Genomic DNA, 288,358 nt, shown 5'->3' with positions numbered 1-288,358 from the left:
CTAGTGTGTTTGATAGGATTAGGGATTGCGGTCAGCAGAGTTCCCACGTCTCAGAGCTCGTCCTATGTTAGTAACTATCAGGTCACTTTGTGTGCTCTTAAACCACTAGGTCCATTGTGGTTCTTAATCACCTGTTCATAACATAACACACAATGAAAATAGTATGCAATGCCACAGCACATGGAGGCATATAATGAACCAAAAAAATCCCCTTAGACGCTGTGAGCCCTTCTGATCAATGAATACTTCTGATCAGAAAACAGCGATACACAAAAAGCCTGGGCAAAATCACTGATGTAAATGTAGTAAATTAATACATAACCGGCAACAAAGTAAACTCAAGTACAATGGGATAGACCCCTTGGCATATATGGTAACCGTACGTATGTGATGAGCCGGAGTTCAGGCGCCAGCCAGATGCGGAGCTAAGCGTGGCGCTGTGAGGTAGAATGTCCGGCGTCAGGTATAAGGATGCGGTGGAAGGTCTGCAAATCCCGGAATGATACCACACAAGGGCGCTGCAGGGAGGCTGCGTAGAGCCAGGGAAAGCCCCGGCCGGTGGCGTCCCTGGATACGAGCACGAGGGAAGATGGCCGACAGGGAACTGAGCGTGTGACTTCACAGCTTGAGAACTACGGAGCGGCACTTGGGACAAGGTAGTAACCAACGCGTTTCAAAGTAACAGCGTCCTTCTCCAGGGTCCAACGCGTTTCAAAGGAACAGCGTCCTTCTTCGTCAGACGAACTGAACTCCGGCTCATCACATAGCCACATCTTACGGCACATTTACAGCTCCCCCATGTGAAATACAGGGGTTACAGGGACGGTTACCATATATGCCAAGGGGTCTATCCCATTGTACTTGAGTTTACTTTGTTGCTGGTTATGTATTAATTTACTACATTTACATCAGTGATTTTGCCCAGGCTTTTTGTGTATCGCTGTTTTCTGATCAGAAGGATTCATTGATCAGAAGGGCTCACAGCGTCTAAGGGGATTTTTTTTGGTTCATTATATGCCTCCATGTGCTGTGGCATTGCATACTAATTTCATTGTGTGTTATTTCTAGTGCACTCCCTTATGCGCGGTCTCTACCTTATTTTCTTATTAATGTGATTGACCTTTTTCACTACCTCAGTAAAAGAGACTTGAGTTCACTCTTAAAGGGAATGTTTGCTAGATGCACTTTGACAGAGTATAGTAAAGAGTTAATATGGTTAATGTAGTAATGAAAGCTGAAGAAGAATAAAGTAACCCGCGGGGGTTGGATGAAAACTTTACATTTGAATAAAGATAGAACGTTTGCCTTTGCACTTAACAGATAGTATACCCGTGAGGGTTGTGGTATTTCATAGTTAGTTCAAAGTTATATTGTTTTCTTAATGGTTCCGTATTGTCTAAAAGTGAATTCACAATGTATGTTTTGTTATGCAACGTTCAAGAGTCCTCACCTCCCATAAAGGGAAGCATCAGTTATATTAATTTGTTTCATTGCATTTCAAAAATTTGGATGTCTTTTGCTAACCTGTAACAGTTGTTTTCTTTTCTCAGTCCGGAAGTACTGGATTTAATGGGAAGGGGGGGGGGAGTGCGGCGCCCCAGGGTCCTGGTCGTCGCAGTGGTAATGCTTTCCTCTTGGGGAGAGTGATGCTACGTTTGGAGGCAAAGAAGGATAACTGCATCCAGGTATCACAAACATGCAAACACATTTCACACTCCAGGCCACCAGGGGGAGCTTCTGCTCCTATTTATTAGGTCACTCGCCACATAGGTAAAACTGGTTGCCTGTAGGGAAAGTTAGTTAGTTGCTGGCTGAGCTCAGCTCAGTGAGTTGGTCCCTGATAGGGGTGGGATCCTGTCAGTGAGCGAAGGAGAAAGGACACGAAGCTGTGCATGCCCTCAGAGCTACAGTTCCTAGGAAGAGACATCGAAGGCAGAACTGTATTGCAGCGAGCGTGAAGGAAGTCATAGCAAAGGAGAGGATAGCAGAAGGGCACAGCCCTACACAGGCTGCCTCCTTCAGAGGCGCAGAAGCCCGGTAGCCAGAACACCGAGGGAGTAAGGACTTTTATGCTTTGCTCCAGAGACCGGCAGGACAGCTAATTGCAAGTTACCTGTCCGCCCTACACCCAATAGGCACGGTGGCACCCCTTAGAGGCTGGGGCATGCTAGAGTCTCTATAAACCGCCTCAAGCCACCAGACATACGGGTTTGTCCTATCCTATATGGGGGACAGAGAGAAAGACATTACATCTGTGAGGACCTTATGTGAAGCCTTAGGCAATAAGGAACTACAACACTGCAGCGCAAGGGAAGGCTACTGATTTCCACCTGGACAAGTAGACTCTGGACTTGACTCCAAACCAGCCGGACTCTGCCTGCCCTGTGATCTGATGCCCTGGACTGTGGATGTTGAAGTCTTCAGTAAAGGTAAAGAGACTGCAACCTTGTGTTCTCGTTCTTCTCTGCGCCTCTCACCATTCACCATCTATGCACTGGGAAGCCCTAGTGACATACTTCACCTGTGGGAAGGTATACCATCTAGCTGCCATATCATCACCCCAGCAGACCCCTTAAAGCAGCGTCGTTCTCCCTGACCGAATACCACAGGTGGCGTCACGAACATAAACTTTATCCCTTTAAACACCTTTCCCTTTTACACGGAAGTCCCAGGGCTGCGGATCGGGTCAGCCACCGTGACATCCCCCTGTGAACCGCAGGACCCAGTACCGAGTGCCCTTGGGGGGCGATCCATGAACATGCTCCTATATTTTGCACACAAATCAACCTACACTCCAGTTCATTTTTTCAGTTGTATAATTGCTGGAAATGGAGCTGATAGGACTGAAACCTTACTCCACCGCAGCCAGGGGGCATCACAGCAAGCAGAACGCAGGAGATGGAGCATGAGACAGACACACCGAAGGTTCAAACCAGGGATAGAACAACAGAGATGTTGCAGAGTGCGTCTTCTTGCAGTCACCGCTGTACTTAGGAGAGCTTCAATCAGCAAGATATCTTGAGTAAACAGTATTTACTTCATACTGGATAAACATGAGATACAATTCAGTGTCACACAGTCCGTGCACTGAAGACAACACATTCATGAAGAAAAGCAAAACCGAAAGTAAGAAAAGACAACAAACCACTGAGAGCTTCCCTCCCCACATTACAGCAAGTATATAACTTTACACACTATCGCCATCTACTGTCTGGTTAGTATAAAGTCGTCCTTTCACTTATAATAAGTCCCAATCTGTTGCATATGCCAACACCCTTTCTCAACAGTAAGGACTTATTCAATCAAACCCAACTTTTTTATTAGTCTCTGATGTTTATCAGCATTCAGCGCCTTCGTGAAAATGTCTGCTGTCATTTCTTCAGTAGGACAGTACTCTAACTTCAAGACTCCTTGTTCCTGATGATCTCTCAAGAAATGATATTTCACATCAATATGTTTGGTTCTTGGATTGACTCTTTCCATCTGAGCAAGAACAAGACATCCTTGATTGTCCTCTTTTAGTTTTGTTGGTGCCAACTGTGGTTGTCCTAATTCTGTCAACAATTGTCTTAACCACAGTACTTCTTGACTCGCATGTGCTGCGGCAACATATTCTGCTTCTGTTGAAGATAGTGTCACAATTGACTGTTTCTTACTTGTCCAACTTATTGGTCCACCTGAGAGGAAAAAATATGTCCACTGGTAGATCTTCTGTCAGTTGGATCTCCAGCCCAATCTGCATCAACATATCCTGTTAAAATGCAATCATCGCTTGTGGGTAATTTCAGCTTAACATTGCTAGTTCCTTTCAAATAACGCATTACTCTCTTCACGGCATTCCAATCAGCTTTATTTGGTTTTGATACCTTTCTACTCAGGATTCCTACTGCTGCTGCGATGTCTGGTCTTGTAACGGTCGCTAGATACAGTAGTTTTCCTATTGCTGTTCTGTATTCTTCATTATTTGGTAGCATATTTTGTTCACTGTTCATCTCTTTGAGATAATTAGTTTCCATTGGAGACTTTACTGTTTTTGCATCTTTTAACCCCTTAGCGACCGCCGATACGCCTTTTAACGGCGGCCGCTAAGGGTACTTAAACCACAGCGCCGTTAATTAACGGCGCTGTGGAAAAAGTCCATAGCGCCCCCCAGAGGCCGATTTTCTCCGGGGTCTCGGCTGCCGAGGGTAGCCGAGACCCCAGAGAACATGATTCGGGGGGTTTTTAACCCACCCCGCATTTGCGATCGCCGGTAATTAACCGTTTACCGGCGATCGCAAAAAAAAAAAAGCGATCTCTTTATAATTTCTCTGTCCTCCGATGTGATCGCACATCGGAGGACAGAGAAAAGGGGTCCCAGGTGGCCCCCCAATACTCACCTAGCTCCCCCGATGCTCCTCGTGTCTCCCGGTGGGCGCCGCCATCTTCAAAATGGCGGGCGCATGCGCAGTGCGCCCGCCGGCCGGCACCGGGAGAATCTTTGGGGTCTCGGCTGCCGGGGGTAGCCGAGACCCCAAAGAGCACGATCGGGGTCGGTATTACCGACCCCTGTTTTGCGATCGCCGGTAATTAACTGTTTACCGGCGACCGCAAAAAAAAAAAAAAAAAAGTAAAGTGTAATTCTCTGTCCTCTGATGTGATCGCACATCAGAGGACAGAGAAATAGGGGGATTCGGGGACCCTAGCATACTCACCTAGGTCCCTGGATCCTCTTGCTGCTCCTCCTGGCGGCCGGCAGCAGAACATGGCGGACGCATGCCCAGTGCGCCCGCCATCTGTCTCCATCTGCCGGCCGGCAGGAGAACAGCAGTTGGGGCTAAAATTAGGGTTAGGGGTAGGGTTAGGGTTAGGGGTAGGGGTAGGGTTAGGGGTAGGGCTAGGGTTAGGGCTAGGGTTGGGGCTAAATTTAGGGTTAGGGTTGGGGCTAAACTTAGGGTTAGGCTTCTTTCACACTTACGTCGGTACGGGGACGTCGCAATGCGTCGGCCCGACATACCGACGCACGTTGTGAAAATTGTGCACAACGTGGGCAGCAGCTGTAGTTTTTCAACGCATCCGCTGCCAAATCTATGTCCTGGGGAGGAGGGGGCGGAGTTACGGCCACGCATGCGCGGTCAGAAATGGCGGATGCGACGTACAAAAAAAGTTTCATTGAACGTTTTTTTGTGCCGACGCTCCGCCAAAACACAACTGATCCAGTGCACGACGGACGCGACGTGTGGCCATCCGTCACGATCCGTCGGCAATACAAGTCTATGGGCAAAAAACGCATCCTGCGGGCACATTTGCAGGATCCGTTTCTTGTCCAAAACGACGGATTGCGACGGAATGCCAAACGACGCAAGTGTGAAAGTAGCCTTAGGGTTAGGGTTGGGGCTAAAGTTAGGGCTAGGGTTGGGGCTAAAGTTAGGGTTAGAGCTGGGATTAGGGTTAGGGTTTGGATTAGGGTTGGTATTAGGGTTAGGGTTGGCATTAGGGTTACGCTTGGGATTAGGGTTAGGTTTGGGATTAGGGTTAAGGTTAGGGTTGTGATTAGGGGTGTATTGGGATTAGGGTTAGGTTTGAGGTTAGGGTTGAGATTAGGATTAGGGGTGTGTTGGATTTAGGGTTTTGATTAGGGTTATGGTTAGGGTTGACATTAGGGTTGTTTTGGGGTAAGGGTTGTGATTATGGTTAGGGTTAGTGATTAGGATTATGGATGAGGTTGGGATTAGGGTTAGGGGTGTGTTGGGGTTAGGGTTGGAGCTAGATTTGGGGGGTTTCCACTGTTTAGGTACATCAGGGGGTCTCCAAACACGACAGCCAATTTTGCGCTCAAAAAGTCAAATGGTGCTCCCTCCCTTCTGAGCTCTGCCATGCGCCCAAACAGTGGGTTACCCCCACATATGGGGCATCAGCGTACTCGGGATAAATTGGACAACAACTTCTGGGGTCCAATTTCTCTTGTTACCCTTGTGAAAATAAAAACTTGGGGGCTACAAAATCTTTTTTGTGAAAAAAAAAATATTTTTTATTTTCACGACTCTGCATTCTAAACTTCTGTGAAGCACTTGGGCATTCAAAGTTCTCACCACACATCTAGATAAGTTCCTTGGGGGGGTCTAGTTTCCAAAATGGGGTCACTTGTGGGGGGTTACTACAGTTTAGGTACATCAGGGGCTCTGCAATCGCAACATAATGCCCACAGACCATTCTATCAAAGTCTGCATTCCAAAACGGCGCTCCTTCCCTTCCGAGCTCTGCCGTGTGCCCAAACAGTGGTTTACCCCCACATATGGCGCATCAGCGTACTCGGGATAAATTGGACAACAACTATTGCAGTCCAATTTCTCCTGTTACCCTTGTGAAAATAAAAACTTGGGGGCTACAATATCTTTTTTGTGGAAAAAAAAATATTTTTTATTTTCACGACTCTGCATTCTAAACTTCTGTGAAGCACTTGGGCATTCAAAGTTCTCACCACACATCTAGATAAGTTCCTTGGGGGGTCTAGTTTCCAAAATGGGGTCACTTGTGGAGGGTTTCTACTGGTTAGGTACATCAGGGGCTCTGCAAACGCAACATAATACCCGCAGACCATTCTATCAAAGTCTGCATTCCAAAACGGCGCTCCTTCCTTCCGAGCTCTGCCGTGCGCCCAAACAGTGGTTTACCCCCACATATGGGGTACCAGCATACTCAGGACAAATTGGACAACAACTTTTGGGGTCCAATTTCTCTTGTTACCCTTGTGAAAATAAAAATTTGGTGGCTAAAAAATCTTTTTTGTGGAAAAAAAAAATATTTTTTATTTTCACGGCTCTGCATTATAAACTTCTGTGAAGCACTTGGGCATTCAAGGTTCTCACCACACATCTAGATAAGTTCCATGGGGGGTCTAGTTTCCAAAATGGGGTCACTTGTGGGGGATTTCTACTGTTTAGGCACATCAGGGGCTCTCCAAACGCGACATGGCGTCCGATCTCAATTCCAGCCAATTCTACATTGAAAAAGTAAAACGGCACTCCTTCTCTTCCAAGCTCTGCGGTGCGCCCAAACAGTGGTTTACCCCCACATATTGGGTATCGACGTACTCAGGAGAACTTGCACAACAACGTTAGTGGTCTAATTTCTCCTGTTACCCTTGTGACAATAAAAATTTGTGGGCAAAAAGATCATTTTTGTAGAAAAAATGCAATTTTTTTTTTCACGGCTCTACGTTATAAACTTCTGTGAAGCACATGGGGGTTCAAAGTGCTCGCCACACATCTAGATAAGTTCCTTAAGGGGTCTAGTTTCCAAAATGGTGTCACTTGTGGGGGGTTTCCACTGTTTAGGCACATCAGGGGCTCTCCAAACGCGACATGGCGTCCAATCCCAATTCCAGCCAATTCTACATTGAAAAAGTAAAACGGCACTCCTTCTCTTCCAAGCTCTGCGGTGCGCCCAAACAGTGGTTTACCCCCACATATTGGGTATCGACGTACTCAGGAGAAATCGTACAACAACTTTTGTGGTCTAATTTCTCCTGTTACCCTTGTGAAAATAAGAATTTGTGGGCGAAAAGATCATTTTTGTGTAAACAAAAGCGATTTTTTATTTTCACGGCTCTACGTTATAAACTTCTGTGAAGCACTTGGGGGTTCAAAGTGCTCACCACACATCTAGATAAGTTCCTTAAGGGGTCTAGTTTCCAAAATGGTGTCACTTGTGGGGAGTTTCCACTGTTTAGGTACATCAGGGGCTCTCTAAATGTGACATGGCGTCCGATCTCAATTCCAGCCAATTCTGCATTGAAAAAGTCAAACGGCGTTCCTTCACTTCTAAGTTCTGCGGTGCGCCCTAACAGTGGTTTACCCCCACATATGGGGTATTGGTGTATTCAGGAGAAATTGCATAACAAAATTTATGGTTACATTTCTGTTTTTACACTTGTGAAAATAAAAAAAATGGTTCTGAATTAAGAGGTTTGCAAAAAAAAGTTAAATGTTCATTTTTTCCTTCCACATTGTTTCAGTTCCTGTGAAGCACGTAAAGGGTAAATAAACTTCTTGAATGTGGTTTTGAGAACCTTGAGGGGTGTAGTTTTTAGAATGGTGTCACACTTCATTATTTTCTATCATATATACCCCTCAAAATGACTTCAAATGTGATGTGGTCCCTAAAAAAAAATGGTGTTGTAAAAATGAGAAATTGCTGGTCAACTTTTAACCCTTATAACTCCCTAACAAAAAAAAATTTTGTTTCCAAAATTGTGCTGATGTAAAGTAGACATGTGGGAAATGTTATTTATTAACTATTTTTCATGACATATCTCTCTGATTTAAGGGCATAAAAATACAAAGTTTGAAAATTGCAAAATTTTAAAAATTTTCGCCATATTTCCGTTTTTTTCATAAATAATCGCAAGTAATATCGAAGAAATGTTACCACTAACATGAAGTACAATATGTCACGAAAAAACAATCTCAGAATCAGCGGGATCCGTTGAAGCGTTCCAGAGTTATAACCTCATAAAGTGACAGTGGTCAGAATTGCAAAAATTGGCCTGGTCATTAAGTACCAAATTGGCTCTGTCACTAAGGGGTTAATCCAAATTTTTCTGTTATGTCTTGAATCATGTGATTTTGATTCAGTAGGAAACTTCCATCTTCTCTTTCTACTTGTATTCCTAGATATTGTTTTACATTTCCCAAGTCTTTGATTTCGAAATGTTGCTTCAGGATTTTTAGAATGTTTTCGTTATCCCTTTCTTGTTCAAAACAAATCAAAATGTCGTCTACATATATGAGTATGTAAATCCATCTATTAATCAGCCTTTTTGTATATAAGCATGGATCAGCTTTGCTTCTTTGAAATTTTTCATTTGTAAGTACTTCCGTGATTTTGTCATTCCACGCTTTAGCTGCTTGCTTTAAACCATATATGCTTTTCTGTAGTTTACAAACTTTGTTTGGATTTCTTTCATCTTTGAATCCTGGAGGTTGTTCCATATAAATGTCTTCTGTTAAATCTCCATTCAGAAAAGCTGTCTTTACATCCAGATGTCTCAGTTGCATCTATTTCATTGCTGCAACTGTAAGTAAAGTTCTTATTGTAGTGTGTTTGACAACTGGAGCAAATGTTTCATCATAGTCTTCTTCCACAGGCAGTTTAGATATTTCTTCCCAAGAAGTAGGCTCATAGATTTTTCTTGTGCTTGTCTTGTATGAGAGACGTTTTGGTGGTTTTCCTTTGTTCTCTCTCATTGAACGTCTTGGTTCTGTGTCTGTTTGTAGTTGTGATTCTTCACTTTCAGTATTTTGTTCTTCATTAATTTCTACTTCTTTCTCATCAGATATTTCTTCAGTTGTGTCATTATTGGTTTTCTCATTTTTTGTTTCAACTGAAATCATAATGTCTTCATTCAAATCTTCAATGAATATCACACTGTTACTCACCGTAACTCTGTCTGTTTTGGGATCTAGGATTCTGTCTCCTTTGCAATTTTCACTATATCCAACAAATATTCCTTCCATGGATCTGTTTTGAAGTTTGGAACGTTTTTCTGTTGGAATGAATATGAAAACTTTACATCCAAAAACTTTTAAATGATTGACACTTGGTTTCATACCTTGCCACAGTTCATATGGAGTTTTCGGCAGTTTTCTGCAAAAAAGTCTGTTCTGTAGATAAGTAGCTGTCATTGCTGCCTCACCCCAATATTTCTATGGTAGTTTGGAATCCGTCAGCATACATCTTATCATCTCTGTTAGAGTTCTGTTTTTCCTTTCTGCTACTCCATTTTGTTCAGGTGTGTATGGAACAGTTTTCTGGTGTTCTATCCCATTTTGTCTTAAGTAGTCTTCTATTCTGTGACCTGTAAATTCACCTCCATTATCACTTCTGATGACAATTGGCTTCCTTTGAAATTTGTTACTTGATCTTGTTACATAGTCTACAAGTTTATCAAAAACTTCACTTTTGTTTTTAATTAAGTATGTGACTGTGTATCTTGAGTAATCGTCTATAAAAGTCAACATGAATCTATTGCCTCCTGATGTAGTCACTTTCATGGGTCCACATACGTCAGTATGCACCAAATCAAGTGGTCTTTCGCTTTTCATCTCACTTTCTTTTGGAATAGATATCCTTGTGGCTTTGGATTTTATACAACAATCACATCTTATGGTAATTGAGCAATCTGATATCTTTAAATCTTTTGTCAATTCTTTTCTCTGTAGTTCCCTTATACTGTCAGGGTGTCTATGTCCTAGACGTCTATGCCACATGTGAATACAGTTTTTGTGATCATGTGTACATACCTTCATCTGTTCCTTTTGGTGTGTCAAAATGATATAATTGTTCATCTGCCTTGACTTTGGTTATCACCTTGTTTCCTGCAATAATTGCACACTCATTGTCTTTGAATTTCACTGTAAGTCCTTTTGCTGTTAAACGTTTCACAGATAATAATCCGCCTTCCAATTTTGGAACATACAACACATCTTGTACAAGTATCTTTGAATCTTGTCCGAACTTGTTTGAACAATTTAGCATACCTTGTCCGATACCTTCTGCGGTTATTTTGCTTCCATCTGCGAGATAAATGGCTTCTTTCTTATCTAAATCAAGATCAGTAAAGAAATTCTTGTCACTTGTCATATGACTCGTTGCTCCTGAATCAATAAACCAACCAAGTGATGATTTCTTGTCTGTTACTTTAAATGTGCCATTCCAATTATTCTCACATGAATCGGAAATTGTGTTTTTTACTTTCTCTGTATGCCTTTTATGTTGTAATTTTTGTTGTTCTGCTTTCCATATGGTACAGTCTTTCTTTAAATGACCTTTTTTCTTACATCTGAAGCATTCTCTTGTCTCTTTATTATAGGGTTTTTTTTAATTCTGTAGCTTTAAGAGCGTTTTCACTGTCCTTTTCACTAGAAGAATCATTTCTTTGTTCTTTTCTTCTCTGATATTCATCTATTAGTCTTGTTTTCACAAAATCTAATGTAATGTCAGTTTCTGGTCTCGTCTCAAGGGCATTTATCAAGGCTGTATACGAATCTGGTAAACTGCACAACAATATAGCTGCTACATGACTTTCTTTAACATCTTCACCAATAGATCTTAGCTGTGATATCACTTCCATCATTGAGAATATGTGCTTCTGCATATCGTCATTTGCACTCAATCTCATACTGTACAGCTTTCTTAATAAAAATAACGTGATTCAAGCTAGGTCTTTCATACAGTTTTCTTAATGCTTCCCACATTCCCTTAGCTGTTTCTTCATTTCTTATATGTATTAATTGAGCATCATCCACTAATAAGCTAATGGTGGCTCTCGCTTGTATATCCTTCTTATCCCATGTCTGATTATCTTGATCTGGTCTTGCTGTAACAATTACTTCCCATAGATCATCCTTAGATAACAACATCTCTACTTTGAATTTCCATAACTGATAATTTTCACTATTCAGTTTAGCTACTGTAAATTTCAGTTCTGTGTTACTCATCATCTTTATATAGTCTTACTTGTTTAGAGAGTTGTACTGAAGATATTCTCCTGTATGTCCTGTGAATTCTCTGCAATTATATCCAGCTCCTGGGATGCTGAATTCCTCTGTCACTCTGTATCTGGATTTAGTTCCTTCTGTTTACAGAGCTTATCTGTGTGCTCCGTTATCTGGGGTTATAAACCAGGATCCTGCGGCCTGGGCTTGTAGTGCAGACCTGTAGTGTCTGGGGTGCCTGGGTTGCCTGGAGTTATCTGGGGTGCCTGGGTTGCCTGGAGTGTCTGGGGTTATCTGGGATGTCTGGGGTTATCTGGGGTGCCTGGGCCCATAACCTGTTGCAGAGTGCGTCTTCTTGCAGTCACCGCTGTACTTAGGAGAGCTTCAATCAGCAAGATATCTTGAGTAAACAGTATTTACTTCATACTGGGTAAACATGAGATACAATTCAGTGTCACACAGTCCGTGCACTGAAGACAACACATTCATGAAGAAAAGCAAAACTGAAAGTAAGAAAAGACAACAAACCACTGAGAGCTTCCCTCCCCACATTACAGCAAGTATATTACTTTACACACTATCGCCATCTGCTGTCTGGTTAGTATAAAGTCCTCCTTTCACTTATAATAAGTCCCAATCTGTTGCATATGCCAACAAGAGATACATCCTGTATTATACCCCAAAGCTGCACTCACTATTCTGCTGGTGCAGTCACTGTGTACATACATTACATTACTGATCCTGAGTTACATCCTGTATTATACCCCAAAGCTGCACTCACTATTCTGCTGGTGCAGTCCCTGTGTACATACATTACATTACTGATCCTGAGTTACATCCTGTATTATACTCCAGAGCTGCACTCACTATTCTGCTGGTGCAGTCACTGTGTACATACATTACATTACTGATCCTGAGTTACCTCCTGTACTATACCTCAGAGCAGCACTCACTATTCTGCTGGTGCAGTCACTGTGTTCATGCATTATATTACTCATCCTGAGTTATCTCCTGTATTATACTCCAGAGCTGCACTCTCTATTCTGCTGGTGCAGTCACTGTGTACATACATACATTACTGATCCTGAGTTACATCCTGTATTATACTCCAGAGCTGCACTCACTATTCTGCTGGTGGAGTCACTGTGTACATACATTACATTACTGATCCTGAGTTACATCCTGTATTATACTCCAGAGCTGCAGTCACTATTCTGTTGGTGCAGTCACTGTGTACATACATTACATTACTGATCTTGAGTTACATCCTGTATTATACCCCAGAGCTGCACTCACTATTCTGCTGGTGCAGTCACTGTGTACATACATTACATTACTGATCCTGAGTTATCTCCTGTATTATACTCCAGAGCTGCACTCACTATTCTGCTGGTGCAGTCACTGTGTACATACATTACATTACTGATCCTGAGTTACCTCCTGTATTATACTCCAGAGCTGCGCTCACTATTCTGCTGGTGCAGTCACTGTGTACATACATTACATTACTGATCCTGAGTTACATCCTGTATTATACTCCAGAGCTGCACTCACTATTCTGCTGGTGCAGTCACTGTGTACATACATTACATTACTGATCCTGAGTTACCTCCTGTATTATACTCCAGAGCTGCGCTCATGTAGCCTCAGCGTTCTTTCTATGTGATCGGTGCTTTACATTCTTACACCATGTTGTTGTACCCTTGGAGCTGTCAGGGTTGTGGCAGATTTGCAGGTTTCTTTCAATGACAGCCAGCTGCCCTGTGCCACTTACGGTTCGGTAAGACGGTAATTACATTAACCCCTTAATCCCATATGATGTCCTGTCGAGGTGGGGTGGGCCTTAATTCCCACCGACGGGATAGTACGTCATAGCGATCGGCCGCGCTCACAAGGGGAGCCAGGAGCGGTCACGGACCGCCCCCGGCACATTAACCCCCGGCACACCGCGATCAAACATGATCGCGGTGTGCCGGCAGTATAGGGAAGCATCGCGCAGGGAGGGGGCTCCCTGCGTGCTTCCCTGAGACCCCCGGAGCAACGCGATGTGATCGCGCTGCTCCGAGTGTCTCTTACCTCCTATCTCTGCAGGCATCCAAAATGGCCGCGGGGCTGCATCCGGGTCCTGCAGGGACTACTTCCGGGTCCAGTGCAGGCGCTGGTAAGCCTGCAGCACTCTAAGTCAGATCGCTGATCTGACAGAGTGCTGTGCAAACTGTCAGATCAGCGATCTGTGATGTCCCCCCCGAGACAAAGTTAAAAAGTAAAAAAAAAAAAAAAATTCCTAAATAAAGAAAAACATATATTATTCCCATACATTTCTTTATCTAAATAAAAAAAAAAAAAAACAATAAAAGTACACATATTTAGTATCGCCGCGTCCGTAACGACCCATCCTATAAAACTGACCCACTAGTTAACACCTTCAGTGAACACCGTAAGAAAAAAAAAACGAGCCAAAAAACAACGCTTTATTATCATACCGCCGAACAAAAAGTGGAATAACACGCGATCAAAATGACGGATATAAATAACCATGGCACCGCTGAAAACGTCATCTTGTCCTGCAAAAAAAGAGCCGCCATACAGCATCATAAGCAAAAAAATAAAAAAGTTATAGTCCTCAGAATAAAGTGATGCCAAAATAATTATTTTTTCTATAAAGTAGCTTTTATCGTATAAAAGCGCCAAAACATAAAAAAAATATAAATGAGGTGTCGCTGTAATCGTACTGACCCGAAGAATAAAACTGCTTTATCAATTTTACCAAACGTGGAAATAAACGCCCCCCAAAAGAAATTCATAAATAGCGGTTTTTGGTCATTCTGCTTCACAAAAATCGGAATAAAAAGCGATCAAAAACTGTCACGTGTCCGAAAATGTTACCAATAAAAACGTCAAGTCGTCCCGCAAAAAACAAGACCTGACATGACTCTGTGGACCAAAATATGGAAAAATTATAGGTCTCAAAATGTGGAGACGCAAAAACCTTTTTGCTATAAAAAGCGTCTTTTAGTGTGTGACAGCTGCCAATCATAAAAATCCGATATAAAAAATGCTATAAAAGTAAATGAAACCCCCCTTCATCACCCCCTTAGTTAGGGAAAAATAATAAAATTAAAAAAACTGTATTTATTTCTATTTTCCCGTTAGGGTTAGGGTTAGGGCTAGGGTTAGGGTTGAGGCTAGGGTTGGAGCTAAATTCAGGGTTAGGGCTGGGGCTAAAGTTAGGGTTAGGGTTGGGGCTAAAGTTAGGGTTAGGGTTGGGGCTAAAGTTAGGGTTAGGGTTGGGGCTAAAGTTAGGGTTGGAGCTAAAGTTAGGGTTGGAGCTAAAGTTAGGGTTAGGGTTTGGATTACATTTACGGTTGGGATTAGGGTTGGGATTAGAGTTAGGGGTGTGTCAGGGTTAGGGGTGTGGTTAGGGTTACCATTGGGATTAGGGTTAGGGGTATGTTTGGATTAGGGTTTCAGTTATAATTGAGGAGTTTCCACCGTTTAGGCACATCAGGGGCTCTCCAAACGTGACATGGCGTCCGATCTCAATTCCAGCCAATTCTGCGTTGAAAAAGTAAAACAGTGCTCCTTCCCTTCCGAGCTCTCCCGTGCGCCCAAACAGTGGTTTACCCCAACATATGGGGTATCAGCGTACTGGGGACAAATTGGACAACAACTTTTGGGGTCCAATTTATCCTGTTACCCTTGTTAAAATACAAAACTGGGGGCTAAAAAATCATTTTTGTGAAAAAAAAGAGCTTTTATTTTCAAGGCTCTGCGTTATAAACTGCAGTGAAACACTTGGGGGTTCAAAGTTCTCACAACACATCTAGATAAGTTCCTTAAAGGGTCTACTTTCCAAAATGGTGTCACTTGTGGGGGGGTTTAATGTTTAGGCACATCAGGGGCTCTGCAAATGTGACATGGTGTCCCATCTCAATTCCAGTCAATTTTGCATTGAAAAGTCAAACGGCGCTCCTTCCCTTCCGAGCTCTGCCATGCGCCCAAACAGTGGTTTACCCCCACATATGGGGTATCAGCGTACTCAGGACAAATTGCACAACAACTTTTGCGGTCGATTTTCTTCTCTTACCCTTGGGAAAATAAAAAATTGGTGGCGAAAAGATAATTTTTGTGAAAAAATATGATTTTTTATTTTTACGGCTCTGCCTTATAAACTTCTGTGAATACTTTTGGGGTCCGTTTTCTCCTGTTACCCTTGGTAAAATAAAACAAATTGGAGCTGAAATAAATTTTGTGTGTAAAAAAGTTAAATGTTCATTTTTATTTAAACATTCCAAAAATTCCTGTGAAGCACCAGAAGGGTTAATAAACTTCTTGAATGTGGTTTCGAGCACCTTGAGGGGTGCAGTTTTTAGAATGGTGTCACACTTGGTTATTTTCTATCACATAGACCCCTCAACATGACTTCAAATGAGATGTGGTCCCTAAAAAAAAAATGGTGTTGTAAAAATGAGAAATTGCTGGTCAACTTTTAACCCTTATAACTCCCTAACAAAAAAAAATTTTTGTTCCAAAATTGTGCTGATGTAAAGTAGACATGTGGGAAATGTTATTTATTAAGTATTTTGTGTGACATGTCTCTCTGATTTAAGGGCATAAAAATTCAAAGTTGGAAAATTGCCAAATTTCCATTTTTTTCACAAATAAACGCAAGTTATATCGAATAAATTTTACCACTATCATGAAGTACAATATGTCACGAGAAAACAATGTCAGAATCGCCAAGATCCGTTGAGGCGTTCCAGAGTTATAACCTCATAAAGGGACAGTGGTCAGAATTGTAAAAATTGGCCTGGTCATTAACGTGCAAACCACCCTCGGGGCTTAAGGGGTTAATACAAAGATACCATTTAAGATTTACAAGGATATTGTGTTGTAGGGAAATCAATAATTTAATAAATGTGATCATTTCCTCGGTTTTCATAATCTCTGCTTGTTGTCATTCAATGAGAAGTTCTGATATAATGAAAATTAAGATGTAGCCAATAATTCCCTGATCTGTGATACTGTACTGCCCTCTAATGGACAAGGAGGGTAAATTCTTATTCTACAAATTATCAGCAGAAAAAAAACATAAATGCCTTCACCTGTCTCACTGCTGCTGCTCCTCTGATTGTCTCTTTTTCTCCTTTCAATTATGTTTTGTCTTTTATCTTCCTCCCAGCTGGGTCTTCTGTTTTTTCCCCACGTCATAGAGCTGATCGTAGGACTGGTACAGGGCAGACCGAGGAGGGCTGTGTATAGAATATTCTCTTAAACCTTTTCCTATCCCTCTTCCCAGATCTATCTAGAGACCGATGGGCACGAGTGTAAGGCGGCCAGGGTGGTAGTCGTGGCAATGGGCTGTACTGTTCCCACACCCTGGCGCCCCACAGATTAAATCCAATGTCCCTTCCGCTGTACGTGCAGCATGTGCAGCAGTACACTCACGTTTACTGTCTGAGTCCCCTCGGCTTCTGTCACTCCGGCTCCGCGTTCCTGAGCTTCCTAACATTCACTCGTCCGGTTTCAGTAGGAAAAGGTGCCAGGTTTGCCATCTCAGCTTCAGCTGCCCCGGTTGTAGACCTCAGATCCCTCTTGGAATGGTCCTGTCTAAGCTGATGGCCGACTGCACGTCTCTCAGCCTGGGGGCCCTTCCTGCCATAGAAGCTTTATCCCCATGGCTGGCAGACTGTCTCTCTCACTGCTGCTTCTTACTCCATGCCCTGGGCAAGGCTGCCCGGGCTCTGCTGCCTAACCAAAAAGTCTCTACCTTATATTCTATTACTCTGCACTACTCTAACTCCTCCCCCTGGAAATCCCCTATGCTGCCTGTACCTAAACTAACACTCCTATTCTCTGTCTCTAATATGCCCCCTCTATTCTAACCCTAACCCTATACACAACACATAGTACATGTGCATTACAGTGCATAACACACATCAATTACATTCACATTAACGAACATTAGGAAACCGCACACAATTAGTAGACCAAAGAGGGGGGAAGCATAAGAGGGTCGCCGTCACGTCCCTACACAAGTGCAAACTTTGGACCTGGGCCCTCCCCGGATGTTGGCCAGACGTATGTGCCCTTGTAGTGTTCTAAATCCTATAAGGACATACAAGTTTCACCTTCCCCCCCTTTATGTAGTGATGTCCCCAATCCTATGCACATCCTGGTATAAATGTTCCCCATCCTCAGCACATCCTGGTATATATGTCCCCCATCCTCAGCACATCCTGGTATATATGTCTCCCATCCTGTGCACATCCTGGTATAACTGTCTTCCATCCTCAGCACATCCTGGTATATATGTCCCCCATCCTCAGCACATCCTGGTATATATGTCTCCCATCCTGTGCACATCCTAGTATATATGTCTCCCATCCTGTGCACATCCTGGTATATATGTCTCCCATCCTGTGCACTTCTTGGTATATATGTCCTCCATCCTGTGCACATCCTGGTATATATGTCCTCCATCCTGTGCACATCCTGGTATATATGTCTCCCATCCTGTGCACATCCTGGTATATATGTTCCCCATCCTCAGCACATCCTGGTATATATGTTTCCCATCCTGTGCACATCCTGGTATATATGTCCTCCATCATGGTGTATATGTTCCTCATCTTGGGCCCATACTGGCATATATGTATATGTTCTCTCCATCCTGGTTTATATGTTCCCCATCCTTGTATTTATGACTCCCATCCTGGTATATATGTGCCCCTACTGGCATATATGCTTCCCATCCTGGTAGATATGTCGTATATCTTTGGTCTCATCCTGATATATATGCACTTCATACTGGGCATCATACTGGTATATATATACAGTATATACTGTGTATGTATATACATATATATATATATATATATTAGATGGTGGCCCGATTCTAACGCATCGGGTATTCTAGAATATGCATGTCCACGTAGTATATTGCCCAGTCATGTAGTATATTGCCCAGCCACGTAGTATATTGCCCAGTCACGTAGTATATTGCCCAGCCACGTAGTATATTGCCCAGTCACGTAGTATATTGCCCAGCCACGTAGTATATTGCCCAGCCACGTAGTATATTGCCCAGCCACGTAGTATATTGCCCAGCCACGTAGTATATTGCCCAGTCATGTAGTATATTGCCCAGCCAAGTAGTATATTGCCCAGCCAAGTAGTATACAGCACAGAGGCACGTAGTATATTGTACAGCGACGTAGTATATTGCCCAGTCACATAGTATATTGCACAGCCTTGTAGTATACAGCACAGAGCCACGTAGGATATTGCCCAGTGACGTACTATATTACTGAGCCAAAATAAAAAATAAACATACTCACCTAACGATCCGAGGGCCCCTTGTAGTGGAACATACTCACCATTCTGGTTGCTGCTCTTCAGCGTCCCGTCTCTCCGCTTCCTGGGATCCAACGGCGCTGTGCAGATGGGCGCGCGGCTGCCGCCATCTTGCGTTCCCAGGATGCTTTGCGAAATTACCCATATGACTTAGCGGTCTCGCGAGACCGCTAGGTCTTATGGGTAATTTCGCAAAGCATCGCTGGGAAAGGAAGATGGCGGCAGGCGCGAGCGGCTCAGCGGACAACAGAGGGTGAGTATAGCAGGTTTTTTGTTTTTGTATTATTTTTAACATTACTTTCTTTTACTATTGATGCCGCATAGGCAGCATCAATAGTAAAAGGTTGGGGACACACAGGGTTAATAGCGGCGGTAAAGGAATGCGTTACCGCCGGCATTACCCTGTGTTAGCGGTGACCGGAGGGGAGTATGGAGCGGGCGCCGGGGACACTGACTGCGGGGAGTAAGCAGCGGAGCGCTGGGGACACTGATTGTGGGGAGCGGAGCGCCGGGGACACTGACTGCGGGGAGCGGAGCGCCGGGGACACTGACTGCGGGGAGCGGAGCGCCGGGGACACTGACTGCGGGGAGTAAGCAGCGGAGCGCCGGGGACACTGACTGCGGGGAGTAAGCAGCGGAGCGCTGGGGACACTGGCTGTGGGGAGCGGAGCACTGGGGACACTGACTGCGGGGAGCGGAGCGCCGGGGACACTGACTGCGGGGAGCAGAGCGCCGGGGACACTGACTGCGGGGAGCGGAGCGCCGGGGACACTGACTGCGGGAAGCGGAGCACCCGGGACACTGAATGCGGGGAGTAAGCAGCGGAGCGTCGGGGACACTGACTGCGGGGAGCGGAGCGCTGGGGACACTGACTGCGGGGAGCGGAGCGCTGGGGACACTGACTGCGGGGAGCGGAGCGCCGGGGACACTAACTGCGGGGAGCGGAGCGCCGGGGACACTGCGGGGAGCGGAGCGCCGGGGACACTGACTGCGGGGAGCGGAGCGCTGGAGACACTGACTGCGGGGAGCGGAGCGCTGGGGACACTGACTGCGGGGAGCGGAGCGCCGGGGACACTGACTGCGGGGAGTAAGCAGCGGAGCGCTGGGGACACTGGCTGTGGGGAGCGGAGCACTGGGGACACTGACTGCGGGGAGCGGAGCGCCGGGGACACTGACTGCGGGGAGCAGAGCGCCGGGGACACTGACTGCGGGGAGCGGAGCGCCGGGGACACTGACTGCGGGAAGCGGAGCACCCGGGACACTGAATGCGGGGAGTAAGCAGCGGAGCGTCGGGGACACTGACTGCGGGGAGCGGAGCGCTGGGGACACTGACTGCGGGGAGCGGAGCGCTGGGGACACTGACTGCGGGGAGCGGAGCGCCGGGGACACTAACTGCGGGGAGCGGAGCGCCGGGGACACTGCGGGGAGCGGAGCGCCGGGGACACTGACTGCGGGGAGCGGAGCGCTGGAGACACTGACTGCGGGGAGCGGGGCGCTGGGGACACTGACTGCGGGGAGCGGAGCGCCGGGGACACTGACTGCGGGGAGCGGAGCGCCGGGGACACTGACTGCGGGGAGCGGAGCGCCGGGGACACTGACTGCGGGGAGTAAGCAGCGGAGCGCCGGGGACACTGACTGCGGGGAGTAAGCAGCGGAGCGCTGGGGACACTGGCTGTGGGGAGCGGAGCACTGGGGACACTGACTGCGGGGAGCGGAGCGCCGCGGACACTGACTGCGGGGAGCAGAGCGCCGGGGACACTGACTGCGGGGAGCGGAGCGCCGGGGACACTGACTGCGGGAAGCGGAGCACCCGGGACACTGAATGCGGGGAGTAAGCAGCGGAGCGTCGGGGACACTGACTGCGGGGAGCGGAGCGCTGGGGACACTGACTGCGGGGAGCGGAGCGCTGGGGACACTGACTGCGGGGAGCGGGCGCCGGGGACACTAACTGCGGGGAGTAAGCAGCGGAGCGCCGGGGACACTGACTGCGGGGAGCGGAGCGCCGGGGACACTGACTGCGGGGAGCGGAGTGCCGGGGACACTGACTGCGGGGAGCTGAGCGCCGGGGACACTGACTACAGGGAGCGGAGCGCCGGGGACACTGACTACGGGGAGTAAGGAGCGGCCATTTTCTTCCGGACTGTGCCCGTCGCTGATTGGTCGTGGCTGTTTTGCGGCGACCAATCAGCGACTTGGATTTCCATGATAGACTGAGGCCACGACCAATGAATATCCGTGACAGAAGGGCAGACAGACAGACATAAGTGACCCTTAGACAATTATGTATATAGATCCCCCATCCTTGTATATATGTCCCTTATCCTGGGCCCCATACTGATATACAGCTCTGGCAAAAACTAAGATACCACTGCAAAATGTTCAGTTTGTCTGATTTTTCTCTTTATAGGTAGATTTTTTAGTAAAATGTAAATTGTTCTTTTATTCTATAAACTACTGACAACATGTCTCCGAAGTTCCAAGCAATACATTTTGTATTTATTTTCTGAAAATGAGAACTGGTCAAAATAACAAAAAAATGCATTGCTTGCAGACCTCAAATAATGCAAAGAAAACAAGTTCATAATCATTGAGAAACAAAAATACTAATGTTTTACCTCAGGAAGAGTTCAGAAATCAAGATTTTGTGGAATAACCATGATTTTTAATCCCAGCTTTCCTGCGTCTTGGCATGCTTTCCTCCAGTCTGTCACACTGTTCCTGGCACAGTTCTTCTTTGGTCACAGAAGGTGCAAAAAGTGTCAGAGAACCTCCAAAAGCAGATGAGTGGAAGCATGTGACCAAAAGAAGCAAGAAGACCATGGAGAAATCACCAACCACACAACTGAAGAACCGATATCAAATCTTTGTAGAGGATGAAGATGGCACACCTAAGAATGAAGCAATACCAGCAAGCAAAAAAGAAAAGGGCACACAGCAACAAGTGACAGCAAAAAGTACAGCCAAGAAGCAACGAAGAGTGGTGGTGGTGGGAGACTCACTACTGAGAGGCACAGAAGCAGCCATCTGCAGACCGGACATAACTGCAAGAGAAGTATGCTGCCTTCCAGGTGCGATGATCAAGGATGTGACCGATAGGATACCAAAGCTCTTCAGCTCCAAGGACGTCCACCCATTTCTTCTGATACATGTTGGCACCAATGACACGGCAAGGAAGGACCTACCGACAATCTGCAAGGACTTTGAAGAGTTGGGGAAGAAAGTAAAGGAACTGGATGCACAGGTAGTTTTTTCTTCTATCCTTCCAGTAGACGGGCATGGCACCAGGAGATGGAACAGGATCCTTGATGCAAACAACTGGCTAAGACGATGGTGCAGACAACAAGGATTTGGATTCCTGGACCACGGTGTGAATTACTGGTATGATGGACTCCTCGCCAGAGACGGACTACACCTCAACAAACCTGGGAAACACACATTCGCCAGAAGACTCGCTACACTCATCAGGAGGGCGTTAAACTAGAAGAAGAGGGGACGGGAAGAAAAACATTAGACTCGAACAAAGACGACCCAGGAAAACATACTCAGAAGGGAGGTAAGAACATTTCTAAAACAATTCACAGTGAGGAGATTGGAACAAAACAAAATCCTCTAAACTGCATGCTCGCAAACGCCAGAAGCCTGACAAACAAGATGGAAGAACTAGAAGCAGAAATATCTACAGGTAACTTTGACATAGTGGGAATAACCGAGACATGGTTAGATGAAAGCTATGACTGGGCAGTTAACTTACAGGGTTACAGTCTGTTTAGAAAGGATCGTAAAAATCGGAGAGGAGGAGGGTTTGTCTCTATGTAAAGTCTTGTCTAAAGTCCACTTTAAGGGAGGATATTAGCGAAGGGAATGAGGATGTCGAGTCCATATGGGTTGAAATTCATGGAGGGAAAAATGGTAACAAAATTCTCATTGGGGTCTGTTACAAACCCCCAAATATAACAGAAAGCATGGAAAGTCTACTTCTAAAGCAGATAGATGAAGCTGCAACCCATAATGAGGTCCTGGTTATGGGGGACTTTAACTACCCGGATATTAACTGGGAAACAGAAACCTGTGAAACCCATAAAGGCAACAGGTTTCTGCTAATAACCAAGAAAAATTATCTTTCACAATTGGTGCAGAATCCAACCAGAGGAGCAGCACTTTTAGACCTAATACTATCTAATAGACCTGACAGAATAACAAATCTGCAGGTGGTTGGGCATTTAGGAAATAGCGACCACAATATTGTGCAGTTTCACCTGTCTTTCACTAGGGGGACTTGTCAGGGAGTCACAAAAACATTGAACTTTAGGAAGGCAAAGTTTGAACAGCTTAGAGATGCCCTTAATCTGGTAGACTGGGACAATATCCTCAGAAATGAGAATACAGATAATAAATGGGAAATGTTTAAGAACATCCTAAATAGGCAGTGTAAGCGGTTTATACCTTGTGGGAATAAAAGGACTAGAAATAGGAAAAACCCAATGTGGCTAAACAAAGAAGTAAGACAGGCAATTAACAGTAAAAAGAAAGCATTTGCACTACTAAAGCAGGATGGCACCATTGAAGCTCTAAAAAACTATAGGGAGAAAAATACTTTATCTAAAAAACTAATTAAAGCTGCCAAAAAGGAAACAGAGAAGCACATTGCTAAGGAGAGTAAAACTAATCCCAAACTGTTCTTCAACTATATCAATAGTAAAAGAATAAAAACTGAAAATGTAGGCCCCTTAAAAAATAGTGAGGAAAGAATGGTTGTAGATGACGAGGAAAAAGCTAACATATTAAACACCTTCTTCTCCACGGTATTCACGGTGGAAAATGAAATGCTAGGTGAAATCCCAAGAAACAATGAAAACCCTATATTAAGAGTCACCAATCTAACCCAAGAAGAGGTGCGAAACCGGCTAAATAAGATTAAAATAGATAAATCTCCGGGTCCGGATGGCATACACCCACGAGTACTAAGAGAACTAAGTAATGTAATAGATAAACCATTATTTCTTATTTTTAGGGACTCTATAGAGACAGGGTCTGTTCCGCAGGACTGGCGCATAGCAAATGTGGTGCCAATATTCAAAAAGGGCTCTAAAAGTGAACCTGGAAATTATAGGCCAGTAAGTCTAACCTCTATTGTTGGTAAAATATTTGAAGGGTTTCTGAGGGATGTTATTCTGGATTATCTCAATGAGAATAACTGTTTAACTCCATATCAGCATGGGTTTATGAGAAATCGCTCCTGTCAAACCAATCTAATCAGTTTTTATGAAGAGGTAAGCTATAGGCTGGACCACGGTGAGTCATTGGACGTGGTATATCTCGATTTTTCCAAAGCGTTTGATACCGTGCCGCACAAGAGGTTGGTACACAAAATGAGAATGCTTGGTCTGGGGGAAAATGTGTGTAAATGGGTTAGTAACTGGCTTAGTGATAGAAAGCAGAGGGTGGTTATAAATGGTATAGTCTCTAACTGGGTCGCTGTGACCAGTGGGGTACCGCAGGGGTCAGTATTGGGACCTGTTCTCTTCAACATATTCATTAATGATCTGGTAGAAGGTTTACACAGTAAAATATCGATATTTGCAGATGATACAAAACTATGTAAAGCAGTTAATACAAGAGAAGATAGTATTCTGCTACAGATGGATCTGGATAAGTTGGAAACTTGGGCTGAAAGGTGGCAGATGAGGTTTAACAATGATAAATGTAAGGTTATACACATGGGAAGAGGGAATCAATATCACCATTACACACTGAACGGGAAACCACTGGGTAAATCTGACAGGGAGAAGGACTTGGGGATCCTAGTTAATGATAAACTTACCTGGAGCAGCCAGTGCCAGGCAGCAGCTGCCAAGGCAAACAGGATTATGGGGTGCATTAAAAGAGGTCTGGATACACATGATGAGAGCATTATACTGCCTCTGTACAAATCCCTAGTTAGACCGCACATGGAGTACTGTGTCCAGTTTTGGGCACCGGTGCTCAGGAAGGATATAATGGAACTAGAGAGAGTACAAAGGAGGGCAACAAAATTAATAAAGGGGATGGGAGAACTACAATACCCAGATAGATTAGCGAAATTAGGATTATTTAGTCTAGAAAAAAGACGACTGAGGGGCGATCTAATAACCATGTATAAGTATATAAGGGGACAATACAAATATCTCGCTGAGGATCTGTTTATACCAAGGAAGGTGACGGGCACAAGGGGGCATTCTTTGCGTCTGGAGGAGAGAAGGTTTTTCCACCAACATAGAAGAGGATTCTTTACTGTTAGGGCAGTGAGAATCTGGAATTGCTTGCCTGAGGAGGTGGTGATGGCGAACTCAGTCGAGGGGTTCAAGAGAGGCCTGGATGTCTTCCTGGAGCAGAACAATATTGTATCATACAATTATTAGGTTCTGTAGAAGGACGTAGATCTGGGTATTTATTATGATGGAATATAGGCTGAACTGGATGGACAAATGTCTTTTTTCGGCCTTACTACTAACTATGTTACTATGTTTGATGGCTTGTGACTATCCATCAACCTCTTGATAACATTCCAGAGGTTTTCAATGGGGTTCAGGTCTGGAGATTGGGCGGCCATGACAGGGATTTGATGTGGTGGTCCTTCATCCACACCTTGATTGACCTAGCCGTGTGGCATGGCGCATTGTCCTGCCGGAAAAAAACCAGTCCTCAGAGTTGGGGAACATTGCCTGAGCAGAAAGAATCAACTGTTTTTCCAGGATAACCTTGTAGGCGGCTTGATTCATACGTCCTTCACAAAGATTAACCTGCCCAATTCCAGCCTTGCTGAAGCATCACCAGATCATCACCGATCCTCCACCAAATTTCACAGTGGGTGCAAGACACTGCGGCTTGTACGCCTCTCCAGGTCTCCGTCTAACCATTATACGACCAGGTGTTGGGCAAAGCTGAAAATTAGACTCATTAGATAAGATTACCTTACTCCAGTCCCCTATGGTCCAATCCTAATGATCTTTGGCAATCTTCAGCCTGGCTCTCCTTTGCTTCTCATTGATGAAAGGCTTTTTTCTAGCTTTACATGACTTGAGTCCTGCCTCTAGGAGCCTGTTACGAACTGTTCTTGCCGTGTACTTCACCCCAGCTGCCATTTGCCATTCCTTTTGTAGGTCACTTAATGTCATCCTGCGGTTGCTGAGTGACATTCGAATAAGATGACGGTCATCCCGGTCAGTGAAGAGTTGTTTTCGCCCTCTGCCGGTCTGTAGCTTTGTTGTCCCCAATGTCTGCTGCCTGACCTTGTTGTAATGAACTGCTGTCTTAGAAATTTTAAGGATGGAGGCAACATGACGCTCACTGTGTCCCTCTGCTAGTAAAGCCAGAATTGAGCCCTTCTTTTCCTTACTCAAGACTTTTCTTTTCATCTCCTTTGGAATGGTTAAACGTTATTTTTTCATTCCTATTACTTTTGGGATATTACTAGCACTTGTTTTGCCATCCAGCTTGTCCTATTGCCAGAGGATCGTGAACACCACAGCAGGGTTTTTTATACTTTCCTTCTTTAACCCCTTTACCCCCAAGGGTGGTTTGCACATTAATGACCGGGCCAATTTTTACAATTCTGACCACTGTCCCTTTATGAGGTTATAACTCCGAAACGCTTCAACGGATCCTGGTGATTCTGACATTGTTTTCTCGTGACATATTGTACTTCATGATAGTGGTAAAATTTCTTTGATAGTACCTGCGTTTATTTGTGAAAAAAACGGAAATTTGGCGAAAATTTTGAAAATTTCGCAATTTTCAAACTTTGAATTTTTATGCAATTAAATCACAGAGATATGTCACACAAAATACTTAATAAGTAACATTTCCCACATGTCTCCTTTACATCAGCATAATTTTGGAACCAATTTTTTTTTTTGTTAGGGAGTTATAAGGGTTAAAAGTTGACCAGCAATTTCTCATTTTTACAACACCATTTTTTTTTAGGGACCACGTCTCATTTGAAGTCATTTTGAGGGGTCTATATGATAGAAAATGCCCAAGTGTGACACCATTCTAAAAACTGCACCCCTCAAGGTGCTCAAAACCACATTCAAGAAGTTTATTAACCCTTCAGGTGTTTAATAGGAATTTTTGGAATGTTTAAATAAAAATGAACATTTAACTTTTTTACACAAAAAATTTACTTCAGCTCCAATTTGTTTTATTTTACCAAGGGTAACAGGAGAAATTGGACCCAAAAAGTTGTTGTCTAATTTGTCCTGAGTACGCTGATACCCCATATGTGGCAGTAAACCACTGTTTGGGCGCATGGGAGAGCTCGGAAGGGAAGGAGCGCTATTTGACTTTTCAATGCAAAATTGACAGGAATTGAGATGGGACGCCATGTTGCGTTTGGAGAGCCACTGATGTGCCTAAACATTGAAACCCCCCACAAGTGACACCATTTTGGAAAGTAGACCCCCTAAGGAACTTATCTAGAGGTGTGGTGAGCACTTTGACCCACCAAGTGCTTCACAGAAGTTTATAATGCAGAACCGTAAAAATAAAAAATCATATTTTTTCACAAAAATAATATTTTTGCCCCCAATTTTTTGTTTTTCCAAGGGTAAGAGAAGAAATTGGACCTCAAAAGTTGTTGTCCAATTTGTCCCGAGTACGCTGATACCCCATATGTGGCAGTAAACCACTGTTTGGGCGCATGGGAGAGCTCGGAAGGGAAGGAGCGCCGTTTGACTTTTCAATGCAAAATTGACAGGAATTGAGATGGGACGCCATGTTGCGTTTGGAGAGCCACTGATGTGCCTAAACATTGAAACCCCCCACAAGTGACACCATTTTGGAAAGTAGACCCCCTAAGGAACTTATCTGGATGTGTGGTGAGCACTTTGACCCACCAAGGGCTTCACAGAAGTTTATAATGCAGAGCCATAAAAATAAAACAAAATTTTTTTCCCACAAAAATTATTTTTTAGCCCCCAGTTTTGTATTTTCCCTAGGGTAACAGGAGAAATTGGACCCCAAAAGTTGTTGTCCAATTTGTCCTGAGTACGCTGATACCCCATATGTGGGGGGGAACCACCGTTTGGGCGCATGGGAGGGTTCGGAAGGGAAGGAGCGCCATTTGGAATGCAGACTTAGATGGAATGGTCTGCAGGCGTCACATTGCGTTTGCAGAGCCCCTAATGTACCTAAACAGTAGAAACCCCCCACAAGTGACACCATTTTGGAAAGTAGACCCCCTAAGGAACTCATCTTGATGTGTTGTGAGAGCTTTGAACCCCCAAGTATTTCACTACAGTTTATAACGCAGAGCCATGCAAATAAAAAATATTTTTTTTTCCACAAAAATTATATTTTAGCCCCCAGTTTTGTATTTTTCCAAGGTTAGCAGGAGAAATTGGACCCTAAATGTTGTTGTCCAATTTGTCCTGAGTACGCTGATACCCGATATGTGGGGGGGAACCACCGTTTGGGCGCATGGGAGGGCTCGGAAGGGAAGGAGCATCATTTGGAATGCAGACTTAGATGGATTGGTCTGCAGGCGTCACATTGCGTTTGCAGAGCCCCTAATGTACCTAAACAGTAGAAACCCCCCACAAGTGACCCCATATTGGAAACTAGACCCCTCAATGAACTTATCTAGATGTGTTGTGAGAACTTTGAACCCCCAAGTGTTTCACTACAGTTTATAACGCAGAGCCGTGAAAATAAAAAATCTTTTTGTTTTCCCACAAAAATTATTTTTTAGCCCCCAGTTTTGTATTTTCCCAAGGGTAACAGGAGAAATTGGTCCACAAAAGTTGTTGTCCAATTTGTCCTGAGTACGCTGATACCCCATATGTTGGGGTAAACCCCTGTTTGGGCACACAGGAGAGCTCGGAAGGGAAGGAGCACTGTTTTACTTTTTCAACGCAGAATTGGCTGGAATTGAGATCGGACGCCATGTCGTGTTTGGAGAGCCCCTGATGTGCCGAAACAGTGGAAACCCCCCAATTATAACTGAAACCCTAATCTAAACACACCCCTAACCCTAATTCCAACGGTAACCCTAACCACACTTCTAACCCTGACACACCACTAACCCTAATCCCAACCCTATTCCCAACTGTAAATGTAATCTAAACCCTAACCCTAACTTTAGCCCCAACCCTAACTGTAGCCCCAACCCTAACCCTAACCCTAGCCCTAGCCCTAACCCTAGCCCTAACCCTAACCCTAACCCTAGCCCTAACCCTAGCCCTAACCCTAGCCCTAGCCCTAACCCTAGCCCTAACCCTAGCCCTAACCCTAGCCCTAGCCCTAACCCTAGCCCTAACCCTAGCCCTAACCCTAGCCCTAACCCTAGCCCTAACCCTAACCCTAATCCTAGCCCTAACCCTAGCCCTAATGGGAAAATGGAAATAAATACATTTTTTTTTATTTTTCCCTAACTAAGGGGGTGATGAAGGGGGGTTTGATTTACTTTTATAGCGGGTTTTTTAGCGGATTTTTATGATTGGCAGCCGTCACACACTGAAAGACCCTTTTTATTGCAAAAAATATTTTTTGCAATACCACATTTTGAGAGCTATAATTTTTCCATATTTTGGTCCACAGAGTCATGTGAGGTCTTGTTTTTTGCGGGACGAGTTGACGTTTTTATTGAAAACATTTTTGGGCACGTGACATTTTTTTATCGCTTTTTATTCCGATTTTTGTGAGGAAGAATGACCAAAAGCCAGCTATTCATGAATTTCTATTGGGGGAGGCGTTTATACCGTTCCGCGTTTGGTAAAATTGATAAATCAGTTTTATTCTTCGGGTCAGTACGATTACAGCGATACCTCATTTATATCATTTTTTTATGGTTTGGTGCTTTTATACGATAAAAACTATTTTACAGAAAAAATAATTATTTTTGCATCGCTTTATTCTCAGGACTATAACTTTTTTATTTTTTTGCTGATGATGCTGTATGGCGGCTCTTTTTTTGCGGGACAATATGACGCTTTCAGCGGTACCATGGTTATTTATATCTGTCCTTTTAATCGCGTGCTATTCCACTTTTTGTTCGGCGGTATGATAATAAAGCGTTGTTTTTTGCCTCGTTTTTTTTTTTTTTTCTTACGGTGTTTACTGAAGGGGTTAACTAGTGGGACAGTTTTATAGGTCGGGTCGTTACGGACGCGGCGATACTAAATATGTGTACTTTTATTGTTTTGTTTTTTTTATTTAGATGAAGAAATGTATTTATGGGAATAATATTTTTTTTTTTTTCATTATTTTGGAATATTTTTTTTTATTTTTTTTACACATTTGGAAATTTTTTTTTTTACTTTTTTACTTTGTCCCAGGGGGGGACATCACAGATCAGTGATCTGACAGTTTGCACAGCACTCTGTCAGATCACTGATCTGATAGGAGTGCAGGCTGCTTCACAGTGCCTGCTCTGAGCAGGCTTCTGTGAAGACACCTCCCTCCCTGCAGGACCCGGATCCGCGGCCATCTTGGATCCGGGGCTCGAGCAGGGAGGGAGGTGAGGAGACCCTCGCAGCAACGCGATCACATCGCGTTGCTGCGGGGGGCTCAGGGAAGCCCGCAGGGAGCCCCCTCCCTGCGCGGTGCTTCCCTGCACCGCCGGCACATCGCGATCATCTTTGATCGCGGTGTGCCAGGGGTTAATGTGCCGGGGGCGGTCCGTGACCGCTCCTGGCACATAGTGCCGGATGTCAGCTGCGATAAGCAGCTGACACCCGGCCGCGATCGGCGGCGCTCCCCCCGTGAGCGCTGCCGATCGCTATGACGTACTATCCCGTCCAGGGTCAGATAAGCCCAGGGCACCTCGACGGGATAGTACGTCTAAGGTCACAGAGGGGTTAAACAAGATTTGGTTCAGGTGATCATCTAATCAGAAGCTCATTAAGTAGAATGAGGTGAACTCTGGTTGGAATTCAACTGACACTGGAATTGAATGGTAGAGAGAAAGAGAGAGAGAGACCAGAATGGAAACTGCTACTGCATTGACATGCTGCGGAAAATACACCGCTGCACAATTTTCCGCAGCATGTGCACAGCGTTTTTGCATTTCCCATTCATTAACATTGTGTGCACTCTGTACTGCGGATTTGAGGCAATTCCGCACGTCCCAAAACGCTGCAGAAACGCATCAAAATCCGCAAAATGGGCACATACTCTGAAAAAAAAATTCTGAATTGGTGATTATCGTTCATTCTGCCTCCCCAAAATCAGAATAGAAAGCGATTAAAAAAAGTCAGGTGCCCGAAAATGGTACCAATAAAAACGTCAACTCGTCCCCCAAAAAAGAAGACCTCACATGACTCTGTGGGCCAAAATATGAAAAAAATATATCTCTAAAAATAAAGCAATGCAAAAAACTGTTTTGCAATAAAAAGCGGCTTTTGGTGTCTTACAGCAGCCAAACATAAAAAGCCGCTTTAAATCTGGTATCACAGTAATCGCACCGACCCAAAGAATAAAGTTATCTAATCACCTATATGGCAAGGAACGACGTGAAAAATAAATAAAACCAATTCTTCATATGCTTTTGTCCTTTTCCTTCTGCTTCCCAAAGATTGCAGTAAGGCTCGGCGCACATTTATCCTGCACTCTGCACTGTGCGCTTACACTGGGGTTGCCATGTAATTCTCTGAAATAAGTGACGGAACATGAGGCGGAAGATTCGCTATAATGCAGCAGATGGAGGCACTGTGGATGCCACAAGACCTGTGATCTGGCAGGGTCCGTCTTTTTGGGATTGTATAAAAGTGCCGTCGGCCACAGTTTTAAGCACTTCTGAAAAGGATACCGCTGAACAGAGGCCAGATGGAGTCCAGAGTAACTCTGCTGCCTCATTATAGTGAATGGATGCCTCGAGGGATTAATCCGAATCACGTCACTCAGAGATTTAGATGGAAATTGCAAAGTAAGTGCTCAGCGTAGAGCACAGGATAAATGTGATCCCAAACATTATGTAAAATGCTCCCAATAAAAGCTTCCACTCAATCCACAAAAAAAAGCAAGTACCCACTCAGATCTGTTAACGGAAATATAGAGGCTTTCACGTTACTGGTAGCACAAAGGCTCTGGAAAAGCGAAATGGCTCCTTGCCCCCCAAAAGAAGTTCAGCAAATTCTCCGCTCCCAAATCCAAATGCCCTTCTAAGCCCCACTGTGCCTAAACCACATTTAGCGCCCACATGTTTGGTATTTCTGTAGCGATGAAATTCCACCTAATTTACAGGTGTGTATCTCCAGAAGAGTGAGTTTGGCATAATGTACTGGTCACTATAAGGTACTGGTCACTACAACGTCGTAGGCACTACAATGGATGGGCACTACAATTCCCTGCTGCTTATTTCTAGAAAACACCCATGGAGTCAAAATTGTCCCTAGACCTGTGGATAAATTCTGAGGGTTAAATTTTCCAAAATGGGGTCAATTGAGGGAGGAAGGGGGATTCTGCTCTTGTATCACTTAGGGGCTCTGTATATGGAGTCTACAGACTATTCTAGAAAAATCTGCGCTGCAGGAGACAAATAGCGCTTCGTCCTTCCCGAGTCTCACCGTATGACTAAGCAGTAGTACTGTACAGCCACATATGGGGTATTGCCACGGTCAGAAGAAATTGTGGGACAAATTTTGGTGACATTTTTACCCATTTCTCGGTGTTAAAATGTAAAATCTGGGGCTAAAACAAAATTTTTGTGCCAAAAATGTTATTTTTTCTTCACTGCACAATGGTATAAACTTCCGTGACAAACCTATAATGTCAATATGATCACTGCACCCTTAGATTTTGTGGTCTATTTTCTCCTGTTACCTTTTTGAAAAGGAAAAATGTGGGGTTAAAGCAACATTTTAGAGGGAAAAGAATAGATTTTTTATTTTTATGGCTCAATGTTATAAAAATCTGTGACGCACCTGTGGGTTCAAGTGTAAAAGGAAGAACCAGTATGGAGGCACCTTTCTCACGCTGACTAGGGAACTGCCGGGGGCTGTAACCCGAGTTGCAGGGGGAAGACTTTCCAGGATGAACCCTTGCATGTGACTGTAGTAGGTGGGGCTGAGATAAATAGAGCTGCGCGTGGGAAAGGAGACAGTGCCTGGGCGGGAGAGCTAAGCGGTGAGTCAGGTGCTGTGTCCACTGACAGGGCAGAGCGATCCATTTGTGCAGACCTACTTGACAGTATCCGTGCATGCAGGTCCACCGCCACTGGTGGACATCTAACTGGCAATCCTCCGCCATCCTCCAAGCCTGGAGGCGACTCAGACTTGACCCCGGAGACTGCATCAGGTGTGCGACATCGTGAGAGACAGGTGTCTAGGCCAGTGCTTTGTTACCCAGGATTAGTGTACACCGCGAAGCGGAGTCTTGCTCCCGCGGTTTCATACGTTCGACTCAGTACCGTGCCAAAGACACATGGGCACGGGAAAGTTGCTCTCTCCTCAACGATTACGTTGAGACACCACGCGCTGCTGTTGTCGGGGCCACCGTTGGATCCCCATTCATCACAGACTTCATCGAGACATCAAGTGCCGCTGCTGTTGGTGCCACCGTTGGAACCCTGAGACGCTGCTCACAAGAAGGCTACAGTCTGATAAGTTTCACCTTTCTGATTACTGAACTATCGTTGGTCCCTGTCCTAACCTGCCACACTCCCAGTTCTGTCCTATTCCCCATCACTACCCTACACTCTATCACTCCCTGCGTGGAGTGTGTGTATTGTTAAATAAAATTGTTAATGCTTGATCTGCCTCCTGTCCGTGACGACATCCCGCATTCCTGCTCACCACATCTCTTGATAAATTCCTTGAGGGGTGCACTATCGAAAATGGGGTCAATTGTGTGGGGTTTACACTGTTAAGGCACATCAGGGGCTTTTCAAACGCGACACGGTATCAGCTATCTTTTCCAGACAATTTTGCGGCCCAAATGTCAAATGATGCTACTTCCATTCAGAGCCCTGCCATGCGCCCAAACCGTAGTTTTCCACCATATATGGGGTATCGGTGTACTCAGGAGATATTGCACACTGATCAGGCTATCAAGGAAGCCAGGGGATCACACTGATCAGGCCATCTAGGAAGCCTGGGGATCACACTGATCAGGACATCCAGAAGACCTGGGTATCACACTGATGGGGCTATCCAGGAAGCCAGGGGATCACACAGATAGGGCCATCCAAGTGGCAATGGGATCATACAGATCAGGTCATCCAGGAGGCAAGTAGCCCAGAATGTCAGATAATCTAGGAGGCCTGGGAAACACAATGATCACAGCTGATAATGTCTGCTTTGTTAAGGAATTCTAACTGGAAGTCCAAATTGTCGAACCCAAGAGGATACCTAATCTGATAAGAGCCAAGGACTTGTTGGAGCCTATTCGAAGGCTTCCTGTCAATACTGTACAACTATATGCACTAACGTGTCTTCTAGTAGGTTGATCACTGGGAACACAGACTTGTAATGGTTATGGATTCAGAGGGGACTGCTCAAGTCATTCATAAATGTCTGCAACCTGTACAAAAGCTGGTAATGACCAAGGTGCCCATATGTGGCATGTCTTCTGGGATTACATCTTTGTACAAGGCCTGTTGGATGTCCCATAACTCTTCAACTTCTATACTTAGGAGCAGTCTATCCTACCACTCGGTGCTTTATGGACTATTTCCTGGGAATTACACTGATCAGGCCATCCAAGACACCTGGGGATCACAGTGATTAGACCATCCAGGAGGTCTTGGGATCACACTAATTGGACCATCCAAGAGGCCTGAAGATCAAACTAATTGGACCATACAGGAGGCCTGGGGATCTGTTGTGAATTCTGTTGTCGGGCTCCCTCCTGTGGTCATGAATGGTACTTCGGCTGGTTCTGTCCATGGACTTTCTCTGGTGCCTGTGGGTGTTTCTGAGTTTCCTTCCACAGGTGACGAGGCTAATTCGTTAGTGGGCTGCTCTATTTAACTCCACTTAGATCTTTGCCCCATGCCAGCTGTCAATGTTGTACTATGGCTCTAGTTCGCTCCTGGATCGTTCTGAGTTCCTGTTGCTCCAGCAGAGGCTAGGTTCCTCTGTGCTATTTTGCTTGTTTGCTATTTTTTCTGTCCAGCTTGCTTTTGTCAATATTGCCTTGCTTGCTGGAAGCTCTGGGACGCAGAGGGGCACCTCCCGCACCATGAGTTGGTGCGGAAGGTATTTTTCCCTGCGCTCTCTGCGTGGTCTTTTGTGGGTTTTTGTGCTGACCGCAAGGTAACCTTTACTATCCTCGGTCTGTTCAGTAGGTCGGGCCTCACTTTGCTCATTCTATTTCATCTCTGTGTTTGTATTTTCGTCTTTACTCGCAGTCATTATATGTGGGGGGCTGCCTTTTCCTTTGGGGAATTTCTCTGAGGCAAGGTAGGCTTTATTTTTCTATCTTCAGGGCTAGCTAGTTTCTTAGGCTGTGCCGAGTTGCATAGGGAGCGTTGGGCGCAATCCACGGCTATTTCTAGTGTGTTTTGATAGGTTTGGGGATTGCAGTCAGCAGAGTTCCCACGTCCCAGAGCTCGTCCATTATTTGTCCTAACCACCGGATCATAACAGGGATCACACTCATTGGGCCATCAATAAGGCCTGGGAAACACACTCATAGGGACATCCAGAATGAATGGTGATCACAATGATCTGACCATACAGGAAGCCTGAGGATCACATTGATCAGACCATCCATGTGGCCTGGGGATTACAGTGAACGGGCCATCCAGGAGGCTTGGGGAACACCCTGATTGGGCCATCCAGGAGGCTTGGGGATCACACTGATCGGGCCATGCAGAAGGCCAGGAGCTCACACAGATTGGGTCAACCAAAAGGTCAGGGGATCACACTAATGAAATCAGGCAGAATGCCTGGGGATTACATTGATCAGGACATCCAGGAGGCTTGGGGATCACACTGATCATGCCAGCCAGGTGGCCAGGGGATTACACTCATCGTATCATCCAGGAGGCCAGGGGATCACACTGATCTGATCATTCAGAAGGCAGGGAGCTAATAATGCTCATTATGATTGGAGAATCCAGGAGGCCTGGGGATCACCTAGTCAGATCATCCAGGAGGTCTTGGGATCACACTGATCGGGTCAGCCAGGTGGACTGGTGAACACACTGATTGGGCCATGCATGAGGCCTGAGAATCACATTGATCAAACCATCCAGGAGAACTGGGGATTATACTGATCGGATCATTCAATAGGCAGGAAGCTCACAATTATTGAACAATCCAGGATGCCTGGGGATCATAATGATCTGGCACTTCAGGAGGTCTCGGGTTCACACAGAGCGGGTCATCCAAGAGGCAAGTAGCCCACAATGATTAGACAATCCAGGAGGCCTGTGGATCACACTGATCAAGTTATCAAGAAGGTCTGGGGATCACTCTGATTGGGCTATCCAGGAGGCATAGGGATCACATGTCTTGGACTATCCAGGAGACCTGAGGAACACACTGGTCAGGCCATTTAGAAGGCCAGGGGATCACACAGATCAGATCACCCAGGAGCTCCCATTGATCAGACCATGCAGTAGGCCTGGGAAACATAATGATCGGAGCATCCAGGAGGTCTGGGGATTACACTGATCAGGCCATCCAGGAGGTCTGAGGATCACACTTATCCGGGAGGCCTGGGGATCACAGTGATCAGACCATACTAGAAGCCTGGGAAAAACAATGATTGTAACATCCAGGAGGTCTTGAGATCGCACTGATCAGGCCATCCAGGAGGCCTGAGGATCACAGTGATCAGGCCATCCAGGTGGCCTGGTGAACACACTGATCGTGCCATGCATGAGGCCCGGGAAACACACTGATGGGTTCATCAAGGAGGTCTGAGGATCACACTAATCTGGGAGGCCTGGGGATCACAGTGATCAGACCATAGTAGAGGCCTGGGAAAAACAATGATTGTAACATCCAGGAGGTCTTGAGAACGCACTGATTGGGCCATCCAGGAGGCCTGCAGATCATACTGATTGGACCATCCACATGGTCTGGGGATCACACTGATTGGACTATCTAAGAGCCCAAGGGATTACATGGATCTTGTCAGTCAGTAAACAGGAAGCTCACAATGATCAGACAATCCAGGAGGTGTGGGGATCACAATGATCAAGCTATCCAGGAGGCCAGGGAATCATACAGATTGGGCCATGCAAGATACCAGTGGATCACACAGATCGAGTCATCGAGGATGCGACTATCCCACAATGACCAGACAATCCAGGAGGCAGGGAAACACAATGACAGGAACATTCAGAGGGCTGAGGATCACATGATTAGGCCATCCAGGAGGATTGAGAATCTGCTCATTTTAACCCTTCCTGAACCTTGACGTCATAAACAGGGTCTGGGTGTATGGAGCGGGCTCAGGAGCTGAGCGTGCGCCTCACAGAGCAGGCGCCAACCTCCGCTGCTTCCATCTTGGTACACCTATGCTGCTCACTCACAGGCCGGGATTCAGAGGAGATTGTGACTTTTAGGCTGTGTTCACATGTTGCGTATTTTTTGCTGTGTGTTTTTTTTCCCGCAGGCAAAACCTGCTCTCTTGGCAGTAAAGAAGCTGTTTTTTTTTTGTTTTGTTTTTTTTTTTTTTTGCGCATTTGCTGTTTTTTTTTTTGCTTAGTTTTTACACCAAAAACGCAGCAAAATCTGATACCGGTGTTTTTTTTTCCTGCGTTTTCGCACTTGATCATTTTCTATGAATGAAAAAAAAACCGCTGAGAGAAGTGAGGAGGTGAGTTTGTTAAAGGCAGAGGTTTTCAAATTAGTCAGAAAGAACTCTGAACTCTCTGCAATACTGAAGGACAGAGTACAATCAAGTCCTGTCATGGAGAATTACTGAAAGAGAGATAAATGTCATGAAAAATATTTTTAAAACAAATTAGTAAATAAAAAATAAATAATTTTAATCCACTAATGTGAAAAAAAATGGTATTGCTGCATCTTTATAAAAGTAGGATCTATGAAAACATAAAATTAATTACCAATTTCTGTCATGACTTGCAGCAAATGAAACTAAAAAACCCCAGTGCATGCCGGGTGATGTAGTCCCAGCCAAGATGTCTGCCCTACCAATAGGCGGGACACGCTTGGGGAACGCCCCCGGATCGCTACGGATTTGTTTGCTGCTATGGGTGACGTCACCACGTGTCCCCGCCCTCTCTCCTCATTCCTGGTGGTGCTGCTGCGGCTGTGGTCACGTGACACAGATCAGGGGGCGACCAGGGGCTGAGCGGCCCCCACCGGAGGAGCCGGCACACTGCCCCCTACTGGAGAGGTGAGAGCTCTGCCCCTAATGCTCCGCATGCGCATACACACGGGGTATAGTATAGGGGGTCAGTGCGAGGGGATACAGGGGGGTATACGGCCCTATATACGGTGTAATGTGCGGGATATACGGCCCTATATACGGTGTAATGTGCGGGATATACGGCCCTATATACAGTGTAATGTACGGGATATACGGCCCTATATACGGTGTAATGTGCGGGATATACGGCCCTATATACAGTGTAATGTACGGGATATACGGCCCTATATACGGTGTAATGTACGGGATATACGGCCCTATATACGGTGTAATGTACGGGATATACGGCCCTATATACGGTGTAATGTACGGGATATACGGCCCTATATACAGTGTAATGTACGGGATATACGGCCCTATATACGGTGTAATGTACGGGATATACGGCCCTATATACGGTGTAATGTGCGGGATATACGGCCCTATATACGGTGTAATGTACGGGATATACGGCCCTATATACAGTGTAATGTACGGGATATACGGCCCTATATACGGTGTAATGTGCGGGATATACGGCCCTATATACGGTGTAATGTACAGGATATACGGCCCTATATACGGTGTAATGTACGGGATATACGGCCCTATATACGGTGTAATGTGCGGGATATACGGCCCTATATACGGTGTAATGTGCGGGATATACGGCCCTATATACAGTGTAATGTACGGGATATACGGCCCTATATACAGTGTAATGTGCGGGATATACGGCCCTATATACAGTGTAATGTACGGGATATACGGCCCTATATACAGTGTAATGTGCGGGATATACGGCCCTATATACAGTGTAATGTACGGGATATACGGCCCTATATACAGTGTAATGTACAGGATATACGGCCCTATATACGGTGTAATGTACGGTATATACGGCCCTATATACAGTGTAATGTATGGGATATACGGCCCTATATACGGTGTAATGTACGGGATATACGGCCCTATATACGGTGTAATGTACGGGATATACGGCCCTATATACAGTGTAATGTACGGGATATACGGCCCTATATACAGTATATGCAATGACATGTTCTGTACTCCCCCCGTCTCCGGCAGGTCGGTGTATGTAGCACGTGTCGGACCCCCACGTACCGCCGGACCCTCCCCGTCTTCTTCTGTCCGGCAGCCATGGAGACCAATCTACAGAAGAGGAAGGAGAGCCGCAAGGCGCTGCGCATCAAAGTCATCAGCATGGGCAACGCCGAGGTGGGCAAGGTAAGAGGAGGCAGCAGTGCACGGCGCCATTCATCCCGTGTCAGGCTCCAGGGACGGCTGGGCTTTGTAGTGCTCAGGATTACATGGGGGCATGAATAGGACGCTGCTCCCCCGGAGCTCTGTGCTCTGGAAAGTCTAGAGTGGATTATTACTATACTATGCAGACTGGAATATCTGAAGCTTTCTGCACATGTCGGTCAGTCCCACAGATTCCTATGCAGAGCGCAGCATGTAGAGATGAGAGTTTTTCATTGGATGCTGCGCTCTGCATAGGCAGCAACTGAGATGACGAGTCTACTAGAATGATAGTGGATTCTGTCATCCCTGCCGCTGCCTGTGCAAATCAGACCAGACAATGACAAACTCTGCTGCTGCGCTCTGCATAGGCATCCATTGGGATGAGAAAGGTTGCACTGAGCTTTCTCACACACACAGAGGACTGACGGGACGTGCTGAGGACGGATCCTTCTCAAATTTACTAAAGCACTGTCACGATTCCCCTGACCGCTGTCACCAATTGGTCAGGATTCACACCGTGACCGTCACCCCTACGTCACGGGTTGGGGTGACTTTAGGCCAACAGACGGCTATCACATGTGCAGGGGGGCTTATCTTAGTTATCCCTCCACTCCACGATGTGATGAAAAAAAACACACACAAGGCTATTGACCTCTTAGCTTACAGCAGGGGCTTATTCTAGGTATCCCACTGCTTTCAATATACCACAAACTGCAGGGATTTATGTATATCCCGCTTACAGTTCCACTTAACACTTGCAGCTCTCTGGCGCCCCCCTTACTCTCAGGTCAGATTAGGTACTGCACCCTGGGTAATTAGTCGCTAGAAAGGCTGCCTGCTATGTACTGGCTATTGGGCACGCTGCAGCGACGCGATAACTACTCCCACTCAGGCAGGAACAATAATTATTAACGCCGCAGCTGCTACAACATAACCCAAAAGTCTGCACACTTCTCGCTGCCACCAGCTTCGATTAAACGGGTCCGAAGCTAACCCAACACAGTAGCGTAATTCTCTTCAAGAGACAGGGTACGTTTAGAGCATGGATGAACGAACTAATATGAAATATTATATCCCATAAAAATACTTAGGCAGTGCTTTATCAAAAATAGTTTATAAAGATGTTACAAATGAGACAATTGCAAATATGTACATGGGTAATTATAACATAAAGGGAATAAATGAGAAAAGATAACACTCACATGTTAAAAGCATGGCGGACACCCCAGGTTAGTGCAGTTTCCATACATCCCAGTCCATGGGATGTACTCAGCTCGGGGGAGCCTTAGACTCGGGGGAGCCTTAGACTCGGGGGAGCCTTAGACCCGGGGGAGCCTTAGACCCGGGGGAGCCTTAGACTCGGGGGAGCCTTAGACTCGGGGGAGCCTTAGACCCTGGGGGAGCCTTAGACCCGGGGGAGCCCTAGACTCGGGGGAGCCTTAGACTCGTGGGAGCCTTAGACTCGGGGGAGCCTTAGACTCGGGGGAGCCTTAGACCCGGGGGAGCCTTAGACCCGGGGGAGCCTTAGACTCTGGGAGCCCTAGACTCGGGGGAGCCTTAGACTCGGGGGAGCCTTAGACTCGGGGGAGCCTTAGACCCGGGGGAGCCTTAGACTCGGGGGAGCCTTAGACTCGGGGGAGCCCTAGACTCGGGGGAGCCTTAGACCCGGGGGAGCCTTAGACTCGGGGGAGCCTTAGACTCGGGGGAGCCTTAGACCCGGGGGAGCCTTAGACTCGGGGGAGCCCTAGACTCGGGGGAGCCTTAGACTCGGGGGAGCCTTAGACCCGGGGGAGCCTTAGACCCGGGGGAGCCTTAGACTCGGGGGAGCCTTAGACTCGGGGAGCCCTAGACTCAGGGGGAGCCCTAGACTCAGGGGAGCCCTAGACTCGGGGGAGCCTTAGACCCGGGGGAGCCTTAGACTCTGGGAGCCCTAGATTCGGGGGAGCCTTAGACCCGGGGGAGCCTTAGACCCGGGGGAGCCTTAGACTCTGGGAGCCTTAGACCCGGGGGAGCCTTAGACTCTGGGAGCCCTAGATTCGGGGGAGCCTTAGACTCGGGGGAGCCTTAGACTCGGGGGAGCCTTAGACCCGGAGGAGCCTTAGACTCGGGGGAGCCTTAGACTCGGGGGAGCCCTAGATTCGGGGGAGCCTTAGACCCGGGGGAGCCTTAGACCCGGGGGAGCCTTAGACCCAGGGGAGCCTTAGACTCTGGGAGCCCTAGATTCGGGGGAGCCTTAGACCCGGGGGAGCCTTAGACCCGGGGGAGCCTTAGACCCGGGGGAACCGTAGACCCGGGGGAGCCTTAGACCCGGGGGAGCCTTAGACTCGGGGGAGCCTTAGACTCTGGGAGCCCTAGATTCGGGGGAGCCTTAGACTCGGGGGAGCCTTAGACCCGGGGGAGCCTTAGACCCGGGGGAGCCTTAGACTCGGGGAGCCCTAGACTCAGGGGGAGCCCTAGACTCGGGGGAGCCCTAGACCCGGGGGAGCCTTAGACCCGGGGGAGCCTTAGACCCGGGGGAGCCTTAGACCCGGGGGAGCCTTAGACCCGGGGGAGCCTTAGACTCTGGGAGCCCTAGATTCGGGGGAGCCTTAGACTCGGGGGAGCCTTAGACCCGGGGGAGCCTTAGACTCTGGGAGCCTTAGACTCTGGGAGCCCTAGATTCGGGGGAGCCTTAGACCCGGGGGAGCCTTAGACCTGGGGGAGCCTTAGACTCGGGGAGCCCTAGACTCAGGGGGAGCCCTAGACTCGGGGGAGCCCTAGACTCGGGGGAGCCTTAGACCCGGGGGAGCCTTAGACCCGGGGGAGCCTTAGACTCTGGGAGCCCTAGATTCGGGGGAGCCTTAGACTCGGGGGAGCCTTAGACCCGGGGGAGCCTTAGACTCTGGGAGCCTTAGACCCGGGGGAGCCTTAGACTCTGGGAGCCCTAGATTCGGGGGAGCCTTAGACCCGGGGGAGCCTTAGACCCGGGGGAGCCTTAGACCCGGGGGAGCCTTAGACCCGGGGGAGCCTTAGACTCTGGGAGCCCTAGATTCGGGGGAGCCTTAGACTCGGGGGAGCCTTAGACTCGGGGGAGCCTTAGACTCGGGGGAGCCTTAGACCCGGAGGAGCCTTAGACTCGGGGGAGCCTTAGACTCGGGGGAGCCCTAGATTCGGGGGAGCCTTAGACCCGGGGGAGCCTTAGACCCGGGGGAGCCTTAGACTCTGGGAGCCCTAGATTCGGGGGAGCCTTAGACCCAGGGGAGCCTTAGACCCGGGGGAGCCTTAGACCCGGGGGAGCCTTAGACTCGGGGGAGCCTTAGACTCTGGGAGCCCTAGATTCGGGGGAGCCTTAGACTCGGGGGAGCCTTAGACTCGGGGGAGCCTTAGACTCGGGGGAGCCTTAGACTCGGGGGAGCCTTAGACTCGGGGGAGCCTTAGACTCTGGGAGAGCATTAGACTCGGGGAACCCTAGACCCGGGGGAGCCTTAGACCCGGGGGAGCCTTAGACTCGGGGGAGCCTTAGACTCAGGGGGAGCCTTAGAGTTGGGGGAGCCTTAGAGTTGGGGGAGCCTTAGAGTTGGGGGAGCCTTAGAGTTGGGGGAGCCTTAGACTCGGGGGACCATTAGACTCGGGGGACCATTAGACTCGGGGAGCCTTAGACTCGGGGGGAGCCCTAGACTTGGGTGAGCCTTAGAGTCGGGGGTCCCTTAGAGTCGGGAGCATTAGACTTATGGGGAGCCTTAGACTCAGGGGGGATTCACAAAAGTTAAGTCCAAATTTTTGCTTGTGAGATACCACAACCCTCCACGGCCTCCATCAGTCTGAACACGAGTGTATGTGTCAGGCACTGTTACGTGGGGCTCTGCGTCAGGCACTGTTACGTGGGGCTCTGTGTCCGGCACTGTTACGCGGGGCTCTGCTTCAGGCACTGTTACATGGGGCCCTGTTGTTTGGGCACCCCTGGCTGTCAGTGCCCTGGAGCCCACCTTATACTTCTCATTACACAGTACATTGGGGGTCTTCGGTACATCTGCAATGTTTTTCTGAGTAGTGGGGCGCTGATCTCTGGGACCCTTCTAAATATATGGAGGAGATGAAAGTCTCCGGACCCCTGTGTGGCGCTCCAGAAAGGACAGCGCAGATCGCCACTTACTGCACGGTCAGTCTGTCCCCCGCTGCATGGGGGCAACTACTGGATCATGGATCCCCCCACCCCGCATGTTGGTGGAAAATGCTTCTATTATTAGATAGAAATAAATTACAAAAACGCAGAGAACTTTCCGCTGTTCATCCAGTCGCAATTCTGCCACCCCACCCGCATCGCTGAATTGCGGGGGTCCCGGTAGACGTGTTCTGCCCGCTCCTGTGCATATAATCTACCAATGCAGTGTAAGGAATGGCTGATGGGAAGTCCAGTATCTCCTCTGCCCCCACAATCATTATCGTATGTCACATTTCTCCACTACTGAGAACCTGTGGAGACAGTTATGTCCATATCACACTGACATCACCCACTGCAGTCATGAATGTAGATGTACTGGCCCTTTAAATTGTAACTGAGGTGTATGTTCATCATGCTACAGAATGCGAGACAGCAGCTCCCAGAGACCTGCCGTAATAATCTACACCGCACACGTATCCCACCCACAGCTAAGGGGACCCCGATTCATATACACAACCTGCGTAATAGGACTGCGCTGCCGAGTAATATGGCCGCTGTGTATGGGAAGGAAGCAGAACTGGGGAGGATCACACGGCCTGGACCCCGAACACAAGAGTCACTGTGTATATACATTACTGATCATGAGTTACATCCTGTATTATACCCCAGAGCTGCACTCACTATTCTGCTGGTGCAGTCACTGTGTACATACATTACATTACTGATCCTGACTTACATCCTGTATTATACCCCAGAGCTGCACTCACTATTCTGCTGGTGCAGTCACTGTGTACATACATTACATTACTGATCCTGAGTTACATCCTGTATTATACCCCAGAGCTGCACTCACTATTCTGCTGGTGCAGTCACTGTGTACATACATTACATTACTGATCCTGACTTACATCCTGTATTATACCCCAGAGCTGCACTCACTATTTTGAAGACACAAAAGAGAATAGTAAAACCAAAAACACTCAGTTTGAAAAAATGTTGCAGTAATCCGCAAGTGCTAGTAAAAGATGTAAAAAACAGGGTATTAGGTTGATACGTTTTTTGCAAAAAATGTATACTAAGCTGCTCTACCAATCTTCACGGTATACCCATATCAGAGCAGTCCTAACTAATGTATGCAATCCCTATCTGATGTATTTAAAAACCTGATCATCTGTATATAACCTGTGTGAACAGGGTTCAGAGAGGAAAAATCCATGTGTGCATACAGGGTAGAACAGCTTTTGTGCAGATAGCCCAAGAGGAGTGGTGGAACTCCCCAGTCTTGTAGACACAAGAGAACAATTATGGAAACAGCAGTTACATCCTGTATTATACCCCAGAGCTGCACTCACTATTCTGCTGGTGCAGTCACTGTGTACATACATTACATTACTGATCCTGAGTTACATCCTGTATTATACCCCAGAGCTGCACTCACTATTCTGCTGGTGCAGTCACTGTGTACATACATTACTGATCCTGAGTTACATTCTGTATTATACCCCGGAGCTGCACTCACTATTCTGCTGGTGCAGTCACTGTGTACATACATTACATTACTGATCCTGAGTTACATCCAGTATTATACCCCGGAGCTGCACTCACTATTCTGCTGGTGCAGTCACTGTGTACATACATTACATTACTGATCCTGAGTTACATCCTGTATTATACTCCAGAGCTGTGCTCACTATTCTGCTGGTGCAGTCACTGTGTACATAAATTACATTACTGATCCTGAGTTACATCCTGTATTATACCCCAGAGCTGCACTCACTATTCTGCTGGTGCAGTCACTGTGTACATACATTACATTACTGATCCTGAGTTACATCCTGTATTATACTCCAGAGCAGCACTCACTATTCTGCTGGTGCAGTCACTGTGTACATACATTACATTACTGATCCTGAGTTACATCCTGTATTATACTCCAGAGCTGCACTCACTATTCTGATGGTGCAGTCACTGTGTACATACATTACATTACTGATCCTGAGTTACCTCCTGTATTATACCCCAGAGCTGCACTCACTATTCTGCTGGTGCAGTCACTGTGTACATACATTACATTACTGATCCTGAGTTACCTCCTGTATTATACCCCAGAGCTGCACTCACTATTCTGCTGGTGCAGTCACTCTGTACATACATTATATTACTGATCCTGAGTCACATCCTGTATTATACCCCAGAGCTGCACTCACTATTCTGCTGGTGCAGTCACTGTGTACATACATTACATTACTGATCCTGAGTTACATCCTGTATTATACCCCAGAGCTGCACTCACTATTCTGCTGGTGCAGTCACTGTGTACATACATTACATTACTGATCCTGAGTTACCTCCTGTATTATACCCCAGAGCTGCACTCACTATTCTGCTGGTGCAGTCACTCTGTACATACATTATATTACTGATCCTGAGTCACATCCTGTATTATACCCCAGAGCTGCACTCACTATTCTGCTGGTGCAGTCACTGTGTACATACATTACATTACTGATCCTGAGTTACATCCTGTATTATACCCCAGAGCTGCACTCACTATTCTGCTGGTGCAGTCACTGTGTACATACATTACATTACTGATCCTGAGTTACCTCCTGTATTATACCCCAGAGCTGCACTCACTATTCTGCTGGTGCAGTCACTGTGTACATACATTACATTACTGATCCTGAGTTACCTCCTGTATTATACCCCAGAGCTGCACTCACTATTCTGCTGGTGCAGTCACTCTGTACATACATTATATTACTGATCCTGAGTCACATCCTGTATTATACCCCAGAGCTGCACTCACTATTCTGCTGGTGCAGTCACTGTGTACATACATTACATTACTGATCCTGAGTTACATCCTGTATTATACCCCAGAGCTGCACTCACTATTCTGCTGGTGCAGTCACTGTGTACATACATTACATTACTGATCCTGAGTTACCTCCTGTATTATACCCCAGAGCTGCACTCACTATTCTGCTGGTGCAGTCACTGTGTACATACATTACATTACTGATCCTGAGTTACATCCTGTATTATACCCCAGAGCTGCACTCACTATTCTGCTGGTCACTGTGTACATACATTACTTTCTTTTGTGTCCTCGCTATAGAGCTGCATTATAAAACGTTACTGTGAGAAGAGATTCGTCCCCAAGTATCAGACGACCATCGGGATTGATTATGGCGTCACTAAGTGAGTACCGAGCCTTTGTGACTTGTCCGTAGTCTCTGGTTTTACTGGAAACATTTCTTGGCATTTTGAATGTGTCAGCACCAAACGGTCCCCTGCAGCCCAGTTCTGTTGTAGGGGCCCCACTTCTGGGATGATCACTAGTATTTTTCCTGTGTGATGCTGCCACCTGCTGGTGGAATTACATATGTCTCCTTCAGTCCGTCATACTGGACAGTCCTGTATCTCCGGGGCTGATGACATCAGAGCCAATAATATGGAGAGATTTTATATAATTTAATTAACACTTTCCTAATCGAGGCACAAGCGTCCGGTCAGAGCCGCGGCCCTCCTGTGTAGTGATCGACAGGACCCTCTCCCCACAATGACCTGCAGAAGAACTGACCCCAGGACCCCTGAATCTGATCGCTCTCACTTTTATTCTTCAGAGTCCAAATCCGAGAGCGAGAAATCAAGGTGAACATATTCGACATGGCCGGCCACCCGTTTTTCTATGAGGTGAGGTACATGCATGTGGGGGGCCACTAAATTATTATTGTTTTAACCCCCCTCCAATGCAATAATTTATTACAAATAAGGTACTGGTAGAGAGAAATACTGCTCCCGTAAAAATCAAGACCTCGCTCAGGTCCATCCATGCAGAAATATAAAAGATCTGGCTGCAGGGCGGGGAAAAAGAATTCAAAATCGCTACATTTTCTGTGTAGAGTTCCAGAACTACCTGTCTCCGTGGCAACAGACTACAAACAATCCCTCTGTAGTCGGAGCTGCAGTTTTGCTTGATTCCATTTTTCAAGTCCACATTAAACAAAATGAGCAGCAAGAAACTGGTCCAGCGGCCAAAGTGGTGGTCGGTGGCCCCCAGATCAAAGCCCTACGGACCTCTTTCTGCTTGCCAGCGGGGGGTGCTAGTAGTTAGGAGGAGAGATCTGCAGGGCTCCATTGCAGCAACCACATTCTACAGAAGCGGCCGCTGGAACAAGGTCCTACAAATCTTTTGTCTCAATCCAATGTGACTGCAGGATCTGACTACACGAAGTCTGTTCGTAGTCTGTTACCATGGAGACACACTAGTAACGCAGGAGCTGTGTACACAAAACGGTCTGACGTTTTTACTAAAGACTATTTGCAGAGTTGCTTCATTTTTCCTGTGTTGCCTCTTTATGTGACTAGATTGGCTACTGATTCTGAAAGATATTATACGGATTCCTTGGCTGACCTACTTGTTGATGGTTTCCAGAGCTAATGTTCGTCTATGATGGATCTCCATGCAGTTTCCTGCTGCAGTACCTCTTTTTGGGGAAGGAAGAGAGATACTGATGAATCACTCACAGCTCATGGAAACCTGCAGCAGCTGTGGCCACAATAGATCCGGGCATTGCCACAGCTGCTGCAGAATCTCTTGTGGAGGCTTATCAGTTGTCCCCCCTCATAGGTCCGGAACGAGTTTTACAAGGACACGCAGGGGGTGATCCTGGTGTACGACGTCTGCCTGAAGGAGTCCTTCGACAGTCTGGACGCCTGGCTGTCGGAGATGAAGCAGGAGCTGGGCCTGCAGGGCAACATCGAGAACATCGTCTTCGCGGTCTGCGCCAACAAGGTGAGTGCAGCATGTCTGTGGTTATCGCCCTGTGTACACAGCGCCCCCCTGTGGTCTCTATATGTCATTTCTTCACAGATCGACTGCACTAAGCACCGGTGCGTGGATGAGAGCGAGGGGCGACTCTGGGCCGAGAGCAGGGGGTTCCTGTACTTCGAAACTTCTGCCCAAAGCGGAGAAGGCATCAACGAGATGTTCCAGGTAACTTGTATGAGCAGCAGAGTGTAGCAGAGCCGAGTGTGTCCTGTGGCACATCCAGCTCTGCTGCATCCGTGTGCGATCTCTCATGTCCGTGTCTTCTCTTCTAAGGCTTTCTACTCGGCCATCGTGGACTTATGTGACAATGGCGGCAAGAAACCCGTGTCCTCCATTAATATCGGCTTCACCAAAGAGCAGGCGGATACTATTCGCCGGATTCGTAACAGCAAGGACAGCTGGGACATGTTAGGGGTGAAGCCTGGTGCCACCAGGTAAACGGCGGGAAACACATATTCTTCTGCATAGTTCCATATACATCATACCTCCAGCAGTTTACCGTTTTGACTGTCCTAGACCCCCATGGGGATTTAGCTATTAATCGCCTCATACCCTAGACCACCAGGGGCTTAACCAATACATACTGTATTTCACCACTGAGTTTAATATTTTCACTGCCCTAAATCCCCAGGGATTAACCCTTTCACTGGCTAAAAAAAAAATTCATGCTAGTCCAGGGTTTTTTGTTATGAACTTGAACATTTCCCATTCTGAGACCTTTAGAGTCCGAGCTTTAGCTCTTGGACTGTTTTGTACTTTCTCCGAACGTTGCATCTTCCGAGCTTGGGGTGAATTTTCTGGGAAGATTGTCAACTATATAAAATGTTTTCCACATGTGAATAATCTTTATCACTATAGAATGATAAAGTGTTTGCCGTAGCCCCTTTATATAATACCGTCACTATTATTCTGCGTTTCCTCTTGTAGGGAAGAAGTAAATAAAGCCTATCGGAAGCTCGCGGTGCTCCTCCACCCGGACAAATGCGTTGCTCCAGGAAGTGAAGACGCCTTTAAGGCGGTGGTGAACGCCCGGACAGCCTTATTAAAGAACATAAAATAGAGGTCACCGTGAGAGTCCTATCCTCCTGACACACCCAGCACTAAAAGATTGTACCGGGGGCTGCGACGCCCCCTTGTGGACAATACACCCGCCATATTTGTGATAAAGTTTCGGCTGCATGCAGACACAGTGTGGACGTTTCCACAATGGCATCTATGCACAGGCGGAGGGAGGGTCGCTCCTCGGGGGCGGTTCTAGCACAGGCTGAGCGTGAGTCGCTCCTCGGGGGCGGTTCTAGCACAGGCTGAGTGTGAGTCGCTCCTCGGGGGCGGTTCTAGCACAGGCTGAGCGTGAGTCGCTCCTCGGGGGCGGTTCTAGCACAGGCTGGGTGTGAGTCGCTCCTCGGGGGGCGGTTCTAGCACAGGCTGAGCGTGGGTTGCTCCTTGGGGGCGGGTCTAGCACAGGCGGAGCGTGGGTCGCTCCTTGGGGGCGGGTCTAGCCGTATAAGCACAAGCAGGTTTCGTGTCTCCGGTTTCCCTTCCGTTATTTCCCTTTTTATTTTAGTTGTCATGTTGGAAGATACAGAGTCAGGTGTGCAATCGGTGCAGTCAGGATGAAGGTTACTTATTGTGTTCTTTCCCCTATAGGGCACCATATTATTTTTCAAGAATGGACACCTATAGATTTTGTATCGTATATGGCGCTTGGGTTATTTAGAAGCATCTTTAAGATTGAAAGCCGTCCTAAAAAAAATGCAAAGGAAAACATATACAGCATATAGAAAAGGATATGAAGTGCCACTAGGTGGCGATGCAGACGCCTAAGAGTTAAAGGGACAGTATCCCCAAATCATATAAAAATGTATTAATGGGTTGTCTCATAAATAACATATATCTACATGATAGATGTACCATCTTTGCTGGTCCGACCCCTTCATTCCCCTCCGATTATGAGTATAAGAGTCTAAAAGTGCCCTATGTGAATGCAGCAGGAGTGAGCTCGTGCGACCACTATTGCTTTTAGGAGTGATGGTCGCACGTGCTCAGTGACGCTTCATTCTCACAGTGACCTCTAAAATGTCGGGGGGGTCTCCTGGCAATCCAGGAATGCATGGTGCCCAATGCAGTCCTCCTCATTACGGGCTTCCGTTTGCACCACAAAAGGTCATTGACACAGAAGATAACCCCTCCTTAAAGGGGTTGTCCAAACTTAGAAAAACATGGTTGCTTTCTTGCAGGTTATATGTGACATTGAGGCTCAGTTCCTTTCACTTTAATGGAGCTGAGCCGCAATGCCAGTCATAACCCATGGGAAGGTGTGGTGCTGTTGGCATCCTGTAAAGCCCACTTTTGAGATGAAGACCGCTTAAGTCATATTGGTTCCTCTAGGGGGACACTAACTTCCTCACAAGGGTTATAGATTGCAAGTACTGCTTTGGTATTATTGAAATTCTGTTAAGGGTTCGCTCACATCTGTGTATATAAAGTAGCAGACATTCTGTCGGCTTTCCCTCAGCTGGTTAAGAAAAATATGAGGGACCCACGCCATTTTTGTGGGGGGACGCCCCTTGTTAATAACCAGTTAAAGCTACACTGATAGCTGTGAGCTGATACTAATAGCCTAGGAAGATCCATGTTTATAGACTAGGAAGTGAGTAATAAATCTCAGCCCCCAGCTGTCGGCTTTCCCTCAGCTGGTTGAGAAAAATATGAGGGACCCACACCCTTTTTGTAGGAGGGACTCCCCTTGTTAATAACCAGTTAAAGCTACACTGACAGCTGTGAGCTGGTACTAATAGCCTAGGAAGATCCATGTTTATAGTCTAGGAAGCGAGTAATAAATATCAGCCCCCAGCTGTCGGCTTTCCCTCAGCTGGTTGAGAATATATGAGGGACCCACGCCATTTTTGTGGGGGGACACCCCTTAATAACCAGTTAAAGCTACACTGACAGCTGTGAGCTGGTACTAATAGCCTGGGAAGATCCATGTTTATAGTCTGGGAAGGGAATAGTAAATATCAGCCCCCAGCTGTCGGCTTTCCCTCAGCTGGTTGAGAAAAATATGAGGGACCCACACCATTTTTGTGGGGGGACACCCCTTGTTAATAACCAGTTAAAGCTACATTGATAGCTGTGAGCTGATACTAATAGCCTGGGAAGATCCATGTTTATAGTCTGGGAAGGGAGTAATAAATCTCAGCCCCCAGCTGTCGGCTTTCCCTCAGCTGGTTGAGAAAAATATGAGGGCCCCATTCCATTTTTTCTCTTGTTTTATTCGATTTATGTATCTATTCTATTCTCTGACGATTAACGTTGTGAATTTATTGTTCTCGGCTGATTAAATATTGGGTGGTGCGTAAAAATAGCACGGCATGCGCATAGTGTGGAGGAAAAACTCGCACGCAAATGAGCACTGCCTTATTGACTAACATTGCATTCCAGCTCTGAAGCCAGCAGAATTGTGAATTCAGCTCTGGATTATAATATTGGATTATAGAGTAATTATTTGGAGTTGTGCAGCAGATGGCGTATGTAAATTAATTTATCAAGGCACTTCCCACTCTAATATGTTAATGAGAATTCCTCCGTATGCCAATCATGGACGTGGCCCCCAGAGGATGTTTTATTGAGCGTTTTGCTATATATATGTATATTAGAGGCTATATTGTGATATTTAACGCTCTCTGCACTTACACTTCACACTCCCTCATGAAATATAATAAGCATTTCCCCCTTTTTTTTATTTATTGTTATGTGGAAACCATCAGCAAGCAGGACACCTGCTTTATTTTTACTCTGTTTTTGGCTTTAGTGAACATATAGGGCGGCTCATTCTGTTAAAAAGAACAATGTTTATCTGACATGCTCAAACCAATGAAAATCCTCCTAAAAATGACCGAGGGACTAGAGTACCCCTTTCTAATATTTGGCGGGTTCTAGCATTTATCACTTGCAGAAATACCCATTAAATATGATCCACATGCCACTCGCAGCTGGAAACTGAAGGCCGAACGTTAAAATGACAGATCAGTCAGAAGCGGCTGGCCTACTTGTTGATGGTTTCTACATTGCAATAGAATATTTAATTTGGAAAAAAAAAAAAAGCTAATGACGACACATGACCTAGGAGAGGTGGTGCCCGACTTTACTTTTCCCAGCAGTCACTTCCTTTTTTAACCCCGTGAGTGCTGGATATTGGCTTTGTATTATTACATTTGTATATCTTGTGTTGTGTTTTTACCTTCCATAAACGTGGCATGTCTTTCATCGAGTTCATCCTGACGCACTTTACCATTGGTGCTACACAAACTGCTGACACTTGGGGGGACTTACACTGACGACCACAAAGGTAACAAGGTTTTGAAAAGGGGGATAGAAGAAGATTGGAGAAGGATGATTTGGACGGCTCTGATGGTGCAAATGGGTCTGGGAAAAATATAGGAAAAAAAGGACCTTAACACTGAGAAACTGAAGGAAATGTCAGGTTCGGTGGAGGAATCCTGAGGATATGAGGATGTCACAATATGGAGCTTTGTACTGTAAGAGTGGTGACAATATATACAGTGGCGTAACTAGAGTCCGTTGGGCCCCGTTGTAAAATTTGGACCTGGGCCCCCCTTCTTTTTGGTCAGATGTGTTGGCCCTTGTAGTGTTCTAAATCTTATAAAAATGTGTTCACCCCACTTTATTATGTAGTAATGTCCCCTATCCTGTACTAATGTCCTTGTTATGCTAGTGTAGCAGCTCACTCGGGATAATAGGCAAAGCTAGAAACCGCGACTGACCCTTCCGGTTGCAGTACAGACTGGAGATCCTGACCTCGCAGTCCCTAGTGGTGCCTACGTGAGCAAAGATAGCCCTAACTACAGACCAGAAGATGGCAACTTAGACCTATACTGACTGACAGGCCGTCGAGTTGCTTCACGTTCCTCCTAAAGAACCGGAGGGCAGAGCAGAGTGTGAATTACCTACAAAAGGGAAAGTGTGCTGAAAAAAGGAAAGATCCTAGAGTGATGTAAGTAAACCACGAAATATAAAATAAAGTATTAAGTACAGTGCAGAGTAAAGAACATAAAAATAGCAAAGAAAAAAATCTTAGCTGGAATTTTACTGATTTTAAACAACAGCATGTCTGAACATCCAAAATAAATGCCATCAGGGAGAAAGAATATAAAGCTGCACCCGAAAGGTGATAGGGAAGACACATGAAAGCACATGTGTAATGCTAAACAGACTGCAGCCAGAACCTAAACACCCGGAGAAAAGGTATGTCTGCTATGGCTCGGCGGACAGAGAGCCCGACCACAAAACACAGGCTCAAGGGTTTGATCCCAGGAGCATGACGGTTCCATACCTCCTATTTTCTATGAGAGGTACCTGGATCCGCAGACAGCACTCCCTCACTAGGAGACCAGCATGCATATCTTCCGTATCAACCAAGGAATTGTCCTGACCGAATCCTTTCATTTAACGCAATGTTGCCATTGACGTCTGACATGTCTGAAACCCAACACTTGCTTCCCCCTCATACTCCGTAACAAAGCTAACGCATCAGACTTATTCTTAGTACCAAGGAGATATGTCAAGGAGAAATCAAACTGCGTGAAAAAGAGCCCACAGTAAAAGTCTGTGCCCAGTAAAGACCGTTACTCTATGCCTAGTCCAATCCAACCAATGTCTCCATTCCTCGATAGTTCTCAACAGCCAAGAGTTTCAGATCGCCTATGTCATAGTTGAACTCTTCTTGGGAGAATTTCCGAGGAAAAAAAAAGCACAGGGATGAAAATAACCCATCCTTTTTTCTGCGAACAAACATCCCCACAAAAGAAGCGACTACCTTAACTACACAAGGCAAATTATCAGGTTGTCTGAGGACAGGAGCTTTAGACTTTAGCTGTCTTGAGAGCAGCAAAAGCATCAACAGCCTCAGTAGACCAAGAGGAAGAGTCAGTACCCTTCTTGGTCATATCAGTAAGAGGGTTATGACTGAAGAGTTCTTAATGAACTTATGATGACATTTAGCAAAACCTAAAAACCTCTGTAAAGCATTGATTAGTTGGTTGTACCCAATCAAAGATGATCTGTACCTTTTATAGGGTCCCAGCCAAGTACAATCATAAGACCAATGTGAGAGAAGAACTTCGCATTCAGTCTCGGAAAAAACATACTCCAAACCCTGAACAGAATCTGGAAGACGAGATCTCATAGATGACAGGGATTTATATAAACAACTCGAATAATAGAAATTCCTCCAAGACTTAAGCTCGGGAGTCTCCTAACTGATGGTAGGATTGTGTCTCCGCAACCAGGACATACCCAACATGAAGGTAGGATTGTGTCTCCGCAACCAGGACATACCCAACATGAAGGTAGGATTGTGTCTCTGCAACCAGGACATACCCAACATGAAGGTAGGATTGTGTCTCCGCAACCAGGACATACCCAACATGAAGGTAGGATTGTGTCTCCGCAACCAGGACATACCCAACATGAAGGTAGGATTGTGTCTCCGCAACCAGGACATACCCAACACGAAGGTAGGATTGTGTCTCTGCACCCAGGACATACCCAACACGAAAGTAGGATTGTGTCTCTGCACCCAGGATATACCCAACATGAAGGTAGGATTGTGTCTCCGCAACCAGGACATACCCAACATGAAGGTAGGATTGTGTCTCCGCAACCAGGACATACCCAACATGATGGTAGGATTGTGTCTCTGCAACCAGGACATACCCAACATGAAGGTAGGATTGTGTCTCTGCAACCAGGACATACCCAACAAAACTTTAGCTGACAAGGAAGGAACCATGAATGAAATAGATTCTGTGTGTAACACTCCCATTCTCATACACACATTCTCCACCTTAGAAGTAACATGACTTTGGGTGAGGGAAGAATTCTCAATTGCGGACACTTGAACAAGATGACCAAGAGTTGACACTATGCACCCACACTCGACAGAAAAATCACTGTCAATAAGAAAGCTGAATCGGAGTCAACAAATGAAGAGCTAACCATAACTCCAGATATGGTAACCAAAGACACTTGTAGAAAAAAAACAACCGGTGGTCTGAGAGAACCTCAAACCTTCAGAACTTGTGTCCTCACATATTAATGATTCTTTTCTTTTTATCTTTAATAAATTCATTATTGTATCTGAAACACTGAATCAATACGTGACCTATACGACCTCAGTATAGACAGAAACCAGTCGGTGTTTCAAGTTTAATTTTCTCCTTGGACTCTCTGCAGGCCACAATTTGAATCACTTCTTCTGCCTCAACAGAATGAGAGGGAGAAGTCACTAAAATATCCTCGATTGTCCAAACGCATTGCCAGTGACATGGCCTCATCCAGGGACAACTGTTGTGAATTCTGTTATCGAACTCCCTCCTGTGGTCATGAATGGTACTTTGGCGAGTTCTGTGCATGGATTCCCTCTGGTGTCTGTGAGTGGAGCTGCTGCTTCTGAGGTTCCTTCCACAGGTGATGTAGTTTATTCTGTGGCTGGCTGCTCTATTTAACTCCACTCAGATCGTTACTCCATGCCAGCTGTCAATGTTCTTGTACTGGTTCAGTTCGCTCCTGGATCTTTCTGGTGACCTGTTTACTCCAGCAGAAGCTAAGTCCCTGCTAGTTAACTATTTGTTCATTGTTTCCTTGTCCAGCTGGTTATCATGATTTTGCCTTGCTAGCTGGAAGCTCTGGGATGCAGAGTGGCACCTCCGCACCGTGAGTCGGTGCGGAGGTCTTTTTGCACACTCTGCGTGGTCTTTTTGTAGTTTTTTGTGCTGACCGCAAAGATACCTTTTCTATCCTCAGTCTGTTTAGTAAGTCTGGCCTCCCTTTGCTGAAACCTGTTTCATTTCTGTGTTTGTGACTTTCATCTTAACTCACAGTCAATATATGTGGGGGGCTGCCTTTTCCTTTGGGGAATTTCTCTGAGGCAAGGTAGGCTTTATTTTCTATCTTTAGGGCTAGTTAGCTCTTAGGCTGTGAAGAGGCGTCTAGGTCGTGTTAGGTACGCTCCACGGCTATTTCTAGTTGTGTGATAGGATTAGGGGTTGCGGTCAGCAGAGCTCCCACTTCCCAGAGCTTGTCCTGTGTGAGTTTAACCATCAGGTCGTTCCGGGTGCTCCTAACCACCAGGTCCATAACAGTACAGCTGGCCCAAAGTATTAATGCATCTCAATAGAGGGATAAGAGAAGTTCTGAGACCATTTTTTTTTCTCTGCAGTGTGTTTTGTCTTTCTTTTCCCCTTAACCTCTGGGTGGTTCAGGACACAGGTGTAGATATGGACATTCAAGGTCTGTCCTCTTGTGTGGATCATCTCACTGCAAGGGTACAAAACATTCAAGATTTTGTGGTTCAGAATCCAATGTTAGAGCCTAGAATTCCAATTCCTGATTTGTTTTCTGGGGATAGAGCTAAGTTCCTGAATTTCAAAAATAATTGTAAACTGTTTCTAGCTTTGAAACCCCGCTCCTCTGGTGACCCCGTTCAACAAGTAAAAATCATTATTTCTTTATTACGTGGCGACCCTCAAGACTGGGCATTTTCCCTTGCGCCCGGAGATCCTGCATTGCGTGATGTGGATGCGTTTTTTCTGGTGCTTGGATTGCTTTATGATGAACCAAATTCAGTGGATCAGGCAGAGAAAATCTTGCTGGCTTTGTGTCAGGGTCAGGATGAAGCGGAGGTGTACTGTCAGAAGTTTAGAAAGTGGTCTGTGCTTACTCAGTGGAATGAGTGTGCCCTGGCGGCAATTTTCAGAAAGGGTCTTTCTGAAGCCCTTAAGGATGTCATGGTGGGATTTCCCACACCTGCTGGTCTGAATGAGTCTATGTCCTTGGCCATTCAGATCGATCGGCGCTTGCGTGAGCGCAAAGCTGTGCACCATTTGGCGGTATTCTCTGAGCATAGGCCTGAGCCTATGCAATGTGATAGGACTTTGACCAGAGCTGAACGGCAAGAACACAGACGTCGGAATGGGCTGTGTTTTTACTGTGGTGATTCCACTCATGCTATCTCCGATTGTCCTAAGCGCACTAAGCGTTTGCTAGGTCTGCCACCATTGGTACGGTACAGTCTAAATTTCTATTGTCTGTTACTCTGATTTGCTCTCTGTCGTCCTATTCTGTTATGGCATTTGTGGATTCAGGCGCAGCGTTGAATTTGATGGACTTGGAGTTTGCCAGGCGCTGTGGTTTTTTTCTTGGAGCCCTTGCAGTATCCTATTCCATTGAGAGGAATTGATGCTACGCCTTTGGCCAAGAATAAGCCTCAGTACTGGACTCAATTGACCATGTGCATGGCTCCTGCACATCAGGAGGATATTCGCTTTTTGGTGTTGCATAATCTGCATGATGTGGTCGTTTTGGGGTTGCCATGGCTACAGGTCCATAATCCAGTATTGGATTGGAAATCTATGTCTGTGTCCGGCTGAGGTTGTCAGGGGGTACATGGTGATGTTCCATTGCTGTCAATTTCGCCTTCCACTCCTTCTGAAGTCCCTGAGTTTTTGTCAGATTACCGGGATGTATTTGAAGAGCCCAAGTCCGGTGCCTTACCTCCTCATAGGGATTGCGATTGTGCTATTGATTTGATTCCTGGTAGTAAGTTTCCTAAGGGCCGACTGTTTAATTTATCTGTGCCAGAGCACGCTGCTATGCGGAGTTATATAAAGGAATCCTTGGAGAAGGGTCATATTCGCCCGTCGTCATCACCGTTAGGAGCAGGGTTCTTTTTTGTGGCCAAGAAGGATGGCTCTTTGAGACCTTCTATTGATTACCGCCTTCTTAATAAGATCACAGTCAAATTTCAGTACCCTTTGCCGCTGCTGTCTGATTTGTTTGCTCGGATTAAGGGGGCTAGTTGGTTCACCAAGATAGATTTTCGAGGGGCGTATAATCTTGTGCAAATTAAACAGGGCGATGAATGGAAAACAGCATTTAATACGCCCGAGGGCCATTTTGAATACCTGGTTATGCCATTCGGGCTTTCTAATGCTCCATCTGTGTTTCAGTCCTTTATGCATGACATCTTCCGAAAGTACCTGGATAGATTCATGATTGTATATTTGGATGATATTTTGGTCTTTTCGGATGATTGGGAGTCTCATGTGAAGCAGGTCAGAATGGTGTTCCAGGTCCTTCGTGCGAATTCCTTGTTTGTGAAGGGGTCGAAATGTCTCTTTGGGGTTCATTTTTGGGTTTCATTTTTTCCCCTTCTACTATCGAGATGGACCCTGTTAAAGTTCAGGCCATTTATGATTAGACTCAGCCGACATCTGTGAAGAGCCTGCAGAAGTTCCTGGGCTTTGCTAATTTTTACCGTCGCTTCATCGCTAATTTTTCTAGTGTTGCTAAACCGTTGACTGATTTGACCAAGAAAGGTGCTGATGTGGTCAATTGGTCCTCTGCGGCTGTAGAGGCTTTTCAGGAGTTGAAGCGTCGTTTTTCTTCTGCCCCTGTGTTGTGCCAGCCAGATGTTTCGCTCCCTTTTCAGGTCGAGGTTGATGCTTCTGAGATTGGAGCAGGGGCTGTTTTGTCGCAAAGCAGTTCTGATGGCTCGGTGATGAAGCCATGTGCCTTCTTTTCTAGAAAATTCTCGCCTGCTGAGCGCAATTATGATGTTGGCAATCGAGAGTTGTTGGCCATGAAGTGGGCATTCGAGGAGTGGCGACATTGGCTTGAAGGAGCCAAGCATCGCGTGGTGGTCTTGACGGATCACAAGAATTTGACTTATCTCGAGTCTGCCAAACGGTTGAATCCTAGACAGGCTCGATGGTCGCTGTTTTTCTCCCGTTTTGATTTTGTGGTTTCGTACCTTCCGGGCTCTAAGAATGTGAAGGCTGATGCCCTGTCAAGGAGTTTTGTGCCTGACTCTCCGGGTGTTCCTGAGCCGGCAGGTATTCTCAAAGAGGGGGTAATTTTGTCTGCCATCTCCCCTGATTTGCGGCGCGTGCTGCAGAAGTTTCAGGCTGATAGACCTGACCGTTGTCCAGCGGAGAAACTGTTTGTCCCTGATAGATGGACTAGTAGAGTTATCTCTGAGGTTCATTGTTCGGTGTTGGCGGGTCATCCTGGAATCTTTGGTACCAGAGATTTGGTGGCTAGATCCTTTTGGTGGCCTTCTTTGTCACGGGATGTGCGTTCTTTTGTGCAGTCCTGTGGGACTTGTGCTCGGGCTAAGCCCTGCTGTTCTCGTGCCAGTGGGTTGCTTTTGCCCTTGCCGGTCCCGAAGAGGCCCTGGACGCATATTTCCATGGATTTTATTTCAGATCTCCCTGTCTCTCAAAGGATGTCGGTCATTTGAGTGGTTTGTGATCGCTTCTCTAAGATGGTCCATTTGGTACCCTTGTCTAAATTGCCTTCCTCCTCTGATTTGGTGCCATTGTTTTTCCAGCATGTGGTTCGTTTGCATGGCATTCCGGAGAACATCGTCTCGGACAGAGGTTCCCAGTTTGTTTCGAGGTTTTGGCGGTCCTTTTGTGCTAAGATGGGCATTGATTTATCTTTTTCTTCGGCTTTCCATCCTCAGACAAATGGCCAAACCGAACGAACTAATCAGACTTTGGAAACATATCTGATATGCTTTGTTTCTGCTGATCAGGATGATTGGGTGTCCTTCTTGCCTTTGGCTGAGTTCGCTCTTAATAATCGGGCCAGCTCGGCTACTTTGGTTTCGCCTTTTTTCTGTAATTCTGGTTTCCATCCTCGCTTCTCTTCAGGGCAGGTTGAGCCTTCGGAATGTCCTGGTGTGGATACGGTGGTGGACAGGTTGCAGCAGATTTGGACTCATGTGGTGGACAATTTGACATTGTCCCAGGAGAAGGCTCGACGTTTCGCTAACCGCCGGCACTGTGTTGGTCCCCGACTTCGTGTTGGGGATTTGGTTTGGTTGTCATCTCGTCATTTTCCTATGAAGGTTTCCTCTCCTAAGTTTAAGCCTCGTTTCATTGGTCCGTATGAGGTTCTCAATCCTGTGTCATTTCGTTTGGCCCTTCCAGCTGCTTTTGCCATCCATAATGTGTTCCATAGGTCGTTATTGCGGAGATACGTGGCGCCTATGGTTCCCTCCATTGATCCTCCTGCCCCGGTGTTGGTCGAGGGGGAGTTGGAGTATGTGGTGGAGAAGATTTTGGATTCTCGTGTTTCGAGACGGAAACTCCAGTACCTGGTCAAGCGGAAGGGTTATGGTCAGGAAGATAATTCCTGGGTTTTTGCCTCTGATGTTCATGCTGCCGATCTAGTTCGTGCCTTTCATTTGGCTCGTCTTGATCGGCCTGGGGGCTCTGGTGAGGGTTCGGTGACCCCTCCTCAAGGGGGGGGGGGTACTGTTGTGAATTCTGTTATCGAACTCCCTCCTGTGGTCATGAATGGTACTTCGGCGAGTTCTGTCCATGGACTCCCTCTGGTGGCTGTGAGTGGAGCTGCTGCTTCTGAGGTTCCTTCCACAGGTGACGTAGTTTATTCTGTGGCTGGCTCCTCTATTTAACTCCACTCAGATCGTTACTCCATGCCAGCTGTCAATGTTCTTGTACTGGTTCAGTTCGCTCTTGGATCTTTCTGGTGACCTGTCTACTCCAGCAGAAGCTAAGTCCCTGCTAGTTAACTATTTGTTCATTGTTTCCTTGTCCAGCTGGTTATCATGATTTTGCCTTGCTAGCTGGAAGCTCTGGGATGCAGAGTGGCTGTGAAGAGGCGTCTAGGTCGTCTTAGGTACGCTCCACGGCTATTTCTAGTTGTGTGATAGGATTAGGGGTTGCGGTCAGCAGAGCTCCCACTTCCCAGAGCTTGTCCTGTGAGTTTAACCATCAGGTCGTTCCGGGTGCTCCTAACCACCAGGTCCATAACAGACAACATGGAGGGACTATAAACTTTCATATCTTGTATCTGACTAGTACGACTCCGACAAAATTAACTGCGGAGAGCTGGGTCATTCCAGGAGGTCTCCACTGCCCAGCGTCTGAACTGACAGCAGTAGTCCTCCACACTAAGTTTTCCCTGACCCAACCTGCGGGTCATTGATTCAGCAACAGCAGTTTTTATCCGAGTCGTTATTAATTAGCCCAAGAGCAGACAAAAAAGTTTCAACTGAGGAAAGCACTGGAGAATCCTCAGTCAGAGAAAATGCCCAACTCTGAGGTTCACCATGGGGACAACTACAGAACAATACTAACACTTTGACTCTCTCCTCCGGATGAGGCAGGACAAAGAAGAAAAAAACAACTTACATGAAAGAAAAATAGAAAACTTGCTTTGGTTCCCATTGAAATAATCCAGCAAATTTACCTTAAGCTGGTTTTAGGTGTTGTAGAACATATGTAGTGGTGGTTAACACATGCTGATGTTGCTGCTTGATATCTGCCACCTCCGACGACAAGGACCACAAATGCTCTGTGAAGGTGTCCACAACGTTCATAATGGCTTTTTAGCCTCCAAGAAAAGTAAATACAAAAAAAAGGAGTGGTCTGGTGATAATGTTATGCTAGTGTCGAAACTCACTAGGGAGAGTAGGCAAAGCTAAATGATGCAACTCGCCCTTCCGATTGCTGTACAGACCAGAGATCCTGATCAGAAGTCCCTAGTGGCTCCTGCATGAGCCCTAACCACAGACTAAAAGTTGCCATATCGGACGTGGGCTACTTGAAAGGCCGTCGAGCGCTTCATATTCCTCCTAAAGAGCCGGAAAGCAGAGCAGAGTGTGAATTACGTATAAAAGGGACAGTGTGCTGAACAAAGGAAAGATCCCAGAGTGAGTAGAATAAATCATGAAATACAAAATAATGTATTCAGTATGTATTGTTCGAGAATATGCTGCCTACTTCTAAAAAGAAACAGAGGATAGGTACAGGGTAAAGAACATAAACAGCAAAGAGATAAACCCCAGCTGGAATTTTATTGACTGGCTATAAACTACAGCAGAATGGCTGAATATACAAAAGAGACTATCACTAGCAGGAAATGCCAGCAAGGGAAAAGTATATAAAGTTGCACCCAAAAGGTGATAGGGCAGACAAATAAAAACACCTGTGCTATGCTAAACAGACAGCAGCCAGAGCAGCAGAACCTAACCACCCGGAAAAAGGTATGTTTGAAAGAGAAGCTGCCCAGAAAACAAAGGCTCAAGGGTCTGAACCCAAGAGCATGACATAATCCCATCCTAGGCCCATTCCATGTATATCTGTCCCCCATCCTAGGCCTCTTCCTGGGTCCCCCATTTTGGTACATTTGTCCACCTCGGTATATATGCCTCCCAATTCTGGTATATATGTTCCCATCCCAGAATCATTCTGGTACATATGTCCCCTATCCTGGTGTCATTAGCGTAGCTACCACGGGGGCAGAGGGCGCAGTTGCCCCAAGCCCTGCCCTCAAAGAGGCCCACTTTCAGCATGCCGATATAGTTAAGCCCCGCGGTAGAGCAGGGAGACAAGATGTCCCTGCAATACCGTTCTGTAGACCACAGGTCGCTTTAAGCCTATGGTCTGTAGAACGACCAAGACCCCAACACATGAATAGGACGTCAGAGTCCCGATGCAGTAACGTCATTGCTCTGCGCCAGGACTCTGACATTCTGTAAGTGTGTCGATTGTATGCCAGCGTGTTATTCCGCCTGGCCCTTGCCGTTGAACTTGTGAGGATGCTGGATTAGGTACGTTACAGAGTATAGGATTTTTGTATTTTAACTAAAACTTGTGAGGGCATCATAAACAATGGGGGACCCTGAAACGGTGGTGGGGCCATCATACATTATAGGGACTACTGTGGGGGTACTTATAAAGTGTGGTTCCAATTATAAAGCTTGGAGGCTAATGTGGGGTTCATTAAATAGTTTGGAGGCTAATATGGGACCATTATAATGTTTGGGGGCTAATGTTGGGGCAATTATCCAGTCTGGAGGCTAATGGGGTATTGTACAGTTTGGGGGCTACTGTGTGGACCATTCTACAGTTTGGGGTCTACTGTTTGGACCATTATACAGTTTAGAGGCTACTGTGGGGGCCATTATACAGTTTGGAGGCCACTCTGTGGACCATTATACAGTTTGGAGGCTACTGTCGGGGCCATTATACAGTTTGGGGTCTACTGTGTGGGCCATTATACAGTTTGGGGTCTACTGTGTGGGCCATTATACAGTTTGGAGGCTACTGTGTGGACCATTATACAGTTTGGAGGCTAAGGTGGGGTCCATTATACAGTTTGGGGTCTACTGTGTGGGCCATTATACAGTTTGGAGGCTACTGTGTGGACCGTTCTACAGTTTGGGGTCTACTGTGTGGACCATTCTAGAGTTTGTGGTCTACTGTGTGGGCCATTATACAGCTTGGGGTCTTCTGTGGGGGTATTATACAGTTTGGAGGCTACTGTGTGGACCATTATACAGTTTGGAGGCTACTGTGTGGACCATTACACAGTTTAGAGGCTACTGTGTGGACCATTACACAGTTTGGAGGCTACTGCGGGGGACATTATACAGTTTGGGGGTCTAGTGTGTGGGCCATTATACAGTTTGGAGGCTACTGTGTGGACCTTTCTAGAGTTTGGGGTCTACTGTGTGGGCCATTATACAGTTTGGGATCTACTGTGTGGACCATTATACAGTTTGGAGGCTACTGTGGGGGCTATTTTATAGTTTGAGGTCTGCTGTGTGGGCCATTATACAGTTTGGGGTCTGTTGTATGGGCCATTATACAGTTTGGAGGCTACTGTGTGGACCGTTCTACAGTTTGGGGTCTACTGTGTGGACCATTATACAGTTTGGAGGCTACTGTGGGGGCTATTATATAGCTTGAGGTCTGCTGTGTGGGCCATTATACAGTTTGGAGGCTACTGTGTGGACCATTATTGTCACGAAGTGACAAGGGTACACCAGGGACACTTTAACAACGGTGGGCCCAGTTGGTAGGGAACGCGGAATGGACACCTCCGGCACTCACCTCAGGATGTGCCCTGCTTTTACTACCATCCCTCTATGGGTTATTTCAACCCGTCGGCGACCAGGATACCTAGTCCCTCACTTGCCCTGCACCTATCCCTAAGTGGGGAACTGGCAGGTGAGAACACTGGTCCCACCGCTGCACTAATACAACACAAGGTACAACACAAACACCAGGAGAAAAGGAAACACAAAACAACACTTAGCTTTGTCTGCTGCAATGCAGGCACCAAATGGCAGAATTCAACTGAAGCACCACTGAACCCAGCAAGCTCTTTCTCCAACTTGGTTGATCTCCAGAAGGACCTGTATAACCAACTATCAGCTGATGCATGAGGTAACGTTTTGAAGGATGGTGGGAGTGGTATATATGTCTCCCGTCCTGGGCCCCATTCTGGTATATATGTCTCCCACCCTGTGCCCCTTTCTGGTATATATGTCTCCCACCCTGTGCCCCTTTCTGGTATATATGTCTCCCATCCTGTGCCCCTTTCTGGTGTATATGTCTCTCACCCTGGGTCCCTTTCTGGTATATATGTCTCCCGTCCTGAGCCCCTTTCTGCTATGTATGTCTCCCATCCTGTGCCCCTTTCTGGTGTATATGTCTCTCACCCTGGGTCCCTTTCTGGTATATATGTCTCCCATCCTGGGCCCCTTTCTGCTATATATGTCTCCCGTCCTGGGCCCCTTTCTGGTATATATGTCTCCCACCCTGTGCCCCTTTCTGATGTATATGTCTCCCATCCTGGGCCCCTTTCTGATGTATATGTCTCCCATCCTGGGCCCCTTTCTGGTATATATGTCTCCCATCCCGGGCCCCTTTCTGGTATATATGTCTCCCATCCTGGGCCCCTTTCTGGTATATATGTCTCCCATCCTGGGCCCCTTTCTGGTATATATGTCTCCCATCCTGGGCCCCTTTCTGGTATATATGTCTCCCATCCTGGGCCCCTTTCTGGTATATATGTCTCCCATCCTGGGCCCCTTTCTGGTATATATGTCTCCCATCCTGGGCCCCTTTCTGGTATATATGTCTCCCACCCTGGGCCCCTTTCTGGTATATATGTCTCCCATCCTGGGCCCCTTTCTGGTATATATGTCTCCCATCCTGGGTCCCTTTCTGGTATATATGTCTCCCATCCTGGGCCCCTTTCTGGTATATATGTCTCCCGTCCTGGGCCCCTTTCTGGTATATATGTCTCCCGTCCCGGGCCCCTTTCTGGTATATATGTCTCCCGTCCCGGGTCCCTTTCTGGTATATATGTCTCCCGTCCCGGGCCCCTTTCTGGTATATATGTCTCCCATCCCGGGCCCCTTTCTGGTATATATGTCTCCCATCCCGGGTCCCTTTCTGGTATATATGTCTCCCATCCTGGGCCCCTTTCTGGTATATATGTCTCCCATCCTGGGCCCCTTTCTGGTATATATGTCTCCCATCCCTTGGCCCCTTTCTGGTATATATGTCTCCCGTCCCGGGTCCCTTTCTGGTATATATGTCTCCCATCCCGGGCCCCTTTCTGGTATATATGTCTCCCATCCTGGGTCCCTTTCTGGTATATATGTCTCCCATCCTGGGCCCCTTTCTGGTATATATGTCTCCCATCCTGGGCCCCTTTCTGGTATATATGTCTCCCATCCCTTGGCCCCTTTCTGGTATATATGTCTCCCATCCTGGGCCCCTTTTTGGTATATATGTGGTATATATGTCTCCCACCCTGGGCCCCTTTCTGGTATATACAGTGGGTCAAAAAAGTATTTAGTCAGTCAGCAATAGTGCAAGTTCCACCACTTAAAAAGATGAGAGGCATCTGTAATTTACATCATAGGTAGACCTCAACTATGGGAGACAAACTGAGAAAAAAAAATCCAGAAAATCACATTGTCTGTTTTTTTAACAATTTATTTGCATATTATGGTGGAAAATAAGTATTTGGTCAGAAACAAAATTTCATCTCAATACTTTGTAATATATCCTTTGTTGGCAATGACAGAGGTCAAACGTTTTCTGTAAGTCTTCACAAGGTTGCCACACACTGTTGTTGGTATGTTGGCCCATTCCTCCATGCAGATCTCCTATAGAGCAGTGATGTTTTTGGCTTTTCGCTTGGCAACACGGACTTTCAACTCCCTCCAAAGGTTTTCTATAGGGTTGAGATCTGGAGACTGACTAGGCCACTCCAGGACCTTGAAATGCTTCTTACGAAGCCACTCCTTCGTTGCCCTGGCGGTGTGCTTTGGATCATTGTCATGTTGAAAGACCCAGCCACGTTTCATCTTCAATGCCCTTGCTGATGGAAGGAGGTTTGCACTCAAAATCTCACGATACATGGCCCCATTCATTCTTTCATGTACCCGGATCAGTCGTCCTGGCCCCTTTGCAGAGAAACAGCCCCAAAGCATGATGTTTCCACCACCATGCTTTACAGTAGGTATGGTGTTTGATGGATGCAACTCAGTATTCTTTTTCCTCCAAACACGACAAGTTGTGTTTCTACCAAACAGTTCCAGTTTGGTTTCATCAGACCATAGGACATTCTCCCAAAACTCCTCTGGATCATCCATATGCTCTCTAGCAAACTTCAGACGGGCCTGGACATGTACTGGCTTAAGCAGTGGGACACGTCTGGCACTGCAGGATCTGAGTCCATGGTGGCGTAGTGTGTTACTTATGGTAGGCCTTGTTACATTGGTCCCAGCTCTCTGCAGTTCATTCACTAGGTCCCCCCGCGTGGTTCTGGGATTTTTGCTCACTGTTCTTGTGATCATTCTGACCCCACGGGGTGGGATTTTGCGTGGAGCCCCAGATCGAGGGAGATTATCAGTGGTCTTGTATGTCTTCCATTTTCTAATTATTGCTCCCACTGTTGATTTCTTCACTCCAAGCTGGTTGGCTATTGCAGATTCAGTCTTCCCAGCCTGGTGCAGGGCTACAATTTTGTTTCTGGTGTCCTTTGACAGCTCTTTGGTCTTCACCATAGTGGAGTTTGGAGTCAGACTGTTTGAGGGTGTGCACAGGTGTCTTTTTATACTGATAACAAGTTTAAACGGGAGCCATTACTACAGGTAATGAGTGGAGGAAAGAGGAGACTCTTAAAGAAGAAGTTACAGGTCTGTGAGAGCCAGAAATCTTGATTGTTTGTTTCTGACCAAATACTTATTTCCCACCATAATATGCAAATAAATTGTTAAAAAAACAGACAATGTGATTTTCTGGATTTTTTTTTCTCAGTTTGTCTCCCATAGTTGAGGTCTACCTATGATGTAAATTACAGACGCCTCTCATCTTTTTAAGTGGTGGAACTTGCACTATTGCTGACTGACTAAATACTTTTTTGCCCCACTGTATGTCTCTGATCCTGGGCCCCTTTCTGGTATATATGTCTCCCATCCTGTGCCCCTTTCTGGTATATATGTCTCCCACCCTGGGCCCCTTTCTGGTATATATGTCTCCCATCCTGGGCCCCTTTCTGGTATATATGTCTCCCATCCTGGGCCCCTTTCTGGTATATATGTCTCCCATCCTGTGCCCCTTTCTGGTATATTTGTTCCCCATTCTGTCTCTGCACAAAACAACCACCAAAACATTCTACTCGCCTCCTTCCTCCGGTCCCTCAATGTGCGGTGACCTCTATGGTGACACATTACGTCACTGTCAGAGAGCCTTTGTATACAAATAGTAAAGACTATCCGTCACTTCCAAACAGGTGTGAACAGGGGCATAAACGAAGATATTTAGGGCATAAATTGTCCAATTCTGACAGAGCCCTCCACCCATCAGCATATGGCGGTTTTAATCACAGCAGGATGCTATCTACCCATATAAACGTAGGATTCCGCCTAGGAGAGGAATCATGTTAGGCAGGTTCCCAGCAAAGAGGATCGCCTTGTCGTGGCTGCTGGGCACAAATGAATTGACCGATTTATGCCCTTAGTATCTTTGGTTTTTCCTGTTTTCTAGAGCAGTAATGCAATTCCAACTTCATATATTTCATGTTTGCATGCTATAGCGCTACAGAGTGCAGCTTTATTTGTTACTTATACTTGGAGATGTTTACTCTTCGCTTGCACCTGTTCACACCTGTTCTCTGTTTGTACAGTCAGTCCTTGAAACTTGTATTAACCTTTATGGTGCCTAAAAGCACTGAAAAAAACAATGGCGGATAGTTATTAGCGCTGAATTTTCCAAAGCGTTGCACGAAATAAAAAAAAAATAAAAAAATCGCAGAGTTACTCCAGTAAGGGGAACGATGCAAAAAATGGATTAATAATTCTAGACAACGGTTTTATATCTTAGGGTATACAAAAATGTACCAATATTTTAACCATCCAGAAAACCAATATTTGTACTATATATCGCAATACTAAAGTGAAAAGTAATACAAAAATTAAAAAAAAAATATTAAAAATATATTAACGAAAAATTGCCCCTATAAAAAAAATAAGTATATTTTGGCGTTACCACATCTGTAAAAGTCCGATCTATGAAAATACAACATCATTAACTTATACGATAAATGCTGCATAAAAATTAAAATTCAAAAATTGCATTTTTTTTTTTGCTCACTGAACCTCCCCCAAAAAGTGCAATGAAAAGCTATCAAAAATCTATAGGTGCTCTTAAATGGTAGCAATAAACTCGATCGGCAGAAAAATAAAAAAAAGTGGCAATACAAAGCGAAAAATTTTTTCTTTTACAAAGTTTATAATTTTTTTTAAAGCCACTAAAATAATATATATATATATATATATATATATATATATATATATATATATATATATATATATATATATATATATATATATAAAATAATAATATTAATATTAAGTTTGTTATCTCCATGTTCGCACTGCCCTGGAGAGAAATGATACCAATTTTGTCACACAATAAATGCAAAAAAAAAAAAAAAAATGGCAGAATTTGTATTTTTTTAATCATTGTACCGCACATTTTATTATAAAGTATTATATTATAAAAAAAAAATTATAATAATAAAAGGAAAAATTAAAAAGTTATGACTTTTGGAAAAAAAAAGATAGCCCAGAAATAAGATTTTTTTGAAACAGGAAGGGCTTAGTGTAATTATTTTAATGTATGTTATAATAAAGAGCAATAACTGGAACATGGCCCCTATGTTATAATAAAGCAGTATGGGTCAATCCCTCTGATAGCAGCATTCTCTTCTTCCACTAATTCCAGCTATGTCCACCAGGTGGCGTACAGTGACCTCATGGTTTCTACTTGTAGTTTCACCGGTGTCCAGCAGGTGGCGATGGCACCCATTATCCACCACCCCACAAGACATGAGACTGGAGGAGCAAGCAGCAAGAAGGGGGGGAGGTTGTTGCAGGATGCAGCAGCAGTAACAGCAGCAGCAGCAGCAGCAGCAGGAAAGATGGATGTGATGTAAATGCCAAACCTAAAGCAAGGATTTTTGTGCACAGAGCTGTCCCTGTCCTGCTCTTCAAGAAAAGACAGCAACATATCCCCCCAAAAAAGGAGATTTGCCTAAGAGACAGCTGGATGCAAGGCTGTGACATCTACCTGTTCCTGTCCTTTGTGTGCTTCCCAGGAGAGGGTAGATCACAGAGACGGCTCTCCTGCCTTATGGAGAAGAAGAAGGATCCCAATGTCCAGCTGTGAGTTGACGGGGAGATGTAGAGATCCCATCCCTGGAATTCATCGCCTTCTTCTCCCATTTCCTCGCCTTCCATCCACTGTTGCATTTTTGATCCTAATTCCCTATTAAGCGGCGGGGGGATGTTCGTCCATACGTGGTGGGTTCTGATTATTTTCCTTGGGCTCCTGTCACGAGTCGTGCCTGATTGAGGACACAAGATCCAGGCTTTGGGAGGAATTACATCCTGTTCTTTGATTAAAAAAAAAACAAAAAAACAACAGATTGCACACGGGGGGGGGGGGGAAAAAAACGAGCGAAGACGAGAGGAGAACATATGATCACGAGAAGATCCCAGCATCTTCATCCTGCTGAGGAACCCACCATGCACCTGTCCTGGAGGATCTGGTAGGGGTCTTGGTTTCGGAGGTGGTGGTCGTGGGTCTCTTGTCCATGTCCTTCTATTGAAGAAACATCTGGCCTGGCATTGAGGACCTTCTTTGGAGGCTTTCCTGGATACCTATGGATGTGGCCAGGTATATCCACTAATCTGGAAACCGGTTTTGGGGCCTAAAGACGTTGGCATGGACTCGAAGGAAAGAGGAGCATAACCTAAAGAAGATGAGTGTCGGCCATGGTTGAGTAAGCCATGAACCTACAATCTCTGGTCTGAGAAGTCCTGAGTTGTTACGGAAGGCAACCTACCGGCAATATCATTTATGGCAAAGATGCCCAGGAACCGGGCCTTTTCGGAGCCCGAGTACTCAGCCGAGTATTCGGCGGACTATTCGGTCAGCTTGCCCTCAGACCCGGAGCATGGTGTGGGACGGACACATGAAGTGACAGTCCGAAGCTCGGGCTGCTGCCTCTGCTTGCCGAGGTTTATGCGGCTGACGTTTGCTCCGGAGTCATTGGAGAACCTCTATCAGACCTATTTCCGCCGGCAGCGCCATGAGACGTTGCTGGTCCTGGTGGTCTTTGCCGCTCTTTTTGATTGCTACGTCATCGTGATGTGCGCCGTGGTGTACACCCAAGATAAGTTGGCATCGACGTTGGTGGCCGCCGTCGGGCTGTTGGCGCACCTTCTTCTGTTTGTCCTATGCAAGTTTGGGTTACTACCGGACCGCATCTCCCGCAAGTTTGTCCCCTACATCCTTTGGATATTGATTGCTGCTCAGATTTTTTCTTACCTTGGCCTTAACTTTGCCCGTTTTCACGAGGCCAGTGACACAGTCGGCTGGCAGGCTTTTTTTGTGTTCTCGTTCTTCATCACGTTGCCCCTGCGCCTCACCCCCATTGTTCTGATCACCACTGTGTCCTGCGGGATACACACGTTAGTGCTGGGAGTCACCATCGCCCAACAGCAACAGGGTTCAATGGATACCAACGCGCTATTACGCCAGGTAAGTGCCCGGCTGATGCCAACTGGAAATTCTGATGGACTCGCTGTGGGGTGGGAAACCGAAGCACCATGAATGATGCAAAGTTGACACTAAGGATGTCCAAAACTTTGTTTTATGGTTGGGCCCCAAAATCTAATTCCAGGGGCCCTTACACCTAGTACATCCATGGACCACGATATGTAGAAGGGGTATCCAGAATCATTTTACGTCCTCCATGTTGACAGTTTCTGCCCAAAATGGGGCCAATGGCGTAGCACAAACTGTGAGCATTTCCTGTGTTCACTTGAATACAATGTATTGACATAGTTCTAAGGGCCCCATATTCTCTTTCACACACTTTCTTGACATACTTCCGGGGGGGATGAAGAGGTTTCCCTTAATATAGATTCATGAATATAAAGGATACGTAAATTATGGTAACGTAAAGGGGCAAATTAATAGCTACTGTCAAAATTGACTCCTTGTGGGCAGTTGCTGCATTCCGTAAGCCCCACCCACGAGGATTCTCTTCGTATAGATGTTGATAAATCTGATAGATGTATACAGCCAATTCTGCTGCCCCCCCAGAGGTCAGAGTTTCCACATTTATCAGTAATAATCTGAATTGTTTCTTAGCCAATATTAGAAGGTTATGAGTATGACCATTGCTGCGTTACACATCCTCGGGTATGCGAGCACCAAGAGCCCCTTAAGATTTGAAGCGATTTTAAATATGGGGGTGTAATAAGTAGAGCATTGATTAAATAGCATTATTATGGGGGGAGGCGTCTCTTATGTTCGAGCTGTTGAAGTGTTGGGATCGTCTATGTGGATTTTTGTCATTTATGAATCTACGATACAGGAAAAAAATAATATTTGTGACATTTTTGGTCATTTTGTCATGAGAGGATCGATTGAAGATGTTGGCAGCAATTGGTGAGTCAGAATCATGTTGAGGCCTGTTGCAATATTTTTATGAATATATTTTGTCTTTTTTTTAATGTTTTATTTTTTTTTAATTTCCTTTTTAATTTGTTATTTTTCTTCATTTTTTTTTAAAGTATTTTTATTTTAAGTTTTTGTTGTTCATTTTTATCTTTCCTTGTATATTTTTTTTTATTTCTCTATAAGATTTCAGAAACCTTTGATTTGGCTTGTATTTCTAAGTTATTCCCCTTACGAGGGTATATTTAGAAAATACACTTCCATTATAGAGCGCCCCCTGTATTTCAGACCTGTATATTATATTTCCTGAGCTTATAATAGTGCTGGAGCATTATAAGAGGAGTGTCTGTCATGTGGTACAAGTGTATAAAAATGGTTCCCAACGCTAGAGATTTGAGACAAAAAGTAGTGATCATGGGGGACAGGGAGGGGGTCTGCGAATGCTATTAAATAATACAGCGATAGCTTGAGATGGCTGATAACAGGGAGTAATAGAGTGTGGTCTCCTGTCCTACAGTCGCCTCCTCCAGTAATGGCTGATAACAGGGAGTAATAGAGTGTAAGTCTTTTTTATTATATATAGACACATCACATGACACAACTACGATACCTGACAGCCACCCCCTTACACCACCACATTCACCCTACACCAAACCTAAATACTACACAATATACAAAATTAACATATAATTTATTTTATTATTTATTTAATTTATTTATAATTAACATATAATTTATTTTATTTAAAAATAAATTGTTTACTATATATAAAACATACATCTATACTAACTATCCTGCCACCCCTGATCCAGCTCTGGCCGCAAAGTTCAGGATTCTCCAAGTTAGAATCAAGCCCCAAAGTTTTTCCGCAGGCGAGGCCTGGGCCAGGCCAGATCAGTCTGTTATCAGCGCTGTTGAACTCCCCCCACCCAACCTAACCAAGACCCTTTATTATACACAATATATACAATATATACACAGTCAGAAAACCAACATTACAGAACACAACCTACGTACTCACCACTCAAGGTCTATGTCTGCAAACCTATTTCAGAAGACTGAAATACAAAACAAAAATCTATCGTGTAAGGACATCAGCCCACCACCAGGATATAGGAGTATTAACGGACTAAGGCCTCCCCCAAGGATAAACCCCTCCAGAGATGGGCCACGTGGTGTGCGAAGATCCTTCAATCTTCCCCCTGTCTCCCATTCCCGGTAGATAGGCTGAAACCATCCACTACAGGAGAATACCCACGGAGGAGCCCTCTCTTTCCAGAGGTTTGCCACGTTAACTTTCAAAAAGGTGTTCACTGGGAGCACCATGGACTTCACCATATCCAATCCTCCTAGTCTCCTCGTGCGGTAAGTGACCTTCCGCTTGACCAGGTTCAGTCTATTCCCCCATAACATTTGGAAGAACAGACTGTAGACCTGAGTCCAGAGAGGCTCTGGCAAGACACAGACGCTGCCCAGGTAGATTAGCAACGGGAGCAGGAAAGCTTTGCACAGGCCAACCCTTCCCGTCAGGGTCAAAGACCAACCCTTCCATTGGTCCACTCTTTGGGCGACAACTTTGATTCTGCCTGTCCAGTTTTCCATGGGGTAATCACCCTCGCCAAATTCGATGCCTAGGACTTTGTTGGCCATGTTCTTGGGGTTCGGGGAGGGTGTCCGGAAGATCAAACCCAGGATCACCGCCTCCCAGCCAGTGGAGGGAACTGGATCATGATAGGATGTTGGCTTTCCTGGCTGAAGCTGTTCTTGAGCCAGGGGCTGATCTCTCGCTGGGCGGTTTGGCAGAAGTGATCACAGATTCAGTTCCCTCCTTCCCAAGAGGTGCCAGTAGTATGAACTGAATACCTCCAAGATGCCTGCTCTGGACCTTCTCAAGGTTCGGGCGAGTAGTATTTCCCAAAGACAGAAATATAATGATTAAATACCCTGCAGTAAATAAATAGCATAGTGCATGAAAATAATATAAGGTGCTTAGTTATCATGTTTTTAATAAAAAACAATTGCAAAAGCCATCCCACCACTCCAAGGTGACCGTAATTGGGATGGTCCTAACTCTAATATTAAAAACCTTACCATTTGTCAAGTGACATGCATGTGGATAAGGTCTGAGAAGAACTGGGCCCAACTAGTGGACACACAGCCATGGGACACCACATCAATATAATGCCCAGCTCAAAGGACCAGCTGAAACACCAGGTGCAAGCCCAACACCAGCAGCTACAGCAGCAACAGCTGGCATAACAGGAGACGAGTAAGCTACTTATGCAGCAGATCCAGCTCTAGCAGCAGCAATGGGACCAGCACCGACAACAGCAGAAGCTGATTGATTTGCTCACGGAGGCCAGTCGTGGCACGGCGACAGCTCCGACTCTAAGGTTAGTGGACGATTTTTCCATCCGGAAGGCGGTAAGGAGAGCCCTGCAGAAAATGACCCCAGGTGATGACATAGAGACCTTTTTGACCATCTTTGAAAGTGTTGCTGAGAGGGAGAAACTTCCTCTAGATCAATGGGCAGACGGGGGAACTCCAGAAGACCTACTATGACTTAGCTTTGCAAGACGCCAAGAAATATGGAAAGCTAAAAACTGAAATTCTGGCGCACTTGGAGGTGACGATGACTGTCAGGGCACAGCGGGTCCACCACTGTGCGTATTACAGGGGCAAACCTCCTCGCTCCCAAATGTTTGACCTACTGCACCTGCTCCAAAAATGGTTGCAGCCATAGTCCTCTACCCCTGCCCAGATGGTAGAGCGAGTGGTAATGGACTGGTTTGTGCATTCCCTTCCGAGGCTAATACAGACTTGGGTCTTCCAGGGTGATCCCAGGAATTCCGATGAACTGGTAGGACTAGTCGAGAGGTATCAGGGTGTCGAGGGTTCCTTGGGAAAGCAGCCTACTCCATACTGGGGGTCCTAAAGGGGGTTGGGGCGTCCAAGATCTAAAGGGGTGGGGGAAGTATTGCCGAAAGTCCGTGCTGGTGACATTATCAACATTAAATGCCGGAAAAGTCATAGTCTGGCGTTGCACCTATTTTGCCTGCAGCGCGGTCCCCCAACCTGGTGAGGGCCCTCAGGCATGCTCATTGTCTGTTAACAGGGTGCGAGTGACAGGACTGTTGGTCTCAGGAAGTTTGGTGACCCTGATAAGGGCCACTCTTCCTCATCGGCTGGTACCTGAGAAGGTGGTGGGCATCTGGTGTATCCATGGGGATCCTAAGAACTATTCTGTGGCCCGGGTGGATGTAAGCACGAACTGTGGCACAGTGTCTCAGGAAGTAGGGGTTGTCAAGGACTTGTTGCACCCCATAATAGGATGGGACTTTGCATTGTTGTAGTGAAAATGTGGCCACCTGGGTGTTCAGACGATAGCCAAATCACCCCTAACCAAGGGTGCAGGCCGTATCAGACGAGGTTCGCTTGTGTGTGGCGATGAGGATTAGGTAGCATCCCCCGAGGCCAACATCCCTGAGCTGGAAGTGTTCGAGGGAAACTTTGAAACTGCCCAACTCAAGGACTTAACTTTTAAAGGGGCATTCGAAAATGTGACAGTGTTGAACGGTGTGCCTCAGGAGCTGGGGGCCGACAGTCAGTTCCTGCATTTTACTATGAATGGGGATCTGCTTTATAGAGTAACCAACGGGTGAGGTGATAGATAATAATAATAATAATAATCTTTATTTTTTATAGATCACTTATTGGTGTCAGGGCCCTATAGACGCAGCGTGTTAGACATGGCTCATTCCCATGTGTTGGGTGGTTATCTACGGGTAGATAAGACCCAGGAGCGGGTTCTACTGGCCTGGGTGTTACAGAGAAATTATGAGCAATTGTTGTTCCTGCCAGCTGACCTCCCCGGTGACCCACGTCCGCAGTCCTCTAGTACAGTTGCCCATCATAGAGGTTTAATTCTAACGCATAGCTATGGATTTGGTGGGGCCCCTGGTGAAGACCACACGAGGACATCAATATATATTGGTGGTCCTGGATTATGCTACCTGGTATCCAGAGGCGATACCCCTAAGAAATTCCTCCGCAAAGTGTATCTCTCGGGAGCTGCTCCATATCTTCTCTCAAACAGATCTGACGAAAGAGATGCTGACGGATCAGTGGACTCCCTTCATGTAGAAGGTCATGAGGGAATTATGCAAGACTTCAGATTTCACAACTCAAAGGACATCAATATATATTGGTGGTCCTGGATTATGCTACCTGGTATCCAGAGGCGATACCCCTAAGAAATTCCTCCGCAAAGTGTATCTCTCGGGAGCTGCTCCATATCTTCTCTCAAACAGATCTGACGAAAGAGATGCTGACGGATCAGTGGACTCCCTTCATGTAGAAGGTCATGAGGGAATTATGCAAGACTTCAGATTTCACAACTCAAACCTCAGTGTACCATCCCGAGATGGACGGACTGGTGGAGAGGTTTGACAAAACTTTAAGGGCCATGTTGAGGAAAGCAGTGGAGAAGGGCATCCGAGACTGGGACTGTCTACTTCCCTACCTGAAGTTCCCCAAGTAGTGCTGAGAGGTGTTTAATGGGCCTGGATTATGGGTCAGGGTTTTACGAGCAGCTGAAAGAGATGGATGGGATCAGCTGCTCATTTACCTCCAGTCCAGGTCTTGGATCGTCTGATTTAAGGCATCTGGTGCTGTCTCACTGGCTCTGTTTGTTTTGCAAGGTGAGGAGGCCTTGTACAGGTGGATCTCACAAAATTAGAATATCATCAAAAAGAGAATTTATTTCAGTTCTTCAATACAAAAAGTGAAACTTATATATGATCTAGAGTCATTATAAACAGTGATCTATTTCACGTGTTTATTTCTGTTAGTGTACAGCCAATGAAAACCCAAAAGTCATTATCTCAGTAAATTAGAATACTTTATAACACCAGCTTAAAAAATTATTTTAAAATCCGAAATGTTGGCCTACTAAAATGTCTGTTCAGTAAATGCTCTCAATACTTGGTCCAGCTCCTTTTGTATCAATTACTGCATCAATGCGGCGTGACATGGAGGCTATCAGCCTGTGGCACTGCTGAGTGGTTATGGAAGCCCAGGTTGCTTTGATAGCAGCCTTCAGCTCGTCTGCATTGTTGGGTCTGGTGTCTCTCATCTTCCTCTTGACAATACTCCATAGATTCTCTATGGGATTGAGGTCAGGCGAGTTTTCTGGCCAATCAAGCACAGTGATACTGTTGTTGGTAAACCAGGTATTGGTACTTTTGGCAGTGTGGACAGGGGCCAAGTCCTGCTGGAGAATGACATTTCCATCATCAAAAAGCTTGTCGGCAGAGGGAAGCATGAAATGCTCTACAATGTCCTGGTAGACGGCTGCGCTGACTTTGGTTTTGATAAAACACAGTGGACCTACACCAGCAGATGACATGGCTCCCCAAACCATCACTGATTGTGGAGACTTCACACTAGATCTTGGAAATCAAGGTCTCAGAGTCTGGAGGAAGGGTGAAGAGGCCACAATCCAAGCTGCTGGAGGTCTAGTGTGAAGTTTCCAGAAATAGAGAGAACAATCTAAAAGTAAGATAATCCCAGGGATATAGAAGGAGGATCTACTGCCCCCCTGTGGTCCCAGAGTAACACCATATGGAAATGTGGAGAAAGATCCAAGACCATGGGGGGGAGTGACAACCAGAAATGTGCTCAGAGCAGTTGTCGGTTCCCTACCCCCACATCTCCATCACTCAGCAAGGTACAACACACAATAGCAAACAGAACAATCCCACCATGGCTGGAATGGCTTGGTTACATGGGCGCATATAAAAGATCACTGTGTCTCCACGTGTTTCCAGTTGACATGATGTCAGAGCTCCCAGGGTCGCTACTTCATCTGTGTATGCACACACAGAGAAGAGGTAACGACAAGCATAAGGAGATGACCAAGGACTGTCCATAGAGTCCATACAAGGTCCAAAGCCAGTTGACACGAGAGTCACCACCTGGCTTATCTGACCATCTCCATGGAACCAGGTGACCAGCGGGTCCCAAACCTGGCTTTCTCCAAACATATCCATGGTTCAGAGATGGTCACTGGATCAGATCTGTGTCCTTCCAACCGGAGCCGAAAACCCCTAGGTTGTTTCCTATAGAATCATAGATCAGTGTCCCTCGTGATGGTGCCATGATGAATTGGTTGCAGTCCTTTCTCTTGTCTGTTGGGTGGTTTGCAGAATGTCCGGCTGGTAGCTCTGTGTTACTTTAGTCTCCCAGGATGTGATCTCTGAGTCTTTTTTATACCCAAGGCATGTAAGCTATTTTTAGAATTACCCAGCGTCTTTCAGTTCAACATCAAGATAAGGTAAACAATGGTGATGGGATTAAGTAGCACTATTAGCATATAAGCACACATCAATAAACAAAGCTTAACACACTCAATGTACAGTCACTGTTACAGAGAGGGCAGCATGGTGGCTCAGTGGATAACACTGTCACCTTGCAGCGCAGGAGTTCCTTGGACAACATCTGCAAGGAGTTTGTATGTTCTCCCCGTATTTGCGTGGGTTTCCTCTGGGTACTCCGGTTTCCTCCCACATACCAAAGACATACTGATAGGGAATTTAGAATGTGAGCCCCATCGGGGACAGCGACGATAATGTGTGCAAACTGTAAAGCGCTGCGTAATATGTTAGCGCTATATAAAAAATAAAGATTATTATTATTACTTACACAGTATGTTAGATAGTATATCAGTGGGCAAGGCTGTCTTTTTGACCCACCAGACATAAACACTTAAATTCACAAGCCAATATACAGATAAAACGCCAGTTCTTTTGGTTTTGCAAAAACATGGTTGTCTGGGAAATCAAGATACAATCTGGTTTCTTCACAAACGTATCCAGCCAGAGTGAGGCACCTCCATCACCGCACACTGCTGCTCAAAGTCCTTGAAGAACCCTTCCACATCTCCGGAAGCCTCATCAAATGGCTTAAACTCTGTCCGGGTGATCCGTACAGGCTCCCGGATCATTGGGTTTACCCTCCACATTATGTTATTCCCTCTTTCAAGCTCCATTGCTTCTTGTCTCCGCTGTGCCCGGCAGGCAGCCTCCTCCTTATACACCTGAGAGACGTCTGGGCCCAGAACCGCCATCTCTTCTTCCTACCACACCACCCACTGGCTTTTGGGGGTGGGGATCCCTGTCTCCAGTGCTTGTCTTTCAGACATCTGGGAGGAGGTGGCGGGGTAGCACCCACCAGTAGATCAATTAAGGCTTCTTTAGTCAGTCCCTGGTAGTTCAGGCCCAGGTCTCTGGCTCTCTCTTGTAAACTGGGTACAGTCCAATTTCTGTACTCACTCTGTGGGTGGTTCTGCATTGGGTTAAACTGTTGATCCCACTGCTGCCACCAGTTGTCACGGGGTCCTTCTCCGGTATCACACAATCAACAGAGCGAGGGAAGTGTGAACAATCCCAAGACCTTTATTATAGGCAAAACTAAAAAGGCCATAAACAATCCACCACACTGAGGACACAATAGTCCAGACCACGAATGCTGTTCAGTAACAGGATAAAATGTCCAAGGAGATGAGAGTCCAATAATCCAGCAGAGGATAAAAAATCCATATGCTTCCCTTTCTCTCTGACGTGCTGTGTTCACACCATCCTCACCACAGGGGAACTAACTTCCCCAGCTCCTGTCCTCCCCAGCCACCTCCTTATGTCCAGGGGTAGTCAGACAGGTTGTGGTGGTTTGTGGTGGGTACTGCAGACAGTAAGTGAGCTAATTCAATTATCAGCCTTTTGGAAGGTAATTGAGACTCTAGACAATATTGGGAATACAGGGAATGATACAGGGCAACAAGAGAACACTATGAAAATCAGTAAAATATAAGTATACACACAATGATACCCACATAACATATCACACCATCACAACCACATACACAGCTCAGTCAGCAGACAGTATCACACAGGATAGGATTAGATGCACGGCTCAGCAGTCAGTATCACACAGGATAGGATTATATACACAGCTCAGCAGACGGAATCACACAGGATAGGATTAGATACACGGCTCAGCACTCAGTATCACATAGGATTAGATACACTGCTCAGCAGACAGTATCACACAGGATAGGATTAGATACATGGCTCAGCAGTCAGTATCGCACAAGATAGGATTTTAGATACACGGTTCAGCAGACAGTATCACACAGGATAGGATTAGATACACAGCTCCACAGTCAGTATCACACAGGATAGGATTATATACACAGCTCAGCAGACGGAATCACACAGGATAGGATTAGATACACTGCTCAGCAGTCAGTATCATACAGGATAGGATTAGATACACGGTTCAGCACTCAGTATCACATAGGATAGGATTAGATACACGGCTCAGCAGACAGTATCACAAAGGATAGGATTAGATACATGGATCAGCAGTCAGTATCGAACAAGATAGGATTTTAGATACACGGTTCAGCAGACAGTATCACACAGGATAGGATTAGATACACAGCTCCGCAGTCAGTATCACACAGGATAGGATTAGATACACGGCTCAGCACTCAGTATCACATAGGATAGGATTAGATACATGGCTCACCAGCCGGTATCACACAGGATAGGATTAGATACACAAATCAGCAGCCAGTATCACACAGGATAGGATTAGATACACAGTTCAGCAGTCAGTATCACACAGGATAGGATTAGATACACAGCTCAGCAGACAGTATCACACAGGATAGGATTAGATACATGGCTCACCAGCCGGTATCACACAGGATAGGATTAGATACACAAATCAGCAGCCAGTATCACACAGGATAGGATTAGATACACAATTCAGCAGTCAGTATCACACAGGATAGGATTAGATACACAGCTCAGCAGATAGTATCACACAGGATAGGATTAGATACACGGCTCAGCAGTCAGTATCACACAGGAGAGGATTAGTTACACGGCTCAGCAGTCAGTATCACACAGGATAGGATTAGATACACAGCTCAGAAGTCAGTATCACACAGGATAGGATTAGATACACGGCTCAGCAGACAGTATCACACAGGATACGATTAGATACACAGCTCAGCAGTCAATATCACACAGGATAGGATTAGATACACCGTCTTTGCAGAATACTACATGGATGGACTTTATAACATCGCAGTCACATCAGAGTCCTGTCTATAGGATAACTTTATATAGAGAGAGGTGCAGCTTTGGTGGTGAGGACAGAGGTGCAGCTTTAGGGGTGAGGACAGAGTTGCGGCTTTGGGGGCGAGGGCAGAGGTGCGGCTTTGGAGGTGAGGACTGGGATGCAGCTTTGGGGGGAGAGCAGAGGTGCAGCTTTAGGAGTGAGGACAGAAGTGCGGCTTTGGAGGCAAGGGCAGAGGTGCGGCTTTGGGGGTGAGGACAGAGATGCAGCTTTGGGGGCGAGGACAGAGGTGCAGCTTTGGGGGTGATCACAAAGGTGCTACTTTAGGGGGGAGGACAGAGGTGCAGCTTTAGAGGCAAGGACAGAGGTGCGGCTTTGGGGGCGAGGGAAGAGGTGCAGCTTTGGGGGTGAGGACAGAGATGCCGCTTTGGGGGCGAGGGCAGAGGTGCAGCTTTAGGGGTGAGGACAGAGGTGCAGCTTTGGGGTGAGGACAGAGGTGCAGCTTTGGGGGTGATCACAGAGGTGCGGCTTTAGGGGTGAGGACAGAGGTGCAGCTATAGGGGTGAGGACAAAGGTGCAGCTTTAGGCGCGAGGACAGAGGTGCAGCTTTGGGGGTGAGGACAGAGGAGCAGCTTTGGGGGTGAGGACAGAGGAGCAGCTTTGGGGGTGAGGACAGAGGAGCAGCTTCGGGGTGAGGACAGAGGTGCAGCTTTGGGGGTGAGGACAGGGGAGCAGCTTTGGGGGTGAGGACAGAGGAGCAGCTTCGGGGTGAGGATAGAGGTGCAGCTTTGGGGGTGAGGACAGGGGAGCAGCTTTGGGGGTGAGGACAGAGGAGCAGCTTCGGGGTGAGGACAGAGGTGCAGCTTTGGGGGTGAGGACAGAGGTGCGGCTTTGGGGGTGATCACAGAGGTGCAGCTTTAGGGGTGAGGACAGAGGTGCAGCTTTGGGGGTGAGGACAGAGGAGCAGCTTTGGGGTGAGGACAGAGGTGCGGCTTTGGGAGTGAGGGCAGAGGTGTTTGCCACCCCCGTCCCATAGTGTCCCTACCAAGAAGCGTGCTCTTTCTGCACTGGTAGTGCTATGGAGTGCTGCCCGCCTCTGTCACTGCGCTCGGTAATGATGTCGGCCATGTGCGCACAATAACAAGTGTAAATGAGCGTGTGATCGCACGGTGTCGCCAATTACCCTGAATGTGCCCCCAGAGAGCGTCATCTGTATCTCCCCCGGGGGCATGATACCTACAGAGGAGAATGCAAACACCCGGGCTGCTGATATAATGTGGGGGATCCATCATGACATCATGTAAAGGGGTCTCTAGGCTCCAGACCCCCAGCAGTGCTTGCCATATTGTCTCCCTGTGGACCTTGGTTTCTGGTGTTTCCTTGCATTGCTGCATGCTGTATATACAGCCGTCCTCCAGATGATGCATAGATAATATATGACTGATGCATGGGCTGTATATACAGTCAGGATGTAAATATGAGCTACGTGCCCTATAGGAGAGTGGCGGCGGCGAGGATTACAGCGGAATGCCGAGGTTTATACATTACATAATAATGTCCTCATAGCGTCACCGAACTCATGACTTTTGTTATGTAGGATGGTAATAGTATCATAGAAAAATGTATGAGTGAGATATAATGCACGGAAATAAATAATGTCTTATCCTGTACTGATCCAGAAATACAGTGCCTTGCAAAGTATTCACTTCCTTGTCTTTTTACCTGTTTTTTTTTTTACATTACAACCTGTGTGTAAATATTTTTGTAATCCGATTTGTGTGTGATGCATCAGCACTAAATAGTCTAAGTTAGCAAAGTGAGAAAAATCTAGGCATAAATTAAATTTCTGGGATAAAATAACTAAAAATTAGCATGTGTATATGTATTCACACCTTGCAATAAAGCCCCTAAAAATTTCTGGTGCAAGCAATTCACTGAGATCTCCAAACGAAACTATGAAGACCAAGATCTCCAAACACCACCATGAAGACCAAGGAGATCTCCAAACAACACCATGAAGACCAAGGAGATCTCCAAACAACACCATGAAGACCAAGGAGATCTCCAAACAACACCATGAAGACCAAAGAGATCTCCAAACAACACTATGAAGACCAAGGAGATCTCCAAACAACACCATGAAGACCAAGGAGATCTCCAAACAACACCGTGAAGACCAAGGAGATCTCCAAACAACACCGTGAAGACGAAGGAGATCTCCAAACAACACTATGAAGACCAAAGAGATCTCCAAAGAACACCATGAAGACCAAGGAAATATCCAATCACCACCATGAAGACAGAGGAGAGCTCCAAAGAAGTCAGGGATAAAGTTGTTGAGAAGTACAAGTCAGGGTTGGGTAATCAAAAATATCCCAATCTCTGATGATCCCCCGGAGCACCATCAAATCCATTATCATCAAATGAAAAGAACGTTGTACCATAACAAACCTGTCAAGAGAGGGCACCCACCAAAACTCTCACCCTGGGCAAGGAGGGCATTAATCAGAAAGGCACAGAGCTCAAAGGTAACCCTTAAGTAGCTGCACAATAAGCCGTACACTCCATAGAGGTGGCCTTTATGGAAGAGTGGGCAGAAAAAAGTCTTTACTTACACACAAAAATTGTAAAGCTCGTTTTGAGTTTGCCAAGAAAACGTGAGAGACTCCCCAAATGTATGGAGGAACGTGCTGTGGTCAGATGAGACCAAATGAGACCGATGGCTGCTCACTTTCCCCATTCCGGCATGCTTGGTGCCTTCGGGGTGATCCTCGACTCTGCCCTCTCTTTCAAGCCACATATCCAAGCCTTTGCCTCCTCCTGCCATCTCAAACTCAAAAATATTTCCTAGATCCGCGCATTCCTTGACTGCAACACCACAAAAACACTAGTGCATGCCCTTATCATCTCCCGCCTTGACTACTGCAACCTCTTTCTCTCTGGCCTCCCCTCTAGCACTCTGGCACCCCTCCAATCCATCCTATACTCTGCTGCCTGAGTATTCTACCTGTCTCCCCGCTATTCCCCGGCCTCTCCCCTATGCCAAGCCCTTCACTGGCTTCCTCTTGTCCAGAGACTCCAGTTCAAAACCCTTACTATGACATACAAAGCCATCCACAACCAGTCTCCTCCATACATTTGTGATATGGTTTCCCTGTACTTACCTACACGCAACCTTTGATCGTCAGAAGACCTCCTTCTCTACTCCCCTCTTATCTCTTTTTCCCACAACCGCATCCAAGACTTCTCCCGTGCTTCCCCCATACTCTGGAACTCTCTACCCCAACACATCAGACTCTCGCCTACCATAGAAACCTTCAAAAAGAACGTGAAGACCCACCTCTTCTGACAAGCCTACAGTCTGCAGTGATCCTCAACCTACTGAATCAGAACCAGATCTCCTAGTGTATCCTCACCCATCCCCTGCAGACTGTGAGCCCTCGCGGGCAGGGTCCTCCCTCCTTATGTACCTGTGTGCCTTGTTTTTTGCTCATGTTTATTGTATTTGTCTATACTTGCCCTCTTTTCACATGTACAGCGCCATGGAATAAATGGCGCTATAAAAATGTGTAATAGTAATAATACAATCCTTGAGGGGTCTAATTTTAACCCCTTTACCCCCAAGGGTGGTTTGCACGTTAATGACCGGGCCAATTTTTACAATTCTGACCACTGTCCCTTTATGAGGTTATAACTCTGGAACGCTTCAACGGATCCCAGTGAATCTGACATTGTTTTCTCGTGACATATTGTACTTCATGACAATGGTAAAAATTCTTTGATAGTACCTGCGTTTATTTGTGAAAAAAACGGAAATTTGGCGAAAATTATGAAAATTTCGCAATTTTCCAACTTTGAATTTTTATGCAATTAAATCACAGATATATGTCACACAAAATACTTAATAAGTAACATTTCCCACATGTCTACTTTACATCAGCACAATTTTGGAACCAAAATTTTTTTTTGTTAGGGAGTTATAAGGGTGAAAAGTTGACCAGCAATTTCTCATTTCTACAACACCATTTTTTTTTAGGGACCACATCTCATTTGAAGTCATTTTGAGGGGTCTATATGATAGAAAATACCCAAGTGTGACACCATTCTAAAAACTACACCCCTCAAGGTGCTTAAAACCACATTCAAGAAGTTTATTAACCCTTCTGGTGCTTCACAGGAATTTTTTGAATGTTTAAATAAAAATGAACATTTAACTTTTTTTCACAAAAAATTTAATTCAGCTCCAATTTGTTTTATTTTACCAAGGGTAACAGGAGAAAATGGACCGCAATCATTGTTGTACAATTTGTCCTGAGTACGCCAATACCCCACATGTGGGGGTAAACCACTGTTTGGGCGCATGGCACAGCTCGGAAGCGAAGGAGCGCCATTTGACTTTTCAATGCAAAATTGACAGGAATTGAGATGGGACACCATGTTTCGTTTGGAGAGCCCCTGATGTGCCTAAACATTGAAACCCCCCACAAGTGACACCATTTTGGAAAGTAGACCCCCTAAGGAACTTATATAGAGGTGTGGTGAGCTCTTTCACCCACCAAGTGCTTCACAGAAGTTTATAATGTAGAACCGTAAAAATAAAAAATCATATTTTTTCACACAAATTATCTTTTTGCCCCCAATTTTTTATTTTTCCAAGGGTAAGAGAAGAAATTGGACCCCAATAGTTGTTGTACAATTTGTCCTGAGTAAGCTGATATCCCATATGTGGGGGTAAACCACTGTTTGGGCGGATGGGAGAGCTCGGAAGGGAAGGAGCGCCGTTTGACTTTTCAATGCAAAATTGACAGGAATTGAGATGGGATGCCATGTTGCGTTTGGAAAGCCACTGATGTGCCTAAACATTGAAACCCCCCACAAGTGACACCATTTTGGAAAGTAGACCCCCTAAGGAACTTATCTAGAGGTGTGGTGAGCACTTTGACCCACCCAGTGCTTCACAGAAGTTTATAATGCAGAACCGTAAAAATAAAAAAATCATATTTTTTCACAAAAATTATCTTTTCGCCCCCAATTTTTTATTTTTCCAAGGGTAAGAGAAGAAATTGGACCCCAATAGTTGTTGTACAATTTGTCCTGAGTGCGCTGATACCCCATATGTGGGGGTAAACCACTGTTTGGGCGGATGGGAGAGCTCGGAAAGGAAGGAGCGCCGTTTGACTTTTCAATGCAAAATTGACAGGAATTGAGATGAGACGCCATGTTGCGTTTGCAGAGCCCCTAATGTACCTAAATAGTAGAAACCACTCACAAGTGACACCATTTTGGAAAGTAGACCCCCTAAGGAACTTATCTAGATGTGTGGTGAGCGCTTTGACCCACCAAGGGCTTCACAGAGGTTTATAATGGAGAGCCGTAAAAATAAAACAAAAATTTTTTCCCACAAAAATTATTTTTTAGCCCCCAGTTTTGTATTTTCCCGAGGGTAACAGGAGAAATTGGACCCAAAAATGTGTTGTCCAATTTGTCCTGAGTGCGCTGATACCCCATATGTGGGGGGAAACCACTGTTTGGGCGCATGGGAGGGCTCGGAAGGGAAGGAGTGCCATTTGAATGCAGACTTAGATGGAATGGTCTGCAGGCGTCACATTGCGTTTGCAGAGCCCCTAATGTACCTAAACAGTAGAAACCCCCCACAAGTGACACCATTTTGGAAAGTAGACCCCCTAAGGAACTTATCTAGATGTGTGGTGAGCGCTTTGACCCACCAAGGGCTTCACAGAGGTTTATAATGGAGAGCCGTAAAAATAAAACAAAATTTTTTTCCCACAAAAATTATTTTTTAGCCCCCAGTTTTGTATTTTCCCGAGGGTAACAGGAGAAATTGGACCCAAAAATGTGTTGTCCAATTTGTCCTGAGTGCGCTGATACCCCATATGTGGGGGGAAACCACTGTTTGGGCGCATGGGAGGGCTCGGAAGGGAAGGAGTGCCATTTGAATGCAGACTTAGATGGAATGGTCTGCAGGCGTCACATTGCGTTTGCAGAGCCCCTAATGTACCTAAACCGTAGAAACCCCCCACAAGTGACCCCATATTGGAAACTAGACCCCCCCGGGAACTTATCTAGATGTGTTGTGAGAACTTTGAACCCCAAGTGTTTCACTACAGTTTATAACGCAGAGCCGTAAAAATAAAAAATCTTTTTTTTCCCACAAAAATTATTTTTTAGCCCCCAGTTTTGTATTTTCCCAAGGGTAACAGGAGAAATTGGACCCCAACAGTTGTTGTCCTATTTGTCCTGAGTACGCTGATACCCCATATGTTGGGGTAAACCCCTGTTTGGGCACACGGGTGAGCTCGGAAGGAAAGAAGCACTGTTTTACTTTTTCAACGCAGAATTGGCTGGAATTGAGATCGGACGCCATGTCGCTTTTGGAGAGCCCCTGATGTGCCTAAACAGTGGAAACCCCCCAATTATAACTGAAACCCTAATCCAAACACTCCCCTAACCCTAATTCCAACGGTAACCCTAACCACACCTCTAACCCTGACACACCCCTAACCCTAATCCCAACCCTATTCCCAACTGTAAATGTAATCTAAACCCTAACTGTAACTTTAGCCCCAACCCTAACTGTAGCCCTAACCCTAGCCCTAACCCTAGCCCTAACCCTAGCCCCAACCCTAACCCTAGCCCTAGCCCTAACCCTAGCCCTAACCCTAGCCCTAACCCTAGCCCTAACCCTAGCCCTAACCCTAACCCTAGCCCTAACCCTAGCCCTAACCCTAACCCTAGCCCTAACCCTAACCCTAGCCCTAGCCCTAACCCTAGCCCTAACCCTAGCCCTAGCCCTAACCCTAGCCCTAACCCTAGCCCTAACCCTAACACTAGCCCTAACCCTAGCCCTAACCCTAGCCCTAATGGGAAAATGGAAATAAATACATTTTTTTATTTTTCCCTAACTAAGGGGGTGATGAAGGGGGGTTTGATTTACTTTTATAGCGGGTTTTTTAGCGGATTTTTATGATTGGCAGCCGTCACACACTGAAAGACGCTTTTTATTGCAAAAAATATTTTTTGCGTTACCACATTTTGAGAGCTATAATTTTTCCATATTTTGGTCCACACAGTCATGTGAGGTCTTGTTTTTTACGCGACGAGTTGACGTTTTTATTGGTAACATTTTCGGGCACGTGACATTTTTTGATCGCTTTTTATTCCGATTTTTGTGAGACAGAATGACCAAAAACCAGCTATTCATGAATTTCTTTTGGGGGAGGCGTTTATACCGTTCCGCGTTTGGTAAAATTGATAAAGCAGTTTTATTCTTCGGGTCAGTACGATTACAGCGACATCTCATTTATATCATTTTTTTATGTTTTGGCGCTTTTATACGATAAAAACTATTTTATAGAAAAAATAATTATTTTGGCATCGCTTTATTCTCAGGACTATAACTTTTTCATTTTTTTGCTGATGATGCTGTATGGTGGCTCGTTTTTTGCGGGACAAGATGACGCTTTCAGCGGTACCATGGTTGTTTATATCTGTCTTTTTGATCACGTGTTATTCCACTTTTTGTTCGGCGGTATGATAATAAAGCGTCGTTTTTTGCCTCGTTTTTTTTTTTTTTTTTCTTACGGTGTTTACTGAAGGGGTTAACTAGTGTGCCAGTTTTATAGGGCGAGTCGATACGGACGCGGCGATACTAAATATGTGTACTTTTATTGTTTTTTTTTTTTTTTATTTAGATGAAGAAATGTATTTATGGGAATATTTTTTTTTTTTTTTCATTATTTAGGAATATTTTTTTTAAATTTTTTTTACACATTTGGAAAATTTTTTTTTTACTTTTTTACTTTGTCCCAGGGGGGGACATCACAGATCAGTGATCTGACAGTTTGCACAGCACTCTGTCAGATCACTGATCTGACATGCAGCAGTGCAGGCTTCACAGTGCCTGCTCTGAGCAGGCTCTGTGAAGCCACCTCCCTCCCTGCAGGACCCGGATCCGCGGCCATCTTGGATCCGGGACCTGGAGCAGGGAGGGAGGGCGGCAAGACCCTCGCAGCAACGCGATTACATCGCGTTGCTGCGGGGGTCTCAGGGAAGCCCGCAGGGAGCCCCCCTCCCTGCGCGGTGCTTCCCTGCACCGCCGGCACATCGCGATCATCTTTGATCGCGGTGTGCCGGGGGTTAATGTGCCGGGGGCGGTCCGTGACCGCTCCTGGCACATAGTGCCGGATGTCAGCTGCGATAGGCAGCTGACACCCGGCCGCGATCGGCGCCGCTCCCCCCGTGAGCGCTGCCGATCGCATATGACGTACTATTGCGTCCTTGGGAAGTAGGGCCCACCCCCCATGGACGCAATAGTACGTCTGATGGCAGAAAGGGGTTAAAATGGGGTCACTTGTAGGGGGTTTGCATTGTTTAGGCACATCAGGGGCTCTCCAAACAGGACATGGCATCTGATAATTATTCCAGCATATTTTGCATTCAATAAGTCAAATGACGTTCCTTCTCTTCCAAGTCCTGCCATGCACCAAAACAGTAGTTTTCTCCCTCATATGGGGTATCTGCGTTCTATGGAGAAATTGCCCAACAAATAGTATGGTGCAATTTCTCCAGTTATCTTTAATGAAAATGCAAAATTTGAAGCTAAAAAAAAACCATGTTTATGGAGAAAATGTGATTTTTTTTTTTAAATTTTATTTTCACTTTTACTTTCAAGACTCAACGTTTTAAACTTTTGTGAAGCACCCGAGGGTTCAATGTGCTCACCACATATTTAGATCAGTTCCCTGAGGGGTCTAGTTTAAAAAATGGTGTCACTTGTGGAGGGATTTTCACTGTTAAGGCACATCAGAGGCTCTCCATAAGCTAATTGTTCCAGCAAACTTTGCATTCAAAAAGTGAAATGGCGCTCCTTCCCTTCCGAGCTCTGCCGTGCTCCCAAACAGTGGTTTTCCCCCACATATGGAGTATCAGCATGTTCAGGAGAAATTGCACAACAAATTTTGAGGTCAGTTTTTTTCCTGTTACCCTTGTGAAAATAAAAAAATGGGTATAAGGTAAATATTTTGTGAAAAAAAGTTAAATGTTCATTTTTTCCCCTCATTCCATTAATTCCTGTGAAGCACCTGAAAAGTTAATAAACTTCTTGAATGTGGTTTTGAGCACTTTGAGGGGTGAAGATTTTAGAATGGTGCCACTTTTGGGTATTTTCTGTCATATGGACCCCTCAAAGCCACTTAAAATGGTTTTGTAAATTTTGTTGGAAAAATGAGAAATCGCTGGTCAACTTTTAACCCTTATAACCTCCTAGCAAAAAAAAAAATTTGGTTCCAAAATTGTGCTGACGTAATGAAGACATGTGGAAAATGTTACTTATTAACAATTTTGTGCCACAAGCCTCTCCGATTTAAAAGCATAACAATTAAAAGTTTGAAAATTGCAACATTTTCCAATTTTTTTTTGCAAATTTCCGTTTCTTTCACAAATAAACTCAAGTCATGTAACATCTAACCTTACAGTACTTTACATTATGCCACCCAGCTTTTCCAGACTCCTGAGTGGCTAGTATGCCTTGATATTTCCCGTTTCCATAACATGCGTCACTATGGCTTTAAAGAAAGACAAAAAAGTAAGACTTAATTGTAACAATATGTAACATGTATGAACTCGCTAATGATGATAGAAAAAAAAATTGAAAGTGAAAACACAAAATTAAAGTTTAAAAAAGAAATTAGAAATAAAAAAAGAATGAGACTTTTCTTATGTTAACCCCTTTCTGCCATTGGACGTACTATTCCGTCCATGTGGTGTGAACTCTTCTTCCCAAGGACGGAATAGTACGTCCAGCGCGATGAGCCGCGCTCACCGGGGAGCGCGGCCGATCGCGGCCAGGTGTCAGCTGACTATCGCAGCTGACATCCGGCACTATGTGCCGGGAGCGGTCACGGACCTCCCCCGGCACATTAATCCCTGGCATACCGCGATCAAACATGATCGCAGTGTTCTGGCGGTATAGGGAAGCATCGCGCAGGGAGGGGGCTCCCTGCGTGCTTCCCTGAGACCCCCGGAGCAACGTGATGTGATTGCGTTGCTGCGAGGGCTCTTACCTCCTCCTCCCTGCAGGCCCGGATCCAAAATGGCCACGGGGCTGCATCCGGGTCCTGCAGGGAGGTGGTTTACCAGCGCCTGCTCAGAGCAGGTGCTGATAAGCGTCCCTGCTGTGCCTGTATGATCGCTGATCTGACACAGTGCACAGCAAAGTGTCAGATCAGCGATCTGTCAATAAAATGTGATGTCCCCCCCGGTAGCAAAGTCAAAAAGTAAGAAAAAATGTTTTTTACATGTGTGAAAAAAAAAATCCTAAATAAGTAATAAAAAAAAAATAAAAATATTGTTCCAATAAATACATTCCTTTATCTAAATAAAAAACAAAATAAAAGTACACATATTTAGTATTGCCGCGTCCGTAACGACCCGTCCTATAAAACTGTCCCACTAGTTAACCCCTTCATTGAACACCGTAAAAAAAATAAAAAGGCAAAAAACAACGCTTTATTATCATACCGCCGAACAAAAAGTTGAATAACATGCGATCAAAAAGACAGATATAAATATCCATGGTACCGCTGAAAATGTCATCTTGTCCCGCATAAAACGAGCCACCATACAGCATGATCAGCAAAAAAATAAAAAAGTTATAGTCCTTAGAATAAAGCGATGCAAAAATAATTATTTTTCTATAAAATAGTTTTTATCCTATAAAAGCGCCAAAACATAAAAAAAGATATAAATGAGGTATCGCTGTAATCGTACTGACCCGAAGAATAAAACTGCTTTATCAATTTTACCAAACGCGGAACGGTATAAACATTCCCCCCAAAAAAATTCATGAATAGCTGGTTTTTGGTCATTCTGCCTCACAAAAATCAGAATAAAAAGCGATCAAAAAATGTCACGTGCCCGAAAATGTTATGAATATAAACGTCAACTTGTCCTGCAAAAAACAAGACCTCACATGACTCTGTGGACCAAAATATGGAAAAATTATAGCTCTCAAAATGTGGTAACGCCAAAAATATTTTTTGCAATAAAAAGCGTCTTTCAGTGTGTGACTGCTGCCAATCATAAAAATCTGCTAAAAAACCCGCTATAAAAGAAAATCAAACCCCCCTTCATCACCCCATTAGTTAGGGAAAAATAAAAAAAAATGTATTTATTTCCATGTTCCCATTAGGGTTAGGGTTAGGGTTGGGGCTAGGGTTAGGGTTAGGGCTAGGGTTAGGGCTAGGATTAGGGCTAGGGTTGGGGCTAGGGTTAGGGCTAGGGTTGGGGTTAGGGTTAGGGCTGGGGTTAGGGCTAGGGTTGGGGCTAGGGTTAGGGTACCGTCACACTATACGATTTACCTACGATCACGACCAGCGATACGACCTGGCCGTGATCGTAGGTAAATCGTAGTGTGGTCGCTGGGGAGCTGTCACACAGACAGCTCTCCAGCGACCAACGATGCCGAGGTCCCTGGGTAACCAGGGTAAACATCGGGTTACTAAGCGCAGGACCGCGCTTAGTAACCCGATGTTTACCCTGGTTACAAGCGTAAAACTAAAAACAAACAAACAGAACATACTTACATTCTGGTGTCCGTCAGGTCCCTTGCCGTCTGCTTCCCGCACTCACTGACTGCCGGCCGTAAAGTGAAAGTGAAAGCACAGCCGCTGTGCTCTGCTTTCACTTTACGGCCGGCAGTCACAGTGCGGGAAGCAGACGGCAAGGGACCTGACGGACACCAGAATGTAAGTATGTGCTGTTTGTTTTTTTTTAGTTTTACGCTTGTAACCAGGGTAAACATCGGGTTACTAAGCGCGGTCCTGCGCTTAGTAACCCGATGTTTACCCTGGTTACAAGCGAACGCATCGCTGGATCGCATCGCTAGATCGCTAGATCGGTGTCACACACACCGATCTAGCGATGACAGCAGGAGATCCAGCGATGAAAGAAAGTTCTAAACGATCTGCTACGACGTACGATTCTCAGCAGGATCCCTGATCGCTGCTGCGTGTCAGACACAGCGATATCGTAACGATATCGCTGGAACGTCACAAATCGTACCGTCGTAGCGATCGAAATGGTATAGTGTGACGGTACCCTTAGGGTTAGGGTTGGGGTTGGGGTTAGGGTTAGGTCTAGGGTTAGGGCTAGGGTTAAGGCTACAGTTAGGGTTGGGGCTAAAGTTAGGGTTAGGGTTTGGATTACATTTACGGTTGGGACTAGGGTTGGGATTAGGGTTAGGGGTGTGTCTGGGTTAGAGGTGTGGTTAGGGTTACTGTTGGGATTAGGGTTAGGGGTGTGTTTGCATTAGGGTTTCAGTTATAATTGGGGGGTTTCCACTGTTTAGGCACATCAGGGCTCTCCAAACGCGACATGGCGTCCGATCTCAATTCCAGCCAATTCTGCGATGAAAAAGTAAAACAGTGCTCCTTCCCTTCCGAGCTCTCCCGTGTGCCCAAACAGGGGTTTACCCCAACATATGGGGTATCAGCGTACTCAGGACAAATTGGACAACAACTTTTGGGGTCCAATTTCTCCTGTTACCCTTGGAAAAATACAAAACTGGGGGCTAAAAAATAATTTTTGTGAAAAAAAAAGGATTTTTTATTTTCACGGCTCTGCGTTATACACTGTAATGAAACACTTGGGGGTTCAAAGTTCTCACAACACATCTAGATAAGTTCCTTGGGGGGTCTAGTTTCCAATATGGGGTCACTTGTGGGGGGTTTCTACTGTTTAGTTACATGAGGGGCTCTGTAAATGCAATGTGACGCCTTCAGACCAATCCATCTAAGTCTGCATTCCAAATGGCGCTCCTTCCCTTACGAGCCCTCCCATGCACCCAAACGGTGGTTCCGCCCACATGTGGGATATCGGCGTACTCAGGACAAATTGGACAACAACTTTTGGGGTCCAATTTCTCCTGTTACCCTTGGGAAAATACAAAACTGGGGGCTAAAAAATAATTTTTGTGGGGAAAAAAAATTACTTTCACGGCTATGCGTTATAAACTGTAGTGAAACACTTGGGGGTTCAACGCTCTCACAACAGATCTAGATGAGTTCCTTAGGGGGTCTACTTTCCAAAATGGTGTCACTTGTGACACAATGTTTAGGCACATCAGGGGCTCTCCAAACGCAACATGGCGTCCCATCTCAATTCCTGTCAATTTTGCATTGAAAAGTCAAATGGTGCTCCTTCCCTTCCGAGCTCTCCCTTGCGCCCAAACAGTGGTTTACCCCCACATATGGGGTATCATCGTACTCAGGACAAATTGTACAACAACTTTTGGGGTCCATTTTCTCCTGTTACCCTTGTTAAAATAAAACAAATTGGAGCTGAAGTAAATTTTTTGTGAAAAAAAGTTAAATTTTCATTTTTATTTAAACATTCCAAAAATTCCTGTGAAACACCTGAAGGTTAATAAACTTCTTGAATATGGTTTTGAGCACCTTGAGGGGTGCAGTTTTTAGAATGGTGTCACACTTGGGTATTTTCTATTATATAGACTCCTCAAAATGACTTCAAATGAGATGTGGTCCCTAAAAGAAAATGGTGTTGTAAAAATGAGAAATTGCTGGTCAACTTTTAACCCTTATAACTCCCTAACAAAAGAAAATTTTGGTTCCAAAATTGTGCTGATGTAAAGTAGGCATGTGGGAAATGTTACTTATTAAGTATTTTGTGTGACATATCTCTGTGATTTAATTGCATAAAAATTCAAAGTTGGAAAATTGCGAAATTTTCAAAATTTTCGCCAAATTTCCGCTTTTTTCACAAATAATCGCAGGTAATATCAAAGAAATTTTACCACTATCATGAAGTACAATATGTCACAAGAAAACTTTGTCAGAATCACCGGGATCCGTTGAAGCGTTCCAGAGTTATAACCTCATAAAGGGACAGTGGTCAGAATTGTAAAAATTGGCCCGGTCATTAACGTGCAAACCACCCTTGGGGGTAAAGGGGTTAAAAAAAATTCCAAAGGTTCTAAATTGTTGCAATTTGTAGTGTGTGAAATATAATTCTATGTGTCAGCAGGAAAAGTACAAAAAAAAGCTAGATTGTTTTTTTATTTTTATAAATGTGTAGAAATCAAACACTATATTTTACTTCCAGAAAATAGTAATAAAAAAGAAACCTAAACACCTTGATATGATATGTAGAAATCAAGACTTCATGATAAAAAAAGAAGTTATTTTTCTCGCAATATAGTGTGACCTTTAGGGGTTAATTGCGCTCATGCCGCTTTACATATATATTATATTAGCTGGTTCCTGTGGGATTAGCGCTGGTAAATACATGAGTCAGTGACTCTGCGCCGTGTGCGGCCGCCGGGTCCAGCACTTCTAGGAAAGTTGATGGTGTCACTAACCGGAAGCAATGGCACTCCGGGCATCGATCACACAGAAACTCATCAATCACATCCTACCAGGAAACGCCGTACATCCCATGTTATACACTGGTATCACACATGCTTAGATGCACAGCTCCAAGGATAGTAGAAAGCAAAACAAGATAGTAGATAGTATCACACAGGAGAGGATTAGATACACGGCTCAGCAGTCAGTATCACACAAGATAGGATTAGATACACAGCTCAGCAGTCAGTATCACACAAGATAGGATTAGATACACAGCTCAGCAGTAAGTATCCCACAGGATAGGATTAGATACACAGCTCAGCAGTCAGTATCCCACAGGAGAGGATTACATACACGGCTCAGCAGTCAGTATCCCACAGGAGACGATTAGATACACGTCTCCGCAGACAGTATCACATAAGATAGGATTAGATACATAACTCGGCAGATATTATCACACAGGATAGGATTAGATACACAGCTCAGCAGACAGTATCACATAGGATAGGATTAGATACACAGCTCCGCAGACAGTATCACACAGGAGAGGATTAGATACACAGCTCTGCAGACAGTATCACACAGGAGAGGATTAGATACACAGCTCTGCAGACAGTATCACACAGGATAGGATTAGATACATGGCTCAGCAGACAGTATCACATAGGATAGGATTCTATCCACAGCTCCGCAGACAGTATCATACATTAGAGGGTTAGATACACACTATAGGACCGAATATACACCTGTTCACAAGCACATGGCCTCTGCTGTAATGGAGGCATCCGATTATTCATGGCTGGTGTACACTGTATTGGAGTATTTCTGCTTGGTGCAGGTGTGGCACCCCAGGAGTCCGGTTGCCACAGTGGCATTGCCTCCCAGGAGTCTGGTTGTCACAGTGGCATTGCCTCCCTCACAGGCAGTAATGTCATGCCTGGAAGCAAGGAGGGGTCCCCTTACCAGGTGTCAGTAGGAGAGAAGTAGAGTAGAACCAGGGGAGTGGAGCTGTGATTAAACTCGCCCCAGAGCTGAGCGCTAGGAACCGGATACCGGAGTCCATGGTTGCGTGGGTTCTGAGGTCCTGGCAGCTAAATCCGGAGGGCAGGGGACTGCAGGTCTCCTGGCCCAATCTAATACCCGGCGGCACAGCAGCATACCAGAGCCAGGAGCCGACACAAAGGAGCGCACCTGTGATAGGCTCGAGCTGCCTGCCATGCGGGCAACGGTGAGTTTTTAAAAAACTGAGAGAGACAGTTTGCAGCAGGGGGTGAGCTGTTAGGCAGCAAGGAAAAAGGGAGGACAGCGCAGAAGGAAGGCCTCTGTACCTACCTGGCCAGGTGTATCCAAAAATTGCTTCCAGGCTGCCCGGCTCTCCATTACAATCTGTTACCAGTACCCCGGTATGTACTATCAACCATCAAGTAAAGGAAAAGAAACCTACAGCCCTTGTGTCATTCAGTGATTTCTTGCGCCGAGTCCTGCACCACAAGGTACACGAAGCCTGACATAAACGGGACCGGTAGCTCTGCGGCCCCGCTCCACCAGTGGGGAGCAGAACCATCCCAGCTGGGTCATCATCAGCCCCAGTGGTCTCCTTTAGCAGTGTCAGCCATCCATTGCCGAACACCACAGGTGGCGTCACGTTAAATCCCATATACATATTCCCGATTTTACGGCACAGCCCGGGCCACAGAGTCGGGTCACGGCCCCGTGACTTCCCCAAAGAACTGTCCGACCGGGTTCCGAGTACCCCACGGCCCTGGTGAGCATGTCATTTTGGCATCACGGACAGGATTTCGTAGCCCGGTATTACTGGGTACTGTGTGCCATAGACTTTATTGAACTGTATAATAGCCGTGATTACTGTGCCACATGGCGTGCAGAATGCAGGAAGCCCCGAATTGGAAACCCCTGGAAGCTCAATCCATCCCGCCTGCGGAGCAGCCGCTTACTATGGTAACTATACCCTGAGCCCAGCTGAGGTTCACTAGGAGGGAAGGAGATGCCCAATCCAGGAGAGCTTCCAGTGGCGGGCGCGGCCGCAGCCACCGTAATGCCTTTATCCATGCCATATATCCCAGGGGCGGCCTGGCTACCTCAGTACTCAGGGGAGCCGCACACCCTAAGCAACTTTATTAAGAGACTGCATAGCTTATTCAAAGTGTACCCCCTGTCAGAAAACCAAAAAGTCAGCATCCTTATTGGCCAGGTAACCGATGCGGCCCAGAGGGAGGTGAAGTCCTGGCCGGACACCGACAAAAGAACTGTTAGGCAAATCCTGGCCCAGCTGAAGGATACTTTTGACACCCGCTCAGCAGCGGAGATGAAAATGAAATTCTACGGGTGCAAACAAAGGGTGCAGGACAGTGTACGGGGCTATGCCCTAAACCTGCAAGAGGCGCTGCAGGCCATTATATAGGTAGACCCCAACAGCATGCGAGACGAGGACAGATTGCTAACCGAATAGTTTACTGAGGGGCTCCTGTCTACCGCTCATCAGACACAGCTGCGTATTATGGCCCTGCAAAACCCTGACCTGGACTTCGCATGATTTAAAGACCGCGTCATCCGGATGCTGTGAGAACCAACCCCAAGTAGCACTGCACCCCTCCAGCGCCCAGTTATCACATGCTACCAGGAGGCAGCGTCCTTGTCCCCGATACCCATGAACAGGGCTGCCACTAGAAATTTTGGGGCCCCATACTGGCAAAATTTTCGGGGCCCCCTTGAGACTCCGCCCAGGCTCCACCCCAGCCCCGCCTCCAGGCTCCACCCCTCGAACTGTCCACAGTCCCACCGCTCTCTCTTGGAAAATCTCCACTTCTCACCTATCACACATTAACAGTTCCCATCACCAGATCACACATATAGCCGGCAGCTTTTGTTTTGGCCAAAAGATTTTTTAAGCCGCCACCAGAACACGGTAGACACTTTTGGCCGGGCCCTACTGTACTGTAACCTACTAAATATTTGTTAAAATATGCAATACAATTTAGGTATATTTTTATTTATTTTTCAATTTTTAAAATGACCTATAATACTACATACAAGGAACAAATACCACAACACTATGACCAGATGACATATTACCACCACAGTGATCGAATAATATAAAATACAAGGAACAAATACCACAACACCATGACCAGACCGCATATTACCACCACATAGTGACTGAATACTACAATACTGATCAGTAATAAAAAAAAACAACCACAATACTATCACCATCAGTGCCATTATACACAGGAGATCTGTAATTAGTAAGCAGTGTCTGTGTACAGGTAATACAGTGATCACCGGTGACATTATACACAGGAGCTCTGTATATAGTATACAGTGTATAGTGTCAGTGTATAGTTAACACTGACTCACCAGTGACGTCTCTAGGCGAAGTCCTTCATCTTTCATCCAGCACAGACCGCCATCATTTCTTCCAGCCAGGACTCGTCTCTGCAGGAAATAACACAGTTATCTCGAGTTCCACTTGCAGAATACATTACTTAATTTTCACAGCCTCTACATTACACCACATAAAGAAGGTGACATAGTATCACTCTGCACAGTAACAGGACCTCCCCCCATTTAAAACAGTATACTCAAAAAATAAAATAAATACATCACTGCAATAATAATATCCCTTAATTAGCCCCTATGGTAATATTCGCCCCATCTCTGTCCAGCACTCTGCCCCATCTCTGTCCAGCACTCTGCCCCATCTCTGTCCAGCGCTCTGCCCCATCTCTGTCCAGCGCTCTGCCCCATCTCTGTCCAGCGCTCTGCCCCATCTCTGTCCAGCGCTCTGCCCCATCTCTGTCCAGCGCTCTGCCCCATCTCTGTCCAGCGCTCTGCCCCATCTCTGTCCAGCGCTCTGCCCCATCTCTGTCTAGCGCTCTGCCCCATCTCTGTCCAGCGCTCTGCCCCATCTCTGTCCAGCCCTCTGCCCCATCTCTGTCCAGCGCTCTGCCCCATCTCTGTCCAGCGCTCTGCCCCATCTCTGTCCAGCGCTCTGCCCCATCTCTGTCCAGCGCTCTGCCCCATCTCTGTCCAGCGCTCTGCCCCATCTCTGTCCAGCGCTCTGCCCCATCTCTGTCCAGCACTCTGCCCCATCTCTTCCCAGCACTGTGCCCAGCACTCTGCCCCATCTCTGCCCAGCACTCTGCCCCATCTCTTCCCAGCACTCTGCCCAGCACTCTGCCCCATCTCTGTGCAGCACTCTGCCCCATCTCTGTCCAGCACTCTGCCCCATCTCTGTCCAGCACTCTGCCCCATCTCTGTCCAGCACTCTGCCCCATCTCTGTCCAGCACTCTGCCCCATCTCTGTCTAGCACTCTGCCCCATCTCTGTCCAGCACTCTGCCCCATCTCTGTCCAGCACTCTGCCCCATCTCTGTCCAGCACTCTGCCCAGCACTCTGCCCCATCTCTTCCCAGCACTCTGCCCAGCACTCTGCCCCATCTCTGTCCAGCACTCTGCCCCATCTCTGTCCAGCACTCTGCCCCATCTCTGTCCAGCACTCTGCCCCATCTCTGTCCAGCACTCTGCCCAGCACTCTGCCCCATCTCTTCCCAGCACTCTGCCCAGCACTCTGCCCCATCTCTGTCCAGCACTCTGCCCCATCTCTGTCCAGCACTCTGCCCCATCTCTGTCCAGCACTCTGCCCCATCTCTGTCCAGCACTCTGCCCCATCTCTGTCCAGCACTCTGCCCCATCTCTGTCTAGCACTCTGCCCCATCTCTGTCCAGCACTCTGCCCCATCTCTGTCCAGCACTCTGCCCCATCTCTGTCCAGCACTCTGCCCAGCACTCTGCCCCATCTCTTCCCAGCACTCTGCCCCATCTCTGTCCAGCACTCTGCCCCATCTCTGTCCAGCACTCTGCCCCATCTCTGTCCAGCACTCTGCCCCATCTCTGTCCAGCACTCTGCCCAGCACTCTGCCCCATCTCTTCCCAGCACTCTGCCCAGCACTCTGCCCCATCTCTGTCCAGCACTCTGCCCCATCTCTGTCCAGCACTCTGCCCCATCTCTGTCCAGCACTCTGCCCAGCACTCTGCCCCATCTCTTCCCAGCACTCTGCCCAGCACTCTGCCCCATCTCTGTCCAGCACTCTGCCCCATCTCTGTCCAGCACTCTGCCCCATCTCTTCCCAGCACTCTGCCCAGCACTCTGCCCCATCTCTGCCCAGCACTCTGCCCCATCTCTTCCCAGCACTCTGCCCAGCACTCTGCCCCATCTCTGTGCAGCACTCTGCCCCATCTCTGTCCAGCACTCTGCCCCATCTCTGTCCAGCACTCTGCCCCATCTCTGTCCAGCACTCTGCCCCATCTCTGTCCAGCACTCTGCCCCATCTCTGTCTAGCACTCTGCCCCATCTCTGTCCAGCACTCTGCCCCATCTCTGTCCAGCACTCTGCCCCATCTCTGTCCAGCACTCTGCCCAGCACTCTGCCCCATCTCTTCCCAGCACTCTGCCCAGCACTCTGCCCCATCTCTGTCCAGCACTCTGCCCCATCTCTGTCCAGCACTCTGCCCCATCTCTGTCCAGCACTCTGCCCCATCTCTGTCCAGCACTCTGCCCAGCACTCTGCCCCATCTCTTCCCAGCACTCTGCCCAGCACTCTGCCCCATCTCTGTCCAGCACTCTGCCCCATCTCTGTCCAGCACTCTGCCCCATCTCTGTCCAGCACTCTGCCCCATCTCTGTCCAGCACTCTGCCCCATCTCTGTCCAGCACTCTGCCCCATCTCTGTCTAGCACTCTGCCCCATCTCTGTCCAGCACTCTGCCCCATCTCTGTCCAGCACTCTGCCCCATCTCTGTCCAGCACTCTGCCCAGCACTCTGCCCCATCTCTTCCCAGCACTCTGCCCCATCTCTGTCCAGCACTCTGCCCCATCTCTGTCCAGCACTCTGCCCCATCTCTGTCCAGCACTCTGCCCCATCTCTGTCCAGCACTCTGCCCAGCACTCTGCCCCATCTCTTCCCAGCACTCTGCCCAGCACTCTGCCCCATCTCTGTCCAGCACTCTGCCCCATCTCTGTCCAGCACTCTGCCCCATCTCTGTCCAGCACTCTGCCCAGCACTCTGCCCCATCTCTTCCCAGCACTTTGCCCCATTTCTTCCCAGCACTCTGCCCCATCTCTTCCCTGCACTCTGCCCCATCTCTGTCTAGCACTCTGCCCCATCTCTGTCCAGCACTCTGCCCCATCTCTGTCCAGCACTCTGCCCCATCTCTTCCCAGCACTCTGCCCCATCTCTGTCCAGCACTCTGCCCCATCTCTTCCCAGCACTCTGCCCCATCTCTGTCCAGCACTCTGCCCCATCTCTTCCCAGCACTCTGCCCCATCTCTTCCCAGCACTCTGCCCCATCTCTGTCCAGCGTTTTGCCCCTGTGTCCAGCACTCTGCCCAATCTCTGTCCAGCACTCTGCCCCATCTCTGTCCAGCACTCTGCCCCATCTCTGTCCAGCACTCTGCCCCATCTCTGTCCAGCACTCTGCCCCATCTCTGTCCAGCACTCTGCCCCATCTCTGTCCAGCACTCTGCCCCATCTCTGTCCAGCACTCTGCCCCATCTCTTCCCAGCACTCTGCCCCATCTCTTCCCAGCACTCTGCCCCATCTCTGTCCAGCGTTCTTCCTTGGGCCCCCGGATCGCCGCTCTAAAAAAAAAAAAAAGAAGTTCTTCTTACCTGCCGCGCTCCTGCGGCGGGCGAAGTCTCCACGCAGCTGCAGCGTGCATGCACTCGCCGGCGACTGACAATGATGTCAGACGCCGGCGACATGCATGCACGCTGCGGCTGACGTCAGCGCCTGCCAGCCTCAGATTGGCTGGCGGCGCCACGGCTGTTAACTATTGACGTGCGGGCCCGCGCCCGCACGTCAATAGCTTTAAACAGCTGCAGCGTCGGCGCTAAGGGCCCGGTTAGCCTGCGGCTGCCGGTAGGGGCCCGGTGAGCAGATGAGAGGGGGCCCGATGCGGGCCCCCTCTGCTCACCGGGCCCCATACGCCAGTCACGGCCGTCATGCCCTGATGGCGGCCCTGCCCATGAAGGCCGATGCGCAGACCCTAGATAATGACTCCACTGCAGGCCTACGTCTCCAGGTCCAGGAGCTGACCAAAAGTGTGGCTGCACTAACCAATACTATGTAGTCCATGCAAGTGTCCCCAAAGGAGAAGATCCAGCTGGCCTCCAGTGCAGAGGGCGAGACGATTGCTACGACCAGGTCGGACAACCCATCTGTTGCCGCTGCAACAAGGCGGGGCACATCACAAGATTCTGTAATTTAAACAAGCAACCACTGGGGCAGAGGGTCAACCCCCATGAGTAAGACGACCGGGCCCACAAAGCTGGCGAGACAAGTACGTGGGAGGATGGCCGGTCCTGCCTATCGTGCTTGATGGCATCCCGATGAATGCTTTAGTGGACAACGGCTCCCAGGTGACAATGATGCTATATATCCTTTTTAAAACGGTATTGGGCTGATTCAGACATTACTCACAGCCCAGGTGAACACTTTAACTTCTTTGCCAGCAATGGTCAGCCCTTGCCTCAGGTGGGTAGAAGGAGGTGACCATCAATGTTGGCCAAGAAGAATTGCAGTCGCAAAGTTTGATTATAGTTGATATTGACAGACAAGAATGCCATCCTATGATTACTCTAGGCGCCAATGTAATAGAGAATTGTCTTGGAGAAATTATTGTTTGGTGGCAACAGGTAGCCGAGACCGCCAGTTCCAGTCAGCAGCGTGTCCTGCAAAAGGAAATCAGAGCCCAGAGATAACAGGTAGAGCTGTCTGGTGGAGAAGTCGGCAGTGTCAGAGTGAGTGATCCATTCCCCATCGCAATAACCCCCAGGAGTGAAATGTTGATTTGGTGTCGGGCAGCAATAGGCTTCAGGGGTCAAGATTACCAGGCGCTGGTAGAACCCGTGTACTCTGATGGTAGACCCACTATCCTGACAGCCAGATGGGTAGTCAATGTCCGCAAGGGGAGAGTACCCATGTGCATCCTGAATTGTGGGGAGAAAGAGGTCCATTTACTCCAGCATGCCACCCTTGCTAAGCTGTTCACTGTCAGTAATAATGCAATAAAGGCCGTGGAGCCCTTGCTTCCGTCTGACCAGGCGGACGACAATGGCTCTGAGGGGCAGCTGGAGGATCGGTGTCAGAAGCTACACATAGGTACTGACTCCACCCCTTCGTACCAAAAGCATGGGGTTTACCGGTTGGTTTGAGAATATGAGCGGGTCTTTAGCAAACACCCTCTAGACTTTGGGCAGGTAAAAGGGGTCCAACATCATATCCCCACCGGAGATCATCCGCCCATTAAAGAGAGGTACTGGCCTGTACCCCCAGCTCACGATCAATGTGCCAAGGGTATGTTACGGGAGATGAAGGAGGCTGGGGTGATCAGAGACAGTTGTAGCCCCTGGGCAACTCTGTTAGTTCTCGTTAGAATGAAAGATGGTACAATGAGGATGTGTGTTGACTACAGGCAGATTAACCGCATTACACCTAAAAATGCCTACCCGTTACCACGAATTGAGGAATGATTAGATGCACTGAGATCCGCTAACTATTTCTCCACTTCAGATCTCACCAGTGGGTATTGGCAGGTTCCTGTGGAAGTAGACAGAGAGAAGACAGCGTTTATGACATCAATTGGCCTCTTCGAGTTCAACTGCATGCCATTTGGGCTCTGCATTGCTTCGGGAACATTCCAGCGGTTAATGGAATGCTGCCTAGGACATAAAAACTTCGAAACCATTTTGTTGTATCTGGACGATGTCATTGTCTACTCAAAGATGTACGAAGACCATCTGGAGCACCTGGCCGAGGTGTTTGAAAGTAAAGCCGTCCAAGTGCCACTTGTTGAAGACCAAGGTGCAGTACATAGGTCACGTGGTAAGCGCCCAAGGTATGGCAACAGACCCTGAAAAAGTCACCGTGATTAAGGCCTGGCCAAGATCCTCCACTAGCAAGAAATTGCGGCAGTTCCTCGAGCTGGTAGGTTATTACAGGAGATTCATAAAGGGCTTCACCAAGATAGCGGCACCCATGCAGGACATCTTAATAGGCCAGTCCAAGAAGGCCAAGTACGCGAGTCCTCCGTTCGAGCGGAGTAAAAGAGAAGAAGAATCCTTCACTCGGTTGAAGATGGCTCTTACCGGAGATGAACTCCTGGCCTACCCTGACTATGGCCAACCCTTTATACTATATACGGACACCAGCAACATGGGATTGGGAGCAGTGCTGTCCCAGGTACAGCAAGGCAGAGAGAGAGTGATTGCCTATTCCAGCAGGAAGCTTCGTCCCACGGAAAGGAACCCCGACAACTATAGTTCCTTTAAACTGGTGTTTCTCACCATAGTCTGGGCTGTAACGGAGAGCTTCAAGCATTACCTGGTTTCAGCGAGGTTTTCCATTCATACGGATAATAATCCGCTGACCCACCTTGAAACGGTGAAGCTAGGTGCATTGGAGCAGCGATGGATGGCTCGGCTGTCCAACTATGAGTTTACCATCAAATACCGGGCGGGGCATAAAAGCGCTAATGCTGATGCACTGTTCAGGATGCCCTACTTGCCGGATGGGGGAGAAGACCCGGAGGAACTCGAAGAAATCGAGTTACCAGCCTTCCATCGTCCCAGTGCAGTCCAGTGCTCTCATTGCGTGAGGGACCAGCGCTATCCTGTGCAAGAGGCAACGATTAACCCATTGCCCCACCATGGATGGGCAGAAATGCAGGACAGCGATCCGGCAGTCCACCTAGTAATGGAATTTCTGACACAAGCTGATTCGCACCCTGGTCCAGATGCTCCACAAGAGACCCAACAGTTGTGAAAGGAGAAGGGCAAGTTATTCATCTATGAGGGGAATCTGTGTCACAGGTGCTAAAAGTAACATACAAGACGGACACATAAAGAGGTGGTCCACTACATTGTATGATGCCCCCATCGATTTACACCTTTTAAATAAGTACTTTTGTAAATACCTTCTGCCACCATATGTGCCTTTGAGTGGCGCTTCGTGACGTCAGCGGCGGCTGCAGCTGGGGTCACGTGGTGTGGACTGAGCGAACAGCGAGAGCGCCACTCAGAGGTACAGTGGGTATGGAAAGTATTCAGACCCCTTTAAATTGTTCACTCTTTGTTTCATTGCAGCCATTTGGTAAATTCAAAAAAGTTCAATTTTTTCACATTAATGTACACTCTGCACCCCATCTTGACTGAAAAACTACAGAATGTAGAAATTTTTGCAAATTAAAAAAGAAAAACTGAAATATCACATGATCATAAGTATTCAGACCCTTTGCTCAGACACTCATATTTAAGTCACATGCTGTCCATTTCCTTGTGATCCTCCTTGAGATGGTTCTACTTCATTGGAGTCCAGCTGCGTTTAATTGAACTGATAGGACTTGATTTGGAAAGGCGCACACCTGTCTATATAAGACCTCACAGCTCAGAGTGCATGTCAGACCAAATGAGAATTGTGGCAAGGCACAGATCTGGCCAAGGTTACAACAGAATTTCTGCAGTACTCAAGGTTCCTAGGAACACAGTGGCCTCCATAATCCTTACATGGAAGACGTTTGGGGCTACCAGAAGTATTCCTAGACCTGGCCGTCCAGCCAAACTGAGCAATCCATGGAGAATCGACTTGGTGAGAGAGGTAAAGAAGAACCCCAAGATCAGTGTGGCTGAGCTCCAGAGATGCAGTAGGGAGATGGGAGAAAGTTCCAAAGTCAACTGTCACTGCAGCCCTTCACCAGTTGGGCCTTTATGGCAGAGTGGCCCGACGGAAGCTTCTCCTCAGTGCAAGACATATGAAAGCCGCATAGAGTTTGCTAAAAAACACATGTAGGACTCCCAGATTATGAGCAATAAGATTCTCTGGACTGATGAGATGAAGATAGACGTTTTTGGTGATAATTCTAAGTGGTATGTGTGGAGAAAACCAGGCACTGCTCATCACCTGCCCAATACAATCCCAACAGTGAAACATGGTGGAGGCAGCATCATGCTATGGGTGTGTTTTTCAGCTGCATGGAAAGGACGACTGGTTGCCATTGAAGGAAACATGAATGTGGCCAAGTACAGAGATATCCTGGATGAAAACTTCTTTCAGAGTGCTCTGGACCTCAGACTTGGCCGAAGGTTCACTTTCCAATTAGACTATGACCCTAAGCACACAGCTAAAATAACAAAGGAGCGGCTTCAGAACAACTCTGTGACCATTCTTGACTGGCTCCGCCAGAGCCCTGACCTAAACCCAACTGGGCATCTCTGGAGAGATCTGAAAATAGCCGTCCACCAACGTTCACCATCCAACCTGACGAAACTGGAGAGGATCTGCAAGGAAGAATGGCAGAGGATCTCCAAATCTAGGTGTGAAAAACTTGTTGCGTCATTCCCAAGAAGACTCATGGCTGTACTAGCTCAAAATTTAAGTTTTTCTTTTTTAATACATTTGCAAAAATTACTACATTTCTGTTTTTTTCAGTCAAGATGGGGTGCGGAGTTTACAATAATGAGAAAAAATTAACTTTTCTGAATTTACCAAATGGCTGCAATGAAACAAAGAGTGACAAATTTAAAGGGATCTGAATACTTTCCGCACCCACTATAGACCCCTGTATCTGGCACTGTATATAGACCCCTGTATCTGGCACTGTATATAGACCCCTGTATCTGGCACTGTATATATAGACCCCTGTATCTGGCATTGTATATATAGACCACTGTATCTGGCACTGTATATAGACCCCTGTATCCGACACTGTATATAGACCCCTGTCACGGGGGCCTTCTCTGATACCACGCAATCAACAGAGCGAGGGAATTGTGAACAATCCCAAGACCTTTATTATAGGCAAAACTAAAAGGTCCATAAACAATCCACCACACTGAGGATACAATAGTCCAGAACACGAATGCAGTTCAATAACAGGATAAAATGTCCAAGGAGATGAGAGTCCAATAATCCAGCAGACAGAGGATAAAAAATCCATATGCTTCCCTTTCTCTCTGACCTGCTCTGTTCACACCATCCTCACCACACAGGAAATGACTTCCAGCTCCTGTCCTTCCCAGCCCTGTTATGGCCGGCAATCAGGCAACACAGCGTGCAGTAATCAGCGCACATACAGAGATCTGGCAATAACCAAAAACAATAGGACGAGCTCTGAGACGTGGAATCTCTGTAGACTGCAGTACCTGATCTATCCTCACACAACTATAAGCAGCAGTGGATTGCGCCTATCACTACCTATGCAACTCGGCACTGCCTGAGGAGCTGACTAGCCTGAAGATAGAAAAACAAGCCTGACTTACCTCAGAGAAATACCCCAAAGGAATAGGCAGCCCCCCACATATAATGACTGTTAGCAAGATGAAAAGACAAACGTAGGAATGAAATAGATTCAGCAAAGTGAGGCCCGATATTCTAGACAGAGCGAGGATAGCAAAGAGAACTATGCAGTCTACAAAAAACCCTAAAACGAAAACCACGCAAAGGGGCAAAAAGACCCACCGTGCCGAACTAACAGCACGGCGGTGCACCCCTTTGCTTCTCAGAGCTTCCAGCAAAAGTTAATAGCAAGCTGGACAGAAAAAACAGAAAACAAACTAGAAGCACTTATCTAGCAGAGCAGCAGGCCCAAGGAAAGATGCAGTAGCTCAGATCCAACACTGGAACATTGACAAGGAGCAAGGAAGACAGACTCAGGTGGAGCTAAATAGCAAGGCAGCCAACGAGCTCACCAAAACACCTGAGGGAGGAAGCCCAGAGACTGCAATACCACTTGTGACCACAGAAGTGAACTCAGCCACAGAATTCACAACAGTACCCCCCCCTTGAGGAGGGGTCACCGAACCCTCACCAGAACCCCCAGGCCGACCAGGATGAGCCACATGAAAGGCACGAACAAGATCTGGGGCATGGACATCAGAGGCAAAAACCCAGGAATTATCTTCCTGAGCGTAACCCTTCCATTTGACCAGATACTGGAGTTTCCGTCTAGAGACACGAGAATCCAAAATCTTCTCCACAATATACTCCAATTCCCCCTCCACCAAAACAGGGGCAGGAGGCTCCACAGATGGAACCATAGGTGCCACGTATCTCCTCAACAATGACCTATGGAATACATTATGTATGGAAAAGGAGTCTGGGAGGGTCAGACGAAAAGACACCGGATTGAGAATCTCAGAAATCCTATACGGACCAATAAAACGAGGTTCAAATTTAGGAGAGGAAACCTTCATAGGAATATGACGAGAAGATAACCAAACCAGATCCCCAACACGAAGTCGGGGTCCCACACGGCGTCTACGATTAGCGAAAAGCTGAGCCTTCTCCTGGGACAAGGTCAAATTGTCCACTACCTGAGTCCAGATCTGCTGCAACCTGTCCACCACAGAATCCACACCAGGACAGTCCGAAGACTCAACCTGTCCTGAAGAGAAACGAGGATGGAACCCAGAATTGCAGAAAAATGGAGAGACCAAGGTAGCCGAGCTGGCCCGATTATTAAGGGCGAACTCAGCCAACGGCAAAAATGACACCCAATCATCCTGGTCAGCGGAAACAAAACATCTCAGATATGTTTCCAAGGTCTGATTGGTTCGTTCGGTCTGGCCATTAGTCTGAGGATGGAAGGCCGAGGAGAAAGATAGGTCAATGCCCATCCTACCACAAAAGGCTCGCCAGAACCTCGAGACAAACTGGGAACCTCTGTCAGAAACAATATTCTCAGGAATGCCATGTAAACGAACCACATGCTGGAAGAACAAAGGCACCAAATCAGAGGAGGAAGGCAATTTAACCAAGGGCACCAGATGGACCATTTTAGAAAAGCGATCACAGACCACCCAAATGACCGACATTTTTTGAGAAACGGGAAGGTCAGAAATGAAATCCATCGAAATATGTGTCCAAGGCCTCTTCGGGACCGGCAAGGGCAAAAGCAACCCACTGGCACGTGAACAGCAGGGCTTAGCCCTAGCACAAATTCCACAGGACTGCACAAAAGCACGCACATCCCGTGACAGAGATGGCCACCAGAAGGATCTAGCAACCAACTCCCTGGTACCAAAGATTCCTGGATGACCGGCCAGCACCGAACAATGAAGTTCAGAGATAACTTTACTAGTCCACCTATCAGGGACGAACAGTTTCTCGGCCGGACAACGATCAGGTTTATTAGCCTGAAATTTCTGCAACACTCTCCGCAAATCAGGGGAGATGGCAGACACAATGACTCCTTCCTTGAGGATACTCGCCGGCTCAGACAACCCCGGAGAGTCGGGCACAAAACTCCTAGACAGAGCATCCGCCTTCACATTTTTAGAGCCCGGAAGGTATGAAATCACAAAATCAAAACGAGCAAAAAATAACGACCAACGGGCCTGTCTAGGATTCAAGCGCTTGGCAGACTCAAGATAAGTAAGGTTCTTATGATCAGTCAAAACCACCACGCGATGCTTAGCACCCTCAAGCCAATGACGCCACTCCTCGAATGCCCACTTCATGGCCAGCAACTCTCGGTTGCCCACATCATAATTACACTCAGCAGCAGAAAATTTCCTGGAAAAGAAAGCACATGGTTTGAACACTGAGCAACCAGAACCTCTCTGTGACAAAACCGCCCCTGCACCAATCTCAGAAGCATCAACCTCGACCTGGAACGGAAGAGAAACATCAGGTTGACACAACACAGGGGCACAGCAAAAACGACGCTTCAACTCCTGAAAAGCTTCCACGGCAGCAGAAGACCAATTAACCAAATCAGCACCCTTCTTGGTCAAATCGGTCAATGGTCTGGCAATGCTAGAAAAATTACAGATGAAGCGACGATAAAAATTAGCAAAGCCCAGGAATTTCTGCAGACTTTTTAGAGATGTCGGCTGAGTCCAATCCTGGATGGCCTGAACCTTAACCGGATCCATCTCGATAGTAGAAGGGGAAAAGATGAACCCCAAAAATGAAACTTTCTGCACACCGAAGAGACACTTTGATCCCTTCACGAACAAGGAATTAGCACGCAGTACCTGGAAAACCATTCTGACTTGCTTCACATGAGACTCCCAATCATCTGAGAAGATCAAAATGTCATCCAAGTAAACAATCAAGAATTTATCCAGATACTCACGGAAAATGTCATGCATAAAAGACTGAAAAACAGATGGAGCATTGGCAAGTCCGAACGGCATCACCAGATACTCAAAATGACCCTCGGGCGTATTAAATGCCGTTTTCCATTCATCTCCCTGCCTGATTCTCACCAGATTATACGCACCACGAAGATCAATCTTAGTAAACCAACTAGCCCCCTTAATCCGAGCAAACAAGTCAGAAATCAATGGCAAGGGATACTGAAACTTAACAGTGATCTTATTAAGAAGGCGGTAATCAATACACGGTCTTAGCGAACCATCCTTCTTGGCTACAAAAAAGAACCCTGCTCCCAATGGTGACGACGATGGGCGAATATGTCCCTTCTCCAGGGACTCCTTAACATAAATGCGCATAGCGGTGTGTTCAGGTACGGACAAATTAAATAAACGACCCTTAGGGAATTTACTACCAGGAATCAAATCGATAGCACAATCACAATTCCTATGCGGAGGTAGGGCATCAGACTTGGACTCTTCAAATACATCCTGAAAGTCCGACAAGAACTCTGGGATGTCAGAAGGAATGGATGACGAAATAGACAAAAATGGAACATCACCATGTATCCCCTGACAACCCCAGCTGGTTACCGACATAGAGTTCCAATCCAATACTGGATTATGGGTTTGTAGCCATGGCAACCCCAACACGACCACATCATGCAAATTATGCAGTACCAGAAAGCGAATAACTTCCTGATGTGCAGGAGCCATGCACATGGTCAGCTGGGCCCAGTACTGAGGCTTATTCTTGGCCAAAGGTGTAGCATCAATTCCTCTCAACGGAATAGGACACCGCAAAGGCTCCAAGAAAAATCCACAACGCCTAGCATAATCCAAATCCATCAGATTCAGGGCAGCGCCTGAATCCACAAACGCCATGACAGAATACGATGACAAAGAGCACATTAAGGTAATGGACAAAAGAAATTTGGACTGTACAGTACCAATAACGGCAGAGCTATCGAACCGCCTAGTGCGTTTAGGACAATTAGAAATAGCATGAGTAGAATCACCACAATAGAAACACAGTCTGTTCCGACGTCTGTGTTCTTGCCGTTCTACTTTAGTCATAGTCCTGTCGCACTGCATAGGCTCATGTTTACTCTCAGACAATACCGCCAGATGGTGCACAGATTTACGCTCGCGCAAGCGACGACCGATCTGAATGGCCAAGGACATAGACTCATTCAAACCAGCAGGCATAGGAAATCCGACCATTACATCCTTAAGAGCTTCAGAGAGACCCTTTCTGAACAAAGCCGCTAGTGCAGATTCATTCCACAGAGTGAGTACTGACCACTTCCTAAATTTCTGACAATATACTTCTACATCATCCTGACCCTGGCATAAAGCCAGCAGATTTCTCTCAGCCTGATCCACTGAATTAGGCTCATCGTAAAGCAATCCCAGCGCCTGGAAAAATGCATCAACATTACTCAATGCAGAATCTCCTGGTGCAAGAGAAAACGCCCAGTCCTGTGGGTCGCCGCGCAAAAAAGAAATAATAATCAAAACCTGTTGAATAGGATTACCAGAAGAATGAGGTTTCAAGGCCAAAAATAGCTTACAATTATTTCTGAAGCTCAGGAACTTAGTTCTGTCACCAAAAAACAAATCAGGAATCGGAATTCTTGGTTCTAGCATCGATTTCTGATCAATAGTATCTTGAATCTTTTGTACATTTACAACGAGATTATCCATTGAGGAGCACAGAGCCTGAATATCCATGTCCACAGCTGTGTCCTGAAGCACTCTAATGTCTAGGGGAAAAAAAAGACTGAAGACAGAGCTAAGAAAAAAAAATGATGTCAGGATTTCTTTTTTCCCTCTATTGGGAATCATTGGTGTGGCTCCTTGTACTGTTATGGCCGGCAATCAGGCAACACAGCGTGCAGTAATCAGCGCACATACAGAGATCTGGCAATAACCAAAAACAATAGGACGAGCTCTGAGACGTGGAATCTCTGTAGACTGCAGTACCTGATCTATCCTCACACAACTATAAGCAGCAGTGGATTGCGCCTATCACTACCTATGCAACTCGGCACTGCCTGAGGAGCTGACTAGCCTGAAGATAGAAATACAAGCCTGACTTACCTCAGAGAAATACCCCAAAGGAATAGGCAGCCCCCCACATATAATGACTGTTAGCAAGATGAAAAGACAAACGTAGGAATGAAATAGATTCAGCAAAGTGAGGCCCGATATTCTAGACAGAGCGAGGATAGCAAAGAGAACTATGCAGTCTACAAAAAACCCTAAAACGAAAACCACGCAAAGGGGCAAAAAGACCCACCGTGCCGAACTAACAGCACGGCGGTGCACCCCTTTGCTTCTCAGAGCTTCCAGCAAAAGTTAATAGCAAGCTGGACAGAAAAAACAGAAAACAAACTAGAAGCACTTATCTAGCAGAGCAGCAGGCCCAAGGAAAGATGCAGTAGCTCAGATCCAACACTGGAACATTGACAAGGAGCAAGGAAGACAGACTCAGGTGGAGCTAAATAGCAAGGCAGCCAACGAGCTCACCAAAACACCTGAGGGAGGAAGCCCAGAGACTGCAATACCACTTGTGACCACAGAAGTGAACTCAGCCACAGAATTCACAACACAGCCCCCTCCTTATGTCCACGAGTAGTCAGACAGGATGGGGTGGTTTTCCGGCCTCCCAGACCTGACAAAGGTGCCTCAGGGATTAAGGCACTACAGGGGGTTTATCAAGAGGCATGGATACAGTCAGGCTGCAGACAATAAGTGAGCTAATCCAATTATCAGCCTTTTGGAAGGTAATTGAGACTCTTGACAATATGGGGAATACATGGAATGATAAAGGGCAACAAGAGAACACTATGAAAATCAGTAAAGTTTAAATATACACAAAATGATACCCACATAACATATCACACCATCACAACCTCTCCCCACTCATAAGTGAGCATGCCATGAGGTCTAAACAGACCTCTGGCCTGGTCACTTTAGTCCACATTGATCCACTGTTTATAGTTCCTTGTACAGTGGCAGGGGTTGCAATAATTATGACCACTTGTTGTCCTTCCATAAATTCCTGGGTCCTGACGTTACGGTCATAACAGTTTTTTTTACTGTACTGGGTTATTCGCTGATGTTCATTAGCCAAGGTACTGTAGCTAGCTGGGCAAGACAGTCTCTGAACTCTAGAATGTAGGGAATGATGGGCGTTCCGATGTCTGCAATATCTCCCTCCAATTGTTCTTTCAGAAGAGGGAGAGGCCCACGGACCTTCTGGCCAAACTGATTGCTCCCCGGTGAGGTCCAGATGTTGTGGTGCTTGAAGGGCTTGTAGTCGGGTGGCTGCTCCCACAAAATGACACTGTAACTCACCAATGTCATTTCCAAGGAGGATATCTGCAGGAAGTCCTCCCATAACTCTAATCCAACACAGTTTTTCTCTAAAACCATAATCCAAATTCACCAAAGCTCGCTGTATATATTTGCGGACACCCCCTGCCAGGACAATGGGAATTCCCTTGCCCTGGTGAATTGCCTCGGGTCGAACCACACGGGGGCCAGCGATAGTCAGGAATGCCCCCGTGTCTCTAAATCCTGACACTTTGTATACATCAATTAAGACATCCTGCAGGTGGCGTTGCCGTTGCTCTGGGTAGCTAAAGGACAAAGGCCGGAGTCGTACACTCCAAGAGGGTTATCTATGATGCCTTGGTCAGTGGTCCACTCTGGTGGGGGTGGTGGTAGCTCTTCCTCAGGTGGGATGGAGTGGACAAGATGCACTAGACGAGGTGGGGCTGTGTGGGGACCCCTCCGAATCCTTGAGGGACAGCCAAACTGCAAATGTCCAGGTTGCCCACACCAATAACATCTCCTCTCTGTGATACCCCCATGTCGTGTTGGGGACTGTTGGGGCCCAGGATTGTAAGGCGTGATTGTCATCGGCTTGCGACTAGGTGGAAGGGCAGATATAATCGGAGAGGGATGGGGCACGGGATCAGGCCGTTGTTTATTGTCCAAAGCCTCCTCCATTGCGGTCGGATAGTAAGGGCTTCATCGGCCAGGGCTGCAGCTCCACATCTTCGGAAGCCTCATCAAATGGCTTAAACTCTGTCCGGGTGACCCATACAGGCTCCCGGTTCGTGGGGTTTACACTCCACATTGCATTACTCCCTCTTTCAATCTCCATCGCTTCTTGTCTTCGCTGTGCTCGGCGAGCAGCCTCCTCCTTATACTCCTGAGAGACGCCTGGGCCCAGAACCGCCATCTCTTCTTCATACCACACCACCCACTGGCTTTTCGGGGTGGAGGTCCCAGTCTCCTGCTCTTGTCCTTCAGATATATGGTTGTAGGTGGTCTGGCTAGCACCCAACAGTAGATCAACTAAGGCCTCTTTAATTAGTTCCTGGTAGTCCAGGCCCAGGTCTCTGGCTCTCTCCTGTAAACTGGATACAGCCCAATTTCTGTACTCACTCTGTGGGGGTTCTCCATTGGGTTACACTCTGTTGATCCCACCGCTGCCACCAGTTGTCACGGAGTCCTTCTCAGATACCACACAATCAACAGAGCGAGGGAAGAGTGAACAATCCCAAGATCTTTATTATAGGCAAAACTAAAGGTACATACACAATCCACCACACTGAGGATACAATAGTCCAGAACATGAATACAGTTCAGTAACAGGATAAAATGTCCAAGAAGATGAGAGTCCAATAATCCAGCAGAGGATAAAAAAATCCATATGCTTCCCTTTCTCTCTGACTTGCTGTGTTCACACCATCCGCATCACATGTGATCTGACCTCCAGTTCCTGTCCTCCCCAGCCCCCTCCTTATGTCCAGGGGTAGTCAGACAGGTTGGGGTAGTTTTTAAGCCTCCCAGACCTGACAAAGGTGCCTCAGGGATTAAGGCACTACAGGGGGTTCATCAAGAGGCATAGATACAGTCAGGCTGCAGACAGTAAGTGAGCTAATCCAATTATCAGCCTTGTGGAAGGTAATTGAGACTCTAGACAAAATGGGGAATACACGGAATGATACAGGGCAACAAGAGAACACTATGAAAATCAGTAAAGTATAAATATACACAAAATGATACCCACATAACATATCACACCATCACAACCCCTGTATCCGACACTGTATATATAGAACCCTGTATCTGGCACTGTATATAGACCCCTGTGTCTGGCACTGGCACTGTATATAGGCCCCTGTATCTGGCACTGTATATAGACCCCTGTATCTGGCACTGTATATAGACCCCTATATCTGGCACTGTATATAAACCCCTGTATCCAGCACTGTATATATAGACCTCTGTATCTGGCACTGTATATATAGACCCCTGTATCTGGCACTATATATAGACCCCTGTATCTGGCACTGTATATAGACCCCTGTATCTGGCACTGTATATAGGCCCCTGTATCCAGCACTGTTTATAGACTCCTGTATATGGCACTGTATATATAGACCCCTGTATCTGGCATTGTTTATAGACCGCTGTATCCGGCACTGTGTATTGACCACTGTATCTGACATTCTGTGTAAGCTTCTTAGGTAGACTAGCCGTTGCCAGTGTTTTGGGGGTATTTAGGAACAAGAGTTTTGGCAGAGCTTTACTGCAATGGCGGCTCGGCCTGAGGTATTTCTTTGCATGTTGTGAGAGTCGTGCCTGAGCCACGAGGAGACCCGTCCATACATCTCTGGATTGTTTCCGGATTTCTCCGCGCGGCACGTTCCATGTGTCTGTTATCATCATTTTTAGAACATCTGTTGTCATGGAAACCCAAGAGCAGCCATTATAAATAGCCGTTTCCTGTAATAGTTATTTCCAGTCAGGTTATAAAAATACAAACAGCGCTACGGGCTTCTTTCTTTTCTTTCTTTTTTTTTTTTACTGGTGGGAACTTCATTTTTTCATATCTCTCATAAACACAACGCCTGGTCACATGACCTCACGGAGCAGCTGATCGCAACTATGGCCGGCCGGCATGCTACATGCTCAGGTCTTTTTTTATTCTTTGTCTTCACTAGGTTATCACTCTCCACCTCCCCCGTCTCTTAAAGGGATTGTATGAGGTGCGTGATTATGGGGCGGCCATCTTGCCTGAACAACATTCACAGATTTACTTTACAGCAGCCACTTGGACATAGTGCTGATGGGTGGGGGGAGGGAATCACAGGGGCGTTGCCCTGGGGACCAGTCTATGGTATTGCACAATTTTGTCCCCCTTGTGGGCCCCCTCGCAGGTTGCCATGGCAGCCATGGAGGACCCAATAGCTGCAATCCTGACACCACTGTGAAGCTCAGTCACAGGCTGAGTAATTTGCAGGATACAGATTAAACCAGGTTCAAGTCCCCTAAGGGGACCTAAAAAATGCAGTATAAAAAAATAATATAATTCAAAAATATAAATGTCCAGATAAAAATATTAAACTAAGAAACACACATATTTGGTATCATGGCGTCCGTAAAAGTCAGATCAATATAGGAAAAAAAATAGTAAAGAAAAAATACAATAAAATATATATATATATATATATATATATATATATACACAGCTTGCAACATAAAAAAAAGACCTGATACAGCTGCGTCGACAAATAAACAAAAAAAGTGACTGCTCTCTGAAAATGGTGACAAAGTTATTTTTTATTTGTTTTTTGTTTTTTTACAGTGTGTAGAAAAAATTTTTTTTTTTCACCGTAAATAAAAGAAATACAAAGCAATACTATATAAGTTTAGTAATGCCATAATTATCCTGACCCGAGGACCGTGTTATTATGAAGTCTTTTTTTTTTTACTTTTTATTATATTTTTGTTGGAAGGCCTAATGATTAATTAAAAAACAGCAATTCTTCCATGGTTTTCCACATTTTTATGTTGTCCTCGGGGCAGTATAATTCCCGTTACCTTAATTATGGAGGTTGATATGAATTTGGTGTTACTGTGTTCCAATTTATACCCTTCTTTATGTTTTGACTATTTTTACCCAAGGAAATCACACAATAAAATATATACACTGCTCAGAAAAATAAAGGCAACACTTAAACAACAGAATACTGTATAACTACAAGTAAATCAAACTTCTGTGAAATCAAACTGTCCACTTAGGAAGCGACACTGATTGACAATCAATTTCACAGGCTGTTGTGCAAATGGAATAGAGAGCAGAAGGAAATTATTGGCAATTATCAAGACACACTCAATAAAGCAGTGGTTCTGCAGGTGGGGACCACAGACCACATCTCAGTGCCAATGCTTTCTGGCTGATGTTTTGGTCACTTTTGAATGTTGGTTGTGCTTTTACACTCATGGTAGCATGAGACGGACTCTACAACCCACACAAGTGGCTCCAGGTACTGCAGCTAATTCAGGATGGCACATCAATGCGAGCTGTGGCAAGAAGGTTTGCTGTGTCTGTGTCCAGAGGCTGGAGGCACTACCAGGAGACAGGCCAGTACACCAAGAGATGTGGAGGGGGCCGTAGGAGGGCAAAAACGCAGCAGCAGGACCGCTACTTCAGCCTTTATGCAAGGAGGGATAGGAGGAGCACTGCCAGAGCCCTGCAAAATGACCTCCAGGAGCATGCCCAGGCATTGTAGAGAGGTCTTACAGGCACATGGAGGTCACACATACTACTGAGCATCATTTCTTTGTCTTGAGGCATTTCCACTGAAGTTGGATCAGCCTGTAACTTCACTTTCCACTTTGATTTTGAGCATCATTCCAACTCCAGAACTCCGTGGGATATTAGTTGTGATTTACGTTGATCATTTTTAGATTTCATTGTTCTCAACACATTCCACTATGTAATGAATAAAGATTTACAACTGGAATATTTCATTCAGTGATATCTAGGATGTGGGATTTTAGTGTTCCCTTTTTTTGAGCAGTGTATATATTTTTTTTTTGCATCTTTCGAAAGCCAGATCTTTTTAATTTTTCTTTTTTTTCAGACCTGTTTGAGCTGCAGTTTATATTGGTACCATTTTGTGATACGTTCAACTTTTTAGCACTTTGATGTTTTAAGTGGTGAGACTTATTTTTTTAGCTTTTAATCTTTGAAGCGATCACAGTGCGGAATAAATATTGATATCGTTTTATATCACAGGACGTTACTGATGGTGAATATTATGAGTATAGCAGCATTTTTCGGGAAGTTTTTTGGCACTATTAGAGTAAGCTGCTTATAGAGCTATTTTTTGTAGCACTACAGTGTACATGGCAGTATTTTATATACATTTTTGCAGGTCTATAGGCACTTGTTCCCCCCCCCAAAAAAAAAAAAAAATATATATTTTTTTTGTATGTAGAGATCTGTTGTGCCTATAATGAGTAATTTAGATAACATATGTGCAAACCAGGGATATAGTGCACGGTGGGTGTGTCAATATAATTGCACTAATTCTTCTAAATGCATTGACACGCCCCCAATGCACGTCCAGCCTGATTTACGTATAGCTTGGACTTTTTTAACTTGGATTTTTACCATAAAGGTATAAAGAGCCATGATTTTTCTATGTGAACTATTGTCACGTAGTAACGCATTTGTGGCTGTTTGTTTATCTAAAAGCTTTAGGTCACGGATTCATTATTTAGCATCTTGTTTTTTTTTTCTTTTTCAGACACTTTTCTTTTTTTTCTTGTTGCATTAGTTGCCTTTTTTTCCTTTATTTGCTCCAAATTGTGACAAATGGTGCACTGTGTTTCATGAACTTTGCATAAAATAAAAAATGCGCTTTATTTTTTGTCTTTTCCTTTTTTTTCACTTTTTAGTGCAAAAATTGCAACACAATGAAAAAAAAATGCAGAAAAAAAACAACACTTGAAATACTGTGGAACGTTACTGGTTCTGTCTTGTAGCTGCTCCTCGGCTTCTGCAATTTATTTTTCCCTTCTGATGACAAACACTTTCCCCCGTTCTCTGCCCGTTGTATGATTATATTGAACAGACACTTTTTAATTTTTCCATCTCCGCCTGTATTATTTGTACACTGTATTGTTTATGCAACATATGGCAGTACTTTTGACCACTGTTATGGAACTATTACATGTGTGGCGGTATTTTTCAAGCACTATATGGTGGTATTTTTGTTATTAGTTGAGCACTGTATGGTTGTATTTAGAGTTGAGCGACCTTGACCTTTTTAGAGTCGAGCCGGGTTTCGCGAAACCCGACTATCTCAAAAGTCGGGTCGAGTGAAATTGGCCGATTATGACGTAAAGTCGGGATCGACCGAAACACGAAACCCAATGCAAGTCAATGGGGCAGCATAGTCGGCAGTGAGTGGGGGCCAGGAAAACACCTAGAGTGCCCATTTTAATGTCAAAACCATCCATTCTTCTTAATGAAGCTTGTCAAGCGTAATTTACCTTATAATAATTGGAAGGCATTTGAAATTGGGGGTCATTTGGCTAAAGTTGTGGTGGGTAGGGCTGGTTCAAGTAATTAGTGGGCCCAGGAAATCTGGACCATGTCACGGCAGTGGAGCAGGGAGAGGTAAGTATTTCAACTTTGCAAGTGCTGTGAACCTGAGCAAGCAGGGGGGGCACACTCGTTGGCATTGGCACTGGCACAGGGCCCCTCAAAGTACAGCGGTGTGTTTGCACGGCGGGGGCGCCTCCCACCGGCAGCAACACTTTTGCGTACTATGAGAGGCCCTGTGCCAGTGACGTCGCCAACTAGTATTCCTCCCCCCACCTGATGAAGGAACCTGCACTTTCATCTGCACCTTCCTCTTTGTCCCCGTGTAAGGTGGTATGGTATGCGGGAAGAGCAACCTGACTTTCAGCAGGGTCACAATGTTGTTGTGTAGCGTGCACGGGGAATGTTGCGTTATGGGTCAATGTACCAGCAGACTCATCTATCACTGGCTGGGCAATGGGCAGGATGAGGAGGAAACACAGATATAGGCCCAAAGAATAAAGTTGGCTAAATGCAGTTCAAAATTGGTAACACAGGAATAACCAGGGGGCATTGCAGTGGAGGACAACTGGAATGAGAGGCTGACACAGAGAGTAGGCCCAAATCAGTAAGTAGTCGAAATGCAGTTCAAAATTGGCAACCGTAGTAAACAGGCGGCACAGCTTTGTTCAGTGGAGGAGAACAGCAAGGAGTGGCAGACACCGATAGTAGGCCCCAACCCAACTAGTAGGCCAAATGCAGTCTAACATTAACAACTACTTAACGAGCGCCTGAAAACGGAATTTCAGGACAGGAAACCAGGAGAACAGCAAGGAGTGGCAGACACCGATAGTAGGCCCCAAACCAACTAGTACGCCAAATGCAGTTGTTCCGTTTAACCACAATTTAATGAGAGCCTGAAGATAGAAGTTCAGGAAAGGCAACCTGGAGAACACATTGGAGTGGAACACACCATCTCTCTACACCCCATACCCAATTTGTAGGCCTAATGCAGTGTAGTTTCCAAGAACTACTAAACGAGAGCCGGAAGATCGAAGCTCAGGAAAGGCAACCTGGAGAACACCTTGGAGTGGAACACACCATCTCTCTACACCCCATACCCAATTTGTAGGCCTAATGCAGTGTAGTTTCCAACAACTACTAAACGAGAGCCGGAAGATCGAAGCTCAGGAAAGGCAACCTGGAGAACACCTTGGAGTGGAACACACCATCTCTCTACACCCCACACCCAATTTGTAGGCCTAATGCAGCGTAGTTTCCAACAACTACTAAACGAGAGCATGAAGATCGAAGCATTGGCGAGGAAACCTGGGGAACACCTTGGAGTGGAACACACCATCTCTCTACACCCCATACCCAATTTGTAGGCCTAATGCAGCGTAGTTTCCAACAACTACTAAACGAGAGCCGGAAGATCGAAGCTCAGGAAAGGCAACCTGTAGAACACCTTGGAGTGGAACACACCATCTCTCTACACCCCACACCCAATTTGTAGGCCTAATGCAGCGTAGTTTCCAACAACTACTAAACGAGAGCATGAAGATCGAAGCATTGGCGAGGAAACCTGGGGAACACCTTGGAGTGGAACACACCATCTCTCTACACCCCATACCCAATTTGTAGGCCTAATGCAGCGTAGTTTCCAACAACTACTAAACGAGAGCCGGAAGATCGAAGCTCAGGAAAGGCAACCTGGAGAACACCTTGGAGTGGAACACACCATCTCTCTACACCCCATACCCAATTTGTAGGCCTAATGCAGTGTAGTTTCCAAGAACTACTAAACGAGAGCCGGAAGATCGAAGCTCAGGAAAGGCAACCTGGAGAACACCTTGGAGTGGAACACACCATCTCTCTACACCCCATACCCAATTTGTAGGCCTAATGCAGTGTAGTTTCCAAGAACTACTAAACGAGAGCCGGAAGATCGAAGCTCAGGAAAGGCAACCTGGAGAACACCTTGGAGTGGAACACACCATCTCTCTACACCCCATACCCAATTTGTAGGCCTAATGCAGCGTAGTTTCCAACAACTACTAAACGAGAGCATGAAGATCGAAGCATTGGCGAGGAAACCTGGGGAACACCTTGGAGTGGAACACACCATCTCTCTACACCCCATACCCAATTTGTAGGCCTAATGCAGCGTAGTTTCCAACAACTACTAAACGAGAGCCGGAAGATCGAAGCTCAGGAAAGGCAACCTGGGGAACACCTTGGAGTGTAACACACCATCTCTCTCCACCCGATACCCATTTTTTAGGCCTAATGCAGTGTAGTTTTCTACAACTACTAAACGAGAGTCGGAAGACCGAAGCAATGGCAAGGAAACCTGGGAGTGTAACCCAATTTGTAGGCCTAATGCAGCCTAATTTCCGACAACTACTAAACGAGAGCATGAAGATCGAAGCTCAGGAAAGGCAACCTGGGGAACACCTTGGAGTGTAACAAACCCTCTCTCTACACCATGGAAGGGCTGATTCTTAGGAAGGAAGGCTGTCGGAAAGAAGCAGGGCGCGTCCGAGGGTGATTATATTCTTATTAGGTATATACTCACCCTCAGACGCGCCCTGCTTCTTTATTTGTAATGAATGTTTATTTGCAATGTGGTTTTGACTTACTCTATTTTTTTGGTAAATAATGATTTTATTATTTTCATTGTTTTGCATCTTCTTGGCAATAATATAAAGAAGACGCGACAGGACAACACTCGGTGGATGCCATATCTGTGTTTTAAATTGAAAAAAACTTTCAGTTAACTACTTGCAGGAGAAAGTTATTGTAGCTGGTGGCCATTTTTAGTACTGTACCAGATTTTTGTTGTATGTGTTTGTTTTTAATGTTAAAATGTCTGCATTTGATATCTCTCCAGTATTTTCTTTTTTATAAGCAAAATACTTATTTTTATATTTTCTGATGTTGGTTCCAGGGGTACACGGGCAGCAGTGGTGTGGTCAGTGGAGGCCTAGTGGAAGGAGTGACCGCAGACAGGCATCGAAGGCCTAAAATAATAACACATGGCTGTAGGCAATTTTAAATTGGTTCCAGGGGTACACGGGCAGCAGTGGTGTGGTCAGTGGAGGCCTAGTGGAAGGAGTGACCGCAGACAGGCATCGAAGGCCTAAAGTAAAAAAATTGGGCTGGCTGTAGGCAATTTTAAATTGGTTCCAGGGGTACACGGGCAGCAGTGGTGTGGTCAGTGGAGGCCTAGTGGAAGGAGTGACCGCAGACAGGCATCGAAGGCCTAAAATAATAACACATGGCTGTAGGCAATTGTAAATTGGTTCCAGGGGTACACGGGCAGCAGTGGCCTGGTCAGTGTAGTAGTAGTAGAAAGAACGGACCGCAGACAGGCATCGAAGGCCTAAAATAAAAAAATTGGGCTGGCTGTAGGCAATTTTAAATTGGTTCCAGGGGTACACGGGCAGCAGTGGTGTGGTCAGTGGAGGCATATTGTAAGGAGTGACCGCAGACAGGCATCGAAGGCCTAAAATAATAACACATGGCTGTAGGCAATTTTAAATTGGTTCCAGGGGTACACGGGCAGCAGTGGCCTGGTCAGTGTAGTAGTAGTGGAAAGAACGGACCGCAGACAGGCATCGAAGGCCTAGAATAAAAAAATTGGGCTGGCTGTAGGCAATTTTAAATTGGTTCCAGGGGTACACGGGCAGCAGTGGTGTGGTCAGTGGAGGCATATTGTAAGGAGTGACCGCAGACAGGCATCGAAGGCCTAAAATAATAACACATGGCTGTAGGCAATTTTAAATTGGTTCCAGGGGTACACGGGCAGCAGTGGCCTGGTCAGTGTAGTAGTAGTAGAAAGAATGGACCGCAGACAGGCATCGAAGGCCTAAAATAAAAAAATTGGGCTGGCTGTAGGCAATTTTAAATTGGTTCCAGGGGTACACGGGCAGCAGTGGTGTGGTCAGTGGAGGCGTAGTGGAAGGAGTGACCGCAGACAGGCATCGAAGGCCTAAAATAATAACACATGGCTGTAGGCAATTTTAAATTGGTTCCAGGGGTACACGGGCAGCAGTGGTGTGGTCAGTGGAGGCATATTGTAAGGAGTGACCGCAGACAGGCATCGAAGGCCTAAAATAATAACACATGGATGTAGGCAATTTTAAATTGGTTCCAGGGGTACACGGGCAGCAGTGGTGTGGTCAGTGGAGGCCTAGTGGAAGGAGTGACCGCAGACAGGCATCGAAGGCCTAAAGTAAAAAAATTGGGCTGGCTGTAGGCAATTTTAAATTGGTTCCAGGGGTACACGGGCAGCAGTGGTGTGGTCAGTGGAGGCCTAGTGGAAGGAGTGACCGCAGACAGGCATCGAAGGCCTAAAATAATAACACATGGCTGTAGGCAATTGTAAATTGGTTCCAGGGGTACACGGGCAGCAGTGGCCTGGTCAGTGTAGTAGTAGTAGAAAGAACGGACCGCAGACAGGCATCGAAGGCCTAAAATAAAAAAATTGGGCTGGCTGTAGGCAATTTTAAATTGGTTCCAGGGGTACACGGGCAGCAGTGGTGTGGTCAGTGGAGGCATATTGTTAGGAGTGACCGCAGACAGGCATCGAAGGCCTAAAATAATAACACATGGCTGTAGGCAATTTTAAATTGGTTCCAGGGGTACACGGGCAGCAGTGGCCTGGTCAGTGTAGTAGTAGTGGAAAGAATGGACCTCAGACAGGCATCGAAGGCCTAGAATAAAAAAATTGGGTTGGCTGTAGGCAATTTTAAATTGGTTCCAGGGGTACACGGGCAGCAGTGGTGTGGTCAGTGGAGGCATATTGTAAGGAGTGACCGCAGACAGGCATCGAAGGCCTAAAATAATAACACATGGCTGTAGGCAATTTTAAATTGGTTCCAGGGGTACACGGGCAGCAGTGGCCTGGTCAGTGTAGTAGTAGTAGAAAGAATGGACCGCAGACAGGCATCGAAGGCCTAAAATAAAAAAATTGGGCTGGCTGTAGGCAATTTTAAATTGGTTCCAGGGGTACACGGGCAGCAGTGGTGTGGTCAGTGGAGGCGTAGTGGAAGGAGTGACCGCAGACAGGCATCGAAGGCCTAAAATAATAACACATGGCTGTAGGCAATTTTAAATTGGTTCCAGGGGTACACGGGCAGCAGTGGTGTGGTCAGTGGAGGCATATTGTAAGGAGTGACCGCAGACAGGCATCGAAGGCCTAAAATAATAACACATGGCTGTAGGCAATTTTAAATTGGTTCCAGGGGTACACGGGCAGCAGTGGCCTGGTCAGTGTAGTAGTAGTGGAAAGAATGGACCGCAGACAGGCATCGAAGGCCTAGAATAAAAAAATTGGGCTGGCTGTAGGCAATTTTAAATTGGTTACAGGGGTACACGGGCAGCAGTGGTGTGGTCAGTGGAGGCCTAGTGGAAGGAGTCACCGCAGACAGGCATCGAAGGCCTAAAATAATAACACATGGCTGTAGGCAATTTTAAATTGGTTCCAGGGGTACACGGGCAGCAGTGGCCTGGTCAGTGTAGTAGTAGTAGAAAGAACGGACCGCAGACAGGCATCGAAGGCCTAAAATAAAAAAATTGGGCTGGCTGTAGGCAATTTTAAATTGGTTCCAGGGGTACACGGGCAGCAGTGGTGTGGTCAGTGGAGGCATAGTGGAAGGAGTGACCGCAGATAGGCTTCGAAGGCCTAACATAACAAAAATGTCAATACAATGGTATTGTCAGTGGCAGGCATTGAAGGATGTCAGCGCATAGACTAAACATTGGTGGAGCTGTGAGATAATTTTGCAAGTGGTAGAGCACTGTTTGAGCTGGGGGGGGAACTGTCTTGTGGCCGGCGGTACAGGCCCAGGGCCCCTCATATTACAACTGTGTGTCTGACGTTGGGTGCGCACCACCACCGCCAGAGACACTTTATTGTACTAGGAGGGACCCAGTGGCAGTGCCGTCGACCAAAAGCGGGCACACCCACCTCTTCAGACAAACAGCACGGGTGCTGTCGCCAAGTGTCGATACCACGGCCCCGTGTGGGGAGTTTGGCCATTTAGTGAGGTGTAAACATGTCGTATGCTGGACAATCAGGTGCAGAAAATTACGAGATTGGAAAAGTCATTCATAATAGTCCACAGGCAAGACCTTTTCATAGGAAAGCTAGGTGTCGGCCGGGCAAGGTGGGGCAAAAGATTTCGAAATCCAGTTGTGGTTCATTTTAATGAAGGTTAGATCATCTACATTTTGGGTAGCCAGACGAGTCCTTTTTTCTGTTAGTATTGAACCTGCAGCATTGAATACTCTTTCTGATAGGACACTAGCTGCCGGGCAAGCAAGCTCCTGCAATGCATATTCTGCCAATTCTGGCCAGGTGTCTAATTTTGATGCCCAGTAATCAAATGGGAATGACGGTTGAGGGAGAACATCGATAAGGGATGAAAAATAGTTTGTAACCATACTGGACAAATGTTGTCTCCTGTCACTTTGAATTGATGCTGCAGTACCTGTCCTGTCTGCGGTCATAGCAAAATCACTCCACAACCTGGTCAGAAAACCCCTCTGGCCAACGACACTTCTGATTTCTGCCCCTCTAACTCCTCTGGTCTGCTGGCCCCTGCAGCTCGTGTGAGAACGATCACGGGCGCTGTGTGCAGGGAATGCCAGAAGCAAACGGTCAACAAGAGTTGATTGTTTGGTTGCTAATATTAGTTCCAAGTTCTCATGTGGCATTATATTTTGCAATTTGCCTTTATAGCGAGGATCAAGGAGGCAGGCCAACCAGTAATCGTCATCGTTCATCATTTTAGTTATGCGTGTGTCCCTTTTGAGGATACGTAAGGCATAATCCGCCATGTGGGCCAAAGTTCCAGTTCTCAAATCTGCGGTTGTGCTTGGTTGAGGGACAGTTTCAGGCAAATCCACATCACTTGTGTCCCTCCAAAAACCAGAACCCGGCCTTGCCGCGCCACCAATTTCCAGTGGCCCCGGAAAAGCTTCCTCATTAAAAATATAATCATCCCCATCATCCTCCTCGTCCTCCTCCTCCTCTTCGCCCGCTACCTCGTCCTGTACACTGCCCTGGCCAGACAATGGCTGACTGTCATCAAGGCTTTCCTCTTCCTCAGCTGCAGACGCCTGATCCTTTATGTGCGTCAAACTTTGCATCAGCAGACGCATTAGGGGGATGCTCATGCTTATTATGGCGTTGTCTGCACTAACCAGCCGTGTGCATTCCTCAAAACACTGAAGGACTTGACACATGTCTTGAATCTTCGACCACTGCACACCTGACAACTCCATGTCTGCCATCCTACTGCCTGCCCGTGTATGTGTATCCTCCCACAAAAACATAACAGCCCGCCTCTGTTCGCACAGTCTCTGAAGCATGTGCAGTGTTGAGTTCCACCTTGTTGCAACGTCTATGATTAGGCGATGCTGGGGAAGGTTCAAAGAACGCTGATAGGTCTGCATACGGGTGGAGTGTACGGGCGAACGGCGGATATGTGAGCAAAGTCCACGCACTTTGAGGAGCAGGTCGGATAACCCCGGATAACTTTTCAGGAAGCACTGCACCACCAGGTTTAAGCTGTGAGCCAGGCAAGGAATGTGTTTCAGTTGGGAAAGGGAGATGGCAGCCATGAAATTCCTTCCGTTATCACTCACTACCTTGCCTGCCTCAAGATCTACAGTGCCCAGCCACGACTGCGTTTCTTTCTGCAAGAACTCGGACAGAACTTCCGCGGTGTGTCTGTTGTCGCCCAAACACTTCATAGCCAATACAGCCTGCTGACGTTTGCCAGTAGCTGCCCCATAATGGGAGACCTGGTGTGCAACAGTGGCAGCTGCGGATGGAGTGGTTGTGCGACTGCGGTCTGTGGACGAGCTCTCGCTTCTGCAGGAGGACGAAGAGGAGGAGGAGGGGGTGCGAACGGCTACAGCCAACTGTTTCCTAGACCGTGGGCTAGGCAGAACTGTCCCAAACTTGCTGTCCCCTGTGAACCCTGCATCCACCACATTTACCCAGTGTGCCGTGATGGACACGTAACGTCCCTGGCCATGCCTACTGGTCCATGCATCTGTCGTCAGGTGCACCTTTGTGCTCACAGATTGCCTGAGTGCATGGACGATGCGCTCTTTAACATGCTGGTGGAGGGCTGGGATGGCTTTTCTGGAAAAAAAGTGTCGACTGGGTAGCTCGTAGCGTGGTACAGCGTAGTCCATCAGGGCTTTGAAAGCTTTGCTTTCAACTAACCGGTAGGGCATCATCTCTAACGAGATTAGTCTAGCTATGTGGGCGTTCAAACCCTGTGTACGCGGATGCGAGGCTAAGTACTTCCTTTTTCTAACCATAGTCTCATGTAGGGTGAGCTGGACTGGAGAGCTGGAGATCGTGGAACTAGCGGGGGTGCCGGTGGACATGGCAGACTGAGAGACGGTGGGAGATGGTATTGTTGCCGCCGGTGCCCTAGATGCAGTGTTTCCTACTACAAAACTGGTGATTCCCTGACCCTGACTGCTTTGGCCTGGCAAAGAAACCTGCACAGATACTGCAGGTGGTGCGGAAAATGGTGGCCCTACACTGCCTGAAGGGATGTTGCGTTGCTGACTAGCTTCATTGGCCGAGGGTGCTACAACCTTAAGGGACGTTTGGTAGTTAGTCCAGGCTTGCAAATGCATGGTGGTTAAATGTCTATGCATGCAACTTGTATTGAGACTTTTCAGATTCTGTCCTCTGCTTAAGGTAGTTGAACATTTTTGACAGATGACTTTGCGCTGATCAATTGGATGTTGTTTAAAAAAATGCCAGACTGCACTCTTTCTAGCATCGGATACCTTTTCAGGCATTGCAGACTGAGCTTTAACCGGATGGCCACGCTGTCCTCCAACAGGTTTTGGCTTTGCCACGTGTTTTGGGCAAGATACGAACTTGTTGCGATGTTGATGCCTGCTGCGGCCCCTCCTCCTCCGCTTCAGAACTGCTGCCACCTGCACCCTGTTCCCCCAATGGCTGCCAATCGGGGTCAAGAACTGGGTCATCTATTACCTCTTCTTGTAGCTCGTGTGCAACTTCGTCTGTGTCACCGTGTCGGTCGGTGGTATAGCGTTCGTGATGGGGCAACATAGTCTCATCAGGGTCTGATTCTTGATCATTACCCTGCGAGGGCAATGTTGTGGTCTGAGTCAAAGGACCAGCATAGTAGTCTGGCTGTGGCTGTGCATCAGTGCACTCCATTTCAGATTCAACTTGTAATGGGCATGGACTGTTAACTGCTTCACTTTCTAAGCCAGGGACGGTATGTGTAAAGAGCTCCATGGAGTAACCCGTTGTGTCGCCTGCTGCATTCTTCTCTGTTGTTGTTTTTGCTGAAGAGGACAAGGAAGCGACTTGTCCCTGACCGTGAACATCCACTAACGACGCGCTGCTTTGACATTTACCAGTTTCACGAGAGGAGGCAAAAGAGCTAGAGGCTGAGTCAGCAAGATAAGCCAAAACTTGCTCTTGCTGCTCCGGCTTTAAAAGCGGTTTTCCTACTCCCAGAAAAGGGAGCGTTCGAGGCCTTGTGTAGCCAGACGACGAACCTGGCTCACAGCTCCAGACTTAGGTGCAATATTTTTTTTCCCACGACCAGCTGATGCTCCACCACTACCACTACCCTCATTACCAGCTGACAATGAACGCCCCCGGCCACGACCTCTTCCACCAGACTTCCTCATTGTTTTAAAAACGTAAACAAACTAACGGTATTTGTTGCTGTCACACAAATTACACGGTGAGCTATAACTTCAGTATGATTTAGCTACCCCTTTACAGGTGAGTGAGACCACAACGAAAATCAGGCACAATGTTACACACTCTGTTGTTGGTGGCAACAAATGAGAGAGATGCCACACACGCAGGACTGTCACTGAAGCACAAATGTAAATATTAATCTCCCACTGTTTTTTTTTTTTTTTTTTTTTTCAGGGAGACTTTAGGAAAAAAAAATAATAGAATAAAATGATTTTTTCAGGAAGAATTTAGAAACCAAATAAAATAAAATGATTTTTTCAGGGAGAATTTAGAAAACAAATAAAACAAAAAAAGGCTTTCTATGGCCCACTGAGTGAGAGATGACGCACACAGGAGTCAGGAGTGGCACACAAGCCCAGAGGCCAATATTTATCTCCCACTGATTGATGTAGTGATTTTTTCAGGTAGATTTTGGAACCCAAATCAAGCTAAAAAAATAATAGGCTTTCTATGGCCCACAATTGGAGAGAGAGAGAGAGATGGCACACCCAGGAGTCAAGACTGGCACACAAGCAGAAAGGGCAATATTAATCTCCCACTGATTTGTTTTTGTTTTTTTTTTCAGGGAGACTTTAGGAAAAAAAATAATAGAATAAAATGATTTTTTCAGGAAGAATTTAGAAACCAAATAAAATAAAATGATTTTTTCAGGGAGAATTTAGAAAACAAATAAAACAAAAAAAGGCTTTCTATGGCCCACTGAGTGAGAGATGACGCACACAGGAGTCAGGAGTGGCACACAAGCCCAGAGGCCAATATTTATCTCCCACTGATTGATGTAGTGATTTTTTCAGGTAGATTTTGGAACCCAAATCAAGCTAAAAAAATAATAGGCTTTCTATGGCCCACAATTGGAGAGAGAGAGAGAGATGGCACACCCAGGAGTCAAGACTGGCACACAAGCAGAAAGGGCAATATTAATCTCCCACTGATTGATTTATTGATTTTTTCAGGTAGAATTTAGAACCCAAATAAAGCAAAAAAAAAAAAAAAATGGGCTTTCTATGGCCCACTGAGTGAGTGATGATGCACACAGGAGTCAGGAGTGGCACACAAGCCCTGAGGCCAATATTTTTCTCCCACTGATTGATGTAGTGATTTTTTCAGGTACATTTTAGAACCCAAATCAAGCAAAAAATAAATAGGCTTTCTATGGCCCACTATTTGTGAGAGAGATGGCACGCTCAGGACTGGCACACAAGCCCAGAGGCCAATATTAATCTCCCACTTTTTTTTTTTTTTGTTCCAGGGAAAATTTATAAACCCAATAAAAAAAATAATAAATAGGCTTTCTATGGCCCACTATCTGAGAGAGAGAGATGGCACGCTTAGGACTGGCACACAAGCCCAAAGGCCAATATTAATCTCCCACTGATTGATTTATTGATTTTTTCAGGTAGAATTTAGAACCCAAATAAAGCAAAAAAAAAAAAAAATGGGCTTTCTATGGCCCACTGAGTGAGTGATGATGCACACAGGAGTCAGGAGTGGCACACAAGCCCTGAGGCCAATATTTTTCTCCCACTGATTGATGTAGTGATTTTTTCAGGTACATTTTAGAACCCAAATCAAGCAAAAAAATAAATAGGCTTTCTATGGCCCACTATTTGTGAGAGAGATGGCACGCTCAGGACTGGCACACAAGCCCAGAGGCCAATATTAATCTCCCACTTTTTTTTTTTTGTTCCAGGGAAAATTTATAAACCCAATAAAAAAAATAATAAATAGGCTTTCTATGGCCCACTATCTGAGAGAGAGAGATGGCACGCTTAGGACTGGCACACAAGCCCAAAGGCCAATATTAATCTCCCACTGATTGATTTATTGATTTTTTCAGGTAGAATTTAGAACCCAAATAAAGCAAAAAAAAAAAAAATGGGCTTTCTATGGCCCACTGAGTGAGTGATGATGCACACAGGAGTCAGGAGTGGCACACAAGCCCTGAGGCCAATATTTTTCTCCCACCGATTGATGTAGTGATTTTTTCAGGTAGATTTTAGAACCAAAATCAAGCAAAAAAATAAATAGGCTTTCTATGGCCCACTGACTGAGAGATGGCACACACAGGAGTCAAGAGTGGCACACAAGCCCTGAGGCCAATATTTTTCTCCCACTGATTGATGTAGTGATTTTTTCAGGTAGATTTTATAACCCAAATCAAGCAAAAAAATAAATAGGCTTTCTATGGCCCACTATTTGTGAGAGAGATGGCACACTCAGGACTGGCACACAAGCCCAGAGGCCAATATTAATCTCCCACTTTTTTTTTTTTTGTTCCAGGGAAAATTTATAAACCCAATAAAAAAAATAATAAATAGGCTTTCTATGGCCCACTATCTGAGAGAGATGGCACGCTTAGGACTGGCACACAAGCCCAAAGGCCAATATTAATCTCCCACTGATTGATTTATTGATTTTTTCAGGTAGAATTTAGAACCCAAATAAAGCAAAAAAAAAAAAAATGGGCTTTCTATGGCCCACTGAGTGAGTGATGATGCACACAGGAGTCAGGAGTGGCACACAAGCCCTGAGGCCAATATTTTTCTCCCACTGATTGATGTAGTGATTTTTTCAGGTAGATTTTAGAACCAAAATCAAGCAAAAAAATAAATAGGCTTTCTATGGCCCACTGACTGAGAGATGGCACACACAGGAGTCAAGAGTGGCACACAAGCCCTGAGGCCAATATTTTTCTCCCACTGATTGATGTAGTGATTTTTTCAGGTAGATTTTAGAACCCAAATCAAGCAAAAAAATAAATAGGCTTTCTATGGCCCACTATTTGTGAGAGAGATGGCACGCTCAGGACTGGCACACAAGCCCAGAGGCCAATATTAATCTCCCACTTTTTTTTTGTTCCAGGGAAAATTTATAAACCCAATAAAAAAAATAATAAATAGGCTTTCTATGGCCCACTATCTGAGAGAGAGAGATGGCACGCTTAGGACTGGCACACAAGCCCAAAGGCCAATATTAATCTCCCACTGATTGATTTATTGATTTTTTCAGGTAGAATTTAGAACCCAAATAAAGCAAAAAAAAAAAAAAAGGGCTTTATATGGCCCACTGAGTGAGTGATGATGCACACAGGAGTCAGGAGTGGCACACAAGCCCTGAGGCCAATATTTTTCTCCCACTGATTGATGTAGTGATTTTTTCAGGTAGATTTTAGAACCAAAATCAAGCAAAAAAATAAATAGGCTTTCTATGGCCCACTGACTGAGAGATGGCACACACAGGAGTCAAGAGTGGCACACAAGCCCTGAGGCCAATATTTTTCTCCCACTGATTGATGTAGTGATTTTTTCAGGTAGATTTTAGAACCCAAATCAAGCAAAAACATAAATAGGCTTTCTATGGCCCACTATTTGTGAGAGAGATGGCACGCTCAGGACTGGCACACAAGCCCAGAGGCCAATATTAATCTCCCACTTTTTTTTTTTTTGTTCCAGGGAAAATTTATAAACCCAATAAAAAAAATAATAAATAGGCTTTCTATGGCCCACTATCTGAGAGAGAGAGATGGCACGCTTAGGACTGGCACACAAGCCCAAAGGCCAATATTAATCTCCCACTGATTGATTTATTGATTTTTTCAGGTAGAATTTAGAACCCAAATAAAGCAAAAAAAAAAAAAAAAAAGGGCTTTCTATGGCCCACTGAGTGAGTGATGATGCACACAGGAGTCAGGAGTGGCACACAAGCCCTGAGGCCAATATTTTTCTCCCACTGATTGATGTAGTGATTTTTTCAAGTAGATTTTATAAGCCAAATCAAGCAAAAAAATTAATAGGCTTTCTATGGCCCACTGACTGAGAGATGGCACACACAGGAGTCAAGAGTGGAACACAAGCCCTGAGGCCAATATTTATCTCCCACTGATTGATGTAGTGATTTTTTCAGGTAGATTTTATAACCCAAATCAAGCAAAAAAATAAATAGGCTTTCTATGGCCCACTATTTGTGAGAGAGATGGCACGCTCAGGACTGGCACACAAGCCCAGAGGCCAATATTAATCTCCCACTTTTTTTTTTTTTGTTCCAGGGAAAATTTATAAACCCAATAAAAAAAATAATAAATAGGCTTTCTATGGCCCACTATCTGAGAGAGAGAGATGGCACGCTTAGGACTGGCACACAAGCCCAAAGGCCAATATTAATCTCCCACTGATTGATTTATTGATTTTTTCAGGTAGAATTTAGAACCCAAATAAAGCAAAAAAAAAAAAAAAGGGCTTTCTATGGCCCACTGAGTGAGTGATGATGCACACAGGAGTCAGGAGTGGCACACAAGCCCTGAGGCCAATATTTTTCTCCCACTGATTGATGTAGTGATTTTTTCAGGTAGATTTTAGAACCAAAATCAAGCAAAAAAATAAATAGGCTTTCTATGGCCCACTATTTGTGAGAGAGATGGCACGCTCAGGACTGGCACACAAGCCCAGAGGCCAATATTAATCTCCCACTTTTTTTTTTTTTGTTCCAGGGAAAATTTATAAACCCAATAAAAAAAATAATAAATAGGCTTTCTATGGCCCACTATCTGAGAGAGAGAGATGGCACGCTTAGGACTGGCACACAAGCCCAAAGGCCAATATTAATCTCCCACTGATTGATTTATTGATTTTTTCAGGTAGAATTTAGAACCCAAATAAAGCAAAAAAAAAAAAAATGGGCTTTCTATGGCCCACTGAGTGAGTGATGATGCACACAGGAGTCAGGAGTGGCACACAAGCCCTGAGGCCAATATTTTTCTCCCACTGATTGATGTAGTGATTTTTTCAGGTACATTTTAGAACCCAAATCAAGCAAAAAATAAATAGGCTTTCTATGGCCCACTATTTGTGAGAGAGATGGCACGCTCAGGACTGGCACACAAGCCCAGAGGCCAATATTAATCTCCCACTTTTTTTTTTTTTGTTCCAGGGAAAATTTATAAACCCAATAAAAAAAATAATAAATAGGCTTTCTATGGCCCACTATCTGAGAGAGAGAGATGGCACGCTTAGGACTGGCACACAAGCCCAAAGGCCAATATTAATCTCCCACTGATTGATTTATTGATTTTTTCAGGTAGAATTTAGAACCCAAATAAAGCAAAAAAAAAAAAATGGGCTTTCTATGGCCCACTGAGTGAGTGATGATGCACACAGGAGTCAGGAGTGGCACACAAGCCCTGAGGCCAATATTTTTCTCCCACTGATTGATGTAGTGATTTTTTCAGGTACATTTTAGAACCCAAATCAAGCAAAAAAATAAATAGGCTTTCTATGGCCCACTATTTGTGAGAGAGATGGCACGCTCAGGACTGGCACACAAGCCCAGAGGCCAATATTAATCTCCCACTTTTTTTTTTTTGTTCCAGGGAAAATTTATAAACCCAATAAAAAAAATAATAAATAGGCTTTCTATGGCCCACTATCTGAGAGAGAGAGATGGCACGCTTAGGACTGGCACACAAGCCCAAAGGCCAATATTAATCTCCCACTGATTGATTTATTGATTTTTTCAGGTAGAATTTAGAACCCAAATAAAGCAAAAAAAAAAAAAATGGGCTTTCTATGGCCCACTGAGTGAGTGATGATGCACACAGGAGTCAGGAGTGGCACACAAGCCCTGAGGCCAATATTTTTCTCCCACTGATTGATGTAGTGATTTTTTCAGGTAGATTTTAGAACCAAAATCAAGCAAAAAAATAAATAGGCTTTCTATGGCCCACTGACTGAGAGATGGCACACACAGGAGTCAAGAGTGGCACACAAGCCCTGAGGCCAATATTTTTCTCCCACTGATTGATGTAGTGATTTTTTCAGGTAGATTTTAGAACCCAAATCAAGCAAAAACATAAATAGGCTTTCTATGGCCCACTATTTGTGAGAGAGATGGCACGCTCAGGACTGGCACACAAGCCCAGAGGCCAATATTAATCTCCCACTTTTTTTTTTTTGTTCCAGGGAAAATTTATAAACCCAATAAAAAAAATAATAAATAGGCTTTCTATGGCCCACTATCTGAGAGAGAGAGATGGCACGCTTAGGACTGGCACACAAGCCCAAAGGCCAATATTAATCTCCCACTGATTGATTTATTGATTTTTTCAGGTAGAATTTAGAACCCAAATAAAGCAAAAAAAAAAAAAAAAAAGGGCTTTCTATGGCCCACTGAGTGAGTGATGATGCACACAGGAGTCAGGAGTGGCACACAAGCCCTGAGGCCAATATTTTTCTCCCACTGATTGATGTAGTGATTTTTTCAGGTAGATTTTATAAGCCAAATCAAGCAAAAAAATTAATAGGCTTTCTATGGCCCACTGACTGAGAGATGGCACACACAGGAGTCAAGAGTGGAACACAAGCCCTGAGGCCAATATTTATCTCCCACTGATTGATGTAGTGATTTTTTCAGGTAGATTTTATAACCCAAATCAAGCAAAAAAATAAATAGGCTTTCTATGGCCCACTATTTGTGAGAGAGATGGCACGCTCAGGACTGGCACACAAGCCCAGAGGCCAATATTAATCTCCCACTTTTTTTTTTTTGTTCCAGGGAAAATTTATAAACCCAATAAAAAAAATAATAAATAGGCTTTCTATGGCCCACTATCTGAGAGAGAGAGATGGCACGCTTAGGACTGGCACACAAGCCCAAAGGCCAATATTAATCTCCCACTGATTGATTTATTGATTTTTTCAGGTAGAATTTAGAACCCAAATAAAGCAAAAAAAAAAAAAAAAAGGGCTTTCTATGGCCCACTGAGTGAGTGATGATGCACACAGGAGTCAGGAGTGGCACACAAGCCCTGAGGCCAATATTTTTCTCCCACTGATTGATGTAGTGATTTTTTCAGGTAGATTTTATAACCCAAATCAAGCAAAAAAATAAATAGGCTTTCTATGGCCCACTATTTGTGAGAGAGATGGCACGCTCAGGACTGGCACACAAGCCCAGAGGCCAATATTAATCTCCCACTTTTTTTTTTTTTGTTCCAGGGAAAATTTATAAACCCAATAAAAAAAATAATAAATAGGCTTTCTATGGCCCACTATCTGAGAGAGAGAGATGGCACGCTTAGGACTGTCACACAAGCCCAAAGGCCAATATTAATCTCCCACTGATTGATTTATTGATTTTTTCAGGTAGAATTTAGAACCCAAATAAAGCAAAAAAAAAAAAAAAGGGCTTTCTATGGCCCACTGAGTGAGTGATGATGCACACAGGAGTCAGGAGTGGCACACAAGCCCTGAGGCCAATATTTTTCTCCCACTGATTGATGTAGTGATTTTTTCAGGTAGATTTTAGAACCAAAATCAAGCAAAAACATAAATAGGCTTTCTATGGCCCACTATTTGTGAGAGAGATGGCACGCTCAGGACTGGCACACAAGCCCAGAGGCCAATATTAATCTCCCACTTTTTTTTTTTTTGTTCCAGGGAAAATTTATAAACCCAATAAAAAAAATAATAAATAGGCTTTCTATGGCCCACTATCTGAGAGAGAGAGATGGCACGCTTAGGACTGGCACACAAGCCCAAAGGCCAATATTAATCTCCCACTGATTGATTTATTGATTTTTTCAGGTAGAATTTAGAACCCAAATAAAGCAAAAAAAAAAAAAAAGGGCTTTCTATGGCCCACTGAGTGAGTGATGATGCACACAGGAGTCAGGAGTGGCACACAAGCCCTGAGGCCAATATTTTTCTCCCACTGATTGATGTAGTGATTTTTTCAGGTAGATTTTATAACCCAAATCAAGCAAAAAAATTAATAGGCTTTCTATGGCCCACTGACTGAGAGATGGCACACACAGGGATGGCACTCTAGCAGAAATGTCAATCTTAACCCCTTACCGGCATCGGACGTACTATACCGTCCGATGCCGGCTCCCCTGCTTTGATACAGGGCTCCGCGGTGAGCCCGCACCAAAGCCGGGACATGTCAGCTGTATTGAACAGCTGACATGTGCCCGTAACAGGCGCGGGCAGAATCGCGATCTGCCCGCACCTATTAACTAGTTAAATGCCGCTGTCAAACGCAGACAGCGGCATTTAACTACCGCTTCCGACCGGGCGGCCGGAAATGACGTCATCGCCGACCCCCGTCACATGATCAGGGGTCGGCGATGCTTGTATATTGTAACCATAGAGGTCCTTGAGACCTCTATGGTTACTGATTGCCCGTCGCTGTGAGCGCCACCCTGTGGTCGGCGCTCACAGCACACGTGCAATTCTGCTACATAGCAGCGATCAGCAGATCGCTGCTATGTAACAGAGCCGATCGGGTTGTACCTGCTTCTAGCCTCTCATGGAGGCTATTGAAGCATGGCAAAAGTTAAAAAAAAAAGTTTAAAAAAATGTGAAAAAAATAAAAAAAACATAAAAGTTTAAATCACCCCCCTTTCGCCCCAATCAAAATAAATCAATAAAAAAAATATCAAATCTACGCATATTTGGTATCGCCGCGCTCAGAATCGCCCGATCTATCAAATAAAAAAAAGTATTAACCTGATCGCTAAACAGCGTAGCGGGAAAAAAACTCGAAATGCCAGAATTACGTTTTTTTGGTCGCCGCGACATTGCATTAAAATGCAATAACGGGCGATCAAAAGAACGTATCTGCACCGAAATGCTATCATTAAAAACGTCATCTCGGCACGCAAAAAATAAGCCCTCAACCGACCCCAGAGCACGAAAAATGGAGACACTACGAGTATCGGAAAATGGCGCAATTTTTTTTTTTTTTAGCAAAGTTTGGAATTTTTTTTCACCACTTAGATAAAAAATAACCTAGTCATGTTTGGTGTCTATGAACTCGTACTGACTGGAGAATCATAATGGCAGGTCAGTTTTAGCATTTAGTGAACCTAGCAAAAAAGCCAAACAAAAAACCAATGTGGGATTGCACTTTTTTTGCAATTTCACCGCACTTGGAATTTTTTTCCCGTTTTCTAGTACACGACATGCTAAAACCAATGATGTCGTTCAAAATTACAACTCATCCCGCAAAAAATAAGCCCTCACATGGCCAAATTGACGGAAAAATAAAAAAGTTATGGCTCTGGGAAGGAGGGGAGCGAAAAACGAACACGGAAAAATGAAAAATCCCCCGGTCATGAAGGGGTTAATCTCCCACAAAAAAAAAAAAAAACCAGGGAGTGTCCTTCAATTACTATCTCCCTGCAGTAATCTCAGCCAGGTATGGCAGGCAGCAATAAGGAGTGGACTGATGCACAAATGAAATAAAAAGTGTGGACAAACCAAAAAGATAGCTGTGCAGAAAGGAAGGAACAAGAGGATTTGTGCTTTGAAAAAAGCAGTTGGTTTGCAGAGCGGCGTACACACAGCAATGCAGCTATCAGGGAGCCTTCTAGGGCAGCCCAATGAGCTACAGCGCTGAGGAAAAAAAATGTAGCTTCCACTGTCCCTGCACACCGAAGGTGGTGTTGGGCAGTGGAAATCGCTACAGCACAAGCGGTTTGGTGGTTAATGGACCCTGCCTAACGATATCCCTGCTTCTGACGAAGCGGCAGCAACCTCTCCCTAAGCTCAGATCAGCAGCAGTAAGATGGCGGTCGGCGGGAACGCCCCTTTATAGCCCCTGTGACGCCGCAGACAGCAAGCCAATCACTGCAATGCCCTTCTCTAAGATGGTGGGGACCAGGACCTATGTCATCACGCTGCCCACACTCTGCGTTTACCTTCATTGGCTGAGAAATGGCGCTTTTCGCGTCATTGAAATGCGACTTTGGCGCGAAAGTCGCGTACCGCATGGCCGACCCCGCACAGGGGTCGGATCGGGTTTCATGAAAATGAACGACCCGTTTCGCTCAACCTTAGTTGTATTAATTGATCACTGTATGGGAGTATAATTTGTGCACTTTATGGTATTAATATTTCAGCACATGTGGTATCACGATTATTTGAGCAGTATATGGAAGTATTACTGTGTTTTTTCACTGTATGTACTATTGAGCACCATATCAAATCATTAGATGAGACTTGTATTTTGTCATTATTAGTTCACCATATGGTGGTATTCTTTGTTAGCTATGGGATGGTATTATCTATGCACCATATGTTTGTAATAGTTGAGCCCTGTATGGTGGAATTATTTGATCCCTCTATGGTCATAGTTTTATAGCATTGTTTAGTGGTATTATTTGTATGGTGGTAATATTTGAGCGCTGTATGGTGGTATTATTTATGCATGGTATGGTAGTATTATTTATGCATGGTATGGTGGTATTATTTATGCACAGCATGGTGGTATTATGTATGCATGGTCTGGTGGTATTATTTATGCATGGTATGGTGGTATTATTTATGCACGGTATGGTGGTATTATTTATGCATGGTATGGTGGTATTTATGCACGGTATGGTGGTATTATTTATGCACGTATGGTGGTATTTTTTTATGCATGGTATGGTGGTATTATTTATGCATGATATGGTGGTATTATTTATGCACGGTATGGTGGTATTATTTATGCACGGTATGGTGGTATTTTTTATGCATGGTATGGTGGTATTATTTATGCATGGTATGGTGGTATTTATGCATGGTATGGTGGTGTTTATGCATGGTATGGTGGTATTTATGCATGCCATGGTGGTATTATTTATGCAAGTTATGGTGGTATTATTTATGCATGATATGGTGGTATTATTTATGCACAGTATGGTTGTATTATTTATGCACGGTATGGTGGTATTTTTTATGCATGGTATGGTGGTATTTATGCACGGTATGGTGGTATTATTTATGCATGGTATGGTAGTATTTATGCATGGTATGGTGATATTATTCATGCATGCCATGGTGGTATTATTTATGCAAGTTATGGTGGTATTATTTATGCATGATATGGTGGTATTATTTATGCACAGTATGGTTGTATTATTTATGCACGGTATGGTGGTATTTTTTATGCATGGTATGGTGGTATTTATGCACGGTATGGTGGTATTATTTATGCATGGTATGGTGGTATTTATGCATGGTATGGTGATATTATTTATGCATGCCATGGTGGTATTATTTATGCATGCCATGGTGGTATTATTTATGCAAGTTATGGTGGTATTATTTATGCATGGTATGGTGGTATTTATGCATGGTATGGTGGTATTATTTATGCACAGTATGGTTGTATTATTTATGCAAGTTATGGTGGTATTATTTATGCATGGTATGGTGGTATTATTTATGCACGGTATGGTTGTATTATTTATGCACGGTATGGTGGTATTATTTATGCATGATATGGTGGTATTATTTATGCACGGTATGGTGGAATTATTTGATCCCTGTATGGTCGTAGTGTTATAGCATTTTATAGTGATATTATTTGTGTACTCTATGGTGGTAATATTTGAGAGCTGTATGGTGGGTGGTATTATTTCTGCACTGTATGGTAGTATTTTTTATCCATGGTATGGTGGTATTATGTTCTTTTCAAAGCTCGAGATATAAATGTTGCATAATTCTTGTTTTTTACTTTATGGATTCATCTGTGTACCAATTCTGAGAATATTTTTATATAATATTCTTCTAAGAGATGAAATAATCCATTACTATTTCTGAATTTCTGGAATTTCTGGAACTTTGAGATCACAAATGGATAAAAGAATGAGGCTATCTTGAGTGGGGATATTCCAATGAATGATTAAATATCGTACCTCTAGAATACACAGGGCGATAATATAGATATTACATAGGAGACGGAGAGACTATATATCCGGTTTATGAAGTGCCGTGGACTGAGAACTATGTGCACAGCCACCACTAGGGGGAGTATAGATGTAGACTGTGTTATCTTGGAGCTCCATGTGTAATCAGTCTGCAGTGAGCTCCCCCTAGTGGTGACTGCAGGCAGCTAAAATGACATTGTTTACCTTTATGGCTATGCGGGCAATGCTGTGCATAGCTACCACTGTTATTGGAAAAGCCTATACAGGTCCTTCTCAAAAAATTAGCATATAGTGTTAAATTTCATTATTTACCATAATGTAATGATTACAATTAAACTTTCATATATTATAGATTCATTATCCACCAACTGAAATTTGTCAGGTCTTTTATTGTTTTAATACTGATGATTTTGGCATACAACTCCTGAGGCTGATTGCCTCCATGCCACGCCGCATTGAAGCAGTCATTTCTGCCAAAGGATTCCCGACCAAGTATTGAGTGCATAACTGAACATTATTATTTGATGGTTTTTTGTTTGTTATTAAAAAACACTTTTATTTGATTGGATGGGTGAAATATGCTAATTTATTGAGACAGGTTTTTTGGGTTATCAGGAGTTGTATGCCAAAATCATCAGTATTAAAACAATAAAAGACCTGACAAATTTCATGACCCTGGTATTGTCGAAGCCTCTTGGGAAAGAGGGAGATACCCCCTACTGACACTCTTACCATCCCTTACCTTTTTCCCCCAGCGCGACCACCCGAACCCCTTCTCCCAATTAAGACAGAGACAAGAGTTTCTTTGGAATTATGTAGGCCACAGCAGCCTGTTTATTAAACAAAAACAACAGTTAACAATTAATGTAAAAGCATACATTTCAAAACTAGGGGAAGTCCTTGGAGCCCAAAAGAATCTGGTGATTTTAACCATACCGCGAACATGACTCAAACCATATTTTACTCCCAGCCGTTGTAAGCCTGGCTCGGGAGCACCAAAAACCCCGCAAGAGGGTTCACTGTTCGCGGTAAAAACATGAGATCCGACCACCCCTGCCGGAACTCCCCACCACCAATCACCAGATCCAAAACATAATAAACTTCAGAACAGAGGAGCCATATACCTATGGACCCCCCAAACCAATTTCCACCAACTCCAAGGACTCCCCCCAACCGCCCAGGCCGCAATGACCCAAAAAGAACCATGTGCATACTAAAACCACCCGCTCACCGCGAGTAATTTACACCCACAGAACCACAAACCAAAAAGGGCGGGAGGGAGGGATGCTTTCAGTGCTGGTGAGGGGGAACTGACCGGCCCCCGCCCCCTGACACTTCCCTAACCCTCTCTTCCACTATCTCCCCCGCCCCCTATACTGTTAACCCTTTCAGCCCCACCCCCTCCTCTCCAACCCATTGTCATGCTGGCCTTCGCTTAGCCGTGGGGGGGAGGAGGCGGCTCGCTCCGGCCTGTCCTTGACCCTGGTATTGTGGAAGCCTCTTGGGAAAGAGGGAGATACCCCCTACTGACACTCTTACCATCCCTTACCTTTTTTCCCCCAGCGCGACCACCCGAACCCCTTCTCCCAATTAAGACAGAGACAAGAGTTTCTTTGGAATTATGTAGGCCACAGCAGCCTGTTTATTAAACAAAAACAACAGTTAACAATTAATGTAAAAGCATACATTTCAAAACTAGGGGAAGTCCTTGGAGCCCAAAAGAATCTGGTGATTTTAACCATACCGCGAACATGACTCAAACCATATTTTACTCCCAGCCGTTGTAAGCCTGGCTCGGGAGCACCAAAAACCCCGCAAGAGGGTTCACTGTTCGCGGTAAAAACATGAGATCCGACCACCCCTGCCGGAACTCCCCACCACCAATCACCAGATCCAAAACATAATAAACTTCAGAACAGAGGAGCCATATACCTATGGACCCCCCAAACCAATTTCCACCAACTCCAAGGACTCCCCCCAACCGCCACAATGAGAGGCCTTTGAAAACCTTAAAGGCCCGAGACCCCACCCGACCGAAAAGCTATGGCCTTCTCAATGCCCTCCTGTAACCCGAGAGCCCAAAAATCCATTCCTACAGCATTCAAATGCACGCCGTCCGCCAACCAATACTCCCCATTTCCAGATTCCAATTCAAAATGTCTGACCGCCGCACCCCCATTCCTAACCACAAAGGCAGACACCGCCCTGTTCACCTTTATGCGGGCCTTATCAATTTTTTGCAAAGACCGCATGTGCTTCCACCGTTTCCGCGGCACGATTTCGGACCAGACGACAGTCAATCCCGGGTACAAAACCCACAAACGTAAACAGTCCTGTTTGATGTCTCTAACCAACTCCCGAAAAAGTCGGACCCCAAGATCGTTACCCCCCACGTGCAAAACCAAAACGTCGGGAGCTCTGTCCAGTCTCACACTTTTCTGGATTTCCCGCAACACGCGATTCCAGGCCATACCCCGAAAACCGAGCCACCGGATGACTGCGACGCTTCGATCAAATCCGAGTTGCCTGCCCTCCGTCCGAACGTCGGCTCGCAGAGCTCCCCAGTGCACGTACGAGTGTCCAAGAATCCACACCAATAAACCTTGGTGACCTGGAAAACAAACACAAACTTAACAACTGTCCCCTACTGCAGCAAAACGCTCCATAAAGCCTATAAAACCCCATCGACCACCCCCTGTGGCCGCACATAACTTCTAAAGCGGTTGGAGCGCCACCTACCGATCCTACGAATGGCGGAATCCTCCAATCCCCCAATTGCCGCTTCAGTTGCGGCACCTATCCGGAAGGAGTGAGGGGCGAAACAAGCCCCATCCAACCCCACCGAGGAAATCGCCTTTTTGAAAACCGCCGTGAACTGGTATCGAGACAAGCAGGATCCATCCTGGTGACATAACAATGCCCCATCCCGCTTAGGCTGCAGGCCCCAAAAGTTGCTAAGGCAAGAGACTGGACACATAACGGACCCCGCAACTGAGCCCACCACAATTCTGCTGCCCCGCCCCTCCTGATCCGACTTTGACCTTCGCAACCATAACTCCACCTGGCCCCCAGCCAACAATACGTCCCTGGCCAATAAACCCCCCGGCCCTTTTTTGTTTGGTGCCACCAACTCTCCTACTCTAAAGGCCCCAAAAAAGGCCAATGAAAAAGCCAGCCGAAATAAACAAAGCTCAAAAAACGAAGAACACAGTGATGACAATGCTTCACCCAATTTTTCCAAAACGTTAAAAGACACCGGCCTCCTAGAATCTGTTCCTCTGGGCCGCCGCCTAAAACCTCTTACGGCCCTCTGCACCAAAAAGGACTTGGTGATATCGTCCTGACCCCGCAATTTGCAACCAAAGGCCAGGGCCGCCATGACTCTTGACACTTTTGCGGGAGACCAACCCGCTGATGCCCCCCGGCTCAACCATGACAACAGGATCCCGATCTGATCCTGGTAGCTCCACCCACCAGATTCCGCTGCTAGCAAAAACTCCCACTCCCGCCAAGTTGCCTGATAGGCCTCCCAGGTTCTGGGAGCCAACGACGCCTTAATCAATGCCTGAGCGTCCCGGACACCGCTAGCCAAAGTTCTGGAGGGCACTCCAAACCGACCATCTCCGCCTCCGGGGCCAATGACCGAAAACGATCGAACTGCAAACGAGAAAGAGAGTCAGCGATGGAGTTATGAACTCCCGGCACATGCGACGCTGTGACATGCGCGTTCAAATTCAAACACAACAGCACCAAACGCCGTAACACGCAAACCACCGGCGGCGAAGATGCAGACAAACTATTAATCGCGCAAACCACCCCCATGTTATCGCAACGAAAACGAACACGCCTGTTCCGAAAATTATCTTGCCACAAGTGCACCGCTACCAAAATAGGGAAAATCTCCAGGAGAGCAATGTTACGAACTAAACCAGTAGAAATCCAACTCGCAGGCCACTTTGCCGCGCACCATTGCCCTTGGAAATATGCTCCAAAACCCGAACCTCCGGCTGCGTCAGTGAATAATTCCAACGACTCATTGTCAATCACGCCCGCCATAAACAACGACCTACCATTGTATGACTTCAGGAACTCACTCCACACTGCCAAATCCTCCTTGTGCTCAGCTAATAACCGCACAAAATGGTGAGGAGCCTTAACTCCCGCCGTAGCGCTAGCCAACCTCCTAGAAAAAACTCGCACCATTGGCATGACTCGACAAGCGAAATTAAGCTTACCGAGCAGTGATTGCAGGTCTCGCAAAGGCACCTTACGCAGGCGACCAGTTCGCACAACGTCTTCCCGCAGGCCCGTCAATTTGTCCTCAGGCAAACGAAACTCCCACCGCACGGTATCGATGACTATGCCTAAGAAACACAAGCACGTACTCGGGCCTTCCGTCTTACCCGGTGCCAGCAGGACCCCGAACCGCGAAGCCACCCATTCAATCGCATTCAAAATCCTTGCACAGCAATCGGACCCCGCCGGGCCGATGCACAAAAAATCGTCTAGGTAGTGTAGGACCGCATCGCAACCAGACACGTCCCGTACCACCCATTCCAAAAAGGAACTAAACGCCTCGAACAGAGCACAAGACAGCGAACAACCCATGGGCAAACATCTGTCAACAAAAAATTTTTTCTCCCAAAAACATCCAAGAAGTCTAACGCTAGACGGATGAACCGGCAACAATCGAAAAGCGGCTTCTATGTCCGTCTTTGCCAACAGGGCACCTTTTCCGCATCTCTGCACCCAAGCTACCGCTTCATCAAACGATGCGTAAACCACCGAGCACAAATCAGGATCAATGCCGTCGTTCACCGACCTACCCTTAGGATACGGCAGGTGCTGGATAAGGTGAAATTTTCCCGCTTCCTTCTTAGGGACCACCCCCAGAGGGGAAACAACTAAGTCCTCAAACGGAGCATGGTCAAAAGGGCCAGCCATGCGGCCCAAAGCCACCTCCTTACGTAACTTCTCTGAAACCACCTCAGAGTGTAACAAGGCTGAATGCAGATTTTTCCTAACAACGGGAACCACAAAAGGAGGTGCTGGAATAACAAAACCTTCCGTAAAACCGGACAGTAACAGTGCCGCCTTTTCCTTATCCGGGTACCTACTTAGATAAGGGACCATCCTTTCCACCATCACCGGAGTCTCCCCCATGGGAATTACCTGGACCTGCTTTTGCCTTGCCCTTCTTAAAGCATTTTGCGGCTCCGTGGGAGGAACCACTGCAGTGGGAGCACAAATGTTTAAATCTACAATTGCTTCCAAATTTGCACTGTCCCTCATTAAATTGCCAGCAGACACCCAACTTCTGTCCTCCTGCCTGACCGGCGTTGCCTGAGGAGCTCCCTGCACCGGACTGAGATCCATGGCCGGACCCACCGGCCCCCCCTTGAAAGGGATGGCCGAACTTGTACTGCGCCATCACGCGCAACCAGAGACCAATATCTTTCTGGTCCCACCTAATAGCCGGCCGCACAGCTTTTCTCTGCCTAAACTGCTCATCGTATCTCAGCCACGCCTGACCGCCATACACCCTATGAGCCTCACTGATGGAATCCATGTAGCAAAACAGCCCCGAGCAATTCTCCGGAGCCTTCTCGCCAATAACACTGGCCAAAATGGCAAAAGCTTGAAGCCAATTAGCAAAAGTCTGGGGAATCAAACGCCAACGCCGCTTTTCTTCCTCCTCCTTTTTTAAATCCTCCTTCTTCCCCTTGTCAATGTTAAATTTCTCCAAGGGGAGCAGTGAAAAAATTTCCACGTACTCATCCTTACTAATCTTTTCCCTGACCTCTTTCTTAAGATGCGCCCCCAACGGGCCCTCAAAACACACGTATACCTCGCCGTGCGCCCTATCATCTAAGTGGACCCTACACTCCTTCTCCTTCTCAGTCTGCACAGAAACCGAAACTGGCTCCGCAACCTCGGCCTGCGCTGCTGCCGCACTAACCGGACTCCGTGTTACACCAGACCAAGCACCCAAAAAACCCTGCGGAGCCATATCACGATCCAATCTAGCTAGCAGGTTCTGCACATTAACCAAAAGCTCCCGCACCCCTGCCGCTTCACCGCCGCCTGCTACCCCTGCCGCAGCTACGCCGCTAAGCGCTCCCTGACCACCACTAAACGCAGGCGCACTAGCATCATAAGAACAAGCACGAGACACAGACGCATACTCACCGGGCTGCAAGGGATCTGTGGTCCCTCCAGCCGGAGTGCTGGTATCCGGACGTCCACGAACGGCCCAATCCGCCACCGACCCGTCCAACGATGTGCCCTGGAGGTGTCCGTCAGACCCGCTGCTCCCGGACGCAGCTGGCCCGTTGGACACTGGATTCGGACTCCACGCGATGGGGGGAGACGCCGCCTGGACCGGCGAGGGCACATCTTGCTGACCGGCGCCAGCCGCAGTCCAGGCCGCCGTAAGAGGCTGTCTGCTCCAAGGCCCTGGAGCAGGGGGACCCCCTGCCACTGTAGTAGGGGCCGACCCAGCGCCGTCCTGCCTCGGGCCGCCCGCCCCGCTTCCATCCACCGCTCCTCTGGGCCCCGCTCTCACCGCTGAGGCAGGCCGCGCGGCGGAACCGGTACCGCTGCGGCCTCCCGCTGCTCTAGGCCCCAAGCGCTGCCCGGCGCGTCTTGGCTCCGCCCCCACTGCACCACGAGGTGAGGGCCTAGCAACCGCCGCTGCGCCCCCCGTGGCAGTCGGATTCCTCCCAGGCCGGGGCCTACTCGCCGCTGCTCTTACCGGCGCCCGGCCTGGAGGGTCCCAGGAGGGGCTCCTACGCCTGCGGGGGGCGCTAGGCCCAGGATCCGGCGATAGGCGCTCGGGGGGCCGTGTCCGCCGAGCCCGCCGATCAAGATGGGGGACCACCGGCGGGGATCCGCTGCCGCCGGCGCCGCCGTCCAGCAGGTGGGCCACCTGCGCCTCCAGCCATCCGGGAGGCCGAGAGGCTGCAGCCGCCCTCAGGCTCTGCAGCACAGCGTCCACACCTGACATGCTGCTGCTTTCAGTGCTGGTGAGCGGGAACTGACCGGCCCCCGCCCCCTGACACTTCCCTAACCCTCTCTTCCACTATCTCCCCCGCCCCCTATACTGTTAACCCTTTCAGCCCCACCCCCTCCTCTCCAACCCATTGTCATGCTGGCCTTCGCTTAGCCGTGGGGGGGAGGAGGCGGCTCGCTCCGGCCTGTCCTGTTGGTGGATAATGAATCTATAATATATGAAAGTTTAATTGTAATCATTACATTATGGTAAATAATGAAATTTAACACTATATGCTAATTTTTTGAGAAGGACCTGTATATATGTATATTATATATTTTTTTTTACATTATATGGAGAACTGATCTGAACTATGCCACAGTTTACTTTCCTGTTACTGAGGCCACATTTCCTGCACCAAATGCTTCTCCACCAGTGCAGGCTGCGCCCCTCGCTCCCCTCAGCAGTTTATGGAAAACCAAGCGCTTACTATTTTAAGACTGAGCCGGGGAAATAGGATTAACATTAATAACGTTTTCTGAAGTGTGAATGTTTCATTTATGTCTGAGCAACACGAGATTTTCGAAAAAATTCCCGGCGTCTAAGACAAGGAGAGAAAAATTAAAACCTGCAGCGTAAATGGAGCAATTTTATTTTACCTTATCAACTAGGCTTGTAATTTTATCTCCATTAGTATTTCGGCACTGTAATGTGTGCACTGTATGGCACTGTTAGGACACAGCAGTGTAGTTGTAGTACTGTGTGATCACCCATTTGTGCTACGTAAAGCACCATTTGGAGACTGTATGGCATTCTTATAGAGGTCTACATGGCTTTGGTGACTGTTGTGATTACACTAATATGTAGGTCATGAATGGCAGTATTATGTGTGGACTGTCTGACAATTGGCTCTATGGCCGTGCTACCGATTTTAGTCACAGTTCTTGGCCGCATTACTTATCTTTCTCCCATACTGCATCACTGATCTTGGTCGCAGCTCTCAGCCGGGTCACTGATCATGGTCGCAGCTGTTAGCCGGGTCGCTGATCTTAGTCGCAGCTCTCAGCCAGGTCACTGATCTTGGTCGCAGCTGGTAGCCGGGTCGCTGATCTTGGTCGCAGCTCTCAGCCGGGTCACTGATCTTGGTCGCAGCTGGTAGCCGGGTCCCTGATCTTGGTCGCAGCTGATAGCCGGGTCACTGATCTTGGTCGCAGCTCTCAGCCGGGTCACTGATTTTGGTCGCAGCTGGTAGCCGGGTCGCTGATCTTGGTCGCAGCTCTCAGCCGGGTCACTGATCTTGGTCGCAGCTGGTAGCCGGGTCGCTGATCTTGGTCGCAGCTGGTAGCCGGGTCGCTGATCTTGGTTGCAGCTTGTAGCCGGCTCGCTGATCTTGGTTGCAGCTCTTAGCCAGCTCACTGATCTTGGTCGCAGCTGGTAGCCGGGTCACTGATCTTGGTCGCAGCTGGTAGCCGGGTCGCTGATCTTGGTCGCAGCTGGTAGCCGGGTCGCTGATCTTGGCTGCAGCTTGTAGCCGGGTTGCTGCTCTTGGTTGCAGCTGGTAGCCGGGTTCCTGATCTTGGTCGCAACTTGTAGCCAGCTCGCTGATCTTGGTCGTAGCTCTTAGCTAGGTCACTGATCTTGGTCGCAGCTGTTAGCCGGGTCACTAACCTTGGTCACAGCTCTCAGCCGCATTGCTGATCTTGGTCGCAGTTCTTAGTAGGGTCGTTGATTTTGGTTGCAGCTCTTAGCCAGGTCACTGATCTTGGTCGCAGCTGTTAGCCGGGTCACTGATTTTGGTCGCAGCTGGTAGCTGGGTCACTGATCTTGGTCGCAGCTGGTAGCCGGGTCGCTGATCTTGGTCACAGCTTGTAGCCTAGTTGCTGATCTTGTTTGCAGCTGGTAGCCAGGTCACTGATCTTGGTCGCAGCTGGTAGCCGGGTCGCTGATCTTGGTCGCAGCTCTCAGCCGGGTCACTGATCTTGGTCGCAGCTGGTAGCCGGGTCCCTGATCTTGGTCGCAGCTCTCAGCCGGGTCACTGATTTTGGTCGCAGCTGGTAGCCGGGTCGCTGATCTTGGTCGCAGCTGGTAGCCGGGTCGCTGATCTTGGTTGCAGCTTGTAGCCGGCTCGCTGATCTTGGTTGCAGCTCTTAGCCAGCTCACTGATCTTGGTCGCAGCTGGTAGCCAGGTCACTGATCTTGGTCGCAGCTGGTAGCCGGGTCGCTGATCTTGATCACAGCTGGTAGCCGGGTCACTGATCTTGGTCGCAGCTGGTAGATGGGTCGCTGATCTTGGTCGCAGCTGGTAGCCGGGTCGCTGATCTTGGCTGCAGCTTGTAGCCGGGTTGCTGCTCTTGGTTGCAGCTGGTAGCCGGGTTCCTGATCTTGGTCGCAGCTTGTAGCCGGCTCGCTGATCTTGGTCGCAGCTCTTAGCTAGGTCACTGATCTTGGTCGCAGCTGTTAGCCGGGTCACTAACCTTGGTCACAGCTCTCAGCCGGATTGCTGATCTTGGTCGCAGTTCTTAGTAGGGTCGTTGATTTTGGTTGCAGCTCTTAGCCGGCTCGCTGATTTTGGTCACAGCTCTTAGCCGGGTCACTGATCTTGGTCGCAGCTGGTAGCCGGGTCACTGATTTTGGTCGCAGCTGGTAGCTGGGTCACTGATCTTGGTCGTAGCTGGTAGCCGGGTCGCTGATCTTGGTCACAGCTTGTAGCCTCGTTGCTGATCTTGTTTGCAGCTGGTAGCCGGGTTGCTGATCTTGGTCGCAGCTATAGCAGGCTCGCTGATCTTGGTGGCAGCTCTTAGCCAGCTCAATGATCTTGGTCGCAGCTCTTAGCTGGGTCACTGATCTTGGTCGCAGCTCTTAGCCCAGTCACTAATCTTGATCGCAGCTCTCAGCCGGGTTGCTGATCTTGATTGCAGCTCTTAGTTGAGTCGCTGATCTTGGTCACAGCTCTCAGCCAGATTGCTGATCTTGGTCGCAGCTCTTAGTCGGGTCGCTGATCTTGGTCGCAGCTCTTAACTGGGTCGCTGATCTTGATTACAGCTCTTAGCCTGGCAGCTGATCTTGATCGCAGCTTTTAGCCTAGTCACTGATCTTGGTTGCAACTCTTAGCTGGGTCGCTGATCTTGGTCACAGCTCTCAGCCTAGTCACTGATCTTGGTTGCAACTCTTAGCTGGGTCGCTGATCTTGGTCGCAGCTCTCAGCCAGATTGCTGATCTTGGTCGCAGTTCTTAGTAGGGTCGTTGATTTTGGTTGCAGTTCTTAGCTGGCTCGCTGATTTTGGTCGCAGCTCTCAGCCGGGTCACTGATCTTGGTCGCAGCTAGTAGCTGGGTCACTGATTTTGGTCGCAGCTGGTAGCCGGGTCACTGATCTTGGTCGCAGCTGGTAGCAGGGACGCTGATCTTGGTCACAGCTTGTAGCGTAGTTGCTGCTTTTGGTTGCAGCTGGTAGCCGGGTTCCTGATCTTGGTCGCAGCTTGTAGCCGGCTCGCTGATCTTGGTCGCAGCTCTTAGCTGGGTCACTGATCTTGGTCGCAGCTCTTAGCCCAGTCACTGATCTTGATCGCAGCTCTCAGCCGGGTTGCTGATCTTGATCGCAGTTCTTAGTCGGGTCACTAATCTTGGTCACAGCTCTCAGCCGGATTGCTGATCTTGGTCGCAGTTCTTAGTAGGGTCGTTGATTTTGGTTGCAGCTCTTAGCCGGCTCACTGATTTTGGTCGCAGCTCTTAGCCGGGTCACTGATCTTGGTCGCAGCTGGCAGCCGGGTCGCTGATTTTGGTCTCAGCTGGTAGCCGGGTCAATGACCTTGGTCGCAGCTGGTAGCCGGGTCAATGATCTTGGTCACAGCTTGTAGCCTAGTTGCTGCTCTTGGTTGCAGCTGGTAGCCGGGTTCCTGATCTTGGTCGCAGCTTGTAGCCGTCTCGCTGATCTTGGTCGCAGCTCTTAGCTAGGTCACTGATCTTGGTTGCAGCTCTTAGCCCAGTCACTGATCTTGATCGCAGCTCTCAGCCGGGTTGCTGATCTTGAATGCAGCTCATAGTTGGGTCGCTGATCTTGGCCACAGCTCTCAGCCAGATTACTGATCTTGGTCGCAGCTGGTAGCCGGATCCCTGATCTTGGTCGCAGCTGATAGCCGGGTCACTGATCTTGGTCGCAGCTCTCAGCCGGGTCACTGATTTTGGTCGCAGCTGGTAGCCGGGTCGCTGATCTTGGTCGCAGCTCTCAGCCGGGTCACTGATCTTGGTCGCAGCTGGTAGCCGGGTCGCTGATCTTGGTCGCATCTGGTAGCCGGGTTGCTGATCTTGGTTGCAGCTTGTAGCCGGCTCGCTGATCTTGGTTGCAGCTCTTAGCCAGCTCACTGATCTTGGTCGCAGCTGGTAGCCGGGTCACTGATCTTGGTCGCAGCTGGTAGCCGGGTCGCTTATCTTGATCACAGCTGGTAGCCGGGTCACTGATCTTGGTCGCAGCTGGTAGATGGGTCACTGATCTTGGTCGCAGCTGGTAGCCGGGTCGCTGATCTTGGTCGCAGCTTGTAGCCGGGTTGCTGCTCTTGGTTGCAGCTGGTAGCCGGGTTCCTGATCTTGGTCGCAGCTTGTAGCCGGCTCGCTGATCTTGGTCGCAGCTCTTAGCTAGGTCACTGATCTTGGTCGCAGCTGTTAGCCGGGTCACTAACCTTGGTCACAGCTCACAGCCGGATTGCTGATCTTGGTCGCAGTTCTTAGTAGGGTCGTTGATTTTGGTTGCAGCTCTTAGCCGGCTCGCTGATTTTGGTCACAGCTCTTAGCCGGGTCACTGATCTTGGTCGCAGCTGGTAGCCGGGTCACTGATTTTGGTCGCAGCTGGTAGCCGGGTCACTGATTTTGGTCGCAGCTGGTTGCTGGGTCACTGATCTTGGTCGCAGCTGGTAGCCGGGTCACTGATCTTGGTCGCAGCTCTTAGCCCAGTCAATGATCTTGATCGCAGCTCTCAGCCGGGTTGCTGATCTTGATTGCAGCTCTTAGTTGAGTCGCTGATCTTGGTCACAGCTCTCAGCCAGATTGCTGATCTTGGTCCCAGCTCTTAGTCGGGTCGCTGATTTTGGTCGCAGCTGTTAGCCAGCTCGCTGATCTTGATCGCAGCTCTTAGCTGGGTCACTGATCTTGATTACAGCTCTTAGCCTGGCAGCTGATCTTGATCGCAGCTTTTAGCCTAGTCACTGATCTTGGTTGCAACTCTTAGCTGGGTCGCTGATCTTGGTCACAGCTCTCAGCCGGGTCGCTGATCTTGATGGCAGCTCTTAGTCGGGTCACTAATCTTGGTCGCAGCTCTCAGCCAGATTGCTGATCTTGGTCGCAGTTCTTAGTAGGGTCGTTGATTTTGGTTGCAGTTCTTAGCTGGCTCGCTGATTTTGGTCGCAGCTCTCAGCCGGGTCACTGATCTTGGTCGCAGCTAGTAGCTGGGTCACTGATTTTGGTCGCAGCTGGTAGCCGGGTCAGTGATCTTGGTCGCAGCTGGTAGCCGGGTCGCTGATCTTGGTCACAGCTTGTAGCGTAGTTGCTGCTTTTGGTTGCAGCTGGTAGCCGGGTTCCTGATCTTGGTCGCAGCTTGTAGCCGGCTCGCTGATCTTGGTCGCAGCTCTTAGCTGGGTCACTGATCTTGGTCGCAGCTCTTAGCCCAGTCACTGATCTTTATCGCAGCTCTCAGCCGGGTTGCTGATTTTGATCGCAGTTCTTAGTCGGGTCACTAATCTTGGTCACAGCTCTCAGCCGGATTGCTGATCTTGGTCGCAGTTCTTAGTAGAGTCGTTGATTTTGGTTGCAGCTCTTAGCCGGCTCACTGATTTTGGTCGCAGCTTTTAGCCGGATCACTGATCTTGGTCGCAGCTGGTAGCCGGGTCGCTGATTTTGGTCGCAGCTGGTAGCCGGGTCAATGATCTTGGTCGCAGCTGGTAGCCGGGTCGCTGATCTTGGTCACAGCTTGTAGCCTTGTTGCTGCTCTTGGTTGCAGCTGGTAGCCGGGTTCCTGATCTTGGTCGCAGCTTGTAGCCGTCTCGCTGATCTTGGTCGCAGCTCTTAGCTAGGTCACTGATCTTGGTTGCAGCTCTTAGCCCAGTCACTGATCTTGATCGCAGCTCTCAGCCGGGTTGCTGATCTTGAATGCAGCTCTTAGTTGGGTCGCTGATCTTGGCCACAGCTCTCAGCCAGATTACTGATCTTGGTCGCAGCTGGTAGCCGGGTCCCTGATCTTGGTCGCAGCTGATAGCCGGGTCACTGATCTTGGTCGCAGCTCTCAGCCGGGTCACTGATTTTGGTCGCAGCTGGTAGCCGGGTCGCTGATCTTGGTCGCAGCTCTCAGCCGGGTCACTGATCTTGGTCGCAGCTGGTAGCCGGGTCGCTGATCTTGGTCGCATCTGGTAGCCGGGTCGCTGATCTTGGTTGCAGCTTGTAGCCGGCTCGCTGATCTTGGTTGCAGCTCTTAGCCAGCTCACTGATCTTGGTCGCAGCTGGTAGCCGGGTCACTGATCTTGGTCGCAGCTGGTAGCCGGGTCGCTGATCTTGATCACAGCTGGTAGCCGGGTCACTGATCTTGGTCGCAGCTGGTAGATGGGTCACTGATCTTGGTCGCAGCTGGTAGCCGGGTCGCTGATCTTGGTCACAGCTTGTAGCCGGGTTGCTGCTCTTGGTTGCAGCTGGTAGCCGGGTTCCTGATCTTGGTCGCAGCTTGTAGCCGGCTCGCTGATCTTGGTCGCAGCTCTTAGCTAGGTCACTGATCTTGGTCGCAGCTGTTAGCTGGGTCACTAACCTTGGTCACAGCTCTCAGCCGGATTGCTGATCTTGGTCGCAGTTCTTAGTAGGGTCGTTGATTTTGGTTGCAGCTCTTAGCCGGCTCGATGATTTTGGTCACAGCTCTTAGCCGGGTCACTGATCTTGGTCGCAGCTGGTAGCCGGGTCACTGATTTTGGTCGCAGCTGGTAGCTGGGTCACTGATCTTGGTCGCAGCTGGTAGCCGGGTCGCTGATCTTGGTCACAGCTTGTAGCCTAGTTGCTGATCTTGTTTGCAGCTGGTAGCTGGGTTGCTGATCTTGGTCGCAGCTTGAAGCAGGCTCGCTGATCTTGGTGGCAGCTCTTAGCCAGCTCAATGATCTTGGTCGCAGCTCTTAGCTGGGTCACTGATCTTGGTCGCAGCTCTTAGCCCAGTCACTGATCTTGATCGCAGCTCTCAGCCGGGTCGCTGATCTTGATTGCAGCTCTTAGTTGAGTCGCTGATCTTGGTCACAGCTCTCAGCCAGATTGCTGATCTTGGTCGCAGCTCTTAGTCGGGTCGCTGATTTTGGTGGCAGCTCTTAGCCAGCTCAATGATCTTGGTCGCAGCTCTTAGCTGGGTCACTGATCTTGGTCGCAGCTCTTAGCCCAGTCACTGATCTTGATCGCAGCTCTCAGCCGGGTTGCTGATCTTGATTGCAGCTCTTAGTTGAGTCGCTGATCTTGATTACAGCTCTTAGCCTGGCAGCTGATCTTGATCGCAGCTTTTAGCCTAGTCACTGATCTTGGTTGCAACTCTTAGCTGGGTCGCTGATCTTGGTCACAGCTCTCAGCCGGGTCGCTGATCTTGATGGCAGCTCTTAGTCGGGTCACTAATCTTGGTCGCAGCTCTCAGCCAGATTGCTGATCTTGGTCGCAGTTCTTAATAGGGTCGTTGATTTTGGGGCGGCACGGTGGCGCAGTGGTTAGCACTGCAGCCTTGCAGCGCTGGAGTCCTGGGTTCAAACCCCACCAAGGACAACATCTGCAAAGAGTTTGTATGTTCTCTCCGTGTTTGCGTGGGTTTCCTCCGGGCACTCCGGTTTCCTCCCACATTCCAAAGACATACTGATAATGAATTCAGATTGTGAGCCCTATTGGGGACAGTGATGATAATGTGTGCAAAATGTAAAGCGCTGCGGAATATGTTAGCGCTATATAAAAATAAAGATTATTATTATTATTATTATTATTTTGGTTGCAGTTCTTAGCTGGCTCGCTGATTTTGGTCGCAGCTCTCAGCCGGGTCACTGATCTTGGTCGCAGCTAGTAGCTGGGTCACTGATTTTGGTCGCAGCTGGTAGCCGGGTCACTGATCTTGGTCGCAGCTGGTAGCCGGGTCGCTGATCTTGGTCACAGCTTTTAGCGTAGTAGCTGCTTTTGGTTGCAGCTGGTAGCCAGGTTCCTGATCTTGGTCGCAGCTTGTAGCCGGCTCGCTGATCTTGGTCGCAGCTCTTAGCTGGGTCACTGATCTTGGTCGCAGCTCTTAGCCCAGTCACTGATCTTGATCGCAGCTCTCAGCCGGGTTGCTGATCTTGATCGCAGTTCTTAGTCGGGTCACTAATCTTGGTCACAGCTCTCAGCCGGATTGCTGATCTTGGTCGCAGTTCTTAGTAGGGTCGTTGATTTTGGTTGCAGCTCTTAGCCGGCTCACTGATTTTGGTCGCAGCTCTTAGCCGGGTCACTGATCTTGGTCGCAGCTGGTAGCCGGGTCGCTGATTTTGGTCGCAGCTGGTAGCCGGGTCAATGATCTTGGTCACAGCTTGTAGCCTAGTTGCTGCTCTTGGTTACAGCTTGTAGCCGGGTTCCTGATCTTGGTCGCAGCTTGTAGCCGTCTCGCTGATCTTGGTCGCAGCTCTTAGCTAGGTCACTGATCTTGGTTGCAGCTCTTAGCCCAGTCACTGATCTTGATCGCAGCTCTCAGCCGGGTTGCTGATCTTGAATGCAGCTCTTAGTTGGGTCGCTGATCTTGGCCACAGCTCTCAGCCAGATTGCTGATCTTGGTTGCAGCTCTTAGTCGGGTCGCTGATTTTGGTCGCAGCTCTTAGCCAGCTCGCTGATCTTGGTCACAGCTCTTAGCTGGGTCACTGATCTTGAATACAGCTCTTAGCCTGGCAGCTGATCTTGATCGCAGCTCTTAGTCTGGTCGCTGATCTTGGTCGCAGCTCTTAGCCGGGTCGCTGATCTTGGTCGCAGCTCTTAGCCGGGTCGCTATTCTTGGTCGCAACTGTTAGCCGGGTCGCTATTCTTTATTGCAGCTCTTAGCCGGATCACTATTCTTGGTCGCAGCTCTTAACCGGGTCACTATTCTTGGTCGCAGCTCTTAGCTGGGTCGCTGATCTTGGTCGTAGATCTTAGCCGGGTCGCTGATCTTGGTCGCAGCTTATGCCCACTGGTATACGTCTTCAGCTATAACTCATCTCTGCGGCTCTACTATGAACTTGGTGTTATCTGCTGTTCTTGGACTGCTGGGCTGCCTTCATGTTGTGTGCTGACACGGCATGACATTTTATATGGGCGCCTCACCCATCATCCCCAGATTTCAGCAGAGTTATACAGTGTAGGACGCCACTACTCATAGTTTCAGCGTATTAGGAAAGGAATAGGTAGATTGTCTAAGTAATTCCATCCTGTATACACAATGTGAATCCTGCCTAATCCTGACCTAAAAAGCAAAATCCCACAAGAACGTCAGGAATTCTGCCTATTACAGGACGATAAGAGGCAGATGTAGGAGCACTCACTGGGGATGGACTGCAGCGTTACACATCACATGTGTGAGAGTATCATACATTAGTGCATGGTATTAGTGTATAGCTGGCACTGAGAGACGACAGCGCGGCACTGCCCACAGCGCGGCACTGCCCACAGCGCGGCACTGCCCACAGCGTTACTTCTCATTACCACCGGGCAGCTGCTGCAAAATGTCACATTATATCAGAAACCTGAACATATGACAGTCAGAAAACCAGATATTATCTATAGCAAAGGGCAGTGAGCCGGCACTGTACTGAGAGGAAGAGGAGGGTGGGAGTGAGACATCACCCACTGTCTGCATCTATCCAACATCCCACTATCTGGATATTGTGTCTTCATGAGTTACATCCTGCATTATACTCCAGAGCTGCACTCACTATTCTGCTGGTGCAGTCACTGTGTACATACATTACATTACTGATCCTGTACTGATCCAGAATAGTGAGTGCTCCTCTGGAGTATAATGCAGGATGTAACTCAGGATCAGTAATGTAATGTATGTACACAGTGACTGCACCAGCAGACTAGTGAGTGCAGCTCTGGGGTATAATACAGGATGTAACTCAGGATCAGTAATGTAATGTATGTACACAGTGACTGCACCAGCAGAATAGTGAGTGCAGCTCTGGGGTATAATACAGGATGTAACTCAGCATCAGTAATGTAATGTATGTACACAGTGACTGCACCAGCAGAATAGTGAGTGCAGCTCTGGAGTATAATACAGGATGTAACTCAGCATCAGTAATGTAATGTATGTACACAGTGACTGCACCATCAGAATAGTGAGTGCAGCTCTGGGGTATAATACAGGATGTAACTCAGGATCAGTAATGTAATGTATGTACACAGTGACTGCACCAGCAGAATAGTAATAGTGAGTGCAGCTCTGGGGTATAATACAGGATGTAACTAAGGATCAGTAATGTAATGTATGTACACAGTGACTGCACCAGCAGAATAGTGAGTGCAGCTCTGGAGTATAATACAGGATGTAACTCAGGATCAGTAATGTAATGTATGTACACAGTGACTTTTTCTGTAGTTTATCTCTTGTTGTACTGATCAGAGTACTCGATATACTTCTTTATTGAACAGATGTTGGTTATAAATGAATCTCTTTCTTTTTCTCCTCAGGTCTTGTCTAATATAGCCATCTACCTGTGCACAATCACTGTCGGTATCATGTCCTACTACATGGCGGATCGTAAACATCGGAAAGCCTTTCTGGAAGCTCGTCAGTCCCTGGAGGTGAAACTCAATCTGGAAGAGCAAAGTCAGCAACAGGTATTTAGTGCTGCTCCCCGCAGTGCGGCTGCTGCTCGCCTGACCTCTCTTGCAGCGGAGTTACCCTTAATGCCGGCCAAACACATCAGGCTAATGACGGCCGAAACTGTCAATATCTACGGGTTTGGGCGACGGTGTAATGTGTATGGGGCGCCGCACGATCGGGAGAGATGTCGATTACACATGTATTTATTTGGACTGTCGAATACTTTGTCCTCCAAGAGATGAGCCGCCAACAAGTAACACAATAGTGCTCCGCCGAACGAGGGCTCCTCTGTACAGAGAGGGGTACATAAGAAAAGTATTACAGTAGTAATATTCTTGTACATAGGGGCAGTATTATAGTAGTTATATTCGTGTACATAGGGGCAGTATTATAGTAGTTATATTCTTGTACATAGGGGCAGTGTTATAGTAGTTATATTCTTGTACATAGGGAGCAGTATTATAGTAGTTATATTCTTGTACATAGGGCAGTATTATAGTAGTTATATTCTTGTACATAGGGGCAGTATTATAGTAGTTATATTCTTGTACATAGGGCAGTATTATAGTAGTTATATTCTTGTACATAGGGGCAGTATTATAGTAGTTATATTCTTGTACATAGGAGCAGTATTATAGTAGTTATATTCGTGTACATAGAGGCAGTATTATAGTAGTTATATTCTTGTACATAGGGGCAGTGTTATAGTAGTTATATTCTTGTACATAGGGGCAGTATTATAGTAGTTATATTCTTGTACATAGGGGCAGTATTATAGTAGATATATTCGTGTACATAGAGGCAGTATTATAGTAGTTATATTCTTGTACATAGGGGCAGTATTATAGTAGTTATATTCTTGTACATAGAGGCAGTATTATAGTAGTTATATTCTTGTACATAGGGGCAGTATTATAGTAGTTATATTCGTGTACATAGAGGCAGTATTATAGTAGTTATATTCTTGTACATAGGGGCAGTATTATAGTAGTTATATTCTTGTACATAGGGGCAGTATTATAGTAGTTATATTCTTGTACATAGGGGCAGTATTATAGTAGTTATATTCTTGTACATAGGGACAGTATTATAGTAGTTATATTCTTGCACATAGGGGCAGTGTTATAGTAGTTATATTCTTGTACATAGGGGCAGTATTATAGTAGTTATATTCTTGTGCATAGGGGCAGTATTATAGTAGTTATATTCTTGTACATAGGAGCAGTATTCTAGTAGTTATGTTCTTGTACATAGGGGCAGTATTATAGTAGTTATATTCTTGTACATAGGGGCAGTATTATAGTAGTTATATTCTTGTACATAGGGGGCAGTATTATAGTAGTTATATTCCTGTAGATAGGGGGCAGTATTATAGTAGTTATATTCTTGCACATAGGAGCAGTATTATAGTAGTTATATTCTTGTACATAGGGGCAGTATTATAGTAGTTATATTCTTGTATATAGAGGCAGTATTATAGTAGTTATATTCTTGTGCATAGGGGCAGTATTATAGTAGTTATATTCTTGTACATAAGGGCAGTATTATAGTAGTTATTTTCTTGTACATAGGGGCAGTATTATAGTAGTTAGATTCTCTTATAAGGAGGGCAGTATTATAGCAATAGTCAGTAAAGATCTTTTACTTATTTTGTCAGAACAATACTTGAATGAATGGCTGGAACACACAAATGGCGTTGTACAGAGCACAAGCCTTAATATAAACGTTTTGGCATAGAGCTGCCTAAATGTTTAAAGCAGAGCTCACATTGTATATGTTATGACTGCAGTTTGGAATTCAGCTACAGTTTACATTACTCACCCTAACATTATCATTCTTCAGAAATTTCAATGCTTATATAAAGATAATAATACTATAGTTTTTATAATCCGGTGGCTCAGTGGTTAGCACAGCAGCCTTGCAGCGCTGGAGTCCTGGGTTCAAATCCCACCAAGGACAACATCTGCAAGGAGTTTGTATGTTCTCCCTGTGTTTGTGTGGGTTTCCTCCCACATTCCGAAGACATACTGATAGGGAATTTAGAGTGTGAGCCCCATTGGGGACAGTGATGATAATGTGTGCAAACTGTAAAGCGCTGCGGAATATGTTACCGCTATATAAAGATTATTATATAATTGCACTACTATGGTAGTTATATTCCTGTACATAGGGGCAGTATTATAGTAGTTATATTCTTGTACTTAGGAGCAGTATTATAGTAGTTATATTCTTGTACATAGGAGCAGTATTATAGTAGTTATATTCTTGTACATAGGGGGCAGTATTATAGTAGTTATATTCTTGTACATAGGAGCAGTATTATAGTAGTTATATTCTTGTACATAGGGGGCAGTATTATAGTAGTTATATTCTTGTACATAGGAGCAGTATTACAGTAGTTATATTCTTGTACATAGGGGGCAGTATTATAGTAGTTATATTCTTGTACATAGGGGCAGTATTACAGTAGTTATATTCTTGTACATAGGGGCAGTATTACAGTAGTTATATTCTTGTACATAGGGGCAGTATTATAGTAGTTATATTCTTGTACATAGGAGCAGTATTATAGTAGTTATATTCTTGTACATAGGCGCAGTATTATAGTAGATATATTCTTGTACATAGGAGCAGTATTATAGTAGTTATATTCTTGTACATAGGGGCAGTATTATAGTAGTCATATTCTTGTACATAGGAGCAGTATTATAGTAGTTATATTCTTGTACATAGGCGCAGTATTATAGTAGATATATTCTTGTACATAGGAGCAGTATTATAGTAGTCATATTCTTGTACATAGGAGCAGTATTATAGTAGTTACATTCTTGTACATAGGGGCAGTATTACAGTAGTTATATTCTTGTACATAGGAGCAGTATTATAGTAGTTATATTCTTGTACATAGGAGCAGTATTATAGTAGTTATATTCTTGTACATAGGAGCAGTATTATAGTAGTTATATTCTTGTACATAGGAGCAGTATTATAGTAGTTATATTCTTGTACATAGTGGGCAGTATTATAGTAGTTATATTCTTGTACATAGGGGGCAGTATTATAGTAGTTATATTCCTGTACATAGGAGCAGTATTATAGTAGTTATATTCTTGTACATAGGGGCAGTATTATAGTAGTTATATTCTTGTATATAGGAGCAGTATTATAGTAGTTATATTCTTGTACATAGGAGCAGTATTATAGTATATTCTTGTACATAGGAGCAGTATTATAGTAGTTATATTCTTGTACATAGGAGCAGTATTATAGTAGTTATATTCCTGTACATAGGAGCAGTATTATAGTAGTTATATTCTTGTACATAAGGGCAGTATTATAGTAGTTATTTTCTTGTACATAGGAGCAGTATTATAGTAGTTATATTCTTGTACATAGGGGCAGTATTATAGTAGTTATATTCTTGTACATAGGAGCAGTATTATAGTAGTTATATTCTTGTACATAGGAGCAGTATTATAGTAGTTATATTCTTGTACATAGTGGGCAGTATTATAGTAGTTATATTCTTGTACATATGAGCAGTATTATAGTAGTTATATTCTTGTACATAGGAGCAGTATTATAGTAGTTATATTCTTGTACATAGGGGGCAGTATTATAGTAGTTATATTCCTGTACATAGGAGCAGTATTATAGTAGTTATATTCTTGTACATAGGGGCAGTATTATAGTAGTTATATTCTTGTATATAGGAGCAGTATTATAGTAGTTATATTCTTGTACATAAGGGCAGTATTATAGTAGTTATTTTCTTGTACATAGGAGCAGTATTATAGTAGTTATATTCTTGTACATAGGGGCAGTATTATAGTAGTTATATTCTTGTATATAGGAGCAGTATTATAGTAGTTATATTCTTGTACATAGGAGCAGTATTATAGTATATTCTTGTACATAGGGGCAGTATTATAGTAGTTATATTCTTGTATATAGGAGCAGTATTATAGTAGTTATATTCTTGTACATAGGGGCAGTAATATAGCAGTTATATTCTTGTACATAGGAGCAGTATTATAGTAGTTATATTCTTGTACATAGGGGCAGTATTATAGTAGTTATATTCTTGTACATAGGAGCAGTATTATAGTAGTTATATTCTTGTACATAGGGGCAGTATTATAGTAGTTATATTCTTGTACATAGGAGCAGTATTATAGTAGTTATATTCTTGTACATAGGAGCAGTATTATAGTATATTCTTGTACATAGGGGCAGTATTATAGTAGTTATATTCTTGTATATAGGAGCAGTATTATAGTAGTTATATTCTTGTACATAGGGGCAGTAATATAGCAGTTATATTCTTGTACATAGGAGCAGTATTATAGTAGTTATATTCTTGTACATAAGAGCAGTATTATAGTAGTTATATTCTTGTACATAGGGGCAGTATTAGAAGATATGTTACAACTTTGAACTTTTGATTTATTAAATAAATATTAAATTAACGGTTACTTTCTAGGAACAGTAGGTAAAATATTTGAGCAGAGATATGTATGATTTTGGGTCAGAATTTTGCTCCTTTGTCAGTTTCCGTTCTGTACATCTTCTACACCTCCTGCCCGGTAGAGGTGATGATGAGGAGCGCTTTCTTCTTATGGAATGACTGAAGAACATTCCGCAGGAGTGCGGAGCCGTGGGGCAGGAGCCGTGGGCTCTGCTGCCGTCACCGGTGATGTTATCACTGATATCTCAGGTATGGCGGTGTCTGTGACGCTGGGATTACGTCCCGGCCTCGGATCTCACCTGTGACATTTCTCTGGGTGACTTGTTCTGTGTGTGATACCCAGTTAGGTGTCATGTGACTGGCAGATAGCGGCGTGCGTTCTCAGGCCGCGCCTCGTGACTGCCCATTGTGTACGCTGTCACTACACCGCCCTCTCCCGCTCCACTGTTTGCCGGCTCCGTCCTTTGCACCTTCTAAATATGTCTCCGCTTGTCATGTGTCTGTACAAACAGAAGAGCACGAGGCGTTCGACAGCGGCAGATGTGATAGTGTCACCACACAGCAGATAATGGCGAGAAGGCCGAGACTGGGAATGGCACAACGTGTGTATATACTGTATACAGCGGATGGATGGATAACAGATAGACAGTAGATAATAGATAGACAGTAGATAATAGATAGATAGATAATAGATAGATAATAGATAGATAGATAGATAGATAGATAGATAGATAGATAGATGATAGATAGATAGATAGATAGATAGATAGATAGATAGATAGATAGATAGATAGATAGATGATAGATAGATAGATAGATAGATAATAGATTGATAATAGATAGATAGATAATAGATTGATAATAGATAGATAATAAATAGATAGATAGATAATAGATTGATAATAGATAGATAATAAATAGATAATAGATTGATAATAGATAGATAATAGATAGATAGATAATAGATTGATAATAGATAGATAGATAGATAGATAATAGATTGATAATAGATAGATAATAGATAGATAGATAATAGATTGATAATAGATAGATAGATAATAGATTGATAATAGATAATAGATTGATAATAGATAGATAAATAGATAGATAATAGATAGATAGATAGATAATAGATTGATAATAGATAGATAATAGATAGATAGATAGATAATAGATTGATAATAGATAGATAGATAGATAGATAATAGATTGATAATAGATAATAGATTGATAATAGATAATAGATTGATAATAGATTGATAATAGATAGATAATAGATAGATAGATAATAGATTGATAATAGATAGATAATAAATAGATAATAGATTGATAATAGATAGATAATAGATAGATGGATAATAGATTGATAATAGATAGATAGATAGATAATAGATTGATAATAGATAGATAATAGATAGATAGATAGATAGATAGATAGATAGATAGATAGATAGATAATAGATTGATAATAGATATATAGATAGATAATAGATTGATAATAGATAATAGATTGATAATAGATAGATAAATAGATAGATAATAAATAGATAATAGATTGATAATAGATAGATAGATAGATAGATAGATAGATAGATAGGAGATGATAGATAGATAGAGAAATAGATAGATTGATAATAGATAGATAATAGATAGATAGATAGATAGTGGATTGATAATAGCTAGATAGATAAATAGTTAGATAGATAGATAGATAGTAGATTGATAATAGATAGATGATAGATAATAGGTAGATAATAGATAGATATGAGATAGATAAGAAATGATAGATTAATAGATAGACAATAGATAGTTAAAAGATAGATAATAGATTGATTGATAGATAATAGATAGATAATAGATGATATATAATAAATAGATAATAGATAGATAGATGATAGATAGATAATATATAATAGATAGATAATATATAATAGATAGATAATATATAATGGATAGATAATAGATAGATAATAGATATAATAGATTGATAATTGTTGTGAAAGGTAATTCAGTATCACAATGGACATGGAGGTCAGAGCACATACAGTGATCTGACAATAACCCAAAATAATAGAACGAGCTCTTAGACGTGGGAACTCTGCAGACCGCAATCCCTGATCCTCTCCAAACACAACTAGAGGCAGCCGTGGATTGCGCCTAAAGCTCCCTATGCAACTCGGCACAGCCTGAGAAACTAACTAGCCTGAAGATAGAAAAAATAAGCCTACCTTGCCTCAGAGAAATACCCCAAAGGAAAAGGCAGCCCCCCACATATAATGACTGTGAGTAAGATGAAAAGACAAACGTAGGGATGAAATAGATTCAGCAAAGTGAGGCCCGATATTCTAGACAGAGCGAGGATAGGAAAGATAACTTTGTGGTCTACACAAAACCCTAAAGAAAACCACGCAAAGGGGCAAAAAGACCCTCCGTACCGAACTAACGGCACGGAGGTACACCCTTTGCGTCCCAGAGCTTCCAGCAAAACAAATAGACAAGCTGGACAGAAAAAATAGCAACAAATAGCAAATAAGCACTTAGCTATGCAGAGCAGCAGGCCACAGGAATGATCCAGAGAAACACAAGTCCAACACTGGAACATTGACAGGAAGCATGAATCAAAGCATTAGGTGGGGTTAAGTAGAGAAGCACCTAACAACCTCACCAGATCACCTGAGGAAGGAAACTCAGAAGCAGCAGTACCAGTTTCCTCCACAAACGGAAGCTCCCAGAGAGAATCAGACGAAGTACCACTTGTGACCACAGGAGGCAGCTCTGCCACAGAATTCACAACAGTACCCCCCCCTTGAGGAGGGGTCACCGAACCCTCACCAGAGCCCCCAGGCCGACCAGGATGAGCCACATGAAAGGCACGAACAAGATCGGGAGCATGGACATCAGAGGCAAAAACCCAGGAATTATCCTCCTGAGCATAACCCTTCCATTTAACCAGATACTGGAGTTTCCGTCTTGAAACACGAGAATCCAAAATCTTCTCCACAATATACTCCAATTCCCCCTCCACCAAAACCGGGGCAGGAGGGTCAACAGATGGAACCATAGGTGCCACGTATCTCCGCAAGAATGACCTATGGAAGACGTTATGTATGAAAAAAGAATCTGGGAGGGTCAGACGAAAAGACACAGGATTAATAACCTCAGAAATCCTATAAGGACCAATGAAACGAGGTTTAAACTTCGGAGAGGAAACCTTCATAGGAATATGACGAGAAGATAACCAAACCAGATCCCCAACACGAAGTCGGGGACCCACACGGCGTCTGCGATTAGCGAAACGTTGAGCCTTCTCCTGGGACAAGGTCAAATTGTCCACTACATGAGTCCAAATCTGCTGCAACCTGTCCACCACAGTATCCACACCAGGACAGTCCGAAGACTCAACCTGTCCTGAAGAGAAACGAGGATGGAACCCAGAATTGCAGAAAAATGACGAAACCAAGGTAGCCGAGCTGGCCCGAGTATTAAGGGCGAACTCAGCCAAAGGCAAAAAGGACACCCAGTCATCCTGATCGGCAGAAACAAAGCATCTCAGATAGGTTTCCAAGGTCTGATTGGTTCGTTCGGTCTGGCCATTAGTCTGAGGATGAAAAGCCGAGGAAAAAGACAAGTCAATGCCCATCCTACCACAAAAGGCTCGCCAAAACCTCGAAACAAACTGGGAACCTCTGTCAGAAACGATATTCTCTGGAATGCCATGCAAACGAACCACATGCTGGAAGAACAATGGCACCAAATCAGAGGAGTAAGGCAACTTGGACAAGGGTACCAGATGGACCATCTTAGAAAAGCGATCACAGACCACCCAAATGACTGACATCTTTTGAGAGATGGGAAGATCTGAAATAAAATCCATAGAGATATGTGTCCAAGGTCTCTTCGGGATCGGCAAGGGCAAAAGCAACCCACTGGCACGAGAACAGCAGGGCTTAGCCCGAGCACAAATCCCACAGGACTGCACAAAAGAACGCACATCCCGCGACAGAGATGGCCACCAAAAGGATCTAGCCACTAACTCTCTGGTACCAAAGATTCCAGGATGACCAGCCAACACCGAACAATGAACCTCAGAGATCACTTTATTTGTCCACCTATCCGGGACAAACAGTTTCTCCGCTGGACAACGATCAGGTTTATTAGCCTGAAATTTTTGCAGCACCCGCCGCAAATCAGGGGAGATGGCAGACACAATTACTCCTTCCTTGAGGATACCCGCCGGCTCAGATAAACCCGGAGAGTCGGGCACAAAACTCCTAGACAGAGCATCCGCCTTCACATTTTTAGAGCCCGGAAGGTACGAAATCACAAAGTCAAAACGGGCGAAAAACAGCGACCAACGAGCCTGTCTAGGATTCAAACGCTTAGCAGACTCGAGATAAGTCAGATTCGTATGATCAGTCAATACCACTACGCGATGCTTAGCTCCTTCAAGCCAATGACGCCACTCCTCGAATGCCCACTTCATGGCCAGCAACTCTCGGTTGCCCACATCATAATTCCGCTCAGCAGGCGAAAACTTCCTGGAAAAAAAAGCGCATGGTTTCATCACTGAACAATCAGAACCTCTCTGCGACAAAACAGCCCCTGCTCCAATCTCAGAAGCATCAACCTCGACCTGGAACGGAAGAGAAACATCAGGTTGACACAACACAGGGGCAGAAGAAAAACGACGCTTCAACTCTTTAAAAGCTTCCACAGCAGCAGAAGACCAATTGACCAAATCAGCACCCTTCTTGGTCAAATCGGTCAATGGTTTGGCAATACTAGAAAAATTGCAGATGAAGCGACGATAAAAATTAGCAAAGCCCAGGAACTTTTGCAGACTTTTCAGAGATGTCGGCTGAGTCCAGTCATGGATGGCTTGGACCTTAACAGGATCCATCTCGATAGTAGAAGGGGAAAAGATGAACCCCAAAAATGAAACCTTCTGCACACCAAAGAGACACTTTGATCCCTTCACAAACAAAGAATTAGCACGCAGGACCTGAAAAACCGTTCTGACCTGTTTCACATGAGACTCCCAATCATCCGAGAAGATCAAAATGTCATCCAAGTACACAATCAGGAATTTATCCAGGTACTCTCGGAAGATGTCATGCATAAAGGACTGAAACACTGATGGAGCAATGGCAAGTCCGAATGGCATCACTAGATACTCAAAATGACCCTCGGGCGTATTAAATGCAGTTTTCCATTCATCACCTTGCTTAATTCGCACCAGATTATACGCACCACGAAGATCTATCTTGGTGAACCAACTAGACCCCTTAATCCGAGCAAACAAATCAGATAACAACGGCAAGGGGTACTGAAATTTAACCGTGATCTTATTAAGAAGGCGATAATCTATACAAGGTCTCAGCGAACCATCCTTCTTGGCTACAAAAAAAAAACCTGCTCCTAATGGCGACGATGACGGGCGAATATGCCCCTTCTCCAGGGATTCCTTCACATAACTGCGCATAGCGGTGTGCTCAGGCACGGATAAATTAAACAGTCGACCTTTTGGGAATTTACCACCAGGAATCAAATTGATAGCACAATCACAATCCCTATGCGGAGGTAGGGCATCGGACTTGGGCTCATCAAATACATCCCGGTAATCAGACAAGAACTCTGGAACCTCAGAAGGGGTGGATGACGAAATTGACAAAAATGGAACATCACCATGTACCTCCTGACAACCCCAGCTGGACACCGACATGGATTTCCAATCCAATACTGGATTATGGGCTTGTAGCCATGGCAACCCCAACACGACCACATCATGCAGATTATGCAACACCAGAAAGCGAATATCCTCCTTATGTGCAGGAGCCATGCACATGGTCAGCTGGGTCCAGTATTGAGGCTTATTCTTGGCCAAAGGCGTAGCATCAATACCTCTCAATGGAATAGGACACTGCAAGGGCTCCAAGAAAAACCCACAACGTTTAGCATATTCCAAGTCCATCAAATTCAGAGCAGCGCCTGAATCCACAAACGCCATGACAGAATATGATGACAAAGAGCAGATCAAGGTAACAGACAGAAGAAAATTTGACTGTACCGTACCAATGGTGGCAGACCTAGCGAACCGCTTAGTGCGCTGACAATCAGAGATAGCATGAGTGGAATCACCACAGTAGAAACACAGCCCATTCAGACGTCTGTGTTCTTGCCGTTTAACTCTGGTCAAAGTCCTATCGCACTGCATAGGCTCAGGTTTAAGCTCAGGTAATACCGCCAAATGGTGCACAGATTTACGCTCACGCAAGCGTCGACCGATCTGAATAGCCAAAGACATAGACTCATTCAAACCAGCAGGCATAGGAAATCCCACCATGACATCCTTAAGGGCTTCAGAGAGACCCTTTCTGAACATAGCTGCCAGCGCAGATTCATTCCATTGAGTGAGCACGGACCACGTTCTAAATTTCTGACAATATACCTCTATTTCATCCTGACCCTGACACAGAGCCAGCAAATTCTTTTCTGCCTGATCCACTGAATTAGGTTCATCGTACAGCAATCCGAGCGCCAGGAAAAACGCATTGATATTACTTAATGCAGGATCTCCTAGCGCAAGAGAAAATGCCCAGTCCTGAGGGTTGCCGCGCAAAAAAGAAATAATAATCAAAACCTGTTGAACTGGATCACCAGAGGAACGAGGTTTCAAGGCCAGAAATAACTTACAATTATTTTTGAAACTCAGAAACTTAGTTCTATCTCCAAAAAACAAATCAGGAATAGGAATTCTTGGTTCTAACATAGATTTCTGATCAATAGTGTCTTGAATCTTTTGTACTCTTGCCGAGAGCTGATCCACAAATGAAGACAGACTTCTAATGTCCATCGCTACACCTGTGTACTGAACCACCCAAATGTCTAGGGGAAAAAAAAGACAAAACACAAAGCCAAGAAAAAAAAATGGTCTCAGAACTTCTTTTTTCCCTCTGTTGAGAATCATTAGTACTTTTGGCTTCCTGTACTGTTGTGAAAGGTAATTCAGTATCACAATGGACATGGAGGTCAGAGCACATACAGTGATCTGACAATAACCCAAAATAATAGAACGAGCTCTGAGACGTGGGAACTCTGCAGACCGCAATCCCTAATCCTCTCCAAACAACACTAGAGGCAGCCGTGGATTGCGCCTAACGCTCCCTATGCAACTCGGCACAGCCTGAGAAACTAACTAGCCTGAAGATAGAAAAAATAAGCCTACCTTGCCTCAGAGAAATACCCCAAAGGAAAAGGCAGCCCCCCACATATAATGACTGTGAGTAAGATGAAAAGACAAACGTAGGGATGAAATAGATTCAGCAAAGTGAGGCCCGATATTCTAGACAGAACGAGGATAGGAAAGATAACTTTGCGGTCTACACAAAACCCTAAAGAAAACCACGCAAAGGGGCAAAAAGACCCTCCGTACCGAACTAACGGCACGGAGGTACACCCTTTGCGTCCCAGAGCTTCCAGCAAAACAAATAGACAAGCTGGACAGAAAAAATAGCAACAAATAGCAAAGAAGCACTTAGCTATACAGAGCAGCAGGCCACAGGAATGATCCAGGGAAAAGCAAGTCCAACACTGGAACATTGACAGGAAGCATGAATCAAAGCATTAGGTGGGGTTAAGTAGAGAAGCAGCTAACGACTTCACATTCCAAAGACATACTGATAGGAATTCTAGATTGTGAGCCCAATCGGGGACAGTGATGATAATGTGTGCAAACTGTAAAGCGCTGCGGAATATGTTAGCGCTATATAAAAATAAAGATTATTATTATTATTATTATTCACCAGATCACCTGTGGGAGGAAACTCAGAAGCAGCAGTACCAGTTTCCTCCACAAACGGAAGCTCCCAGAGAGAATCAGCCGAAGTACCACTTGTGACCACAGGATGGAGCTCTGCCACAGAATTCACAACAGATAATAGATAGATAATAGATATAATAGATAGATAATAGATAGATAATAGATAGATAACACTGCGCAACAAATTTCAGTGAAGTTCTTGTCCCCTGAGAAAACGTTATTGTATCTTATAGATTTTGATACGCTGAACATGAATATGTGCTCCAAAAGTCTGTATCACGTAAATATAGGCCGTGTGAGGGCTTATTTTTTGCGTGCCGAGCTGCCGTTTTTAATGATACCACACTTGTGCACATACAATCTTTTGATCGCCCGTTATTGCATTTTAATGCAATGTCACGGTAACCATAAAAAGTAATTCTGGTGTTTTCATTTTTTTTTTCTCACTACGTCATTTAGCGATCAGGTTAATTCTTTTTTTATTGATAGATCGGTTGATTCTGAAGGCGGCGATACCAAATATGTGTATGTTTGTTTTTTTTATTATTGTTTTATTTTGATTGAGGCGAAAGGGGGGTGATTTGAACTTTTATGTTTTTTTAATTTTTTTATATTTTGAAACACATTTTTTTTAACTTTTGGCATGCTTCAATAGTCTCCATGGAAGGTTAGAAGCTGCCATAGCGCGATCACCTCTGCTACATACAGGCGATGCTCAGATCGCCTCTGTGCAGCAGAATTACAGGATAGCAATCTGCCATCAACAACCATAGAAGTCTCGGGGAGACCTCTGGTTGTGATAGCAACACAGCGATGACCCCCTGTTCACATGACAGGGGTCGTCGCTGTGCGTATTTCCGGACCGGCGTCTGGAAGTTCATTTAAATGCTGCTGTCAGAGTTTGACAGCTGCATCTAACTACTTAATAGGCACGGGCGGATCGCAAGTCCACTCACGCCTATTGCAGGCACATGTCAGCTGTTCATCTATCTATCTATATATCATCTATTATCTATCTATCATCTAGCTATATATTTATCATCTATCATCTATTATCTATATATCTATTATCTATCCATCTCTTATCTATCATATCTATCTATTATCTATCCATCTCTTATCTATCATATCTATCTATTATCTATTTATCTATTATCTATCCATCTAAATCATATCTATCTATTGTATCTATCTATTATCTATCTATTATCTAACTATCTATTATCTATCATGTACCTATCTATCTATTATCTATCTCTCTATCTATCTATCATCTTTTTTTGTGGATATATTCAATAGAGTTGGCACATACCTGAGAAGCTTTGCACCCTATGGTTGTTTTTGTGCTGCTTTTTATTTTTTCTATATCATCTATCTATCTATCTATCTATCTATCTATCTATCTATCTATCTATCTATCTATTATCTATCTATCTATTATCTATCTATCTATTATCTATCTATCTATCTATAAATCATCTGTCTATCATCTATTATCTATCAATTATCTCTCTATTATCTATTATCCGTGTTTTTAGAATTATAACAGAATATTATAATGTTTTGTATCATTTCTCAAAAACCTAGCGTGATAGAAAAAATCTGAAGTCATTTCTGAAATCAGCATGAAAAAATCTATGAGGAACTCTCAAAATTGTCCGAGGGACAAAACCTTTGTAAGGGTATGTGCACATGTCAGGATTATTTCCTGACAAAATCCTGAGAATTCTGCCAGAAATCCGCGTCTTTTTTCGCGCGGATTTCTCGCGGAATTTGCGCGGATTTTTTGCGGATTTTTTTTTTTCCTGAATGACCTTTTTGATAGCAAATCCGCAAAAAATCCAGAAAAAGAATGAGCATGTCCGGATTTTTTGCGGGATGCGTTTTTTTTGCGGAAAAAAACGCTAACATCTGCACAAAAAATGCGGAATGCATTCTAAATGATAGGATGCATAATGTTAGCGTTTTTTTTACCGGATTTATAGCGTTTTTATGGCGAAAATCCGCAAAAAAACCACTAAAAATCCTGACGTGTGCACATACCCTAACACAGTGTAATAAATAGATGATAGATAGATAATAGATAGATGATAGATAGATAATAGATAGATGATCGATAGAGAATAGATACCGTAGATGGATGATAGATCGATAATAGATAAATATATAAATACAAGAATATTAATGGAAAGCTGAGTGAAAGGAAAAATTGTGGTAGAAAAAGGCAAGGAACCGGGATAACCGCAGCCTGGAAAGGATTGTTAAGAAAAGGCCGTTCAGTAATGTGGGTGAGATTCACAAGGAGCGGACTGCTGCTTGGGTCATTGCTTCACCACACACAGACGTATCCAGGACATGGGCTACAAGTGTCGCATTCCTTGTGTCCGGCCACTCATGACCAATAGACAACGCCAGAAGCGTCTTACCTGGGCCAAGGAGAAAAAGAACTGGACTGTGGTCAGTGGTCCAAGCTGTTGTGTTCAGATGAAAATACATTTTGCATTTCATTTGGAAACCAAGGTCCCAGAGTCTGGAGAAAGAGTGGAGGCCACAATCCAAGCTGCTGGAGGTCTAGTGTGAAGTCTCCACAATCAGTGATGGTTTGGGGAGCCATGTCATCTGCTGGTGTAGGTCCACTGTGTTTTACATAGTTACATAGGTTGAAAAAAGCCCCCGGTCCATCAAGTTCAAACTTTCTCCACTAATTGTTCATTTTGTCGCTAATTTAACTATAGCCCGCAATGTTATGTGTGTCAAGGATATTGTCCGGCCCTTTTTTTAAAAGCTGTTGTAGTGTCGGCCATTGCTGCCTCCTGTGGTCGGTGTTCCACAGTCTGCCTGCTCTAACTGTAAAGAACCCTTTCCTATTTAGCTGCCGGAATCTCCTTTCTTCCACCCGTAATGCATGCCCCCTAGTCATCAGCACGGTCCTTGGAAGGAATAAGTCATGTGCCAGTGTTTTGTACTGGTCACGCATATATTTCTACATGTAAATGAGATCTCCTCTGAGGCGTTTTTTTTCCTAAGCTAAACAAGCCCAACTTTTCCAGCCTTTTATCATATGAGCGGCCTTCCATCCCTTGTACTGTAATAATCTAGTTGACTGTCTTTGAACTAATTCTAACGTCTGAATATCCTTTTTAAAATGTGGAGCCCAAAACTGGTTCCCGTATTGTAGATTTTGCCTCACCAGTGATTTATAAAGTGGTAGTAATACATTTGGATTCCGGGATTTTATCTCTCTTTTTATACACCCTACAATCTTGTTTGCTTTTGCGGCTGCTGCCTGACATTGAGTGCTGCTGCTCGGTTTATACTTGTAACCAGAATCACCCGTCCTTCTCCTGTTCTGTATCCCAAGTATTCTCCCATCTTGTGTACATGCAGCAATAGGATCACTCCGTCCTCGGTACATTACTCTACATTTATCTACATTAAATCTCATTTGCCAAGTGTTTGCCCATCAGACGTCTTATTCAGATCGTTTTGCAATATTGTAATGTCAAGGTCAGATTTTAATATCCAAATTTTTGTGTCGTCAGCAAAGACTGACACTTTACTCTCAATCCCATCCACAAGGTCATTAATAAAGAGGTTAAAAAGAATTGGTCCTAGCACAGATCCCTGCAGTCCCCACTGATCCCAGCACAGATCACTGCGGTACCCACTGCTCCCAGTACAGATCCATGCGGTCCCCATTGCTGACTACATCCCAATTAGAGAACGTACCATTTAAGACAACTCTTTGCTTCCTGTCATTTAGCCAATTCCTTACCCATCTGCATATAGTTTCCCCCAGTCCTTGCTTCTGTAGCTTCAGTATAAGGCTGTTTAATATCTCAGCCTTTTCTATATCCTCTGTGATTATCTTTGTATTGTCGTCTTTTAAGCGGCCGATACCATCTATTTTTTTCTTTGTTGCATTGATGTATTTTCAAAAAAATTTTTGGGATTTATCTAAATGTTGTTGGTGATTGTGTCTCTGTAGATAAATTTGCTAGCTTGATTTCTTCTTTACATTTCTTATTTAGATCTTTATGCTCCTGAAATGCTATTTCAGTATTCTCGGCTTTCAAGATTTTGAATGCGCTTTGTTTTTGTCTTATTAAACTTTGCACTGTCCTGTTCATCCATAATGGTTTCTTTTTATTCCTTGACATTTTATTACCAGAGGTGTCACGGGGTCCTTCTCCGGTATCACACAATCAACAGAGCCAGCGACGAGTGAACAATCCCAAGACCTATATTTAGGCAAAAATACGAAAGATCCACCACACAAAGGATAAGATAGTCCAGAACACAAATGCAGTTTAGTAACAGGATAAATGTCCAAGGAGATGAGAGTCCAATAATCCAGCAGACAGAGGATAAAAAATGGTCCATATGCTTCCCCTTCTCTCTGACGTGCTGTGTTCACATCATCATTCCACACAAGACTGCTCTGTGTGTCACCTCCCTGATATTTACAAGTCCCTCTCCTCATTCACAGGTAAGGCTGGTTTCAAACTTGCGTTTCAAAACGCATGCGTTTAAAAAAAAAAAACGCATGGTGACGCGTGCAAACGCTGCGTTTTTTTGACGCATGCGTTTTTGCTTGTGGTGAAAAAAAAGCAGCGCTTTGACGCGTTTACATGCTTTTTTTATGCGTTTGCGTTTTTTAAACGCATGCTGAGAAATGTGTGACAGCTGCCAATCATCAAAATAAAGTAAAAAACCCACTATAAACAGAAATAGTTAGGGTTAGGGGTAGGGTTAGGGATCATAACCCTAACCCTAACCCTAAAGGGATCCTAACCCTAACCCTACCCCTAAGCCTAAAGGGATCCTAACCCTAACCCTAAAGGGTTTAGGGTTAGGGGTAGGGTTAGGGTTAGGATCCCTTTAGGGTTAGGGGTAGGGTTAGGGTTAGGATCCCTTTAGGGTTAGGGTTAGGGGTAGGGTTAGGATCCCTTTAGGGTTAGGGTTAGGGATAGGGTTAGGGATAGGGTTAGGATCCCTTTAGGGTTAGGGTTAGGATCCCTTTAGGGTTAGGGTTAGGATCCCTTTAGGGTTAGGGTTAGGATCCCTTTATCACCTTTATGGTGGGGGGTGGCATATCAGTGTGTTTTCAGTTTTTTTTTAATAAAAACGCATGTGTTTTTAAAGCAAACAAACGCATGTGCTTAAAAACGCATGCGTTTCCATTGACTCCAATGTATTTTTTGACACAAAAAAAACGCATGAAAACGCATGCGTTTTTATGTGTCCAAAAAACGCCTCTCAAAAATACTACAAGTTGCATTTCTGAAAAAGAACGCATGCAGCAAAAAACCGCATGCGTTTCAAAACGCGACCAAACGCGTACAACAAAAAACGCATGCGTTTTCAATGTTAAATATAGGAAAAAAACGCATGCGTTTTTTTGTGCAAAAAACGCTGCAGACAAAAACGCAAGTGTGAAACCACCCTTAGGGGGGTAGGTCACAGGGGCTCCATTGTTTCAACAAGCTAGGTCAACATGTCATTAGCATATTAGCAAACAACTTAATTCACTGACCCTGTGGAGAGATAACAGTACAGGACTGTGCAGGGAATATCAGATGGCAAATAACTCATCCTACAAGAGAACACCATGAAAATAAGTAAAATATAAATATACACAAAATGAAATCCACATAGCATATCACACCATCACAACCTCACCCCCCTCATAATAAGTGAGCATGCTATGAGGTCTACACAGACCTCTGGTCTGCTCACTTTAGTCCACATTGCTCAGTAGTTTATAGTTTCTTGTACAGTGGCAGGGGTTGCAATAATCATGAGCACTTGTCCATAAATTCCCCGGGTCCTGGATTTATGGTCATACCAGGCTTTTTGACTGGACTGGGCCGTTCGCTGATGTTCATTAGCCACGGTAGCTAGCTGGGTGAGACAGTCTCTGAACTCTAGAACATAGGGAATGATGGGCATTCCGGTGTCTGAGATATCTCCCTCCAAATGTTCTTTCAGAAGAGTGAGAGGTCCACGGACCTTCCGGCTAAACAGTAGTTCGAAGGGAGAGAACCCTGTGGACTCATGGGGAACCTCCCGATTGGCGAAGAGGAGGTGTAGCAGGTATTTTTCCCAGTCTTTTTCAACTTCAACAAAAGCCCTCAGCATATTTTTTAGGGTTCCATTAATGCGTTCATAAAGTAGTCTGTTGGTCTGCGGGTGGTAAGGGGTGGTGCGAATGGCTCGAACACCACAGGTATGCCATAGGGACTGGACCAGATCTGATATGAACTGAGTGCCTTGATCCGATAATATTTTACTAGGAAACCCAACCCGGGTAAAGATGGTAACAAGGGCCTCGGCTACCTTTACTGCTGTAATACTGGACATGGCGACAGCTTCAGGATACCTAGTGGCATAGTCCACCACTGTCAGGATATATTTTTTCCCCGACCGGCTGGGGTGGGCCAGAGGACCTATGATGTCGACAGCTACACGTTGAAATGGTTCTTCAATTATGGGCAGGGATTGCAGGGGTACCTTATGTCGAGCTCCTGGATGCCGCATTTGCTGGCACACATTGCAGGTGCGGCAATAACGAACTACCGACTGCGGGATGCCAGGCCAGTAAAAACTTTGGGTCAGGCTCTTTTCAGTCCTTTTCCTCCCTTGATGCCCAGCCAAGGGGATGTCATGGGCCAGTTGGACTAGCCGTGCCCTGTACTTCTAAGGGACAATGAGTTGCCTGGTCGTTGTGTCAGGGTTGCCCCTGTCACTGACATTTGTTACGCAATAATACAGTCCGTTTTCTCGAGTGAAGCCATCCCCATTATCTCCCATGTGCCCAGTTTCTGCCCTTAGCCTAAGGGTTGCTAAGGTAGTGTCACCCTCTATTTCTCTCTTAAACTCTTCTCTATCCCAAGACTCTCCCAATGAAGTAGCAGCGAACGTATTGCTTACCAACTCTGATGCGGTTCGTGGTGGTTGCTCACCAGTGAGGTCCGAATGACGTAGTGCTTGAAGGTCCTATAGTCTGGTGACTGCTCCCACAAATTGGCACTGTAACTCCCCAATGTCGTTCCCAAGGAGGATATCTGCAGGAAGGCCTCCCATTACTCCAATCCAACACAGTTTTTCTCCACAACCATAATCCAATCGCACAGAAGCTCGCTGTATATATTTGCGGGCACCCCCTGCCAAGACAATGGGAATTCCCGCACCCTGGTAAATTGCCTCGGGTTGAACCACACGGGGGTCAGCGATAGTCAGGAATGCCCCCGTGTCTCTAAATCCTGACACTTTGTATACATCAATTAAGATGTCCTGCAGGTGGCGTTGCCGTTGCTCTGGGTAGCTAAAGGACAAAGGCCGGAGTCCGTACATTCCAAGAGGGGTATCTATGGTGCCGTGGTCGGTGGTCCACTCTAGTGGGGGTGGTGGTAGCTCTTCCTCAGGCGGGATGGAGTGTACAGGATGCACTGGACGAGATGGGGCTTCCTCCAAATCCTTGAGGGAAAGCCAGACTGCAAATGTCCAGGTTGCCCACACCCATAACATCTCCTCTCTGTGAAACCCCCAGGTCGTTGTCGGAACTGTTGGGGCCCAGGATTGTGAGCTGTGATTGTCATCGGCTTGCGACTAGGTGGAAGGGCAGATATAATCAGAGGACGACGGGGTGCGGGAGAAGGCCGTGGTTCATTGTCCAGAAGCCTCCTCCATTGCATCAGATAGTAAGGGCTTCATCTGCCAGGGCTGCAGCTCTATCCATGCTATACGGCGTGCACTCCCGGACCCATTCCCGTACCTCTGCGGGGCACTTGGCAAGAAATTGTTCTATAAGGAACGCCTGTAAAACATCTTCCACTGTAAAGGCATTTTCTGCTTCCAGCCATCTCCGACTTGCCTGGGACATCTTGTGTGCAGACATCCTAAACGATCCCTCTGTACTGCATGGGAGGTCTCCAACTTGGCCCTATATGAGTCTGGGGTGATAGCATGGTAATCCAGGATAGTCTGCTTTACAATCTTATAATCCCGATTCCGCTGTGAGTCGATGGTTCGGTAAGCCTCCGCCAGGCTACCGTTCAGGAGTCCCACTAACAAACGCATCCACCTCCATCACAGCACGCTGCTGCTCAAAGTCCTTGAAGAACCCCTCTACATCTCCGGAATCCTCATCAAATGGCTTAAACTCTGTCCAGGTGATCCATACAGGCTCCCGAATCGTGGGGTTTGCATTCCACTTTGCTTTACTCCCTCTTTCAAGCTCCACTGCTTCTTGTCTCCGCTGTGCCCGGTGGGCAGCCTCTTCCTTGTACTCCTGAGAGACGCCTGGGCCCAGAACCGCCATCTCTTCTTCGTACCACACCACCCACTGACTTTTTGGGGTGGGGGTCCTCGTCTCCAGTGCTCGTCCTTCAGACATACGGGAGGAGGTGGCCGGGCTGGCACCCACCAGTAGGTCAATTAAGGCCTCTTTAGTCAGTCCCTGGTAGTTTAGCTCCAGGTCTCTGGCTCTCTCCTGTAAACTGGGTACAGTCCAATTTCTGTACTCACTCTGTGGGTGGTTCTCCATTAGGTTACGCTCTGTTGATCCCACTGCTTGCCACAAGTTGTCACAGGGTCCTTCTCAGGGTATCACACAATCAACAGAGCCAGCGAAGAGTGAACAATCCCAAGACCTATATTTAGGCAATAATACGAAAGGTCCATATACAATCCACCACATAAAGGATAAGATAGTCCTGAACACAAATGCAGTTCAGTAACAGGATAAATGTCCAAGGAGATGAGAGTCCAATAATCCAGCAGATAGAGGATAAAAAATGGTCCATATGCTTCCCCTTCTCTCTGATGTGCTGTGTTCACATCATCATTCCACACAGGACTGCTCTGTGTGTCACCTCCCTTATATTTACAAGTACCCCTCCTCATTCACAGGTTAGGGGGTGTGGGTCGCAGGGGCTCATTGTTTCTACCAGCTAGGTCAACATGTCATTAGCATATTTAGCAAACAACATAATTCACTGACCCTGTGGAGAGATAACAATACAGGACTGTGGGGGGAATATCATAATGGCAAATAACAACTCATCCTACAAGAGAACACCATGATAATCAGTAATATATAAATATACACAATAATGATACCCACATAGCATATCACCCCATCACAGAGGGTATAAGTTTTCTGCAGGATTCTAGTAGTATTTCCTTAAAAATGCCCCATTTTATGTTCGGTATCCGCAGTTACCATGACGTGGTCCCAGTTTATACGATTAACCTCTTCCCTTAATTTATTCAAATCAGCTTTCTTAAAGTTCCAGGTTTTGGCATTTCCCCTTTTGAATGTTTGATTGAAAATTACATTGAAACTTACCATATTATGATCACTGCATCCCAAATGCCCCCCGACCTGTAGATCTGAAATTGTATCTGGTCTATTTCACAGAACCAGACCAGCAGATTACCTCCCCTGGAAAAGTTGAGGCTAGGTGCCCAAATTGGCGCATCTAATGGATTCACCATTTCTGGGGCGTCTGAGGGCTGCTGTTCTTAGTTTTGGAGGTGGTCAATATCCATGGCACCTTGCCAGACTATTAATATCAGCCCTCAGCTGTCTGTTTAGCCTTTGCTGGTTAGGCATTTTTTGGAGGGTCCTCCTTTTACCAACCAGTAAAGGCTAAGCTAACAGCTGTGAGCTGTTATTAATCCGCCGTGAACCTTCATGACTATTGGCTGATTGCCTGATCACGCTAATAGCAAGGAGACCAGGAAATAATGATGAGAGTTGGATTTATAATTCGTCGCCGGTTCGCAGACGCCGATACGTGTCACACCGACGGATACCACATGGATGTTGCACACGGACACAGACAGCACCGGTACTGTTTTTTTCCAATACCGGAAATATCAGGATGTGTGAAAGAGGCCTTACTTAGTGTTGGTATCATATAAAATCCTAATAAAATACATATAAGTTTGTAGGTGTAATGTGAAAAATTGCGGAAACATTCACGGGGCATGAAGACTTTTTCAAGGCACTGTGTAAATTAGTATTAGTGAGTATTCTAGGTGACGTGCTGGTCCTGACATGGGATCTCTGGTGATATTATTACATGCAGCGTGCGAGACACCTGCTATATATCCGCCCGTGGGTTTTTTTATAGGCTGCTCTCAGGAATACTCATCTCTTCCTCCATTTTGCATGGAATTCCATTGAGAGGAAGGACGAGGAGAGAGCGATGCTGCAATCTCAGCGGCAGACGGATCAAGGCCGCTCGTGAGACCTTGTGCCGTTCAATGTAGAAATCAGATTCCCTCTCCTCGTTGTCATGGATACCGGAGGATCTCCGGGAAAAGATGTGTGATTGTGTTATGGAATGGAGGCCTCGCACTAGTGTATGTAATAGAGACACATATACAACCGTACATACACGCTGAATATGTACATGTATACAGTGTGTGTATATATATATAATATATATATAATATATAATATATATATTATAATTATCTTTCACAATTGGTGCAGAATCCAACCAGAGGAGCAGCACTTTTAGACCTAATACTATCTAATAGACCTGACAGAATAACAAATCTGCAGGTGGTTGGGCATTTAGGAAATAGCGACCACAATATTGTGCAGTTTCACCTGTCTTTCACTAGGGGGACTTGTCAGGGAGTCACAAAAACATTGAACTTTAGGAAGGCAAAGTTTGAACAGCTTAGAGATGCCCTTAATCTGGTAGACTGGGACAATATCCTCAGAAATGAGAATACAGATAATAAATGGGAAATGTTTAAGAACATCCTAAATAGGCAGTGTAAGCGGTTTATACCTTGTGGGAATAAAAGGACTAGAAATAGGAAAAACCCAGTGTGGCTAAACAAAGAAGTAAGACAGGCAATTAACAGTAAAAAGAAAGCATTTGCACTATTAAAGCAGGATGGCACCATTGAAGCTCTAAAAAACTATAGGGAGAAAAATACTTTATCTAAAAAACTAATTAAAGCTGCCAAAAAGGAAACAGAGAAGCACATTGCTAAGGAGAGTAAAACTAATCCCAAACTGTTCTTCAACTATATCAATAGTAAAAGAATAAAAACTGAAAATGTAGGCCCCTTAAAAAATAGTGAGGAAAGAATGGTTGTAGATGACGAGGAAAAAGCTAACATATTAAACACCTTCTTCTCCACGGTATTCACGGTGGAAAATGAAATGCTAGGTGAAATCCCAAGAAACAATGAAAACCCTATATTAAGGGTCACCAATCTAACCCAAGAAGAGGTGCGAAACCGGCTAAATAAGATTAAAATAGATAAATCTCCGGGTCCGGATGGCATACACCCACGAGTACTAAGAGAACTAAGTAATGTAATAGATAAACCATTATTTCTTATTTTTAGGGACTCTATAGCGACAGGGTCTGTTCCGCAGGACTGGCGCATAGCAAATGTGGTGCCAATATTCAAAAAGGGCTCTAAAAGTGACCCTGGAAATTATAGGCCAGTAAGTCTAACCTCTATTGTTGGTAAAATATTTGAAGGGTTTCTGAGGGATGTTATTCTGGATTATCTCAATGAGAATAACTGTTTAACTCCATATCAGCATGGGTTTATGAGAAATCGCTCCTGTCAAACCAATCTAATCAGTTTTTATGAAGAGGTAAGCTATAGGCTGGACCACGGTGAGTCATTGGACGTGGTATATCTCGATTTTTCCAAAGCGTTTGATACCGTGCCGCACAAGAGGTTGGTACACAAAATGAGAATGCTTGGTCTGGGGGAAAATGTGTGTAAATGGGTTAGTAACTGGCTTAGTGATAGAAAGCAGAGGGTGGTTATAAATGGTATAGTCTCTAACTGGGTCGCTGTGACCAGTGGGGTACCGCAGGGGTCAGTATTGGGACCTGTTCTCTTCAACATATTCATTAATGATCTGGTAGAAGGTTTACACAGTAAAATATCGATATTTGCAGATGATACAAAACTATGTAAAGCAGTTAATACAAGAGAAGATAGTATTCTGCTACAGATGGATCTGGATAAGTTGGAAACTTGGGCTGAAAGGTGGCAGATGAGGTTTAACAATGATAAATGTAAGGTTATACACATGGGAAGAGGGAATCAATATCACCATTACACACTGAACGGGAAACCACTGGGTAAATCTGACAGGGAGAAGGACTTGGGGATCCTAGTTAATGATAAACTTACCTGGAGCAGCCAGTGCCAGGCAGCAGCTGCCAAGGCAAACAGGATCATGGGGTGCATTAAAAGAGGTCTGGATACACATGATGAGAGCATTATACTGCCTCTGTACAAATCCCTAGTTAGACCGCACATGGAGTACTGTGTCCAGTTTTGGGCACCGGTGCTCAGGAAGGATATAATGGAACTAGAGAGAGTACAAAGGAGGGCAACAAAATTAATAAAGGGGATGGGAGAACTACAATACCCAGATAGATTAGCGAAATTAGGATTATTTAGTCTAGAAAAAAGACGACTGAGGGGCGATCTAATAACCATGTATAAGTATATAAGGGGACAATACAAATATCTCGCTGAGGATCTGTTTATACCAAGGAAGGTGACGGGCACAAGGGGGCATTCTTTGAGTCTGGAGGAGAGAAGGTTTTTCCACCAACATAGAAGAGGATTCTTTACTGTTAGGGCAGTGAGAATCTGGAATTGCTTGCCTGAGGAGGTGGTGATGGCGAACTCAGTCGAGGGGTTCAAGAGAGGCCTGGATGTCTTCCTGGAGCAGAACAATATTGTATCATACAATTATTAGGTTCTGTAGAAGGACGTAGATCTGGGTATTTATTATGATGGAATATAGGCTGAACTGGATGGACAAATGTCTTTTTTCGGCCTTACTAACTATGTTACTATGTTACAGTATATACACACACATGCACCAACACACTTATACATAGACACATATACAGCCCATACGTACACCATATATACAACCATACACGCACACATACAATATATATAATGTAATATTGTATTATTGTGTTTAAACATCAGCTTGAAAAATTATTTTAAAATCCGAAATGTTGTCCTACTGAAATGTATGATCAGTAAATGCCCTCAATACTTGGTCGGGATTCCTTTTGCATCAATTACTGCATCAATGCGGCGTGGCATGGAGGCGATCAGCCTGTGGTGCTGCTGAGGGGTTATGGAAGCCCAGGTTGCTTTGATAGCAGCCTTCAGCTCGTCTGCATTGTTGGGTCTGGTGTCTCATCTTCCTCTTGACAATATCCAATAGATTCTCTATGGGGTTAAGGTCAGGTGAGTTTGCAACCAATCAAGCCCAGTGATACTGTTGTTTTTACACCAGGTATTGGTACTTTTGGCCGTGTGGACAGGGGCCAAGTCCAGCTGGAGAATGACATTTCCATCTCCAAAAAGCTTGTCGGCAGAGGGAAGCATGAAGTGCTCTACAATGTCCTGGTAGATGTCTGCGCTGGCTTTGGTCTTGATAAAACATAGTGGACCTACACCAGCAGATGACATGGCTCCCCAAACCATCACTGATTGTGGAGACTTCACACTAGACCTCCAGCAGCTTGGATTGTGGCCTCTCCACTCTTCCTCCAGACACTGGGACCTTGGTTTCCAAATGAAATGCAAAATTTACTTTCCTTGTGGAGTGTGTTAATGATTGCCTTCTGGACATCTGTCAAGTCAGCAGTCTTCCCCATGATTGTGGAGCTACTGAAATAGAGTAAGGGTCCTTTATAAACACTTATGAAGCCTTTGTATGTGTTTATTGTTAATTATTCTAATTTACTGAGATAATGACTTTTGGGTTTTCATTGGCTGTAAGCCAAAATCATCAACACTAAAGGCACCTTCAAACTGAGCGACGCTGCAGCGATCCAGACAACGATCCTGATCGCTGCAGCGTCGCTGTTTGGTCGCTGGAGAGCTGTCACACAGACCGCTCTCCAGCGACCAACGATGCCGGTAACCAGGGTAAACATCGGGTTACTAAGCGCAGGGCCGCGCTTAGTAACCCGATGTTTACCCTGGTTACCATTGTAAAAGTAAAAAAAAAAAAAAACACTTCATACTTACCTTCCGCTGTCTGTCCCTCGGCACTCCGCTTCTCTGCCCTGTGTAAGCACAGCGGCCGGAAAGCAGAGCGGTGACGTCATAGGCTTGTAATGGCGATTCTCAGTGCACAGACATTGAATATGCCTGAGAAAAAAATGTTGACGTGAGCTGCTTCATAGATTAACAGTAGGCCATATTCTACGGTATTGTGACTCCAGCCTTATAGTAGTGATATTCTTGTACATAGGGGAAGTATTATAGTAGTTATATTCTTGTACATAGCAGGCAGTATTATAGTAGTTATATTCTTGTACATAGCAGGCAGTATTATAGTAGTTATATTCTTGTACATAGGAGCAGTATTATAGTAGTTATATTCTTGTACATAGGGGCAGTATTATAGTAGTTATATTCTTGTACATAGGAGCAGTATTATAGTAGTTATATTCTTGTACATAGGGGCAGTATTATAGTAGTTATATTCTTGTACATAGGGGCAGTATTATAGTAGTTATATTCTTGTACATAGGAGCAGTATTATAGTAGTTATATTCTTGTACATAGGAGCAGTATTATAGTAGTTATATTCTTGTACATAGGGAGCAGTATTATAGTAGTTATATTCTTGTACATAGGGAGCAGTATTATAGTAGTTATATTCTTGTACATAGGGGCAGTATTATAGTAGTTATATTCTTGTACATAGGGAGCAGTATTATAGTAGTTATATTCTTGTACATAGGGGCAGTATTATAGTAGTTATATTCTTGTACATAGCGGCAGTATTATAGTAGTTATATTCTTGTACATAGTGGGCAGTATTATAGTAGTTATATTCTTGTACATGGGGGGAGTATTATAGTAGTTATATTCTTGTACATAGGAGCAGTATTATAGTAGTTATATTCTTGTACATAGGGGCAGTATTATAGTAGTTATATTCTTGTACATAGAGGCAGTATTATAGTAGTTATATTCTTGTACATAGGAGCAGTATTATAGTAGTTATATTCTTGTACATGGGGGGAGTATTATAGTAGTTATATTCTTGTACATAGGAGCAGTATTATAGTAGTTATATTCTTGTACATGGGGGGAGTATTATAGTAGTTATATTCTTGCACATAGGAGCAGTATTATAGTAGTTATATTCTTGTACATAGTGGGCAGTATTATAGTAGTTATATTCTTGTTCATGGGGGGAGTATTATAGTAGTTATATTCTTGTACATAGGAGCAGTATTATAGTAGTTATATTCTTGTACATAGGGGCAGTATTATAACAGTTATATTCTTGTACATAGAGGCAGTATTATAGTAGTTATATTCTTGTACATAGTGTGCAGTATTATAGTAGTTATATTCTTGTACATGGGGGGAGTATTATAGTAGTTATATTCTTGTACATAGGAGCAGTATTATAGTAGTTATATTCTTGTACATAGGGGCAGTATTATAGTAGTTATATTCTTGTACATAGAGGCAGTATTATAGTAGTTATATTCTTGTACATAGGGGCAGTATTATAGTAGTTATATTCTTGTACACAGGGGCAGTATTATAGTAGATATATTCTTGTACATAGAGGCAGTATTATAGTAGTTATATTCTTGTACATAGGGAACAGTATTATAGTAGTTATATTCTTGTACATAGGGGCAGTATTATAGTAGTTATATTCTTGTACATAGCGGCAGTATTATAGTAGTTATATTCTTGTACATGGGGCAGTATTATAGTAGTTATATTCTTGTACATGGGGGGAGTATTATAGTAGTTATATTCTTGTACATAGGAGCAGTATTATAGTAGTTATATTCTTGTACATAGGGGCAGTATTATAGTAGTTATATTCTTGTACATAGGGAGCAGTATTATAGTAGATATATTCTTGTACATAGGGGCAGTATTATAGTAGTTATATTCTTGTACATAGGGAGCAGTATTATAGCAGTTATATTCTTGTACATAGGGGCAGTATTATAGCAGTTATATTCTTGTACATAGCGGCAGTATTATAGTAGTTACCGTACATACTTGAGTATAAGCCGACCCGAGTATAAGCCGACCCCCCTAATTTTGCCACAAAAAACTGGGAAAACTTATTGACTTGAGTATAAGCCTAGGGTGGAAAATGCAGCAGCTACCAGTGAATTTCAAAAATAAAAATAGATGCTCCATACCGTTCATTATGGCCCCATAGCTGTGCCATATAGTGCTCTGCACCGTTCATTATTGCCCCATAGATGTGCCATATAGTGCTCTGCACCGTTCATTATTGCCCCATAGCTGTGCCATATAGTGCTCTGCACCGTTCATTATTGCCCCATAGATGTGCCATATAGTGCTCTGCACCGTTCATTATTGCCCCTTAGCTGACCGTTCCTTATTGTCCCATAGCTGTGCCATATAGTGCTCTGCACCGTTCATTATTGCCCCATAGCTGCCATATAGTGCTCTGCACCGTTCATTATTGCCCCATAGATGTTCCATATAGTGCTCTGCACCGTTCATTATTGCCCCTTAGCTGACCGTTCATTATTGTCCCATAGCTGTGCCATATAGTGCTCTGCACCGTTCATTATTGCCCCATAGCTGCCATATAGTGCTCTGCACCGTTCATTATTGCCCCATAGCTGTGCCATATAGTGCTCTGCACAGTTCATTATTGCCCCTTAGCTGCCATATAGTGCTCTGTACCGTTCATTATTGCCCCATAGCTCTGCCATATAGTGCTCTGCACCGTTCATTCCTGCCCCATAGCTGTGCCATATAGTGCTCTGCACCGTTCATTATTGCCCCATAGCTGCCATATAGTGCTCTGCACCGTTCATTATTGCCCCATAGCTGTGCCATATAGTGCTCTGCGCCGTTCATTATTGCCCCATAGCTGTGCCATATAGTGCTCTGCACCGTTCATTATTGCCCCTTAGCTGCCATATAGTGCTCTGTACCGTTCATTATTGCCCCATAGCTGACCGTTCCTTATTGTCCCATAGCTGTGCCATATAGTGCTCTGCACCGTTCATTATTGCCCCATAGCTGCCATATAGTGCTCTGCACCGTTCATTATTGCCCCATAGATGTTCCATATAGTGCTCTGCACCGTTCATTATTGCCCCTTAGCTGACCGTTCATTATTGTCCCATAGCTGTGCCATATAGTGCTCTGCACCGTTCATTATTGCCCCATAGCTGCCATATAGTGCTCTGCACCGTTCATTATTGCCCCATAGCTGTGCCATATAGTGCTCTGCGCCGTTCATTATTGCCCCATAGCTGTGCCATATAGTGCTCTGCACCGTTCATTCCTGCCCCATAGCTGTGCCATATAGTGCTCTGCACCATTCATTATTGCCCCTTAGCTGCCATATAGTGCTCTGTACCGTTCATTATTGCCCCATAGCTCTGCCATATAGTGCTCTGCACCGTTCATTCCTGCCCCATAGCTGTGCCATATAGTGCTCTGCACCGTTCATTATTGCCCCTTAGCTGCCATATAGTGCTCTGCACCGTTCATTCCTGCCCCATAGCTGTGCCATATAGTGCTCTGCACCGTTCATTATTGCCCCTTAGCTGCCATATAGTGCTCTGCACCTTTCATTATTGCCCCTTAGCTGTGCCATATAGTGCTCTGCGCCATTCATTATTGCCCCATAGCTGTGCCATATAGTGCTCTGCACCGTTCATTCCTGCCCCATAGCTGTGCCATATAGTGCTCTGCATAGTTCATTATTGCCCCATAGCTGTGCCATATTGTGCTCTCCACCGTTCATTATTGCCCCATAGCTGTGCCATATAGTGCTCTGCACAGTTCATTATTGCCCCATAGCTGTGCCATATAGTGCACTGCACCGTTCATTATTGCCCCATAGCTGCCATATAGTGCTCTGCACCGTTCATTATTGCCCCTTAGCTCCCATATAGTGCTCTGCACCGTTCATTATTGCCCCTTAGCTGCCATATAGTGCTCTGCACCGTTCATTATTGCCCCATAGCTGCCATATAGTGCTCTGCACCATTCATTATTGCCCCATAGCTGTGCCATATAGTGCTCTGCACCGTTCATTATTGCCCCTTAGCTGTACCATATAGTGCTCTGCACAATTCATTATTGCCCCATAGCTGTGCCATATAGTGCTCTGCACAGTTCATTATTGTCCCATAGCTGTGCCATATAGTGCTCTGCACCGTTCATTATTGCCCCATAGATGTGCCATATAGTGCTCTGCACAGTTCATTATTGCCCCATAGCTGCCATATATTGCTCTGCACCGTTCATTATTGCCCCTTAGCTGTGCCATATAGTGCTCTGCACCGTTCATTATTGCCCCATAGCTGTACCATATAGTGCTCTGCACAGTTCATTATTGTCCCATAGCTGTGCCATATAGTGCTCTGCACCGTTCATTATTGCCCCATAGCTGCCATATATAGTGCTCTGCACAGTTCATTATTGCCCCATAGCTGCCATATAGTGCTCTGCACCGTTCATTATTGCCCCTTAGCTGTGCCATATAGTGCTCTGCACCGTTCATTATTGCCCCATAGATGTGCCATATAGTGCTCTGCACAGTTCATTATTGCCCCATAGCTGCCATATAGTGCTCTGCACCGTTCATTATTGCCCCTTAGCTGTGCCATATTGTGCTCTGCACCGTTCATTATTGCCCCATAGCTGTGCAATATAGTGCTCTGCACCGTTCATTATTGCCCCATAGCTGTGCCATATAGTGCTCTGCACAATTCATTATTGCCCCATAGCTGTGCCATATAGTGCTCTGCACCGTTCATTATTGCCCCATAGCTGTGCCATATAGTGCTCTGCACCGTTCATTATTGCCCCATAGCTGTACCATATAGTGCTCTGCACAATTCATTATTGCCCCATAGCTGTGCCATATAGTGCTCTGCACCGTTCATTATTGCCCCATAGCTGTGCCATATAGTGCTCTGCACAGTTCATTATTGTCCCATAGCTGTGCCATATAGTGCTCTGCACCGTTCATTATTGCCCCATAGCTGTGCCATATAGTGCTCTGCACAGTTCATTATTGTCCCATAGCTGTGCCATATAGTGCTCTGCACCGTTCATTATTGCCCCATAGATGTGCCATATAGTGCTCTGCACAGTTCATTATTGCCCCATAGCTGTGCCATATAGTGCTCTGCACCGTTCATTATTGCCCCATAGATGTGCCATATAGTGCTCTGCACAGTTCATTATTGTCCCATAGCTGTGCCATATAGTGCTCTGCACAGTTCATTATTGTCCCATAGCTGTGCCATATAGTGCTCTGCACCATTCATTATTGCCCCATATAGTGCTCTGCACCATTCATGTTTCCCCATAGCTGTGCCATATAGTGCTCTGCACCGTTCATTATTGCCCCATAGCTGTGACATATAGTGCTCTGCACCGTTCATTATTGCCCCATAGCTGTGCCATATTGTGCTCTGCACCGTTCATTATTGCCCCATAGCTGTGCCATATAGTGCTCTGCACCGTTCATTATTGCCCCATAGCTGTACCATATAGTGCTCTGCACAATTCATTATTGCCCCATAGCTGTGCCATATAGTGCTCTGCACCGTTCATTATTGCCCCATAGCTGTGCCATATAGTGCTCTGCATAGTTCATTATTGTCCCATAGCTGTGCCATATAGTGCTCTGCACCGTTCATTATTGCCCCATAGCTGTGCCATATAGTGCTCTGCACAGTTCATTATTGTCCCATAGCTGTGCCATATAGTGCTCTGCACCGTTCATTATTGCCCCATAGATGTGCCATATAGTGCTCTGCACAGTTCATTATTGCCCCATAGCTGTGCCATATAGTGCTCTGCACAGTTCATTATTGTCCCATAGCTGTGCCATATAGTGCTCTGCACCGTTCATTATTGCCCCATAGCTGTGCCATATAGTGCTCTGCACAGTTCATTATTGTCCCATAGCTGTGCCCCATATAGTGCTCTGCACCGTTCATTATTGTCCCATAGCTGTGCCATATAGTGCTCTGCACCGTTCATTATTGTCCCATAGCTGTGCCATATAGTGCTCTGCACAGTTCATTATTGTCCCATAGCTGTGCCATATAGTGCTCTGCACCGTTCATTATTGTCCCATAGCTGTGCCATATAGTGCTCTGCACCATTCATTATTGCCCCATAGCTGTACCATATAGTGCTCTGCACAGTTCATTATTGCCCCATAGCTGTGCCATATAGTGTTCTGCACTGTTCATTATTGCCCCATAGCTGTGCCATATAGTGCTCTGCACAGTTCATTATTGCCCCATAGCTGTGCCATATAGTTCTCTGCACCGTTCAGTATTGCCCCATAGCTGTGCCATATAGTGCTCTGCACCGTTCATTATTGTCCCATAGCTGTGCCATATAGTGCTCTGCACCATTCATTATTGCCCCATAGCTGTGCCATATAGTGCTCTGCACCGTTCATTATTGCCCCATAGCTGCCATATAGTGCTTTGCACAGTTCATTATTTCCCCATAGCTGTGCCATATAGTGCTCTGCACCGTTCATTATTGCCCCATAGCTGTGCCATATAGTGCTCTGCACCGTTCATTATTGCCCCATAGCTGTGCCATATAGTGCTCTGCACCGTTCAATATTGCCCCATAGCTGTGCCATATAGTGCTCTGCACCGTTCATTATTGCCCCATAGATGTGCCATATAGTGCTCTGCACCGTTCAATATTGCCCCATAGCTGTGCCATATTGTGCTCTGCACCGTTCATTATTGCCCCATAGCTGTGACATATAGTGCTCTGCACCGTTCATTTTTGCCCCATAGCTGTGACATATAGTGCTCTGTACAGTTCATTATTGCCCCATAGCTGTGACATATAGTTCTCTGCACCGTTCATTATTGCCCCATAGCTGTGCCATATAGTGCTCTGCACCGTTCATTATTGCCCCATAGATGTGCCATATAGTGCTCTGCACCGTTCATTATTGCCCCATAGCTGTGCCATATAGTGCTCTGCACCGTTCAATATTGCCCCATAGCTGTGCCATATAGTGCTCTGCACCGTTCAATATTGCCCCATAGCTGTGCCATATAGTGCTCTGCACCGTTCAATATTGCCCCATAGCTGTGACATATAGTGCTCTGTACCGTTCAATATTGCCCCATAGCTGTGACATATAGTTCTCTGCACCGTTCATTATTGCCCCATAGCTGTGCCATATAGTGCTCTGCACCGTTCATTATTGCCCCATAGATGTGCCATATAGTGCTCTGCACCGTTCATTATTGCCCCATAGCTGTGCCATATAGTGCTCTGCACCGTTCAATATTGCCCCATAGCTGTGCCATATAGTGCTCTGCACCGTTCAATATTGCCCCATAGCTGTGCCATATAGTGCTCTGCACCGTTCAATATTGCCCCATAGCTGTGACATATAGTGCTCTGCACCGTTCATTTTTGCCCCATAGCTGTGACATATAGTGCTCTGTACCGTTCATTATTGCCCCATAGCTGTGACATATAGTTCTCTGCACCGTTCATTATTGCCCCATAGCTGTGACATATAGTTCTCTGCACCGTTCATTATTGTCCCATAGCTGTGCCATATAGTGCACTGCACCGTTCAATATTGCCCCATAGCTGTGCCATATTGTGCTCTGCACCGTTCATTATTGCCCCATATCTGTGACATATAGTGCTCTGCACCGTTCATTTTTGCCCCATAGCTGTGACATATAGTGCTCTGTACCGTTCATTATTGCCCCATAGCTGTGACATATAGTTCTCTGCACCGTTCATTATTGCCCCATAGCTGTGCCATATAGTGCTCTTCACATTTCATTTTTGCCCCATAGCTGTGACATATAATGCTCTGTACCGTTCATTATTGCCCCATAGCTGTGCCATATAGTGCTCTGCACCGTTCATTATTGCCCCATAGCTGTGACATATTGTGCTCTGCACCGTTCATTATTGCCCCATAGCTGTGCCATATAAAGCTGTGCCATTGCCGCTGCTGCTGCAATAAAAAAAAAATGCCATACTCACCTCTCTTGCTTGCAGCTCCTCAGCGTCCCGTCCCGGCGTCTCTGCGCACTGACTGATCAGGCAAAGGGCGCCGCGCACACTATATGCGTCATCACGCCCTCTGACCTGCACAGTCAGAGCGGAGAGACGCCGGGAAGATGGAGCGACGCCCGGCATGTGGAACGCGGACAGGTGAATATGCGATACTTACCTGCTCCCGGCGTCCCGCTCCTTCTCCCGGACAGCTGGTCTCCGGGTGCCGCAGCCTCTTCCTCTATCAGCGGTCACCGTTACCGCTCATTAGAGAAATGAATATTCGGCTCCACCCCTATGGGAGTGGAGTCCATATTAATTTCTCTAATGAGCGGTCCCACGTGACCACTGAACAGGGGAAGAGCTGCGGCACCCGGAGACCGTGGGACGGGCAGGGGGAGCGCAGGAGCGCCAGGAGCAGGTAAGTATGCCTCAGCGCCCTCTCCCCCTCACCCGCCGACCCTGCCGCCGACCGTGACTCGAATATAAGCCGAGAGGTGCACTTTCAGCCCAAAAATTTGGGCTGAAAATCTCGGCTTATACTCGAGTATATACGGTATATTCTTGTACATAGGGGCAGTATTATAGCAGTTATATTCTTGTACATAGCGGCAGCATTATAGTAGTTATATTCTTGTACATAGGAGCAGTATTATAGTAGTTATATTCTTGTACATAGGAGCAGTATTATAGTAGTTATATTCCTGTACATAGGGGCAGTATTATAGTAGTTATATTCTTGTACATAGGAGCAGTATTATAGTAGTTATATTCTTGTACATAGGGGCAGTATTATAGTAGTTATATTCTTGTACATAGGAGCAGTATTATAGTAGTTATATTCTTGTACATAGGGGCAGTATTATAGTAGTTATATTCTTGTACATAGGAGCAGTATTATAGTAGTTATATTCCTGTACATAGGGGCAGTATTATAGTAGTTATATTCTTGTACATAGGAGCAGTATTATAGTAGTTATATTCTTGTACATAACGGCAGTATTATAGTAGTTATATTCTTGTACATAGGGGCAGTATTATAGTAGTTATATTCTTGTACATAACGGCAGTATTATAGTAGTTATATTCTTGTACATAGAGGCAGTATTATAGTAGTTATATTCTTGTACATAGGGGCAGTATTATAGTAGTTATATTCTTGTACATAGCGGCAGTATTATAGTAGTTATTTTATTGTACATAGGAGCAGTATTATAGTAGTTATATTCTTGTATATAAGAGCAGTATTATAGTAGTTATATTCTTGTACATAGCGGCAGTATTATAGTAGTTATATTCTTGTACATAGGAGCAGTATTATAGTAGTTATATTCTTGTACATAGGGGCAGTATTATAGTAGTTATATTCTTGTACATAGGAGCAGTATTATAGTAGTTATATTCTTGTACATAGGGGCAGTATTATAGTAGTTATATTCTTGTACATAGGAGCAGTATTATAGTAGTTATATTCCTGTACATAGGGGCAGTATTATAGTAGTTATATTCTTGTACATAGGAGCAGTATTATAGTAGTTATATTCTTGTACATAACGGCAGTATTATAGTAGTTATATTCTTGTACATAGGGGCAGTATTATAGTAGTTATATTCTTGTACATAACGGCAGTATTATAGTAGTTATATTCTTGTACATAGAGGCAGTATTATAGTAGTTATATTCTTGTACATAGGGGCAGTATTATAGTAGTTATATTCTTGTACATAGCGGCAGTATTATAGTAGTTATATTATTGTACATAGGAGCAGTATTATAGTAGTTATATTCTTGTATATAAGAGCAGTATTATAGTAGTTATATTCTTGTACATAGCGGCAGTATTATAGTAGTTATATTCTTGTACATAGGAGCAGTATTATAGTAGTTATATTCTTGTACATAACGGCAGTATTATAGTAGTTATATTATTGTACATAGGAGCAGTATTATAGTAGTTATATTCTTGTACATAACGGCAGTATTATAGTAGTTATATTCTTGTACATAGGAGCAGTATTATAGTAGTTATATTCTTGTACATAGCGGCAGTATTACAGTAGTTATATTCTTGTACATAGGAGCAGTATTATAGTAGTTATATTCTGGTACATAGGAGCAGTATTATAGTAGTTATATTCTTGTACATAGGAGCAGTATTATAGTAGTTATATTCTTGTACATAGGAGAATTATTATAGTAGTTATATTCTTGAACATAGGGGCAGTATTATAGTGTTTTTTTCTTGCTCCGCCCCCCCTCCCCCCCTAATCTTTAATTTTGTTGACTAAATACATTATTCAGGAAGGGGCGACAGTAATCACATGAGCCGTCATGGGAGTGATGATAATAATGTGTTCCTTGGATCATAGAACTAATTTCTGTGTTTCATGATACGGTGTCTTTGTTCTTTTACCGCTATATCTTGCTGTCAGCTTCTCCCGGTGGAGGCGGCGTGTTGTTGGGGAGGGTTTGTTGTGTGGTTATCTCCCTTGCTATTACTTTATTTAGATAACTGTGGGACAAGAGGGAGATGACAAGCTCTAGCTGCTTGGTATATACCGATATATCGGTCAGGTGGATCCCGAATAGCAGCAGTATGACGCTACACACGATCCTCAGAGACATTTGTTTGCTTGTGCAATAGAGTGCTATATCCTATATAGTCAGTACAGTAGTGGAAGGGTTAACTCAGGGGGGACTGTGTTAAAATACTACCCCAGTCTCATTACTCACAAAACTACCCAAAAGTCTCTGATAGACAATATCGATGCTCCTAACCTCTTGAGGATGCAGATATTTTGGGATTCGAGACCACAGTCATTTTTTTTCAGCACTATGATCCTAAAACCGTCGCTTTTACATTTTTCTTCAGATGCATAAAGGCTTGTATTTTGTGGTATAAATTTTTTTTTAATGTTAGAAGTTCAGGGTACAGAGAATATACTGTATATTTAAAAAAAAAAAAAAAACTTATCATTTTGGGACGAATTTGAAAAATCAAACATCGCCCATGGTCTACTGGGATTTGGGCTTACGGAAAGAACCACATTGTGAAATTAACCATTTACTTTTTTATGGCGTTTTTTATGTTACTTTTAACATCTTTTGCAACTTTTTAAAGCAAAATATACAGTCGCATGTTTTACTAAAATGATGTAAAATTTGCAAATAAATGTCAGGCATACACAATCACTCACGGGCTTCCTGAAGGACATTTACTCAACATTTTATTGACTTTTTAAAAAAGTTGCAATTGATGAATTGGCCTAAAACATCTATAAAGCCCAAACTTCACCCACAATGACAAACATACAAAAGGCGAGCTCACATAAAATACCCTGTAAAAAAAAAAGGCATAAATTAAAAGAACAGTTAGACGCAAATAAAAAAAACACCAAAAACAAGGCTCAAATGCATTAATGATACGAGCTCTATGTTTTTTCTTTGCATATTTTTCGTTTTTTTTACATTTTAGTTTACTTATATATATATATATATATATATATATATATATGTTTCATTATCCCACTACCGGAATCATTTCTACAACATAAAAAAATACACAGAATTTATATTCTTTTACTTTTATTTTTTTTTTCGGTTTTAATAAAGAAATATGTGGTGTCAAAAAAATATGTTTTTACCATATTTTTTTTACCCCTGATGAGGTCCGTCCATTCATTTTTTATTTGGGATTATTTGCGGATTGAAGGATTCCTGTCTTTTTTGTGTGGACTCTATTACAATTGAGAGTGTTCTGCTGATTTATTTTATTTTTTTTACTTGGCTTGGCCTATAGATCTCACCGCACCAAGTGTCACAAGTTAACTATGGGAGTACCATACATGTGTGATGTATGCTCAGATCTGAACCCTGGTCCCCACAGTAGCACCGGTGGAGTGAGGGACCCAAAATCATAAATCACTAATTGATGAACTTTCCTGCGTACAGGCCATCACTGTGTTAGTCTGGGACAACCTATATCTTCTAGACTGAATTCCGTTTTTGTATCTTAGATGAGAACATTCCATCACTTCTGTGTAAGGGTTTGGTAACAGATGTAAATCCACAATGTCCGGTCACACAGCCGTCTCATGATTCCTGTCCATAAAATAGATACATGATTTTCATCTTGAACAGTGGTGGCCTTTGTCGATTGTTCTTCAAGTATGAAGTGCCTGAAACCACCGGCCATCTTGTGACATTGGTTACGTGCTTGGGAAGTTACACATTGTCATGTGTCATGTGCTCGAGTCTTAACATAACTCTGACTCCTCAGTTTATCCAAGCAATGGACTACAAGTGCCAACAAAGGTCTCCTTCATGGCTTGCCCCACCTTGGACAAGGTAGCTTTGCTTGCTGTATTTGGCCATTTGTTGCACTGAGATGAAGTAAGAGTACAGGAAGAGCTGCTGAAGAGATTGCCAGCAGGGTGTGTTAAAAGTGGTAACCCAAACCATCATTGTAAATGCCAACCTTCTACCTTGGTTCAAGCATTTTGCCTCTTGATGGAATGTAATGATCAAGCTGTTTGCCTCAGGGCTGTGGAGTCGGTAAGCAAAACCTCCGACTCCTCAATTTCCATGACACCGACTCCAACTCCACCAAAATGGGCTCCGACTCCACGACTCTGACTCCACAGCCCTGGTTTGCCTATTTATGAGTTATTTGTTTCTGAACAGTCTCCTTTCGTTCCTCCATCCTAGATTGGGCAACTACTCTATCAATTGGGCCACTGTATCCTATTTTATAAGGGGACAACCACTTATAAGGAGATTAAGAATATGGTGTCAATGTGAGGATGGACTCAAAATGACAGCCAGGGAAATTGGGAATGATGCTTTAACTGCGACTTGAGAAATACAGCTTTCACATGTGCAGTGTTGAAGGAGACTGACTGATAGATCTGGTCACATGCTTCTCCGTCAGCAGCCATTTTGAGAACAGAACAGCTATGCAGTGTGTGAAGAAGGAGGAAAATGGCCACAAAATCATGTAACCAACACACCTGTAAAAAAAAAAGCGTACTACCCCTTTATGGAAGTACAGTTCAACATTCCATGTGGTGTTTATAGGGGATCAATTATGAAGAATGATGGACTTTTAAAGAGGGCCTGCCATTTGCCATAAATATGGTGTGATATAAAAACCGCTGTTCTCCTAAATGCAGCGCTGTTTTTCTTTTGTTCCTGCGCCTCTCTGTTCCTGAGATATGACCTATTGTTCCCTGTGCATAAATCTAGTCTTTTCAGCCAAGTGGGAGTAGTTCTCAACTCTTCTTTGTGGGCGTCTCCTTGGAGACCACACCTACTTGGAAAGAAAGGCTCAATTTATATACAGCCATATCTCTGGAATGGAGAGGCGTAGGAAGAAAAGAAAACCATCGCTGGATTCAGGAGAACACAGGCATTCACAACAGGTAAAAATAATGCATCGTTTTGGAAAGTAAGAGGCCCCCTTTAAGTTAAAGGATCGAAAGTTTGTTTAAACGGGTGATTCAGAAGCCCTGGCGGACTTCCAATAACACTTATATACCCCCGTTACTGCTTCTGTGGTAAAATGAGGGTTAAAATGGGCTCCTCGTGTGTGTCAGCTGTTTTAAAGACAGACAGATAGGAGAGCTGATTTTGTGGTGGGCTCATGGAATGAGCCCCGGGGTCCGGAGATCTATGAAATGTCACGATTGTTTCCACAGTCTTTTCACAGGGCGCCTGAGGAGACTCACATGCTCGCCCTGTCCTGAGACTGTCGTCATAGACGGAGTGGCCGGACCATGAACTTCCCTGTATGTTCTCAGCACTTTTCACCCTCGGGGGCTCAGAGCCTAAAAATAATTTTTTTTAACCTAGCATCCAGTATTAATAAGGAAAGAATTTCGCAAGAAAGATGTCAAGATGGGGCAATCGTCAAAATACACATTTGAGAACTCATGACCTACTAGATACAAAATGGCCGCCATATAGATCAAGGGTCCAAGATGACCCCAGGCCAACATCCAAAGCACCTGCAGTGGGTGGAAAAAGGGCGGCCAAGTTATCAAGATGGCGCCCGCAGAGCATCGCAGCTACGATAATGTCTTGTGAGATTAGACATTTTCTGTATATGAAACAAGCGGATTACTGGACGGCAGATTAGAGGATATTCTCTGTGTATATTTAGCCTGCACATATTACAGAGCAGAAATTGTGCAGCTATTTATAAACCCGCGACCTCCGCTCCTACAGACGACGTTCCTGCTGAATACCAATCTGCGGACTGATGAGGGAGGAAGCGATGGTAGAAATGGAGGCTCGGGCCTGTACTGTCCAGGTTACCATGACGACTCTGGTGATTTCTTCAGTAGCAGCAGTGGGTGCACACCGTGATGTCTGTACACAGAGTATTACTGACTGTGTGATGTGTAACTGAGCGCGGACCAACGTGAAGAGAACCACTGACATACACAAATCCCCGACTACCCTGTCCATATGGCCGAAAACATGACGCTATTCCTTTATATTAATGATATGGAGTAGGTACAAAGTGTGAAGAATACGACCACACGAATACTGCCCCCTATGTACAAGAATATAACTACTATAATACTGCTCCTATGTACAACAATATAACTACTATAATACTGCCCCTATGTACAAGAATAAAACTACTATAATACTGCTCCTATGTACAAGAATAAAACTACTATAAGACTGCTCCTATGTACAAGAATATAACTACTATAATACTGCTCCTATGTACAAGAATATAACTACTATAATACTGCTCCTATGTACAACAATATAACTACTATAATACTGCCCCTATGTACAAGAATAAAACTACTATAATGCTGCCCTTATGTACAAGAATAAAACTACTATAATACTGCTCCTATGTACAAGAATATAACTACTATAATACTGCTCCTATGTACAAGAATAAAACTACTATAATGCTGCCCTTATGTACAAGAATAAAACTACTATAATACTGCCCCCTATGTACAACAATATAACTACTATAATACTGCCCCTATGTACAAGAATAAAACTACTATAATACTGCCCTTATGTACAAGAATATAACTACTATAATACTGCCCCTATGTACAAGAATATAACTACTATAATACTGCCCCTATGTACAAGAATAAAACTACTATAATGCTGCCCTTATGTACAAGAATAAAACTACTATAATACTGCTCCTATGTACAAGAATATAACTACTATAATACTGCTCCTATGTACAAGAATATAACTATTATAATACTGCCCTTATATACAAGAATATAACTACTATAATACTGCCCCTATGTACAAGAATATAACTACTATAATACTGCCTCTATGTACAAGAATATAGCTACTATAATACTGCCTCTATGTACGCCTTTTTGTATGACCAAACCACTCAATCTTGGTTTCATCAGTCCACAGGACCTTCTTCCAAAAAGAAATTGGCTTCTCCAAATGTGCTTTTGCATACCTCAGCCTACTCTGTTTGTGGCGTGCTTACAGAAACGGCTTCTTTCGCATCACTCTCCCATACAGCTTCTCCTTGTGCAAAGTGCGTTGTATAGTTGACCGATGCACAGTGACACCATCTGCAGCAAGTTGATGCTGCAGCTCTCTGGAGGTGGTCTGAGGATTGTCCTTGACTGATCTCACCATTCTTCTTCTCTGCCTTTCTGATGTTTTTCTTGGCCTGCCACTTCTGGCCTTAACAAGAACTGTACCTGTGTTCTTCCATTTCCTTACTATGTTCCTCACAGTGGAAATTGACAGGTTAAATCTCTGAGACAGCTTTTTGTATCCTTCCCCTGAACAACTATGTGGAATAATCTTTGTTTTCAGATCATTAGACAGTTGTTTTGAGGAGCCCATGATGCCACTCTTCAGAGGAGATTCAAACAGGAGAACAACTTGCAAGTGGCCACTTTAAGTAGCTTTTCTCTTGATTGCATACACCAAAGCTCAATGAGGTTAGAAAACCAAAAAAAGTGTTTAGTAAGTCAGTAAAAAGTAGGTAGGAGTATTTAAAACAAGAAAATGATAAGGGTGCCCATACTTATGCACCTGTCAAATTTTGTTTGAATGCAGATTGCACATTTTCTGTTAGTACAATAAACCTCATTTCAAGGCAGAAACATTACTGTGTCCAACAGTTATTATATCTATGAAACTGATATAGCTGTTGTAAAAAAACAATTTTTATAAAACATTAAGCTTAAGATTAATAGGGTTGCCCAAACTTTTTCATATAACTGTAACTACTGTAACAACTCTGCTGGCATCACAGCATGGCCTCTCATCTCTCACACTATCTTACCCACTACTCCAGGTCATGATGTGGTTTCTGTTTCTTGCCAGCTCCATATTCCATGCCTCTGCCCTCTGCATGCTTCCTGGCTGCGTGTATAGGGGGGCAGCGCCTGAACTCTCTGGATCTTATAGGAATCAGGTGCACCTGTCTAATCTGTTCCTGACCAATTACCAAGAGGCCTCCAGTATTTAGTGCAGCTCCACCCAGTGGACTGGGCCTGTGCAATGTGTTAGCTCAGTTACTGTTTAGCTTCTGAGTTTGCCAGGCCTTGCTCTGTGTTACTCCCTTCTCTAGTGGTCTTTCGCTGTGTTCTTGCCTTGATCTTGTTGTCCGCCCTCCAGGAGGCAGAATATCCTGGTTCCTGTGTCTTTGTCCTTTTGTCTTGTTCCATTGCCTTGTCTGTACTTTGTCCTACCTCTGTCTCCTTGTCTGTGGCTTCCTTCCCTACTGTGTCTTTCCTTGTGTTCTCAGTCTGCTTACACTCCGCACTCTTGCATCTCTGCCTGCTCTGTACCTTTTTGGCTTTACCTCTACTCTGCACTCGTGCGGTTCTGCTCCGTTCTACTCTGCTCCGCTCCCGTTGCTGCAGAAACCTCTGCTGCAGATCCTCTCCACATTCCTTGTGGCTCTGCTCTGCTTAGCTTCTGCGGCTGCAGTAATCTCTTGCTGCAGCTCCTCTCCGCATTCCTTGCGGTTCTGCTCTGCTTTGCCGCTGCAGGAATCTCTTGCTGCAGCTCCTCTCCATATTCCTTGTGGTTCTGCGCTGCTTAGGTTTTATTGCTGCGCTATCTCTTGCTGCTCTACTGCTCCTATCCGCAGCCTTGCGGTTCTCTTCCTGTGTGAACAGGTCCCAACCTGTTCCTTCATTCTCCTTTCCTTCTGGCTTGTTTCCTTTCCTGCACCTCCTGTGTGAACAGGCCCCTACCTGTCCCTTCATACACCACACCAACCTTCCCTGTGTTCTCTGCCATGCCTGCCAGCCCTGTTTTCTCTGCCGTGCCTGCCAGCCCTGTGTTCTCTGCCATGCCTGCCAGCCCTGTGTTCTCTGCCGTTCCTGCCAGCCATGTGTTCTCTGCCGTGCCTGCCAGCCCTCTGTTTTCTGCCGTGTCTCTGCCAGCCCAGTGTCTCTGCCGTGCCAGCCTACTCGTCTAAGTTTCAACTGTGCTCTTCTGCCAGTCCTGCCTAATGCCAACACCTGTCCTAGTGTTCCCGTTCTCCAAGTGAGATCAGCAGCCACAGCCAGACACCACCCTGGAGTAGCACCTGGCAGCTGCCTGCTGCACAAGCCTGACCTCACCATCAGAGGCTCCAGCGAAAACCCAGGCAGCTGTCATAGTCCCACTGTGCCACAAACCCCCCGAGCTCACGCCCACTAGTCTGGGCGTGAGCGTGACAACTACTATTTTACTGCCTGTGTGTACAAGAATATAACTACTATAATACTGCCCTTGTACAAGAATATAACTACTATAATACTGCCCCCTATGTACAAGAATGTAACTACTATAATACTGCCCCCTATGTACAAGAATATAACTACTATAATACTGCCCCATGTACAAGAATATAACTACTATAATACTGCTCCTATATACAAGAATATAACTACTATAATACTGCCCCCTATGTACAAGAATGTAACTACTATAATACTGCCCCCTATGTACAAGAATATAACTACTATAATTCTGCTCCTATGTATAAGAATATAACTACTATAATACTGCCCCCTATGTACAAGACTATAACTACTATAATACTGCCCCTATGTACAAGAATATAATTACTATAATACTGCTCCTATATACAAGAATATAACTACTATAATACTGCCCCTATGTACAAGAATATAACTACTATAATACTGCCCCTATGTACAAGAATATAACTACTATAATACTGCCCCTATGTACAGGAATATAACTACTATAATACTGCCCCTATGTACAAGAATATAACTACTATAATACTGCCCCTATGTACAAGAATATAACTGCTATAATGCTCTTATGTACAGGAATATAACTACTATAATACTGCCCCTATGTATAAGAATATAACTACTATAATACTGCCCCTATGTACAAGAATATAACTACTATAATACTGCCCCTATGTACAAGAATATAACTACTATAATACTGCTCCTAGGTACAAGAATGTAACTACTATAATACTGCTCCCAGGTACAAGAATATAACTACTATAATACTGCTCCTATGTACAGGAATATAACTACTATAATACTGCTCCTAAGTACAAGAATATAACTACTATAATACTGCCCCTATGTACAAGAATATAACTACTATAATACTGCCCCTATGTACAAGAATATAACTACTATAATACTGCCCCTATGTACAAGAATATAACTACTATAATACTGCCCCTATGTACAGGAATATAACTACTATAATACTGCCCCTATGTACAAGAATATAACTACTATAATACTGCCCCTATGTACAAGAATATAACTGCTATAATGCTCTTATGTACAGGAATATAACTACTATAATACTGCCCCTATGTATAAGAATATAACTACTATAATACTGCCCCTATGTACAAGAATATAACTACTATAATACTGCCCCTATGTACAAGAATATAACTACTATAATACTGCTCCTAGGTACAAGAATGTAACTACTATAATACTGCTCCCAGGTACAAGAATATAACTACTATAATACTGCTCCTATGTACAGGAATATAACTACTATAATACTGCTCCTAAGTACAAGAATATAACTACTATAATACTGCCCCTATGTACAAGAATATAACTACTATAATACTGCCCCTATGTACAAGAATATAACTACTATAATACTGCCCCTATGTACAAGAATATAACTACTATAATACTGCTCCTATGTACAAGAATATAACTACTATAATACTGCCCCTGTAACCTATGACAGGTATAATACCGCCCCCTTTCGTTAGTCGGTATTACTCTGTGTTTGTGCCTGTGCTGGATCTCGTTACAGTCTCCTCCAGGTTGACACATGGTGGGGCCCTGGGGACCCTCCTGCAGGTTGGGAGAGGAGCTGTTACCAGGGCTGGGTACAGTGGGAATATTTTGATTACTCTGCGAGGTTATTTCAGCATCTAATGAGATTATTGTGCTGGTGTTTAGCAGTCCGGATACACTTAGACGATAATGATGTTGATAATAGACAGAAACACAGAACTCCGCTCGGAGCGGCCTGAGTTGCCTCCTGCTTGCGAGTACAGAACTTCTCAGAGTTTCTCTGTCTTAGCAGAGGGAACATTTTGGACATATGTGTTGTGGGAGCAGAGAAGATGCAACTGTTCTCTTCTCTGAATTCTCTAGCGGTTTTCATGACCTGTACACGAATGGTGGACGGTAATTAAGGATTGGTCATATCAGTGCTTAATAAAGAGGTAAAATAATATTTTCCTCTCTGGAAGCCATGTGTAAGGCGAAACAATACATTATCTTGTCAGCTTTAGATGCAGCAGCCTGACATTGAGCGCTAACATGGAGTTTATTATGAACAAATTGACCCACGAGAGCCCCTTTATGGCGGTTTTCTAGGACGTTTATATTAATTGCCCATACTTCATATAGATCATCAATATCAAATCAGTGGGGGAACAACTCCCGGCACCCAAATAATCAGCTGATTGAAGGCACCTCGGTACATGGGTGGTGGCACAGCTCCTTACATTGTGTACATCGGTGGTGGCACAGCTCCTTACATTGTGTACATCGGTGGTGGCACAGCTCCTTACATTGTGTGCATCGGTGGTGGCACAGCTCATTACATTGTGTACATCGGTGGTGGAACAGCTCCTTACATTGTGTACATCGGTGGTGGCACAGCTCCTTACATTGTGTACATCGGTGGTGGCACAGCTCCTTGCATTGTGTGCATCGGTGGTGGCACAGCTCCTTACATTGTGTACATCGGTGGTGGCACAGCTCCTTACATTGTGTATATCGGTGGTGGCACAGCTCCTTACATTGTGTACATCGGTGGTGGCACAGCTCCTTACATTGTGTACATCGGTGGTGGCACAGCTCCTTACATTGTGTACATCGGTTGTGGCACAGCTCCTTACATTGTGTGCATCGGTGGTGGCACAGCTCATTACATTGTGTACATCGGTGGTGGAACAGCTCCTTACATTGTGTACATCGGTGGTGGCACAGCTCCTTACACTGTGTGCATCGGTGGTGGCACAGCTCCTTACATTGTGTACATCGGTGGTGGCACGGCTCCTTACATTGTGTACATCGGTGGTGGCACAGCTCATTACATTGTGTACATCGGTGGTGGAACAGCTCCTTACATTGTGTACATCGGTGGTGGCACAGCTCCTTACATTGTGTGCATCGGTGGTGGCACAGCTCCTTACATTGTGTGCATCGGTGGTGGCTCAGCGCCTTACATTGTGTACATCGGTGGTGGCACAGCTCCTTACATTGTGTGCATCGGTGGTGGCACGGCTCCTTACAGTGTTTACATCGGTGGTGGCACAGCTCCTTACATTGTGTGCATCGGTGGTGGCACAGCTCCTTACATTGTGTACATCGGTGGTGGCACAGCTCCTTACATTGTGTACATCGGTGGTGGCACAGCTCCTTACATTGTGTACATCGGTGGTGGCTCAGCTCCTTACATTGTGTACATCGGTGGTGGCACAGCTCCTTACATTGTGTACATCGGTGGTGGCACAGCTCCTTACATTGTGTACATCGGTGGTAGCACGGCTCCTTACATTGTGTGCATCAGTGGTGGCACAGCTCCTTACATTGTGTGCATCGGTGGTGGCACAGCTCCTTACACTGTGTGCATCGGTGGTGGCTCAGCTCCTTACATTGTATACATCGGTGGTGGCACAGCTCCTTACATTGTGTGCATCGGTGGTGGCACGGCTCCTTACAGTGTTTGCATCGGTGGTGGCACAGCTCCTTACATTGTGTGCATCGGTGGTGGCACAGCTCCTTACATTGTGTACATCGGTGGTGGCACAGCTCCTTACATTGTGTACATCGGTGGTGGCACAGCTCCTTACATTGTGTACATCGGTGGTGGCACAGCTCCTTACATTGTGTACATCGGTGGTGGCACAGCTCCTTACATTGTGTACATCGGTGGTGGCACAGCTCCTTACATTGTGTACATCGGTGGTGGCTCAGCTCCTTACATTGTGTACATCGGTGGTGGCTCAGCTCCTTACATTGTGTACATCGGTGGTGGCACAGCTCCTTACATTGTGTACATCGGTGGTGGCTCAGCTCCTTACATTGTGTACATCGGTGGTGGCACAGCTCCTTACATTGTGTGCATCGGTGGTGGCACGGCTCCTTACAGTGTTTACATCGGTGGTGGCACAGCTCCTTACATTGTGTACATCGGTGGTGGCACAGCTCCTTACATTGTGTACATCGGTGGTGGCACAGCTCCTTACATTGTGTGCATCGGTGGTGGCACAGCTCCTTACATTGTGTACATCGGTGGTGGCACAGCTCCTTACATTGTGTACATCGGTGGTGGCACAGCTCCTTACATTGTGTACATCGGTGGTGGCACAGCTCCTTACATTGTGTGCATCGGTGGTGGCACAGCTCCTTACATTGTGTGCATCGGTGGTGGCACAGCTCCTTACATTGTGTACATCGGTGGTGGCACAGCTCCTTACATTGTGTACATCGGTGGTGGCACGGCTCCTTACAGTGTGTACATCGGTGGTGGCACAGCTCCTTACATTGTGTACATCGGTGGTGGCACAGCTCCTTACATTGTGTACATCGGTGGTGGCACAGCTCCTTACATTGTGTACATCGGTGGTGGTACAGCTCCTTACAGTGTGTACATCGGTGGTGGCACAGCTCCTTACATTGTGTACATCGGTGGTGGCTCAGCTCCTTACATTGTGTACATCGGTGGTGGCAAAGCTCCTTACATTGTGTACATCGGTGGTGGCACAGCTCCTTACATTGTGTACATCGGTGGTGGCACAGCTCCTTACATTGTGTACATCGGTGGTGGCATAGCTCCTTACATTGTGTACATCGGTGGTAGCACGGCTCCTTACATTGTGTGGATCGGTGGTGGCACAGCTCCTTACATTGTGTACATCGGTGGTGGCACAGCTCCTTACATTGTGTACATCGGTGGTGGCACGGCTCCTTACAGTGTGTACATCGGTGGTGGCACAGCTCCTTACATTGTGTACATCGGTGGCGGCACAGCTCCTTACATTGTGTACATCGGTGGTGGCACAGCTCCTTACATTGTGTACATCGGTGGCGGCACAGCTCCTTACATTGTGTACATCGGTGGCGGCACAGCTCCTTACATTGTGTACATCGGTGGCGGCACAGCTCCTTACATTGTGTACATCGGTGGTGGCACGGCTCCTTACATTGTGTGCATCGGTGGTGGCACAACTCCTTACATTGTGTACATCGGTGGTGGCACAGCTCCTTACATTGTGTGCATCGGTGGTGGCACAGCTCATTACATTGTGTACATTGGTGGTGGCACAGCTCCTTACATTGTGTACATCGGTGGTGGCACAGCTCCTTACATTGTGTACATCGGTGGTGGCACAGCTCCTTACATTGTGTGCATCGGTGGTGGCACGGCTCCTTACATTGTGTGCATCGGTGGTGGCACAGCTCCTTACATTGTGTACATCGGTGGTGGCACAGCTCCTTACATTGTGTGCATCGGTGGTGGCACGGCTCCTTACATTGTGTGCATCGGTGGTGGCACAGCTCCTTACATCATGGGCATCATAGTGGACATGAATAGTGCTGCAAGCTGTGTCCCATAGAAGTGAATAGTAGCGCGCTTGTAGCACCATTCAGAGCTGTACCTCTTATACTTCGCCACCTTCAGCTGATCGGACATTCACCGATCCTGAGACGACTCCTTTCAGAGGATAATCTGCATAAACTGCCGGTGAAGGTAAAGAGGTTGTCAAAACTTCTGAAATGAGTAGATTTGCCGAGTTCTTACCTTTGCAATTTACCTCTCTTTAAAAACCCTCTACGTTATCAAGAACAGAGATTTTAATTTTATACTTTTCAGCTAGTTTCTGCTGTTTTTGGCTACGTATGTAGTCTAGCGCGGAACGCGTGCCTTCAAGCTCTATGCTACAGAGCTTGTAAATGATGCCTTTAACATTGTTGTATCCGACCAGTGTCAGTCCCCCTGCGTTCATCCGATGCTGCAGAGATAAAGTTGTAGCATCCTTTATCCGTCTCCTTCCATATACAGGCAGGTCCAGCAGATGGACCCCGCACTGAGCAGCTGGCGCTCCGCCGGATTTGGCCACAGATATCTTGTTTTTTTTTTTTAAGGCTCGGTTTTATCTTGTCCTACTTAGTGTCCAACAAGAAAAATCTGATATTAACTTGTCTGTTAAGAGCTGCTGCGTGTGTTCAGAGAGAGAGGTTTCTGGATACACTCGAATGGTAAAATTCCAGCTAATAGTCCAAAAAGGTTAGCCAAAAAATATGAAAACTGTGAAACTTTACGAAACTTAGAGATAACAGCTTTTAAAGTGCTGGAGACCAGGGTCGGGTTCCACGTAGAATGGAAATGAATCCATCGTTAAATGGGTTGTCTCGTCACAGTGTGACCAGTGATCTGGCAATCACTTATGTGGCGATCAATAATGACCACAGAGGTCAAGACCAAGGACAAAATGTGTTCCCAGCTAGCTGTGATTCAATAGGTGTGTTAGTTATGGTGTTGTCCATTATATAGGGGTAATGTGTCCTCTAAATGAATGGTGCCTAAATCGTGCACTGTTTATAGGGATGGGAACAGTGCTCAGTCCTGGGGAGCACGAGACATTTCTCATGCCTTGGAGACCCTTTAGGAATGTGACCATTTCAAGGCCTCCAATGAGCCCCTCAACCATACTTCTGAACGTTGATGCAAATTTGCCAAATTCTTATCGGAAACAAGTACAAAATATGTCCTGGTCACAAATTCAAAGTTTGTGCGGATTAATACAGGAAAAATATATATCTTTGTACCGTGTTAGCCAGTAGATAGAAAAATCTTAAGATTTGAGAGTCCTCAGTGGTTGTTACCTTTTGATGGCCAACTAAAAAGATGGTTACAAATTGCAAGCTTTCGAGACTACTCGGGTCTCTGATGAAGTGACCAAGCTTTCGAGACTACTCAGGTCTCTGATGAAGAGACTAAACTTTTAAAACTACTCAGGTCGCTGATGAAGAGACCAAGCTTTTGAGACTACTCAGGTCTCTGGTGAAGAGACCAAGCTATGGAGACTACTCAGGTTACTGATGAAGAGACCAAGCTTTCGAGACTTTTTACATCTCTGACAAAGAGACCAAATTTTCAAGACTACTCAGGTCTCTTATGAAGAGACCAAGCTTTGGACACTGCTCAGTTCTCTGATGAAGAGACCGAGCTTTGAAGACTACTCAGGTCTCTGATGAAGAGACCAAGCTTTTGAGACTACTTGGGTCTCTGATGAAGAGACCAAGCTTTGGAGACTACTCGGGTCTATGATGAAGAGATCAAACTTTGGAGAGTACTCTGGTCTCTGATGAAGAGACCAAGCTTTGGAGACTACTCGGGTCTATGATGAAGAGATCAAACTTTGGAGAGTACTCAGGTCTCTGATGAAGAGACCAAGCTTTAAAGACTACTCAGGTCTCTGATGAAGAGACAAAGCTTTCGAGACTACTCAGATCTCTGATGAAGAGACCAAAATTTAGAGACTACTCCAGGTCTCTGATGAAGAGATCAAGCTTTTGAGACTACTCAGGTCTCTGATGAAGAGACCAAGCTTTGGAGGCTACTCAGGTCTATGATGAAGAGACCAGGCTTTCGAGGCGACTTGGATCTCTGAATGAAGAGACCAAGCTTTCGAGATTACTCGGGTCTCTGATGAAGAGACCAGGCTTTCGAGATTACTCGGGTCTATGATGAAGAGACCTGAATAGTCTTGAAAGCTTGCAATTTGTTACCATCTTTCCAGTTTGTCTTATAAAAGGTATCAACCACTGAGGACTCTCAAATCTTACCATTTTGCGAATTAATAGAAATTTTATCTACTTTTGAGACATAACCAAGTAGGACATACTACTTACCATCTACTATATAGACCAAGAGATTCCTCCTACATAAAATATGAGGGTAGCGAGAGTGTGGGTGGGCTCTCTGCAACCCCTTGAGGATTTCTTACTCGTGTCGTGTTACAAAGTTTGAATAACTACAGGAGAAAAATTGTATCTCCAAGCCTGGAGAACCTTACTCCCTAGAGCGTTGGCTACTCCGTACTGGAAAAGGTATCCCTTACTACGGAAGCCCAAATAAACCAACATTTACTAATAGGAAGCTCTTCTGGCACACCATAAATCCTGGATATGATGGGGTTGGAGTCTCTGCATAGTTCACACTTTCTACTGACCGATTTAGCTTTTACTTTGCCGATTTTCTATTCCAGCTCTACTGACGTCAGACGCAGCGTTGCGGCATATCGGTCCTCTCGGCTCTGCCACACATTTTAATACGTTTTTCTGGTATAATGAATCAAAACCACTTTTAAGCTGTGAAGTGATTCCCCTGAGCGCCTGAGAATGCTAGCAGGTCTCCCGCAGAGACCGGACCACCGTGTGCCCAGCTGGAGCACCAATCTCCAGCTGTGCTCCACCACCAGAAATGAGCCTTGTTACGTCAGCCTTGACGTTGTCCCTGCAGTCGTCTTCTTCAGGCTGGAGTTGTGATTATGTGCGCACACTATGAGCTTTATCTCATACACTAATCTTTTCCAGTGAGAAGTAGAGGCCACCTTGGATGATCCTATGTAGACTTGAAGAGATTTTGCAAAAAACAAAAAGTCCTTGGGTTAATGCCGGGTTCACATTTGCGTATCTATGTGCAGCGTTTGATCCGCATAGATCCGCATGCGTACATATATTTAACATGGTGTACGCATGGACATGCGTACGCATGCGTCGTTTCGCGGTGTGCGGCGGGGTGCAGCGAACGCAACATGTTGCATTTTTGGAGGCGTCAGAAATCCGTCAAATATGCACAGGCATGCGCATGTGGATGAGTGCATTAAAGAAGCGCATTACTGTCTATGGGAACGCATTGGTACGCAAAAACATGCGTATGAATGTGTTCGATACGCATGCGTACTTTAGACTGCGCATGTACAGAAAATGATGTCACTGCCTCCACCATGCGCATAAAAAAAACGCAAACGCATGCCAAAATGCATGCACACGTAGCATTTTTGTTTCCATCATACGCAAGATGATGCGCAGGCGTAAGCATGCTTTTGCATGCGCTTTGGCATGCGTTTGCGCATGCAGATGATACGCTGCGCACAGAAAAGCTAAAGTGAACTTAGCCTAAGAGATAAAATACTGATGTTATCTCAATGGTATGAAGCGTTGGGCTGGATTTTTGTTATTGTTTTATACAAATAACCTTGCTGCTGTTTGATGAGCGTTTGTTAGACAACGGTATGTGCATTTTTATAAGCCCTGGAAGACAGTGGTAAATACATTCTGAGTCCAGATCATGTTATGTACATTTCATGAACCCGAATGGACAATGTTATGTACATTTCATGAGCCCTCGTGGATAGTGGTAGGTACATTTCATGATTCCTGGTAGGCAGTAATATTTACATTCCAAGAGTCCTGGTGGACAGTGGTATGTACTATACAATCCAGGAGTCCTGGTGGACAGAGGCATGTACTGTACGTTTCATGATTCCTGGTAGGCAGTAATATTTACATTTTATGAGTCCTAATGGACAGTGGTATGTACTGTACAATCCAGGAGTCCTGGTGGATAGTGGTATGTACTGTACAATCCAGGAGTCCTGGTGGACAGTGGTATGTACTGTACAATCCAGGAGTCCTGGTGGACAGTGGTATGTACTGTACAATCCAGGAGTCCTGGTGGACAGTGGTATGTGGTGTACAATCCAGGAGTCCTGGTGGACAGTGGTATGTGGTGTACAATCCAGGAGTCCTGGTGGACAGTGGTATGTGCTGTACAATCCAGGAGTCCTAATGGACAGTGGTATGTACTGTACAATCCAGGAGTCCTGGTGGACAGTGGTATGTGCTGTACAATCCAGGAGTCCTGGTGGACAGTGGTATGTACTGTACAATCCAGGAGTCCTAATGGACAGTGGTATGTGGTGTACAATCCAGGAGTCCTAATGGACAGTGGTATGTGCTGTACAATCCAGGAGTCCTAATGGACAGTGGTATGTGGTCTACAATCCAGGAGTCCTGGTGGACAGTGGTATGTGCTGTACAATCCAAGAGTCCTGGTGGACAGTGGTATGTACTGTACAATCCAGGAGTCCTAATGGACAGTGGTATGTGCTGTACAATCCAGGAGTCCTGGTGGACAGTGGTATGTGCTGTACAATCCAGGAGTCCTAATGGACAGTGGTATGTACTGTACAATCCAGGAGTCCTGGTGGACAGTGGTATGTGCTGTACAATCCAGGAGTCCTGGTGGACAGTGGTATGTACTGTACAATCCAGGAGTCCTGGTGGACAGTGGTATGTGGTGTACAATCCAGGAGTCCTAATGGACAGTGGTATGTACTGTACAATCCATGAGTCCTATTGGACAGTGGTATGTGCTGTACAATCCAGGAGTCCTGGTGGACAGTGGTATGTGCTGTACAATCCAGGAGTCCTGGTGGACAGTGGTATGTACTGTACAATCCAGGAGTCCTGGTGGACAGTGGTATGTGGTGTACAATCCAGGAGTCCTAATGGACAGTGGTATGTACTGTACAATCCAGGAGTCCTGGTGGACAGTGGTATGTGCTGTACAATCAAGGAGTCCTGGTGGACAGTGGTATGTGCTGTACAATCCAGGAGTCCTGGTGGATAGTGGTATGTACTGTACAATCCAGGAGTCCTGGTGGACAGTGGTATGTACTGTACAATCCAGGAGTCCTGGTGGACATTGTTATGTATTCTACAATCCAGGAGTCCTGGTGGACAGTGGTATGTGCTGTACAATCCAGGAGTCCTGGTGGACAGTGGTATGTGGTGTACAATCCAGGAGTCCTAATGGACAGTGGTATGTACTATACAATCCAGGAGTCTTGGTGGACAGTGTTATGTATTCTACAATCCAGGAGTCCTGGTGGACAGTGGTATGTGGTGTACAATCCAGGAGTCCTAATGGACAGTGGTATGTGGTGTACAATCCAGGAGTCCTGGTGGACAGTGGTATGTACTATACAATCCAGGAGTCCTGGTGGACAGTGTTATGTATTCTACAATCCAGGAGTCCTGGTGGATAGTGGTATGTACTGTACAATCCAGGAGTCCTGGTGGACAGTGGTATGTGGTGTACAATCCAGGAGTCCTGGTGGACAGTGGTATGTGGTGTACAATCCAGGAGTCCTAATGGACAGTGGTATGTACTATACAATCCAGGAGTCCTGGTGGACAGTGTTATGTATTCTACAATCCAGGAGTCCTGGTGGACAGTGGTATGTACTGTACAATCCAGGAGTCCTAATGGACAGTGGTATGTGTTGTACAATCCAGGAGTCCTAATGGACAGTGGTATGTGGTGTACAATCCAGGAGTCCTGGTGGACAGTGGTATGTACTATACAATCCAGGAGTCCTGGTGGACAGTGTTATGTATTCTACAATCCAGGAGTCCTGGTGGATAGTGGTATGTACTGTACAATCCAGGAGTCCTGGTGGACAGTGGTATGTGGTGTACAATCCAGGAGTCCTGGTGGACAGTGGTATGTGGTGTACAATCCAGGAGTCCTAATGGACAGTGGTATGTACTATACAATCCAGGAGTCCTGGTGGACAGTGTTATGTATTCTACAATCCAGGAGTCCTGGTGGACAGTGGTATGTACTGTACAATCCAGGAGTCCTAATGGACAGTGGTATGTGTTGTACAATCCAGGAGTCCTAATGGACAGTGGTATGTGGTGTACAATCCAGGAGTCCTGGTGGACAGTGGTATGTACTATACAATCCAGGAGTCCTGGTGGACAGTGTTATGTATTCTACAATCCAGGAGTCCTGGTGGACAGTGGTATGTACTGTACAATCCAGGAGTCCTGGTGGACAGTGGTATGTGGTGTACAATCCAGGAGTCCTGGTGGACAGTGGTATGTACTATACAATCCAGGAGTCCTGGTGGACAGTGTTATGTATTCTACAATCCAGGAGTCCTGGTGGACAGTGGTATGTGCTGTACAATCCAGGAGTCCTGGTGGACAGTGGTATGTGCTGTACAATCCAGGAGTCCTGGTGGACAGTGGTATGTGCTGTACAATCCAGGAGTCCTGGTGGACAGTGGTATGTGCTGTACAATCCAGGAGTCCTAATGGATAGTGGTATGTACTGTACAATCCAGGAGTCCTAATGGATAGTGGTATGTACTGTACAATCCAGGAGTCCTGGTGGACAGTGGTATGTGCTGTACAATCCAGGAGTAAGAATGGATAGTGGTATGTACTGTACAATCCAGGAGTCCTGGTGGACAGTGGTATGTGCTGTACAATCCAGGAGTCCTAATGGATAGTGGTATGTACTGTACAATCCAGGAGTCCTAATGGATAGTGGTATGTACTGTACAATCCAGGAGTCCTGGTGGACAGTGGTATGTGCTGTACAATCCAGGAGTAAGAATGGATAGTGGTATGTACTGTACAATCCAGGAGTCCTGGTGGACAGTGGTATGTGGTGTACAATCCAGGAGTCCTAATGGATAGTGGTATGTACTGTACAATCCAGGAGTCCTGGTGGACAGTGGTATGTGCTGTACAATCCAGGAGTAAGAATGGACAGTGGTATGTACTGTACAATCCAGGAGTCCTGGTGGACAGTGGTATGTGCTGTACAATCCAGGAGTCCTGGTGGACAGTGGTATATGCTGTACAGTCCAGGAGTCCTGGTGGATAGTGGTATGTACTGTACAATCCAGGAGTCCTGGTGGACAGTGGTATGTATTCTACAATCCAGGAGTCCTGGTGGATAGTGGTATGTACTGTACAATCCAGGAGTTCTGGTGGACAGTGGTATGTATGTTTCATGATTCCTAGTAGGCAGTAATGTTCACATTCTATGAGTCCTGGTGGACAGTGGTATTTACTGTACAATCCATGAGTCCTATTGGACAGTGGTATGTGCTGTACAATCCAGGAGTCCTGGTGGACAGTGGTATGTGCTGTACAATCCAGGAGTCCTGGTGGACAGTGGTATGTACTGTACAATCCAGGAGTCCTGGTGGACAGTGGTATGTGGTGTACAATCCAGGAGTCCTAATGGACAGTGGTATGTACTGTACAATCCAGGAGTCCTGGTGGACAGTGGTATGTGCTGTACAATCAAGGAGTCCTGGTGGACAGTGGTATGTGCTGTACAATCCAGGAGTCCTGGTGGATAGTGGTATGTACTGTACAATCCAGGAGTCCTGGTGGACAGTGGTATGTACTGTACAATCCAGGAGTCCTGGTGGACATTGTTATGTATTCTACAATCCAGGAGTCCTGGTGGACAGTGGTATGTGCTGTACAATCCAGGAGTCCTGGTGGACAGTGGTATGTGGTGTACAATCCAGGAGTCCTAATGGACAGTGGTATGTACTATACAATCCAGGAGTCCTGGTGGACAGTGGTATGTGGTGTACAATCCAGGAGTCCTAATGGACAGTGGTATGTACTATACAATCCAGGAGTCTTGGTGGACAGTGTTATGTATTCTACAATCCAGGAGTCCTGGTGGACAGTGGTATGTGGTGTACAATCCAGGAGTCCTAATGGACAGTGGTATGTGGTGTACAATCCAGGAGTCCTGGTGGACAGTGGTATGTACTATACAATCCAGGAGTCCTGGTGGACAGTGTTATGTATTCTACAATCCAGGAGTCCTGGTGGATAGTGGTATGTACTGTACAATCCAGGAGTCCTGGTGGACAGTGGTATGTGGTGTACAATCCAGGAGTCCTAATGGACAGTGGTATGTACTATACAATCCAGGAGTCTTGGTGGACAGTGTTATGTATTCTACAATCCAGGAGTCCTGGTGGACAGTGGTATGTGGTGTACAATCCAGGAGTCCTAATGGACAGTGGTATGTGGTGTACAATCCAGGAGTCCTGGTGGACAGTGGTATGTACTATACAATCCAGGAGTCCTGGTGGACAGTGTTATGTATTCTACAATCCAGGAGTCCTGGTGGATAGTGGTATGTACTGTACAATCCAGGAGTCCTGGTGGACAGTGGTATGTGGTGTACAATCCAGGAGTCCTGGTGGACAGTGGTATGTGGTGTACAATCCAGGAGTCCTAATGGACAGTGGTATGTACTATACAATCCAGGAGTCCTGGTGGACAGTGTTATGTATTCTACAATCCAGGAGTCCTGGTGGACAGTGGTATGTACTGTACAATCCAGGAGTCCTAATGGACAGTGGTATGTGTTGTACAATCCAGGAGTCCTAATGGACAGTGGTATGTGGTGTACAATCCAGGAGTCCTGGTGGACAGTGGTATGTACTATACAATCCAGGAGTCCTGGTGGACAGTGTTATGTATTCTACAATCCAGGAGTCCTGGTGGACAGTGGTATGTGGTGTACAATCCAGGAGTCCTAATGGACAGTGGTATGTGCTGTACAATCCAGGAGTCCTGGTGGACAGTGGTATGTGCTGTACAATCCAGGAGTCCTGGTGGACAGTGGTATGTGCTGTACAATCCAGGAGTCCTGGTGGACAGTGGTATGTGCTGTACAATCCAGGACTCCTAATGGATAGTGGTATGTACTGTACAATCCAGGAGTCCTAATGGATAGTGGTATGTACTGTACAATCCAGGAGTCCTGGTGGACAGTGGTATGTGCTGTACAATCCAGGAGTAAGAATGGATAGTGGTATGTACTGTACAATCCAGGAGTCCTGGTGGACAGTGGTATGTGGTGTACAATCCAGGAGTCCTAATGGACAGTGGTATATGCTGTACAATCCAGGAGTCCTAATGGACAGTGGTATGTACTGTACAATCCAGGAGTCCTGGTGGACAGTGGTATGTGCTGTACAATCCAGGAGTCCTGGTGGACAGTGGTATATGCTGTACAGTCCAGGAGTCCTGGTGGACAGTGGTATGTGGTGTACAGTCCAGGAGTCCTGGTGGATAGTGGTATGTACTGTACAATCCAGGAGTCCTGGTGGACAGTGGTATGTATTCTACAATCCAGGAGTCCTGGTGGATAGTGGTATGTACTGTACAATCCAGGAGTTCTGGTGGACAGTGGTATGTATGTTTCATGATTCCTAGTAGGCAGTAATGTTCACATTCTATGAGTCCTGGTGGACAGTGGTATTTACTGTACAATCCATGAGTCCTATTGGACAGTGGTATGTGCTGTACAATCCAGGAGTCCTGGTGGACAGTAGTATGTGCTGTACAATCCAGGAGTCCTGGTGGACAGTGGTATGTGCTGTACAATCCAGGAGTCCTAATGGATAGTGGTATGTACTGTACAATCCAGGAGTCCTAATGGATAGTGGTATGTACTGTACAATCCAGGAGTCCTAATGGACAGTGGTATGTACTGTACAATCCAGGAGTCCTGGTGGACAGTGGTATGTACTGTACAATCCAGGAGTCCTAATGGATAGTGGTATGTACTGTACAATCCAGGAGTCCTGGTGGACAGTGGTATGTGGTGTACAGTCCAGGAGTCCTGGTGGATAGTGGTATGTACTGTACAATCCAGGAGTCCTGGTGGACAGTGGTATGTATTCTACAATCCAGGAGTCCTGGTGGATAGTGGTATGTACTGTACAATCCAGGAGTTCTGGTGGACAGTGGTATGTATGTTTCATGATTCCTAGTAGGCAGTAATGTTCACATTCTATGAGTCCTGGTGGACAGTGGTATTTACTGTACAATCCATGAGTCCTATTGGACAGTGGTATGTGCTGTACAATCCAGGAGTCCTGGTGGACAGTGGTATGTGCTGTACAATCCAGGAGTCCTGGTGGACAGTGGTATGTGCTGTACAATCCAGGAGTCCTAATGGATAGTGGTATGTACTGTACAATCCAGGAGTCCTAATGGATAGTGGTATGTACTGTACAATCCAGGAGTCCTGGTGGACAGTGGTATGTGCTGTACAATCCAGGAGTCCTAATGGACAGTGGTATGTGCTGTACAATCCAGGAGTCCTGGTGGACAGTGGTATGTGCTGTACAATCCAGGAGTCCTAATGGACAGTGGTATATGCTGTACAATCCAGGAGTCCTGGTGGACAGTGGTATGTGGTGTACAGTCCAGGAGTCCTGGTGGATAGTGGTATGTGCTGTACAATCCAGGAGTCCTGGTGGACAGTGGTATGTATTCTACAATCCAGGAGTCCTGGTGGCCAGTGGGATGTACTGTACAATCCAGGAGTTTCATGATTCCTAGTAGGCAGTAATGTTCACATTCTATGAGTCCTGGTAGACAGTGGTATTTACTGTACAATCCATGAGTCCTATTGGACAGTGGTATGTGTTGTACAATCCAGGAGCCCTGGTGGACAGAGACATGTACGTTTCATGATTCCTAGTAGGCAGTAATATTTACATTCCATGAGTCCTGGTTTATAGTTCATGGTAAATCTACATTACTTAGGTCTCTGAAGACAAATTATGCACACAATATCTTGGTGGTCAGTGGTATGTACATTCTATGAGCCCAGGTGGACAGTGGTATATACATTCCACAATTGCTCGTGGGTGGGTCATGGAAAATCTACATCACTGAGCAAAAAGGAGTGAACCTTATATTTAAATCCCTAACAAGCCATAAAACTGAGCTGTTATTATTACACGTAAAATACATACGGGTGATAATATAATAATGTCCCTAATCCGCTTAGTGTAAGTTGGTTCTATATTTTCAGATGATGACATCACTATCTGGTAGAATAGGACGTAAAATTCATAGCACGTTTCACCGCATCAGCGGCTTCATCAGGGGCTGGGACAATATGGCTCATGCTGCAGTCATATCCCCTGATGACTCCACTGATGCGGCGAAACGTGCTATAAATTGTATGTCCTAACCGATGTATATATATATATAGATAGTTTAGTTTTCAACCAATGTATACTAAGCAGATTGGGTAGTGTTGCGCCTTCTGCCTCCTGTATCGTGGGCATCTATCACCGTTACATTTCATGGAGGCGACTCCTGAAGATCTGTGCAGCAGGACGGTCATGTGAGTCTTTTTTTTTGGTCATTTTCAGCGAGACGTTAGCCAGCACCTCATGTTCTCGAATTTCCTCTAAGCCGAGGACAATGGCTCGTTATCATCCTGGCTCTTGTGTATCTCTCGTAGGAACGTCTCCTCCTCTCCATTCTGCCCAAACATATTGCGGACGAGATGCTCAACGACATGAAGAAAGACCAAAAACAGAAGGAGCTGCAGCAGTTTAACACCATGTACATGTACCGGCACGAGAACGTCAGGTATGACGGGGCCTTTACAGGAGCCCTTATCTCTGGAAACCAGTGTTCGAATCCTTAAAAAGACTTTGTGATTTATAAAAACATGGCCGCCTACTTCCAGACACCAGTCCATGGGTGGTGTCCGGTCCTGCAGCTCACCTCCATTGCTGAGCTGCGGCCAAGAGTGGCGCTGCACAGTGAGCCTTCACGGTAGATAATGACCCTGGTCCTCTCTGTCTCTTGACAGTATACTCTTCGCGGATATCGTAGGCTTCACGCAGCTCTCGTCATCCTGCAGCGCCCAGGAGCTGGTAAAGCTGCTCAATGAATTATTTGCCCGCTTCGACAAGCTTGCAGCGGTGAGTGACGTATATCTACCGGTGCAGCGGAGCTGAGGTTGTCAGAGGTTTGGAAGCCACGTGACCGTCCGGCCGTCCTAACACTTGTGCCTTTTGGTTTCCTAGAAATATCACCAGCTGAGGATTAAGATTCTGGGTGACTGTTATTACTGTATCTGCGGCCTCCCGGACTACAGAGACGACCATGCCTACTGCTCCATCATGATGGGTCTGGCGATGGTCGATGCCATATCGTAAGTGCCAAGTTGGGGCGGGCTACGTGTAGAATGTTTATTTTGCACTGTTCTGTCTCCTCGTGTTCCAATCGCAGCCAAAGCTACATTGAGAAATGCGCTGATTTCCTGTTCACTCTCAGGAGCAGCGCCTGATACTTTTCTTCTGCAGAACTTTATCATGGTGTGAGAGGAGCCTGGTCCGTAGTCGTGGCGGACATTCTATTGCTCAATCTCGCCAAATAAAGAAAATGGCCACTTTGCAGAATACCTTCTTTAACGCCTTCTGTACCAGGGTCCCCTCTGGTCTGCTGTGGGTTCACTCTTGTAGGTTTCACACATAGAAAGACAGAGTCCAGTTTCAACTTGTAACAAACAACTTTACTTGAATTCATTCACACGGAACATCACGTACAAATGCTTGTCTATTCCTGTGATTTTTGCCCCCTTCTTCTAGAATTCTCCTGGGTCATACCGGCTCATCCGGTAATGCAGCATTCCTTCTGTCCAGGTTTACTACCTTTAGGAGCTCCTCTGTCCGTTTCACATCAGACATAAGGGCATCTGTCCATGTAGCAAGCTGTCACATCTTGGTACTGCCCTGCATCCTACTGTTGCTGTTTCCTTCAGTTCCCAAGCCCTGGATGTCTGGGCTCCCAGCTTCAAACGTTACAGGGCCCACTGTGTTGCCCGGGCTCTAAGGCCCTAGTGGACTGTCTGGGCTCCCTGGCCCTACATAACTAAATACAGGAAATGTTCCTGTCTTACCCACAATGGACCCCTCCTATATTAACTAGTTGTTATCCTTCTACTATTTAGTCCTTATGTGCCCCCTCTAGTGGGCTAACGTGGTACTGCAGTCTCCCTATATTCAATAGCAGCATTACAATATATAACCATATATACAGAGTGGAACATTTATATTTACCAAACGTTTAACCGGGACAAGTTTGAGGTCTAGAGCAGTCTTTGTAACCCCTTACAATGGCATCTTGAGAGATGTATTTTTTAATTTTTTTTTAAATATAATTAAAGGGGTTGGCCAGGACTCAATGTCAGATTAGCAGGAGTCCAATACCCGGCTGAACTATCACTATTCAGTCTAACATTAAAACCAGAACAACACTAGAGCCAGGGGGGTGAGTAACCATCGGACACTAGTTTTCAAGCTTTAGACCATCCACTGCACTTCACCAGTGATTGCTCTAGACCACCAGTAATCCTATATTAACACCTACAATGCCGTAGACCACAAGGAATGCTAGAATGCTTCACTACTCTAGACCACCAGGGATGTGAGATTTCTCTGTTGCTGTAGATCATCAGGGATGAGAGATTTATCTGTTGCTCTAGACCACCAGGGATGTGAGATTTCTCTGTTGCTCTAGACCACCAGGGATGTGAGATTTATCTGTTGCTCTAGACCACCAGGGATGTGAGATTTCTCTGTTGCTCTAGACCACCAGGGATGTGAGATTTCTCTGTTGCTCTAGACCACCCAGGATATGAGATATCTCTGTTGCTCTAGACCACCAGGGATGTGAGATTTATCTGTTACTCTAGACCACCAGGGATGTGAGATTTATCTGTTACTCTAGACCACCAGGGATGTGAGATTTATCTGTTACTCTAGACCACCAGGGATAGTTTTTTTTTTTACAACTTCACTGGCCAAGGTCAATAAATGTACAGTACTTAACCCACTTACTCTTTAGACCACCAAGTATATTAACAGCAACCCCTTCACAGCCATCGACTTCCAGGGAAACTTGAATGCACTTCCCTAGATCACTAGATAGATTGACATTATCCCTTTCACTACACTAGACCACCAGGGATTTTTACTGTAACTTAGCCAAGACCCCCAGGCAGGGACTGACTGGGACTGAAATTCAGACCTGGCCCATGCTGTCCCCACCCCGAGCCCCAGATAGGGATATTTATTATTAATATTACCCTGCCTGGAGGAAATCAACCTTTACTACAAGAACAATATTTCTAATAAATCCGCCATATAAGATTGAATAATAATACCGCAATAATAATAATGCAAAATAAGAGATAAATACCAACAAACCACAACCAAATATTACCAGCATATATAGTGTGGATAATACCACCATACTCATCGTTAAAGGGGTTGTCCAAGTTTGAGGTTAAAGCCTATGTGACTTCAGACTTCGTTGGGAGCGGCCGTCAAGTGACAGCAAATGTGCGATTTCCCCACCTCAAAGAGGATCATATCTCCCAACTTCTTGAACAGAGAAGAATTTATATTGCAGCATTGGCACAGTGATTTTGCCCCTACTGAAGCCTCTAAGTAGTCTTACTCACTATGATTCCCCTTTAATGACTCCCACAGAGTATGATGGCAACACATGGTATGATTGCCCCACAAACCCAAAACAAATTATGATATCCCACAGCACACCACACAGTTAGATGCACGTTTCACACATTTGCTTCATCAGTGAGGAATGTCCCTCCGAGGAAGCAAATGTGTGAAACGCGCGTCGGGGCGTGGGTGTATTGGTGACTGATTGTTGTAATTATATGCAAACCCACATGGGATTTGATCTGAATTTTATCCGATACAGACAATTGTAATGTTGCAGATCTATTCCTCCACCCTCTTTGGTATATTTTATGTAGCACAAGTAATGTGTTACAATTATGCACTTTTATATATAATATTTTTCTTATTTATTTATTTATTTATAATTATTGATTAATCTTCCGCATAACTTTGCATTGATCATCAGATATTGAGTCTATTATTATTTACATATTTATATTCCCAATCTCTCCCCACCTGCTTCTTGTTATGCTGATTAATTTCCTGAAAAAAAATAAATTGTACATGTTATATAAATTTGAAATCCTGTATTATTTTAAAGTCATTTAATAAATAATTTTAATCTTCTATTTCAAGTGAGGCTTTGTAGGTTATATAGTTTCCCTTTTTTGCACACACTTATACTTTGGCTATTATAAATTGGTTATCTGTATTATTCAGCTCCTGCCCCATTTGAGCTGCATATTCTTAAAGGGAACATTGTACATAGTTTCAGAACTTCCACATAGACATACGTAGATAAAACATTCTGGCTCCCTCCACTTACCACTAGGTGGAGCTCAGGAGCTCACTGCATACAGCACTCCAGTGTGACGTGTGCTCCCCTAGTGGTGGATCCTGGAAGTTTCTCAGTATGGAGCCGTGATCTGCTCACAATTCTGGGCCGTCTAGATGTTTGTGGTGCAGAATCTGACTTTCGAGTCTGTAAAATAGAAAGAGCACAAACTATTAAGACTTTTGATGTTTTGTTTGCTTGTGAAGGTACGTAAGAGAGAAGACAAAAACAGACGTGGACATGCGTGTGGGCGTTCACACAGGGACCGTTATCGGGGGAGTCCTGGGACAGAAACGTTGGCAATATGACGTGTGGTCTACGGATGTCACCCTGGCTAACAAGATGGAGGCCGGAGGAATCCCCGGGTAAGGCGCCCTAAAATAGAGGGTGATACATACTGTGCTGTTCACAAGGTTTAGACAAGTGTGGAAGATTGAAGAAATTAAAGGGTTAATAGTTTGTTATATCAATTAACAAAATGCAAAGTGAACGAAGAAAAGAGAAATCTAAATCCCATCAGTATCTGGTGACCGCCCGTCTCCTCCATCATCAGTATCTGGTGATCGCCCGTCGCCTCCATCATCAGTATCTGGTGACTGCTTGTCTCCTCCATCATCAGTATCTGGTGACTGCTTGTCTCCTCCATCATCAGTATCTGGTGATCGCCCGTCGCCTCCATCATCAGTATCTGGTGACCGCCCGTCTCCTCCATCATCAGTATCTGGTGACCGCCCGTCCCCTCCATCATCAGTATCTGGTGACCGCCCGTCTCCTCCATCATCAGTATCTGGTGACCGCCCGTCCCCTCCATCATCAGTATCTGGTGACCGCCCGTCTCCTCCATCATCAGTATCTGGTGACCGCCCGTCTCCTCCATCATCAGTATCTGGTGACCGCCCGTCCCCTCCATCATCAGTATCTGGTGACCACCCGTCTCCTCCATCATCAGTATCTGGTGACCGCCCGTCGCCTCCATCATCAGTATCTGGTGACCGCCCGTCTCCTCCATCATCAGTATCTGGTGACCACCCATCGCCTCCATCATCAGTATCTGGTGACCGTCCGTCACCTCCATCATCAGTATCTGGTGACCGCCCGTCCCCTCCATCATCAGTATCTGGTGACCACCCGTCTCCTCCATCATCAGTATCTGGTGACCTCCCGTCTCCTCCATCATCAGTATCTGGTGATCGCCCGTCTCCTCCATCATCAGTATCTGGTGACCGTCCGTCTCCCCCATCATCAGTATCTGGTGACCGTCCATCTCCTCCATCATCAGAATCTGGTGACCGCCCGTCGCCTCCATCATCATTATCTGGTGACCGCCCATCTCCTCCATCATCAGAATCTGGTGACCGCCCGTCGCCTCCATCATCAGTATCTGGTGACCGCCCGTCTCCTCCATCATCAGTATCTGGTGACCGCCCGTCTCCTCCATCATCAGTATCTGGTGACCGCCCGTCTCCTCCATCATCAGTATCTGGTGACCGCCCGTCTCCTCCATCATCAGTATCTGGTGACCGCCCGTCACCTCCATCATCAGTATCTGGTGACCGCCCGTTTCCTCCATCATCAGTATCTGGTGACCGCCCGTCACCTCCATCATCAGTATCTGGTGACCGCCCGTCTCCATCATCAGTATCTGGTGACCGCCCGTCGCCTCCATCATCAGTATCTGGTGACCGCCTATCTCCTCCATCATCAGTATCTGGTGACTGCCCGTCTCCTCCATCATCAGTATCTGGTGACCGCCTATCTCCTCCATCATCAGTATCTGGTGACTGCCCGTCTCCTCCATCATCAGTATCTGGTGACCGCCCGTCGCCTCCATCATCAGTATCTGGTGACCGCCTATCTCCTCCATCATCAGTATCTGGTGACTGCCCGTCTCCTCCATCATCAGTATCTGGTGACCACCCGTCGCCTCCATCATCAGTATCTGGTGACCGCCCATCGCCTCCATCATCAGTATCTGATGACCGCCCATCACCTCCATCATAAGTATCTGGTGACCGCCCGTCGCCTCCATCATCAGTATCTGGTGACTGCCCATCACCTCCATCATCAGTATCTGGTGACCGCCCGTCTCCTCCATCATCAGTATCTGGTGACCGCCCGCCTCCATCATCAGTATCGCAATGGGTGGTCACCAGATACTGATGATGGAGGCGATGGGCGGTCACCAGATACTGATGATGGAGGAGACGGGCGGTCACCAGATACTGATGATGGAGGAGACGGGCGATCACCAGATACTGATGATGGAGGAGACGGGCGATCACCAGATACTGATGATGGAGGAGATGGGCGGTCACCAGATACTGATGATGGAGGAGACGGGCGATCACCAGATACTGATGATGGAGGAGACGGGTGATCACCAGATACTGATGATGGAGGAGATGGGCGGTCACCAGATACTGATGATGGAGGAGACGGGCGGTCACCAGATACTGATGATGGAGGAGACGAGAGGTCACCAGATAATGATGATGGAGGAGACGGGCGGTCACCAGATACTGATGATGGAGGAGACGGGCGATCACCAGATACTGATGATGGAGGAGACGGGAGGTCACCAGATAATGATGGAGGTGATGGGCGGTCACCAGATACTGATGATGGAGGAGACGGGCGGTCACCAGATACTGATGATGGAGGTGACGGGCGGTCACCAGATACTGATGATGGAGGTGATGGGTGATCACCAGATACTGATGATGGAGGCGACGGGCGGTCACCAGATACTGATGATGGAGGTGACGGGCGGTCACCAGATACTGATGATGGAGGTGATGGGTGATCACCAGATACTGATGATGGAGGAGACGGGAGGTCACCAGATAATGATGGAGGTGACGGGCGGTCACCAGATACTGATGATGGAGGAGATGGGCGGTCACCAGATACTGATGATGGAGGAGATGGGCGGTCACCAGATACTGATGATGGAGATGATGGGTGATCACCAGATACTGATGATGGAGGCGACGGGCGGTCACCAGATACTGATGATGGAGGAGACGGGCGGTCACCAGATACTGATGATGGAGGAGACGGGCGGTCACCAGATACTGATGATGGAGGAGACGGGCGGTCACCAGATAATGATGATGGAGGAGACGGGCGATCACCAGATACTGATGATGGAGGAGATGGGAGGTCACCAGATAATGATGGAGGTGACGGGCGGTCACCAGATTCTGATGATGGAGGAGACGGGCGGTCACCAGATACTGATGATGGAGGAGACGGGAGGTCACCAGATAATGATGGAGGTGACGGGCGGTCACCAGATACTGATGATGGAGGAGATGGGCGGTCACCAGATACTGATGATGGAGATGATGGGTGGTCACCAGATACTGATGATGGAGGCGACGGGCGGTCACCAGATACTGATGATGGAGGAGACGGGCGGTCACCAGATACTGATGATGGAGGAGACGGGCGGTCACCAGATACTGATGATGGAGGAGACGGGCGGTCACCAGATAATGATGATGGAGGAGACGGGCGATCACCAGATACTGATGATGGAGGAGACGGGCGGTCACCAGATAATGATGGAGGTGACGGGCGGTCACCAGATTCTGATGATGGAGGAGACGGGCGATCACCAGATACTGATGATGGAGGAGACGGGCGATCACCAGATACTGATGATGGAGGAGACGGGAGGTCACCAGATAATGATGGAGGTGACGGGCGGTCACCAGATTCTGATGATGGAGGAGACGGGCGATCACCAGATACTGATGATGGAGGAGACGGGCGATCACCAGATACTGATGATGGAGGAGACGGGAGGTCACCAGATACTGATGGAGGAGACGGGCGGTCACCAGATACTGATGATGGAGGAGACGGGCAGTCACCAGATACTGATGATGGAGGAGACGGGCGGTCACCAGATACTGATGATGGAGGAGACGGGCGGTCACCAGATACTGATGGAGGAGACGGGCGGTCACCAGATACTGATGATGGAGGAGACGGGCGGTCACCAGATTCTGATGATGGAGGTGACGGGCGGTCACCAGATTCTGATGATGGAGGTGACGGGCGGTCACCAGATACTGATGATGGAGGTGACGGGCGGTCACCAGATACTGATGGAGGAGACGGGCGGTCACCAGATACTGATGGAGGAGACGGGCGGTCACCAGATACTGATGGAGGAGACGGGCGGTCACCAGATAATGATGGAGGAGACGGGCGGTCACCAGATAATGATGGAGGAGACGGGCGGTCACCAGATACTGATGGAGGAGACAGGCGGTCACCAGATAATGATGGAGGAGACGGGCGGTCACCAGATACTGATGGAGGAGACGGGCGGTCACCAGATACTGATGGAGGAGACGGGCGGTCACCAGATACTGATGATGGAGGAGACGGGCGGTCACCAGATTCTGATGATGGAGGTGACGGGCGGTCACCAGATACTGATGGGATTTAGATTTCTCTTTTGTTCGTTCACTTTGTATTTTATTGATGCACATATTAACACTTCATTATTTGGAAGCTTCTCACTTTGCAGCATTTTTCCACACCTGTCTAATACTTTATATACCTCTTTAACTCCTATAAAGCCTAATCGTGTTTTTTCCCAATGAATGGACAATAAATAGCCAAGTTCTGACGTCTCCTCTTTTTCCCCGATCACAGGCGGGTGCACATCTCCCAAAGCACATATGATTGTCTGAAGGGGGAATTTGACGTGGAGCCTGGAGAAGGCGGCACGAGGTGTGACTACCTGCGAGAGAAGGGCATTGTCACATACTTGGTGGTTGTCCCCAAGCAGCCTGTAAATAAGAATGGCATAAATGGAGTGGTAAGTGTTACTGATGTCTTTATGTCCCAGGAGTCTGCGAGTCGGGTCATTTACCGAACGTTGCCCAGTCTGTTACACAAATTTTTGCTTTTGGGTAGAAAGGGTGAACATAAACATTTACTAGGCCTGAGTTCGGCTTGGTTCCTCATGGGCGTGGCATTGTTGGGTGTAGTTAATGGGACTGGGTGTGGCTTAGATGAGCTATGGGCGGGGCTTACCGTGCTGATGGGTACTTGCTCTGTCTAACACCACCTTTTGGGTAGAAAGGGTGAACATAAATATTTACTAGTCCTGAGTTTGGCCTGGTTCCTCATGGGCGTGGCATTGTTGGGTGTAGTTAACTGGACTGGGTGTGGCTTAGATGAGCTATGGGCGTGGCTTAGCGTGCTGATGGGTAAGTTTGCTACTTTGTTTCCCCTTTCTCGTTTCGTTCAGAAGCTTTCTCTGACGTCGTCGCACGGAAACTCCCCGCAATTGATCAACACCAAGGAGTGTAACGGCAGCATCCACACAACCTGCACCACCCCGGACGAGAACGAGGAGCTGGACACCAGAGTGAGTTACCATGCCAACGGAAAAGGGGGTTTCAGTAGGATATGCTCTAGATATGTGATTAAGGGGATGTGACTACCTTTCAGGGGGCTGGTGTCTGAAATTAATTTACAGGTCTAGTCTGGGGACTGAATTAATTAATGGGTATGGTCTGGGGGTCAGAATTTATTTAGTGGATTTGGTGCCTGATATTAATTGAAAGGGTCTGGAATGAGTTCAGGGTTCTGGTCTGGGGTCTCAAATATAGGTCTCAGTATATTTCGGAAGGTCTAAATAGAACTTAGGTGACAGTCTGCAGTCTGAAATAATTATAGTGTGTCTAAATTTATTTAGGGTTTAGACTGTGGTCTGATATTAATTTAAGGTTTAAATACAATCAGAGGGTCCTGGCCTGGGGTCTTATAATAATTTAGCGGGACTGGTCTGAGTTCTGATATTATTTAGAGGTTTTAAATCCAGTCTCAGGGGTCTGAAATCAATGCAATGCTATCTGGTCTGATATTAAGTTAGGGTTTGAATACATTCGGGGGGGGGTTCGGCTTGGGGTCTTCTATTATTTTATCAGCTCTGTTGTATATACTTAGTGTGACTGGTTTGAGGCCTGATATTGTTTAGAAGATTTTAATACATCCTGGGGGTCTGAAACTAATGAAGAAGGTAGTTTAGGGTCTGATTATAATACTTTAGGATGTCAATACATTTAGAGGGGCCTGGGCTGGGGTGTTATATTAATTGAGCGGTCTTGTACAGTATATATTTAGGGGAAACCGTCTGAGGTATGATATTCTTTATTTGAGACTAATTTAGGGGTCTAGTCTGGGGTCTGATATTAATTTAGGATGTGAATACAGTTAGAGGGGCCTGGGCTGGGGTTTTATATTAATTGAGAGATTCTGTATATATCGAGGGGTACTTGTCTGAGGTCTGATATTATGTAGAAGGTTTGATTACATGTCAGGGGTCTGAAATAAATTTAGGGGTCTAGTCTGGGGCCTGATATTACTTTGTGTTTGAATACATTTAGAGGGGCCTGGCCTGGGGTCTTTTTGTAATTAGCAGCTCTGTGTATATTTAGCGGGATTGGTTTAAGGCCCGATATTATTTAAAAGCTTTTAATACGTCCTGGGGGTCTGACATTAATGTAGAAGTTAGATTGGTTTCTGGTATTAATTTAGGGTGTGGATAAATTTAGAGGTGCTTGGGCTGGGGTCTTATATTAATTTAGAGATTCTGTATATATTGAAAGGAACTGGTCTGAGGTCTTATAATATTTAGAGGGTTTGATTATATTTCAGGGGTCTGAGATTGATTTAGTTGTTCAGTCTGGGGTCTGTTATTAATTTGGGGTTGAATACATTTAGAGGGGGCTGGCTTTTGTTTTGCAATTAGCATCTCTGTATATATTTAGTGGCACTCGTGTGACATCTCTCAATCAATTCTACAGTATCTTCTAATTAGGGAGTGAAACAAAATTCCAACATTTCCATAACCTTGTGAATTTTAGATTCTAACACATTTGCTAACTTGCTGAAAAGCGCGGCTCATCTGTAACGTAAATAACAGTATCTCGGAGTGACCCGCGCTCAGGAGTGTGGCTGACTGTGTCAGATCCCAGGCAATCAAGGCACATTCCCCGCTTCTGACTACTATATGTGACAGATGGAGCAAATCCTTCTACTACGGCGCCCCCTGGAGGATCCTCTTATGACTGCACTCAGCAAGCAAGTTCTAAGCTGTGTGTGTAGATATATATATATCTATCCATTGCGATCATCATATATGGGGCACCATACGCCGACTCAATATCCTTCAAAGTTTTCAAGATCTCTGCTTACTGTCAGTGTATGGAAACGCCCAGTGGGGGTCACCGGGCAAGGTTTTCTACCGTGTATCCTATCTTATAGGGTGCAGTATTTAGGAAATCTGTAGCTTTGGGGATGAGGAATGATGCAGCAGTGCCGCTCAGCATCACAATAATTCCTTATTTGCTCCCCTATCTCATCACAGGTGGTGAACCCATCTTTCCCCAACCCCCGCAGACGCCTCCGCTTGAGAGACTTGGCCGAGAGAGTCATTGACGCTCAGCAGAACGAGCAGGAGCTGAACAAACTGCTGAATGAAGCCTTGCTGGAGAGAGAGACTGTGCAAGTGTGAGTCATTCCTCTGCCTCGTAGACCCTTACTCCATAAAGGGGGCTGGCTTTTTATCTTAAGGGGGTGATCTACTTTGGACAAACCCCTTTAAACCTTCAACTTTACTATCTCTCGAATGCAATTCTCCCAGTCAGCCATTTGTGTCTGAAATCAATATTTTAATAGCTACCTCTGTACACACTATAGAGGTAGACCATGTGTTTTATATGACAGTCCTACTTGGTCTCACTCCCTTTTTTAGTAGACCTGTGCAAGAAGATGAGAATTGGCCTTCGTGACCCATTTTTAATCTTTCCTTTTTGGGCCCCTCTTCTTCTGTATAAACAGAATAGAATATTAGCCGCTCCTCGGGGGCGGAGAAATAAATGCTTAATATACATATAACAAACTCACTGGGCTTCTGTAGCACCTACCTGATACTGTGCAGCTTCTTGGCCTCAACCTTTCCCCGTTTTTGAGACAATATCTCCCCATGTCTCAATCCCTTTAATTAATATTATCATACCACCTCTGTACACACTATAGAGGTAGACCATGTGTTTTATATGACAGTCCTACTTGGACTCATCCCCTTTTTTAGTAGGCCTGTGCAAGAAGATGAGAATTGGCCTTCGTGACCCATTTTTAATCTTTCCTTTTTGGGCCCCTCTTCTTCTGTATAAACAGAATAGAATATTAGTCGCTCCTCGGGGGCGGAGAAATAAGTGTGCTCCTCGGGGGCGGAGAAATAAGTGTGCTCCTCGGGGGCGGAGAAATAAGTGTGCTCCTCGGGGGCGGAGAAATAAGTGTGCTCCTCGGGGGCGGAGAAATAAGTGCTTAATATGCGTATAACAAACTCACTGGGCTTCTGTAGCACCTACCTGATACTGTGCAGCTTCTTGGCCTCAACCTTTCCTTGTTTTAGAGACAATATCTCCCCCGTCCCTCAGTCCCTGTCACCCTGAGATGTTAGGACACAAAAAAAACGATAAGTGAGTACATATATAGGTGGAGTAACCCTTTAAGATTATGTGAGCAGTTCTGTGTCCTGCATAGTAGGAAAAAAAAAATCAGCATTATGGTCGTCATTGACAAATCCCCAAAACATGACCCTTTTTTTCTATCTCGTTAGCCTGAAAGGGAAGTACACCTACCGTCTGTCCATGCGGTTCATCAACCCAGAGATGGAAACCCGCTTCTCCGTGGAGAAAGAGAAGCAAAGTGGCGCGGCCTTCAGCTGCTCCTGTGTCGTCCTCCTCTTCACGGCGGTGGTCCAGATGCTGATAGACCCCGTGTGAGTCCATGCACCGTTGTAATGATTTTACATGACCTGTCACTCAAAGTCTGACTTTTTAAAGGGCATCTGCAGCCACGGTCCATATTGCCATGATTGATGCAGTAATCATTCCTATGTTACATGATACAGTTATTATCAATGCAAGTCTTCTCTAAACCTCCTTATTGTGTTCTCAATTCTGTCACAAGCTCATTATCCTGGGAGGAGCTTCATCCTGTGCTCACTATCGCCCCCTGCTGAGTACTGCACTGAGTAGGCAGCACAGGGACCAGAACCTAATATTCTCCCCTACCTGCTAGATATCACAGTGCACATCAATTTACAGCTCAGAAGATCAAGAAGTGTTGCTGTGATTCCAGCAGCTGATGCTGGTGCTGTATCTTGGTCTTTGGCACTGTCATTAACAATTAATTAATTCATAGAATGTTGTCATAATAGTGACAGCGATCGTCTCATAATAATGACAGTCAAGATGCTCTAATAATAGTAGCAACCACAGTGTCCCCCTAATAGTGACAGTCACAGTGCCCCCATAAGTGGCATCCACAGTGCACCATAATAATAGTGATATCCACAGTGCCCCCATAACAGAGACATTCACAGTGTTCCCATAATAGTGACATTCACTTTGCCCCATAATAGAGATAGTCACAGTCCCTCCATAATAATGACATTCACCGTACCCCATAACAGAGAAATTCACAGTACCCCCATACTAGTGGCATTCACAGTGCCTCCATAACAGTGAAATTTACAGTACCTCTATAATAGTGACATTCACAGTGCCTGCATAATAGCGACATTCACAGTGCCCCCATAACAGTGAAACTCACAGTACCTCCATAATAATCATTCACAGTCCCCCCATAACAATAGTGATATCCACAGTTCCCCATAAGATTCATTCACAGTGCCCCCATACTAGTGACATTCACAGTGCCTGCATAACAGTGAAATTCACAGTACCTCCATAATAATGACATTCACAGGGCCCCATAATAGAGACATTCACAGTGCCTCCATAATTGTGACATTCACCGTGCCACCATAATACTGACATTCACAGTACCTCCATAACAGTGACATTCACAGTGCCTACATGATTGTGGCATTCACAGTGCCCCCATGATACTGACATTCACAGTACCTCCATAATAGTGACATTCACAGTACTCCCATAACAGTTACATCCTCAGTGCCCCTATAACAGTGACATTCATAGTGCCTCCATAATAATGACAATCACAGTGCCTCCATAACAGTCACCTTCACAGTGCCTCCATAACAGTCACCTTCACAGTGCCTCCATAACAGTCACCTTCACAGTGCCCTTCTACAGCCATAGTCATTACAAAGAGAACTTTGAACTTATAATGGCAGTCACAGTACCTCCAGGACACCTTAGTGCCTCCACAACAGTGTGACAACCACACTGCCTATACAGTGACTGCCATATGATCTGTCCTGTAGTACAGGGGCCTCACACTGCGGGAGACATGGTGATGTCCTGATGGTTCACCATCCAGATGACAATTGGTCCTCATCATCCTCATAAACCTGTCTTCTCTTCTTCTCGCCTACTCTTCTCATCTTCTCTTCTTCTCATCTTCCCTTCTTCTCGTCTTCCAATCTTCTCTTCTTCTAGTCTTCCAATCTTCTCGTCTTCTAATCTTCTCTTCTCGCCTACTCTTCTTCTCATCTTCCAATCTTCTCGTCTTCCAATCTTCTCGTCTTCTAATCTTCTCTTTTTCTCTTCTCGTCTTCTCTTCTTCTCGTCTTCTAATCTTCTCTTCTTGTCTTCTCATCTTCTCTTGTTCTCGTCTTCTCTTCTCATCTACTCTTCTCATCTTCTAATCTTCTCCTCTTCTCTTCTTCTAATCTTCTCTTCTTCTTGTCTTCTCATCTCGTCTTTTCTTCTCATCTTCTCTTGTTCTCGTCTTCTCTTCTCATCTACTCTTCTCATCTTCTAATCTTCTCCTCTTCTCTTCTTCTAATCTTCTCTTCTCATCTTCTTTTCTTATCTTCTTGTCTTCTCATCTTCTTTTCTTCTCTTCTTGTCTTCTCTTCTTCTCGTCTTATCATCTTACCATCTTCTCGACTTCTCCTCTTATCATCTTCTCTTCTTTTCCTCTTCTCAGATTGATCGCTAACTACGTAACGTTTGTAATCGGGGAAATCCTTCTCTTGGTTTTGACCATCTGTTCGCTGGCAGCCATTTTCCCCAGGGTAAGAAATTGTAAAGCTGTCCAGACATGGAAAATCCTTAATCTAATAAGTGGGCGATTATCAAACTATAGGGGGTGAGACAAAACTTGAAGAATCCACTATGGAATCTTTACCTTTTTGTTTTTTTATAGGTTTTTCCCAAAAAGTTGGTTGCCTTTTCCACTTGGATTGACCGGACCAGATGGGCAAGAAATACTTGGGCAATGTCAGCCATCTTTATATTAACAATGGCGGATATTGTGGATATGGTAAGGCGGATCAGATTTGCTGCAGATGACCACAACTTTTCAGACTTCCCCTTTGGCTACGAAACAAAAATTAATTGGGATCCTTTTTTGGTGCTGGATAACACCCTATACTCCTAAACATCCCCCGCACTTGGAGCTTGTCTCCTTTCCATGAGATTAAATGGGTATTCCGATCTCTAAGATTTGTAGTAATTGTAATAATAATATTAGCTAATACCTCCAAGTAGTATAGTTCTCCTGATAGTCTATGTTGCCTATCTCATGTGCAGGGCTTTAAGTACCTTAGGTATCCATGGTTACGACCACTCATAGATTGACAGTTAATTGTTAATGGTCGTAACCATGGATTCCTAAGCTACTATGGGGTAAGCGACATAGTGAATCAGAAGAAGTATAATTGGAGGTATTAGCTAATATTGTTATTATTATTACACCTACTACATATTGTGTTACGATCTTGGAGATGGGAATATGCCTTTAATTCTCCATGCTTGCCAATGCAGTGTCTGGTAAGAAGGTCCGTACTGATGTCTGCTGGGGCCGGACCCCCTCTCTGCAGACAGGGACCCCATCGCGGCTCTGTATTATGTGTGTGAGATCACATTATATTGTGTCTGTTTCCTCCACAGCTCAGCTGTTTGCAGTACTACTCCACTTCTTACAACAGCACGGACCAGACATCCGAATATTGGGGCTGCGTGGATAACCCCAAATATTACAGCTACATTGCCGTCCTAGCTCTGATAGCCACCATCATGTTGGTTCAGGTCAGCCACATGGTGAAGCTCACCCTCATGCTGATGATCACTATTGCTGTCGGAGTTGTGAATATTTACGCCTGGAGGCCGATATTTGATGACTACGACAGGAAGCGTTTCAACAGCTACGTGTGAGTGTGACTCCATTAAATGAAACAGGGTTGGAGAAATAATGATGATGATGCAAGAGATGGCAATTAACAGGAATATAAAATAATACAATACATACAGAAACCCTAAGACACATGCCTTTACATAAACATCATCCATAAGGTACTCGGAATTTGCAAATGGCTACTATTGTGAATTCTGCTCTTGGGCTCCCTCCGGTGGTTGTTGATGGTAATGCAGTTATTCCTGAGCAGCAGTCTTGGACAGGTGTTTCTGCTAATTGCAATTCGGACTGGGGTATTTAGCTGTGCAGGATTCATTAGTCCTTGCCAGTAGTCAATGTTCCTTTGGAAGTGTTGGTCCCCTGCCTGGCCTCTCCTGCTTGCTGCCATCTCAGCAAAGATAAGTGTTTGCTTCATTTTTTAGACACACGGCTGTGTGTTTATTTTTTGTGCTGATCTTGTTTCTATTTTGTTCCTGCTAGACTGTGCCTGATGTTTTTCTCAGTCTAGTTGGATTCGCTGGAGTCGCAGATATACTCTCCACATCTTTTCCTACCTAGATAGAAAAGGATAGAACAGGATACTATGCGGTCAGCATAAAACACTACAAAATATCCACAGCAGAAAAATACAAAAAGTCCACCACCTAACTAAAGATGTGGAGAGTATATCTGCGACTCCAGCGAATCCAACTAGACTGAGAAAAACATCAGGCACAGTCTAGCAGGAACAAAATAGAAACAAGATCAGCACAAAAAATAAACACAGCCGTGTGTCTAAAAAATGAAGCAAACACTTATCTTTGCTGAGATGGCAGCTAAATACCCCAGTCCGAATTGCAATAAGCAGAAACACCTGTCCAAGACTGCTGCTCAGGAATAACTGCATTACCATCAACAACCACCGGAAAGAGCCCAAGAGCAGAATTCACAACAGGCTACATTATTACAAAATGCAATATATATATTTATTGATTAACCACAAATTAGACACAACTACCGATACCTCATTCACCTTGAAAAAAAAAACCCAGCAACATTTAGGCTAATAGCTGACAGTTGTGCATTATTTGCTTTGTGTCGTCATGCCATTTAGCAGAAATGCGCACATACATAATCCATGGTTAGCAGGCAGGACGATAGAACCGTCCATTTGTTTGTTCTTTCCAGAATACAGCCTCATATTCCGTACACATAGACACAGTAACTTAAAAGGTGCAAAATATTGTCTATCTATTCTACATGCTGAAACATTGCTTGTATTGTATTTATACAGAAACGTCATCTATATATCCTCCGCACTTGAACACTATTTATATATCATCTATATTTAAACATCATTTATATAGTCTGTATATTAAAACCTTGTCTGAAAATTCTCCACAATGAACCAACTTCTGTAAATTATCTACTCTAAAACATTATCCATACATATCCACTGCACTGAAATATCAGCTATATAAAATCCAAACTGGGAAATCACGTATACTAAAAGGCCACTATACGGAAACATCATCTATATTTCCTCTATGTATCCTTCATACTGATTCAATGTCCATGTATCCTCCACTCTGAAACATCATCTTTATATCGGTAATTATGAAACATCATCTATATATTCTCCACATTAAAATATTGTCTATTTATCCTTCATTCTGAAACATCATTGATATGTTCTACACACTAGAACATCTTCTACACATACTCCACACTGAAACATCTTCTATGTATCCTCCACCTTGGGACATCATCTATGTATCCTTCAGACTAAGAAATCTTCTATGTATCCTCAACACTGGGATATCGTCTATGTATCCTCAACAATGAAAGTCTATGTTCCTCCACACAGAAACATCATCTCTGTGTTCTCCACACTTCCAAACTAGAACATTGCCTATGTATTCTACACACTTAAAACATCTATGTATCCTCCACAATGGGACATCATCTATGTATTCTTCACACTAAAAAACTGTCTGTTTTCTCCATACTGAAACATCTTCTATGCACCCTCCACAATTTAACATCATCTATGTATCCTCCACACTGGAACATCGTCTATGTAGTCTCCACACTGGAACATCGTTTATGTATTCTCCACACTGGGATATCATCTTTACATCCTTCATACTGAAATATTTTTTATGTATCCTCCACAATGTAACATCTTTTATATATACTTCACAATGGGTCATCGTCTATGTATCCTCCTTAACGAAACCTCTTCTGTGTATTCTCCATACTGGGACATCATTTATGCATTTGTCACACTAAAACGTAGTCTATAAATCCTCCACACTAGTTCATCAATTATGTATTAGCCATACTGAAACACTGTCTATATATCTTCCACACTCTGAGATTGTCCCCATATTAGAACACAGTCTATGTAGCCTCCACACTGAAATATCTTCTATGTATTCTACACACGAGAACACAGTCTAAGTAACCTCCACACTGGTACATAGTCTATGTGTCCTTTACGCTGAAGCATCTTCTATGTATTCTCCACACTGGGACATCATCTATGTATCCTACACACCGAAATATTGTCTATACATCCTCCACATTGGAACATAGTCAATGTGTCCTCCACATTGGAACAACATCTACGTATCCTTCACAAGGGAATGTAGCCTATATATCATTCACACTAAAATATTGTTTATCACTTACACTGGAACATCGTCTACGTATCTTCCGCACTGGAACATTTATGTATCCTTCACATTAGAAAGTTGTCTATATATTCTCCACACTAGAACATTGTTTGTGTCCATGCTAGAACATTATCTATATAGCCACCACAGTGGGAGATTCAGTTGTGGGCAAAGGTTTAAAGACTGACACAAATTTAGTTTTTCACAAAGATTGCTGCTATATAGTGATCTTTTAGTCAAATGCTTCTATGGTTATTGAAGTACAAATAAAAGCATTGCAAAGGTTTTTTTTTACAGTGGCATGTCAAAGTTTTGGCACCGTTTCAAAATTACTGTTATTTTGAAGAGTTAAGCAAGTTGAAGATGAAATGATTTTCTAAAGGGACTAAAGTTAAAGATGACACATTTCCTTTATATTTTAGGCAAAATATATAGTCATTTTTTACATTTTAAAAATTAGAAAACGGAAACTGGGCCGATGCGAAAGATTGGGCACCTTTGACTATTTGTATGCTCAAATAACTTTGACCAAGGTTTAAGACCATAATTAGCCTAAGATTATGGCTTTCGTAGAAGAGTCATCAGAAGAAAATCTCTCCTGCGTCCTCACCATATAATTCAGCAATACATGCAAGGTGACCCAGGAATCTTACAGAACTGAAAGAATTTTCCAAGGATGGATGAAAATGCCTCAAAGAAGAATTGAAAGACTTTTGGCTTGCTAAAAAAAGCTTTTACAAGCTGTGATACTTGCAAAAGAGGGTGCTCATCGTTACTAACCATGCAGGGTGCCCAAACTTTTGCATCAGACCATTTTCTTTTTTTGTAATTTTTAAATAAAAGATGAAAATATGTGTTTTTCTAAAATACAAAGTAAATGTGTAGTCTTTAACTTTTTAGCCCTTTTAGAGATGATTTCATCTTTAATTTGCTTAACTGTTCACAATAACAGGAGTTTTGACCAGGGGTGCCCAAACATTTACATACCACTGCACTTTTATTGAAAAATATATCAAGATTATTCAAGATTCTAGATTTTCAAGACTTTTGCTGCAGTTTGCCCATTCTTGCCTAATCATTGTTTGCAGTTTATCAAAATTTCTGTGTTTTTGTTTACTCACATGAATATTTGAGCAAAGAATAAAGGTGCTAAATGGGATTGAGATCTGGAGAGTCCTGGACCCCCCAAAAAAATAAATGTATTTATCACTTAGCCATTTAATTATCATGCCTTGTGACATGGTCTCCATCATGCTGAAAAATGCTCCTGGACCTTTGGGACAAGTTGTTCTAGGTAGGGTTGTTAAAGATGACACATTTAAAGTTTCAAGAAGTGGTGCAAGAATTTCTCCCCCAAATTTTGAATGTCCTTTCCTTAACAATCCTTTCAAGGCTGCGGTTATCCCAGTTGCTTGTGCACCTTTTTCTACCACTTTTTCCTTCTACTCCACTTTCCATTAATCTGCTTGGATACAGCAGTGTGAAAAGCCGGCTTCTTTAGCAATGACCTTTTGTGGCTTCCCCTCCTTGTGGAGTGTGTCAGTGACGCCTTCTGGACATCTGTCAGGTCAGCAGTCTTCCCCATGATTGTGGAGCTACTGACACAGACTAAGGGACCTTATAAACGCTTAGGAAGCCTTTTCAGGTGTTTTTTTGTAAAGTATTCTAATTTACTGAGATAATGATTTTTGGGTTTTCATTTCATTTTTCATCAACATTAACAGAAATAAACACGTGAAATAGATCATTCTGTTTGTAATGACTCTATATGAGTTTCACTTTTTGTATTGAAGAACTGAACTAAATTAACTTTTTATGATATTCTAATTTTGTGAGAAGCACCTGCATCTTCCACAATGGAACATCCGCCATACTGAAACAATGTCTATTTATTCTCCTCATTGAAACAGTGTCTATATATTCTCCACACTGGAAAAATGTCTATATATCTACCACAGTGGAACATCATCTGTATATCCTCCTCCATACTGAAACATCTTCAATATATTTTTTATTCTGAAATATCATCTATGTAGAACCCACACTTAAATATCATATATACCCCTTCTATACTAAAACGTCTTCAATTTATTCCCTGTCCTGAAACATCATTATCTATATCCTTGACACTTAAACATCATATATACCCATGTTTGTAACGAAACATCTTTGATGTATTCTCTATTGTGAAAAATCGTCTATATATCCTCCACTCTTAAATATCATATATGCCCCTTTCTGTACAGAAACTTCTGCGTTGTATTCTCTTTTGTAATACATCCTCTATATATTCTTCACATTTAAACATCGTATCCCTCAACCTATTGTCTCCATCCCTACCATCCTGTAGAATGTAAGCCCGCAAGGGCAGGGTCCTTGCCCCTCTGTATCAGTCTGTAATTGTTAGTTTGCTTACTGTAAATGATATCTGTAATTTGTATGTAACCCCTTCTCATGTACAGCACCATGGAATCAATGGTGCTATATAAATAAATAATAATAATACCAATCTCTGCACTATAATATCTTCGATTTTTTTTCTATTTTTTCTATTGTGAAACATCATCTATATATCCTCCACACTTAAGATTATATATACCCCCTTCTGTACTAAAACAACTTTGATGTGTTCTCTATTGTGAAACACCATCTATATATCCCCCACACTTAAACATTGTATACCCACCTATGTACTAAAACATCTTTGATGTATTCTCTATTCTGAAACATCATCTATATATCCTCCACACTTAAAGGGACTCTGTCACCTGAATTTGGCGGGACTGGTTTTGGGTCATATGGGCGGAGGTTTTGGGTGTTTGATTCACCCTTTCCTTACCCGCTGACTGCATGCTGGCTGCAATATTGGATTGAAGTTCATTCTCTGTCCTCCATAGTACACGCCTGCGCAAAGCAATCTTGCCTTGTGCAGGCGTGTACTATGGAGGACAGAGAATGACCTTCAATCCAATATTGCAGCCAGCATGCAGCCAGCAGGTAAGGAAAGGGTGAATCAAACACCCGAAAACTCCGCCCATATGACCCAAAACCAGTCCCGCCAAAATCAGATGACAGGTTCCCTTTAACATTGTATATACCCCCTTCTGCACTGAAACATGTTCGATGTATTCTCTATTGTGAAACGTCATCTATATATCCTCAACACTTAACATTGTATATACCCCCTTCTGTACTGAAACATTTTTTATGTATTCTCTATTCTGAAACATCATCTATATATCCTCCACACTTAACATTATATATACTCATCTCTGTACTAAAACATCTTCGATGTATTCTCTGTTGTAAAACGTCATCTATATATCCTCCACACTTAACATTGTATACCCATCTGTGTACTAAAACATCTTTGATGTATTCTCTGTTGTGAAACATCATCTATATATCCTCCACACTTAACATTATATATACCCATCTCTGTACTAAAACATCTTTGATGTATTCTCTGTTGTGAAACATCATCTATATATCCTCCACACTTAACATCATATATACCCCCTTCTGTACTGAAACATCTTCGATGTACTCTCTAATATGAAACACCTCCTCTATATTTTCCACACTGGAACATCATATAACTTTATCTATTTTGAAATAAGAGATGTGATTAAAAGTGGTAATACTGTTTTTAAAACATCTCCATGTGAATGAATGTGATGCTGCAGAATTAAATGAATTAATCTCACATTGAAATATTATATTGTCTGTGATTTGCAGACTGAATTTATATTCTCTTTAAAACTTACATAGCATTCTTCCTTTTTCCACAGTGCTTATCTGGTTCCTTCCAAATATTCCATGACGGTGATGATCTTCATCATGATGCTCAGTTTCTATTATTTTGCCCGACATGTAAGTTGTCTTACCTAATCATTTAATCTGAAGATCGACACATCCACATTATGCAGAAAAATGTTGACAGTAATGTTCCACCACACTAGTTTATAAAATATCTCCATTGCATATGACCCAGGGAATATTTCCTCTAGGGAAGTTCCTGGAAAAGGGAACATAGGTCCACGAGGCTCATTGTTAGAACATTCCACCAAAATTATTTGGATCTATTGACAATTGTGAAAGGCCAACCGTAAGTCTTAGCTTTCTCTTCTAGGTGGAGAAGTTGGCCAGAACCCTGTTTTTATGGAAAATTGATGTACATGACCAGAAGGAGAAAGTCTATGACATGAGGCGGTGGAATGAGGCTCTTGTCACCAACATGTTACCTGAACACGTAGCTCGACATTTTCTGGGTTCCAAAAAGAGAGATGAGGTAAAACCTGAGACGATAGACTCAATGTTCCATGAAAGCTCGTGACCGGGTTAATTATGTGATGTTCAGCTGATCTGTATTTCTTCCCTGTTTCTCAGGAACTGTACAGTCAATCTTACGATGAGATTGGAGTGATGTTCGCTTCTATCCCAAACTTCTCTGACTTTTATACAGAAGAAAGTATCAACAACGGAGGCATCGAGTGTCTCAGGTTCCTCAATGAGATCATCTCAGATTTTGATGCTGTAAGTTACTTACTTTTACTGATAACAGTCATTAGCGAAGAGGACAAATGATGGACTAATAGTGCCGCAAACACCAGAACTTGGACTAGGGACATCATTAAGAAAGCGTGGTTCATCTATGTGTTATCTCAGAACCCATTTTGTGTGACATTGATAAGATTCATATATTATAAGGATGGATATAGTCAGATGAGGTCTAAAACAACCAGACATGATGCAATGTCGTATCTAATTTTTCTTTTCTCTAAAGTTGTTGGATGAGCCCCAGTTTCGATGTATCACGAAGATTAAAACCATAGGAAGCACTTACATGGCTGCATCCGGAGTCACTCCAGACTCCAACACGAATGGATACAACAACACTATCAAGGTTCGTTGCCATGTATTATAAAATATAATTTAATTACTATAATACTGCTCCTATGTACAAGAATATAACTACTATAATACTGCTCCTATGTACAAGAATATAACTACTATAATACTGCCCCTATGTACAAGAATATAACTACTATAATAATGCCCCTATGTACGAGAATATTACTATAATACTGCTCCTATGTACGAGAATATAACTACTATAATACTGCTCCTATGTACAAGAATATAACTACTATAATACTGCTCCTATATGCAAGAATATAACTAGTATAATACTGCTCCTATGTACAAGAATACAACTACTATAATACTTCTCCTATATAGAAGAATACAACTACTATAATACTGCTCCTATGTACAAGAATATAACTACTATAATAATGCCCCTATGTGCAAGAATATAACTACTATAATACTGCTCCTATGTACAAGAATACAACTACTATAATACTTCTCCTATATAGAAGAATACAACTACTATAATACTGCTCCTATGTACAAGAATATAACTACTATAATACTTCTCCTATATAGAATATAACTACTATAATACTGCTCCTATGTACAAGAATATAACTACTATAATAATGCCCCTATGTGCAAGAATATAACTACAATAATACTGCCCCTATGTACAAGAATATAACTGCTATAATACTGCTCCTATGTACAAGAACATAACTACTATTTATACTGCTCCTATGTACAGGACTATAACTACTATAATACTGCCCCTATGTACAAGAATATAACTACTATAATACTGCCCCCTATGTACAATATAACTACTATAATACTGCCCCTATGTACAAGAATATAACTACTATAATACTGCTCCTATATAGAAGAATATAACTACTATATTACTGCCCCTATGTACAAGAATATAACTACTATAATACTTCTCCTATATAGAAGAATATAACTACTATAATACTGCTCCTATGTACAAGAATATAACTACTATAATACTGCTACTATGTACAAGAATATAACTACTATAATACTGCTCCTATGTACAGGACTATAACTACTATAATACTGCCCCTATGTACAAGAATATAACTACTATAATACTGCTCCTATGTACAGGACTATAACTACTATAATACTGCCTCCTATGTACAAGAATATAACTACTATAATACTGCCCCCTATGTACAAGAATATAACTACTATAATACTGCCCCTATGTACATTAATATAACTACTATAATACTGCCCCTATGTACAAGAATATAACTACTATAATACTACCCCCTATGTACAAGAATATAACAACTATAATACTGCCCCTATGTACAATATAACTACTATAATACTTCTCCTATATAGAAGAATATAACTACTATAATACTGCTCCTATGTACAAGAATATAACTACTATTTATACTGCTCCTATGTACAGGACTATAACTACTATAATACTGCCCCTATGTACAAGAATATAACTACTATAATACTGCCCCCTATGTACAATATAACTACTATAATACTGCCCCTATGTACAAGAATATAACTACTATAATACTGCTCCTATATAGAAGAATATAACTACTATATTACTGCCCCTATGTACAAGAATATAACTACTATAATACTTCTCCTATATAGAAGAATATAACTACTATAATACTGCTCCTATGTACAAGAATATAACTACTATAATACTGCTACTATGTACAAGAATATAACTACTATAATACTGCTCCTATGTACAGGACTATAACTACTATAATACTGCCCCTATGTACAAGAATATAACTACTATAATACTGCTCCTATGTACAGGACTATAACTACTATAATACTGCCTCCTATGTACAAGAATATAACTACTATAATACTGCCCCCTATGTACAAGAATATAACTACTATAATACTGCCCCTATGTACATTAATATAACTACTATAATACTGCCCCTATGTACAAGAATATAACTACTATAATACTACCCCCTATGTACAAGAATATAACAACTATAATACTGCCCCTATGTACAATATAACTACTATAATACTTCTCCTATATAGAAGAATACAACTACTATAATACTGCCCCTATGTACAAGAATATAACTACTACAATACTGCCCCTATGTACAAGAATATAACTACTATAATACTGCCCCTATGTACAAGAATATAACTACTACAATACTGCCCCTATGTACAAGAATATAACTACTATAATACTGCCCCCTATGTACAAGAATATAACTATTATAATACTGCCCCTATGTACAAGAATATAACTACTATAATACTGCCTCTATGTACAAGAATATAACTACTATAATACTGCTCCTATGTACAAGAATATAACTACTATAATACTGCTCCTATGTACAAGAATATAACTACTATAATACTGCCCCTATGTACAAGAATATAACTACTATAATACTGTTCCTATGTACAAGAATATAACTACTATAACACTGCCCCTATGTACAAGAATATAACTACTATAATACTGCCCCTATGTACAACAATATCACTACTATAATACTGCTCCTATGGATTATTTGTGATGTATCCATAGAAAGAAGAGATCTCGGATAAGGAACGTTGGCAGCATCTTGCTGATCTCGCTGACTTCGCTCTGGCAATGAAGGTGACGTTAATGAACATCAACTACCAGTCGTTCAATAACTTCATGCTGCGGATAGGTAAGTGCTGCCCCAAAGGTCATGATATCATCTTGCTGTGTATAGAAAGCTGCGGTAATAACATGATTTGTCTGCATTGTATATATGTTGATGTTGAGGTCAGTGAGCCCTTCCATACGGCTCATTTTATTTATTTATTTTTAAATGGAGTTTGGCCAAGTTTGGAAAAAGTAAGCCTGACATAGGAGAACTGTCTCCCAAAATCCACAAGCCTCTTGAGAAAGTGCTTCCAAGTAACTCACCACCTCCTTCCCTACGAAGATGCTGAGACCCGTTATCAGTATTGCTCAGTAACCTGCCTCTGTTTCCTCAGGACTCAATAAGGGGGGAGTACTGGCCGGTGTCATCGGCGCTCGTAAACCACACTACGACATCTGGGGGAACACAGTGAACGTTGCCAGCAGAATGGAGTCTACCGGTGTCATGGGCAACATACAGGTAGGCAGAAAATCAAGGCGATTCTAGTTATAACCAATAGTACCGCCATACAGTGATCATATGGTGGACGGATACCAGTTCAACAAAAGTATTAAAGGTTGTAATACTCAAAAAGGAAAATCTAAAAATATTAAGATGTAAAAAAAAAAATGGCAAATGTGGATTTTTGTAACATTGAAGTAGAATTTAATTCCAAAGTTATTTTCTAATCTTTACTCGGAGGTAAAGTGGAGGAAAAAAACAATGAAACAGCAAAAGAGAGTTAGTAGAGTTGGCTATGGTCGGTTACCGCAAAGTTGTCGAAGTGACGGTTTTCTTCATTTCAGTGTCCATATTTCTTTCCTTACTCTATAGCAAGTGTTGTCTGGAGCTTGGTTAAACAATGGTTCCAGTAAGTAAACGAGAAGACCCAAGAACAAAGAGATTCATCTTCTCGTTTACTCTTGCAGGTTGTAGAAGACACCCATGACATCTTGAAGGAGTACGGCTTCCGCTTTGTCAGGAGAGGACCCATCTACGTCAAAGGGAAAGGCGAACTTCTCACTTTCTTCATGAAAGGACGGGACAAACAAGGTTCCTTCATCAACAGCTCCTCGGTCACTCTGCCCCACCAAGTGGTGGAAAACTCTTGATCCGTAGACCAACCGTCCAGCAGAAATGCCATAAACATGAAGTCCATCCAGACTGACGTCTCCGAGAAGGAAGCCCTACATCCTCCACACGCCAGAGGAGTAGATCTAAACGGACATCATAGATGACATATACACCTATAAATACAAGTTTCTTTATTTCTGGAGTTGCCTTTTCAAAGACTTTTTTTTTGCTCAACATCCTTTTGACGACACAGGTTTCGCGAAGAGACTCGAAAGAGAGGATAGCGGTTTTTTTTGGACAAAAATCCAGCAGACCCAAAGGAGGAGGCTGGCAGCCGAAGGGCCTGTGTTGACTTTTTGATATCATAGAGAATGCAAATCGGATGTTTCACGACACAATATTCAAGTTTTAAAATTAACTTGGTCCCCCGAAACGTAGAAGATGAGCACATAAGGTCAAAAAAAAAATCCCAACAACGCGTTGGACTTAATATTGGGGCGACGGGATGGTTAATTTACTGCTAGTTTCCTGTGATAATAACAATTACTCTGCCCATGTAGTTAGTGGGAATGCTACGACGAGAGTGCAATAGATTTCATTATATTTGGAGTAAAAAAAACAAAAAAGAAAAGTAAAAAAAAAAAAATTAAGAAAAACAAAAAAACCTATATACATAAAACATGACAAAAACAAACTAAGACCGAAAATATTTATATTTTTAATTGTCGGCTGGTATTCCCCTTCCAGATACGGCCTGCACCCCAATCACTGCTGCTTTTTCTCCACTTATCTCTCACTTCAATCATTTCCCAGGTACTCGAGGGAGGGGGAAAAAAAAAGAGACTGTTCCACCGACGATTTATCGATGACGTTTTACTGCTTAGGACAGAGCTGACTTCTTCGAGAACCTCTGTGATTTCTATTTTTCTTACCAAAAACACACACACACACACATACAGAAAAAAATAAATAAAAATAATATACTTTTATATGAAGAAAACCCGCAGCTTCCAAAAACAAACAAAACACGTTACGTTTTATTACCAGGAACGGGAAGCATAGACGCAGTGGAAAATGTAAAAAAAAAGAAAAAAATATATAGAAGGATGTGGACGTAGGCCGTCTATGGACAGAGATTTAATTTACTTTACTTTTTTTCAAATTTATATTTTTACGAATGATAAATATATTATATACCGTATATAGAAGTCCTGATGAAGCGCTGTATGACGGGAGCCGCACGTAGGGGCAGAGCTAGGATGGAAGTCACATGCTCCGATCTGTTCCATCGAGTAGTATTCTTGGCCATGGAGATGACGTGCCCTGACGAGCATCCTTCACTAATGTCCTGTCGGATTCCAAAATTTTTTTGGGGGAATTTTTCTTAAATATCCTTTGTCTTGAAGGGCAGGAAAGCGTTAATTCACTGTGAGTACTTGATCAAGTACATTGGTTAATGTTGGGTCTTTTGTCTTTTTTTTTTGAAGGTTTACGTCAGTGGCTCCTCGGGGGTGGTGAGGACTCGGCCAGGGCGGAGGAAGATTAGGGGGCGGGATTAATGCAATAGAATTATCAGTAATTTATTTATTTATATTACCAGTGCAGGGAATCATTTCATAATTGTCCATTTTCATACATAATTACCCAAAGGAAAAGTTTGCAAGTGGAGAACTGGGTTAGGCACCACGTCGGCACCCAAGCCCTTTCCATGGTTTTCTCTGAAGAGGAAGTCCTGTACAGATTCTTTCTACAGACATATGTAGACTGCCCCCTAGCGGTCATAGGACCGTCATGTGGCGATATGCACTCTGCCCCCTAGTGGTAAGTAGCACCATTATTCAACTGTATGGAGACTGCCCCCTAGTGGTCAACATGGATTACAGTTTTCTGTAGACTGCCCCCTAGTGGGCAAGAGTCATGGCCAAAAGTTTTGAGACTGACACCAATTTTGGTTTTCACATTCTCAAGCTTCAGTTTTTGTTTTTTTTTGCCCCTTTAGTCTGATGTTTCTCTGGTTACTTTTATAAATATTTCAGAACTTTTTACACAAATATATGAAGTTTCTGTAAAGCCTCAATATTTCCAGCACTGGCTCTTATTTCTCCAGACTGGTCCTTCGCCCCGGCAGCTGGATATAGTCTCCTGGGCCTGATTGCTGGATCCTCTTTAGGAGACTGTCCTGGCACCTACTGTACTTTCCTGGACTCTCTGAAGCGTCCTTCACTGCAAATGAACCTCTCTATTTGAAGCTCTTGATGATGGTTGATTTAAGGAAAATCTTACAAGCAGCAATGTCCTTGCCTGTAAAGACTTTTTAATGAAAATGAATGATGGCTGCAAATGTTTCTTTGGAGATAACCATGGTTTATAAAGAAGACAAGCACCATCTGCCTTTTAAATCAGCCAGTCTGTTCTTAATATTCCATCAGAAAGACAGAGTGATATCAGCTGCCTTGTCCTCGTTAACACTTTCTCCAGTGCTAATGAGAAGATCATTGAAATTATGTAAGCCGGTCATTAATTTTTACAGCAAGGACTGACTTTGCAGTTCATTTGATCAGTCTTCAAAATAATCTAAGTCTCAAAACTTTTGGCCAGGATTGTAGACTTTTACCGTGAGCCACTCATTATTTAGGGCCAAATACTGTCACTTCCTTAGTCACATTCAATGCTGCATTTAGAACGATGCTGACCTACTGTTGGCTCTCTAGTAAGCGGTGTACCATGTGTGACCAGACCAGGCGCTGTGCCAGCAGTCGACAAGATAATAATGGGGTCCCTTTCTGGAGCTACCTGACACCAGCACACTAATTACCGTCCGATATTGCAGCAGCTGCGGTAATCACGCTCTTGTAGAAATATTCACTGCCTAATAAAGAGGACAAAACCAACCTTGTAAAAGGGGCTTCCTATTTCCGGGGGTCCGGATCGCCTCTATTTGATATAACACTTTAAATGTAGCAAAATGTATCACCTGCATGTAAGCTCAGCCAAGATGTAGCGGGAGTGCCGGTCACTGCAGGGCTGACAGATTCCCGGTGGCAGGCGGTAGATTTATGAATGCAGCTCTGGATGGGACTAGAGTAGAAGTCAAAGCCTCACTAAAAAAAAAAAGATTTTCTGAACACTATATGGAGCTTCAGCCCGTAAAATAATGGAGCTGTCCTTCAGAAATGATCAAAGTTATGGAGGGAATGAGGGGCAGTGTTTTAAGGGTCTGCCTCCACAACATGTCCAATGGACAACACTTCTATTCGAAAAGGGTCACCACCGACCATACATCAAATCTGCCTACGAAGAGAGTAGGGGGCACAACCACCAATGTTGATTGTACCCTGTTCGATCCCAACAGAGGTTCAGGTATGTTGACATCCGTTGTTCCTGATCCTTCGTGCCCCCCTGCGGTCGAGGAAGATTAGGGTACCGCTTGAGATGGTTGACTGGTCCTGCTGGGTTCCTCTCACGGTAATTAACGTTTATGACCACTTTATGTCCCAATCCAAGTAAGATAATTTGGAGGGCCCCGCTCCGTACATGGGAAGATTTTCCTAAACATTCTCATGGTTCATACTGTACAAATCATGGAGGTCTTGCCTGATGGTGACAAGGGGGTCAATAGGAAGAAAAAATATAGTCAAGGCTTCAAGCAAAAGAAGGGTTCAAAGAAGTCGTCAAAGGAAAGTGGTCCATGGGTATGTAGAAGTCAACACTTCTTACATCTGATTATTCCGTGAAAGATCACCAGAAGTTCTCCCAAAGTCAGATTTTATCGTAGGAATGGGGAGGGAAGATGGAAGGGGTCTCCACAAGGGCGGGTAAAGAAGTTGGGATCTTAAGAGTTTGAGGCCAGGCAGATTTTGGTCTGCCTTGGTGATCCATTTGTCCGTCATTGGTCACCCTAAGGATCATCTTCATCAGAAAACTTGTGTGAATGTTTTTGTTGCCAAGTCTTCTCCTAGCTGGAACGGTTTTGTTCTCCTCACCCTAGAAGGTCGACGATTGGCCAAAAAATGGAGGCCATAGGGATGAACCTAAAATTAAGATTTTTTTCTATTTCAATTTAGAACGTTTCTAACTATCACAACAATCTCTTAAAATACGGAGACTAACGATTTCATGACCTAGGCCAAACCAAAGCAAATGGTAAAAATCTATTTCCTGTTGTAGACCAACTTTCCGGGCAGCCTCCTGACACCAGGCTCCTGACACCAGGCTTGGTTCTTCAGTACGACGACACTTGTTAACGTCTCGGCAGAGGTGACGCGATGTTCATTCTTTTCGATTCACATCTGTTGTCGTTTTTTTGGTATTTGCTTTTAATAAACTGCACTCTTGCTATTATTTACTCCGGTCTACATTGATTTACGCCTCGATTTCTCTTCCCCGTGGCTCAATTCTGTACGTTCAGGTTTTATCCTTGTTTTCGGTGACCGCCGTATAAATACAAGTAGCTCAAAGTACAGAAGTGATCACAAGTTCCACCTGCTATACAAGTGACTGCCTCTCTGCACTACACAGGCTTGTGTTAAAAATCAAACCTTCCTGACGTCGCTGCGCACGACATAGCGTGTCGTCAAGGTGGACAAAACACAAAAGTGGAACACAAAATTGTTAAAATTAATTTTATTTACATGGGCTATATTGTGAGTGTAACATTCCAACTCTATAGTTACACTAAATGGTTATAAATCTATAGTTTTGTGTACGCAGCTCCTATGAATAGCTATGTGCATTGGTTTTATGCAACTGCTCTTCCAAAATTATGTAAATGTTATTTTTCTCCGATTTTCCTAAATTGTGGATGCAAATGATTCGCTATAATGTTCAGATCATGATCCATTAGAGGATAACCCATATTTTATCAAACAAGCCTCCCAATGATAACAGGATTAAAAAAAAACCAAAACAACACGCTAACCCATCCAATCCAAAACAGGCAAAGAGAAATAACACAGGGAAAGTATTGAAACACATTTACTGAAACGTATTTAATACTTCGTACAAAAGCCTTTGCTGGTGATAACAGCTTCAAGACTCCTCCTATGTAGAGAAACTAGTCGCAGGCATTGCTCAAGTGTGATTTTGGCCCCTTCTACCACACACTCTTCTTCGAACAAAGACATCAAACCGTAGATGTCCATAAATTAAGTTACGTGTAATAATGAGAAATGACACAGGAAAAAAAAATGATAAAACACATGACGAGAGGAGCAAAAAGTCCTGGAAAGTCCTGACACCAGCTGAAATCTACCTGTAACTTGAAAGCAATCCTGCCATTCTGTGACAAATAATATCAGCTGGATCAACTAATGGCCAATAAAAAGGTGTGTCTCACTATCAAAGAAATATCTTGTGATGGGTAAAACCAGTGAGCTGTCTCAAGACCTTCACAACCTTATTGTTGAAAAACAAATGGCATTGGTTACAGAAGAATTTCTAAACTTCTGAAGGTCCCACTGAGCATCTCAGCAATTAGAAGCTTTGCAATGCATTACATCAGCGATCAAGTGATTGCACGGACAAATCCCCTTGGAAATAAAAAATAAAAATAAAACAGGATGTTAAAAAAAATATATTATTTCTTCCATTAATGCTATATGCAAAAATAAAAAATCTGGAAAAATGAGTGCACTTGACTGGTATCAGCTACGATAACGACCCGTACTGTAAAATGAAAATCATTAACTCATAAAAAAACAAATGGGAAAGCAAAAATATATATTTAAATTTTTTTTTGTGATGATACAAATTTATATGAAAGGGTAAATGGTGCAAGAACAGATATCAGATAGCAATAGTGAACTTTTTTTTTTCTGGAAATCTCGCGGGCGGTGTTGGGGGTATGGACGGTCACCCCACCAGGATGCTGCTGTCAGAGATTGATATTTAGTGGTTGGTCAGCAGCTATCAGCTTTATTATATCTGCCATGTGTAGAGCAGGATTTATATATATTTTTAAAGCACTGATACAAAATTCTCCCCAAATCGAGAAGAGATTCTTCTTACGATGTTTATTGATGACGTGCTACAACCAGGCGGCATTAATGACACTGGCACATAGGAAACCACACACCTGCCATCCTCCTCTTCACCACCAGAGGGCGATGGGTTTACACATCGGCCGTGAATATCAATCACTGACAGCAAGCGGTGATCTAGAAAATAAAAAAGTGTTTTAAATAGTTTTTACAACTTTTCGTTCTAGTTCTTCTTTGCATAATCCGTCATCTCTGGTTTTTGCTCCCCGCGGCCTTTCAGTCGTCCCATCCATTACGCAGTCAGTGACTCCATAGCTCTATGTAGGGGCGTACTGCGGAATAACGCGGCGTGGGAGGACGCCGCCTCCTGTACAGGTCCGGCGGTTTCTGAAAAGTCAAAACATAGCAAACTTTATTAACCTGCCATAAAGACAAAGCCTGGAAATAGGAAACGGAAAAGATGGTGGCCGCTTGTGTTACCTGGACACGTGACCAGCGCCTCTGTCGGGAGCACGCCGGTAATGGCGCCATATAACAGCTTTGCAGAGAAGCAGAAAGTCCGTCCATCGATTGGCACGTTGTAACTGAAGGAGATGACGGTGTGAAGGGAATTCCTCTGCAGGGTGTCCGGGACGCAGAGGCCTGGGGGGTCCTGTACAGGAGATGGCGAGGTAACGTCAGTGATCCGAGGGAGCGGCACAGATCACAATGCCATGCAGACACTGAACCAGCAGGGGGCGCAGTGTAAAACATCTGCAGCAAGAGGGCTAATAAGGAAAATCTGCCAGCAATGAAAAAAACACCGTGGGCGGATACGGGGGTCTGGTCACTGGGTGGTCTGCACTCTGGATGCTACTGATGACCTGCTGACGGCCTAAACACCATATTTTGCCCTTTAGACCTAACACCATAGCACATTATTGGTTTTATTTGCTTCCTAAATGCAAAGAGGAGCAACTTTCTAAACAGTCCTCAATACAAAATTTCCACCATTTTTCTGTAAGTTGTGTTTGGAAAAACTATACCTATATTACTGGGAGAGACACGCAGACCTCATATCCAGCCTATATTACTGGGAGAGACACACAGACCTCACATCCAGCCTATATTACTGGGAGAGACACACAGACCTCACATCCAGCCTATATTACTGGGAGAGACACGCAGACCTCATATCCAGCCTATATTACTGGGAGAGACACACAGACCTCATATCCAGCCTATATTACTGGAGAGACACACAGACCTCACATCCAGCCTATATTACTGGGAGAGACACGCAGACCTCATATCCAGCCTATATTACTGGAGAGACACACGGACCTCATATCCAGCCTATATTACTGGAGAGACACACAGACCTCACATCCAGCCTATATTACTGGAGAGACACACAGACCTCATATCCAGCCTATATTACTGGAGAGACACGCAGACCTCATATCCAGCCTATATTACTGGAGAGACACACAGACCTCATATCCAGCCTATATTACTGGAGAGACACACGGACCTCATATCCAGCCTATATTACTGGGAGATACACACAGACCTCACATCCAGCCTATATTACTGGGAGATACACACAGACCTCATATCCAGCCTATATTACTGGAGAGACACACAGACCTCATATCCAGCCTATATTACTGGAGAGACACACAGACCTCACATCCAGCCTATATTACTGGGAGATACACACAGACCTCATATCCAGCCTATATTACTGGGAGAGACACACAGACCTCATATCCAGCCTATATTACTGGAGAGACACACAGACCTCACATCCAGCCTATATTACTGGGAGAGACACACGGACCTCACATCCAGCCTATATTACTGGGAGAGACACACAGACCTCACATCCAGCCTATATTACTGGGAGAGACACACAGACCTCACATCCAGCCTATATTACTGGGAGAGACACACAGACCTCACATCCAGCCTATATTACTGGGAGAGACACACAGACCTCACATCCAGCCTATATTACTGGGAGAGACACACAGACCTCACATCCAGCCTATATTACTGGGAGAGACACACAGACCTCACATCCAGCCTATATTACTGGGAGAGACACACAGACCTCACATCCAGCCTATATTACTGGGAGAGACACACAGACCTCACATCCAGCCTCTATTAGTGGGAGAGACACACAGACCTCACATCCAGCTTATATTACTGGGAGAGACACACAGACCTCACATTCAGCCTCTATTAGTGGGAGAGACACACAGACCTCACATCCAGCCTATATTACTTGAGAGACGCAAACCTCACATCCAGCCTATATTACTGGAGAGACACGCAGACCTCATATCCAGCCTATATTACTGGAGAGACACACAGACCTCATATCCAGCCTATATTACTGGAGAGACACACGGACCTCATATCCAGCCTATATTACTGGGAGATACACACAGACCTCACATCCAGCCTATATTACTGGGAGATACACACAGACCTCATATCCAGCCTATATTACTGGAGAGACACACAGACCTCATATCCAGCCTATATTACTGGAGAGACACACAGACCTCACATCCAGCCTATATTACTGGGAGATACACACAGACCTCATATCCAGCCTATATTACTGGGAGAGACACACAGACCTCATATCCAGCCTATATTACTGGAGAGACACACAGACCTCACATCCAGCCTATATTACTGGGAGAGACACACGGACCTCACATCCAGCCTATATTACTGGGAGAGACACACAGACCTCACATCCAGCCTATATTACTGGGAGAGACACACAGACCTCACATCCAGCCTATATTACTGGGAGAGACACACAGACCTCACATCCAGCCTATATTACTGGGAGAGACACACAGACCTCACATCCAGCCTATATTACTGGGAGAGACACACAGACCTCACATCCAGCCTATATTACTGGGAGAGACACACAGACCTCACATCCAGCCTATATTACTGGGAGAGACACACAGACCTCACATCCAGCCTATATTACTGGGAGAGACACACAGACCTCACATCCAGCCTCTATTAGTGGGAGAGACACACAGACCTCACATCCAGCTTATATTACTGGGAGAGACACACAGACCTCACATTCAGCCTCTATTAGTGGGAGAGACACACAGACCTCACATCCAGCCTATATTACTTGAGAGACGCAAACCTCACATCCAGCCTATATTACTGGGAGAGACACACAGACCACACATCCAGCCTATATTACTGGGAGAGACACACAGACCTCACATCCAGCCTATATTACTGGGAGACAAACACAGACCTCACATCCAGCCTATATTACTGGGAGAGACACACAGACCTCACATCCAGCCTATATTACTGGGAGAGACACGCACACCTCACATCCAGCCTATATTACTGGGAGAGACACACAGACCTCACATCCAGCCTATATTACTGGGAGAGACACACAGATCTCACATCCAGCCTATATTACTGGCAGAGACACACAGACCTCACATCCAGCCTATATTACTGGGAGAGACACACAGACCTCACATCCAGCCTATATTACTGGGAGAGACACACAGACCTCACATCCAGCCTGTATTACTGGGAGAGACACACTGACCTCACATCCAGCCTATATTACTGGGAGAGACACACAGACCTCACATCCAGCCTATATTACTGGGAGAGACACACAGACCTCACATCCAGCCTATATTACTGGGGGAGACACACAGACCTCACATCCAGCCTATATTACTGGCAGAGACACACAGACCTCACATCCAGCCTATATTACTGGGAGAGACACTCCCACAAGAGGGAAATGTGAAACGGGCTACATCAGGGAGTAATGTATTTGGGTGTCCCGATTACAAGCCCGTCCTCCACTTGTACAGGGCAGCACTAATGCTGGGATGTGAGTTTTCTCCTGCTGTAGAGGAGACATAATAGATCTGTCCAGCAGGTGGCACTGTCGCCCAGTGATATAAACAGTGGAGATCTGGAGAGCAGGCGCTATGAGCGGGGAGCGCAGAGAACACAGAGATGTCTCTGATGATACCTGGAGCCGATCAGCCTGGAATTTCCTCCCGGCAAAGCCGTTCAAATGATCCGCCAGATCGGTGAGGAATTTTTTCTGGTTGCTCTGCAGGTGTTTGGTGATTTTTGCAAGAGGAATGAAGATGGGAATGGAGTGACGGACGATCCGCGGATTCTCCAGATTTTTCACCTCCACGTAATAGGAGTCCAAGTAATGGCCTTCAAAGGCCGTGCTGAGGCAGAAGCAAAACCCGTGCTCCGTCTTCTTCCCGCTGATTCCTGGAGGCACAGACAGTGCGCACAGCTGAGGGTTTGTCACAGTTGTGTCCTGACAGGCTTCACACAAGCTTCCTACTGACCTGTGAACCACAGCGCCTCCATGGCGGCCTCCATTTCCTCCAGCCTCAGGTCCCGCATGGCTTCCTGGGTGCTCGGCTGCGGCCGGCGGCTTCCCTCATCGGTCGCTGATAACACCTGGATCTGGGAACACGATGGGTCAGGCGCAGCTGTCGGGGGCAGGCGCAGTTGTCGGGGGCAGGCGCAGTTGTCGGGGGCAGGCGCAGTTGTCGGGGGCAGGCGCAGTTGTCGGGTGCAGGTGCAGCTGTCGGATGCAGTTGTCAGGCGCAGTTGTCGGGTGCAGGCGCAGTTGTCGGGGGCAGGCGCAGTTGTCGGGGGCAGGCGCAGTTGTCGGGTGCAATTGTCGGGAGCAGGCACAGTTGTCGGGGGCAGGCACAGTTGTCGAGTGCAATTGTCGGGTGCAGGCGCAGTTGTCAGGTGCAGGCGCAGTTGTCGGGGGCAGGTGCAGTTGTCGGGTGCAATTGTCAGGTGCAGGCGCAGTTGTCGGGGGCAGGCGCAGTTGTCGAGTGCAATTGTTGGGGGCAGGCGCAGTTGTCGGGGGCAGGCGCAGTTGTCGAGTGCAATTGTCGGGGGCAGGTGCAGTTGTCGAGTGCAATTGTCGGGTGGAGGCGCAGTTGTCGAGTGCAGGTGCAGTTGTCGGGGGCAGGCGCAGTTGTCGGGTGCAGGCGCAGTTGTCGGGGGCAGGCGCAGTTGTCGGGAGCAGGCACTGTTGTCGGGTGCAGGCGCAGTTGTCGAGTGCAATTGTCGGGTGGAGGCGCAGTTGTCGGGTGCAGGTGCAGTTGTCGGGGACAGGCGCAGTTGTCGGGGGCAGGCGCAGTTGTCGGGGGCAGGCGCAGTTGTCGGGAGCAGGCACTGTTGTCGGGGGCAGGCGCAGTTGTCGAGTGCAATTGTCGGGTGGAGGCGCAGTTGTCGGGTGCAGGCGCAGTTGTCGGGGGCAGGCGCAGTTGTCGGGGGCAGGCGCAGTTGTCGGGTGCAATTGTCGGGAGCAGGCACAGTTGTCGGGGGCAGGCGCAGTTGTCGAGTGCAATTGTCGGGTGCAGGCGCAGTTGTCAGGTGCAGGCGCAGTTGTCGGGGGCAGGTGCAGTTGTCGGGTGCAATTGTCAGGTGCAGGCGCAGTTGTCGGGGGCAGGCGCAGTTGTCGAGTGCAATTGTCGGGGGCAGGCGCAGTTGTCGGGGGCAGGCGCAGTTGTCGAGTGCAATTGTCGGGGGCAGGTGCAGTTGTCGAGTGCAATTGTCGGGTGGAGGCGCAGTTGTCGGGTGCAGGTGCAGTTGTCGGGGGCAGGCGCAGTTGTCGGGAGCAGGCACTGTTGTCGGGTGCAGGCGCAGTTGTCGAGTGCAATTGTCGGGTGCAGGCGCAGTTGTCGGGGCAGGTGCAGTTGTGGGGTGCAATTGTTGGGTGCAGGCACAGTTGTCGTTGGCAGGCGCAGTTGTCGGGGGCAGGCGCAGTTGTCGAGTGCAATTGTCGGGTGCAGGCGCAGTTGTCGGGGGCAGGCGCAGATGTCGAGTGCAATTGTCGGGGGCAGGTGCAGTTGTCGAGTGCAATTGTCGGGTGGAGGCGCAGTTGTCGGGTGCAGGTGCAGTTGTCGGGTGCAGGCGCAGGTGTCGGGGGCAGGTGCAGTAGTCATGCGCAGTTGTCGGGTGCAGGCGCAGTTGTCGGGGGCAGGTGCAGTTGTCAGGCACAGTTGTCGGGGGCAGGCGCAGGTGTCGGGTGTAGGCGCAGGTGTCGGGGGCAGGCCGCACGGACTCACCTCCTTGCTCTGCTGCTTGATCTTGGCCTGCAGCTCGTCGCGCTCCTTCTTCAGCTGGAGGAGGATCTCCCTTTTCTCCTGCACGACCTCCTCCTGCCGCCGACTCTGCTCCTGCCTCTCCGCCAAGCTGTGTGACAAAGTCTCCAGCTGCTCCAGATGTGAGAGGACGCCTTCCCCACCAGAGAGACGGGTCAGAAACCTGTGCGCTGCCGAATGGACGCTACAACTCCCAACATGCCCGGGTGCAAGAATTTCAACTCTTTGATATGAGGAACAACTCACCGCAATGGCCGGGATCTGAGATAACTCCTATCCTGGTGGAATTACAACTCCCTGTAATGGCCGGGATCTGAGATAACTCCTATCCTGGAGGAATTACAACTCCCTGCAATGGCCGGGATCTGAGATATCTCCTATCCTGGAGGAATTACAACTCCCTGTATTGGCCGGGATCTGAGATATCTCCTATCCTGGTGGAATTACAACTCCCTGTAATGGCCGGGATCTGAGATATCTCCTATCCTGGAGGAATTACAACTCCCTGTAATGGCCGGGATCTGAGATATCTCCTATCCTGGAGGAATTACAACTCCCTGTAATGGCCGGGATCTGAGATATCTCCTATCCTGGAGGAATTACAACTCCCTGTAATGGCCGGGATCTGAGATATCTCCTATCCTGGAGGAATTACAACTCCCTGTAATGGCCGGGATCTGAGATATCTCCTATCCTGGAGGAATTACAACTCCCTGTAATGGCCGGGATCTGAGATATCTCCTATCCTGGAGGAATTACAACTCCCTGTAATGGCCGGGATCTGAGATATCTCCTATCCTGGAGGAATTACAACTCCCTGCAATGGCCGGGATCTGAGATATCTCCTATCCTGGTGGAATTACAACTCCCTGTAATGGCTGGGATCTGAGATATCTCCTATCCTGGAGGAATTACAACTCCCTGTAATGGCCGGGATCTGAGATATCTCCTATCCTGGAGGAATTACAACTCCCTGTAATGGCCGGGATCTGAGATAACTCCTATCCTGGTGGAATTACAACTCCCTGTAATGGCCAGGATCTGAGTGGAATTACAACTTCCTGTAATGGCCGGGATCTGAGATAACTCCTATCATGGTGGAATTACAACTCCCTGTAATGGCCAGGATCTGAGTGGAATTACAACTCCCTGTAATGGCCGGGATCTGAGATATCTCCTATCATGGTGGAATTACAACTCCCTGTAATGGCCGGGATTTGAGATATCTCCTATCCTGGTGGAATTACAACTCCCTGTAATGGCCGGGATCTGAGATAACTCCTATCCTGGTGGAATTACAACTCCCTGTAATGGCCAGGATCTGAGTGGAATTACAACTTCCTGTAATGGCCGAGATCTGAGATAACTCCTATCCTGGTGGAATTATAAGTCCCTGTAATGGCCAGGATCTGAGTGGAATTACAACTTCCTGTAATGGCCGGGATCTGAGATAACTCCTATCCTGGTGGAATTACAACTCCCTGTAATGGCCGGGATCTGAGATATCTCCTATCCTGGTGGAATTACAACTCCCTGCAATGGCCGGGATCTGAGATATCTCCTATCTTGGTGGAATTACAACTCCCTGTAATGGCCGGGATCTGAGATATCTCCTATCCTGGAGGAATTACAACTCCCTGTAATGGCCGGGATCTGAGATAACTCCTATCCTGGTGGAATTACAACTCCCTGCAATGGCCGGGATCTGAGATATCTCCTATCCTGGTGGAATTACAACTCCCTGTAATGGCCGGGATCTGAGATAACTCCTATCCTGGTGGAATTACAACTTCCTGTAATGGCCGGGATCTGAGATAACTCCTATCGTGGTGGAATTACAACTCCCTGTAATGGCCGGGATCTGAGATATCGCCTATCCTGGTGGAATTACAACTCCCTGTAATGGCCGGGATCTGAGATATCTCCTATCCTGGTGGAATTACAACTCCCTGTAATGGCCGGGATCTGAGATATCTCCTATCCTGGTGGAATTACAAGTCCCTGTAATGGCCGGGATCTGACAAAAATCATATCCTGGTGGAATTACAACTCCCTGTAATGGCCGGGATCTGAGATATCTCCTATCCTGGTGGAATTACAACTCCCTGTAATGGCCGGGATCTGAGATATCTCCTATCCTGGTGGAATTACAACTCCCTGTAATGGCCGGGATCTGAGATATCTCCTATCCTGGTGGAATTATAAGTCCCTGTAATGGCCAGGATCTGAGTGGAATTACAACTCCCTGTAATGGCCGGGATCTGAGATATCTCCTATCATGGTGGAATTACAACTCCCTGTAATGGCCGGGATTTGAGATATCTCCTATCCTGGTGGAATTACAACTCCCTGTAATGGCCGGGATCTGAGATAACTCCTATCCTGGTGGAATTACAACTCCCTGTAATGGCCAGGATCTGAGTGGAATTACAACTTCCTGTAATGGCCAGGATCTGAGACAACTCCTATCCTGGTGGAATTATAAGTCCCTGTAATGGCCAGGATCTGAGTGGAATTACAACTTCCTGTAATGGCCGGGATCTGAGATAACTCCTATCCTGGTGGAATTACAACTCCCTGCAATGGCCGGGATCTGAGATATCTCCTATCCTGGTGGAATTACAACTCCCTGTAATGGCCGGGATCTGAGATAACTCCTATCCTGGAGGAATTATAACTCCCTGTAATGGCCGGGATCTGAGATATCTTCCATCCAGGAGGAATTACAACTCCCTAAAATGGCCGGGATCTGAGATATCTCCTATCCTGGTGGAATTACAACTCCCTGTAATGGCCAGGATCTGAGATAACTCCTATCCTGGTGGAATTACAACTCCCTGTAATGGCCAGGATCTGAGATATCTCCTATCCTGGAGGAATTACAACTCCCTGTAATGGCCGGGATCTGAGATAACGCCTATCCTGGTGGAATTACAACTCCCTGTAATGGCCGGGATCTGAGATAACTCCCATCCTGGTGGAATTACAACTCCCTGTAATGGCCGGGATCTGAGATATCTCCTATCCTGGAGGAATTACAACTCCCTGTAATGGCCGGGATCTGAGATAACTCCTATCCAGGTGGAATTACAACTCCCTGCAATGGCCGGGATCTGAGATATCTCCTATCCTGGTGGAATTACAACTCCCTGTAATGGCCGGGATCTGAGATAACTCCTATCCTGGTGGAATTACAACTCCCTGTAATGGCCAGGATCTGAGTGGAATTACAACTCCCTGTAATGGCCGGGATCTGAGATATCTCCTATCATGGTGGAATTACAACTCCCTGTAATGGCCGGGATTTGAGATATCTCCTATCCTGGTGGAATTACAACTCCCTGTAATGGCCGGGATCTGAGATAACTCCTATCCTGGTGGAATTACAACTCCCTGTAATGGCCAGGATCTGAGTGGAATTACAACTTCCTGTAATGGCCGGGATCTGAGATAACTCCTATCCTGGTGGAATTATAAGTCCCTGTAATGGCCAGGATCTGAGTGGAATTACAACTCCCTGCAATGGCCGGGATCTGAGATATCTCCTATCCTGGTGGAATTACAACTCCCTGTAATGGCCGGGATCTGAGATAACTCCTATCCTGGTGGAATTACAACTTCCTGTAATGGCCGGGATCTGAGATAACTCCTATCGTGGTGGAATTACAACTCCCTGTAATGGCCGGGATCTGAGATATCGCCTATCCTGGTGGAATTACAACTCCCTGTAATGGCCGGGATCTGAGATATCTCCTATCCTGGTGGAATTACAACTCCCTGTAATGGCCGGGATCTGAGATATCTCCTATCCTGGTGGAATTACAACTCCCTGTAATGGCCGGGATCTGACATAAATCCTATCCTGGTGGAATTACAACTCCCTGTAATGGCCGGGATCTGAGATATCTCCTATCCTGGTGGAATTACAACTCCCTGTAATGGCCGGGATCTGAGATATCTCCTATCCTGGTGGAATTACAACTCCCTGTAATGGCCAGGATCTGAGATAACTCCTATCCTGGTGGAATTATAAGTCCCTGTAATGGCCAGGATCTGAGTGGAATTACAACTCCCTGTAATGGCCGGGATCTGAGATATCTCCTATCATGGTGGAATTACAACTCCCTGTAATGGCCGGGATTTGAGATATCGCCTATCCTGGTGGAATTACAACTCCCTGTAATGGCCGGGATCTGAGATATCTCCTATCCTGGTGGAATTACAACTCCCTGTAATGGCCGGGATCTGAGATATCTCCTATCCTGGTGGAATTACAACTCCCTGTAATGGCCGGGATCTGACATAAATCCTATCCTGGTGGAATTACAACTCCCTGTAATGGCCGGGATCTGAGATATCTCCTATCCTGGTGGAATTACAACTCCCTGTAATGGCCGGGATCTGAGATGTCTCCTATCCTGGTGGAATTACAACTCCCTGTAATGGCCAGGATCTGAGATAACTCCTATCCTGGTGGAATTATAAGTCCCTGTAATGGCCAGGATCTGAGTGGAATTACAACTTCCTGTAATGGCCGGGATCTGAGATAACTCCTATCCTGGTGGAATTACAACTCCCTGCAATGGCCGGGATCTGAGATATCTCCTATCCTGGTGGAATTACAACTCCCTGCAATGGCCGGGATCTGAGATATCTCCTATCCTGGTGGAATTACAACTCCCTGTAATGGCCGGGATCTGAGATATCTCCTATCCTGGTGGAATTACAACTCCCTGTAATGGCCAGGATCTGAGATAACTCCTATCCTGGTGGAATTATAAGTCCCTGTAATGGCCAGGATCTGAGTGGAATTACAACTCCCTGTAATGGCCGGGATCTGAGATATCTCCTATCCTGGTGGAATTACAACTCCCTGTAATGGCCGGGATTTGAGATATCTCCTATCCTGGTGGAATTACAACTCCCTGTAATGGCCGGGATCTGAGATAACTCCTATCCTGGTGGAATTACAACTCCCTGTAATGGCCAGGATCTGAGTGGAATTACAACTTCCTGTAATGGCCAGGATCTGAGATAACTCCTATCCTGGTGGAATTATAAGTCCCTGTAATGGCCAGGATCTGAGTGGAATTACAACTTCCTGTAATGGCCGGGATCTGAGATAACTCCTATCCTGGTGGAATTACAACTCCCTGCAATGGCCGGGATCTGAGATATCTCCTATCCTGGTGGAATTACAACTCCCTGTAATGGCCGGGATCTGAGATAACTCCTATCCTGGAGGAATTATAACTCCCTGTAATGGCCGGAATCTGAGATATCTACTATCCTGGTGGAATTACAACTCCCTGTAATGGCCGGGATCTGAGATATCTTCCATCCAGGAGGAATTACAACTCCCTAAAATGGCCGGGATCTGAGATATCTCCTATCCTGGTGGAATTACAACTCCCTGTAATGGCCAGGATCTGAGATATCTCCTATCCTGGAGGAATTACAACTCCCTGTAATGGCCGGGATCTGAGATAACGCCTATCCTGGTGGAATTACAACTCCCTGTAATGGCCGGGATCTGAGATAACTCCTATCCAGGTGGAATTACAACTCCCTGCAATGGCCGGGATCTGAGATATCTCCTATCCTGGTGGAATTACAACTCCCTGTAATGGCCGGGATCTGAGATAACTCCTATCCTGGTGGAATTACAACTCCCTGTAATGGCCAGGATCTGAGTGGAATTACAACTCCCTGTAATGGCCGGGATCTGAGATATCTCCTATCCTGGTGGAATTACAACTCCCTGTAATGGCCGGGATCTGAGATATCTCCTATCCTGGTGGAATTACAACTCCCTGTAATGGCCGGGATCTGAGATATCTCCTATCCTGGTGGAATTACAACTCCCTGTAATGGCCGGGATCTGACATAACTCCTATCCTGGTGGAATTACAACTCCCTGTAATGGCCGGGATCTGAGATATCTCCTATCCTGGTGGAATTACAACTCCCTGTAATGGCCGGGATCTGAGATAACTCCTATCCTGGTGGAATTACAACTCCCTGTAATAGCCGGGATTTGAGATATCTCCTATCCTGGTGGAATTACAACTCCCTGTTATGGCCGGGATCTGAGATATCTCCTATCCTGGTGGAATTACAACTCCCTGTAATGGCCAGGATCTGAGATATCTCCTATCATGGTGGAATTACAACTCCCTGTAATGGCCGGGATTTGAGATATCTCCTATCCTGGTGGAATTACAACTCCCTGTAATGGCCAGGATCTGAGTGGAATTACAACTTCCTGTAATGGCCGGGATCTGAGATAACTCCTATCCTGGTGGAATTACAACTCCCTGTAATGGCCAGGATCTGAGATAACTCCTATCCTGGTGGAATTATAAGTCCCTGTAATGGCCAGGATCTGAGTGGAATTACAACTTCCTGTAATGGCCGGGATCTGAGATAACTCCTATCTTGGTGGAATTACAACTCCCTGTAATGGCCGGGATCTGAGATATCTCCTATCCTGGAGGAATTACAACTCCCTGTAATGGCCGGGATCTGAGATAACTCCTATCCTGGTGGAATTACAACTCCCTGTAATGGCCGGGATCTGAGATATCTCCTATCTTGGTGGAATTACAACTCCCTGTAATGGCCGGGATCTGAGATATCTCCTATCCTGGAGGAACTACAACTCCCTGTAATGGCCGGGATCTGAGATAACTCCTATCCTGGTGGAATTACAACTCCCTGTAATGGCCGGGATCTGAGATATCTCCTATCCTGGAGGAATTACAACTCCCTGTAATGGCCGGGATCTGAGATAACTCCTATCCTGGTGGAATTACAACTCCCTGTAATAGCCGGGATTTGAGATATCTCCTATCCTGGTGGAATTACAACTCCCTGTAATGGCCAGGATCTGAGATATCTCCTATCATGGTGGAATTACAACTCCCTGTAATGGCCGGGATTTGAGATATCTCCTATCCTGGTGGAATTACAACTCCCTGTAATGGCCAGGATCTGAGTGGAATTACAACTTCCTGTAATGGCCGGGATCTGAGATAACTCCTATCCTGGTGGAATTACAACTCCCTGTAATGGCCAGGATCTGAGATAACTCCTATCCTGGTGGAATTATAAGTCCCTGTAATGGCCAGGATCTGAGTGGAATTACAACTTCCTGTAATGGCCGGGATCTGAGATAACTCCTATCTTGATGGAATTACAACTCCCTGTAATGGCCGGGATCTGAGATATCTCCTATCCTGGAGGAATTACAACTCCCTGTAATGGCCGGGATCTGAGATAACTCCTATCCTGGTGGAATTACAACTCCCTGTAATGGCCGGGATCTGAGATATCTCCTATCCTGGAGGAATTACAACTCCCTGTAATGGCCGGGATCTGAGATATCTCCTATCTTGGTGGAATTACAACTCCCTGTAATGGCCGGGATCTGAGATATCTCCTATCCTGGAGGAACTACAACTCCCTGTAATGGCCGGGATCTGAGATAACTCCTATCCTGGTGGAATTACAACTCCCTGTAATGGCCGGGATCTGAGATATCTCCTATCCTGGTGGAATTACAACTCCCTATAATGGCCGGGATCTGAGATAACTCCTATCCTGGTGGAATTACAACTCCCTGTAATGGCCGGGATCTGAGATATCTCCTATCCTGGTGGAATTACAACTCCCTGTAATGGCCGGGATCTGAGATATCTCCTATCCTGGTGGAATTACAACTCCCTGTAATGGCCGGGATCTGAGATATCTCCTATCCTGGTGGAATTACAACTCCCTGTAATGGTTGGGATCTGACATAACTCCTATCCTGGTGGAATTACAACTCCCTGTAATGGCCGGGATCTGAGATATCTCCTATCCTGGTGGAATTACAACTCCCTGTAATGGCCGGGATTTGAGATATCTCCTATCCTGGTGGAATTACAACTCCCTGTAATGGCCGGGATCTGAGATAACTCCTATCCTGGTGGAATTACAACTCCCTGTAATGGCCAGGATCTGAGTGGAATTACAACTCCCTGTAATGGCCGGGATCTGAGATATCTCCTATCCTGGAGGAATTACAACTTCCTGTAATGGCCGGGATCTGAGATATCTCCTATCCTGGAGGAATTACAACTCCCTGTAATGGCCGGGATCTGAGATATCTCCTATCCTGGTGGAATTACAACTTCCTGTAATGGCCGGGATCTGAGATATCTCCTATCCTGGTGGAATTACAACTCCCTGTAATGGCCGGGATCTGAGATATCTCCTATCCTGGTGGAATTACAACTCCCTGTAATGGCCGGGATCTGACATAACTCCTATCCTGGTGGAATTACAACTCCCTGTAATGGCCGGGATCTGAGATATCTCCTATCCTGGTGGAATTACAACTCCCTGTAATGGCCGGGATCTGAGATATCTCCTATCCTGTTGGAATTATAACTCCCTGTAATGGCCGTGATCTGAGATATCTCCTATCCTGGTGGAATTACAACTCCCTGTAATGGCCGGGATCTGAGATAACTCTTATCCTGGAGGAATTACAACTCCCTGTAATGGCCGGGATCTGAGATAACTCCTATCCTGGTGGAATTACAACTCCCTGTAATGGCCGGGATCTGACATAACTCCTATCCTGGTGGAATTACAACTCCCTGTAATGGCCGGGATCTGAGATATCTCCTATCCTGGAGGAATTACAACTCCCTGTAATGGCCGGGATCTGAGATAACTCCTATCCTGGAGGAATTACAACTCCCTGTAATGGCCGGGATCTGAGATATCTCCTATCCTGGAGGAATTACAACTCCCTGTAATGGCCGGGATCTGAGATATCTCCTATCCTGGAGGAATTACAACTTCCTGTAATGGCCGGGATCTGAGATAACTCCTATCCTGGAGGAATTACAACTCCCTGTAATGGCCGGGATCTGAGATATCTCCTATCCTGGTGGAATTACAACTCCCTGTAATGGCCGGGATCTGAGATATCTCCTATCCTGGTGGAATTAGCAAATAGATGAACAAACACATAAATCCCAGCGATCACATACCAGACTCAGCACAACGCTGATATTGACCATTATTATGACATTCTGGGGTATGAAAATGAAAGGTTGATTAACCATTACATAAAAAACTAAATAAAAAATAATTTATAAATCCTCAGTCTCAGATTGGGCAATATATGAAAATACAAGAACAGAAGAAAGTAGAATTTCTACTGAGACGGAGGGGCTTGGGGTCCACTAGCCTTAAAGGGAAAGACCCCTTTAACGATAAAAATGACCCAAAACATTAATTTTTCAGCTGTTTCCGCCACGTTTGCTTTTTTTTTTTTGTCCTCACAATGTAACGTAGTGTTAGGGAGCCAATAAGAAGATCTCACCTTCTCTGAAGAGCGTCTGCATCTGCTCCATGGCTGCCGCCGATCACCAAGACAAACCGCAAAAACGCTGGAAGTTATCACCTAACGAGGAGGTCAAAATAGAAGATATAGAAGAACAAACAATTCATAATAAGAAATATATATACACACACACATATATATACATGGGATATGTGTAACAAAAAATGATAAAAGTAAAAACTAGAACAATTATATATAATAATAAAAAATTAATAATATATATATATATAAATAAAAGTTGAACAATTCTATACACGGTATACATATAAAAATTTATAGAAAAAAAAATAGAACAAAATTATATATATGGTCTATATAAAAATTAAGATAAAATAAAAATTAAAACACACATACATATATCACAATTATATTTATATAAAAATTTAGTAAAAATAAAATATAAAGTAGAACAATTATATATCACAATTAATAAAAATAACGAACAGAAAAATAATAAACAATAATTCATTATATTAACGTACAGTGTAACACAATAAAATATAAGAATATTAAAAAAGTAAAAAAAAACATATAGAAAAATAAATAAAAGAGTAAAAATTAATTGAAAATAAATGTTGAAATCGTCGTCATTTCCAATTAAAAACGATATATTTGTTCATCTATTTCTAGTAGCTTCTGCCTGAAAAAAATAAAAATCTTTATCAAAAAGGTGTACTACAACTCCCAGCTTAGAGTTCATGGTCTATTTTGGGATGCTGGGAGTTATAGTACAACGAAGATGACAGGAGCCCGTTTTGATGCATTGCTGCGAGGACAACAAGCTGAGACTTGTAGTTCCTGCTGTTATGGTGACTTTAAGACATCAAGAGACACTGTGTGGACATGCTGGGGCTTGTAGTCCTTCTACTTTGTATGCAGCGAACCGCACATGCGCACTGGATGCAGATTGTGAGGGTTAGGGATTGCTGCGACCTGTAGTGTGACCAAAGCAAAGTTTAACCAAACCGACCTGTGATTGTGATGAACCATATCTGCCGCCAAGATGTTGAAGCTCTTTCTATCTGGTTAATAGTTAATATGTTTTGGTTACGGAGAGATAAATATGTGTCTCCAATACAGGCCGGTGACTATTAATAGGCGGCCATTATGTCATAGACCATAAGCGCCTAACTGCACATACTGCCTCAATGGCCGCTCACATGGAGACAAACTGTCACTATATATTGGTGCTCTACTGTCTGATTCTCAAACGTGGACAGGAAAGAGACGAGAAGTGAAAGCTACGCGCTGATTGGTGATTAGTAGGACACACAACCAGTAAGAATCCTTATGGTAAAAAAAAATGACCAATCATATTTAGTTCTTAATCTTGTGGCTATATGGCACGAAATAACTTTATTAACAACAATGAATTTGACAAATGAACAGAAGCTACCAGGAGAGCAAGACGCTGAATGGCAGCGCTGGTGCAGTACGTGGTGATCCGCAGGGATCTGCAGTCAGCTCTCGGGTGGCCGCTCGGAGCTCTGGTGGCTCAAGCCTGTCATGCTGCAACAGCTGTCATTCACCTGCACTACCAGCACCCACATACCCAGGCTTATCTGCAGGAGCTGGACAGCATGCACAAAGTGGTGCTAGAGGTGAGGCCATACACCTATACATCACAGTACTGCCCCTATGTACAGGAATATAACTGCTATAATACTGCCCCTATGTACAGGAATATAACTGCTATAATACTGCCCCTATGTACAAGAATATAACTACTATAATACTGCCCCTATGTACAAGAATATAACTACTATAATACTGCTCCCTATGTACAAGAATATAACTACTATAATACTGCTCCTGTGTACAAGAATATAACTACTATAATACTGCCCCTATGTACAAGAATATAACTACTATAATACTGCACCCTATGTACAAGAATATAACTACTATAATACTGCTCCTGTGTACAAGAATATAACTACTATAATACTGCCCCCTATGTACAAGAATATAACTACTATAATACTGCCCCTATGTACAAGAATATAACTACTATAATACTGCCCCTATGTACAAGAATATAACTACTATAATACTGCTCCTGTGTACAAGAATATAACTACTATAATACTGCCCCTATGTACAAGAATATAACTACTATAATACTGCCCCTATGTACAAGAATATAACTACTATAATACTGCCCCTATGTACAAGAATATAACTACTATAATACTGCCCCCTATGTACAAGAATATAACTACTATAATACTGCTCATATGTACAAGAATATAACTACTATAATACTGCACCCTATGTACAAGAATATAACTACTATAATACTGCTCCCTATGTACAAGAATATAACTACTATAATACTGTCCCTATGTACAAGAATATAACTACTATAATACTGCCCCTATGTACAAGAATATAACTACTATAATACTGCTCCTATGTACAAGAATATAACTACTATAATACTGCTCCCTATGTACAAGAATATAACTACTATAATACTGTCCCTATGTACAAGAATATAACTACTATAATACTGCCCCTATGTACAAGAATATAACTACTATAATACTGCTCCTATGTACAAGAATATAACTACTATAATACTGCCCCTATGTACAAGAATATAACTACTATAATACTGCCCCTATGTACAAGAATATAACTACTATAATACTGCTCCTATGTACAAGAATATAACTACTATAATACTGCCCCTATGTACAAGAATATAACTACTATAATACTGCTCCTATGTACAAGAATATAACTACTATAATACTGCTCCTATGTACAAGAATATAACTACTATAATACTGCCCCTATGTACAAGAATATAACTACTATAATACTGCCCCTATGTACAAGAATATAACTACTATAATACTGCTCCTATGTACAAGAATATAACTACTATAATACTGCTCCTATGTACAAGAATATAACTACTATAATACTGCCCCTATGTACAAGAATATAACTACTATAATACTGCCCCTATGTACAAGAATATAACTACTATAATACTGCTCCTATGTACAAGAATATAACTACTATAATACTGCCCCTATGTACAAGAATATAACTACTATAATACTGCCCCTATGTACAAGAATATAACTACTATAATACTGCTCCTATGTACAAGAATATAACTACTATAATACTGCTCCTATGTACAAGAATATAACTACTATAATACTGCTCCTATATACAAGAATATAACTACTATAATACCGCTCCTATGTACAAGAATATAACTACTATAATACTGCCCCTATGTACAAGAATATAACTACTATAATACTGCCCCTATGTACAAGAATATAACTACTATAATACTGCCCCTATGTACAAGAATATAACTACTATAATACTGCCCCTATGTACAAGAATATAACTACTATAATACTGCCCCTATGTACAAGAATATAACTACTATAATACTGCCCCTATGTACAAGAATATAACTACTATAATACTGCTCCTATGTACAAGAATATAACTACTATAATACTGCTCCTATGTACAAGAATATAACTACTATAATACTGCTCCTATATACAAGAATATAACTACTATAATACCGCTCCTATGTACAAGAATATAACTACTATAATACTGCCCCTATGTACAAGAATATAACTACTATAATGCTGCTCCTATGTACAAGAATATAACTACTATAAAACTGACCCTATGTACAAGAATATAACTACTATAATACTGCCTCCTATGTACAAGAATATAACTACTATAATACTGCCTCCTATGTACAAGAATATAACTACTATAATGCTGCTCCTATGTATAAGAATATAACTACTATAATGCTGCTCCTATGTACAAGAATATAACTACTATAATACTGCCTCCTATGTACAAGAATATAACTACTATAATGCTGCTCCTATGTATAAGAATATAACTACTATAATGCTGCTCCTATGTACAAGAATATAACTACTATAATACTGCCTCCTATGTACAAGAATATAACTACTATAATGCTGCTCCTATGTATAAGAATATAACTACTATAATGCTGCTCCTATGTACAAGAATATAACTACTATAATACTGCCTCCTATGTACAAGAATATAACTACTATAATACTGCTCCTATGTACAAGAATATAACTACTATAATACTGCCCCTATGTACAAGAATATAACTACTATAATACTGCTCCTATGTACAAGAATATAACTACTATAATACTGCTCCTATGTACAAGAATATAACTACTATAATACTGCCCCTATGTACAAGAATATAACTACTATAATACTGCTCCTATGTACAAGAATATAACTACTATAATACTGCCCCTATGTACAAGAATATAACTACTATAATACTGCTCCTATGTACAAGAATATAACTACTATAATACTGCCCCCTATGTACAAGAATATAACTACTATAATACTGCCCCTATGTACAAGAATATAACTACTATAATACTGCCCCCTATGTACAAGAATATAACTACTATAATACTGCTCCTATGTACAAGAATATAACTACTATAATACTCCCTCTATGTACAAGAATATAACTACTATAATACTGCCCCCTATGTACAAGAATATAACTACTATAATACTGCTCCTATGTACAAGAATATAACTACTATAATGCTGCCCCATGTACAAGAATATAACTACTATAATACTGCCCTTATGTACAAGAATTTAACTACTATAATACTGCCCCTATGTACAAGAATATAACTACTATAATACTGCCCTTATGTACAAGAATTTAACTACTATAATACTGCCCCTATGTACAAGAATATAACTACTATAATACTGCCCCCTATGTAAAAGAATATAACTACTATAATACTGCTCCTATGTACAAGAATATAACTACTATAATACTGCCCCTATGTACAAGAATATAACTACTATAATACTGCTCCTATGTACAAGAATATAACTACTATAATGCTTCCCCATGTACAAGAATATATGTACAATGATACCTTATTTGTATGAGTATATAACTTTTATAATATTGTGTATTTCTGGTACTTTTCCTTCCAGGTTCCAGATGAGGTCACGTTGACCGGTTTAGGGGAGACTCTACAGGAGGCTAATATTGACCACAAAATGTGGGTTGAGCAGCCTGAGAACATTCCCACGTGTATAGCCCTCAGACCGTACCGTAAGGAGGAAGTGCACCGCTACTTGAAAAAGTTTAAACTTTTGAAGTGAATCGTCGGAACTTGAACCATTATTGGTCTTTATGGATGCCTATAGATCTGGAATCCTGAGCTGTCTTTAGGGAGAAACTTTTTTTTTTTTTAATGTTATTAATTACATTTAATTGAATTTGTATTTATTTGCTTTTTTTGTGTTTTCTTTTTTTAAGGATTAAAATATATCATCTTCATGGGTTGGCTCAACATTATAAGTAGATAAAATAGGTGGTGTCACCATGCCGCCAGGTCGAATTGCCAATCAGTCATTAGTACACCGCTATCATGTAGCAGGGAAGCAGTGCAATCCTGAAGAAAGATCATGGCCTCTTTACCTTCTGAGAACAGCAGACAGCAGGGTGCATAATGTGGTCCGTCTTCGATGGAGGGGCAGTTCTTCGAGGTCTAAGGTTGTGGAGCTCCTGCTGGGAATGGGCTCCAAGGTGGTTGACATCTGCGTCCTGACTCATCCCTAATCCAAGCCTCAGTTTGATGTCAGCTAGAGGGGCTTTGTCACGGATCCATTCTCTGTGGTGTCACTTATTCGTCACGTGCCTGCTCTCACACTTGTCTTGGGGTTGTGCCTGCAAGGGTTAATCTATCTCCCCTCTCTCAGTCCAGCATTCAACCTCTGTCCTATGCTGTAATGGGAGCATAAATCACACACTGACCCAGGCCACACACCCGCTCATATGCGCTGCCACCACTCATCGAATACACGGGCGATGAGTCCCGGACTAATAATAATACTAATAAAAATATGTCTATCACTCATAAGGCTCACACACCTTTAGGCTACGGATTCTTTTAGAACATTCAAGGTTCAACTCGTTAAAGTTTTCTACTTTAATAACAAAAGGGTCAGTGCTTACAATAAGAAAAGGTATAAAAATATGATAATAAGAAGACATACAACTTATGCAAAACAGTGTCAAAATAAACAGGAGAAAACTTACAGAAATTACCTAACTGGTAGTTGCGTTCTGCTCCCTGAGGGAAGGAAGAATGTAGTTGGTGGAACACATCAGCTTCTCAGGCTGCCCTCACATGTGAACACTATTCTCTGTCTGCAGCCTAAATTTATAACTTTGGTCTGAGGTCAGGTTCTAGACCAGCCTCCCCAGATTAATATAATTGCTGGCTTGTTGATTGGCCACGGCCGCTCTACTAATGAATAAATATTATTTTCCCCTGGAGACACTTGTGAGATGGTTCCCAGGAATAGATCACCTCAGGCCGCAATTTAGCATCTCCCTTCCAAGACCTCAGAGGTGCCAAATGTTACCTTCTTCTTTGCTCTAGCTAGACCTCCTGGTGAGATCTGGAGGCAGAATTTCTACTAGTCCCAAGGAAGTACCTATTAACACCTAGGTGCGACTTGCCTTCAGGACAGATGTTACATTATCACTAGTCACACATATAACCCTAGACATATGTCCCTACACACACATATATATATATATATATATATATATATATATATATATATATACATACATACACATATTCCTCCACAGGCTTAAACTCTTCTGGTTGAATTATAAGTTGGCAAAAAATGAGCCCATCTGAGAAGGCTTTGCCGTTAGGAGGTGTCTCACCAATACAAAGTCAAGGAAGTGATAGTGATGACTTGTAATAAGTTACATGATGTTGCTCGAGAGGTGGTAGAGATGCCAAAGAAATACCTTGAAGAGTTTGGTATCTGGTCAGGATCCTGGACGTTTGTGGTAAAACTTAAATGCTCAGGATATACGGTTGCCCACATTTTATCTTCTGCCTGGGTAGGGATCGTATCCTGGTCTTCTACCAGGGGCAACCGAAACTCTGTCACAAGTGTGGTGACCCCACACATGTCAGTGCAAACTTCACTGTGCAGAAGTGTGCATTGTTTGGTAATGTCGGCCATCTTCTGCGGAGATTAGGTGTTACCTTTGTGGTGATTTAGGTCACCCATTAAGCCTTCGACTATGCTCCGTTGCTAATTCGGTCATAGCTGAAATAGGAGAAAGTCGTGAGGCTGATTCTTTCTGGAGAAGGGGCTAGCCGTGGTGAAGAAGCTGAGGGGTCAGTGAGGAAAAGCAAGAAAAAGACGCCTGCCCAGCTGAGGTGAGAAGGAGCTGGGTGAACCGTGGATTATTGGGGCAGCCCCAGTCCTGGAGGCCGGTCTGGCTGCTAAGACTCTGAAGGGTAATGCGTTGGATCAAGAGCATTACCGCTTCCTCAGAATCCTTCTATTATACAATTATGTATGAGGACAGCAAGCAGTGGCCAGAGGACAAGGGAAGAAGGGAGATGGAAGATATTCTCTTATCCTCGCCAAGGTTCCTAAGGAAGGTAAAACTGTCTCCTTCTGGTTGGGTCTTCTAACTGGTTCCGAGCCATTGAGAACATGTTTTCCTCTGAGAAGGAAGCTGTAGGTGAGGTACTTTTATCGTCAGGCCTACAGGGTTCATTGATTCTTCTTCCTCTGGAGAATAATCAGGGTATGTGCACACAATGCCGATTTAGTGCAGAATTGGTGCAGAACTGCAGCAGATTTTTCTGCTGCAGAAACGCTGCAGAACTGCACTGTGATTTACAGTACAATGTAAATCAATGAGAAAAGAAAAAAGCTGTGCACATGGTGCAGAAAAATCTGCGCAGAAACGCTGCAGATTTCAAAGAAGTGCACGTCGCTTCTTTTGTGCAGTTCTGCAGCGTTTCTGCGCAGATTTTTCTGCACCATGTGCACAGATTTTTTCTTTTCTCATTGATTTACATTGTACTGCACAGAAACTGCACAGAAACTGCATAGAATCTGCACAGAAACTGCATAGAAACTGCACAGAAACTGCACAAAAACTGCACAGAAACTGCACAGAAACTGCATAGAAACCATAGAAACTGCACAGAAACTGCATCAAATCTGCAGATGCAGATTTAGTGCAGAAAATTCTGCACCACATTTCCTACGTGTGCACATAGCCTTACTGTTAACAAAAAAAAATTTGATTTTGTTCCAGAAAAGTGGTTCAAGTGTCAAGCAAGTGGAGTGGTGGTCCTTTTTACCGCACCGGTGGAATGCAAACGGGTTATTGAGTTAGAAATGGGGAGGTGCCTGATCTTAGATGTCCCCATGAAGGGACAAGAGCTCCGGCTCATTAACATTTATGGTCCCCAATCTGAAGTGTCTCTTTATAAGGATCAAGCCCTACCTTATTACAAGTTGGCAGGTTGTCTGAGGGGACATCAATAAGGTCTCGAGGCCCCGAGATAGAGGAGGTTCCAGAGACAAGCTGACTTATGATAGCGTCGCCCTTAACCCCTTCATGACCCCAGCTTTTTTCAGTTTTGCGTTTTTGTTTTTCGCTCCTCTCCTTCACAGAGCCATAACTTTTTTTTTTTTAATTTTTCCGTCAATATGACCGTGTGAGGGCCGTGTTAAGAGAGTGTGGGGTCTATGGTTTCAAAATAAAATAAAAAAAAAAAAAGTTTCATTACTTTGTCCTGATCTTAAACCAGGCAACTGAGATGAATCCATAGTGGATAAAGTAAAAGGTTTTTACAATAGTGATGAAGTGAGACGAATTATAACTGGCATGAAAAACTGTGTCTATGAAAGTGAACGGTAAGAAAACTTCGGTCCAGAAGAGGCTGCTTCTTGACAATTTGAAAGACACTTATGAATTTAAAAAAAAAAATAAACTTCTGCCAAAATAGGTTTTCCAAAATGTGCTGCCCTGCACCCTAAGAATTGAGTCCTGCAACTTATGGTTCTATTTATGTGACTCACTTCCTATGACAAGTCCCAGTTCATGATGGGATACTCAAACAAATCATCATCTGCCAACTGAAACTGCTGTCACTCCCCTTTTCGCCCTCTGGGGCATAGTGACAGCGCTCTGCTGCCGGCTTATTACTATTCATCTAAGCCGACAACAGAGCGGACGCTGCTCTGATCGCACAGGGAAGGAGGGAGACCGCACACGGGGGAGACACTGCACAAGGACGGCAAAAGAAACAAGGTGAGCATCGAGATGACCAAGCTCCCACTCCGATGACGTTTTGCTTCAGGGCGGAAAGGGGAGTGACAGCAGGTTCTGCCAGCAGATGACGATTCGAGTATCCCATCATGCATTGAGGATTCTCAAACGAATCGTCATTGGAAGTCTCTAAAAGAAACAGTTCAGTACAGAGGGAATGGTGGGGAATTTTACCATGACTTAAATTCCTAAAAAAAATATTAATTTTTAAAGATTTATTAATTGAAATTTTCTTTTGGGTTTCGGACTTTAAGGAACACTCATTTATAGCTCGCCAACAGTCAGACAACGACAATCACCTCATGGAAAACATCAGAGTGAAGCAGTAATAAGCTTAAACTTTTCAGACAACTATTCCTTTGTTGTTCAGCATGAAGCACAGTCAGAAATAAAATACAAAAATGTGATTACGATATCTGAGTGCTTACTCCATGATTCTAGAACTGTTCATTTGTTCCCCTAAAAATTGATTTCAGTGATAGAAACTGACCTCCTAATAAGTTTGAGCAAGGTCTACTACTTCTCGGATGGCTCCGCAGCACAGTATAAAAACAGGAGAAACTTTATAAATGTCTGCCATCACAAGAAAGATTTTGGAGTGGAAGACGAAAGCCACTTTAGGTTTAGAAGGCCCCGTGAAACGCCTGCAGCTCGGGCTACCCTCCAGAGGACATATTCAGACCAAATCTTAACACCCATATATCTTTTCATCTGGAGTAAGAGAAATATTCCTAACTTCCAGTTCATGTACTGCACAGACCAGGACTACGAAAAAGAGGAGCGTTTGTAAAAAAGCAGTTACAGGAAGCAGAAGCCATCAAAGGGGCTCTGCAATACCACCCTGTCATTCCCTGTAGTGAAACCGTGAAGTCCATGAAGTTATTGGAGGCACAAGATGGGCAATAGATGGCATAAGGGTCGGCGTCACCATCTAGAGCATCCAGGCAAGTGCCTTGACAAACGAGGGGGCCTACTTGCCATCGAAGACACTGACAAGCTATGGGGCCTGTGAGTCGGGGAGAGCTTGGTGCCTATGTTGTGCCCATAATACTGTATGGAGGACTTTGTTGTGCCCATAATGCTGTATGGAGGACTATGTGGTGCCTATAATACTGTATGGAGGACTATTTGGTGCTTATAATACTGTATGGAGGACTATGTGATGCCTATAATACTGTATGGAGGACTATGTGGTGCCTATAATACTGTATGGAGGACTATGTGGTGCTTATAATACTGTATGGAGGACTATGTGGTGCTTATAATACTGTATGGAGGACTATGTGGTGCTTATAATACTGTATGGAGGACTATGTGGTGCTTATAATACTGTATGGAGGACTATTTGGTGCTTATAATACTGTATGAAGGACTATTTGGTGCCTATAATACTGTATGGAGGAATATGTGGTGCCTATAATACTGTATGGAGGACTATTTGGTGCTTATAATACTGTATGGAGGAATATGTGGTGCCTATAATACTGTATGGAGGACTATTTGGTGCTTATAATACTGTATGGAGGACTATGCGGTGCCTATAATACTGTATGGAGGACTATGTGGTGCCTATAATACTGTATGGAGGACTATGTGGTGCCTATAATACTGTATGGAGGACTATTTGGTGCTTATAATACTGTATGGAGGACGATGTGGTGCCTATAATACTGTATGGAGGACTATTTGGTGCTTATAATACTGTATGGAGGAATATGTGGTGCCTATAATACTGTATGGAGGACTATGTGGTGCTTATAATACTGCATGGAGGATTATGTGGTGCTTATAATACTGTATGGAGGACTATGTGGTGCCTATAATACTGTATGGAGGACTATGTGGTGCCTATAATACTGTATGGAGGACTATTTGGTGCTTATAATACTGTATGGAGGACTATGTGGTGCCTATAATACTGTATGGAGGACTATGTGGTGCCTATAATACTGTATGGAGGACTATGTGGTGCCTATAATACTGTATGGAGGACTATGTGGTGCCTATAATACTGTATGGACGACAATGTGGTGCCTATAATACTATATGGAGGATTATACGGTGCCTATAATACTATATGGAGAACTATACTGTCTGGCCTAAAAAGATAAGTCTGAAGTCACTCCGTGCTCTGCCTGTGAGGTTTCACCGGTTTCTGACCTATTGTACAATAGATATCACTCATGTAGTGTAAGAAGTGATATCTTTGGCATTGTACTATACCGATGTGAAGAGCAGAACAAAAATGATTACTTCAATGAACAAAAATAAAAAATAAGAATTTGTGATAAATATTGACCTGTCCATTCAAGGACATTTTAGCTATAGTATGAAATCCTGTTTTTCTTGTCTGTGGAATTGCCTTTGTACTGTTTGTTGTGAAACTGCCGCCCACGAAACTGTTTTCTTTTCTTTTCTTTCTTTCCTGTTTTGTCTCTTTGTTTAAACATGCAAAACTTGTATAACCACTAAACCTACTGAAACAACTATATAAAGAAGGGATAGCACTTTGAAGGCGGGCGTGCTTCAGAGACTTCCCAGTGATACACTATACAAGACGTGTCTTGTGTATTATTTCTGGTGATTCTCCACTTCCAAAGGCTGCTCCGACTGAGTGTGATCCCGACATTTCCTGGCGCCCGAACAGGGACCCGAGGTCTGTGTATTTCTTCAAGAACACCGGCAGAATATGAACGAAAAGAGAATCTGGGATAATGGACGGCAGATGAACAAAAACCTGGCCAGGTAAGAGACACTGTTAGATCTCTTATATCTGCCCTGCACTGTCCGTAAGATTTTCTGTGTCGTGTTCTTTAGCGGGTAGTTCTAGTAGAGGAGGATACCTATAGCTCGGGTTCTTGAACTATTTAGGAATTGATCACCTCACGGAGTACGGCATTGAATGAGAGTGAATGTGAATAGAAGGTGTGTGGAAGTTGGGAATAGCCCTATAAGCCGCCCAGGGGGTTGAAACAGAAGAAGTGACTGTCCCACTGGGCAACGTGGTTGCGTCCTTTCGGGGAGACCTCCGCGCCTATGTTCAATCTCTGATCCTGTCTTTGACAAAAACCTGGTGACGGATAAGTGTATGATAGTATGAGCCCAGGACAGATAAATTAGCCTGGGACAAGAATACGTTGTATGTGATAGTATAAGCCCAGGACAGATAAATTAGCCTGGGACAAGATACGTTGTATGTTCTTTTTCTTTTTCTGTCTGGTTGCATTTGTGTTGTTTGCTATAGGTGTAGGAATCAGGATTTTCTTACATCAACACAGTTTAAACATCCTAGCTCCTTAGGAAGAAGGTAACGAGGTATTCTCATACCCAAACGCCACCTAGGGCAAGAAAAAGACATCCTAGCTCCTTAGGAAGAAGGTAATGAGGTATTCTCATACCCAAACGCCACCTAGGGCAAGAAAGCTCAGGATAAGAAAATGGGGAATAAGCAAACAAAGTCGGAACCAGAAGAATTAGATATCTATACTATCATAAAGGAGAGAAGTGGTGAAGATGCCACTAAGGGGCTGAAAAAGATTTTTAGTAAGTTTGGAGTTACTAGGGCAGAAGCTTTTAGTAGAAAACTATGGGAAGGAATTCAGGAAAGGAAAAAAGGCATAATCAGAGACAAGAAATGGATAGATCAGATCCAAGCATTGATTGATGTCTCTAGGGTAGCAGAAAATGAGGGATGGACATATAATCAACAGAGTAAAAAGTGGTGTATTAGACCCACAGGCTGTGGAGAAAAACAAAATGTGGAATCTAAAAATACCCCACCCCCATACCTTAACCCACATGCCCCATCTTTTCTCCAAACACCACCTCAAAGTTTAGCCGGACCAGGAGGATGGGTATGTCCGCACTGTGGACAACAAAATCCAGACTGGAGAAATGATTGCCTAGCCTGTGGTACACCTAGACATGGCGCTGTACTTGCCCCTGTTAGGGTAGTACCAAGACCCTTTAGGGAACCTGGTGCTGACGGAGTAATGGGAACTAGATGTCACCAAACTCGACAATATTTCCCTTGGTCCCCCGCTGAAGGCATGTCTCTCTTGCATAACGCACCAGATCCCACCCAGTGTCCAGTTAGATTTACACAATATATACAGCAAATTATGCAGACTCACGCTGGAGTTTGGGCAGATGGAGAAGAATTATGTAGAATGAAAATGACTCCTGGACTCTTCCAGGAGCTATTAGCAAATCTACAGGTACATAGGCCCCAAGCAGGAGATGGTGCCTTACAAACGATAGAATCAGGTACACAATTTGTAGATCACTTAATGGTTTTCATGAGGGAGAGACAGAGGCAGAGAGGAACAACGGGAGTGGTGGCTCAGAAATCTGGACAATCAGTAGACGAATATTATCTAAGTGTAGAAAATAATTTCAGAGATGAAGGCATGGATCTAACCGCTCCAGGAATGATGAGGTTAGTTACAAAAACCTTTATAGATGGATTGTCTCCAAAAGTGAAGGAAAAGCTTAAGGCCGCAACCCCTGATTGGAGAACCTTGGAAGACCCACACCTGGCTAGACAGAAAGCTGTAGGGATAGAAATGGACTTAAGAGAAAATTCTAAGCCAGTAAGAATTGCACAGGCTAATACTGGCTCTGCTAATCAAAAGTTTACTTGTCATTACTGTAAGAAGCCAGGACATTTCCAAAGGGAATGTAGGAAGAGAAAAACAGATATAGATTCAGGAACCTTTGTACCCAAAAATAGGATAAATAACCCAGTGCCTGATCAAACAGACAGCTCAGAATGACTGAAAGTTATGCAGGTCTCTCTTCCTTCTAGAAGACCAATAATACAAGTTGAAGTTGAGGGTAAAAATGTACCTTTTCTGATAGATACGGGAGCAACATCCTCCATTTTAAATCAGGACTTTTTACCATATCCTGACAATATATCCTCAAAGGTTACATATGCAGAAGGGTATGATGGTAAAATTCAGGCGTTGCCCTTTACAAAACCTTTAAATGTGAGCTTTGGCCCTAAAACTTTTGTATCCAAATTTTTATTTGCTAAAGGTGCACCTACCTGCTTGTTGGGTACTGATGTCTTAAGTAAAATGCATGCAAACATCCATTTTAGAGAAGATGGCACAGTTATGCTGACCATCCCTGAAGATGCAGAAACTCTGGAACCATATGTTAGAATACAGGCAATGGAGGATTTTCCCGAAATTTACACTCAACAAGCAAAAATTGACTTGTCTCGGGTTCCTGACAGCCTATGGGCAAAAGGAGACACTGATGTAGGATTTTTATCAGTAGCTCCTATACTGTTAGAAACTGCCCCGGGAACCATATTACCTCAGCTTAGGCAATACCCCATCAGCGCCCAGCAAGAACAGGCGATTTCTCAACAAATTCAGGATTATGTGTTACAAGGTGTTTTGGTAGAAATCAGGTCACCCGCCAATACACCCTTATATCCTGTTAAAAAGAAAGTGTCCTCCAAAGAAACTATGGTGAAATATCGCATGGTGCACGACTTACGGGAAATCAATAAGGTTTTGGCACCGGTCACCCCTGTGGTACCGAATCCTCATACCTTACTGTCTCAAATTCCCAGCACTGCTGCATATTTTACGGTAATTGACTTATCAAACGCATTTTTTTCTGTGCCACTACATAAGAACTGTTGGCATTTGTTTGCCTTTACATTCAAGGGTAAACAATTAGCATGGACAAGATTGCCACAAGGTATGGTACACTCACCAACTTTGTACTCTGAAGCAATGCAGACCGTGCTAAAAAATGTCATCCCAGAACCAGGAGTAGTCATTCTACAGTATGTAGATGACTTACTTATTTGTTGCCCTGATGAGCAGACGGCAGTTACCTCAACTGTTAATTTCTTAATTTTCCTAGCGCAAGAAGGCTGTAAAGTAAATAGACAGAAACTCCAGGCTTGTCAACAAACAGTCGTGTTTTTAGGTCACTGCATATCACAGGGCATCAGACACCTCACACCTCAACGTACGGAAGCCATACGTAACATGCTTGAACCCAGGAATCACAAACAGCTGCGTGCTTTCCTAGGTATTGTTTCACACTGTAGACAGTGGATCATACATGCAAGTCAACTCATGCAGCCTTTATATGACTGTATTGCCAACACACCATATTCACTCAGTGAAGAGGCTAAACAGTCATTTTCCTCTTTGAAAACAGCACTGGTATCAGCTCCGGCTTTGGGACTCCCAGACTACACTAAACCTTTTCAATTGATGGCAGCTGAGATATCCTCACATGCTACAGGGGTGCTCACACAAAAACATGGAAACAAACAGAGACCTGTGGCATACATATCAGCTCATCTGGACCCTGTAGCTAGAGCCGCACCTTCTTGTGTAAGAGTAGTAGCCGCAATTTCACTGTTATTAGATAAAGCTTCTGAGATTGTTCTTGATCACCCACTTCTAGTTCAGACCACTCATGATGTACATGGCATTCTTAACCAGGTCCAACCTAAACATATTTCAATGGCCAGACACCTCCGTCTCCAATGTTCCCTACTACTGCCGCCCAACATTTCCTTTGCCAGGATTCAGACTCTTAATCTCGCGTCTTTGCTCCCTTTAGAGTCTGAGGGGGGTACCATACCTGAGGAAACTGCACTCTCCAACTCCTTTGAAACTGCACTCTCCAACTCCTTTGACCCATCAAAGTCAATGCATGATTGTGTACAATTAATGGAACAAGAGACTCAGGGCTTATGTAATGTACGTGACAAGCCACTCTGTAATGCTACATTTGAACTTTTCATAGATGGCAGTAGATATGCAGATATGAATGGACAATTTCATACAGGTTATGCGGTAGTAACTCAGCATGAAGTGCTGAAAGCAGAACCTCTCCCTGCTAATCAGTCTGCACAAGAAGCAGAACTTACGGCATTAGTTGAAGCTCTAAAAATAGCCAAAGATCAGACAGCAAACATATACACTGATTCTAGATATGCACATGGCATTATTTTCGATTTTGGCGTAATATGGAGAGCCAGAGGTTATATGACTGCTTCAGGCCAACCTGTTAAACATGCCTCCCTCATTAGACAGATTCTGGAGGCAGCACAAGAAACTAAAGAAATAGCGGTGATAAAGGTAGCTGCACATGTGAGACTCGACACCGAGGAAGCCAGGGGTAACGATAAAGCCGATAAGGCAGCAAAACAGGCAGCGCGTAAACCCTTACATCATGCCCACACACTAGATAGCTCTGAAGATGATGAGGAAAGATTGAAGGAAGCTCAGAAACAGGTAGACGACGAAGAACGATGGCAGTGGCAGAAAAAAGGGGCAGAAGATCAGCAAGGATTATGGAAAAAAGGAACTTTGTTGTGTTTACCCAGAGCCTGGTACCCCGCAGTGGCAAGTGACCTCCACCTACCCACGCATGTGTCGGCAAATGGTATGACGGTCAAGGTAAAAGAAAGGTGGTTGGCTCCAGGCTTTGGTAATTTTGCTCGGAACATGTGTGCTGCATGCGCTATATGCCTGGCACACAATCCAGGTCAGGCCATTAAAACCCCAACCAAGCATCATGCAAGACCACTGTATCCCTTTCAAAGACTCCAGATCGACTACATCCAACTTCCTAGGTACAATGGATATGAATATGTGCTTGTGTGTGTGGACATGTTCTCAGGGTGGCCAGAGGCTTATCCAGTTCGTAAAGCCTCAGCAAAAACTACTGCCATTAAAATAGCACATGAACTGATACCCCGTTACGGCATGCCTGAGGTGATCGAGTCAGATAGAGGTACCCATTTTACTGGGGAAATATTCCAGAATGTTATGAAAATGTTGGGAGTAGAAAACCAGTTTCACACTCCATATCATCCACAGAGTTCAGGTAAAGTGGAAAGATTAAATGGGACAATAAAATTAAAAATCCAGAAGGCCATGGCAGAAACAGGAAAGCCTTGGACCGAGTGTCTACCACTTGCCCTGTATTCCATCCGAAACACCCCAAGGGGGAAGGCTAAGCTGTCACCACATGAGATTCTTTTTGGTAGAGCAGCAAATTTGGGTTGTTATTTTCCACAACAACTGATGTTGAATACTGAGACTTTAACTGCTTATGTACAAGAATTACAAAAACGTTTAACTAAAGTGCATTCGCAAGTTTTTGCTTCCCTTCCAGATCCAGAAAATCTCGAAGGAGGCCACAAGTTGGAACCTGGTGATCAAGTCTACGTGAAAAGACACACCAGAAAGACTCTGGAACCGAGATTTGACGGACATTTCCAAGTCCTGTTAACAACTCCAACAGCAGTCAAGCTTGAAGGAAAGGCATCATGGATACATGCAAGCCATTGCAAAAAAGCAGTACAACGACTCAGGGATCAGTATGACAAAGACAATGACCAAATTAAGGATAGCTGGTGGTCAGATACCTTTTCTTTTCTTAACCCGGCCAATTGGTTCAGAGGGATCGGTGGGTGGGTTACCGGGATTATGCAAAGCCTAATACATACAGTTATGGTTATTGTAATTATATATGTATTATTCAAAGTTGTACTCAAGGGTATCTCGGTATGCACAAATAAATTTTGTGTAATGGATGCGAGAATATAAAGTTTTTTTTTTGTAATATCACAAAAAGAATGACTAAAATGATCAACATGGTTTTGAATGGAATATGTCAAAGGGGGGATTGTGAAGAGCAGAACAAAAATGATTACCTCAATGAACAAAAATAAAAAAAAAGAATTTGTGATAAATATTGACCTGTCCATTCAAGGACATTTTAGCTATAGTATGAAATCCTGTTTTTCTTGTCTGTGGAATTGCCTTTGTACTGTTTGTTGTGAAACTGCCGCCCACGAAACTGTTTTCTTTTCTTTTCTTTCTTTCCTGTTTTGTCTCTTTGTTTAAACATGCAAAACTTGTATAACCGCTAAACCTACTGAAACAACTATATAAAGAAGGGATAGCACATTGAAGGCGGGCGTGCTTCAGAGACTTCCCAGTGATACACTATACAAGACGTGTCTTGTGTATTATTTCTGGTGATTTCCCACTTCCAAAGGCTGCTCCGACTGAGTGTGATCCCGACACCGATATTTCTCTTTCGTATCTGTGCATCATTAATCGTGGTATATGTAAAAGGGGTCCACTGAGACTCTTTCGCCAGAGACCCTTGAAAACCCGGAGCCGGCCCTCGATGGCTTAGCTGGTTATTTGACCTGCGAATGTGGTCAACATTGGTGGCTAACGTACTCTCCAAAGATTATGACAACGCAGTGACTTTTTTTCTGCACCTTCTGGTCCATCACCGTCCTTTGTGCATCCAAAAAAAAAAAAAATCAGATAATAACTCAGCCAAACCCCACAACAGCCGGACAGTAAGAGATTGCAGACGAGATGACGTTACCCAGTAGAAGGAACAAAGTGATGATAAAAGCACAGTGTAAAGACTATTCATTGTTCAGACTAGTTCATATTGTTTTATTTTATAGCTTGCTGATTAAACTACTGTCTGATTCTTTTTTAAAAACTTGTATAAGGACATGTCTAGTGATGTAATAATAAAATTGCTACAAATACAGTGGGGGAATTAAGTGTTTGATCCCTTGCTGATTTTTGTAAGTTTGCCCACTGACAAAGACATGAACAGTCT

At 44.9% G+C, this 288,358-nt stretch overlaps 4 protein-coding genes across 4 annotated transcripts; 3 read left to right on the top strand and 1 right to left on the bottom strand.

Annotated features, from left to right (window-relative positions):
- The first annotated feature begins 37,985 nt into the window (after positions 1 to 37,985).
- Positions 37,986 to 52,645, top strand: DNAJC27 (DnaJ heat shock protein family (Hsp40) member C27). The gene is made up of 8 exons (XM_069728428.1): positions 37,986 to 38,123; positions 39,225 to 39,383; positions 46,664 to 46,746; positions 47,172 to 47,241; positions 48,179 to 48,343; positions 48,422 to 48,544; positions 48,653 to 48,813; positions 49,307 to 52,645. Exons 2-8 carry the CDS (start codon positions 39,297 to 39,299, stop codon positions 49,437 to 49,439), a joined length of 822 nt encoding a protein of 273 aa, XP_069584529.1. The 5' UTR covers positions 37,986 to 38,123; positions 39,225 to 39,296; the 3' UTR covers positions 49,440 to 52,645.
- A 17,021-nt stretch (positions 52,646 to 69,666) lies between these two features.
- Positions 69,667 to 248,577, top strand: ADCY3 (adenylate cyclase 3). Its single transcript, XM_069728424.1, has 20 exons — positions 69,667 to 71,343; positions 159,505 to 159,654; positions 220,712 to 220,842; positions 221,069 to 221,180; positions 221,286 to 221,413; positions 224,730 to 224,888; positions 229,195 to 229,360; positions 229,796 to 229,915; positions 231,920 to 232,062; positions 233,177 to 233,338; positions 235,480 to 235,567; positions 235,699 to 235,815; positions 236,445 to 236,704; positions 243,137 to 243,218; positions 243,478 to 243,636; positions 243,735 to 243,881; positions 244,132 to 244,251; positions 246,808 to 246,934; positions 247,248 to 247,372; positions 247,822 to 248,577. Exons 1-20 carry the CDS (start codon positions 70,660 to 70,662, stop codon positions 248,002 to 248,004), a joined length of 3,363 nt encoding a protein of 1,120 aa, XP_069584525.1. The 5' UTR covers positions 69,667 to 70,659; the 3' UTR covers positions 248,005 to 248,577.
- Positions 248,578 to 252,574: 3,997 nt separating this feature from the next.
- CENPO (centromere protein O) lies at positions 252,575 to 270,620 on the bottom strand. The gene is made up of 7 exons (XM_069728425.1): positions 270,479 to 270,620; positions 269,488 to 269,568; positions 260,073 to 260,242; positions 258,327 to 258,447; positions 257,990 to 258,246; positions 254,425 to 254,596; positions 252,575 to 254,331 (listed from the first exon to the last, which is right to left on the bottom strand). Exons 2-7 carry the CDS (start codon positions 269,516 to 269,518, stop codon positions 254,237 to 254,239), a joined length of 846 nt encoding a protein of 281 aa, XP_069584526.1. The 5' UTR covers positions 269,519 to 269,568; positions 270,479 to 270,620; the 3' UTR covers positions 252,575 to 254,236.
- Positions 270,621 to 270,865: 245 nt separating this feature from the next.
- On the top strand, positions 270,866 to 274,888 carry PTRHD1 (peptidyl-tRNA hydrolase domain containing 1). The gene is made up of 2 exons (XM_069728426.1): positions 270,866 to 271,109; positions 274,540 to 274,888. Exons 1-2 carry the CDS (start codon positions 270,924 to 270,926, stop codon positions 274,708 to 274,710), a joined length of 357 nt encoding a protein of 118 aa, XP_069584527.1. The 5' UTR covers positions 270,866 to 270,923; the 3' UTR covers positions 274,711 to 274,888.
- The last annotated feature ends 13,470 nt before the right edge of the window (positions 274,889 to 288,358 follow it).

Source organism: Ranitomeya imitator, chromosome 5 (assembly GCF_032444005.1).
Source record: "Ranitomeya imitator isolate aRanImi1 chromosome 5, aRanImi1.pri, whole genome shotgun sequence".
NCBI lineage: Eukaryota > Metazoa > Chordata > Amphibia > Anura > Dendrobatidae > Ranitomeya > Ranitomeya imitator.
Note: the sequence above shows the minus strand (reverse complement) of the source record. Positions and strands in the feature narration are given on the sequence as shown.

Bases quoted from the DNA above. Each gene is read 5' to 3' on its own strand.
- PTRHD1 (XM_069728426.1), top strand. From the start codon at position 270,924: ATGGCAGCGCTGGTGCAGTACGTGGTGATCCGCAGGGATCTGCAGTCA. The intron at 271,110-274,539 runs GTGAGGCCATAC...TTTTCCTTCCAG, and splicing joins TGCACAAAGTGGTGCTAGAG to GTTCCAGATGAGGTCACGTT.
- DNAJC27 (XM_069728428.1), top strand. From the start codon at position 39,297: ATGGAGACCAATCTACAGAAGAGGAAGGAGAGCCGCAAGGCGCTGCGC. The intron at 39,384-46,663 runs GTAAGAGGAGGC...TCCTCGCTATAG, and splicing joins GCAACGCCGAGGTGGGCAAG to AGCTGCATTATAAAACGTTA. The intron at 48,545-48,652 runs GTAACTTGTATG...TTCTCTTCTAAG, and splicing joins GCATCAACGAGATGTTCCAG to GCTTTCTACTCGGCCATCGT.
- ADCY3 (XM_069728424.1), top strand. From the start codon at position 70,660: ATGGCAAAGATGCCCAGGAACCGGGCCTTTTCGGAGCCCGAGTACTCA. The intron at 229,916-231,919 runs GTGAGTTACCAT...ATCTCATCACAG, and splicing joins ACGAGGAGCTGGACACCAGA to GTGGTGAACCCATCTTTCCC. The intron at 244,252-246,807 runs GTTCGTTGCCAT...ATGTATCCATAG, and splicing joins GATACAACAACACTATCAAG to AAAGAAGAGATCTCGGATAA.
- CENPO (XM_069728425.1), bottom strand. From the start codon at position 269,518: ATGGAGCAGATGCAGACGCTCTTCAGAGAAG. The intron at 260,243-269,487 runs GTGAGATCTTCT...CTGGTGGGGAAG, and splicing joins GCAGACGCTCTTCAGAGAAG to GCGTCCTCTCACATCTGGAG. The intron at 258,448-260,072 runs GTGAGTCCGTGC...TCGTGTTCCCAG, and splicing joins TCAAGCAGCAGAGCAAGGAG to ATCCAGGTGTTATCAGCGAC.